The following is a 238,924-nucleotide window of genomic DNA, read 5'->3' on the forward strand; positions in this document are numbered from 1 at the left end:
GTGGGTGCAACCAAAACATAATATAATATAATAATACAGGGTGCAATTAAACCTCCCTGCCAAATTTTTTCCAGTGCTTAGGTGTCACTAGGAGAGTCCATTTAACCAAAAAAAAATTGGGTACTATTTTTTTTTTCTATGAGTGATTATAAAAGAAAAAATACGTGTATTTTTATTTTTAACAAGGATAAATATATCAAAATTTGAAAGGAAGGTTAAATTGCACCCTGTATATATATTATGTATAAAAAATGAGAGCCAAAATTAATGTCCTTTTATTTTATTTTTAGACAACAAATTCTCCTACTTCAGTATATCCCTGCACGGTATATTTACGGAGAAAATGAAATTCTTAAGGACCGGAGAGCTAATGAAGGGGAAGAAATTGGCGTACATTAATAAGGAGCTGTCTCTATTTGAAGCTATGGAAAACCTAGCGAGGTCCGACTTGTGTGAAGCTATACTGAAGCCCGAACCGTATCACTTCCCATCCATACCTAACAATCCGTCACCTGAAATTTTAAATGAGTCTAAAGTAAGTCGAGTTCTCTACTAGCGGTTGACTGGGTTGGGTTACTGAGCGGACTTAGGGCGGAGCAGACGCGCAGCAAATACGTCACGGATATGCAACGTTTTCATCACGTGTTTGCAACGAGTTTACAAAGCACAGGACGTTGCTATATCGTTGCGCGTTCGCAACGTATTCGCTGCGTGCCCGACCTGCCACAAAGCCGCTCACCAACCGACAATATAATCAGGCTTTTACTGTCTATTGTTTGTGCGTTTTATGATGATATGCGTGACACATTATAACTGACAATAGTAGGGAAGTTACCTAACAAAAATTAATCGATAGTTGAAAAATATCGAATCACATCGTAAAGGAATTGCAATCGAAATTATCGATTTCGTACTCACATTTCAGTGGTGCCGGCGATTTAAAATGGCCGCCCTTTTTTATCGATTTGATTTCGATTCAACAGAGTCAATCTCTATTGACATAAGTTCCGTTTCATGCATATGAAATTTTTGAAATGTTTTCGTAACAATAATTTTATACTCCTATTTCACAGTTAATATTTATAATTTTTATTAATAAGTTAGCATTTCTCATCTTTTCATTTTTATTCATTTACAATTATAGGAAACACTTGTTTTTGTAGATGGAATATAATTTATTACATTTAGATTTTTTTTGTTTTCTTGTAAAAAAACCCGTAGCAAGGAACATGAAAACTGTCACCCATATCATCTTAGAACGCATAAACTATAATAACATAACATACAACCCTGTCTTGTTACATACAACATATCTACAAAACAGTGCTTTCTTAGTTTACAAAATCATCGTGTACTTATTAACAAACCAATGAACTTTGTTGAAACCTTAAATCTTATATATTATATAAAACTAGCTGTTGCCCGCGACTTCGTCCGCGTGGACTTTAGTTTATAGCGCGCGGTGTCAACAAAATTTGTGTCAAATTTAAAAACTTTTTAAAACCCTGGTAACTGGTACCCCTCTTAGGGCCGCGCTACACCGGAATGGCAGCGCTGCAGAAAATGCTCGCCTCGCCGCTGCCATTCCGGTGTAGCGCGGCCCTTAATTAATCAAAATACCCAAAAACAGCTGTGCAGTGTGCACATAATCTATACTAATATTATAAATGCGAAAGTATCTCTGTCTGTTTGTCAGTCTCGCTTTCACGCCAAACGCCAAAACTACCGAACCGATTGTAATGAAATTTTGTATACAGATATTCTAAAGCCTGAGAAAGGACATAGGCTACTTTTTTACTGGAAAAAAGGGTTGTCAGGGGGTGAAAATGCGTAAATTTGTTCAAATTAAGTTAGTTCCAAAAATTCATAATAGATGGCGCCGTGTGTCTTCTATATCGCGCTGACGCTTGCTCTAAAGTCTTTCTATAAGAGGTGGTATCATCTTATATTTAAGTTTTGATTTTTTCGATTGTTATATCTATTCTACGGTATTAAATAACTCAGTACTTTATCTGTGCAGTGACGTAACCTTAAACCTATCAATGATAAATAGTTTATGGGTAAAGTTGTGTAATTGGGGGGCTAAATAAGCTTTAAAATTTGGCATAAATATAAAGTTTAATATAAAAAGATGAAATGCTTATTGTGTGCACACTGCACAGCTGTATTGATTTAAGGGGTACCAGGTTTTTTTTTATAAAAGCTTTTGACACCAATTTTGTTGACATCGTGCTTTATAAACTGAAGTCCACGCGGACGAAGTCGCGGGTAACAGCTAGTAACTAATAAGTATGATTAGTTCTATGTTACAATGAAGTAAAAAAATAAAACGCCATCTGTTTTCATATATTAGAATTAAAATGTTGATTGCATTGATATATTTTCTGGATGGAATATAGGCCAACACGGTACACAACTCCTTTATTTTAGAGCGCCTTCTGTTGTCAACTTGTCACATATAATTAGAAATGCAGTAGGAGTTCTATAAGATAAGATAGATTGATTATTATTATACCAAGTGATAATATTATTAAACATAATATTCTAACGTATTAAAAACTATAAACAAAAACATAATAACTAATAAGTATGATTAGTTCTGTTACAATGAAGTAAAAAATAAAACGCCATCTGTTGAATCGTATTAGAACTAAAATGTTCATTGCATCGATACATTTCTAGATTTTTTATAATATTATACATAAAATATATTTAAGATTTTTGAAATTTTATTTTAATACACATCCAAGACCCAGGAACATTGAAAACTTTTTGTTCCGCCTGCGGGACTCGAACCCAGGACACCCGGGATGAGCGCTGGCCACGCGCAATGCGAATTCATTTTCATCGATATTTTCATGGAAATAAGATATTTTCCCACATCAAAATGTAGCCTATGTCCTTTCTCAGACTCTAGAATAACTGTGTACAAAATTTCATTGCAATCGGTTCAGTAGTTTTGGCGTGAAAGCGAGACAGACAGACAGAGATACTTTCGCATTTATAATATTAGTATGGATAATACTCAAAGGTGACTGACTGATTGACATAGTGATCTATCAACGCACAGCCCAAACCACTGGACGGATCGGGCTGATATTTGGCATGCAGGTAGATGTTATTACGTAGGCATCCGCTAAGAAAGGATTTTGATAAATTCCAACCCCAAGGGGTTCAAATAGGGGATGAAAGTTTGTATATAATAATTAATATATAATAATTATAAAAACTTAACGCGAGTGAAGCAGCGGGCAAAAGCTCGTTATCTATATAGCTTTAAATCTAATAAACATTAGCATTTATAATAAAAATATAACCTAGATATTGGAACTTCTCGTGGCCTCGTGCGAGTTTCTTACGCCGGTTCTTCTCGCCGGGTTACCGAAACGTTGGAAGGCACTAAGTAGGACATTCTTAAATAATTAGTTGATGCTTAGAACAAAATAATTCATTTCATATCGTCTTTTTTTCCTAGTGGACTATGAACCTGAATCCCAGTCAGAAGTTGGCGGTGTGGTCGTCGGTGAGTGCCGCGCTCGGCCACAAACCGAGCATACAGATGGTGCAAGGCCCGCCGGGAACAGGTGAATTACATATTATAGTTTGTGCGTTTTAAGATGATATGGGTGTTTTGTTTTTGTAGATGGAATTTATTACATTTTGATTTTTTTTTGTTTTCTTGTAAAAAAAACCCGTAGCAAGGAATATGAAAACTGTCACGCATATCATCTTAAAACGCACAAACTATAATGTGTACAACTTATACTCCAGTAAACTATCGACCTAGGAAAAAAAAATCGTATAGAGCGGAAAATATGTGGAGAAGTTAAAAACGCCATTATTAAGAAACCTCAAAAGTCCCAGTCGATTCCCATTGTAAAAAAATATTAATATTCAAAAGTGCGAAACTAAGGTTTTCGTTTATGAGTAAACTAGCGACCCGCCCCGGCTTCGCACGGGTACAAAATATTATAACCTATGTGCCACTGAAGAAATGATTAAGATCGATCCAGTAGTATTAATTTATTTTCATTACTGCCCACGGCCCACATTGGGCGGTACCACCGCAAACGGAACGTCCCGCAATTTTTAAATTTGTAATATCTTCGAAAATATTACTACATTATTATAGTTTACAATACTGTCGTCAAAATAGAAACTAAGCTCGTATGTATATTTTTAGCGTTGGCTAAATAATGTTTGTCAGGTCAGCTAGTAATATTTAACTAAGTGGCTGTTTCACCACTCCCCGATAAATACCGAATAGGTTATCCCCAACTTAACTTGACAGATTGAATGTCAGATAAGTTGAGGATAGCCTATCCGGCACTTATCAGGAAGTGGTGAAACAGGCCCCAAGTATGCAATCCAAATAGATAGGTCATGGTAATGCGTGTATGTTACAGGCAAGTCGAGCGTGATATGCGCGATGGTGATGTCGTATATGTACGGGGCGTCTGGCGCACGGCTCGCCAACCGGGGCAAGATCCTAATCTGTGCCACTAGCAACGCCGCCGTCGACGAGCTCGTTATACGCCTTCTTAATATTAGGAAAGATCTCAGTAAGTGTTGTAACACACCAAGCACCGCACAAAGGGCCAGGGGCCGTACCACAGAACCGTTTGGAGATTGAAACAGTTGTACGAGAATGTCTCGGCCTACTGTAACAGACGTGAAGTGACGTTATTAGAGTAGGACGCGCCATTCTCGTTCGATTGTTTGAGTCTCAAAACGGTTTCGTAGTGGGCCTCCTGAATCGTGCTATCGAAGTTTCTTAGATTGGCAATACATATGCAATATGACGTCATTTCAGTCCCCCAACTGAGGGGAGCTCTGGCCTGACCGAGCATACAGCCAGCTCGGAAGATAATGAACATTGGTACGAAATGAAGTGTATATATATATATATATATATATATATATATATACAATGTGTCCCGACACCGGTGACCGATCCTTTAATGTCATGATCTATGGCATATTTTATCGACAAATTGGCTCTCAAATTTTTTCTCTCACTCACGGTTGTAAAATGGCAGCCATTTTAGTTTTTCCCAGGCTTTCACACTAATCTGACCAATACTTCTCATGTAAATATCCTATGAAGATGTATTTTTTAATTAATGGCTTTTTGTGGAAAATCTAGCGCATTAAACTGATTCCTTTTTGTTTTAAAAAGATAGAGGAGGTTTTCATCTTACATAAATTCTTTATTTCGAGGTCGGTGCTGTTAGAGTAGCGTCGAATCTTAGGCTGCGTCCCCATCAGACACGGCACGACGCCGCCACCGTGTTACGGCAACGACGCCGCCACCGTGATACGGTACGGTGCCGCACCGTGACACGGTGCAGCGTACGGTGCACTGCGCTTTCTGGTGAAACTTCCGAACAAAATTTGTGTCCAAACTTAAACGAGACATAATATGAAAATACATATCAAAGTCGCGTAATGCAAATATTGTCATGAATACCGAGGAAATTTTATCTATAATAAATAATATATAAAATTTCCTCGGTTTCTTTTTAACCGACTTCAAAAAATATTTAATGATTCTTTTTCAATCTTCGTCTTAGTAACAACAAGAGAATATTTTTTTCTCGTTCGAGCGCAAATATCGACTGAATAGGGACGCACAGTACGCGGCGCCGTACCGTATCACGGTGGCGGCGTCGTGCCGTAACACGGTGCCGGCGCCGCGCCGTGTCTGATGGGGACAGAGCCTTAGTCGCCGGGCTGCGTACCCTAACATCTTTTCGAGGGCAACTCCTAAAAATCAGCGGTGGGACCCCTAATCTCCCACTGATTTGGACGTCGAGAAAAGAAAAACTGGCTGTGACAATACGAACGGACAGACAGACATGACGGATCTATAAGGGTTCTGGGTTTTTGCCATTTGGCTACGGAAAGTTTAAAAAATGTTTGTGTTTCCAGCGGACAGGTTCCGCCTGGTGCGCGTGGGGCGGTGGGAGGCGATGAACGCGCGCGCGCGCACCGTCAGCTCGCAGGAGCTGGCGCAGCGCGACGCAAGAGCGCACGCCCCCACACACAGCGCCGCGCTTGACACTGAGGTTTTTTTAAATATATTTTTTTTTTCTTTTTTCGGATTGGTTATAGAATAACGCTTTCTGAAAAGTCAACGATGCCTAAAAACCTATGAAGCTGGCATCAACACTAACGAGCGCGCTCAGATACAATAAATATTTTAGCTGAAATTCACACAATAAACTCCATAAATTTTATGATATATATAATATAACTCTTCACTGCATTACTTTAAAGCAGGGGTCGGCAAGTAATTTTGGGTGAGGTCCGGATACTGTGGGAAAACTTTAACGAGGTCCAGACAAAACACACTTGTCCTATGTCGCTTAAAAATATTATTTTAATTAATTAAAGTTTATAAGTATTTCTTATCTATGTACTAATTGATACTTGCTATAAAATACATAACAATATTTCGAACGAACAGAGTACGAAGGTAAGTAATAAAACCCTCAAAAAATTTGATTAATAAAAAAAAAAAGTTACTTAGCATGAACTAATATGGTGTTTCCCAGATCGCGTACCAGATCGCCAAGATCAACATGTGGAACACCAACCTGCGGGAGGCGAAGGACCCCGAGCGCGTCGCCTACTGCCAGGGGAAAGTGACTCATTACACCACCAGACTGACTATGGTGAGTCTGATTGGAGGTGTGAAATAACAAAGCTAACTCAAATACTGATTTTGAAAAAAAAAGTTTTATTTCTATTAGATGTCAAAGATGCGTTTTGAAAGTGACAATTTGGCAGATCGAAAGCGTTGAAACCATAGACTTAATATATACGTAATTCGTAAAGACCACCTGACAACCCGAAAATGCGTGACCATTTTCGATCTGTCAATGTGTGCGTGTGCTAGTGATGTATATTTTACTATCGATAGTATAGTATTTTACTATCGATAGTATAGTATTTTGCTATCGATAGTATAGTCCGTTTGAGTTATTTTACCAGAGTTTCTATAAGAAATAAATAATATGCAACTTTGACAGATTTGTATTTCAAATTAGGTATCATAAATTTTAATTGGCAAAGAAAGGTGACGATTGAAAAGTAGATACACATTTTCTTTTGGAATGATTTTTCAATCGTCGGATATGTTATGACATGAGGTTCTTATAAATCGTAAATAATATACACATAACACATTATAAAGTTACTTATTTATTACTCAGGTAAAATCTATCTGGTAAATCAGTCCTTACATTGAAAGTAAACGTTGAAAGTAAACAACACACATAGTATATTATATTTTATTCGTAAATTAAATACATATCATAAAATATCATAATATTTTTATTATAATTATTTTTAACCGACTTCCAAACAGGAGGAGTCTAGACGTTCGGCTGTGGATATATTTTTTATGTATGTTCAACGATTACTCCGCCGTTTATGAACCGATTTTCAAATTTTTTCTTTTGTTGTACATTGTATTGTTCCGAGTAGGTATCATGTTCACAAAAGTGGTGGTCTGGTGATGGAAACCATGAGAAATCGAGGTGACTCCTTGATATTCAAATGGGAACATATTATGGTCCCAGAAAACGTTCAAAATCTTTCGATTAATAAATTTAAATAAGTAGTCAAAGAACGTTTTGTGCCAAAGCCTATTATAAGGTCAATGATTTCATAAACGATGGCACATCTTGGGAATGCTGAATGACTGCTTGCAAGGCTACTTCTACATGACTTACAATTATTATGTATCTATCTATGTTTACATTGTTTAATTTTTATTTACAGCATTGTAAATTTTATTTTAAAAGATTTTTTTTTCTCACTTTTTTTGGTAAAAAGTGGGCCCCGTGCGAGTTTCTTACGCCGGTTCTTCTCGTCGGCTTAGTTCCCGAACCGGTGGTAGGCTGGTGCCTACCACCGGTTCGGGAACTAAGCATTCTGAAAATATATTTTATTTTAGATTTGTTCAGAAATAAAGCAATTTTGATTTTGATTTTTTAAAACACCAACTGTAGGTATAGAAAACCTTAAGGACAGCTAAAAAGAGTAAAATTATCATTTTTTAAACAAAAAATTAAAACCGACTTCCAAGGTAATGACAATTCTTATTCTGTACTCAGTATTAATTCTGTTCTCAATCTTCATTATTTGCAATCGGTACCAGCTAACCTAATCGCCAGTTCTCTGACAGAATAGGTATAACTGCAACTTATATACTTAGGACTGGTACCGACTTCAAAATTATGAAGATTGAGTACAGAATAAGGATTATTTAATACTTTTTAGTTCATTTAAGTATAATCTTAAATGAACTAAAAAGCAATAATTGCTTATAATTGCTTATTTTTAATAATTGCTTCAGTAACAAGTGCATCAGTATGTCAAACTTACTGGCATAAATAAAGTTGGGATAGCTCCTTTAACCAAAATAGTATTTATTCTACTTTTTCTTTAAAAAATTTCAATGAAATGTTTGCTACATATTGTTGAATTTTTCTTGGGATTCCAACCAGCACGCCCAATTAATTTCAGCCATTTTCCTCTTATTAGAGGATCTTAAGGGAATCTGTAAAACAAATGATTATGATATATAAATATAAACCTTCCTCTAGTTTTAGAGTCAGAGTGACTATATTATATTATAGTAGTTATATTATATTAGCTATATTATAATATACTATTAGTTAAAATAAGATAATATGTCCTTTTTAGTCCGGCCGCACATTATCCGAATTTGTGATCACTAAAATTCGGACGCCCCGCCCCGCTCGTACATTTTGACACGTCAGAAATTCTTTTAGTATGATGGGTCTACAACAAAATGTATGAACAGAGTGCGTTCCGCCGGGCGTCCGAATTTTTCTGATCAGAAATTTCGGATAATGTGCGACCGGGCTTAGGTGATAAATATAAAGGTAAATTTTAGTTTTTAATTTTAGTTTTATGTTATTGTAAAATATCGATAAGCATATCGATAAATTTGATTCAAGCACTAGCGTATATGTAAAAATTACAATAATGAAACAATAAGATTATAATGGCCATACAAATACAAACCAGCGCTAGATTGTTACCATAATAGTGTAAACATGCACTGGAATGCACTAGAATGTAATTCAGTCAATTCCCGTAGCCGTTGAGTAATAAAAAACACGCATCTTCCTCATTGTCGTGTACAGCTGCAGTCGGGGGGCGGTGGTGGCGTGTCGGGGGCGGAGCCGCGCCGCGACCAGCTGCAGCAGTCCGAGCGCCGCATCATTGAGTGCGCGGACGTCGTCGTCACCACACTATCTAGCGCCATCTCGCCCAAGATGAAAGGGTATGTTGAGACAATACATACGAGACAACTAGCGGGCCCAACAGACGTTGTCCTGTCGTGTAGCTACAATCGGGGGGCAGCGGTGTATATGCGGGAATCGAACCCACGACCTCAAAGTCAAGAGCCACGCTCTGAACCACTGAACCATGGAGGCGTTACATTACGTAGTAATTAAAATGCAAAGTATTTCAGTATCAAGGAGCGTGTGGCGTTATGTATCGTGGACGAGGCGGGTCAGGCGATCGAGCCCGAGGCGCTCGTGCCACTGACACTGGGAGTAGCGAGACTCACGCTCGTCGGCGACCCGCAGCAGCTGCCCGGATACATATGCTCGCAGGTATACCTCGCACACCACCGGTGGACAATGAGCGCATTATGATATACAGTCTGTCAAGAAAGAGTCGACGCAGATCAAAATTTTCTAAACGTAATCACGTTCAAACGGCTATTTTTTCTCTTTAAATGTTATCACCTTGACACATTTTTATCTCGATTTAATAAGGTTTACTTTTTATGTGATTTCAAAATTGTGTTCACAGTCTACTCTGTTTTGACTATATCTACTTATATAATTTCTCCGATCACAGATTTTAGAAATAAAAGTATATATTATATAGCACGCGTCACCTAATCTTGACGCTCGCCACTCTGCGCCGAAATTTGTTTATCGCACGAGAATCGCCTCTGTCCTTTACCGTCTCTCGATGCAAATTTTATCTAAATCGGTCCATCTGTTTTAGCATGAAGGCATACTGGCAGTCAGACAAATTTTCACATTACAGTATTAATAAGGCTTGAAACTTACAGCGAGCGAAGAAACACGGCCTCGGCGAGAGTCTCTTCTCGCGGCTGTCGTCAGTGGCGGAGCTGTGGGAGCGGAGCCCCGTGGTGTTACTGGACCGACAGTACCGCATGCACCCCGCCATAGCCGACTACCCCAACCGCGCGTTCTACGGCGGCCGCATACAGACCCCGCCCCGCGGTCCGCCCGCCGACCTCCCGGTGCCGCCCTACTGTGTCGTTGATGTCGCCAGCGGGGATAGGGGACAAGGTACAAATGTTGCACTGTTACAGGCAGACGGGGGACCTACGTAGTTTGGTCGCGTTATGTCAAACCCAGCCAACAGATCACAATATATAACATTAAATTGACATGAAAATGAATATATCCGGGGAGGAGGACACGGAGGTGTCAACCGAACACATAAAAGATTATAACATAAAAATGGCTATAAAAGACAGGAACGATAAAGTCCTAAGCCACATGGCGGGTAGATTCGATACAGAACGATATCTCTTTAACACCCTAGAAACTCCACCCAGCTTGAGTGACCCGTCTCCACCAAGCCAATGTCACAACATCTAAAGGCAAAGGGTGGAGCAGCATAAAATCTAAGGAAATCGGAAAATGTCGGATCTAGTAGTCGCCACGCCGACTGGGACCTCACCGTTCAAAACATTAATATTATTATTATAAAATGTATATAATGTATGTTAATTTATTATATGTATAATATATTATAGTCTATTCTATTAAGTATATAGTTTTTTTTTTTAATTATATTAAGTATATATAATAATATATATATATATATATATATATATATATATATATATATATATATATATATATATATATATATATATATATATATATATATATATATATATATATATATATATATATATATATATATATATCTCCGGGGAAGCTTCAAGATAACTCCAGTGTCCGACAAACTGAGGCGAGAGGCGCTTAAGATGGTATGGCCACATTATGCGCAGATACGACAACTACATTGTCAAAAAGGCGTTAAGTCTCCCAGAAGCTAAGAGAGCCAGAGGCAGACCACCAGCCACATGGTGGACCAGTATGACCAAAGCACTAGCTGTAAATAAATTGCCTAAATCGACAACCCAAGATAGAATTTCTTGGCGCAAATGTACTAGGAGAGCCGACCCTACGTAAAGTGGGAATGAGCTAAGAAGAAGAACAAGAAAAATTGACATGATCCGACCAAATTACGTGGCCGTCTGTCAACTATGCCTATGAATCATTTTCTCGATGGTACATAATCTTATACATAAAATTCTCGTGTCACAATGTTAGTTACCGTACTCCTCCGAAACGGCTTTACTGATTATTACCAAATTTTATATGCATATTCAGTAGGTCTGAGAATCGGCTACTGGCTACTTTTTATATTGACAAGTGCAATTATTGTTAAATAAATTAAAGTAAATTATTATTACAACTCGAGACCGACGGGATAGCCGCAATGGTCGTTATCATGGTGACATACATATGCAGTAGTCACTTGAAAAAAATAATATGGGCGAAATACTTTATATGGCAAAACGACGTTTGCCGGGACAACTTGTATATTGGTAAAAATATATAAATTACATAATGTGTATACAGGTCGCACAGTGTGATAAAAACCTCGATTTTGTTTCACCGCGTTTTTCTGTCAAAATACTGTAGTTGATAGCTATATAAACATTAGAGTAAATCTCCAAGATCGATATTCTTTGTAGTTATTTTATTAAAGAGTGTCAAAGTTGGCGTTTTTCCGGGTCATACATTTGCATAAAAATATAATTAAAAAAACTAATCAAGTAACATTAATTTTGTTTATACTAATTGAATAAGCATTTAATACTTTACTTTTTCTCCAAATATTTTGGTTAACCTACTGTGATCAAGTAGGGAGATATTAACTTATTTATTAATTTTAGTTTTTCATTTTTAATTTCGCGATTAGACGGAATTAGAAAAAGTTTTAAGCATGAAACGTTAGTGTGAGTAATCCTTTATCAATGTTATTAAAAATCACGCTCTAATAACCTCTGTGTCAGAAGTTATATTCAATTCAAATTTTTTTAAATAAAAATTCGGAATTTTTTGTACCTAGGGTTGTTTTACTGTTTTACTTTTTTAAGTTTTTATGTTGCATTTTTTTTATGTTTAGCGAATTTGTAATTTGTCGCCAACAAACTGCTGCGCAGTTTGGCAAATTTCAATGTACTTATATTGTAAAATGTTAATTTACTCTGAATAAATAAAAAAAAAAGACAGACAGTTGGACAGACAGACATCGAAGTCTTTGTAATAGGGTCCTGTTTTTACCCTTTGGGTACGGAACCCTAAAAAGTACACAATAAAGAAAATTAATGATCTATCAGTCAATCAACTGGTTAGACGTTCAGTTTCGCGTCAATCTTACCAGACTGATGGACTAAACTGATGATAAACTGGGCGTGTAACTTACGTCTGCCAGCTGTAAAACAAAAGAAATTAATTTATTTTTACTTGACACTGGCGATGGTTAAAAAGCCGAGCGCCATATTATGAAAAAAAAAAACATGAATTTATAAATGATGACACTGGCACTAATCAAGTCTCTATTATAGCGGCATCTGGCGCTAACGAGACGGAGGCGTGGGGCGTGGCGCGCGTGGCGAGCGCGCTGGCGGTGGCGGTGCGTGCGCGCAGGCTCAGCGTCGCCGTCATCACGCCGTACGCCGCGCAGCGGGATATGCTGCTGCGGTGTCTCAGAGATCTGAACGACGGGTATATAGATATAACTTTTTATCGCTCACATCATGGAATTATAAGTAGACTTTTAAATAAAATGTTACATTTATATATTCATAATTGATATTGATCTAAACAATGTCAATAAACTGTTAAATATAAACAGGCTAGGCCCAGCTGTCTGCTCTGCTAGCTTTTTAAGGTTTACTTTCATAGGTCTAATCCTAATGAATGCCTTTGCCACTGCTGAATTATTTACCCATGTTGTTGTATTGGTAAATGTCACTCAGCATAACGCGACGGACTTAGCGATTAGGTAGCAAGGCTATTAGTTGGGGAGGGCAAGAGGGGATTTCGGGACTAGCTCGAGCGTGTCAGATTAAGCTTGTATAGGCTTCCGACATGTGTCTAGTCATCATGGTATAGAAATCACATATTTTCTCACGTAGTGGGTTAATTATTATTATTTTTAATATTGAAATGTCATCGGATTTGTCAGATTAAGATAGAGGATGTTAAGTATACGCCGAAGAAGCTTTTATATAAAGCACTGACGATTCAAAGGTTAGGTAAGCCTGTAGGGACATTTTAAAATCTAAAAATATAAAGCTTCATATTTTCCTAACTAAGCTTCGCAGATATTTTATTTTGCACTAAACTAAAGGATTTAATAATAACTGACCGAAATAAGCAATTTTCTGAATATATTTTCTCAAAACTTTAAAATGGCCACAGTTTCTGAACCTACCGCTAAAATAAAAAACGCTCTTATTATTTTTTTATCAGTTTTACCTAATGTGAAAAACCTACTAGGTCTCTATGACGCTCGAGTGACTACAAAATTAGCACCTTCCCCTCCCCTACTATATAGGGAATGGTTCGCAACCACGGTGCTGCGCACTGGTGTTGCTAATCCGAATTGATTATTATTTACTAGACGTATAGTTCCCTCACATTATTTTTTATTACAAAAAAAATTCTGCTCTCTGCACTGGTGTCACAAATCCGAAATAATTTTTCTCTCACAAAATAATATAATATGTTCACAGGAGACCAGTCGACATCGAGGTGAACACGGTGGACAGTTTCCAAGGTCAGGAGCGCGACGTGGTGCTGGTATCGCTGGCTCGCTCGCAAGGCGCGGGTTTCATCGCCGACGCCGGCCGCATGTGCGTGATGCTGACGCGCGCTAAACACGCGCTGATCGTGTGTCTCAACCCTATGGCGCTAGTGGTCAGTTTTTTTTATTAAGTGACAACGTCTAATAAGTTAACTCGATACTACGGGCTGCTTAGAAGGAAAAGATGACGTCATTGTCCCGTTACGCTCATTGTCGCGTTCCGCAAGCGAGAACGCGGCACGTACGAGAGAGAGACATGATCGGCTCGAGCGACTGTAATGTTTGACGTTGTCACGTCAAACTACCGTCCGTAAACCGACTTTACAGACAACCAATTTTTTCATTTTTATTAATGTTATTAAATGTGAAGAAATAATCCCAAAGTAATAAACCGGTCTAAGGGCGTTCGCTGCGTTGAGCGTGTGCGGCCGCGACGGTCACCCGTCTCGTAGCGGCCAGTATAATTTCGATCGGGCGGGTGTACAGTCGATACCTATGGATTTTTTATTGATATATAGCCAACAAACGACGACGACGTACAAAGGCGTCAGCCAATCAGTCCATTTGTCACGTCTAGATTGTTGCGTGCACCGGTGCCCGCCCCGCGGGCGACAGGTCCGCGGGGCGGGCACCGCTGCATGCGCGGCGTGCGATGGCTGAACCGCCTCACGCAGCTCTGCTCTATGGGATGACATGAAACAAGCACGCTTCGCGGGTGGCCGCGCCGGGCGCACGCTTAACGCGTTCGCAGTTAATTATAGTTTGTGCGTTTTAACACTAGAAAGACCGGAATTCTGAACTTCCTAGAAAGACCAAGAGCGGTCAAATGACCCATCATATGTTTTTAAAATTTTTGTGTGTCTTACTATTTTGTTTTTGCATTTTATTGATCATGTAATTATTTATAAATGTAAGTAAATTAAATTATAGAACAAATATTCAAGAAAATTATTTTAAAAAGCATTTTATAGACCTGCTACTGATATAATGACATTATAATGACTCCACAAAATGTATTGGTTCTGTTCCTGTATTTGAGCATAAAACACAGGTTTTTTTTAGATTTTATATTTTCTCATTTTAGCAATATAATGGTAAAGTTACTCTTATCACTTATGTACAGTAATTCACGTCTAGAAGCCATGAACATCTTGATAAAAATACCCTATTGGAGGACAAAACTATTATTTTTTCGTGTCGTATTTTTGGTCCCAATATAAAAATCTTTTATCACTAAAGCTAAAAAAGCACAAAAAATATGCTTTAGAAATGAAATATACTTAAAATTAGCATAAATATAACAATTTTTATCATATTTTCATATAACTACAATTCGCAACCTTTAGTTTATTATTTGCTTCGTTTGTGTAGGTACAACAAAAAATAAAATTAACTCAGCATAAATATTTTATTGAAATTCGAACTGCTAATAAACCCTGGCTGTGTTAGGTCAACTCAGGCAACAATACTATGAAAATTGACACAGATTTTTGTAGTAACGTTGATAATTTTCAAAACACAGGGTTTCATTAGGCAAAAAACTTGAAATACGTTACAATATCAAAACAGGCACGGCAAAAAGTTTTATTTGGGCACATACTATATTTTAAATATATTACCATTATTTTTACATATAAAAATTTAAAATTTTTGACCATTTATGTAAATAAAAGTATTTATTCAACTTTTGTCCTATGAGTCATTGACAAGTCTATTTCAGTTGAGTTTTTTTATAAATTTTAAATCAAATTTCAAATACAATACACAAACAAAACATAATGATATTAAAACATTTGAAACAAAAATAAAACTTGCAAGAAAAACCCACTTTCTTTAGAAATTGTATTCAAGCGGTCAATTGACCGCTGTGGTCTTTCTAGGTAGGTTGTTATTTAAAACTTATAATTATTACGCAATCATTAAAAATACGTTATTACAATTTAAACAATCGAAAATTATTAAATGTCACGAGAGGAAAACGAATTTCACGCAACGGTAACAAAAATATCGCAAATTAAAAACGAAAATGCGGTCATTTGACCGCTCCGGTCTTTCTAGTGTTAAGATGATATGGGTGACAGTTTTCATATTCCTTGCTACGGGTTTTTTTTACAAGAAAACAAAAAAAAAACAAAATGTAATAAACTATATTCCATCTACAAAAACAAATATTTCCTATTATTGTAAATGAATAAAAATGAAAGGTGCTAAAAAAAAGGGCGGCCATCCTAAATAGGCTACTTGACCTATATTCAATTTCATTGAACAAATGCATATTTCTAGTAGAACTTGGCCTAGGAAACCGTATTTCACCCTTATCATCAAATAAAAGTTTATGATTGATAAATAAAGTCGATTTGAAAATATGATTTTATGAAAATAGGATTTGTACTGACGAAAACGCTTTTGCGGAACTTCCGATTTGGATGTGACGTCATCAGACTCCTAATTTAATATCTTTTATTTATCGCGCTCGTTATATGTAAGTTTATTTGTACATAAATAATAAGAATAAGCCTAGAAAGATTTTTAAAATATATTTTCTTGAATAATTCAAATAAAACATTAGTTTTATATATTATCTCCATTTATTGTAGACGGGAAAAGAAATGGCCAAAACTTTTCTCCAAAAGTTTTCAACATTACAAATGATATCTAATTTCTTATTGAATTATTTTATAATTTTTGGGCACTTTTAGACTCGTACATTTAGCACATAAAAAAATTTCAATAAAAAGAATTTAAAATACAAAACGTATGACGTCACACTATGGCGGACAGTGTTTTCGGCGCCATATAATATGAGGCATATTTTTCAATCAACATTTTTATGGGTTTCTACTGTGTAAAATGTTTGTGAAAATGAATGATAAAGAAGCGATTAGCATGAAGAAAAAAATTAGGTCAAGTAGCCTATTGCCGGCATCACTGAAATGTCAGTATGAAATCGATAATTTCGATTGCAATTCCTTTACGAAGTGATTCGATATTTTTAAATTATCGATTAATTTTTGTTAGGTAACTTCCCTACTATTGTCAATTATGTGTCACGCATATCATCATAAAACGCACAAACTATAATATCTTGAGTATGGTTGGTCTTAAGATAAGAAATATTTTAGATCTTATATAGAAATTAACGAGGCCTTAAATTTTTTCAAACGGTATTTTAAATAAATTTTATCGGCTTTTTCCTTTCAGAGAAATCAGCAATGGCGAACACTGATTGAAGATGCACAAAGACGAAAAGTATTCACTTGTCTTCCAAAAAGAATTACCGCGTCGGCGGAAAGTATCCCTAACGAACAAATACTAGAATGTATAACAAAGTTAAAACCAAAATCATTACATACTTTAGACCAGTAGTCAGTCAGTATTCAGTATTTTTATTAATATTGAAGAATGTTAAAATTTTGTTATGTTAAATTCGTTTTGTAATTTATAAGTTTAACAGATCTTGACTGTGTTGTCTGTTGTATTGCTTTACATTATCTAAATGAAGCGTCGAATCACTCGGAAACTTAATTTTTCCATTTGTAAATAATCATATTATATGAAAGTAATAAGGGATCACTAGGAAATTTTAAACATTATTATTATGCACCCCCAGCGCGTACGATCGATTGATCTTCGTCGTCCGCTTTTTGGATCATCATAATTATAGACTGCTAGTAGATATTATGCAAATAGAGGTATTCCACAAAAATTATTCTTCTTATTATAAAAAGTTTCTGTCTTAATGTCCCCGTATAGTCGAGAAAACTTTATTTTGCATGTGCTAGCAGTAGGCAGCTCGAGTTTACAAACAGAATAGCGGGGAATAGAGACACATTTTCTGTCAGCAATGTGCGCAGATCCTTAGGGTGAAGCCAAACGAGCGTAATTTGTGAGTTGTGAGTCGCAGAATTTCGGCTGGCAGAAATTCTGCTGCATTCAGTTTCATACAAAAGTCCTGTTTGATTCACATGAGCGTAATTTTGTGAGTCATGATTTGTATGAAAAGATATTTACGCGGCAGAAATTCTGCGATTCACGACTCACAAAATTACGCTCGTTTGGCTTCACCCTTACTCTGTATATTTTTAAAGACAATATTATTTTTTCTTGTTTGAATGCTCTCTACTAATATATTTATTTGTAAGGGCACCAATATATAATACGTTGGGTAAGACAAAAATAATTTACGATTAATTTTTTCAGAAACGGATAAATAAGGAATTGTTTGAAAAACATTTTAAAATTAGAGAACACGTTAGCTTTCTTGACATATTTTATTTAACCTACAAGTCACTATAATATTATTACAATACATACATGATTATATTATTGTACGAAAGCTTACCCGCACGGAGCTAATACAAAGAGGAGGTGTGGTAATCAAATTTCCTTATGAAACGACGCGTGACAATTTGCGGGGTGAGGGGGTGTCATGCTTCGCCCACTTTTCAATATTTCATCTATCGGCTAAAAGCAAAACTACTAGTAAGCTAGTAACATCAACTTCGACCTAAGGGTCGATCTTGATGTTACTACGTAGTTCAGCAATCTTCATTTCATTTAAATCAAAAATAATATGATATTTTGTGGAATATAATGTTTTACATTTAAAAGATCAACTTTCAACTCAATGTATTTGTAACCAAATTTTTGCAGGACGCAACAAACTGGTGTATGTACGTATTTAACGTAATTATATGTATTATGATTTATCATGATTTACTAATTATTTTCATAAATACTACACAATTAATGTTAAAGTAAATAGCACTATGTTCAATCGCAGGCAGATTGTATAATTCGCCGTTTTACATTACGGCTCGGGCTAGCTGTTTTAAAAAACGGCAGTTTTGTAATGCGGCGGTTTAACGATTAGCCGGATTCAATGCGGCTGAATCAAAAACCGCCTGAATGTATTGGGCGCTATAAGTTATTCAAAATGGCTAGCCATAATGTAATAAAGCGAAACATTAGTCGCCTCTTTGACAGTTTTTAGTACCGAATCTTAACACTAGTGACATAACAACAAAAATGTCGTTGGATACTGAAAGTGTGTTGATAAATTGAAGTTTCGAGTGAATTAAACAAAAAAAGAGTAAATAGATGCAAATAAAGAATTTCTATTATTCTCAATCTAAAACAGTACATCAACCATTTCAACAATGGACCAAATTTTAGAAGTTATAATAACGCACATCAAAACTACTAAAGTGTCTGTGAATTAGTGTCCGACCGAATCAATCAGTCTTAATAAAAATTAAATGATTTATTAAGAAGTTAGTGTTTGTTTATTGTATTTGACAGTGACTCCCAGTGGCCTCTGCATACACGACCGGTCCGTCGCGTCGCTCTCTCACGACTCACTCAGTCTTTCGTTTAATTTCGACGGTTGCTCGGACCTTAGGCAAAGCTTCGGCTTCGGCCGGGTTTTAGGTCGAAGACGAAGGTTTCACCGAAGGTGGTTTTTTTGGCCGAAGGCTTCGGCCGCCGAAGCCGAAGCTTCGGTCGGACACTACTGTGAATTCTAATGTTCGGCGGAATCCTACACAATTATATTATTAGTGTGTAAAATATAATGTTATGAATGTGCCCAAATTTCTTTATGAATTTAATGGGAATTCATAAAAGAGTGGGCAAGGTGACTCTGTTAGCTTTTTGTATTTAAAAGAATGGATTTTTAATTTATTCTGCAGGCACCCTACAATTAAAGAAGTATTACGATTTACGATGCAGCTAAACGTGGGCCGTTATTGAAGAACGTATCATAATGACAATCCAGCTAATCGTTAAGCCGCCGTATTACAAAACGGCCCTGTTTTTTAAAACAGCTAGCCGTAATGTAAAACGGCGTATTATACAATCCGCCGGTAACATATATGTATGTATCTGTCGCAGACTAATTGTATAATCCGCCGTATTACATTACTGCTAGCTGTTTTATAAAACAGTTTAACGATTAGTCGGATTGTTATTGCGATACGTCCACGTTTAGCCGCATTGTACTTTCCTCGTACTGGTACTTTTTTTACTGTTTTACATTGAGAATAATAGAAATTCTTTAATTGCACCTGAAAATTGTTCTGAAAGTTGCTGTTTTCTTTGTTTAATTCACTCGAAACTTCGCAATTTAGCAACACACTTTCGGTATCCAACGCCGTTGTTCTTGTTATATCACAGGCAGCTCCAAGAGTATTAAGAATCAAATCTGAAAACTGTCAAAGAGGCGACTTATCTTTCGCTTTATTACATTATGGCTAGCCGTTTTGAATAACGTATGGCGCCGAATACATTCCGGCGATTTTTCATTCAGCCGCATTCAATCTGGCTAATCGATAAATCGCTGCATTACAAAACGGCCCTGTTTTTTAAAACAACTAGCCGTAATGTAAAACGGCGGATTATACAATCCGCCTGCGACATATATACTCTAAAGCTCAATTCAAAAATTCATACTTAAATTATTATACTTAAAACAATAGAGTTGAATATGCTGTGGCGAAAAACGTGATGCGTCGCTTCAACTCTGCCCTAGTGTGAGTTGAGCCTTAGAAGAATGGTTGTGCTTGTGAGAGAACACCAGTGATATTATGTGAAATATATTCATAGCTGTATGTTTACAGCCTGAAAGAAAAAAAAGATAATACTAGGAAGTGTACTCTGTAGGTATATAGTATATTATAGAGCTCACTATGAAAGTTCAAAGTAGCAGGGCTGTAAGGCCGGTATAAATAGTCAGTACTTAAGATGCGACCCAGTCTCAAGACGCGGTTCGGCTCTGTGATTGGTCCAAATTTTGACAGCCAATTAATCACAAAGCCTGAACCGAGTCTTGAGACCGAGATGTATCTTGAGTACTGACTATTTATACAGGCCTAAGAGTTCATTTTTCCTGCAGTACCTACTCGTATTACACCCCGTATTTGTACCACATACAAGTTAGTTCCTTTGGGTTGTAATAATTAAGTTTAATATGGATATTTGAAGTCTGAACTTATGAATATACCTAAGATTTACATTCTTTATTACAAAATGCCATAATCTACATTGTTTTTATTTTAGTACGACTGGTAAGACTCAACAGTCAACTCACACTGGCGCAGAGTGGAAGCGTCGCGGCGCGTCATATTTTTCCGCCTACAGCATATAATTCATCTCTAGAACCGCGAATGCGCGCGTCGACAGTCGTTCCATATTTTCATAGTAAAATTTTGTACTTAATTATTATTTTTAACAAAAAAATAAAACCGACTTCCAAGGTAAAAACAATAATAACATCCTTATAATATGAACTAAAAAGTATTAAATAATTTTTCCTATCTAATAGTGCCTTTTTCCGAATTCGGCTAAAACTCTACTATTTCTGTACTCAATCTTCATCATTTTGAAGTCGGTACCAGATAGCTGAATCTTCAGTCTGCCAGAATATTTGAAACTTTTGGAACTGGCACCGACTTCAAAATTATGAAGATTGAGTACAGAAATAGTAGAGTTTAGCCGAATTCGGAAAAAGGCACTATTAGATAGGAAAAATTATTTAATACTTTTTAGTTCATATTATAAGGATGTTATTATTGTTTTTACCTTGGAAGTCGGTTTTAATTTTTTGTTAAAAATAATAATTTCACTCTTTTTAGTTACCTAGTAAACTATCGCGTACTATACGTAGAATAATTAATACACTATATTATTCTACGTATCTTATTACAAGCTCACTGGTGAGCGAGACACAATAGAATAACAATAGATTTCCAGGAATCCACGGTCGAAGGATTAATAGGAGTATAATCAGTAAAACCGTTTCGGAGGAGTAAGGACACGAGAATTTTAAATAATTTATGAAGATAAGAAGATGTACTTATTTATTGTATTAAATATTAATATCATAATGCACTTATTTAAAGGGGCAGTTGTAAATTGCAGTTTTGGTAAGTTAAAAATTATAAATGGCACGTGTAATAACCAGTTTAACAAAAATGAGTTGTAAAAAATAATGAAATGGATCATTGAAAACATTATTGAACAGTAAAAGAATTAAAAATGAGCGGTAAAAATGAATGAATGAGCGGTTACGGAATTTGTCAGTAAGAAATCTCATTCTAAGCAGTTTTTTAAACAATGAGGTGGTAAAATATAATAAAATTGGCCAAGTGCGAGTCGAACTAGTCCATGGAGGGTTCCGTACCATTATAAAACGAAACTAAGGGTTGATTAAGACCGCAACGCGACGCGTAGATGCATTTCTAAATTTGTATGGATTATACAGATTTCAATTGCGTTAGACGTATTGCGAATCTGTCACTAAATAAAATGTAAATAATCGAGGTATTAATTGCATACAAGCTACAAATAATAAAAACTAAGGAAACATAACTCCCATACTATTACCGTTTTAAATTTGGTTCCATTCGAACTGTCATGTAACTTCAGCCTGATACCGCTCAACAATGAGTTTCTAAAATACTAGTAACATACAATATCATTGCCGCTCAAGGCCACCTAAATATTGCAATTTATGTATTGAAAATTTTAGATTCATAGTTGGATCCACTGGAAAATGCCCTTTTAATTATTTTTTGTGTAATGTATGTACCTAGTTATGGATAGATAGGACAAAGACTTTTGGGTTGGGTCCGCTAGTATTTATAATTTCCTATCATCCTCTTCCTCATCCGCATCCTCTTCCTCAAAAAATATCCTCTTCCTCATCCTCTAAATTTGCGCGTAAAAATTCCTCTTCCTCATAATCACTTTCTCAACAACCCTATTAGTGTGCATATAATATTTCGATTTTTTAAATTAATCTTCATATTTTATGCCAAATTTTTAAGCTTATTTAGCCCCCCAATTACACAACTTTACCCATAAACTATTTATCATTGATAGGTTTAAGGTTACGTCACTGCATAGATAAAGTACTGATTTAATAAGGAACGTAAAAAAGAAATAACAATCGAAAAAAATTGACTATACGATAATACGAACTAATAATACGAACGACTTCTGGGCAAGCGTTAGCGCGATGTAGGAGTCGCACGGCGCCATCTATTTTGAATTTTTGGAACTAACTTAATTTGAACAAATTTACGCATTTTCACCCCCTTACAACGCTTTTTTCCAGTAAAAAAAGTAGCCTATGTCCTTTCTCGGGCTTTTTTCTCAGACTATCTGTATACAAAATTTCATTATAATCGGTTCGGTAGTTTTGGCGTGAAAGCGAGACAGACAGACAGAGATACTTTCGCATTTATAATATTAGTATAGAATCTCGGCTGCCGGCAGTTACTACCGCCGGTTCCCATTACTGATATTCCGGCAGCGGAGGCACCAGGGGCGTCTTTCCCTTCTTAGGTGCAATGTGTGCGGTGCACACGGGCGCCGCGGTCCTAGGGGCGCCGAGCGCCGCTCGCACTCGGCGCCCGCGCCACGGCCCACGCTTTATTGACCAACGTAAAAAGAACTCCAGTTTGCAAACATTTTTGTGTAGTATCCGAAGCATATATCTGTAGAATTACAGCAAAGCAAGGCGCGCCATGAGCGACTCGGCTTTTTTTGCAATATAAATATTATAATCTTTATTTTTCAACGTGAAATGAACCTTACAACACATAAATGAAGATTATATTATTTGGTGTAATAGTGAATGTCCTATCGCTGGTTTTTTCAAAATAGGTAGTGGGAGGATTAATTGGATTTAGATACAAAAAAGCACAGTGTTCTAATTTAGAAAACAAACTGTGCCATGCTGGCTCTTCGGATGTAGAGAAGTTAGAGCTCTTCAATGAAATCGAATTAATACCGATGTGATGATGTATATACGTATATAAGTATAGAAAATTGAAGTACTTAAGCGATAAATATATATATATATATATATATATATATATATATATATATATATATATATATATATATATATATATATATATATATATATATATATATATATATATAACAATAGACTTTGTTATATATTTTATATTGGAGAAATTTGACAGTACCTATGTGGTAACTTGATGTGCTGTTATAGTTCGTCTGGTGGAACGAAAGAAGCCACCGCTTAGAGTCCTCACCCTTAAGCGGCCGGACAAACTGTACTTTTACTTTGTACCCATTTCATTTTCACCGCGCGCGCTTGTTAGGGGGCGCCAGGGTAATGTTTGCACACGGGCGCCACATGGGCTAGAGACGGCCCTGGGAGGCACTCCCTTGTTTTTACCTTGGAAGTCGGTTTTAATTTTTTGTCAATTTCGCAAATTTCGCCGCGTCTGCATAGCTGATTTTATAATAGGATCAAAATGGGAGTTAAAATAAAACAAAGTGAAACTGTTTGTAGGCTCGCAGAATACTTGTATTTCCACAAATACCTAAAACTTTCCGAAATACAATAAACCTTTTAAACTGGCGCTTACAACTAATTATGACTCATATTCTGCTCGTTGCAAAACTAAAATATGAAGTTTTAACAACGCTCCGATAACACAATCCGCTTACAGTACGATACTAAGCTACCGTAGACAATTTAAATGCTTTCCCCTAGTCGAGTTTAAAATAAAAATAAATTGTCTCCTGACCGTAATTCAAACACATCTTAAATTCCTAGTAGTCGCCAATAGTATGTATGCGGCAATTTATTGCCGCATTATATATTAATATCTTTACACATCAAGGAGGCTCGAATACTACTTCTCGTGAATAAATTAATGGCCGTCGTATTACGGCATACAACCTACCGTTCACATATCAATTCTATTATTTCTGTGAAACGTAAATTGCTATGTCATAAGTCATAACAATGTATAAACAATAAACGTTGCTATTAAATATATTTGATTTTAGATTCATCATCATCAGTAGCTCTAAAACGAAATATTTTATTTTAGAAAAGAACAGAATCGACCCGTGAACGGTGCTAACTCGAGGTAGTATGTTTGAATACAAAGCAAAAAGTCGCCTAAGAAATATAGGATATAGTCGAACGAGGCAGTGCTTCTATAAATTGATAAATACGCAAAGAAACAACATGTAATACTTACAGAAAATTCGCAAATCATTATTTACAAGACAATATGGTGTTAATATTTACAAAAACCGCCTGCATTTTGGGAGTCGTTTAAAAAATTGAAAGTAACTTCAAAGTCAACAGTCTGTTGTTGTTAAAACTACCTATCGTCTACGAAACTTAAATAAAGTAATTACGGTACGTTAATAATTTCCTAATAATGAAGGTATACACAATAAAGAACATCTATCTTAATTAGTCGCTGTTAAGCATTTCGCTGGCTTGCATTCGAGAATATAGAAGCAACTAAACATTATTGATTTTAGAGAACAGCACTTTTTAATTCCTTTTTAAATACTTTTGTACATTACCCAAAATATAAATTATTTATTGAGGGATTGACTGTACAAACTAAAAGAAAATTTATCGTAGACTTAAAAAACAAAAAAAAGAACTTTTATTAAAATTTATTTAAAAAATCGTCATACAAGACGTCAGTATTTATTCACGAGACTCCAAATTATAAAAATCAACTATATGTCGTCGTTTATTAAGCTTTAATGTCTCTTAAAAATAAAAATTTATTATCAGAAACAACGACGAATCACTAAATAATCTAAATATGTCACTATTCATTAAAAAAATTTCAACAGTTATTGTAACTCAACTGTAAATACGTCGATATTTTCGAGAATCGGTCGTGCGTTCATCTGTTTTCATATGTGCACAGTGCAACTGAGTTGAGCCGTTATTTGTGATTACGCTTCGAGCACTGTTTTGTCTCAAATGAATAATGACGCTAATTCTAACGGTCGCTATCGCGAAATTGGCGTTGCGTCTCTGTTGACGATAAAATATTAAAGAATTCTGATTGTTTGGCATACATAACTCAATTTGACCGAATTTTGAATTATTACGTCTATATTATCGCAAGCCAGCGCTGTATTAACTATTAACCCACAAAAAATTTTGTTTGTTAAGTTTTGATTGCAGTCTTATTCTAAATGATCTAAAGAACATGACTATACGTAATTTTTGTGGGATGATGCACAAATGCTTAATAGTGTCCAATTACTCATCTTGGCGGGGCACTCGCGTGCCCCCAGATATTATATGCACTATTCGAGAAGTTGATTTATAGGCAGATGACGGACCTATGTAACTTGGTAACGTTAAGTCAAACCCAGCACCAATAGAATTGACATAATCCTGACCAAAATATGACGTTGGCCCGTCAACTGCTTATGAAACAATTTCTCTGATGGTACATTGTTAATATAAATTCCCTTAAGAATGAGCTCCGTTCAGTTTTTTAGTTACCCGAAAGTTATGTTTAAATTGAAAAAGCAAGTGTGTTATTTGCATTACATTTCCTTTTTTTTAATATTATAAGTAGGTAGGTAGGCTTTAATTGAATGTGTCAATGTCAGTCTATGTGCGCTGCTGGCACAATAGACATAACTACCAGTAGTTCGACTGCAAAGAGAGGGACAGGTTTCAATCTGTCAAATTCGTCGGGTTTCACTAGGATTATGAACGGAATGTGCCTCGCGCTGGCTGATATAATTTATTTTTAAATATTTAAAATAAAGATTTCAAAATTGGATTCTGAGAATTTTAATCGAATGTGCCAAAACACAAACAACAATACGACCAAAGAGGAACACGTCCAGCGAATGTGTCATAGTTTTAAATTCGTAGGTAACAATTTAACAACCCTAGCGACGATTTTCGTCATAATACGTCAAAATTAAAAATTTCAACATCAGAGGGGTTAGTGCGAGTTTTATTCGATCATACGCATCGAGCGCGTAAACGCGAATTTATATGGGATCAAAGCAGTATCCACGTTAGCCAGTAGATGGCGCTGCTTTGATCCCATATAAATTTGCGTTTACGTGCTCGATGCGTATGATCGAATAAAACTCGCACTAACCCCTCAGTTCTAAGTCGGCATACTCTATAATTCTGTCTACTTTGCTGCTGGTAAAGGAGAACTGTCAAAAATGACGTTTTTGTATGATAGAAGCATTAGTTCCTTTTCTCGCCACGTTCTTAAACAGCCTTGTCGAACTCTATGAAACATTTGATATACTATTCATAATGGTTAATACAGGATATTATTCAGAGTTTAGACATTAATATAGATAACATAAAGTTAGCATGATAGCTTTATTGCTAAATTTCCAGGCCAAGCTACAAGGAGCATTTTTTTCTATATCGGTACTTGACTAGGCTATGCACAGCATTACCTATATTTTATTCACTGATATCAATCACAACTATTATTTAACATCCTTTCTTAATAATATAATAAGACACATTCAATAGTCAAAATATTTTAAAAGATGTATAAGAACAAATATTTAATTAGTGTTAATAGAGTAGCAAGACAAAACTTTAATTATATCTTATGTGGAAAGGAAAAACTAACCCTAACTTTTAATCATGTTTTTAAGCTTTCGAACTGTCAAGTTACTTACATAATTTTACAAGGAGTTAGCATTGAGAAACTGTTACTTTATATTAAGGTTAATAAATAATTACATGATCATTAGAGATTAAGAGTAAAGTTATACATCTATTGAGGCTTTTAAACATAATATGAATCCCATATCGTTAAATCTACTAAAAACAAAATTACATTATATTATGATAACTTGAATCTAAACATTTGTACATACACAATCGTATCAGGGTGAGTAAAACTTGAAATTTCATGAACTTGGAAAAAAACTTTGTATTATTACTAGCAAGTAACTTCATGAAAAACCGCTAAAATGTTTTTTTTATAAACAAATTAAGCAATAATTGCATATATTGCACCATCGAACTGTTTTAACTTACACAGGCAGTGCACATTCATAAGTAACATTCTCACTGTACTATATGGACAGATTTACAAGGTTAGAATTTTCTTCTATTCACTCCACTAAGAGTAGGTTCTAGAATCTAGACTATGACTAACAGGGTAAGTCACTGTAATATTTACACATCGTGTCCAACAGGAGGCCGGCCAGTGTCAATGGTGTCGGGGATAGTGGTGACCGTTGCTGTATCTGTCATAAAAACATCATATATTATTATAATACAGAAATTGAAACACACTACTACACAATTTTTCAAAATATATTGTAGATCCATTTTATTACTTCTTCACACTTAAACTTAACAGATTCTGATTAAATTTGGAGGTAGTCATTAGAGATTATTTGCGAAAATCTTGTATCTTTAAACGAGCAATTTTTGTATATATCTATACATCTATACATATAAATAAAATTGGAGTGTCTGTTTGTAATATTGAAAGAACCGTTTTTTACTACATGTATAATATGAATCTATATACTCTACATACACCAAAACAACATGTTTTGCAATTTTTGTCTGTATGTCTGTCTGTTTGTTCCGGCTAATCTCTGAAACGGCTGGAGCTATTTTGCCGGGACTTTTTTTGGTAGATAGCTGATGTAGTAAAGTGTAAGTTAGGCTACTTTTTTACCGACTTCCAAAAAGGAGGAGGTTATATTTTACTTTTTCATATTTGTTAGCGGACTATCCATCTTTGTTATTATACTATGTTGACCCGGACGAAGTCGCGGGCAACAGCTAATTATATAATATATTTTTAACCAATTCAGTGCGGACATTGTCGAATAATAATAATAGTACCTGGATGACCGAGCTTTGCTCGGTATAGCAAACACTCATTTACTTTGTGTTACTTAATAACGCCATCTGCTGGTCGTTAAAACAATTAGTTGCTAACAAAATAGTATTATTATTCGCCAATAGATGTCAGGAAGAGTAATATTTTCAGTTTATCGATTATCGATAAAACACGAATAAAAAGACATTTTCTGAAAATGATTCCTAGCTAGATCGATTTATCGCCCCCGAAACCCTCTATATACTAAATTATCAGATTTTGTGAGCAACTAATTGCTTTAACGACACAACCACAGCTAAAGCTATTTCAGCAGATGGCGTTGTTAAGTAACACGAAGTCAATGTAATATTTACATGCCATTAAAACGGCAAAACATGTACCGTTTTCGCAAACTTGTAACATCTTTTGTTACCATGTTTTGTGCAAATAAAGTTATTGAATTGAATCAATGAGTGTTTGCTATACCGAGCAAAGCTTGGTCATCCAAGTACTAGTTTTTATTGCGGCTTTCGGCATTAGACAAACTTTTGTGTAACGAAGTTATATAGTACCTAGATGACGCCCGCAACTCCGTTACCAATATTCAATTTATCGCGCGGGAACCGTACATTTTTCCGGGATAAAAAGTATCATATTATGTCCTTTGATGGGACTCAAAAGTATCTTCATATCAAATTTCAGCAAAATCGGTTCAGTGGTTTGGGTGTGAAGAGGTAACAGACAGACTCTTTCGCATTTATAATATTAGTATGGATTTTCAAGCAAAGTTTTAGACGTAAATCTAGTTATATTTCAATTAATCTCACCTGTTGAAGCGTTTGTATTTATTGGCGTTGTGTTTGTTGAAGTGATGGTTCGGCCGACGGTCGCCGCGATACTTGAAGTTGTGCCCCCAGTGCGGTTTATTTTGTTTTTCCTGTGAAAACAGAACTTTTCATTAGCTTAAGAATTATTTTAAGAACAATTTATTTCACTATATTAGATAATTTTTATATTGAGATTCCCGCGTCCCGTGGAATGGGCATAAAATATTTTATTGTGGAAAAAGTACGGCATCAGGGTGACTAACTTAATTCGACTGTCAAAATCTGATGTAGTTTCATAAGTTTTATTGTTTCAAAAGACATATTCGTAAGTTTTAGAGGTTCACAAAGAAAAAAATTTACCTGGAATGGATTATATCCGTTCCTGTTATTGTTAAAACGGTTGTAGTGGAACTTCTTGATCTTCTTTGTCCGGCCTCGGTCCATGTCGTCGGTCGCCTCCAGAGCGCGCTTGCGTTCCTCGCGCCGCTCTTCAAACACCTACAAATCACAACATTAATAAATATGTAGTTATTACATGTATAATTAAAATCGCTGACAGTCATTTACAACATATTTGAATCCGCAAAACCACTCAACACCAAATACTACTCTACAAGTTTGGGCACTCGGTATTGACACAATTTACTGTTAAGTGACACAACTTGCATTTTTGGACGAGACCGCACTAGGCGACACTACGCTGCAGTCAAGCTACATAAGGGTCAATTTATAATAGAGCAGAGTCGAAGCACAGCAAAGCGAATTCCCAAAAACTGTACACAGAAAATTCAACCTTAACTCCAGAACGCATTCGCGCGAATTCGCGCAGATACGATCGACGCGCGCGCGCCTTTTAAAATTCTCAGATGTAATGTGTGCGTTAACGCTATGGAGTTAAGGTTGGATTTGCTATGTTCAGTTTTGATTTGCTTGGACTCTGCGCTAATATAAATTGACCCTAAAACGTCAGTGGCGTGAAAAGTGTGGCGACACTCTATTGCAGTTTAGTGTCGCTTAGGGCTCCCACACCAAACTGCAAATTCGCATCGCATCGCAAATATCTGCGACAAAACTGGTACTATAAATTACATTGCGATGCAAATTCGCACGAATTCGCAGTTTGGTGTGGGAGCACTTAGTGGGTTCACGTATTTAATTTGAATATTGAACTGAGTAACAGTTGAAGTGTGTCAAAAGCTCACCTGTCGCGACATGCTGCTGTGCGCGCCGCTCCATGCCTGCACGGGCGCGCCGTAGCCGCGGTGCGACACGGTGTTGAGGTGGCGTGTAGTGTCCAGAGATGCCATCGGTCGCGGCGGCGCGCTATTTACAGCAGCAGAGGTACTGCGGTCGCTGAGAGGAGACATACTGCTCACGCTCGTGTTCGGGCTCTCCCCGTTTTCCTCTTTACGCCGATCTTCCCGGAGTCTGTAAATAAAGTTGTCATCAGACTTAACATTCAAATATGACTAATTGCAGAAGTGTTCAACGATAAAGTTATGTAAGAATTCCAATGAGTAGCAAAGTAAGATAAGTAGGTAGCAAAATATGAAAAGAGAAGACTTACTTTTTATTAGTGTCGCCATTCAAGCTTGGACTCATCAAGGTGCCATTTTTCTCCTGTGACACAGTCCATGAGCTGTGCATAGCCTTTGTTGTGATTATAAGCCCTTGTGGGGCCTCGCAGCGACTAGGTTTAGGTTTTTGTATCTCTGGTAACATTTTCCTTTTATCCTCGGAATTTTTATCACTGCGCTCATCGCTACTAGACTCTGAATCATATGGCACCAGCTTAGAAACGCCAACGGAAGTGCCATTTCTGGCTCCATTATGCGACATATTATCACTCTTATTCATCTGGTCCTCTAGTTTCTGTAATGGCGACTTAGACGGTTTCACTAGTCTGTTAATTGTTTTATCCGATATCTTAACATTGATACCATTTTCTGAATCTGGTTTCAGTTTGGGTTTCAATGAAGAATCATTGCTACCATTTCTATTTATTATATTAAACTTTCTTACTTCATCTAACTTAAATTTATCTACATCATTTCCATTGAGTATTTTGGGTCTCTGGGTTACTTTTTCAACTTCCCCGTTTTGCTTCACGACCCACGGCTCAGACACAGAGTTATGGTCCAACGACTTATCCAGTATTGAATTCAATATGATTGGTTTGTGTTCAGATTTAGATGTTTCTGCACTGCTCAAGTTAGATTTTCTTTCATCATTTTTATAGAAAGAAAGTTTAAGTGGGCTCTTCTCCCTGTTCAGCATGTTGTCTGGTAACTGAGGTCCGTAAACTGTACCCATTGAATTGGTAGCAGTTGTATTAACATCGTCCAGTGAGTTGTCCCTCTCGTAGAACATGAAGTATGAGTTGGTTCCCAGCACGGCTGACAGAGGTAAACTCCGCACTGAGCTGTCATCAAACTGGTAGTAGTTACCGTTGGGGCCTTGCCCAATAGCAGTGTAATGTCCACAGTTTTGTGAGGGCCCAAAGTGTGTTACTAAACTGACTAGCCTGTAAGACTGAAGAAATAAACATCATTAGTACAATTAAGATGTCAATAATATTCCATTCTTAATTCAAGTTATTGTTTCCAAATTATACTCACAACTTTCTGCATGTTATTCTTGTTATACATATATTTGTTGAGGTTAATTTTTTTCCTAAACTGCAAGTGTTTTGATAGCTTGCCCCCAGCTAGTGAGAATCTTTTCAGAGCGATGCAAAGAACCATTGGAGCCTTTTCCACAAAGAATTGTTTAGTAGCAGATACCTGAAACAACAAATTACAGAAATATTTATTTTATTTTTTAATTAAAAACTACATGATAATAATAAGGACAAATGGTATAAATACCTTTTTATCACATGCTTCACATTTGTATCCCAAGTCTTCTAGTTTTTCTTTAGAAAAGAAGGAATCTAAAGCTTCATCAAGAGTTGAATGTTTTCTAATATCTAAGAATAAATCCTAAAAACAAAAACATATCATTAGATCACAACTAATTAACTAAAAATAAGAAAAAATATTTTATCTTTTTTTAAATGTTTAGCAGCTTTGTAGTATAATTAAAAGAAAAGGATTAATTATCACCTGTATGTGTTGAAAGGTAGTCGATAAGTGATGGCATGTGAGACATCTGACTGTAGACCTCAAGTATCCACCGAGAATTTGGTTGAGTGGAGTTGTTTCTTTACTGTACTGGTCTAATTTATCAGAGTTTATAAATCTAGAGAGGTAAGACTTTTCCATTGCTTCTACCAGGTACCTGTAAAATTATTTGGTTTGATTTTAGAACATTCAAGGATTTTATATGTTTGATATGTAATAAAATTTAAATTATAAGATAATGTTCACCTTAAAAATTCGTGGGCATCTTCTTGTCGGCCAGGTGTAAGTTGTCTACAGATAAGGCGTAGTTTGGAGTACACTTGCCAAGGCTTCACTGGAGCTCCATTGCTTTTCTGTGTTGCCATCAATGTTGCATACATACCACAAATCACACAGGCTTCTATAATGAGTGAATAAAAATTAAAATTTTAGATACCTTTTAATATTACCAAAATATACTGTAACAATATTAGAACAGCACAAGCCACAAAAAAAATTAACTGTTACTTCAGACAACAGGAAACAATATTGAAATATCTTTGAAATCTTATACATATACTATTGTTATAATAATTGTTCTTGTTAATGAATGAATGGTACAAAGCTGAAATAATGCACTTAATATTTTTAGAATAACATACCCTGTTGGTTACACTTCTCAGTGTGTGAGGATTCTGATACAAGCCAATTCACAAAGGCAGGCACATGGAACAGAGCCTGCAGAGTGGAGTTCAAGTAACATGTGTTGCCAACATTCTGCATGCCCACCCCGGCTGACCACGAACCTTGATATCCCAGCTGAACATTATCAATTGAGAAGAGAGTCCTTTTTGGTTTTGGTAATACTTCCTCATTGCTTTTCCCATTTTCTATAGGATAAAATTGATACATATATTAACACTTCCATTGATGGTATCACAGACACAATACATTTTCAATTGTTATGCGGCAGCTGGCTGCCGCTTGGGGATGATAGGTTAAACCACTGTATAACCCACTGGTTATAACCATTTTACAATTATCTGTTGTGACAACAATCAAATAAATATTGCAGTAGAGAAATATTTACATCAATAATTTTGTTATATTCACTGAAATAGATGTACATTTAGATAGCGGTAGGTGAATTTGTATGGCTTTAACTTGACAATGTATAAATTCTTATGGCCGTAAATATTGACGTCACAAAAAGATAACCTCATTACGAAACACAAACCCATGTTAGAACATTTGTTTACAATTACAACATATTCAACATTCGTACGTAAGGACACTCACCAGAAGATTGATTTCCATTGCAAATATCCTTCTTGTGGATTTTACTTTCTATAACAGGATGTTTATTGGGTCGTATCACCACATACTTAGTCTTCAAGCCGTCGAGAACGTTGCTTTGGTAATCGCCAGATTCCTCAAACTCTATGTTAGTTAGCAAAACACTTTTCACAGATGAGTATAGCCTGTTGTCGAGGAGTGATGAATTTTGCGACTCCTCGGCCAATGATAAATGCAATGCATTGGAAACGGAGTCACAAACTGAGGCAGGCATTTTACCTCCAAAACTGCACTATCACGTTGTTATGTGCTCACATTAGATACTGCACATTTTTTGGTCTAATCGAGCACGGAATAGTCTCATTAAACTTTATTGTTATCGAAAATTACTTTTGATAATATAATTAAAATTTCTTGGTCGGCTTCGGAACTCACAAACGCATTTTACCTCCAAAAACGTGTTGACACACAAAAAAAATTGCAGGGCCTAAAATCATACACTCCTAAGCTTCTGTCGGAACTTATTATTAAATATTAATATATATTTTTAACACATGTGTATTAGATTTTAACCATGTGATAAATTAAAGATTATTTGATGAGCTTACGACAAGGTAAAAAAGAGAAAACGGAAAACGCATCTTGACGTAAGTAAACATAGACATTTTTTTTTTTTTAATTCGTCCCGATCGGGACAGGCAAAGGGAGCGTTGCCCATACAGGCCATACAGCACTGACCTCTATAATACACTGGACAGGCGATCGCTATCAATAAAATATGTCTATTTGAAAGTCGCCATATTGGCGCTGATTGCTATGTGAAAGCAGTAGTGAGTGTACTTGGAACTACTATTTTGCAAATGGCGGTTGTCATTTTCTATATAAATTAGTTCACAGTACGCTCACCGCGGCGCTTCAAATCGGCATAAGAAATAGCTGTCATTTTGTACGGCATAGCCTGTCCAGTGTATTATAGAGGTCAGTGCCATTCTTTTATATTATCCATAGACTTTTTTATATACTGTCGTATAGACCACCCATTGACTTTTATAAGTGGACGCGGCATAATGGTCTTTATAAAATCAAAATACTACAAATTATTTTTAGGTTAAAGAAATGCTCCTAGAGAAGGGGTCAATGTGATGATGAATTGATGACAATTGGGAATCTATATGGAAGTTAATGTCATATTTACTTCAAAAGCTTGAATTGTTTGAATATTTTTCATTTTCATTTAATTTCTAATTTTTAATATGTGTGTACAGTGTTATATTATACAATGTGTCCTAACACCGACGGTGTCCGATCCTTACATGTTATGATGTAAAGCATATTTTATTGACTGAAAGATCGGACACTGGTGTTGGGACAGTGGACACATTATATTCGTGATTATATTATTATGTGTATCCGTACGAGTATCCAATGCTTTAACGCCTTTATTTCTTCGATAATACATAATAATTGTTATTTAACAAAATTGTTGTAAGTATAATAAAGTATTTTTGTTCTTCTGTTGTTTTCTTATAAAATTTTATTGATATTACACTCCGGACAAGCCTTCGTGGCTTATGGAGTATACATATTATGTATATTTTTAACTATTTGTGTAATTATATACTTAAATATTTTATTTATATAAAAGTATTTTCATTTTTCATATACTTTTGAACATGCGGGTCGAATTGCCTCCTTTTTTTGATGTCCTAAAAATCTAGAATGTGATAAAAATCTATAACATAAAATTATGGTCGACTATTGGTCGATGGCTGTAGTCTAATTTTATATTTTTATCGATATACGCCCATCCCTACACGCACACTATGGCAATTGCACACAAGATTGAACAATTGAATTTGGCCAGACGTCCTCTTAATGGCTCCAGTTCTGTCAAAGCAAAAAAAAAATGGTCTTCTCATAGGATTAGCTGTTGGCTCAATGAAAATCAAAATAAATAAAAGGCGAAAAAGATGGTTGAAAGAATTTTAGCTCCACGAAAAATTATGAATTATGAACTTTCTGAACTACTTGAAACCAGCAATCTTTAGAAATTACCTACGAATGTTATTTAATTAATAATTAATTAATTAATAAAAGTTACAAGTGTTATTAAAGAGACAAAAATTGTGGAGGCACATACGATTGAATTAAAAGTTCAACAAATATCCGAGGAAAAATTACGGGATTATGAAATGGATGGACGCAGCCTCCCCCGAAAGGGGGGTTCGGGGGCACAGCCCCCCGTCGAAACAAAAACAAACACAATCCAGAAAGTCCAATAGTTGGTTAGGTTAGGTTAGAACTTAGACCACAAGACAAAGGGAGCTGAGCGAGCGCAGCGAGCGTGCTGTGGTAGCAGCTGGCAACCGCCGTCAAATAAAAGGGTGCCCCCCCTTTTATTCGACGGCGGTCGCCGGCTGCTGCTGCCGGGCGCGGGGGGCTGCGCCCGGCAGCAGCAGCCGGCGACCGGCAAAAACAAAAACAACCCAGTTGGCTAAGCGTCGTCTAGTTGTAGTGTTGAACGTTGTAGTCAACAAGTCGGCTTAACGACCTATAGCCGTGTGATTGAATGGCGCTGTTCAATCCAATGTTTTAAAGAGGGAATAGGGTAATAGGGGAGGGTAGGGATGGGAAGGAATTAGGGGAGGGTAGGGAAGGGAATAAAGTAGGGGATTGGGCCCCCGGTAAACTCACTCACTCGGCGAAACACAGCGCTAGCGCTGTTTTACGCCGGTTTTCTGTGAGAACGTGGTATTTCTCCGGTCAAGCCGGCCCATTCGTGCCGAAGCATGGCTCTCCCACGTATAAAGGGCTAGCTGTTTGATTGAATGGCTATTTAACCAGTCGGCTGCGAATGAGACATCTAGACCATTATGCCGAGTCCACTCTATAAAAGTCAATGCCACTGCCTTGTCGAACTGTACCGTTTAATTCACAAAATATTTAGATTTGACATAATTTGAAAAAAAAAATCTATTATTTTTTATCTGTAGTTCATAATGTCTTATGTCACTTTGATTTTGAATCTGTGAACTTTCTAATTTCTAAACAGAATTTTGAAAAATGGCGAAATTGCAGATTGTGATACATGTATTTTGACTTCCTTTTGCGATACTGAAGGTTTTGTAAATAAAATAATGTAATTTATATCGTTCATAATTTTACAGTTCGTGTGAACAATACCATAATAGGAAAACTATATTGCTTTTTGATATCAATGATAGTTGTGAACATAATTTTTTCATGTTACTGGATAAACAATCTTAAATTATACAATTTACCACGTAACTGATTGAGTTTTCATCTAACAAGGTAAGCATTTTAATATTTATTGCTAGTAGCAAGCACTCAAGACAATACTCGGGGTTTCTTTAATAAATTAGAAACGTAACTCCGCCTTTTCTTGGTAGCATTCTATCATATTTCATCACATTTCTAAAAGGTATATTTATAACTTTTTAAACAGTTCGTTTGCTCTCATTAATCCCGATAATTCTCGTTGTATTGAGTAATAATATTTTTAATAGTTATAGTGATATTGTATGTACATTTTGTAGGAATTTAAAATATGAATAACTGTGGAGGAGCAAACACAGTAAGCTGTGGGTCTGGCGCGTACGATGCGAAGATCGCTGGGCTGTACGATCTACTGGACACCCTTGGATCGGGACACTTTGCTGTTGTTAAGCTCGCAAGACATGTGTTTACCGGTGAAAAAGTTGCCGTTAAAGTTATAGACAAAAGTAAACTAGATGAGGTCTCAAAGTCTCATTTGTTTCAAGAAGTAAGTCACACTATTTCATTACATACGGTCAGGACCAAAATAGGTTAAAAAGTACTGAAATTAAAGAGTCTTGTGGTATACTAAGTAAAAAAAATTGTTAGTTGTTACTGCAGGGACCCTCATTTTATCTTCCTTACATGCAGTTGCGCACACTATAATATAATTCTAGGCTGGTATTTTCAAGACAGTGTATTTGTTTTTCTGCTGCATATTATATACTGCATATCATTGCTCCTCATATTTTTAAAAATTTCATATTTTACTTAAATTTTTAGGTCCGATGCATGAAATTGGTGCAGCATCCAAATGTAGTAAGACTGTATGAAGTAATAGACACCCAGACAAAGTTATACTTAATACTTGAACTTGGTGATGGGGGTGACTTGTATGATTATATCATGAGACATGAGACGGGGCTGTCAGAATCTCTGGCCCGTGACTACTTCCGACAAATTGTTCGTGCTATTTCATACTGTCATAGGTAATGTTATTCATATCATTTTCATTTTGAAATGTATAACCACTATTAGTATTAACACCTCCATTGTGGGTATCGCAGACACAATAGATTTTCAAATGTTATGCGGTAACACTTGGGGATTGATGGGTTAAATAACATTTTGGAAGCCTTTAACCCTAGATCACTAACCTTATATTCTGACGCTTATTACTAACCTTCGTAGTTTCAACTACAGCATTTTAGATAGGCGATTTAAACGTGTTATTCAAATGAAATGTTTACAGTTTTGTTTTTTATTTTATGGAAATGTTGTATTTAAATTATTTATACTACTTCAATATAGTGATATGGCATACTTATTTAATCGAAGTATAACTTCTTTGCAAACATTTTCATGACCATCCGTTACATAAGCTGGATCAATTTCAATATGTTCTTCTTCCACACTCCCTGATGAATTTTGATTAGAGCTTTCGTCTTGTAATAACGACCAAAATATTGTATTTATAACAAAAATAAACAATTTCAATAAAATAAATATCCACAAAAGAAAAAAAATACACAAAAAACGTACAAACACAATTACATAAAATGTCGCGTTAATACTAACCCTTGTCGTTTCGACGAGCCAAGGTTGCTGTTACGGCGCTTACAGCCTCCCCATGTACAAAATTCGACTGTCCGTCGCGAGGGCAACAAGTCGAAAGAGATTAGCTAGAGTATGAATTACTTTTTTTACATCTTTTCAGCGTAATCTTGTCTATACCTTGTTACTTTCAATATAGTTAGACGTAGTTCGGATATCTTTTTAAAAACTGTTATATCTGGACCCTAATTTTCGTATAAATTAGTTTAGACTTTATAATATAACATTTAGAATTGAATAATGATAGAAGTGCGGTCGCGCGCACAAAAGATTTTTTTTTTAAACCGCGTCGTCGAATTGACAAAGGGTAGTAATCTAGGGTTAATGAAGTAATTAACAGTTATTGTTTGTTTTTCAGGTTACATGTAGTGCACCGCGACCTCAAACCTGAGAATGTTGTGTTTTTTGAAAAATTAGGTGTAGTTAAACTGACTGACTTTGGTTTTAGTAACAAATTTTGCCCAGGCCAAAAATTAGAGACGTCATGTGGTTCCTTAGCATACTCTGCTCCTGAAATCTTATTAGGAGACTCCTATGATGCCCCAGCTGTTGATGTCTGGTCTCTTGGTGTGATTTTATATATGTTAGTATGTGGACAAGCACCATTTCAGGAGGCTAATGATAGTGAAACATTAACTATGATTATGGACTGTAAATATGCTATTCCAGTACATGTATCAAGCGCTTGCAAGAGGTAAATAAAATAAACGTTTGCATTTTGCAAACAATTTAGTAACATTAATGGAATTTTCAAATACTTAATATAATATTTATTGTAGGCTCATAGGAAGAATGTTGGTGAGAGAACCTGAGAAGAGAGCTACATTAGCCGAAATTGCTGTGGATCCCTGGGTGACGGCAGGCGAGGGTGTCACAGTTGAGGACTTTGACACACCCCTTGTGACTAAGGAAGAGCTCACAGAGGAAGATCGAGCGGCCATCTTGCAACGAATGGTCAATGGATCAATAGCCACCAAAGAGCAAATATTAGAGCAAGTAGAAAAGAATGAATACAACCACATAACTGCTACTTATTACTTACTAGCTGAAAGAAAATTAAGAGCTAAGAGGTAATATTAAACTTCCTTACACATACAAATATTACATTTACTTCCTAATAAAAAATAATTTTCTGTTCACGAAACACTTGTTAATTTGTTACACTATCACTACTCTTCTTTTTTACTAGAAAAAGATTTTTTTATTTTGACGATTTTTTTCTTTTATACAGACAAGAGGCACGGCAGAGCGCTCGGCGGCCGGAGGCGCTGTCGGTGACGCGGACGTCTCGCAACCTGCTCGCGCCGCCGCAGATGCCCGCCGCGCCGCGCACGCCGCAAGATGTGCCTCCGGTATGTTTTTTTTGTGTTTTTTTTTATTTAAGCAATGAATTAAAATTTTTAAATTCCTTTACCAATGCTATCATCCACCTTATCGGTAGGTGTCACAGGCTATAAACAAGTAATGAAAATGGATCTCTAAAATTTCACTTCAAAACCTGAAAATTCGGGACCTGAATTCATGAATGGGGGACATTTGGCGCTATGTAGCCGTAGGGTCTAATTATATCAATAGGGGTGTAGACAGTAAACGAAATAATATTATAATATAAACTATTGTTTTTTTGAGAGTTTGTATTATAGAATTACGATGAACTTTACAGTTTTAGTGGAAAATTTTAAAACGAAATTTAATAAGTGGTTTTTTAAATTTAAATAAGAATGTATTTAATTTTTATATACATATATTTTTAGGTGTAACAAATATACATCTGTAAAATAAATATTTATTTTATATTTCCTTAAAAAAAACTTGAAAGGTGTCAAGGGACACCCGAATGAAACGAAGTTATTTCTTATGTCAAAAAAAATATTTAAAAAAAACGCCATCTATTGACGCCCAGGAATACTAACAACGCATCGCTGTTTATTTTAAAAAACCGCCATCTAGTTGACGCACAGGAATACTTACTATCAACGCCCTCTGCCCCTAACATGCAGGTACTAATAAAAGTGTCTAGGTCAAATCAAGGTCAAATATGGTTCTGTCTAGTCTTCAAATTTATCCCGAACGCGCGATAAGGAACTTCGTTCCAATAGTCTACAGTGCTTCCAAAGTGATAATACGCATAGAAATTTTCGTAATTTTTCGGTAACGGTCGTATTTCCCGAGCGTCGGAAGACGTCGTTGCAAGCGCTATTTTAACACAACATTCACATTTTTCGCCTCAACTCTGACGCTGGCAACTCCTAAGTGAGGAGACTTACGCCAAAAGAAGAAGAAGAAGACACGAAAGACCCTACCGACCCGCTGGTCGCAAATCATATATCTCTGACACTACATTTGACACGAAAGATCCTGCCGACTGCCATCCCTCTGGTCGAAAATGGTATATTATATAATTTATAAACGACCGTCATTCGCAGCGGTCCCGCAAGTGCAGCATCGTGCGGGAGGAGGAGGACGACGAGGAGCCGGCGCCGGCCCGCGCCGCGCGCCGCCCCTCGCGCTCCGAAGGCCGCCTCCACCTCGCCCGACCAGCACAGCTCGCTGATAACCTCGTTAAGGTAACATACTAATCTATACTAATGTTATAAAGAGGTAAACTTTGTTTGTTTGTTTGTTTGTTTGTTTAATTGTAATGAATAGGCTCTAAAAGTACTGGACCGATTTTAAAAATTCTTTCACCATTCGAAAGCTACATTATTTACGAGTAACATAGGCTACTTTTTATTTTGGAAAATATAGGGTTCCGTAAGATATTTCAGTCACCGAAACAACCAGAAAATTTACTTATTTTGCGTACGCTGCCTAAACTATAAAAGGTAGAACCATACAATGTTCTAAGTAAATGTAGATCTTATAAATATCTACAAAAATGTCCGTGACACACTAAACCTATCTATGTCAACTGAGGCACAACAACCATTTTTTTATTAAAAAATCTTGATTTCTTTTGGACTACATTTAAACGCATTTAGTTTACTCATGCTAATAACCCTTATCAAAATAAATTATTTCATCTCTAAGTACAGTTTATGTGGACAATATTTGGTCTTTGAATGATTAAAATTGGACGTTTGGTTTAGAAGTTATGGCGAAATTAAAACATTGCGATTTACGCCCGTTTCGAAGTGGGCGCTACCAAGGCGGGGGTGCGCTCGCGGGAGCGGAGTTTAAATCTATGAGTATTGAACTATTGACTATTGAGTAGTAATAATATATGTATCAGTAGTATCGACGGAGAGCTGACGACCAAATCAGTCATGTAGCTTCAGCTGTATTAAAACTCCGTTAACTACCTACTTCCCTAAACAACCCTGTCTGATAATCTGCGTGCTGGCAGGTCGTGGGCGGTGGGTGTGGGAGTAGTAGGGTTGGGTAAAAATGTAGTTTCAGCGACTTAATAGTGTTTGCGATGATAAATTAATGTAAATTTATAATTTTTTCACATGGATAATAAATAATAATGAATAATCGGCCAAGTTCGAGACGGACTCACGCACGTAGGGTTCCGTACTGGTATAGACCGAAAGTAGACAAAAATTGTGCTTTTTGTATGGGAGCTACTATATAAATACTAACTTTATTTTAATTTTGTTATTAATTATTAAGATACAAATATAATTAAGGATTGTGTAAAAAAATTAAGTAAGTACAGTCTCAAGAAAGTGAAGAAATTAAATAGTGGCAACATCGTAGTGTCATCCCTTTTTTCTTAGATTAATTTGAAAGGGATGACACGACGATGTTGCCACTTTTTACTATAGCTATTACCTAGCTGTTACCAATATTGATTACGAGCAAAAAAGGCCAAAAAAGCCAAAAAAAAATCACGTTTATTATAGCGGTCCTAGAGAAACAGCGGACAGACGGGCAGACGGACAGACGAAAAAAATCAAAATTGCTGAATATATTTTTTTCATTAATTTTTCATTAACCCACCCCACCACTCCCACACCCACCGCCCACGGGCCACGGCCAGCCAGCACGCAGATTATCAGAAAGGGTTGTTCAGGGAAGTAGCTAACGGAGTTTTAACACAGCTGAAGCCACATGACCGATTTGGTCGCCAGCTCTTAGTCGAGTAGTCGTAGTAGATCTATGAGTAAACAAACAAAGTTTACCTCTTTATAATATTAGTATAGATTAAAAACTACTAAACCGATTTTAATCATTTATTCAGTGAGTGACATAGGCTATATATTTTTACCCGTGTGAAGCCGTGGCGGGTCGCTAGTCTATATATATAAAAATCAATTGCTGTTCGTTAGTCTCGCTAAAACTCGAGAACGGCTGAACGGATTTATCTTATCTTGGTCTTGAATTATTCGTGGAGGTCTAGGGAAGGTTTAAAAGGTGAGAAAAATTCGAATAATTGCCGGGAAAATCCTCAAAACAGCATTTTTCTATTTCCCATACAAACGTTTTCTAAATAAAATGGAGAGTCAATTTGTAATTTATTACCGCTGCATAAAGTTCAAATTCGCGTGCGCGTTGGAGGACCTAATATCGCGTTCTGAAACTCAACAAAAGTGAAAGTGAATCGCGAACGCGACAAAATTGCATAGTCTCAAAATACATAGTACATAAATAAACACAATTTTAGCTAACTTCAGTTGTTACTCTGTCCGATTATTTTTTTATTTTAGCTAACTTAAGTTGTTACTCTATCCGATTATTTTTTTAATAAGACTATATAGAAATCGAAAGATAAATCTATATATATAAAAATCAATTGCTGTTCGTTAGTCTCGCTAAAACTCGAGAACGGCTGAACGGATTTATCTTATCTTGGCCAATTTTGATGAAATTTTTTGTGTGTGTTCGTGGAGATTCGAGAATGGTTTAGATTTACAGTTTGGTCTACTGGAAAATGTTTTTTCAATTAATTTCTTATTTATAAGGAGTAGTTGATTTTGGAATGTTTTACATTAGATCCGGCGGACGGCGCTATCATCGCATTCAATATTATTCTATTTCAATTTTAGTTTGTCCTGACAGATGGTGCTACGATTAATTTGAAAAAATTTTTGTTATTCAATTCATGTGCTGATTAAAATATTAAATAAATAACACATAGGCTACAATTTTAACCGACTTTCAAAATGGGGGAGGTGTTATGTTCGTTTTCTTATATTCAACGATTACTCCGCCGTTGGTTAACCGATTTTCAAAATTTTTCTTTTGGTATATAGGGTATCATCCCAATTTGGTATTATATTCAGAAAAGTGATGATCTGATGAAGGATCCATAAGTAATCGAGGGAACTCCTCAAAACTTATAGGGAAACATATGGTGACTTCGGTTTCGTGAGAAGTATTCTAAGCATATGCTACCAACAAGTAAGATTTTGCACCGAGATATACCTGGTATACTGTGGTTCGGAAGGTGCTGAGAGAATTCCTGATTCTTTATAGATACAAGTTTGGGAGTTTCGGCGTTGTTTTAAGAACAGAAAGCATATGCTACTATGCAAATTACATTCTTCATTATCATCATCATCATCATCATCACTACCATATCATAGTCTTTTAGATCGAGACTCGAGTTTGTCAAGCGATAATTAAAAAAAATCTATATCAACCTAATATTATAAACCTGAAGAGTATGTTTGCTTGAACGCGTCAATCTCAGAAACTACAGGTCCGATTTAAAAACTTATCTCAATGTTAGATAGATCATTTATCGAGTAAGACTCATCATTTATCGAGAAGGTTATATTATATTATTACTCTAAGACTAATACGACAGAAGAAACTCAGGAAAATGTGGGAAAAACGGGGGAAATATTTTTTATGGGAAAATGTACCTACGGATTCTGTAAAATTTCTAATTTACGCGGGCGAAGCCGCGCGGGACATCTAGTATTATATAAATATGAAAGTGTGTATGTCTGTCTGACTGTCTGTTACCTCTTCGCGTTCAAAATGATGAACCGCTTTTGCTGAAATTTGGTTTAATTATCCCGGAGAAATGTACGGCCCCGCGCGATAAACAAATTTAAGCGCAACAGAGTTGCGGCCGTCATATTTAAACGTTTAGAATATGATTTTGTACAGCAGGGCTAAAATGGTCACATTAGCAATTCCTTTCAATCAATTCAGCAAATGAATTGTCAAAACTGTCAAACTGACAAATGTCGAATCAGTACAAAAATACAGAAATGAATTGCAAGCAGAGTTGCATTTTGCGATTTTAGAAAAATGAATCATATCATGATTCTTCAAAGCGACCATTTTAGCGCCGCAGGCTCTCTCTCATATTTTTTACACCAAAAAATATATTATAATTTTTGGTGTAATTGATGTCATAATGTTAAAAAAACTTGATAAGTACCTACTTACAGGAAAAATTGAAAAAAAAGAAAAAAAGATTTTAGCTTTTTTTTTTAAGATGACGTTCACAATATGTAACATCATGATCTACATTCTACGTAAATACAAGCACAAAACGTTTCATGCATTAAACCGCGTTATAGTAGGGACCATGCAAATATAATATTTATAAAAAAATTGCTATTAAACGTCAAAAATATATAAAAGAAGGGCCACTGCGAGGTTAATATTTTTTAAAATATTGTTCAAAAATTACGAATTAAAAGTAACTTGAAACGGAACGGATTTCAAAACACCAATCAGCTTTCAGTGACGTCACACAAGCTATCCCCGCGTTCCATTTAACGTTAAAAATGGTCAAAATGCCTCCATCTTGAGCGTTTTGATGTTTTTAACGCTAAATGGAACGCGGGGCATGACAACTTTTTGAGAGGTACGATCAGCGGGGCTAAAATGGTCGCATTTAGCAATTCCTCTCAATCAATTCAGCAAATGAATTGTTAAAACTGTCAAACTGACAAATGTCAAATTAGTACGAATTACTACAGATCGACAAGGCTTTTTATGAACGTGAGCGGGGGCGCTGCACGTCAAAATCAAAATCAAAAATAATATAAGCCTTCTGCGTTATGGAGATTTTGTAGGTTTTTAACCGTCAAAAAAGAGGGGTGTTATAAGTTTGACGTGTCTGTCTGTCTGTCTGTCTGTATGTTTGTCTGTGTGTGTATCTGTCCGTGGCATCGTAGCATCCAAACGGGTGGACCGATTTTGATCTAGTTTTTTTTGTTTAAAAGCTGACATGATCGAGAGTGTTCTTAGCTATAATTCATCATCATCAGCCTGCTCAGTGCTGGACAATCAGGGTTTATCTGGTTCATGAAGGGCCGAACAACTTGTTGTCGTTTGATAGGTCTTATATTTCATTCTAGTTCGTGACAGTTGTGAGTATACAATATACATATACACATATTACTGGAAAATTGACCTGGTGCTGCAGCATCACCTGGTAATCAATAGGATATCCAATTCCTCGCCAACTTAGAGCAGAGGTTTCGTGTTTGGGCTTATTTTAATTGCGACAACCAGTAAGATGTAGATAGACAGTAAATATTTACATGCTGCTGCTGCAGCATCACCTGGATTCTATACCTAGGAACCGAGCTTCGTATGAACCCAAAGTGGAGGTTTCATGTTTGGGCTCATATTAACGGCCTCATTGAAAAGAACATTGATAGATGGTAATCATGAGAATATGATTATTCTGCACTATAACCAACACAAGTTTAAAAAGTATGAAATAAAATTTAATTAAGAAATTAAAAAAACCCCTGACAAACAACTTTAAAAAGAAATGAAATATTCGTATGAACCCAAAGTGGAGGTTTCATGTTTGGGCTCATATTAACGGCCTCATTGAAAAGAACATTGATAGATGGTAATCATGAGAATATGATTATTCTGCACTATAACCAACACAAGTTTAAAAAGTATGAAATAAAATTAAATTAAGAAATTAAAAAAAACCCCTGACAAACAACTTTAAAAAGAAATGAAATAATATTTACTGCCTTTAAGTTCAAATAATTTCTAACTTGTCTAAAGTAATATTTTAGTCCATAATTGTTGTCAAGGTGTGTCGGGGGACCGCTAATGTAGATGTTTGATTTCACATAACATTATAGTTTAAGGATCAGTTCACAGCGAACCGAATCGAGATAATCAGAGTCTTGGCTGTTGTAGTTTGTAATTTACTTGGCGGTCTCCCGACACACCGTGACAACAATTATGGACTAAAATATTAGTTTAGACAAGTTAGAAATTATTTGAACTTAAAGGCAGTAAATATTATTTCATTTCTTTTTAAAGTTGTTTGGCGGGGGTTTTTTAAATTTCTTAATTTAATTTTAGTACCTGGATGACCGAGCTTTGCTCGGTATAGCAAACACTCATTGACTTCGTGTTACTTAATAACGCCATCTGCTGGTCGTTAAAACAATTAGTTGCTCAAAAAATAATATTATTATTCGCCAATAGATGTCAGGAAGAGTCATATTTTTCGGTTATCGATAAAACACGAATAAAAAGACATTTTCTGAAAATGATTCCTAGCTAGATCGATTTATCGCCCCCGAAACCCCCTATATACTAAATTTCATGAAAATCGTTGGAGCCGATTCCGAGATTCCAATTCTATATATATATATATATATATATATATATATATATATATATATATATATATATATATATATATATATATATTTTTTAAAGTTTTGAAAAAGAAATATATTCAGAAAATTGCATATTTAGGAAAATTATAAATATATTTTAAACAACGAGTACTTAATCATTTAGTTTAGAGCAAATAAAATATCTGCGAAGCTTAGTTAAGAAAATATGAAGCTTTATTTTTTTTTATTTTAAAATGTCCCTAGAGGCTTACCTAACCTTTGAATCGTCAGTGCTTTATATGGAAGCTTCTTTGGGGTATACTAAACATCCCCTATCTTAATCTGACAGATCCGACGACATTTCAATATTAAAAAAAAAACATTTTTTTACCCATCACCTGAGAAATCCGATTTCTATAGCATGATAACTAGACACATGTCGGAAGCCTACGCAAGCTTAATCTGACACTCTCGAGCTACTCCCGAAACCCCCTCTTCCGCTCCCCAACTAATATAAAGCCTTTTCGATCTGTAGACATGAATAATTGCAACCAGAGTGACCATTTTGCAATTTTAAGAAAATGAATCATATTACGATTCATATTATGATTCTTCAAAGCGACCATTTTAGCCCCACTGGTGGGGCCATTGTCAATAATTATTGTCAAACAGTAGTGACGTCATACAGATTATAGATCCGTTTTGGCGCCAAAATTTAAATTGTCAATTTTAAACCGCATATTTTGCAGTAAATTCCAGGGTCTAAATTTTTTTTAATATACTATTCTACATGGAGGTCTTTAAAATAAACACAAAAATAAAAATATTGCATCTTCCCTATTTAATTAATATCCAATATCGCAGGTGAACCTAGATGAGGAAGTGCTTAAGGCGCCTCACGTTGACGACGGTGGGCTAAAGACTCCTCACATCGACGGTAGTGGGCTTAAGACTCCTCACATTGACGGCAGTGGGCTTAAGACTCCACACATTGACGGTGGACTAAAGGCCTCTCACATTGACAGTGGACTAAGAGCTCCTCATATAGAGGGCGGGGCGGTGCGAGCGCCCGGCGCCCCCGCCCCCGCACGTCGCGCGCGAGTCGAGTGCCGGCGGCGACGCACGCGTGCCGGCTCCTGCTCATCATCAGACCTCTCCGATGACGACTCTGAGAAGAAGAAACGTGCTGGAGAACAGGTAAGTCTTATTATAATAACGGTGTTTTTATATATGTGTTTATCTTATATCCTGTCCATATATGTTTATATTTTTGTCCCCAATAGTTTTTAGGGTTCCGTACCCAAAGGCTAAAAACGGGACCCTATTACCACAGTGTGAATATATACAGTGGTCCAACAAGAAGACAGAGCAATAGGGCGGGGTGAAAGAGGCGCGGTAGCGATACCAAGCTGGGAGCTTAATTTATTATTTATATCTCATCAAAAGCATAATTTATTATTTACATCTTATATATAAAATTCTCGTGTCACAATGTTAGGCCGCGTACTCCTCCGAAACGGCTTTACTGATTTTAACCAAATTTTATATGCATATTCAGTAGATCTGAGAATCGGCTACTGGGTACTTTTTATATTGATTGCATTTGTTGAATAAATAATAGTAAATTATTACAACTCGAGACTGACGGCGACCATTGTTTGTGTGACGGGATAGCGACGGACGTTGCCATGGTGACATACTTATTTAGTCACTTCAATAAAATAATATGGGCGCAATACTTTATATCGCGTAGTGATTGTATTCTCTTTGCTTTATATGGCAAAGAAATGTGTGCCTGGACAGCTAGTTATAATGTAAATTTTGCTTTTATATTGAAAAATTGTAAAAGTTTGCTTGTTTAATTGGTTTGAAATGAACTTATTGAGTTTCGTCACTTTTGTGTCTTCAATCTTCATGTTACGGAACGTAGACAGTATAATCTACTTGCTAGCAGTTGTAAACCACGCTGCATGATGATGAGGGAAGAGAAGGGAAGAATATATGTATATATATGAAATAAGGGGGCAAACGAGCAAACGGGGCACCTAATGGAAAGCAACTTCCGTCGCCCATGGCTGGGGTGAATAGGGTAATACGGGAGGGTAGGGATGGAAAGGGAAGGGAATAGGGGAGGGTAGGGAAGGGAATAGGTTAGGGGATTGGGCCTCCGGTAAACTCACTCACTCGGCGAAACACAGCGCTAGCGCTGTTTCACGCCGGTTTTCTGTGAGAACGTGGTATTTCTCCGGTCGAGCCAGCCCATTCGTGTCGAAGCATGGCTCTCCCACGTATAAGTTATAATAACTAAGCTGTTAAATTCTGTCACTATTTTTAATTGGGCGTAACGAAACTTAGTGTTAATACTTTTGATGTGTGTATCAAATCTGGATAATTAGTGTTCACTGTGAAAGTAACAGCCTGAAAGAGTAACGTTTTTTTACTTTGGTATGGAAAAAATCATTTGCTCTCATACAAATCACAAAAAATAATTTTCTCTTTCAGCGCTGCTACTTTCACAGCTAACTCTATATGAATACATTTTAAAACAACATTGCAGGTGGGAGCGCTAGGCGAGCGTCCGCGTCGCGACTCGCACGACGACTCCAGCGACAGTCAGGAGCGCGGCGCCCGCCCCCCGGCTGCGCGCGCCCCCGCACCGCCCCCCGCCGTCGCCAGAGACGCCCCTTCGGGTAAATATCGCATATCTTGGAAAAATGTACCATCGAAGAAATTGACTCATAGGCAGATGACGGACCTACGTCAATTTTGTTCAGATTTGGCAGTATTTTTAATAAAAATTCTAGTAGATTTCTTGATAACACAAACACTTTATTTTCATGAGGTTACAAAACATTTACGAAATTACAAGAGAGCGATGACAGATGACGGCTAATCATAGATATCACTTGTCATAAACTAAGGAGTTATTTTTTTAAACTAAAGCACCATAGTGACAGAGAACTTATATTATACTTTTACTACTAAGATACATATCTACATTATACATTTATTTATCCAATAAATTTAATGTTAGTCGAGATATGTTGGCTGAATTTGACGTAACTACCAAAGTACGTTGGCCCGCCATCTGCCTATGAATCTAGACACACGGTAGCGTGTCAAGCCAAGTTCCAGCATAACAGAACTGGCGAGCAGCACCGTGTGTAATATTACACGAACCATTTGCAGCTACTTTTGACCCCCTCATAATTCAGAAAGTACTTCACATAAACGTTTTAAATTTGGCTCATATAATGAGACTTGTGAGATAAATAATATATGATCTAAATTTCATAAACACAGCTCAAACGGTTATTAAGATATTAACGTAACAATAGAAAGCTGAAATTTTGAATCCAGCTCGATAATTGTGTGTAAGCGTAGGGAAAATCAGAAAACAAAAAAAAAAACGGTGAAGTGCGAGTCGGACAGAGTGAAACTAGGCAAAAATTGTGTTTTTTGTATGGAGACCCCTCCTTAAATATTTATTTTATTTAACTTTTATTATAAATTATGAAAGTAAAAATATAATTTAAAGATTTTGTGAATATTTCAAGTGCCTACCGGCTGCCATTACTGATATATATATATATATATATATATATGTGTGTGTGGCTCACAACGCGTTGTGGTCACAGTGAAACAGAAATTCAATCACGCAGTTGAAATTTAATCAAACACGCGAAATTCGCGTCGTGTCTCTAATGATTATCATTATTATTTATAAAATATCCATAACCAGCGCCAGACAGACAGACAGTAATAATATTAGCACGAACATTATGGAACTATGGATATTTTCAAACTTCTTCAAACCTTCACACTTCCGGTACAATGGCAACCACCCCTGCCGTTTGGCGCTAAGCCTTATCAATCAGTCAATTTACAAAATAAAGAAATATTGTGATAAGTAAGATTTTTATTTATTTAAAGCCAAACTATAAACAAAAATACAACAACTATTTTTATTACAAATTTATTTAATGCTGAATAAGTAAAGTTTTTATCAATTATTATAATATAAATTTATCAATATCACTAAGGGTTGTGGGTAATGGGTTGCACCATCTGAGGTTGCACCAGAGGCGTGGTTAAAGTTAAAGTTATAGTTAAGGCTAAATTTAGCTTTGACCGGAGAAATTGACAGATGCCAGCTGGTCCAACAAGGACCGTATAAATTAACGTGGGCGGGGGCGCTGCTGGTAAAGGAGAACTGTCAAAAATGGCGTTTTTGTATGATGACAGCGTTAGTTCCTTTTTTCGCCACGTGCATTTAAAACCTTGTCGAGCTCTATGGTTATGGTTAAATATGGCGTCTTGATGGTCACTTTTGTATGGGCAAGGGCCCGAGCGTCACGAGTTTCCCCATACAAAAATTTAAAAAAAATGTTGGTCTTTCAGCGCTGCTACTTTCACAGTGAACTCTCTACAAGGAACACGTACACACCTCAAGTATTATCACTTATTTTTGTTACACCCTGTATATAATTAAAATCTCGGAATCGGCTCCAACGATTTTCATGAAATTTAGTATATAGGGATAGGGGGTTTCGGAGGCGATAAATCGATCTAGCTAGGAATCATTTTTAGAAAATGTCATTTTATTCGTGTTTTATCGAATACCGAGCAAAGCTCGGTCAAATAGCTAGTAAGTATTTATTACACGATGTCGATGGCGTAGCCAAACTTTTTTCTCTATTTATTATAAACCCTAATGACTCCAGTACATTTTGAGTTATTACAATATTTTGATAACAATCTTGATAACTATAGGTCTACCATCTTTATACGTGGGAGAGCCATGCTTCGGCACGAATTGGCCGGCTCGACCGGAGAAATACCACGTTCTCACAGAAAACCTGCCTGAAACAGCGCTTGCGCTGTGTTTCGCCGAGTGAGTGAGTTTACCGGAGGCCCAATCCCTTACCCTATTCCCTTCCCTACCCTCCCCTATTCCCTTCCCATCCATCCCTACCCTCCCCTATTAAACCATTCCCTCTTAAAAGGCCGGCAACGCACCTGCAGCTTTTCTGATGCTGCCAGTGTCCATGGGCGACGGAAGTTGCTTTCCATCAGGTGACCCGTTTGCACGTTTGCCCCCTTATTTCATAAAAAAAAAAACAGAATCTGATGGCAAAAAGTGAGAAAATAAAGTGACTAGCAATACCGTGGCAATATGAATTAAAAGCGCGCCCATCAAATAGCATGATATGTAGACTGTAGTACAACTTCTAAATTACGTTTAGTAAATTCTGTTTAGCTTCTACGCATCATTCTTGACAGACTGTAGAATATGTGATTAATTTCAGGCGGGAGTGCCAGTGGCGGGGGTGGGGGCGGAGGCGGCGGGGACGCTCGCGGGGGCGGGGCCGGCGGCGGGGGCGGACGCCGACGCCGCGCCGCTCGCAAGGAGAGCCGCCTGCGGGAGTCGCGCTCTCTCAATAGAATCGCTGAGGTATACTCCCATCCATATTGGACATTATTTTTATTTATTTATTTAAATCAGGCTACGTAGGCCCATACAATATATACCTTAATGACTAACATACATAAAAATTATATAAACTTAACAACTACACATTATCACGAATTAACGGCGACGTGACGCGCGCTTCATTCCGGAGTCTCCCCCGGAACCTTCGGTAAACCACATCAGTCGGCCAGAATTCCCCCGCTTCAAAGGTCGGGAGAAGATTCGTCGGTACTCTCACCACAAAGGAGACCTTGTGGCGAGACTGCAGACGCTCGACCCTCAAGTGGAGGGATGTCTTCTTACTGATGTAGTCCACGACATTTTCGACCTCCATGGACCAGTGCAGGCGGGATATGTACAGGGGCGTCGCGGGGACCTCGCTCCGCAGACGCAGCTCAGGTACATATGGCGCGGTGCCGCGATGGCTCCACCAGTATGAAGCCCTCCTCATCGCACCTCCTGCTCTCGTCCTTGCCAGGTCGAGAAGACTTAGCCTTGCGGCTCTTCGTAGCCTTGCGGCTCTCCGTAGTCTTGCGACTCTCCGAAGCCTTACGGCTCTCATTTTCCCCTTTTTATGCGCCCGCGGGGGAGGCGCGGGACGACCAGCAACAGTCGCGTAGTTTTGCTGAGTGGCCTGTGGACTCGGCGTCGGCGCAACCGGGAGGGGAGCGCGGGCGGGGACGGCAGCGGCGGCGTTCGTTGACCCGTCCGATAATGCTGACGGGCTAAACGTGATCGCTTGTGCACCTCGGCGATGAGTGACGAATGCGGCGTCAGCTGGTGACCTACATAATGAATTATTACTTTTTAGTTGTGATAATTCATTACGTAGATCACTAATGATAGCTTCTGACGCCTACAATTTACCCCGAACTCCGGTCAGCTCCTCCTTCAGGAACCTGATGTCCTTCAGTAGGTTGACGACGTCGACGTGGTCCAACGTGACGGGCGGCAGCTTGTGCAGCTCTTTAGCCACAAAAGCCGGTACCTCATCTGGATCAGTCTGCTTCAGCAGGGAGATGATATCCTGCACGCTCCTTTCGGTTCCGTCTCTTCGTCGCGATGGCATGTTCGCGCTCTGGCCGAGCGTCTCATACAGCAGCTGCTTCCCCTTGCAAATCTCCTCACTGGTGAAGGAGGACTTGCAGATCTGCATGATGCTGACCTCGTCCATGGTGTCGATGGCGTGCTGGATAAACGCCAGCAACTCGTTGGCTACGAGCGCCATAGTCACGTGCAGCGGCAATGTGCCGCGCGATTCGCGAAAATATTAATTAAATAATATTTGCGGCGTGTGTAACGTGGAGCACGACCGTTCGCTAGCTCGACACATTACCACTTACATTGATTTTAGCCTTTTGAGTCACGATTACCCACGATTTAGTAGTACATAGTTGGACTCATGTCTAGTTTCTGAGATATTTTGACAAGAGTTTATTTTATGAACACCATTGTTGATTGGTTCATATTTTTACTTACCCAATGAAAAGTGCTTATGAATAGTAAAACTTAAGTTAAGAAATCTCAGAAACCGTGTATTAATCAAACATATTTTTATTTATTTATTTAACGCATAATTGTATACACGAAACAAATGATACTACAATAAGCATAGACAACCTAAACAAAAGAACTGCTTGATAATGTATGGAACGCGGGGATAATAACGTGAAATTGACTAGGTGGAGGAGGCTGCGAGCGTGCGCTGGGGCGGCAGTGGGCTGGTGGCGCTGTGCGGCCGCCCCCTGCTGCGCCTGCTGGCAGCCGCGCGCCCCCACCCGCGCCCCCACCCTGCGCCCCACCCCGCGCCACACCCCGCGCCACACCCCGCGCCTGCGCGCCGCCTGCACGGCATCTGTTAATACCAGAGAGACGAGATATAAAGATGCCACCCGTCACGCACACATCGAGGCATTTCATCAGCGCGCATGCGTGCTAGTGTGCGTGCACGTTCGCAGAATGCCACCCGTCACACACAGTCACATCTGTGCACGAGTGCAAGTACGCCGGTGTGCACGTTCGCACGTTCACGACGACCTCTCTGTAGTGTGTGTATGTGTGTGTCAAGAAACCGGCCACGACAATCAACACTTGACTCCATGTATTCGAGGGAATTTACACAATGTTGTCTTAGTCGTAAAAGCGTTTACATATTATGCATTGCGATGACCCGAAAAAATCTTTATGTCCTTGTAGAGGTGTTTTTTAAGTATCTAGTATTATGTCCGATATCGCACACTTAATGACAAAGAACTTCTATTAAAATTAATATTAAAGTCTAGAAGATATGTCTGTCAATCTCACACTTATGCGGTTTGTCGCTGCGAGATGCTATATCGCACCCCGTAATGTGTAAACGCTCAAGGCTATCGAGTCCACACGTGACTGTAAACCCGTGAGAATCCCCACTTACTGTTTCTTGAGGTCGACAAAGTGTATCGAGTCCCTGAACAGCCTTATTTTGATATATTTGAATTTATATCGACCGTCGCCATACAAGGCCGGTCGGACATTACTCCACTCGCCGATCCTAAAGTTTTTTTAACCCTCTTACTAATAAAAACGTTTATGCAGCGTGTTTCAAGGTCTGATGTCTTTGTCTATTGTACAACTTTCAGTGAAAGACAAGTGAATATTTTTAATAGTAAGCGGGTATATTTATTATAGTACACTTTTAGGTTGTAACATAGATCGCCTTACTGATTTCGTGAATCTGATCGGATCAAAATATTAGACATACCGACGACTCGAGTGGGTAGTTTAAATTGTAGCTAAATGATTTACTAAATTAATAATAGAGGACTAGATTTAACATGTAGTGACATTTTCACCCCTCCCCCCCTTTTTTGTACATTCTGATCGTATTTTTTTACTGTAAACATATCTGTCAAGAAAGTGAAGAAATTAAAAAATGGCAACATCGTAGTGGCATATCCCTTTCAAATCAATCTAAGAAGAAAGGGATGACAGTACGATGTTGCCACTTTTTAATTTCTTCACTTTCTTGACGGACTATACTAAAGATTTTCTTACATGGTATATGGCAAACTTTGATTGAGATTGTATCACTAATTATATATTTTGTGATCGCCTTAAGCGCATGCACACGTTTTTTTGTATTCGATTTCCGAATGTGTATTTTCGAATTGGAATTCCATGAGACCAGCGCAAACATTTTTCTTCACGCGCGTACGCACCGGCTCGGCGTACGTGCGTAATTTGTTTCGTTCGGAAAAAATCGAGTGTGTGCGTCAGGTAATGTATCTTCTACTGATTCCACGCATACGGAAAAAGTTTATGCGGCCAGCCTTAATTGAGAACTTTGTAGTACTGTACTGTAGATGTAGGCCGCGCACAACTTTAAGTTCTCTGGGTGAAGCTGGAGCAAGCGATCTACACATGTGTACAGTACCAATAACGAGCCGTCTAATCATTGAATAACCAGAGGCGTATGTAAAAAAATTAAATCCCTCTTACATTTTTGCGATCTTAGAGCTGTGCGCGGTCCATACACCTTTGCATAAGATCAACTTTTGTCACAAAAGTTGATCTTTTGTGACAAAAGCACGGTTGTTATTACAGGTGATGTATTTAATTTGATTGGATGTGTGGATGTCTCCTCTCTTCATGTGGCCATATAATAAGTAGTGCAATAATTAATATTAATGTGTACCTAAAACCTTTGCATGGTTGCTTTAATACGTCTAGCTATAACGGAAGTGAAAGATCGGCATTGGTTATTTGAAATTACATCGGATTCAGGAGTTAATATTATAAAATGAATATTATATAAGCCATAAAGTTTAAGCAAAAGGTTTATCGCACTACCGTTGCTAGATAATAGATCAATTAATACATATTAGAAGTTTGTGGTTCGGAATGAAGCTATTTATTGTTTAGATTATTGCATCGAAAGCCTCTCTTCCAGTGAAGATAGATCGCCCCCAGTCCCGCCAAAATTATATACTCTAAATTTTTTTGATATATTCTACATGTAGCCACCGCGCAGTCAAATTCATACGTATGCGGGGCCATTACTTTCGAATTCGTTTACATAAAACGTATTTAATGTGTAAATAATTTAGGTCAACAGGGTTGCCTGGGTTTGACGGGTAGTGGCAGATAAAAAACTATCTTTTTTAATTATAAGTACGACATATTACTATTATAGTCGATAAGATTTTAAAAAATCTTATTGACTATAAGTAGTATTTGTTCATTTTCACCAACTGCAATAATATAAAATAAAATAAAAATTATTTATTTCAGCAGAAACATACAAAATTCATAAAAAACATTACAGTGTCATTTTTTGCTGTTTAAATTACCAAATGATTAACTGTAGCTCTCACACTAGGATATAACGTTACGTGTTTAAGGGCCTTGTGGTGTGGCCTTAAGGTGTTTCACCACTTCCTGATAAAACTATCCACCACTTAACTTGACAGATGAAGTATGGAGAATCTGTCAAATAAGTTGTAAATAGCCTATTCGGCACTTTATCAAAAAGTGGTGAAACAGGCCGTAAGTGTTTCGGTCACAGAAATAAATCAAGATAGAACGGCGACGCGCGTCCCTTGCTAAGGAATCGCTCGTGTCAATTTTTGCTTTGCTAATAGTTAAAACAAATAACTAAGGCTTCCTACAGACGAACGGCACGTGTCGGCGGCAGTCGACGGCAGCCGTTGACAATTTATGACGCTTGCGGGGGGCCTACAGTATATAGGGGGTTTCGGGGGCGATAAAACGATCTAGCTAGGAATCATTTCTAGAAAATGTCATTTTCATCGGATACCGAGCAAAGCTCGGTCAAACAGCTAGTTTTACTAAAAAGCAGTAAAAAATGCAAGACATTGTTAAATCCGCTGTGAAATATCAACTTTTTTAAGATCGCTAGCTTGACGTTAAAGTAATAACTGCTTATCTGTCAAACGGTGTCACTAAGTAGAGGTGGTGGTAGGCCCCAAGTTGTGACGTACCACCTAAAGGTAAGCGACTACCGGTTGGTATCGTACGCAACGGACGTCTCGCATCAAACGGATAATTTTTTCACAGTACGTACGCTGAATCGGCAGCGTACGGCTTACTGACTAGCCTAGTAAATGAATGCTCAAAAACGGCTGCCGTCGACAGTTTATCACGCTTGCAGTTGAGACGTACCGCATAAAGGTAAGCGTCCACATTGAGTACCCCTTAAGGCGAGACCGTACTAAAGCGACACGGCTCGACGCGACACTAATAATATGATATTATATAATTCATGTTGCATAGAACTGACGTTTGCAAAACGTTAGATTCACGTTTGTAAAAACTAAAACGTCAGTTCCATGGAACGTGAAGTTTCGCGTCGTGTCGCTAGTCGCGTAGTGCGGTCTCACTTTGAGAGCCGCTTAACGATAAGGTTCGGATTATGAAAACGAGCATTGAGTTATTATGAAAAAAGTTTTATCACTAAAACATGCATTTTGCTCATCCTAGTTCTAAAGTTTCTGATTTCAAAATTGCCACTGTCCGTCAAAACAGATTCTAGTTTCTACAATTATTCACAACTTGGTACATCTACTACCGTTTTCTTTCATGACACAATAATTTACAATGAGGACGAAAGAACTGACTTTTATACTAAAGTAACTTTATTTAAGAACAAAATATTTAAAATATGGTGGTTTTTGGTGGCGTCAGGTGCTGAAGTTGGCTATGAGTTTTATATTAAAAAGTATCATACAGTCAACACTTGACTCATAATGTTATTATAAAACTATATTATATTATTTATTTATTCAATAGTATCGAGGATCTTTAAAGTACTTGTTACTCTTTTGTAATTCTTGTAATACATTCGAATATTTTTGTGAAACGCTGGCAGAGAAACAATTCTGTGTTAGAGCTTTTCTTATTTGTCATACTATACAATAGTACTTGATAAAAATTGAAAGCTATAAATAGGTTCAATTGAAACTTCATATTTTAAGATTATGCTGTTAGTTTCAAATACGTGCAAAATAATCGCAGAAATACTAAAAATGTATTTATCTTCAATAAATTCTTGGTCATTTGACTAACCTAATGTGCTACTTTTGTCAAAAGTTCAAAAATTTTATAATTTCTATATACATTTTTATTTTGCACTGTAATATGCCTTAGGTTCACTTAAGTTTTATGATTTATATTATATCGAATTAAATTGTTGTTGAACAAATATAATGTTGCGTAATAAAATGTTTGTGTTGTTTATGTACATAAACAATATTGTTGTAAATAGATTTGTTTATTTGGCAAACATAATGCATAAAGACTAGAAAATGTAGGGCAATATCATTAAACTGTGTGAGTACTCATTACAATTTACACGTTATGAATTTTACGACAATTTGTACGTCATAGATTCAGCGCCGCTGGTGGCAAAGAATTGTTACTATTACTTATTTAAATACAGAATATAAAGCCAATAAGGTTTGTCTGATGCGACGTCCTAATATTTTTTACTAGTTGTCACTTTCTAGTCTTTATGAATACATAATATATTATGCTATAGGACGCGCACACTTTCAAGCTCGGGGAAAGTGAACTCTTCGCCCTATCCATAATACCAAGTTGAACACATATTAAAAAAAAAATGTCTTCAGGGTCCGATCTAAGGGGGGTATTACATTATCATTTATATATGATCAGTACCTGGATGACCGAGCTTTGCTCGGTATAGCAAACACTCATTGACTTCGTATTACTTAATAACGCCATCTGCTGGTCGTTAAAACAATTAGTTGCTCACATAATAGTATTATTATTCGCCAATAGATGTCAGGAAGAGTTATATTTTTCAGTTTATCGATTATCGATAAAACACGAATAAAAATACATTTTCTGACAATGATTCCTAGCTAGATCGATTTATCGCCCCCGAAACCCCTATATATATATATATATATATATATATATATATATATATATATATATATATATATATATATACAAGAATTGCTCGTTTAAAGATATATATAGGATCCAATATATATGATCATTTGGTCATATGTGGTTTCAATAGCCAATGGAGAGCGCTAACGCTGACAAGTATTGACGTCAGGGTTACTAGATCTCAGAGAATTCGATTTGTCAAAAGACATCGTCATTTTTAATATGGCTTGTTTTTTTGTTATTTCAGCATTATTATCCAAGTATGTAATTACATTACATTATTTGAAACATATTAACGAACAAGAAATTAAAAACTCTTTTTTATATTAAATAACTGGCAACACCTATTTCTATGACCGTATTGGATCCAATCTCTCAGCAAATGTCAAAAATCTATGATCAAGGAAGAAATGAATCATATGTCTATATTACATTATCCAATATCATTGACTCAATGATCTCGGATCCAATATATATGATAATCTAATATCCCCCTATTTCATATCCCCCAACCTAGCATTCTCGTATTATGTACTATCCATCGCCCAAGTTTGGGAATTTTACCTTCCTTTCAGGTTGGATAGTGGAAATATTTACCAAAGTATTTTTCTTAAAATTTTCCCACATTCCCAACAAAACTAGCATATGACTTAAATATGGGTTCGTGTATGTAACGGGCGGCGAAAATTATCTTTGCCCGGGCCCCGGAGCAGCAAAATAGCTAGATCGGCCCATGATTGTCGTCCAGCGACCTTAAAGTTGTGCGCATCGTATAACATAAAAGCCCCATCAGCGTCACGTGTAATGTCCCAGAGTATTTGGTACGCTTCTGCGATTTGTGTTTTAACACTCCGCACTCGAACCAAAGACTAGCCACTCGTTTCTTTATGTAGGCTCTGTGTAAATCACTGTCATATGAATATTATCGCCATTCACAATTTTAGTGAGTAATTTATTAGTAATCTGTTTTTAAAATATGTCTACCGATATTATTGTAAGTGTAGGTGCTTCGTTGTTAATATTTTGTACACATCCATCCATACTTTTTATACCTTTAATTATAAAAATATGAAACCGAAAGAGCTGAGAGCACCTTCGACAAGGTTTAACCAAAAACATACGTAGAGTAGTAGATATTTGTTACTAGGTACATTGAAATTATTTGTATTTTAATAGATTTACTATAGAACTGTGTATAAAAGCAATATTTATTTTACACAATATATTCAAAATTATTAGAAGCATCATTAGAAATGTATTATTTTTAATCAATATAATATTTTAATTTATTATGCAGTATGCACTTAGTATATTCGAATTTAATTTTATTATATTATAATATTTGGTATTTCCGTGCAAATTATTCACACAATAATATTATACTTAGGTTTTGTAGCCTAATAGGCCCCTATTAAGCTTCTTACTTCTGTGACATGGAGAACATAACATTGATAAACCGCTCTGACATATACAGCATGACTGGTGACTGGTGAGACATGTTCAATGCTCGAGGACGTGATATTTGGCTATTATATTAGTTGAAAAAAAATATCATTTGATCACTGAGTAAATGTAACTTAAAGTTAAATAATTTTTTACCTTTTTTTTTAACATGGGGAAATGTTTTACGCATCCCCGGCAAATTGGGGATATCGGCCGGGGTATGTGGGACTCCTGCTACCCACTAAAACCCCATGGTGTTCCACTCATCGCTTAAGGCAGAGTTGCGGGTACGATAGAAGTATGTATCTAATTTTATTACATAATTATAGTGAGAATCGAGTACCGAGTACTCTCCTTAAGTATTGATTATGTCTCACCAGTCATGCTGTATAAAGAACAAAATAAAAAATTATAGAGCGTTTAACAAGGTTTAACTCGTCTTGGAACACGTTTCAGAGAGTATGTTCTCTATATTATATTGTAGTCACCATGGTTTCAGAGTTATTTTTATAACTATCTTATATTTATTTATATAGAGGAAAGTGAGCCAATGTGGGCTAGTGCTTTATTATGCGAAAATTCTCGAAAACCTACAATACAAGTCCAACGATCATGATGATTTTAGTAGAAAATTTCGAATAAGGGCTATGTCTGTGATCCTATAGAAAGAAGGGCGTCGCCAGCCGATGGCGCAGGGGGGGGGGGCAAGTTGACTTTACCTACTACAATTCATACTTTTCTCATTCTCTACGAATGAGAAAAGTAGGTATGAATTGTAGGTAAAGTCGACAGCACATGAAGGTTTTCACTTGTACTACGAGCCTTACATCTACAGCGATTGTGAAAACAGTATCTTAGAACTATATGTATAAATATAATATATTCTGTGACAGTACAGAGTCCAATGTGTAAAGCTACGAGCGCGAGCTCTTGACTATGCAATAAAAAACTTGTAAATAAGTTATAATAACATTGTATTTTTTTTAATTATCAGATTTTAATTTATAGTGGTCGTTGTTTGCATTATATTTGGCAACTTTTTTAGAATCTCTAGGGGGGGGGGGCAGCTGCCCCTCTTGCCCCCCCTTAGCGACGCCCTTGTAGAAAGACATCTAAAAAATCCATAAAAGCTGATGTAGCCTAGGTAATAACTTTGCCTGTGACATAATAAGAAGAAAATAAAAAAGATTAATATAAAATATAGAAAAACCAATAAAACAAGAAGTACCGTATAGGAAATATGAAAGCCAAGCTCAGGGATGAAAGTAAAGGGAAGAAGATATCCAATAAGTACCTATATTTTACTAGACGCTCCTGGCACCTTTAACTGCTATTTTTGTACAAGATATTTTAAGTTTCTATTTGTAGCCCATATTTGGGTAAGTACCATGTCCATATTTAGCGTCCATTTTTATTTTTTGCTTAATGCTAAATAAAATGAAATATGATAAAAATAAGACCAAAGGATGGTTATTGAGGGCTTTACAAATAAATGCGTGATTATTTCGACACCAAAAAATAGCAAAATTTTTAATCGTTTTTTTTATTTATCAGGCAAAAACAAAATAGTAGCCCATATTGGGTAACTTTCCTCTACCTATGTTTAAAACTGGTAGATAAAAACTAACAAATACCTACCTTACATCCCTTACTTCGCGTGTGCACGATTGTTCGTGTTTGTTTTGGCACACTGTGATTTTAATATTTGGGAATGTTAAACAATAAACATGTATTTAATTTTGAAATAAAGGGTCAATTCACACCGAGACGCGGGATGGAAAATTGAGCATAATATTCAAAATTAGGTAAACTTTATTTACGATGCGGGAAGATACACTTTTTATCGTAGGAATCGTAGGTAGGAATCGAATATTAAGCTGCGCCGTGCGACGCAACTTTTGTTGCACCACAAAAGTTGAAATTGTCGCGTCTTGTCATGGTGTAACCCCGTGCTCCCCAACCTTTTTTTCATACGGCGCGGCGCGGCGGGCCAGTCTACGCGCCCGTGGGCCGCGGGTTGGGTATAGCTGGTGTGACCGATTCATATATTATGAAATGTATATTTTACTTCTTCATAACTAATTAAACATATTATCAGTAGTCACAAGAAGGACCATCTCGTTAATGTTTCGAAGTGAATTTGACATTAGTTATCTACACGGAATATAGGTAGGTATTATTATATATCTAGCACTTTAAATTTTTTCATTTTAATCTACGAATAATAAAAACTAATTTTTATATTATGATTCGCCAATCTACGCGCTGGACTGAATAGACAACTATGGTCCAAACCACGAAGGGAGTCACAAAACTTTAATTACTGTCAAAACGTGTATTTCATGAATATCTCTTGTTGTTTGGACCATTTGCGTTTGTAGGTACTATTCAGGTTACTTTATTACGGTCCTTTACCTCTCTTCTCTGTAAAATTATTTAATAGGTATAAAATTATTTAATTGTAATTTGTAACTATTAAAATACATAGTTGCAAGTATGCAAGTCCATTACTTCGTCCGTTTATAGTTTACTACTTTATAATTACTCACTCCTTTCACTTTTCAGACTGACATAATACCTATTATGTAACATCAAACACAAAACGTGACAAAACCTTACTGAGCCCTGCTGTATAAAAATTATAAGTATTAAAAAGAAAAATATTTTGATTTCTTATGTTTACGAAATTTAATTATTATTGATTGCAAATAAAATGCTTAAGCGGATTTTATCATGGTTTTTTCTCCCGAGGACGGGATAAAAATCTTCGGGTTGAAAAGTGAATTATGTAGATATATAATTTTGATATACAGAGTGTAACAAAACTAAGTTATAATACCTTAGGCCTTATGGGTCCCCTATATAAAATTCGCTGTGCAAGTAGCAGCGCTGAAGGAGTAACTTTTTTTTCACTTTTTTTATGGAAAACTTCATGTCGCTCGAGCCCATTAAAATCACAAAAAAATTTGCTCTATACAAGGGACACGTACACACCCTAAAGTATTATCAGTTAATAATCCATTTCTAAATTTTTAATCCTTGTTCTTATAGAAAAGTAGGTAAGTACATTGAAACTCGATTTGGTTTAATATTCTCTAGATTCTCTAGATCAGGGTTCCCCAAACTAATTTTCATGACGCCGCTGCTGAAAGTTTTATTAATGAAAATAAACCAAGATAAAATCCGTTAAGTAGTTTTTTTAAATAAATATCTATTTTATATTATCAATTTTGTAAATAATAAATATTAAATGTTTACTTTTATATGATATTTTATTTTGTGTAAGTATAGATTGTAACTGTGTAATAGAATTAATTAAAGATTACTTTGTCCTTTGTTTTCCAACCTTGTTAGAATTTCAAGAATAAATGTACCTAATATAATATGAGCTTTTAGATTTTATAATCTTCATCAGTAGAAGTTGACTTCAATACTAATGAAAAATCGGCCAAGCGCGAGTCGGACTCGCGCACTAATGGTTCCGTACCGTTATTGAGCGAAAGTTGGCAAAAAATTGTATTTTTGTATGAGAGAGAGAGAGATAAATATTTATTTTAATTTTAAAGTACAAATATAATTAAAAATATTGTGAATATTTATTGTGTATATTGTGAATATTTAGTGTGTCTAGCTGCTACCATTATTGATGACTAGCAAAATAGACAAAAAAAATCACGTTTGTTGGTTTGTTGTATGGGAGCCCCCCTTAAATATTTATTTTGTTTTTAGTATTTGTTGTTATAGCGGCAACAGAAATACACAATCTGTAAAAATTTCAGAAGTCTAGTTATAGTGATTCTTGCGTTACAGCCTGGAGACAGACGGACAGACATCGAAGTCTCAGTAATAGGGTCCTGTTTTTACCCTTTGGGTACGGAACCGTAAAAAGCCCAAAAACCTACAATAAGCCTTGAATGGTTAATTAATGCTGCAACTATATTATGACTCCCGAGTCTCAGTTCGAAACGGACACAAAAAAGATTACAAATATTGATCAAGTTGCCTATTATGTATAATAACGTAACGGCTCGGCAAATAAAATCGTTTTTTATTGAGAAATATAATACAATATTGATGAACCCATCAATTTTTTTCTATAATTTATGCATTACTACCAAATCTCGTCATTCAAATTCAAGCAATCTTTCTTGTTCAAAAATACACAAACATTCTTTAATTGCGGAGTAAGAAAACTACAGATTGAATCATTTGATTTTATTTACCTTTGCTAATTATACATTGGTAAAAACATTTAAGCTATAAAACATTTGCCTTCATGTTAGCATTTGGTTTATAAACATTGAAATAACATGAGAGGATATAAAATGGGAGCTACTGCAATACACTCCTTAGATCTTGAAAAGCTTAAGCCAATATAATTATTATTTTAGCCAACAAACATTTAATTAATGTTAATAATTCGTAATAAAGTCGAAACTGCAAAGCCATACCTTAACTTGAAAAGAAAAAGACTTTACACTTGATAAACAATGTTTATTAAGGGCAATACTATTTCTTTATGCTTATTAACTAAGTTCGAAATTATCCAGTAAAGTAGATATTTGAAGAAAATTTGCATTTAAATATTTTACCATTCGAGTGTACAAACCATCATGAAAATGATACTAAGCTTAAAAGCAAGTATGGTTAGGAGGTCTAGAATAATTTAGGAAGTATTATAAATATAGTATGTTTATTTGCAAATTGGTTATAAACACCCACAAGTGATTTCAATATAATAATAACCCAATCCACTAAAACAGCTAAAATATAATCAAAGTGAGTATGTAATATTAAGAAGTAAATAAATGCATTTCATAAAAAAAGTTTCACTGGCTACACAATGCAAATATGATGTAAACAGAAAGAAATGATAAGCCAGTGAGTAAGCCAACATCCTTATTTAGACAAACAACTGTAGGTATACAGCATGATAATATAGTAGATTGGGATATATATACTCTGAGAGAAACTAAAAGGTGCTCCCCTCTGGTGGTTGAGATAACTTCATGTTTTCTTTAAGAGTCATAAGACGTCTTAATTCTTGAAGCACTGTCTTGATAGTATAATCACGTTGCCATCTTGCAAGAATTGGAACTTGTCTATTGTCAACCTGTAATATAAAAATATATAGAATAAAATTCTGTCTATTTTAACTACGCAGATGTCAATTATACATTGTGAGGTAATCAAGTATAATTATAAGGTAAGTGTGATTTCAATTGTGAAGCTTTCTAAATAATTTTGGAATCCAATAATCAGGCCCAAAGGGGGAGATCTACTTTTTGCAGACTACTTCTACACTTCTTCTATACTTGTTACATGCCTTTTATCATTGCACAGCTATATCACCAAAAAAAAGCAATAATCATCATGGGCGTACCGAGGTAGGGGCAGCCCCCCCTTGAAGATAAGATAAACATCATTTTCCTGGCCAGTGGGAATTAAAAACGTGTTACCTACTCTGCTCAAAATGGAATGGATGGTTGGAAACAAAATATATTTTCAGTCAGATTAATATAAGTCAATTTTCATGATTTTTTGTTTACATATACCAGACCGAAACAGGTATGCTGCCCCCCTAGCTAAAATCCTGGGTACCCTATTATTACAAAAAATAGTACAGTGTGTAGACTTTTGTACTGTATACTTACAAGACCAGTCTGACTGTTGACGCAGTTCATGTTAATTCTAGAAATAAATCTAGCCGTAGGAGGTTCATCAGGATACCTAGTACCGCATTCAATTTTAAGAGAATACATCCTATTTTCATATGGCGTCTGAAAAAGTAAACATATTTATCTTATATATAATTTTAACATAATCTAATTTAAGTTGATATGTCAATTACATCTGAAAACAATGGCTCTCTACCCATATTTTGGCAAAGAATATAATCTAACAAGACTTTTTCTCTAACATGTAGTTCAAAAAAAAAATTTTGTTTAGAACAAAGAGAAGTACACAAAATAACAAAAACTAATCTTACTCTTGGTGGTCCTATGATCATGCCTGTCCAATGAGTTAGGGTCATATCATCGTCACTTTCGAGGCCCCATGATATTGTGCCATCGCCCACACCTTTTTGACCTTGCTCAAGTTCTTCTAGAAGACGAAAATTTCTCGGTACCACTGAAAATAATAACCTCCAATTAGCATAATATATTGTAGGCATTATATAAAAATGTTAATTTCATTATGCCACAAACGTGAATATTCCGATAATTATAGCTAAAATTAAGATTGTTAAGATAAAAGTAAAATTAAATTCTCACCAACGCCTGATGACGGATTCGCCATGATCACAATTCACCGGTGGTTATTACTTTTAAAAATATCTTTAAAAGTAGTAACTTTAGTCTAAAACGAATAGAAATTAAATTTGCCGAGATCAAAGCGGAAATTTAAAGGAAATCATGAAGCTTAATTTCCTAAATCTGAAGCCAAACTTTTTATACAATTTGCTCACAGAGCAAATCAGAAATTTTATTTTGCTGACATTGACAATTTTTTTTCTTAATATGGCACTTCGGCTATATAACCATGGCCAGTGTCGAGTATAATATTATGGCGGGAAAACAATATTCAGATAGTAGGTATACAAATTTCAGCATCGTTTTTCTGTATCGTCAGCTTGACGACGTCAGGTCCAAAAGTCTAGTCCACAGAGTACTTTATTATATTATGTCTAGTCAAAGTACGGCAATGGTACGGCGGTAAGGCACTTTGCAGACGACGGAGCGCCGCGTACGCCCGTCGATGTCTGCGGCTGCCGCGCCGCGTACAGAAAGCACACGCCCAGCGCCCTGCTACCATATGTGCAATGCACACGGGCGCCATCCTCTAGGGGCGCCAAATCGTCATCTTTAGGGGCGCCAAAACCAAGGACCCAAAAAAATTTGCCTAAAGGGGCGCCAAAATCCATTTTTGCATACGGGCGCCAGGAGCTCTTACGGGGGCCCTGCACACGCCGTCTAGTCTGTGTTACTGCATGTGAACTGGTATGTGTGATCCAAGGCGGGCAGCCGCGGACATGCGCCGTCAGTGCCCGCCGGGCACCAGCGGCGGCGTGGTCTTTTTGCCCGCCGTGTGCGTTGGTAATATAGGATTCCCTTTGTTCTATCGTTCGCGGCGAAATTGACCGGCCCGTCAATGTCACCCACGCCACGTTCAATTATAGCCTTGTCGAACTTATGGAGGGTAGAATCAACCCTCCATCTGATGGAGGAGAACTATCTTAAATGGGGGATATTTGAAAAAGTGTCCAGTACGCAGTAAACAACAGTTGGAAACTCCTCCAAGAGTGGCGCTAGCTGCAGAAAAGGGTATAGACGGTAACGGCTGCCTTCATTCATGAAGGCAGCCGTTGGTGACAAAATATAAATTGAAGTATATTAAAATATGACCTAAAATGGCTGAAATAAAAGCTGCTAAATGATTTAAAATTTACCCTGTTGCTACTGTAGAGCCACCCTAATTTAACGCATTTCAGCGGACACTTTTTACATACAGAGATAGTTCTCCTCCATATTCTACACTCCATAGTCCAAACTCCAGGGCAAAAATAGAATAATCGGCCAAGTGCGAGTCGGACTCGCGCACGAAGGGTTCCGTACTAATAGCAAAAATAGGCCAAAAATTGTGTTTTTTGTATGGGACCCCCCATAAATTTTTATTTCATTTAAATATTATTATTAATTATTAAAGTAATATAATTAAGGCTTTTGTGAAAATTTCAAGTGTGGCCTACCTGTTGTCATTGATACCGAGCAAAAATGTTTGAAAAATCAAGTTTGTTGTATGGGACCTCCCCTTAAATATTTAATTTATTTTGTTTTAAATAGTATTTGTTGTTATAGCGGCAACAGAAATACATATCTAGTCTGTCAAAAAAGTGAAGAAATTAAAAAGTGGCAACATCGTAGTGTCATCCCTTTCAAATCAATCTAAGAAATCACTAATATATTTCTGGATTTTTTATAATATTTAGGAGTTCTATAAGATAAGATAGATTGATTATTATTATACCAAGTGATAATATTATTAAACATAATATTCTAACGTATTAAAAACTATAAACAAAAACATAATAACTAATAAGTATGATTAGTTCTATGTTACAATGAAGAAAAAAAAAACGCCATCTGTTTAATCGTATTAGAACTAAAATGTTCATTGCATCGATATATTTCTGGATTTTTTATAATATTATACATAAAATATGTTTAAGATTTTTGAAATCTTATTTTAATACACATCCAAGACCCAGGAACATTGAAAACTTTTTGTTCCGCCTGCGGGACTCGAACCCAGGACCCCCGGGATGAGCGCTGGCCACGCGCAATGCGAATTAATTTTCATCGATATTTTCATGGAAATAAGATATTTTCCCACATCAAAATGTAGCCTATGTCCTTTCTCAGACTCTAGAATAACTGTGTACAAAATTTCATTGCAATCGGTTCAGTAGTTTTGGCGTGAAAGTGAGACAGACAGACAGACATACTCTCGCATTTATAATATTAGTATAGATTATATTTATAAAATTTATAAAATTTTTTATATAATTATATTATATAAAAAATCATTTTTGCCTATTTTGTCTCTATGTATATAGGCAAATATGGATTTTTTTTATATAGGAGCCTCCTTAATTTTAATAAAACTATTTAATTTATTTCAAGTTTATTAATTACGAGCTTTTGCCCGCGGCTTCGCTCGCGTTAAGAAGTATTATTATATACAAACTTTCATCCCCTATTTGAACCCCTTGGGGTTGGAATTTATCAAAATCCTTTCTTAGCGGATGCCTACGTTATAACATCTATCTGCATGCCAAATTTCAGCCCGATCCGTCGAGTGGTTTGGGCTGTGCGTTGATAGATCACTATGTCAATCAGTCAGTCACCTTTGAGTTTTATATATATATAGATTATTTAAGTTGCCATTATTGATATCGGGCAAAAATTACCAAAAAAATCGGACAAATACGAGTTGTACTCGCGCACGAAGGGTTTACAGTTTATTTTAATTTTACCATCAATTATTATTATTATTTAAGTATGTATACAACTGAGTATTTTGTAAACATTTCAAGTACCTACCTTTTGCCATTATTGATATCAAGCAAAAAATAGCAAAAAAATCACGTTTATTTTAAACCCTTAAATATTTAATTTATTTTGTTTTAAGTATTTAAATCAAGCCATGTTATATTCTATTCTATCACAAATCTTATTTATTGTCTAATTATTAACTAAATTAGCACATACGAAGTCAAGCTATCGGTAAAATAACAAAAATTTAAGTAAAAATATAAACATACCGATCCAAGGACATTTTTTTTTTATTTCTTCACTTTTTTGACGGACTACGACACTTTGACAGTTTATGTACCTCCGAGAACCGGAACATAAAATGGCGGACCGGCCACAGTATTTTGATTTGGTAGAGACCATGTAGAGACCATAGACATAATATACGGTATATAGGTTTATGGTAGAGACCATTATGCCGAGTCCACTCTATAAAAGTCAATGGCCAATTGTCTGTCAAAGTGTCCTGTGTCAAATGTCAACAGTCAATGGCTGAGCCGTAGTACCGTATATGACATTCACCTAATATATACTAGAGTAATCTATGACATTCTCTTTGGGCTGAGCTGGAGCCGGCACAGCAGGGTGACCATATTATGTGGCAGGTTCCTGCCATTTTGGTAGGATTGGCGTCTTATTTTAGCCTATGGCATGATCGGTTGACGTTTTAAAAACTTGGCAGGTTTTGGCAGGATTCGGGTATGAAAAATTAATTTTATTATTGCATCTCAAATTTCCGACAATGGCAACCCTGGATACTTTACGAGGTATTTCCCTGTACAGTTCGACAAGGCTTTTAAATCTGGTAGTTAGTTGGACCCGTCTAATTTCCGACCTATATCTATTTTACCGACATTGAGTAAAATTTATGAAAAGATAATACTGAATCAATTACTAACGCACTTTAATATAAATAATATTTTACATAATAAACAATTTGGATTTACAAAGGGACGGTCTACTACAGACGCAGGCGTTGAATTGATCAGTAGTATTTTTAATGCCTGGGAGACGTCGCAGGATGCTCTAGGAGTTTTTTGCGATCTCTCAAAGGCCTTTGATTGCGTGCAACACAAAAAATTGGTCAGGAAACTCTGTCACTATGGCATAAAAGGCACAGCACTCGCCCTCCTAAAATCGTACTTGTCAAATAGAACTCAGAGGGTTGAGATAAATGGTAAAAAATCAGCTGGTGCAAAAATTGAAATGGGGGTCCCACAGGGGTCTATATTAGGACCCTTCCTGTTTCTTATTTATATAAATGACCTGCCATTCTAAATTAAAGATAAACATGGGATAGTATTATTTGCTGAAGATACATATCTCTTACATTCAATATCAAACGGCTTAATGCGTGTTATGACGAAGTAAATAATGCTCTCTCAAAGATTGTACATTGATTTAGTGTTAATAATCTTTTACTTAATAATAAAAAAACAAAATGTATTAAATTCAAATTGCCCAATGTAAGGCAAACGGAAACCAATGTGCTTTTAAATGGTGATGTTATTGAGCTAGTGGATACAGCTGTATTTTTAGGTATTACACTAGATTCCAAGCTTCAGTGGGGCCCTCATATTGCTGGGTTGGCCAACAGGCTCAGTTCAGCAGCATATGCAGTAAGTAAGATTAGACAATTTTCAGATGAAACAACAGCACGTCTAGTGTATTTTAGTTACTTTCATAGTATTATGTCCTACGGCATTTTGCTGTGGGGCAATGCTGCAGATATAAATACAATTTTTGTGCTGCAGAAGCGAGCTGTGCGGGTAATCTACAAGTTGGCCCGTAATACTTCACTTAGAGAAAAATTTAAGGAAACTGGAATCTTAACTGTTGCTTCTCAATATGTCCTATCAAATGTATTATATGTTAAAAAGAATATATATCAATTCACGAAAAAATGTGATACCCATGGGAGAAATACTCGTAATAAACATAAGCTTGAAATTCCGGTGACTAGACTTACTAAAGTCAAAAATTCTTTTAAAGGTCAATGTATACGCCTTTATAATAAGATCCCAGAAATCGTTCAAAATCTCTCAATTAATAGATTTAAAAAGTTGTTAAAGAACGTTTGTGTACCAAAGCGTACTATAAAGTTACTGATTTCATGAATGATAGTACACCATGGGAATAAGGTCGCCCCCTGCAGAGCTGTTTCATTATAATATATATAATAATTGTACACTCGTTGTATTTTATTTAGTCATAATGACACTGTTATTTTATAATATATTTTTTGTAATTTTCCATCTTTTTAGAAAAAGATGGCCCCGTGCGAGTTTCTTACGCCGGTTCTTCTCGCCGGGTTAGTTCCCGAACCGGTGGTAGGCATCTGTGTAGCCCCGACGTTCAGAGAATATTTGAAAAAAAAATATTCTGAATAAAAATTTTTGAGTTTGAGTTTAAAGGATGACACTCGTAGTGCTGCCAATTTTTAATTTCTTCACTTTTTTGACAGACTACCTATAACTTGATACGCTTTTTACTCATATACACCGATACAAGGCTCTCTCCTATAGTCTATAATACGATAAGGCAGGTTTATTCATACTTTAAAACAACAGTAAAAAAGTTGGCAGTATTTGGGCATTTTTTACTACAGGCTTTGGCAGGTTTTGGCAGTTTTTTGACCAAAGTATGGCTGGATCTGTAATTTGAATATGGTCACCCTGCGGCACAGAGAACCTACCACAGACTAAGAAGAGATACTACGTATGTACCTACTGAGCAAAGGACTCGTTTCCAGCTCCCAATAAATTAAAAAAAAAAAAGAGTACCTACTTTAATTAGCCGGTTTCTCTAACTGTAGGAATATTAGGATTCCAATAAAAATAAATAACAAATAGAATGTAATTTATTGAAAATAGTAATAGACCATACAAAATTTCAATAAAAATAATGATATCTACATAAAAAAAAACTCTTGTTGCAGGTGGAATTTGAAATACATAATATAACCAAGTTTTTGTATCACAAGTTCATTGCAGTTATAAATTTGCATCATGGTACTAGCTCACACAGTCAGTGATAAGATAAGGACTAAAGATATTCAGATTCTGCAAGATGTTTCATTTGATACCATGCTCCTGTCAACAAAAACACTAGAAGGGTTAAAAAATTCAGGTTTCTATAAACCATCTCCTGTGCAATTACATGGAATTCCCATGGGAAAATGTGGTTTTGGTATGTATTATAATATTTGAATACTTACTCAGTGCCAAATTTATATTTTTTTATGAGAGTTGGCCACTTTATAAATCTGGGGCTGTACTTAGTATAGTAAAATTGTTTTAAAAAATAGTCTTACTGTGAATATAGATTTATTATGAAAATATGTAAAATGATTCACTATATGCACACACATGTTCCTTTAAGTATAATTTATAAGCATTCTTTCAGATTTGTTATTAGAAGCTAAATCTGGAACTGGTAAAACTGCTGTATTTACTGTGATTGCATTGGAAAAAATTGACCTAAATTTAGGCTTACAAGTTCTAATATTAAGCCCAACAAGAGAAATAGCAGCACAAATATGTGATGTAATAAAACAAATTGGGTCAACTTACACAGGTAATTTAAACATAACAAACTTTACATTGTTGCTACCTATTTATATAATCTTTATGATAATAGTACAGTATTAAATTTCTTTTTTACTAAAAATAAATTACTAAATATAATAATTTAATTACAATTTATTTTACTAAATATAATTTTCAGGTCTTTGTGTGGAAGTAGTGATGGGAGGTTTGCCAGTCCAAGATGACATTGAAAAATTTAGTAAAAACAAAGTCCACATACTGGTTGGAAGTCCGGGAAGACTAAAACATTTAATACAGGATAAACATATAGATATGTCAGCTGTGAGATTGTTTGTGCTGGATGAAGCTGATAAATTAATGGAAAAAAGTTTTCTAACTGATATTAAATATATTAGCTCCAATTTGCCCCAACAGAAGCAAGTGATTATGTCCAGTGCTACATATCCAGATAGTTGCAAAGAATTTTTAAACCAGTTTGTCCACGGAGCTCAACACATATGCCCAGAAAACAATTCTGTTCTCTTGGGTGTCAGCCAGAAAGTTACTTATGTCAAATACAACAGTAACATTGTGAGACAAACTAAATTCAGATTTGAGGAACTCATCAACATTTTATCAAATTTGCCATTCAAACAATGTCTAATATTTTGTAATTACCAAGCCAGAGTCACTGAGTTGAATAGAATGCTGAAGAAAGCTGGTTGGCCAGTTGAAATGTTACATGGGCAACAAGATCAGAACGATAGGCTGGGAGCACTCAAAACTCTTCAAGAATACAAATGTAGAATTTTGATATCTACTGACTTGGCATCCAGAGGAATTGACGCCTCAAATATAGATCTTGTGATTAATTTTGAGCCACCCTTTGAATGGCAAACATATTTACATAGAATAGGCAGGGCTGGAAGATTTGGGTCATACGGTACTGCAATTACTATTGCTAGTGAAGGCAATGAACAAAAAAAGTTTATTGCTTTGTTTGAATCTCTAAATTCTTCTGTTATTTTAAGTGAATTTTGGGCTGGTAATAATATTGTTCAAGGTGATAATAATCATAAAACTGAAGAAAAAACCCAATGTCAGAATCCGTGTAGTGAAACTAATAATGTAAATAAATCAGCTGAAAGCAATGAACATAATCCACCCAATGCAGGTAAAATGGAAGAGTATCATAGCCTGCTTTTTAATGACTCTCAGACACAAAAAGAAATAGAGTCTTTTGCAGATTTATTGCTTTCCTATGAAGAATATAATCCCACAGATGCAAAGGTTGAATCTGCATATACTTGCATTGAGTTACCAACACTTTCCTTTAATGAGGCATTATTGCAACCAGATTCAACAACATTCAACCTAGAAGATCAAGCAGGTATATCTAACAAAGGTACTTTAGAATTAGTTCCAGAACTAAATAAAACATTGCAAAACAAAAGCAACGATAATTTTTACAGCGAAGTTGTTTATAATAATGAAGATTTTATAAAACTTGGCCTGCCAACAGAATTTTCAAGTTCAAAGAACAAAAGAATTTGTAATGATATAAAAGAAATAGAAATTAATAATAATGATAAAGCTAAACATACCTTTATGAAAAAAAGGTTTGATACAAGTAACAGCTGTTGTCGGAAATACAACAAAGCGCGGGAAGAAAATGAATCGGAACATGGAAATTTACAAATGAAAGCACATAACAAAATAGGAAAAGCAAAAAAATCATTTTCTGTAAATGAAACTTCAGATGAAAGTTCAGAATCTGTTTGTAATAAGATTAAGTTGGAAAATAATTACCAAAACAAAAACAAATATAAACACAGAACTGAAAATAGACAAGACAAAATCAATTATAAAGTTAAGCATTATGAAAATGGAAAAGAAAAAATAATTGAAAATGACTCTGAAAGTGATAGTTATTCTAGTAGCACCTGCGATAGTTCCTATTTAAAATGGTACAAGCAGCTAAAACTAAGAACAAAACAAATAGAAATATCAATTTATATTAACGAGTTAAGCAGTATTCGATAAAAGTAAGTTATTATTAATTTTAGCACAAATTAAAACTCATATTTAATTATTTAGTTTTATTGAACAATTAAAAATTATGGACTAGAATACAATATCATGTAACACCCAGTTTCATTTCATACATAAGACAATTTGTACTTAACAAGGTTTTGGGTAAAGGGTCAGAAAGAATGGTACTTTGGAAAACACCACACATAGTCGTGTATTCTAGTTATGGCTTTAGTTGTTTGGCTGTACACAAATGAGACTACTGATAAAGTTTACATGAGTACATTTTTTAATCACATAAAATTTGAATTATTAAAAATAGAAAAGGTAGTAAATGAGACTAAGACAAGAATATAGTCATGGCCCATGGGCGTACCCAGGATTTTTAGCTAGGGAGGGGGGGGGCACTTGCCATGAAAATTATTGACGTTTATTTTATATTATGGGGGGGGGGGGGGGCCTGGATACGCCAATGAATATACTTCTAGAAAATTATAGTTTGTGGCCAGTATTTAAAATCGTATTACGGCCGTTCCCAATATTTGATCTATCTCTGATTTTGCCCTACTAGAGATAGAAATAGCTCACAATTGACATAAAATATATGTCTCTAATGTCTAATCTGAGCTATTCCTATCTCTAGTAGGGCAAAACCAGAGATAGATCAAATATTGGGAACGGCCGTTAAGATGTTATAGTAAGACCTCAAATAGCATAAAGCCAACTAAGCCTACACGTCATATGACATAACACCACAAATTCCAATATAAAACTTCAAATAAAAAACTCAAATAATCAACCAAAATAATCAATAATCAAATAAAAAACCAAAATAGTGCACAAACTTTGCTATAAAAAGCAACTTCGACCGACGCGACACTGCAAACTGCGAAACAGCGGCGAACCGATTTACATAATATTGCATCTCGCTCTATTACAGTTTCGCAGTTGTTTCGCATTTCGCAGCGTCGGTGGAGTCGTTAGCGTTGTCTATTTAGATCCAGCAGGCCTACTACGAAACCGTTTTGAAACTCAAAAAATCAGACGAGAATCCTGCCTGCCTGCTGTCCTGCTCTAACAACGTCATTTCACGTTTGTTAGAGTAGGACGCCACATTCTCGTACGACTGTTTGAGTCTCAAAACCATTTCGTGGTACGGGCCCTGATCCCACAATGGTCAGACATAACTCACTCTCACATTACACACTTAATTGTACAAGTTAAAATCCAAGCATATTGTCTGCATAGACATGACTTTTAAGCCATCGTTTAGGCGTGGCTCTGTTATCAAATAAAATTTGTTTTGCTAAATAAAAATATTCTCTTTGCGTTACGGTATGTATTTTTAACCCCCGACAAAAAAGAGGGGTGTTATAATTCTCTAAGCGGTAGCTAGCGGAAAGCGATCCGAGTGAGAGCTCAGAGCGTTACCGGTGGGAGACACCTAAAAATTGTACAAAAAGTTACTTATTTTACTTTTTCTTACGCAGGAGCCAGGTACTTTAATACAAATGTTTGATTATATTAATCTTAATTTATCAGTGTAATTTTTTTGTTCTCAACCCTGTCTAAATTATTCACTACTAAACTAATTATTCTGGATTGCCAAATTAAAATTCCCGATATATTGTTATATTAATTTTAATGTTTAATATTGATTTATGTCTATTTTAAAACAATTAAAAATAAAATTAATTATTTGGTAGGCCTTAGCTGCTTTATCTTGAGGTTACTTTCCGATCTTATCCGCAAGCGACCATGACCGGCAAAAATTGAAATAAAATGCTACATTATGGCATAGGATATAATTATATTTAATTTTCTACCGACATTGGTAGAGCAAAATAACCTATAGGTAGCTAGAGTTTCATCACTACATAATTAAACAAAGTCGATAATACATACTTAATACAAAGCTATTATACCTAGCGGAATAGAGAAACAAAGGCCTGAGCAAGCGAGATGTCACTATCGGTAACACTGTGTGGTTTACCACACAGTGTTACTGAGAGAGAGACGTGTGATACACGACAGCAGAACTCTTTTTTTCATCTGTTTGACATGTCCAGTCGACACTTATCGGCACGTTGACAATTTAAACTCTTAGAAAGATTCTTGTAAATACATTACTAAAACGCACACGTAAATATATTTGTGCACACAGATGTAAATTAATTTCGGTTTCGTTTGACAGCTCGAGATTGTTGCACTACTCCGCTAGGTAAGTATATTAATTTTATGCTTGTTTATCAATTACATAAATGCCACATGATTGATACTATTATAATGATTATTAATTATTATTATTGTTATAATAAGGTTTTAACAATAATTATCTAGGTCTATTTCACTTTTTATTATAAAAAATTAAAGATACTTATTAAAGAATGTAGCCTAACATAAATTTCACTTACAACCATTTATAATAAAAGGAACAAAATGTTCATATACATTATGTAATACTAATATTAACATTAATATTATTACTTACATAATACATATTATCTTAGTAAGCAGTAGTCATAAATACTTAAGAAAAAAAATTGTTATTGAAATTATACTTATTAGGTAAGTACTATTTTCATCCATTTTCTTATACTTAAATTTCACTATGCAACAAAATATCAATTTACTATAAGTAATATTAAAACATGAGATCCTAATAATATTATATGAATTACCTCACTAGAATATGTTGACTTGTTCGTGCAGAAATTTGTTTATAGCGCTGGAACCGTGCATTTTTCGCGATAAAAGCCACATGATACGGTCCGTCAACTGCCTAGGAATCAATTTCCTCGATGGTACATAATATGTATAACTAAATTTTATTTATATCCACTTAGCGTGAAGAGGTCGAGTCGCGAGTCAGACAGACACTGCAATTTACAATATTAGTAATGGATGTAGTGTAATATACACCACACGTCCACTAAAATAAGCACTTACTTCAACAAACTGAACTTAATGTAAATTAAATATTTATTTTAATCTTTCTTCTCGTGTGTTTCATCTGTAAAAAATAAAAATAAAAACATCATATGACAAGTTAATGAGCTTAAAGAATTACTCTAGAAGTCTTTAAGTTGAAACGGTACTTATACTGCAGCACTGCAGCGAAGCAACGCGACACTTCACGTCCCGTTCTAGAGTTCCATGGACCATGTCACATGGTTCAGCTTTTGTTTAAATGTACAATTTTACACAAAGAAAACCCCTGGGCCGTGAAGTGTCGTGTCCCTCCGCTAGAGTCTACTTACACTTGTCGCCCATTACGTCGCTGTTTTACGTACACAGGGACGCAAGTTTCACGACGTACAGCATACATTATGTAGATAATTTGAAAAAAAAATCGGCCAAGTGCGACTTAAACTCGCGCACGAAGGGTTCCGTACCATAATAGAGCAAAAATAGGCAAAAATTGTGTATATTGTATGGGAGCCCCCCTTAATTATTTACTTTAGTTTATTTTAATTTTATTTAGATGTACTTAAATTAAATTAATAAATATACAACTGAGCAATTTGTGAACATTTCAGGTGCCTACCTGCTGAAATTATTGAGAACGGGCAAAAAGAAGCAAAAAAATAATGTTTGTTGTATGGGAGCCCCCTTAAATATTTATTTTGTTTTTAGCTATAACAAAATTTATTTATTTTGTTATAACAACAACAGATATACACATATTACACAATCTGTGAAAATTTCAAAAGTCTAGCTATAGTGGTTCTTAAGATACAGCCTGGAGACAGACAGACAGACGGACAGACATCAAAGTGTTAGTAATAGGGTACCGTTTTTACCCTTTGGGTACGGAACCCTAAAAACAAACAACATACCTGAGCCCTCGTCCTCATCGGCGTCCAATATATCGGCACAGCAGATGGAGTAGCAAATAAGTGACAGGAAGCCGAGCGGGAGGCCGAACACGAGCGCCGTGAGCACGGGGTTCCCGCGCCACATGTGCGCCAGCGACGTCCGCGCCTCCCACACCGCGCGGTACACACGCACCGCCCAGCTGTTCCCGCCGTACGCCTGACATTATATTTTTTTTATTTGAAATGTTTTAGTAAGCAAGAGATGTGTCATAGTAAGAAATTAGTTTTATTATAGGCAAATATCATGTTTCCTTAGGGTTTTGCAATGACAATATTAATGGTTACAAAATCTGTGAAAAAGCAGTGTTAAAAGAGCTTTTTTGAGGTGATTTGTTTACAGCTACAACAAACAGCCATTGTCCATTTTCATGCTAAACACGGCTATTTTCAATTGGGTATCTAATTATCATCAGAAAAATATTCACCGGTGCCATCTGCTTGTGTATTTGATCTAAAAATATCAATATGGCCTCCGGAGTCATCAGCACTGGATCGTCTTCAGGAATATGATGGTGGTTTGTTGTGGAGTTGAGGACTATCAGATGTGGTACAGTCAGCTCTGACATTGCTATTGAGTTAGCTAACTCTTGATTTCCCGTCCATCCAAATTGGAATCGCTGGTGAAGATTATGTTTATTCTCTCTGCAATAGATTCAAAACTTGATTTTTATCTGTATTATGACAAAAGTAGTACAACAATATTTTTAATCATCCTTACATCAACAATATGTTTATTCTCTCTGCAATAGATTCAAAACTTGATTTTTATCTGTATTATGACAAAAGTAGTACAACAATATTTTTAATCATCCTTAGCATAGTACCCTTAGGGAGCATACCCATACTACGTGACCCATTTAGGGGGGGGAGGGGGGTCTTCAAAATACTACGCGTCACGAGAGGGGGGGATGGGGTGTAGAGTTTTGTCACGTAGTCAATTTCGCTGAGAGAAACGTCATACAATTTTTTTTCCTCGCCATTTAATACTTGACACTGGCATTTATTATGGTTATTTATAGCCAACAGCCATAAAAAAACACATATATGCTGTTATGCTATACTATATTTGGTGTTCGATTACAATTTGAATGATTGATTCCTAGGTAGATGACAGACCAACGTCATGTAGTCGGATCATGTCAATTTAATGTTAATTGTGATCTGTCGGTTGGGTTTAACTTTAAACGCGACCAAATTACTTGGGTCCGCCATCTGCCTAGAAGTTAATTTCTCTCATTGTTCTATTGTAATTTTAGACTATTATTATATATACATACTAATATTATAAATGCGAAAGTATCTCTGTCTGTCTGTCTGTCTCGCTTTCACGCCAAAACTACTGAACCGATTGCAGTTACATTTTGTACACAGTTATTCTAGAGTCTGAGAAAGGACATAGGCTATATATATATATATATATATATATATATATATATATATATATATATATATATATATATATATATATAAATATATTATAAAAAATCCAGAAATATATCGATGCAATGAACATTTTAGTTCTAATACGATTCAACAGATGGCGTTTAATTTTTTACTTCATTGTAACATAGAAGTAATCATACTTATAAGTTATTATGTTTTTGTTTATAGTTTTTAATACGTTAGAATATTATGTTTAATAATATTATCACTAGGTATAATAATAATCAATCTATCTTATCTTATAGAACTACTGCATTTCTAATTCATACTATCCATACTAATATTATAAATGCGAAAGTATGTCTGTCTGTCTGTCTGTCTCGCTTTCACGCCAAAACTACTGAACCGATTGCAATGAAATTTTGTACACAGTTATTTTAGAGTCTGAGAAAGGACATAGGCTACATTTTGATGTGGAAAAATATCTTATTTCCATGAAAATATCGATGATAATTAATTCGCATTGCGCGTGGGCAGCGCTCATCCCGGGGGTCCTGGGTTCGAGTCCCGCAGGCGGAACAAAAAGTTTTCAATGTTCCTGGGTCTTGGATGTGTATTAAAATAATATTTCAAAAATCTTAAATGTATCAATTTATGTATAATACTATAAAAAATCCAGAAATATATCGATGCAATGAACATTTTAGTTCTAATACGATTCAACAGATGGCGTTTTATTTTTTACTTTATTGTAACATAGAACTAATCATACTTATTAGTTAGTAGTTTTTGTTTATAGTTTTTAATACGTTAGAATATTATGTTTAATAATATAATCACTTGGTATAATAATAATCAATCTATCTTATCTTATAGAACTCCTACTGCATTTCTAATATATGTGACAAGTTGACAACAGATGGCGCTCTAAAATAAAGGAGTTCGAGTGTACCGTGTTGGCCTATATTCCATCCAGAAAATATATCAATGCGTTGATTGCATTGATATTGCATTTTTAATTCTAATATATGAAAACAGATGGCGTTTTATTTTTTACTTAATTATTGTAACAGAACTAATCATACCTACTTTACTATATAATATTGTTTTTATTCTACTATATAATATTAGTTTATAGCGCGCGGTGTCAACAAAATTTGTGTCAAATTTAAAAACTTTTTAAAACCCTGGTAAGTGGTACCCCTCTTAGGGCCGCGCTACACCGGAATGGCAGCGCTGAAAGTGCTCGCCTCGCCGCTGCCATTCCGGTGTAGCGCGGCCCTTAATTAATCAAAATACCCAAAAACAGCTGTGCAGTGTGCACATAATCTATACTAATATTATAAATGCGAAAGTATCTCTGTCTGTCTGTCTCTCGCTTTCACGCCAAACGCCAAAACTACCGAACCGATAGTAATGAAATTTTGTATACAGATAGTCTAAAGGCTGAGAAAGGACATAGGCTACTTTTTTACTGGAAAAAAGGGTTGTAAGGGGGTGAAAATGCGTAAATTTGTTCAAATTAAGTTAGTTCCAACAATTCATAATAGATGGCGCCGTGCGTCTTCTACATCGCGCTGACGCTTGCTCAAAAGTCTTCCTATAAGACGTGGTATCATCTTACATTTAAGAGGATACACCAGGGGCGAGAGAAATTGAAAATAGGTATTTGAAAATGTATTGCTGTCTCACCAATCTCAAATCTCCCACCGCAGAGCGCGATAGAGACAACACGACAAAAGTTCTAATAAAAGAACAGAAAATCTTCGATTCGTTTTCCGCTGATTCCTTCTCCAAAACTTAACCGATTTAAGTAATTTTTTCATTAAGAATTAAAGCAAGGCTTGAGCTGTGTTCCTATGTTTTATTTTTTGTATATTCTAGCCAGTTTTGTTTTCTGGGTGTTTTAACACAGAGGAAAATCTGGCCATTTTTTGGGTTTTTGGACGTTCTTATCTTTTTTAATAATTAAATTATGAAAAAAAAGAAAACATAGGGACATGCTTATAGTGGCCATAGATATTCAGAAAAAAAATCATAACTCTACCGGCATTATCCAGGGAGAAAACAGGGGACAGCGTTTGTATGGAAAAACGGCGGTGTGGAATCCTCTTAAGTTTTGATTTTTTTCGATTGTTATATCTATTCTACGGTATTAAATAACTCAGTACTTTATCTGTGCAGTGACGTAAACTTAAATCTATCAATGATAAATAGTTTATGGGTAAAGTTGTGTAATTGGAGGGCTAAGTAAGCTTTAAAATTTGGCATAAAATATAAAGTTTAATATAAAATAATGAAATACTTATTGTGTGCACACTGCACAGCTGTATTGATTTAAGGGGTACCAGGTTTTTTTTATAAAAGCTTTTGACACCAATTTTGTTGACATCGCGCGCTATAAACTGAAGTCCACGCGGACGAAGTCGCGGGCAACAGCTAGTATTATACATAAGTCTAAGTGATAATACTTTAGGGTGTGTATGTGTTCCTTTCATAGAGTTTACTGTGATAGTAGCAGCGCTGAAAGACCAAATTTTTTATTCACTTTTGTATGGAGAAACTCGTTACACTGGGGCGCTTGCCCATACATTTAGCGTTGTTATTTGCACTTTATAAGGAAAAACTAAATGATAATTCTTTAGGATGTGTACGTAACACATCCTAAAGAATTATATTATCATTTAGTTTCCCTCCAATTTTGTTGACATCGCGCGCTATAAACTGAAGTCCACGCGGACGAAGTCGCGGGCAACAGCTAGTAATCTATATTATAACAAGATCAAAAGAGAGAGGCAGTCTAATGAAAATTGTAACAACTTTTATTTGACAGGTCGTCAAAAGTCGTCAATCGTTTTTATGCCCTTTCGGTATTTCCAAAATATTGTTCAACTAGCTGTTGCCCGCAACTTCGTCCGCGTGAATGTATGTTATTAAAATCGAGATTTAGAAAATTGAACACCCATCTACGACTATTTAAGTTGGATCTATATTACACACGAAATTGTTAATTTACATCAAAGACCCAGGAAACTTGAACCTCAGATACTTATCGTTTTGAAAAATCCTTTCTTTGAAGACTGCTTGGCGTGGACAGGGGATGGAGGCCACAGTAGGTATAGCTAAGTTAATATTGGAATTTGTTGTGGACTGTTGCCAATAATAATTATTGTGACAAAAACTCTTGAAGGCACGGATTAAGTTCTTATAGCGCTGTCCACGATATCACCGTAGTTAGCGACATCAGATTTACACTGTAGGTTGTCTAGCATTGTAGAATATTTCGTCTTGGCAGAAAAAACTCTCCCAGAGTACATGATGTGAGGTTTATTCACAGAAAGGTTTATTCAAACATACTGCCTTCGGTCGTACATACATATTCTACCATTTCTACCTATGTGCTCGACTGATGCTAGTGACTTAGATCCGTAAAGTTTGACATTACCATGGCCGGTAACGAATTGAGATACGCAGTGGTTAATATCCGTTATTATCCATCCAGACCTTTGCTAGAATTGGTAATCACTTTGGTTGTCGTTGTTAATTTCGAGGAGTTTCTTCAACTCCATTACTTATCAAGTCACCGTTTTTAGGGTTCCGTACCCAAAGGGTAAAAACGGGACCCTATTACTAAGACTCCGTTGTCTATCTCCAGGCTGTATCTCAAGAACCGTTATAGCTAGAGTTCTGAATTTTTTATAGATTGTGTATATCTATTGCCGCTATAACAAATTATACTGAAAATAAAATAAATATTCAAGGGTTCATACCCATACAATAAACATGATTTTTTGGCCTTTTTTGCTCGATATCAATAATGACAACAGGCAGGCAGTTGAAATTCGGGCAATCTATACAACAAAAAAAGAATTTTGAAAATTTGACCACAAACAGCAAAGTAAACATTAACTCCTCTTTTTTCGAAAATCGGTTAAAAAGTATCTAAGATGTTGACCAGGGATGTAAGGTGTCATCATGCCAAATCTCATTGAAATCGGTCCAGCGGATTCAGAGATTAGCCTGTACAAACAGACAAACAGACAGAGAAGCAAAACTTTCAAAAACGGTTTAAATGTGTTCTACTAATCTTCTTACATGCCCCTGACTCGTTTTTTCAAGTTTATTTTCAATGTATAAAAATTTTACCTCTACGACTTTATTATAAGTATAGAGATATAGATTTGTTGGTAATTTTAATAAATATTATTATACTAGCTGTTGCCCGCGACTTCGTCCGCGTGGACTTCAGTTTATAGCGCGCGGTGTTAATAAAATTGGTGTCAAAAGCTTTTTAAAACCCTGGTACCCCTTAAATCAAAATACCCAAAACAGCCGTGTTAATGTGCACATAATATGATTTTTTTTAAATTAAACTTTTTTATACCTTTTAAAGCTTATTTAGCGTTACACAACTTAGCTGCATAATGCATTACACAACTTTAGCTTTGCCCAATAGCCAATACCCATAGGCCATAAACTATTTAGTATTTATTATTGGTAGACTGATGTTTCTGGTCTCTATGTTGGTACGTGAGTTATTTAATAACATGTATAACAATCGAAAGAATCTAAATATTATCTGAACATGGTACCACCTCTTATAGAAATACATATGAGCAAGCGATAGCGCGATCTAGGTGACTATTGGCGCCATCTGTTCCAGTTTTTGGAACTAACTTAATTTGAACAAATTTACGCATAAACACCCCCTTACAACCCCTTTTTCCAGTAAGAAGTAGCCTAAGTCCTTTCTCAGGCTTTAGACTAGACTATCTGTGTACAAAATTTCATTACAATCGGTTCAGTTTTGACTTTTGGCGTGAAAGCGAGACACACAGACAGACAGACAGACAGACAGAGATACTTTCGCATTTATAATATTAGTATAGAACGTGTATAACAATCGAAAGAATCGAAAATCGTAACTTAACATGGTACCACCTCTTATAGAAATACGCATGAGCAAGCAATAGCGCGATCTAGGGGACTCTTGGCGCCATCTATTTTGAGTTTTTGGAACTAACTTAATTTGACCAAATTTACGCATTTTCACCCCCTTACAACCCCCTTTTCCAGTTAAAAAGTAGCCTGTGTCCTTTCTCAGGCTTTAGACTATCTGTGTACAAAATTTCATTACAATCGGTTCAGTAGTTTTGGCGTGAAAGCGAGACAGACAGACAGAGATACATTCGCATTTATAATATTAGTATAGATTTAAAAATGCTTACTTGTTCTATACTTGATGGCTTGTAAATCATAAGAATAATCCTGAAAAATATACATTTCACAGGTATGTGCATAAACCTATAATGCTATATATATTATGTCTATGGGTATGTGTTTATTTTTGCTCTATTCTGTCTTTAGCTCTCTATTTCAAATAAAATATTGTGAATCCTCCCTTTTACTTTCATATTTTGCGTAACTAAAGTTACTAATGTTCTTATATTACACAAATTTTGAAGAAAACATTTTCATTAAAAATTTTTACATATACGCTAGTGCTTGAATCAAAGGTGAATGCCCAAAAATGTATGGACCAAAAACCCGGAATCGATTGAAACCATTTATATGTAGCATAGTAGACTACTTATACTGTATCCCAAATACAATGTCCTTTTTGGATTAAACAATCACCGAGTACCTACTTTAAAAACGATCGTAACTAATTGACTTTTCTTATAGGAATCTATGATAGTTAGGAGTTAGGACGACGCGATGCTACAAACGATAGTGTGGCGATTAGTACGTAGTAAAAACATTTTTAATACAGATGTACAGTGTTATAATTATGTATTCATGAATTTAATGTTTAAATATTTATCACTTTTTTATCTGACAGTATAGAATGTTAGTTTGGTATAGAAAATAATCTGTATACAATATGTACTGTTTTTTTAAGGATTATTAAGTACACGATATCGGTTATATGATTGTTTTTATAAAATAAGGGGGCAAACGAGCAAACGGGTCACTTGATGGAAAGCAACTATACTGTCGCCCATGGATACTCGCAACATTAGAAGAGCTGCAAGTACGTTGCCACTTGCCGGCCTTTGAAGGTTTGCAGGTCGTATTGAAAATATAGTGACAGTTTATTTCACAGTTTTACAGTGCGCAGCAGAAAGTTACGCAAAAAACGCACGGCGGAAGACTGCCACTCATCAAAGTGATGAGGGTGGTATATTTTTTGCGTGGAGCGATGGCGAAAAGTTGGAGCCTGGAGGTGGTATGATTCCGAACAAATTCTTAGAGCACTCCCCGTGATACAATCCATACTAATATTATAAATGCGAAAGTATATCTGTCTGTCTGTCTCGCTTTCACGCCAAAACTACTGAACCGATTGCAATGAAATTTTGTACACAGTTATTCTACAGTCTGAGAAAGGACATAGGCTACATTTTGATGCGGGAAAATATCTTATTTCCATGAAAACATCGATAAAAATTAATTCGCATTGCGCGTGGCCAGCGCTCATCTCGCGGGTCCTGGGTTCGAGTCCCGCAAAACCCGGAACAAAAAGTTTTCAATGTTCCGGGTCTTGGATGTGTATTAAAATAATATTTAAAAAATCTTAAATATATTTTATGTATAATATTATAAAAAATCCAGAAATATATCGATGCAATGAACATTTTAGTTCTAATACGATTCAACAGATGGCGTTTTATTTTTTACTTCATTGTAACATAGAACTAATCATACTTATTAGTTACTAGCTGTTGCCCGCGACTTCGTCCGTAGAATCTGTAGAATTTCGTGAAAGTGTAAAGAAAATCTTCCCAAATTGTAGTAAATTCATCTTAAATAAATCAGATTACGAAGTTCCCGTAAATAAATCAATACTTTTTAAGAAAGCAACATCTAAAGACGTTCTCAAAATTATACAAGGACTTAATGACAATAAATCTCCCGGAATTGATAGGATTCGATGTATAGATATAAAAAGTGTCGCTCATAAAATAATAAATGTGATAGTAAAATTAATTAATACAAGCGGAAGAAGTGGAATATATCCGCAGCATCTCAAAACAGGAATCGTAAGACCAATTTATAAGAGTGGTAGTCACATTGAATATAGCAACTATAGGCCTATAACTATATTGCCAGTTATTGACAAAATAGTAGAAAAGTTTGTGTGCTCTCAAATACAAAATTTCTATACTAAAAATGACATACTATCAGCTAACCAATATGGATTTCAACCTAAGAAATCGACCGGACAGTTATTATCCAAGTTTATAAACGAGGTAAATAAATGTTTAGATAACAAAAAACACGTACTACTACTTTTTATAGATTTTAGCAAAACCTTTGATACTTTAAAACACAGTACACTACTGCAAAAACTAGACAATTCTGGAATTAGGGGTCACATATTAAAATGGTGCAAAAATTACTTATCAGGCCGAAAATATAAAGTAAAAATAGGAAATGAATTTAGTGATGATGTTGATATTGAAGATGGAACAGCTCAGTGGTCCGTGATCGGTCCAAAGCACTATCTCTCGTATGTTAATGACATGGAAAATGTAGTAAAGAATTGTCCTCTACTCCAGTTCGCAGATGACACCTGTCTGATGGCTGTTAGTGAAAATATTAGTAGGGCAGCTAAACTGTTGCAAGAAGACTTTACACGGATTGCTAAATGGGCCCATGATGCTAACCTTGTAATAAATGCAAAGAAAACAAAAATAATACATATTCACTCATCGCATGTATATCATTGCGCACGATCACAAGTGCTTACATGATGAAAAAGAATTTAAAGACACAATATGTGTGAAAATTGAACAAGTGACACATCATAAGTATCTAGGACTAATTGTGGACAATAGATTTAACTGGTCATATCATGTAGATGATGTTTGTGATAAGTTGAGGGCAATTCTAGTCAAATTCAAACTGATAAAAAGTAAAGTTCCATACCACATCTTATTAAATATGTATGTGGCCCTAGCAGAGTCAGTCATCTCCTACGGGTTTACAAGTTATGGGAGAACATTTAACACCTACTTAAACAAAGTATATAAATTACAATTAAGACTCTTAAAAACAATAATACCATCAAAATTAAGACACAAGTACGATGATATCTCATACTTATTTAAGTTATGTAAGGTATTACCTATTTTTGAAAAATTTAAACTATTATTACTATGTGAACAGTATTTAAATAAAAATCTACTGATGCCTACACATCACAGATCTACGACTAGAAAAGTATCTGATGGCATATTTGAAATACCGAAATTTAAAAATTACTATGGCAAAAGAACTGTGGAATATTTGCTACCATCTCTAATAAATAGCATCCCACAAAGTGTAAAAAGTAAATTTAAAGAAAATAATTACAGAAAATTATTAAAAAACTATTACTATGATATTATGATGAGGCTGTGAAGGACCAAAATTAAGATAATAATATTATGTTAATTGTGGTCTTTTTTGGCTTCACTATCTATATTATATACTGATAGTACATACTATATACAATACGCATGCACCCTAGTGGTATGAGTCATCGACCGATCCCAAGATATTATTTTATGTCGCAGGGCTAGGGTGCAATAGGGTATAAATACCTTTTTATTTAAAAGTGGCAACAATACATAAAAATAACTTATAACACATGATCATAAAAATTAAAAAGGGCGGATTGATCAGTTCATTAATACTCGGTGAATTTATATAATATTATTATGGTATACATCCATGCATGCACCCTAGTGGTATGAGCAATCTACCGACCCCAAGATATAATATTATATCGTAGGGCTAGGGTACATAACATAATAACTGCTCGTGTACTTAACAACAGTTAACCATATCCTAAAATGATATATGTATTAATATTCTGTTAATACGATTATTACATTTAAAATAAAACCAATAAATCAGTGTGTACATAAAGTAATGATAACATCCTGTATGTGAAGGGTCGATGCTTACAAAAACCGGTCCAGTCGCAGTCCGCAGTTCACAGCTGACACTATATTGTTATACTTACTGATAAGTGATGTAGTTTAGCAAATTAAATTATAATAATGTTTTTATTTGCAACTGCAAAATACATCATATTTAGTTTATACTACACTATCTTTTTTATTAGCTGTACTTCCCCGTGAAGGATGAATGATGAAACATTTTTCAAACGTGATTATAATATGTATACGATAAAATCCAGAAAGATTGTTTTTTTTTGTTTTTGTTTTCTCATACATTTCCATAAAATATGAAACAATGTACTAAAAAATACAACACTTTCCTCAAGTTTGCCATATACGATTACTTTCCAGAAATGATTCCTTACCATAAACACTATAAATTGATTCAATCGTACCAGGGCCGTCTCGAGTCCATGTGGCGCCCGTGTGCAAACATTACCCTAGCGCCAACTAACAAGCGCGTGGGCGGTCAAAATGAAATAGGTACAAAGTAAAAGTACTGTTTGTCCGGCCGCTTAAGGATGAGGACTCTACGCCGTGGCTTCTTTCGTTCCACCAGACGAACCGTAACAGCACATCAAGTTACCACATAGGTACTGTCAAATTTCTCCAATATAAAATAGATAACAAAACCCTATTGTTATTTGTTTGTAGATTGAAGTTTTTTTTTCGGTTTTGACCATGATGTGCTCTTGAGTCTTGACTGACCCTAACAAGCCTAACCCTAAAACGTAAATTTTATATCGCTTAAGTACTTCAATTTTACTTTAAATTTCATGTTCTATACTTATTAAACAACACATCATCACAACATCGGTATTAATTCGATTTCATTATTCGATTTCATTGAAGAACTCTAACTTCTCTAAATCCGAAGAGCCAGCATGGCACAGTTTGTTTTCTAAGTTCACTGTGCTTTTTTGTATCTAAATCCAAATCCTCCCACTACCGATTTTTAAAAAACGAGCGATAGGACTCACTATTACACCAAATATATAGCTTCATTTATGTGTTTTAAGGTTCATTTCACGTTAAAAAATAAAGATTATAATATTTATATTGCAAAAGCCGAGCCGCTCATGGCGCGCCTTGCTTTGCTGTAATTCTACAAATATAAGAAGAGCTTCTTCTTACGTTGTTCTTTCTTTTTACGTTGGTCAATATAGCGTGGGCCGTGGCAGCCGGCCAGCGCGGGCGCGCGCCGAGTGCGAGCGGCGCTCGGCGCCCCTAGAACCGCGGCGCCCGTATGCACCGCACACATCGCACTTAAGTGAAAGACGCCCCTGAATAGTACAGGGTGTTTTTTGTGATTTTTTCTTACCTTCTACCCTCGTTAACTTTTTTCTCACATGGTTTAGAGATTTCATGTCATACTATAAAATGTACAGCTTCAAGCCCTTTCATTTGATATAACGTCTGGATGTGCTACAGCTCGGATACGGGTTCCACACAAAAATGCCCCTTGTTCTTTACACAAAATACTTAGAGTAACAATATATTAGAAGAAGTCAATAACTTACTTGATAATGCTTTCCATCATGTCCTTAAAGTCTCGTTCAGTTTGGCTTATTTCATTTAATTTATTTTCAGATACCACAACAATTACAATATATTTTTCAGTATCCATAATGTCATTAATATTGGATCTTGTTATCTTTGGGAAGAAACCAAATCTTTCCGAATTAACCCATTTATCAAGTGTTGTATTTAAAGACTCCTTATCTTCCAATAATTCGGGATGAGCTGCAAAAAAATATAATTTTGTAGTCTCAAATATTTTTTCGATAATTTAGGTTACTTATTTATTTAATTTCGTTGTAAAGGAAGCCCCTCAAAAGCATTTCCACAGTAACAGCTAGTTAAGCCATGTAATCAGTGGCTGATCAACTGTATAGCCTTTAATCCTATTTATCACAAAGGTATGATTTGCTATATAAAACAATACATAAAATTTCGTAGTATTTTGTGCCTTGCCAAAAATAAAATTATGGTAACATTGTCACGAACTATTTTACTTGTTACATGAAGTAATTAGCCTTTGAATAAGTGTCTTATAATTTTTATTGTTAAAATTTCTTGTAAATGAACTTACTATTAAAGTAAAATACATCATTTTCTTTGTACACAAAGATGGCAGTTTCATTTGGAGGTTGTTTCTCAGTAGGTGCCAAATCATGTGGCAGAGAATAAAACCAACTGTGTGCTTGATATTTTTCAGCGTGATTTGAATACATTTCCTGTAAAAAAAGTTATTGTCAATGATTAATCAGAAGTTTAACCCATCGATCGTGGAAAAACGAGAAACAATAGAATTTCTATTGTGTCTTGGTCATCGGTGACCGTATGGGTAGGGTATGTTATTCGAATATTCACCAAATAATTTTTCGAATAATTCGAATAATAAGAATAATTTTTATTTTTGCTTAAACTGCTACATAACATAACATTAATATGGATTAAGAACATAATTAAGTTTATTTTAGAAAAATAATATTATTTATGAATATTCTAGATCTTTAATGATTCATCGGCGCCGTTGACCATGTTTTACTCGTTAGAAGAACCCTAACAGAACGCTAATATGGAACCCCGAACCAGCAGCAGCAGCATTTTTGTATGGTGTTAGGTTATAATTTTTTTTAATTGAACAGTAACATTGTCCTACAGATAGAACAATCCATACAATGTATCCCGACACCGGTGTCCGATCCTTTGATGTCATGATTTATGGCATATTTTAGTGACAAATTGGCTTAATTTTTTTTTTCTCCAACTTTAAGACTGGGTTGCACCAGAGGCGTGGGTAAAGTTAAAGTTATGGTTATAGTTAAGGTAAATTTAACTTTAACTTTACCCTTCTTCTTCTTCTTTTAAAAATGGCCGACTCGGTGAGTTGCCAATGTCAGAGTGGCTAACTTTGCCCGGAGAAATTGACAGATGACAGCTGATCCAACAAGGTTATACATGCGCGTGGGCGGGGGCGCTGCTGGTAAAGGAGAACTGTCAAAAATTGCGGTTTTTGTATGATGACAGCGTTAGTTCCTTTTTTCGCCACATGCATTTAAAACCTTATCGAGCTCTATGGTTATAGTTAAATATGGCGTTTTGATGGCGTCCACTTTTAACTTTACCCAAAGATTTGACATTTTGCAAAGTAGTCAAAGTTAAAGTTACAGTTAAAGTTAAAGTTAGTTGGTGCAATCTAGTCTAAGACTGGGTTGCACCAGAGGCGTGGGTAAAGTTAAAGTTAAATATGGCGTCCAAACACCCCATATTCTCATACGACATCTGTCAATTTTTCCGGTTATAGTTAAGGTTAAAGTCAAAGTTAGTTGCTGCAACTTCGTCTAAAAAAATCTCTGGCTTCATACTAATCTGACCTGCTGAATATTAAGTAAATCGTTATAACTTCTAAACTATCTGACTTAGAGCATAGCAGTAAAGAAATTAATTTAAGATGAAAACCTCCTCTATCTTTTTAAAATAAAAAAGAACCAGTTTAATGCGCTAGATTTATTAGATATTTTGTTTTTAGCAGTGTTTATGGTTTTGAAGGTTTAATTATTATGGCAGTAAATTAGATTCTCTCTGATAAAAAAATCAAATCTATGATTAGATTTACCGCGTGTACCTACTTGCTTTAGCTTTAAATGTGAATTAAGCTGTTGACCGTTCCAATACCAGCTACCATGCCACTTGCTAGTGCCAAAGAGCCGTGCCAGTGTGTTTGTGCGTGCATGTGTGTGTTCGTGGGTGTTTGTGGATGATCGTTAATGTTCGTGGCTGTGTGTAAGTGTTCGTGGGTGTACGTGGGTGTTCGTGGGTGTTTGTTGGTGTTCTTAGGTGTTCGTGGATGTTTGTAAATGTTCGTGGGAGTTCGTGGCTGTTTGAGAGTGTTTGTGTGTTTCGTCTATGAGTGTTTGTGATAATTAGTGGGTATTTCGGGTGTTCGTGGGTGATTATGGGTGTTCGTGGGAGTTTGTGGATGTTCGTGGGATTTGTGGGTGTTCGTGGGAGTTAGTGTGTGTTCGTGGGTAGGGTAGGTGTTTGTGTGTGTGATGTGGATGTTCGTAGGTGTCCGTAGTGGTAGCTGGTGACTTTAGTTAGTGGTGACTGGTGACGACGTAAGACTAAGCACGGTTTACAATTTACAGCATTTCCTTTATTGCCCAGCTGTAACCTTATATACATTTTTAAAGTGTTAAAGGACGCTATCACATTTTTTCACAAATATCAGCGATTTTCAGGTACCATTTTAAAGAATTAGGAGCCACACAGCAAGGATATTTTGGTTTCAAATGGAAGATAATATATTCATCTCCACGTCTATACTATAAAAATTTTATAGCCGCATACAAGATTTTCACATAAATACGTTTTAACTTTTAACCATCACAATAATGGCAAAATATTAAAAAAAGTGAGGTTTGATTAGGTACCAACCATTATAGCTAAATACACTGAACTAAGGAAAATAAATATACAAAAAAATTGTTGCTTATTTAGTCCCCTATATGAATAGCTAAATATTTTATATAAAAATAAATACCATTTCCATTTATAAGAAAAATAAGAAAGCTCTCAAATTTCTTCATACATTTTCGCCCTATCAAGAAAGAGGCGAGCGTCGTAACCGCCACTGTACAAGGCGCGCTAATATTTAATGTTATTTTAATGTCTTTAACGTCGATATTCGTACTGACCTGCCAAAATTTGTCATAATTTTTGTGATAGCGTCCATAACAATGAACATTGACTGACATTAATAAAAGTAAAAACAAGAATAGAATGTCGCAAAAAGCGATGGTTTGCCGTAAATAAAAGAAGAAGAAGAAGAATTATTTACTTTATAAATTATACTATTAACAAATAGGTTGTACGAAGATTCGTTTTACTTGTAATCAGTTTTTAAGAAAAAATTTCGAACTATTCGATAATTTAGTAAATTTGTCAAATAATAACATTCCCTACGTATGGGGCTTGATGAATTAATAACAAAACTAATAATATCATATCCTTCATATTCTCATACAATTCCAATAAGCTTTGAATATCAACCCATCAATCATGGAAAAACGAGACACAATAGAATTTCTTTTGTGTCTCGGTCACTGGTGACCGTGTGGGGTTTGATGAACTAATCTATATAAATAAGCTGGTAAAAGTAAACTTTTTATTATCTATATCTTATAAATGCGAAAGTGTGTGTCTTCACACCAAAACTGCTGAACTGATTTTACTAAAATTTGGCATGGAGATACTTTGAGTCCCAGGAAAGGACATAGGATACTTTTTATCCCGGAAAAATGTACAGTTCCCGCGCGATAAACGAGTTTTGGTGCAACTGAGTTGCGGGTGTCATCTAGTAACAAATAAATAATTTTAGGTCAAGAAGCCATACCCATAACACTCCATGTTGCTTTCCAATGTAGCCAAAGAACAGATCATGTGATTCTTTAAGGTAGCCAAGACTGTCTGCATGTGACACCACCTGTATGGCAGGTAGTGCCATTCTCATGGCATAGTTCACCATGTCATCCTTAACTCTCTCCCCATTATACTCATGCAAGTAAGAACCTTTGATACTGAAATGGTAATATTTTGTTAATAACACTTTTTGGTTATAATCCCAGAATTTAAGAGAAATTATCATTATTAAAAAGCAATTAAAATCGGCCAAGTGCGAGTCGGACTTGCGCATGAAGTGTTCTATACCACTATAGAGCAAAATTAGGCCAAAAAGTGTTTTTTGTATGGGAGCCCCCCTTAATTTTTTCATTTTATTTTAATATTATTATTAAATATTAATGTACACAATATATAACTAAGGATTTTGTGTAAAATTCAAGTATCTACCTGTTGCCATTATTGATATGGAGCAAAAAAGGCCATAAAAATTATGATTGTTATATGGGAGCCCCCTTAAATATTAATTTTATATTGTATTTAATATTTTTTGTTATAGCGGCAACAGATATACACATTCTGTAAAAATTTCAACTCTCTAGCTAGGTAGTTCTGGAGTTACAGCCTGCAGGCAGACAACAAAGTCTTAGTAATATGGTCCCGTTTTTACCATTTGGGTATGAAACCCTAAAAAATGGACAATTAATGCACATAACATTAAAAACAATAAGTTCATGATAAATGGTTAAAATGTATGACCAAAATGTCAAAATCAATTAAGTTATATCTTAGAAATAAGAGAAATATACTTACAACATAATTGTTGGGTAAGCTCTAACTTTGAAATGTGTAGCAACAGCCGTAAATCTTGTACAGTCAACCTTAGCAACTTTGATTGGAGTGTTGTACAATGCTTGTGCAACATGTGCCCATATTGGCTCTATTCTTTTGCAGTGGGCACACCATGGGGCATAAAATTTCACAAACCACATGCCCTCCGTACTTATATCAATAAACTTGTCGCTTAACTCAAGAACTCTGGAGGTAGAAACATTCTGGCAACCTGCAGATATTATAAAATTTTAATTGATTTCCCCGCATTACAAGTTTCGGTTAACTATAATAGGTCTTTTTAAGTTTACATTTAACTACAATGATTGAAAAAGGTGCTTCTATAAAGTGGTACAATTTTATTAAAAATGTAGTTTTGATTTCACAAACCAAAAGCTTAAAAAATAGAAGTGTGGAGTTATCAAAGGACCATAAGCGTTAGTAAGACGTAAGATCTTATTAAACTTACCGATGAAACAGAAAAATATTGCTAGCAATGCTGTTTTCATGTTTACGATTTTATATTGTTCTCAGTCTATTTCATATAGTCTGCGTTAAAACTTAAAACTGTAAAGAAACGAAAACGTTACGAATATCTACAGCTTTTTTCTTTATATTTTCTTCCTATTTATTACAATTTCATGATTTCAAGAAGTAACCAACATAAAACCTGTGCACACAGATTACTAGTATATATTTCACAGATTAGTTATATGTACCTATATATTTGTAGAGCTGTGCATCAAACACGGAACACCAATTTAATTTTTTCAGATTTCAGAAATGTTGGGCATGTAAACAGGTCAGGGCCATTGACATCTCAATAGCCAATCAAATTCGTCAAAAAGTGATGGCCAAAGAACTGTTTCGTGTTTTAGAATATACCATTTAATGTCACTGTAATAGTGAATAGGATCTGACAGTTTTGATGTCTCAAAAGCCAATCAAATCAAGTGCACTCGTACCTGCTTTAAACTGGTACACTATAGGAACATGATTATGTCATTTCTGCTTCTTCTTTTCGAGTGTTAATAGTTTTACACTTAGCCTATAGGTTACAAGTTACAACTTTGGAGTGAACATGACTAGTGATTGGACAGTACTAGTCATTGGACCGAGCACAAAAACACTAGAGTCTGGCTAGCGAAAGATGAGACTGGCTTTTTATTCCAAAACTGATTATGGTAACACTGTCATTAACGTCATTGTCACCTATAGCAGCTGTTGTTTATGAGTCAAAGTGAAAAATATTTCTGTAGTTTATGTGATTTTCTAATTTAAACGTGACCAAAACTTTGAAAAGAGCTTTGCGACAACATACGAACAAAAAAGAAATGAAAAGGATGCAATTTTTAAACAAAAACAAGGTGTTTACATGAAATATCCCAGTGTATTGGTAAGTACAGGTAAAAGATTTTGATACTTTCAATTACAATTAATTAAAATCATTATTATTTATCATGTAATTGAATTTATTGTTTTCCAGGTAACATGAATGATGCAAAGGATTCAGTTATGCAAGTTAAAATATCAAGCATAAATAAATCATGAGATATTATGTTCCAAGAAAAGTGTTTAAAGACAAAATCAGTTCCCAGAGATTTCTTCTTAGACCGTTAGGGTCTTACCGGTCTAAGAAGAAATCTCTGGGAACTGATTTTGTCTATGGTTACAAAAAAAAAAAAATGCCTGAAAGCAACCTTGTTATTGAATGCTAACTTTATTTATGAACATATTATTTGCAGATGTCAGTTTTTGTACCCTAAAGAGTAAAGAGGATTAAAAAAGAAGGCCACATAAATAAAGGCGTGTGGTTACGGCAGTCTGGCTGGGAGGTGTTAATGCATCCGCCGTATAGTCCTGACCTTGCACCCAGGGCTGTAGCTAGAGTCAAATTTGAGGTAGGGCAGCGTCGGTTACAGGTAGGGCGGAAGCAAAAAAAATCGGTCAAGTGCGAGTCGGATTCGTGCACGAAGGGTTTCGTACCGTTATAGATAAAAAATAGGCCAAAATTGTGTTTTTTGGCCTATTTTTTATCTATAACCCCCTTTAAATATAAATGTTATTTTAATTGTATTATTAATTAATTAAGTGATTTCGCAAAAACGTCCAGTGCCTACTGTTGCCATTAATATCAATATGCAGCAAAAAAGGCCAAAAAACACGAATCCTTAAATATTGATTTTATTTTGTTTTTAGTATTTGTTGTTTTGATTTATCTCTAGGTCAATGATGTATTCAATTCATTCAATAGTTATTCTTAGATACTTAAAAAAATTCTGTGACAAAGCATGAGCACTATATCTAAGAACTACATATTATTAAATCCTCAATTACGAAGAACAAGCGAACAATATGGTTAAACTTCTGGATGTAGCGATCCACGTGTGAGTGAGAGTGAGGAAATAATAATTAATTGTTGGGTTGGGTGATACGAGTCAATAGATACGACTAAAAATATATTTAGATTATTATTGTTTCTGCAAACTTATTAAAATTATAATTAATAATAGAATGACATAAAATATTTAAAACAGCTGAATTCCACGATTCGCCATATTATTAAAAATGCGAAGAACTTCGTTCAGATCAACTTTTTTTGTTCTTTTTTTTTTCAAAGGCCAGAAATACCATACTTACCAGCCATTCTTTCGTGACCCATTGACAGTCTTTGAGGCCTATTAATTGCAGTTAAAGTTGAAAACGTGGACTCGCACACTGCAGTACTACATCTTTTTTTTTCATTAAGATTATAATTAAATGGACGCATCGCTTCATGTAATCGTGATTCAAATGCCATCTATACACAGAACAAAGAATTATTATCGACGACCTCTGTGGCCCAATGGTTGACAGCTTAATCCGGGGGACGCGGGTTCGAATCCTGCCAACGGAACAAAAAGTTTTTAAAGGTATAATAAAAATCTTAACTATATAATGTATAGTTTATATAAAAATAAAGTATATTTCTGTTGTCTAATACCTGTAATGCAAGTCCTTTAGGTCTTCCTTTTTAGGGCTCCGTACCCAAAGGGTAAAAACGGGACCCTATTACTGAGACTTCGATGTCTGTCCGTCTGTCCGTCTGTTTCCAGGCTGTAACTCAAGAACGGTAATAGCTAGGGAAATGAAATTTTCACAGATTATGTATTTCTGTTGCCGCTATACCAACAAATACTAAAAACAAAATAAATTAAATATTTAAGGAGGGCTCCCAAACGTGATTTTTCTAACATTTTTTGCTTAACTATCAATGATGACAACAGGTAGGCACTTGAAATTTTCACAAAGGCCTTAATAATATATGTAATTTAATAAATAATAATAAAAGTTAAAAAAAAATTAAGGGTTAGGTAGGTAGGTAGGTCCCATACTATTTTTGCTCTATAACGGTTCGTGCGCGGGTCGACTCGCACTTGGCTGATTATTGGTATTTTTAAGGTAGGGCATTGCCCCACTATATTTTATAGCCCCCCTAGCTACAGCCCTGCTTGCACCTTCAGATTTCCACCTGTTTTGCTGCCAAAACCACTTGTCGCAGTTTTTTCATCAGAAGCCCCAAAATTTTTATAACAATGGGATCGTGTCCCTACCAACAAGATGGCAAAAAGTTGTCAAACAACCTATATATTTTAGTCAGTTGTAAATAAACTTTATAAAAAAAAGCTTTCGAATGTTTATATAAAATGCGAAAAAAAAATCTGCAACCTTTGATTTTCTGTGTTGTTTTTTCATCTCCCCTTAATTCTTGGTTTGTAATCAACTTGCAAGGGGGGATTATTAGTTTCAGGCATGTACAAGTATGTACCTATTAAAAATATTTGAGTATAATTAAATACAATCTATGATGCTTGCGAATAACAATATAATATTATACGAAATTATTTAACATTTAAATTAAATTATATTTAAACTAAGAAATAGTAGTGACAATTTAGTTTAAGAAAATGAAGATAATTGTTTGGTTAAATTATATATTGTAATATATTTCATGATGTACGGTAAGTATTAAAGAAGAAGTTTTAATACTCCGACAAAAACATGCAAGAGTTTTCGTCAAAAACAAAACACAATGAAATGTATTGCAAAATAAAATTTAAGTAAACAACAACAATAAACTTATTCTTGAAATGAGTTATCCAAACTAGAATATAATATTATTGTCATAAATAATCAAGTATCAAAACTAAAATTCCGACTATAGACAAGGTTGCCATACGTAGATTTTTTGAATTTGCCGCCTTTTTCCATTCTCATCTTTCGCTAGCCAGACTCTATATATTTAGATTGCTTTAAAATCTACCTGTTTTTCTTTAAAATCAGGCTTTCTATTACTTTTAAAACAGGCACTTTGTCCAATGACTGTTACTGGTCCAATCACTAGATCTTAAACTTAAAGTATCTGATACACGGTTGTAAAAGGTGTACCTATAGCTGTTGTTTTATGCCAAATTTAGTTTGACCTTTAAACGCCCTTGGTAGCGAGGCCTGCGTTTTCAACCACTGGTATGACAGTCTATTATGTATGTTAATCTACAAGTAGTAAAATAATTAAAATAAAATGTGACTCGTATTATAAAAAGACTCCGATCCAGTGACGTAGTTTGGTATTACGATTTACGGCCGTTCCCAATATTTGATCTATCTCTGGTTTTGTCCTACTAGAGATAGGAATAGCTCACAATTGACATAAAATATAAGTCTCTAATGTCAATTGTGAGCTATTCCTATCTCTAGTAGGGCGAAACCAGAGATAGATCAAATATTGGGAACGGCCGTTAGTTGTTATTCCATTTGACTACCGTTCCCAATATTTGATCTATCTCTGGTTTTGCCCTACTAGAGATAGGAATAGCTCACATTAGACATTAGAGACATATATTTTGTGTCAATTGTGAGCTATTCCTATCTCTAGTAGGGCAAAACCAGAGATAGATCAAATATTGGGAACGGCCGTTAGACGTCTAAATGTTTTAGTAACTAAAGGACTATCCCCAAAAAAAACCCATGGTCGATTAAAATAATTTATGTACAGCAAACTATAGCATAAATAGTAGATTGAAAATATGCAATTCATTTTTTTCTAAACCATAACCGAAACCGAAAATTTGAAAAAATAAATCTGAGATACACAGTAATGGTGTATCTGAAATACTTTGAATCAACTAGTTATTTCCTTTGTTTTTGTGATCTTTTTCGTGAAAGCGATGTTGATAGACATTAGACAATAATGTACAATGATCGAATTTCATTTATATTTTTTAATTTTAACAATCTTAACTAGATGGCGTAAGGATAGACACTTCTAGATTTTCTATTGGTTCCTGACCGATCTGAAATTATCTGCAGGTTGGCATCACTGACTACATATGGGTTGTGTTTCCAAAAAATATCAGTGTACTGTCAAGTGTGACATAAATCAAAATATCTTAAACCTAAGCGATCATTGGCCTAAGCGATTAGACTAGTACCACTGGTAATAGTTTAGGAACACGCTGACATAATAAAAACTTGTCAAACTGAAACTTGACAACTGAAAGAGTTGGAGTTTTTGGAAGAATGTGAAAGAGTGATGTTGTGTTTTTATATTATTTTCCTAAAATGGTGTTATCTGGTTTTTTAATGTGTAATATTGGTAGGATATTAACCATTAAATATTCGTTATCGTGCACAAGTGTGGGAAAGTGATGTAGTAACCAGAAACGTGCTCTTTTGTGTTCCCTCCAAAACTCCATCAAAAGTTTCAGTAAAGCGTCCTACCACTTTACTGAATCGACCGACTTGACTTCTTGACTGTATTGACTTTATACTTAGACTTTGACTAGACTTTGGACCTGACTGACCTGACGATAATATATAAAAAATTGTATTATAGAATATTGTTTTCCCGCCATAATATTATACTCGACACTGGCCATGGTTATAGCCGAAGTGCCATTATATGGAAAAAAAACCTGAAAGAGTTTTAGAAGGAGTTTTGGCGGGTATGTCACTTTCAAACTTCTTCTACTTTTTATTGTTGGTGTGGTTTTTTTTTATTTTTTCCCAAATTGTGTTATTTGGGTTTTTGATATTCATTATTGGTAAAATATTAGCCATTAAATATCCGTCACCTTGCACAAGTGCAGGTAAGATGTTGTCAAAACCAAAATGTATAATTCCTGTGACATTTGGTGTGCATATCGGTAAATAGGGCTATTTCTTCCGTGAATTTTAGCTAAAACATCGTTATAATAACTTTATTATCCTATTCATTGGAATATTATTGCGTCTTTTTCAAATTGAAATGTATCAAGTTTTACATTCTTTTACCCAGTTTTGTAGCAATTATTGATGGTATTCCCTGGTATTACCGATAGTTGTCTACCCATACGCCATCTAGTCACTAAAATGGAAACTGTTTGACAATCAAATTGCAATATTTAGGTGACCTTGAGCGGTACTAGGCTGACGTTACATGACAGATAAAAAGGAACCAAATTTAAAACGGTAAAAGTATGGGAGTTACGACTCCTTAGTTTTTATTATTCGTAGCCCCTTACTAATAAACGTTGTATAAGCTTTGAATAGTTATACAGTGTTTTGTTCCTGTCACACAAGGGACATTTTAATTGGATTGAAGAAGACAAAACACTGTATAACTATTCAAAGCTTAAACAATGTTTATTAGTAAGGGGGATTATGTTTAAATACGATCTGGAATCCATTCGTAGGTAATTTCTAGTCTGCTGGTTCCAAGTAGTTCAGAAAGTTCATAATTCATAATTTTTCGTGGAGCAAAAATTCTTTCAACCATCTTTTTCGCCTTTTATTTATTTTGATTTTCATTGAGCCAACAGCTAAGCCTATGAGAAGACCAATTTTTTATTGCTTTGACAGAACTGGAGCCATTAAGAAGATGTCTGGCCAAAATCGCCGCGTCGTCACAACTGATTTAGTTACTAAATTAGGACAAGTGGAATAAGAAGCTTCTAATTAGTCTTCTTTTTAGGATTTTATATAGGGACCGTGCAGAAACTATAGAGGGCGTCGTAATTCGACAGCAAGGACACGTTGTGAGTAAAAGAAGTAACTTGTGAGTGTCTTTGGCTTCGCATTCTCTTTGACCCCTCCTAGTTTATAAGTGGTTTTTTTTAATGTTTTAGACTATAAAATAATTTAATAGGTACTTACACTTCCAAGTTGCCACATGCGGCCGCGAGAACAACAACAGATTTCCAAGAATCCGCGATTGAAGGATTAAAGTAAAAGGCTAGATGACGCCGGCAACTCCGTTGCGCCAAAAATCATATATCGCGCGAGAACCGTACATTTTCCCGGAATAAAAAGTATCCTATGTCCTTTCCCGGGGCGCAAAGTAAATCTATACCAAATTTCAGCAAAATTGGTTCAGTGGTTTGGGCGTGAAGTGCTAACAGACGTCTACACTTTCGCATTTATAATATTGAGTATGGATGAGTTTCTAACCGTAAACAAAGAACGAAAGCGTGAATAAAAATGTTTAAAGCTTATCTAGTTATCTAAGAAAATATCTGAAAAAGTAATTAGTAGCATCCATCAGCATAGAAAGTAAAAACTTGATAAATATTGCAATAAAATAATGAAGATGCAAAAATACTTATAATAATTACTGAAAATGCTTGTGGATTAATAAAATAAAACAAGTTCACTAAAATAAATGCTTTTATTTCATCAACCTTCTGCGATTCGCTCAATACCATCTTTACAACTTTTGTCTGTCACTATTTTTAACTAGTGTACCTCATGAGTGCAAACACTATATAAGTATTCTTTAACTAACACACAAAGACTGCACTATTAATAGTTTTCCTACTTGAAGAATCATCCTTTTGAGAACCAGCACTTTGACGAGATGGTTCAAGATAAACACTATTACGGAGTAATATTGTATTATATTCTGTGCCTCAGTGTTGAAATCCTGGCAGGACTTCTCCAAATTATCCTTACTTTTGATGCAACTTGTTGCATTCTAGTTGATGTCTTTGAAATTCTTATTTAAAAGAGTTATTTTCTTCACCAGGAAAAATTGTATGTAGGTATATTATATGCCGGGTGTACAGGATTTTCCGATCTTGGCCAATTAAATGAGCGGTGCATAGGTATGTACAATTTAGATGGAACTTGGAACTCCTGGAAGGAAGTATGGATGTTTACTGAAAGAAGCAACGGTTATAGGTTAGGTTCATATTGTGTTCATATAAATGAATTTATAGTTATAATCTACAAAATTCAGTGTTTTTACGAGTCTACACATAACATTCATGGAACTTTTTAAATACTTACGTATGTTTTACCGGCTTTTATCCATTTCTTTCGTTTTTCAACAAGCCATGGCATGTGAATACTTTTGGCAGGAAAATAGTAAAATTTTAGATCGTTCGATTTGCCTTTATTTTTCTTGTATACAGTGTGTAACAAAAATAAGTGATAATACTTTAGGGTGTGTACGTGTTCCTTGTAAAGAGTTCACTGTGAAAGTAGAAGCGCTGAAAGACGAATTTTTTTTTCACTTTTGTATGGACAAGGGCCCGAGTGTCACGAGTTTCCCCATACAAAAGTGAAAAAAAATGTTGGTCTTTCAGCGCTGCTACTTTCACAGTGAACTCTCTACAAGGAACACGTACACACCCTAAAGTATTATCACTTATTTTTGTTACACCCTGTATATTAGAACATCCGGGAATACAACAATGCTTGAAAATACTCAAATTTCTCAAGAAATCCTTTAATTTTCCGTAGCTTGACTTGAACTTGTCAATAAAACTTTCGTAAAAGTTTCGGCTACTCGTCACTAGTGGCAGTGTCACCGCTCTGCGCGGTCCCTATAGAATTTCTAAATTTAGTCAAATGGAATAACAACTTTAGGTGTACGAGGAAATGGAGGAACCTCGGACGGTTGGCAGCCCTGATTATTTATTTAGTGGAGAGAGCCTTATATCGGTATTCGGTGTATAAGCGTCAAAAGCGTGTAATGTTATGTCCTACTTAGTAGGACATAACAAAGGATTCGGTCTGCATATTTCATGTAATAAAAGTGTTAATAAAGGTTTTTAGTGAACATTTAATGCTAGATATTGTTGAGTTCTGTCATTCTGTGGTTCCGCTAAATAATAAACAATAAGAATGGTCCAAGAATGCCTCAAACACGTGGATTTAACAATAAATACGTAAGTTTTGAACAACGTTTTTTGGGCTTTTCAATCGGTAAATTTGTAAACTAAAAAGATAATTTATAAGTTTATTAATCCTTTATTCGTACTATATAAGGCATTAGTGCTAAAAATGTCAAATCAATTAATAATTTGGCTATAAAAATTGCATAGCTTTTTACGTGTGTTTACGGATTCTCATCACTTGAACTATAGTTAATTGATGTCATGAACTTATTTGACTTTCTTTCCTGTATTCTTCTTTATTTTTTTATTTCCTGTATGCTTCGAAATAATCGACAAATAGAAATATTCAAGACAATAAACGCACACTACTTGTATGAAAAAAGCACAAAATGGCCACGCGATGACGGGCTAAGACTACATCTATAGGTACTATAATACTTTATCTATGATTTAGACAATGAAATTGAGTTTATTTGACACTTTCTCTTTAAACGTCATTTGATTTTAATCACATTCCATGACGCTGCAGCTGCTACGTGGTGTGAATAAATTATTTGCATTTCGATTTCAAAATTACTGTAGCAACCGCAATTTAAATCGCCATTACAAGTTGTTACGTAGCGAGTACCGTTATCCGGAGTGGGAGAGGTGCGCGCGGGGGGCTCGTGCTAGCGGTGCGGGTGCGGCTGGAGTTCACTCTGTCAGTCGGTCATTACGGTACATCTCGGTCGTGTGTTCCACATTCTCTGGAGTGAAAGAAAAAGTGACAATGCCAGAAAACAAACCGTTTCGTCGACTCCCCAAGAATGTTGTACCAAAACATTACGAGTTGCGTTTAGTGCCGAATCTCGAGAAATTTTCATTTACAGGAAAAACGAGAGTGAAAGTATCGGTAAGTTATAATTTCGTCATGCGTATTGCAGAAATGTTTTCATTTTATACGACTAACTTCTACACTTTCAGATTAATACACCTACCAAAGAAATCGTGCTCAACAGCTTAGATCTCGAGCTCACGAACGTTAAATTGCAATTAGGTGAGAATGGTTCGCCCGAAGTGCTGGATCCCACGGAAGTGCGGCTCACACCCGAGGAGGAGACTGCGGTCATCACGTTCGATAAACCCTTACCCATCGGTGACGCGTTTTTGGTCTGCGAATTCACTGGCGAAATAAACGACAAAATGAAGGGTTTATACCGCAGCAAATATCTCACGCAAGGCGGCGAGGAGCGTTACGCGGCGGTCACCCAGTTCGAGGCTACAGATGCTAGGAGATGTTTCCCGTGTTGGGATGAGCCTGCCATAAAAGCTACCTTCGATATTACCCTCGAAGTGCCGGCCGATAGAGTAGCTCTTTCCAATATGCCTTTGAAAGAGGAGAAGATAGATGGAGATAAAAAAGTTATGCACTTTGACACCACTCCGATCATGTCGACGTACCTCGTAGCGGTTGTGGTTGGAGAGTATGATTATGTGGAGAAGACTTCGAAGGATGGTGTTCTAGTGAGGGTTTACACTCCAGTTGGCAAGAGCAAACAGGGACTCTTTGCACTCGAGGTAGCAGCGAAAGTATTGCCATACTACAAAGAATATTTTGACATAGCTTACCCTTTGCCTAAAATAGATTTAATTGCTATAGCCGATTTTGCTCCTGGTGCTATGGAAAACTGGGGTCTGGTTACATACAGAGAAACCTGCCTGCTCGTGGATGAGGAGCATACATCTGCTGTTCGCAGGCAGTGGATAGCACTAGTTGTGGGACATGAGCTGGCCCACCAATGGTTTGGTAATCTGGTGACCATGGAATGGTGGACACACTTATGGTTGAACGAAGGTTATGCCTCATTTGTTGAGTTCCTCTGTGTCAACCATTTGTTCCCTGAATACGATATTTGGACACAGTTTGTAACGGAAACCTATATCAGGTAATTTGAATATTATGTTGTTTAATTTCTAACTGTTAAGTGGCAAGGTACCATCGAAATTCTTATACATATTATGTAATACCAAAATCATTTTCTCATACGAAAATATTAAACATGTTTGAGTTATTTTTCAGCTTAAAATAGTAATTACCTAGGTTCTTGTGTAAAAATTTACTACAAAATATTTAAACACTAAAAAATATTTTTAGTGTTTAAATATTTTGTAGTAAATTTACTATTTATTTATATATTTTTTAGTGTTTTACTATATTTTTTAGTGCTTAAATATTTAGTAGTATTTACTACAAAATATTTTTTAGTGTTTAAATATTTTGTAGTAAATTTTTACACAGGAACCTAGGTAATTACTATTTTAAGCTGAAAAATAACTCAAACATGTTAAATATTTTCGTATGAGAAAATGATTTTGGTAATACATATGTATGAGAATTTCGATGGTACGGGCCGGGTACCATCGAAATTCTCATACATACTTAATACCAAAATCATTAAAAATATTTTACAGTACAAATTATCACAAAATTTATATTTGTTCTATTAATTTATCTTATCTCAGAAAAGAGTGGCTGCAATAATCATAAATAAATAGTTTAATCTATAAGTAAATGATAAAGAACAATACTTTCACCACATCACAACTTATAAGATACAAGTGAAACTTAATTACACAAGTTAAACAAATAAAAAATATAATTATTTATGAGTATGTTATATAATTTTTATTTTGAAATGATAGTATTATATTTTGTTAATCTACAAACCTACACTCATCTTATCAAAAATTATAATATATAATAACTAGTGACCCGCCCCGGCTTTGCACGGGTATAAAATATATTATATCCTATGTCCCTCACTGAAGAAATGATTAAAATCTATGCAGTAGTTTTTAATTATATTCATTACTACCCGTGGCCCACATTGGTTGGTACCGCCGCAAAAGCTACGTCCTGTCCCTATGTTTTCTTTTTTTTCATAATTTTATTATTAAAAAAGATAAGAACGTCCAAAAACCCAAAAAAAACGGCAAGATTTTCCTCTGTGTTCAAACACCTAGAAAACAAAACTGGCTAAAATATACAAAAAAAAGTAAAACATAGGAACACAGCTCAAGCCTTTCATTAATTTTTAATGAAAAAAGTACTTAAATCGGTCAAGTTTTGGAGAAGGAATCAGCGGACAATGAATCGAAGATTTTCTGTTCTTTTATTAGAACTTTTGTCGTGTTGTCTCTATCGCGCTCTGCGGTGGAAGACTAGAGATTGGTGAGACAGCAATACATTTTCAAATACCTATTTCCAATTTCTCTCGCCCCTGGTGTATCCTCTTAACAAAAATCAGTTTTTCGGCTCTCCTGAACATTTTCATTTTTACGATTGTCCGATTATTCGGTGCGGGCGTCGATATAGATTTATATTAAATAAATAATATTAAAAAATGTAGATAAAGTATTTAATTGAATAATGATTATTGCCGTATTGGTTAAAATTGCTTTGAAAATTAGCCATTATTTGAAGTTAAAAGTAAATGACAAAAAAGATATGTTATTGTGGGATATCCATAACAGATAGATATATACCATCGCGGAGTTTTCTGTAGACCTTTTCATAGTGTACAATACTTAGTACATTATCTTGATAAATCTCGTAGGGTTCAGTCTGCGTTTGCAATGTAAGCGGGGAAAAAAAATATTTACGACATCACATTAGAAACACCAAAATTAACAGTATTTTTCCACTATTTAATAAATGCTATACTTATAAACCTTCCTCTTTAATCACTCTATCTATGAAAGAAAACCGCATCAAAATCCATTGCGTAGTTTTAAAGATTAAAGGGAACAAAGGGACATGAGGGTAAAAAGCTATATATAAATAATATACATCACAACCTTTTTTTGTTTCTTTGTTGAGCATGTTTGATTAATTTTTCGTAAGACGTATTACATTCTAAGCCAAAATGTATTTACAGAGCCTTAGAATTAGACTGTTTAAAAAACTCACATCCCATTGAAGTACCTGTTGGTCATCCATCTGAGATTGATGAAATATTTGATGACATCTCATACAATAAGGGTGCGTCAGTAATCCGCATGTTGCATAGATATATTGGAGATGATGATTTCCGTAAAGGCATGAACATATATCTAACAAGTCATCAGGTAATTAATTTCAGTATTTGTGAAACAGCATGTTTGATCCCTTGTATTTGAATTTTTGTGGAAGTTAAAATACTTAAATATGCATATCTTTATTTTTTTATTTCAGTACAAAAACACATTTACTGAAGATTTATGGGCAGCCTTAGAAGAAGCCTCCAAAAAACCAGTAGGAGAAGTAATGTCCACATGGACCAAGCAAATGGGCTTCCCAATGGTTGAGGTAATTATAATACTTAATTGAAAATAGAACAAAAAGTTTTATCCTACTTCCTACTAATATTATAAAGGCGAAAATTTGTTTGGATGTATGGATGTTTGTTACTCTTTCACGCAAAAACTACTGAACAGATTTTAATGAAACTTTACAATTATACATCAGAATAACACATAGGCTACAATTTTAACCGACTTTCAAAATGGGGAAGGTGTTATGTCCGTTTTTAGGGTTCCGTACCTCAAAAGGAAAAAACGGAACCCTTATAGGATCACTTTGTTGTCCGTCTGTCCGTCCGTCCGTCTGTCAAGACCCTTTTTCTCAGGAACGCGTGGAGGTATGAAGCTGAAATTTATATCAATTACTCAGATCTACTGTCCCTTGAAGCTGTGAAAAAATCAAACTTCTAAGCCAACGCAATCAAAAGATACAGCCGTTTATGCCGCAAATTTTCGACACTTGCAAGGGAATCAAAACCTACAGGGTGCTTCCCGTGAACTCAGAATCTTGAAATTTGGTACGAAGCAACGTCTTATAGCATAGATAAAGGAAAAATTACGAAAACCATAAATTTTTAGTTACATCACATAATATATTTTTTTTTAATAATTTTAAACTTACTACCCATTTCCTCATAAACGCGTAGAGGTATTAAATTGAAATTCATACCAAATACTCAGGTCTATAATACCTTTAAGCTGTCGGAACCCTCGGTGCGCGAGTCCGACTCGCACTTGGCCGGTTTTTTATGTTCAACGATAACTCCGACGTTTGTTAACCAATTTTCCTAATTTCCTAATTTACGCGGGCGAAGCCGCGCGGGACATCTAGTTCCAAATAAATTATAAACAAAAAACTTATTGAAAAAACGCTTTTATTTAAATAGTCTAAAAAGAAGAAACTAAATTTCTCCTTAAAATTTTAACGACTTAACAATCTATCAGTAAGTACTTGATAAAATTAAACTACAAATATATTACTCAGTTAAATTGGTACTAATTTATTTACAAATCGCGCGACAAGCTTTTATTATCATGCAAATTGTATAAAATATCGAGGACTAAAACTTAATAGTTAAAATTTTAAAGGAGATTTTCTTCTTTTTAGACTATTTAAGTAAAACCTTTTTTTCAAAAAGTTTTTTTGTTTAAATATAAGTAATGTATTTTTTGTTTTTTAGTTTCAATTCTTAATCTGTTTGATAGTAAGTATATTGTTTTATTTAAAGAATTTGTTAAGTTCTGATTAACTTAAGTCCTTAAGAAAAATCTATATTTAGCGAGTTGTTATATTCCGTTTATTTCTGCATGACTAAAAAGTAAAATTTTATTTAACAAAAGTGACCTGATTCAACCCGCTGAAACCCGGCTGGATTCGACTTGAAGTCACGTCACGTCGTTTCACGTAACGTCACGACATGACACGACACGACACGACACGACTCGACACGACACGACATGACTTGACTATTACTTTTCAATTTATGTAATATGGGTATCAAATAAAAGGGTCAATGAGCCCTTTTATTTGATACCCATATAACAGAAGTGCTTTAAAATAACTAAGTATTAGCATATCTTGGATGAGCCACCATATTGGATGTAGAATGACATTATGACATTCGTTTTCTAGTTACTTTCAATGAGCCATTTCATTTGATATCCATATTTAGAAGTGCATTAAAAATGACTATTTCCCTATCTTGGATGAGCCGCCATGTTGGATGTAGAATGAAATTACATTCGTTTTCGAGTTACTCTCAAAAAACCTCTTCATTTAATATCCATATTGTAGGACTGCATAGAAAATAATTATTTCCCCATCTTGGATGGTCGGCCATATTGGATTTAGAGTGATGTCACATACCATATCGTGCATGGTCATTCAAATTAAACGAGTATGCAAAATTGCAGCTCAATCGGTTAAATATATCTACTTCAAAATTGAGGTCCAAAATTCCACCGTAACATACATACTTACTTACATACAGAGCAAGTTAGAGAAAAGCTTTTATGATACTCCAACATAGTGATTAGTGCTACTGAACCTTTTTTTCATACAGGCCACAAAAATGTTTTCGTCTTGGTGTCAGGGGTGCTACCAAAGTTATTTAGGGGTAAAAATAATGTGTTTCAAAATTGACGATTTACGCGGGCCGCATTTTAGGTATAGCTGCTCTAATATGCATGATTTTAAGTTTATTGTGTAAATTATTATAGCTTTTTATCACATGCACATCTTTAATCAGCTGTGACCGAACTGTCCAGTTTTATCATTACATGTGTTGTGCAGTACATAGTGTTACAATCAAATCATCTATCAATGTAAGGCACGTAACATTGGAGTGCCATTTTAGACTTACTAGGTCACATGAATCACACAATCTAGCACAATTTATATTTGCTCTTTGCTCCACATCAATTCCAAGATCATTTTTTCATTACGTCTATTACCATGTGTATCATGAGACTCTAATTTTAGTAACAGCTTTTGTATGCTATATAGCAGGTAGTTATAGAATTTGCAGTGCCCCACAGAGGATTATACTTTTTCAGAATAAAATAAGCCTGTGTCTCCTATCCAGACTAAACTGGTACCATACCTAATTTGCTCAAATTTTGTTCAAGAGTTTTTGCATGAAGAAGTAACAAACATATACCTACATGCACACAAAATTTCAGCTTACTTATATTATTCTTTAAAAAACATTTGATATTTCAGGTGTCCTCTAAGCAAGAAGGCGCTAATCGTGTGCTGACTTTGACACAACAAAAGTTCTGTGCCGATGGCAGTAAAGGAGGAGACATCCTATGGATGGTGCCCATCACTATTTCCACACAAGAAAATCCGTCAAAAGTGAGTCGCATTTTTAAAAGTATTATCTAACTCGAGGTTCACAAAGTGTGCGCCGCGACGCCCTGGTGCGCAGTGGGAAAGGAAAGGGAAAGGCAAGACAGGCGCCGTGAGTCGATCCTTCATTATTCGAAACCACAAATTATAAAATTAAACTAGCTAAAAGCCGAGATTTACAAGGACTCGCGTCGTCACACCTTGATTGACTGGTGATAACACATCTACATATAAAAAGCCTTGACTGACTGATGATAACACATCTAAATATAAATAAAAATTTAAAGCACAAATTAACAGCCTTCATAGTTTTCCATTAAGACGTGTACAACAAAAGTGTTTAGATTGTGGTGGCTCGCTTCGCTTGCCCTGATTATAATCTTAATTATGTAAAGAAGGATGATGATTAAATATTTGTTAATTATAATTTACCTGCTTAACCTAACTATAATCATTAAAGGTGTTTATTTATGTATATTTTTCTAATAGCTAGGTAGAATAGGGTGCCGTCATTGCGACGTGTAACTGCGCCGCAGGCTGAAAAAGATTGGGTACCCCTTATCTAACTGATAAAAAATAAGGAAGTCAAAAGGCCTTGTATGAATGAACTTGATTTTGCAATCTGTGGTTATTGCAATCATTTTCAAGGTTTTGCTTATTGATATAAATATCTCATGAAAATATCAATAATAATTGTATTGACCCACATTTGAAGTACACCTTATCTAACCGATAATGTTATCAAAAATCAATACAGCTGATACTAATGTTACAATGTCGTAAGGATTAATGTTCTAAAAAACAGGAAAGTAGATAGGAAGTTAAAAAATATAGTCATGGTTATTTAAACAGTGTTATTTTTTTATACAGCTCGTCGAACTTGATCTATTAAAATATTATCTTTGTATCCAATAACGAAATGTATCTTATTACTATTTACTCTAAAAGAAATTTGCTTATATCCCTTAAAAAGTCGGCCAAGTGCGAGTGGGACTCGCGCACATTATAGAATTTGTTCTATAATGGACTTATTGCACGGGCGTAGCCAGGGGGAGGGTATGGGAGTTACAGCCTGGAGACAGATGGACAGACATCGAAGTCTCACTGATAGGGTCCCGTTTTTACCCTTTGGGTACGGAACCCTAAAAATGAGACTAAAATATGTTAAACTAATCAAGTTAGTAGGAAAATCTATCCCATGGAAATAATTAAACAAGTTTACACCCTAAATTAAAGGCCAATCTTTAAATAAAAATAATAAATGCTAAAGTTCAATTGCATTTAAACTAATCGTCCGCTTAATGATTTTCGTTCAAAAGGTTATTCAATATTCAGGTTAAATATGACTCAGTAGATTAGTATGTAATTGTATGTACATTTATGATTAAGGTTTACCAATTTCTGTATTTTGTTCCAGGTAGCTTTATCGATTGTTTTGGAAAAGAAAACTCAGGAAGTGGTTTTAGAGAATGTGTCTGAAGAGTCTTGGGTGAAACTCAATCCTGGAACTGTGAGTATTAGTAGTAGGAGTTCTTCATCCTCAGTCCTCACTGATAAAAATATAAATAGAGTTCTACGTGAGCGATCACAACGGACGCGCGTGTATCACTCCGCTTACCGTGTAGTAGGCATTCACGACCGGACTTGTTTACGTTCACAGTGATAAGGAATATACAAGTACTTTAGTGAATAGGGTATCTCCTGGAAACAGGAGACCCTTTAAAAATGTCGATAAACCCCAAGTTATATGAAAATTCAACGTTTTAAAATTAACCCTCAGTTACCTACCAACCCAATGTCTCAAATAAACAGAATGTCTCAGTTACCTACTAGTCAATCTACTAGTTACGCAAACGTGACGTCGTCTACCTGTTACCCCAAGAAGGATCAAGCGATAATATTGGATTCAATAGAAGGAATTCAGTTAAGAGAATACATTGTTGCCTTAGCTACGTTAGTACCATCGACGGCTATCAGATTTGTATCTCGTATTTCAAATGCGCGAGTCTGTGTATACTTGGACAGTAAGAAAACAGCGGATAATTTAATTGACAATAATAAAAGAATTAATGTTCAAAACAACAGCCTCGAAATTAAGCCTTTGATAACCAGAAACAAAATAATAGTCTTATCCAACGTATGCCCGGTTTACCGTTAATAGAACAAAAATTCGGAGAATTGAATATTAAAATCATGTCTCAAATATCATTTATGAAAATCGGACCAACCGAGCCTGGATTTTCCCATATTTTAAGCTTCAGGAGACAGCTTTATATCAGCCCAGAGGATGAGATATTGCTTCCTGAATCCATCCAAATAACATTTGAAGGAACTAATTACTGGATTTATATATCTACTAATTCATTAAAATGTTTTACCTGCAATTCTATGGGCCATATAGCTAAGAACTGTAAACAAGGTCTTACTATTTCTCCAACTATTGAAACCGAGTCGCCCCTAGTCGTTGAAAATAATATCAATGATGACATTACGAACACCGCCACAGTTTTACCTACTGTCTTAGATATTCCAAGCCCACATTTCCAAGACCGCCAAAAAGGAATAAAAAGAATTAATTCGGCTACCGCTAGTGAGACATCGAATATATGGACATATTACAATGGAATGTAAATGGATACTTCAGACGATTAGAATATATCAAGTTATTGATAAGTCGTGTTAATCCTACTTGCATTTGTTTACAAGAAACTAACTTCAGTAATCATTGTGGGTCTCTTCAAGGATATCAGGGTTTTTTCAGGAACAGAACATCGGGTAACAGAGCGAGTGGTGGTGTTGCTATATTTGTTAAGCCACACACAATCGCGGAAGAAATACAATTAACAACAAATATCGAAGCTATAGCTATAAAAGTTAAGGTACCGTTATCCCTCACAATATGCAATGTTTATCTCCCTAATAGTCAACAACTTAATTTACACGATCTAAATGTATTGATAAGACAACTTCCCATTCCTTTTATTTTATTAGGCGATTTTAACTCACATCACTTTTATTGGGGTTCTCAAAAATGCGATACTAGGGGTAGGATAATAGCACAATTTTATTGAACAATGGACAGCCTACACATTTTGATAGTAACACAGGTCGCACTTGTATTATAGATTTAGCGGTAGCTTCACAAAGTATAGTATCATATTTTGATTAGAACGCTATTGACGAACTATATGACAGCGACCACTTTCCAATTTTGATTAGATCCCGTACGTCAGACTTAGATTACGTGAAATGCTAAAAAAAATGGAAGTTTGATAGCGCTAACTGGGAAACAAGAAGAGATTAATAAAAACATAAATAAATTACCGTCTTTAAGTGAATTAAATAATTATTCGATTAACAATATCATAGAAAATTTTACAAACTTAATATTAGAATCGGATGTTAAATCAATACCCAAAACATCCGGAATTATAAGGAAAACTAATCTCCCCTGGTGGAACAAAGAATGTAAAAAAGCAGTAAAAGATTATAAAAAAGCATTTAGGAAATTTAAAAAACAAGCTCATAATTTAGATAACAGCATTACATACAAAATAGAATATAAGAAAAAAAGATCACAGTGTCGAAGATTTCTTAAAGAAACTAAGAAAAAATATTGGGAAAATTGGGTTTCATCGATTACTCCAAAAACCTCAATAAATGATATGTGGAAGAAAATTCACTGCTTAGATAAAAATAAAAAAAGAATAAATACAATAACGTTAGAAAAAGAAAATGATTGTTTCGCGTCAAGTCCCGCTGAAGTGTCAGATTTATTAGGTAGAACCTTTTCTAGTAATGCAAGCTGCATTAATTACGACAAAAATTTTATTACTTACAAAAATAGTCAAGAATTGTTATTAAACTTTAACTCTCCAAAGTTGGTAATACTAGTCCAGGTCCAAACAATTTACCCAACACTATAATAAAACACTTACCTAATAGTGGAATTCAATATTTATTACAAACTAGCTGTTGCCCGCGACTTCGTCCGCGTGGACTTCAGTTTATAGCGTGCGATGTCAACAAAATTGGTGTCAAAAGCTTTTATGAAAAAAACCCTGGTACCTCTTAAATCAAAACAGCTGTGCTGTGTACATGTACATAATATTTCATTTTCTTAAATTAAATTTTATATTTTATGCCAAATTTTAAATGTAAGATGATACCACCTCTTACAGAAAGAAGTCTGGGCAAGCGTCACCGCGATGTAGGAGACTCACGGCGCCATCTATTATGAATTTTTGGAACTAACTTAATTTGAAGAAATTTACCCATTTTCACCCCCTTACTTTTTCCAGTAAAAAAGTAGCCTATGTCCTTTCTCAGGCTTTAGACTATCTGTATACAAAATTTCATTACAATCGGTTCGGTTGTTTTGGCGTGAAAGCGAGACAGACAGACAGACAGAGATACTTTCGCATTTATAATATTAGTATAGATATATAATCATATATGGACAAAACAAGTGTTTCCAGATAATTGGAGGGAAGCTGTTGTCATTCCAATACTGAAGCCTGGTAAAATACCTACTTCAACACTAAGCTACCTATTTCATTGACATGCAATTTATGTAAAATTTTAGAGAAAATTATTAGTAAAAGGTTAAGGTGGTATCTAGAAATTAACAACTACTTATCTCAATATCAGTACGGTTTTAGACAGTATCGATCAACATATGACCATTTAATTAATTTAGAATCTGAAATATTAGATAATTTTGTAAATGATAACTATACTATTATCATAGCTTTAGATATAGAAAAGGCCTATGAAATGGTCTGGAAACAGAGAATATTAAAATTATTTATAATAACTTAATGATATGGGAATAAAAGGAAATATGTTAGCTTTTATCAAAAACTTTCTTCGCGACAGGAAAATTAGAGTCAGACTAAATGAAATTTTATCTGATCCCCAAATTTTAGAAAACGTCAGGGATCTGTATTGAGTGTTGTTCTATTTTTGATCGCAATTAACGATGTTCTTTCTTGTTTAGTTAGACCGGTAAAGGGTTTTCTATTTGCGGATGACCTAACAATTACTTGTAGTGGTCGATCTCTCGAACCAATCATAAAACTTCTTCAAAATGTATTAAATAGACTACAAGAATGGGCTATGGAAACAGGATTCAAATTTTCAAAAACTAAAACGGAATTTATAATAGTAAGCAAAAAGAGGAATAAACCAAGAAACATAAATTTAACATTAAATGTAATTAAAATTAAAGAAGTTATAAACTTGAAAATTTTGGGACTAACATTTGATAAGATAACACCCCTTTTTTTGTCGGGGGTTAAAAATGACGGATTGATCATTTTAATAACTTAAAATCGGAATGTTACAAAAGTCAAAAGATTAAATATTTTAAAAGTGCTGTCATCTAAAAAATGGGGAGCTGATAGAAATTGTTTATTACAAGCTCATCAATCTATAATCAAACAAAAAATTGATTACGGGTCTATAATATATGATTCTGCTCAAAAACGTGCCTTACAGTCGTTGGAAGCTATTCACAATCAAGGTCTTAGACTAAGTATCGGTGCATTTAAAACAAGTCCAGTTAAAAGTATTTTAGCCGAATCAGAAGACAAGCTGCTAGAATTCAGAAGAAAAGAATTAGTTATTATGTTCTCAATGAAAATTTTATCAAGACCTCAGAATCCGACATACTATTACTACGTAAAGTCATCAAATATTAGACTCCCAGTATCAACTTAAGCCCAAATTAATACAGCCTTTTCGTATTAGAGCTGCTAAATATTTGAGTGAGCTAAATATTGATGTCTCACCAATATATTAGGAAACTATATCTCCTCTTAAACCCTGGGATAAGCATGACTTGCCAGTAAATTTTTTTTTTCGAGGAAATGTCAAAATATCAAAAAGAACAAACACCACAGTATATATACAAAAATCTACTTCACAAACTTAATAATAAATATACTGATCATATTAAAATATACACTGACGGTTCGGTTATGAATGAAAAATCTGGATGTGCGGTAGTATTTGATAGTGAAATTTATAGATATAGATTAAGGGATTATTTCTCTGTATTTAGTTGTGAAGCAACGGCGATTCTTAAAGCTTTAAACATTATTAAAAATAGTTCTATTAACCAAAAATACATAACCTATACTGATTCAAAGTCATGTTTGACGGCAATAGTTAACGATACTAACAATACGCCTGTTATAAAAGAAATAAAATTATTAATTATTAGTCTCATAGAAGATAAATATAAATTACAATTAATATGGTTACCAAGTCACCAAGGTATATCCGACAATGATAAAGCAGATTTAGAAGCTAAAAATGCTACAAACGAAAGTATTAATTGCGATTCTATCAGCTCATCCATATGAAATGAAATGATATGTATTTGGATAAAATATGGTTGCTTAAGATGTTACATTTCGGTAGATCGCATATTTTGTCGTAGTTGAAGACGTCCAAATAATATTATAATCACAATTATAATAATTAAATAGTGAAGTTATTAACACATTTTTATGGCTGGCAATTTATAAGTAATTATATCATTCATTAGTCATAAATCATAATAATTAGGTACCTAGTAAAAAGTTGTAATTTCTAATTTCTCGTTACAAGTCAAAATTAAGTTATAAAGATAATGTCAAAATATTCTAAACTAGCTGTTGCCCGCGACTTCGTCCGCGTGGACTTTAGTTTATAGCGGGCGGTGTCAACAAAATTTGTGTCAAATTTGAAAACTGTTTAAAACCCTGGTAAGTGGTACCCCTCTTAGGGCCGCGCTACACCGGAATGGCAGCGCTGAAAGTGCTCGCCTCGCCGCTGCCATTCCGGTGTAGCGCGGCCCTTTATTAATCAAAATACCCAAAAACAGCTGTGCAGTGTGCACATAATCTATACTAATATTATAAATGCGAAAGTATCTCTGTCTGTCTGTCTGTCTGTCAGTCTCGCTTTCACGCCAAACGCCAAAACTACCGAACCGATTGTAATGAAATTTTGTATACAGATAGTCTAAAGCCTGAGAAAGGACACAGGTTACTTTTTTACTGGAAAAAAGGGTTGTCAAGGGCTGAAAATGCGTAAATTTGTTCAAATTAAGTTAGTTCTAAAAATTCATAATAGATGGCGCCGTGCGTATTCTACATCGCGCCGACGCTTGCTCAAAAGTCCTTCTATAAGAGGTGGTATCATCTTACATTTAAGTTTCTGTGCAGTGACGTAACCTTAAACCTATCAAATGATAAATAGTTTATGGGTAAAGTTGTGTAATTGGGGGGCTAAATAAGCTTTAGAATTTGGCATAAACTATAAAGTTTAATATAAAAAAATGAAATACTTATTGTGTGCACATTGCACAGCTGTATTGATTTAAGGGGTACCAGGGTTTTTTTATAAAAGCTTTTGACACCAATTTTGTTGACATCGCGCTTTATAAACTGAAGTCCACGCGGACAAAGTCGCGGGCAACAGCTAGTAACTAATAAGTATGATTAGTTCTATGTTACAATGAAGTAAAAAATAAAACGCCATCTGTTGAATCGTATTAGAACTAAAATGTTCATTGCATCGATATATTTCTGGGTCATCTAGGGAATGTTATTATTCGTCAAATTTACTATTCGAATAATTCGAATATGATACAAAAGTTTTCGAATAATTCGAATATTATTCGAATAATTCAAAAATTTTGAAAAATGCTGAAAATTCTGAATAAAAGTAACAAAAAGCTTCGTACAACGATGTACAACCTATTTTGTTAATACAATGAAGTAAGCAATCCATATTTTTACTTTTATCAACATCAATCTTTGTAAATGACATAGTTAATTTTTATTGTTAAACATTTTAAAAATGTATATTTTAAGGTTACAGCTAGGCAATAAAAGGAAAGGCTGTAAAGTGTAAACCGTTTTCGATCGTAGCACCTTTTACTTTTCTCATGCTTAGTTTTGCTAGGCAGCAGTTGAAATTTAATAATAATATGAATTATGATATTCGATGTAATAATATCTGTTCATCAATACTAAGTATTACTAAGCCAGCTCACCCGTCTTTTTGATATTTTTGATCCATGTTTACCTGGTTCACCTAGTCGGCTTTACCTGTGTCAACGTGGCTCGAAATTATAAAAAAGGACCACTAGAAAATAAACACCACAACAAAGAAAAAAATTGCAATAAAGCCCAGGGGGAGGGTGAAACAATCCTAGAGCTGGTAACTTTAGTAACTTGAAGTTTGATAACGCCAATAACATGATATTAAGGAGCCATCGACATTTTTTTATACTGTACTAAATGTTTCAATTATTAGTCGAGGACTGCCGCGGTAAAGCTATTGAATAGCAAATTTTCATCAACTTGTCGAATCATAGATCACATATCGCGAGCTTCAAGCGAGAAGGGCGTATAAAAAATGATCTTTTGTATTTTAACTACATATTTTAAAACTCTCAATATTGCACTTACATCTATTCCCTTCTTAAAAATGGAGCTTGTTCCATATACACCCTTCTGGCATAATACCTCGATCGTGGGAATCGCAGTTCAATCGTTATGCGACAGCCGGGTGCCGCTAAGGGATTGATGGGTTAAAGCCCGCGATATACAGGGTGTAACAAAAATAAGTGATAATACTTTAGGGTGTTCCTTGTAGAGAGTTCACCGTGAAAGTAGCAGCGCTGGAAGACCAAAATTTGTTTTTCACTTTTGTATGGGGAAACTCGTGACGCTCGGGCCCTTGCCCATACAAAAGTGACAAAAAAAATCGTCTTTCTGCTGCTACTTTCACAGTCAACTCTCTACAAGGAACACGTACACACCTTAAAGTATTATTACTTATTTTGGTTACACACTGTATAGTTATCACGGTAGACAAAAAATTTGAGAAAGTTTGAAAGAAGTCAATGGATAATCTGTATCCATTGACTTCTTTCAAACTTTCTCAAATTTTTGGGCGTGGGCGATCATTACTGACGATACCTACTGAAATCCATGACTGAAAGGAGTTTATATCTTCATTTGCATGTCTTTAGGCAAAATAACGTCTGGAACATAGTCAACGGCGACGATGAATGGTCGTATACTCATTAGTTAGACTACACAGACAGATTTATATATTATTATATCATTAAAGATGTAGAATATTCATAAATAATATTATTTTTCTGAAATAAACAAATATGTTCTTATTCCATGTTAATTTTATGTTTGATAGCATTTTAAACTAAAATAAAAAATATTTTTACTATTCGAATTATTCGAAAAATAATTTGCCGAATATTCGAATAATAAAATCGTCGAATATTCGAATAAAAAGAGTATTCGAATATTCGAATAACATACCCTAGGGTCATCACAAGGTAATTTTAATTCCAATGGTCAATTCAATATTATGTCAAAATACAAAGCAAACCACAATGTCAAAAAAATTCAATCAAGTAAACATGGCTTTAAATGTCATAAAATAAAATTTAATTAGTCATTGTATAGGTACTTTATTATTTAATTATTATTAAGAAATTCTTTGATGTCATAATATGCCTTCTGTATTAGTATTTTTTAATTCCCTTATTGAACGAGTTGTTGTCATCGATTTTATATGTGCGGGAATCTTATTATAAATCTTTACACACATTGCATAAGCATTATTTAAGAAAATATTTATCTTTGGTTTTTTATCTATAATTAACCTATTCGAGTTTCTAAAAAATTTTGTGGGTACTTGATCTATTAATTGTGTAAAGACATGTTTATTGTTACTTACAAATTTAAATATTTCTAATATATACATACTTGGTAAGGTCAATATATTATATTTTTTGAACAAAGGCCTACACGATTCATATGGTGGAACCCTTGCTATGGCTCGGGGACATTTTTTTTGGACTATAAATGCCTTATTTATTTGGGTTGAATTTCCCCAAATTACTAGTCCATAGCGCAGGATAGATGAAACGTATCCGTGATAGGCCATAATTGCAGTCTGATCACTTACTGTCCACGCAAGTCTTCTCAAGACATATACGAATCTGTTTAGTTTAGAACAGAATTTTGTTTATGTGTGCATGCCAGTTGCAATATTTGTCCATTTGTATACCTAAAAATACGTTCTCATCTACTCGTTGTATAATTTCATTTTTATATTGCAATTTTAGTTGTAATGGTTTTTTATTATAGTTTGTAAATTGTATATATTTTGTTTTGTTAATATTAATTTTTAAATTATTTGAGGTCAGCCATTGAATTATAAGATTAAGTACTAAATTAATGTCATTTTCGATTTTGTTCACGTCTGTTTTATTATTGAATGTAAATAGCATAGTTATGTCGTCAGCAAATAATGTTAATTTATAATTAGTCATAATGGGAATGTCATTAATATAAAACAGGAATAATAAAGGACCTAAAACTGAGCCTTGAGGGACTCCAAATACATTTAATAGACTTTTAGATTTACTATTTACTGATTCCTTGTTTAAGTTGATATATTATATGACTGTGTATTGCATCCTATCCTCTAGAAATTATTTAATCCATTCAAGAGCTGGTCCTCTAATACCCATTTTGCTAAGTTTATCTAGTAATATTTTGTGAGAAACAAAGTCAAATGCTTTAGTTATATCTATAAACATAACTATACAATGATCTTTATTATCCACACAGTTAATAATTTGATTTGTAATATTAAAGCAAGCTTGTTGTGTCGATTTATTCTTCTGGAATCCGTATTGTTCGTTTTTAGTAACTTGAATTTGTTTATAAAGGAAGTTAATCTCTTGTGCATAGCCTTTTCAAATATTTTAGAGAAAATGGGGACTAAGGTAATTGGTCTATAATTATTCATTTGTCTACGATCACCTTTTTTATGCAGGGGCTTAATAATCGACGTTTTTAATTTACTAGGAAAAACGCCGTCAGTAAACGATTTGTTTATAAGAGCTGCCAAAACTGGAGCTATTATATTTTTGCATTCTTTGATTATTTTTGTAGAGACTTCATCATAGCCAACTGTGCTAGTATTCAGAGAAGTGATAATTTTTTTTTATTAAATTATGCAATAACGTGTCAAGGTTTTCAAAAAATGTATTGACTACTGACGTTGGGGATGCATATAATAATCATATTCAACTGACGTTGGGGATGCATATAATAATCATATTCAGATCTACTATTTCTATACCGCAACATTCAAAATCATTATCAGTAGAGTATGAAAAGTTAATAGTAGTGCAGTGTGAAAACTTATTTTTTGATAAGTATACAGGCACCACCTCTTTTTTGTTTTTTTGTTCTAGTATAGAACGCTCCCAAAGTGTAATTATGTAAGTTAATATTTGACTTTGAATATTTGTCCCTTTTTCTACAAACGTTTCAGTTAAGCATATGATATCTGGATCTTTATTAGTAGATTTAAGTTCCGTAAATGCAATTTCCAGCTGACATCTTTTGGCATAAAAACTAGCAATATTTTGATGTATTATTCTAATTTGTTGATTTTGTTCGTTCAAGAAATAATGGCTGAGGTTTAAAATAGTCTGTTATTTGTTTTTGAACTTTTTTGTCATAGTTATTAATTTTAGAGGTATTAGTTATGTCCAAATTATTTTTATATTTATTGTTATTTTGTTTATGATAATTTCTTTTTTTTATTATATTGTTGTGTATGTTGTTTTTTATCATAAGTAGTGTTGTATGTGTTTACTTTAGATTTATTTACTAATGTATTGCGTCTTACTATATTTTGTGACTTCCTAGTTTTACTATTTAGAAAATTATTTTCATAATATATCTGATCAATAATAAAGTTAATTTTTTTACAAATGTTCGAATTGTTCAATACATGAATGTTATTGAGATTTACAAAATGACAGTTTGCATAGTTTGTACAAGTCATCCTAATTAAGTTATTTAATTTCCATTCATTAAGATGTGCATTATTTAAAACACTTAAAACTAAAACAGGACAGGTAATTTTTGAAGCTTTAAGAAATCCACATAATTCTGATAAAATTTTCATTGGATTTTTGTCATGGTGTCCTATGCTTAAAATTAATTTGTCTTCTTTCTTAATATTAAATAAATACGGTGTCTTTAAAATTTCTTCAGTGTTCGCGCCAGTCTTGATGAAAGATACTATTTCAAATTTCTCGTATGGGTTGTTTAGTCTTTGCTTTCTTAACATGTTTGCTACTCCAACACATTGATTTGCTCCAAATATGTATAAAGTTTTTTTTCTTTTTTTTCATTTTTCGAATTGCTAGAATAATAATTAGAATGTAAGTTTTCTTTCTGTATAGTCAACATTGTACTCTCCGTGTGAACTTTTTTTTTCATTATTGTTGATATTTGTTGAAAGATTTGTAGATTTCTGTAGTTTTATGTTTTGTGGCTTAGTTTTTCTTGTAGATCTGTTTGATGGCGTCTTTGGTAACAGACTAGTACATACTAATTTTAATGTATCCAACTGTTGTTTTAAATTTATTATTTCCTTTTTAAGTGAGTTGTTTTCAATGATAATATTTTCTAACACATTTTGAGTACTTTGTAATAATAATGATGTGTTCTCAAGTTTTTTTTAATTTTTTTAATATTTTCTGATTCCATTCCATATTTTCTTTAATATTTTCTGATTCCAATGATTATTATTTGATTTAAGAAAACATGTAAGATATAAAATAAAAAATTTATGGAATCATAATTGGAAAATAAATAATACAAGTAAGTTACTACATGTTAGAGATGCAATCTTTGATAAATAACCAATTTCATTTGCCTGTAGAAATGACCAAACAGTTATAACTAGACTACGCATTGGTCACACGAACATAACACATATACATTTAATTACCAAACAAAATGTAAACAAGTGCAAGTGTGGAGCTGAATTATCAGTTTCTCATTTACTCATTGAATGTGTAGAATTTAATTTACAAAAGAAATTAAGTAATCTTCCTGATAATTTAAAAGAGTGTTTGAATGGAAAAGGTTGTAATTGTACTTTAAAATATTTGAAATTGATTAATATGTATAAATGTATTTGAACTAAAATTATTTGTATTTAAGGTGGTCGTTTAATGACCTTGATGTTGAAAACGACTTTAAATAAATAAATTAAAAAAAATATAAATACCTTGCAAAATATTTTGTTATATACCATACTCTATTTTCTAACAGTCATGTGAAATATTATTATTAGTGTGTGTGTGGTATAATATGCAAAAACTAAGCCACTATAGTTTGTGCGTTTTAAGATGATATGGGTGACACATTATAATTGACAATAGTAGGGAAGTTACCTAAGAAAATTAATCGATAATTTAAAAATATCGAATCACTTCGTAAAGGAATTGCAATCGAAATTATAGATTTCGTACTGACGTTTCAGAGTGGCGCCGGCGATTTAAAATGGCCGCCCTTTTTATCGATTTGATTTCGATTCAACAGTGTCAATCTCTATTGGCATAAGTTCCATTTCATGCATCTGACATTTTTTAAATATTTTCGTAACAATAATTTTCACAGTTAAAATTTATAATTTTATATTAATAAGTTAGCATTTAGCAACTTTTCATTTTTATTCATTTACAATTATAGGAAACATTTGTTTTTGTAGATGGAATATAATTTATTATATTTTGATTTTTTTTTGTTTTCTTGTAAAAAAAAAAACCGTAGCAAGGAATATGAGAAGTGTCACCCATATCATCTTAAAACGCACAAACTATAACAGCAACCTTTCAAGTGTTCTTTCATACAAGAACAACTGATATAATTTGTATGTCCAATGCGTGGGTAACTTTGTAAAACTGCTGTCAATCTGTTGCATTGCTGTTTGCAACAGCAATGCAACAGATTGACAGACATTGATTAAAAAAATACTGGTTTGTCGTATCATGATTCTTGTAATATGTAAACAATTTTCAGGTGGGATACTATCGCACGCGGTACCCGGGCGGCATGCTGGAGCAGCTAGTGCGCGCGGTCCGGGATGGCTCCCTGCCGCCGCTCGATAGACTCGGCCTGCTAGACGACTGCTTCGCGCTCGTGCAGGCCGGACACACCAATACCGCAGAGGTAACTCACATTCCTCACATTACTGCCTGACTAACCGCGTCTCGTCATAGGTGGTCTCTTAAAATATTTTTAAAGAAGATTTTTATATCATTGGATGGCTTAGAAAGATATTATGGATGTAATGAACATAACTTATTAGCGGTGTCTTGTTTGACACATAAAAAATATATATATAATTGGAATCTCGGAATCGGCTCCAACGATTTTCATGAAATTTAGTATATAGACGTTTTCGGCCTTCGGGGGCGAAAAATCGATGTAGCTAGGAATCATTTTTAGAAAATGTCATTTTATTCGTGTTTTATCGAATACCGAGCCAAGCTCGGTCAAACAGCTAGTTTATTATTAATTAACCCTTTTAGGTACTGTGGATAATATAATAAGTTTTTTATTTGTAACATTTTAAAACCATTAATTAACTTAAGGTCATTGATCTCATAGTGGAAAAAAACATAAATTGAATACAATGAGCTATTAAAATTCGTACAAAAAAATTATCATTTGGCAATCTTACGTAGGACTTGTTTAAATTAGGAATATATATTATAGACTGAATATGAATAAATCATTTTTTATATATTAGTATATAGTCCATAAAGAAATTAAAAAGTGGCAACATCGTAGTGTAATCCCTTTTTTCTTAGATTGATTTGAAAGGGATGCCACTACGATGTTGCCACTTTTTAATTTCTTCACTTTCTTGATAGACTATAGTGTAGCATGGCAGAACCTTTTAAAATTAGCTGTGTCATTTCTGTCTTGAGGGCCTCTTGAGTCAAGCTTCCAAGCTTCACATTGAGCTTTGTCAAACTAATTATTATCTGCCTTTATTCTAGACTCTAGATGCAATAAATTATGTCAGCAGTTTTTTAGTGAATAATTTGCCCGGAGGTTTTTTAATTGATTTGCAGAACATTGTTTATTATACTGCTAATATAGTTCATAACATTATCTCTTTTTTCAGTCCCTCAAGCTAATGGAGGCCTTTACAAATGAAACTAATTTCACCGTTTGGTCTTCAATATCGAACTGTCTGTCGAAGTTAAGCATTCTGTTTTCGCACACCGCTCTTGACAAACCCTTGAAAAACTACGGCCGAAAATTGTTTGGAAATGTGACCAAACGCCTGGGCTGGGACGCTTCGGAAAAAGAGAGCCATTTGGATACCCTACTAAGGAGTTTGGTACTCAACAAAATGATCAGTTTTGAAGATCCCGATACAATCAAGGAAGCGAAGAGTCGGTAAGCTAAAAATAAGTATTAATTTTATTATTATAGGATAAACAATGTTAAGACTATGTATTTCGAGAATAACCAAAGTAGTTTAGTGTTATGATTTCTTATTGGGAACAAATATAATGACCACCAAAAAATGCACTGATACCCTAAACTTGTATACCAAATAAAGATAGTTAACACCAAAAAAATAAAGTCTAAAATTGCAATACTACCAGCTATTTTAGTCATGACAACACTTCAAATTGTAATCGAACACCAAATATAGTAAACGATCACCAAATAAAGTAAATGATCACCAAATATAGTAAATGACCTCCAAAATATAGTAAATGATTCTGATGAGAATCATTTACTATATTTGGTGAAAATATAGTAAATGATTACTAAATATAGTAAATGATCACCAAATATAGTAAATGATCACCAAATCCTTGTAAGCAAATCAATGCGATATTTTTGTCCAAATAAATCACTACGATTGACAAAACATGTAAGCATATTATTAACAAAATAGTCGTAATATATATAAAATTTTCTAGATTTGAGAAGTTCTCGTAATATTTATTTTCTCGAATCATAACGTAGGTAATATTTATTTTCTAGATTCGAGAAGCACATCAACGGTGTATGTGCTCTGCCCGCGGATCTGCGGTCGGCGTGCTACCGAGCGGTGCTAGCCGAGGCTGACGACGCGACGTTCCACCGCTTCCTGGAGCTGTACCGCGCGGCTGACCTCCACGAGGAGAAGGACCGCATCAGCAGAGCGTTGGGCGCTGTCAAGGACCCCGTGTTACTGAAGCGAGTATTGGACTTCGCTATATCGGTAAGTTTTTTAAGTTTGAAGATGTTCTTATTTTTCTTGTTGTTGTGTTGCAATCTATGTGTGTGTGTATGTTCACACATAGATTGCAGCTACAGTAGAAAATATGTTTTTTTCTCTACTTTTATCGGATTCAGTTGTAAAGTGATGAATAATTATGATTCAACTTTTTGCTCCATAATAATTAATTGTAACAAATAGATGTTTTGTCCTGTATTATTATTACAAATAGGTATTATATTAATTACCAACCGACGTTGAAGATACGTTACGGCCCGATAACAAATCTTAAGAGGCCAGGTGCCATCGAAATTCTCACACATATACGTAATACCAAAATCATTTTCTCATACGAAAATATTTAACATGTTTGAGTTATTTTTCAGCTTAAAATAGTAATTACCTAGGTTCCTGCACAAAAATTTACTACAAAATATTTAAACACTAAAAAATAATTTTTAGTGTTTAAATATTTTGTAGTTTTATTACAAGGTGGATCAACTTTTCCGTGCCAAAACCTATCCCTCACAGTAAGAATGAATAACAATAATTAACTGATTTTATATGTATACCAGAACCACTGTCGTCATATTAACTTACGGTCTACGGATTACTAGACATTTTCTGTTGAAAAATATAATAACTTACATGCCCCCGCCGACGAAAATTCAGTTTCATACAAATTTCTGTTGTCCTTTTGACGAATCGATGTAATGAATTTGATATTATGACAAAAAGTTCCAAAGCGAAGGCTGTTTTCATATTCCGATTACGTGTTTGAATGTGTAACGCTTTATAAATCTTTAATTATAGGCTACTAAGTTACGTTTTATTTGGTAAATTGACATTAACAAATTTGTCCCTACCAAAACTAAAATACGCTGTTCCGCTGTCTTACGACACCTAAGGTGGGGTAAGTGAGACAGACACAGCCTTTAAATAGCTTGACCGGTAGGAAACCTTTTTGGGTTTCATCTGATACTCGTCACGCCACTTTATTTTCGCTGATTGATCGGCAATTTCATCCGAGACCCTGAGTGAGACAGCGTGTTTTATTGTGGAGCTGCGGGGTAGCATCGAAATTAAGGTAAGTATATGAATTACTAGCTGTTGCCCGCGACTTCGTCCGCGTGGACTTCAGTTTATAGCGCGCGATGTCAACAAAATTGGTGTCAAAAGCTTTTATAAAAAAACCCTGGTACCCCTTATATCAATACAGCTGTGCAGTGTGCAAACAATAAGTACTTCATTTTTGTATGTTAAACTTTATATATTATGCCAAATTTTAAAGCTTATTTAGCCCCCCAATTACACAACTTTACCCATAAACTATTTATCATTGATAGGTTTAGCCCCAATTTCACCAACGTCGGTTAGTGTTGCTTGTTAAAATATCCTGTCTTCTCTTTCATTCATATGAAAAACAAAACAGCTAACGTGATACTAATTCGAGCATTAACTTTAACAGTTGTTGGTGAAATTTGGTCTTAAGGTTACGTCACTGCCTGCACAGATAAAGTACTGAGTTATTTAATGCCGTAGAATAGATATAACAATCGAAAAAAATCGAGACTTAAATGTAGGATGATACCACCTCTTATAGAAAGACTTTTGGCAAGCGTCAGCGCGATGTAGAAGACGCACGGCGCCATCTATTATGAATTTTTTGAACAAATTTACGACCCTTACAACCTTTTTTTCCAGTAAAAAAGTAGCCTATGTCCTTTCTCAGGCTTTAGACTATCAGTATACAAAATTTCATTACAATCGGTTCGGTAGTTTTGGCGTTTGGCGTGAAAGCGAGACTGACAGACAGACAGACAGACAGAGATACTTTCGCATTCATAATATTAGTACAGATTATGTGCACACTGCACAGCTGTTTTTGGGTATTTTGATTAATTAAGGGCCGCGCTACACCGGAATGGCAGCGGCGAGGCGAGCACTTTCAGCGCTGCCATTCCGGTGTAGCGCGGCCCTAAGAGGGGTACCACTTACCCGGGTTTTAAAAAGTTTTTAAATTTGACACAAATTTTGTTGACACCGCGCGCTATAAACTAAAGTCCACGCGGACGAAGTCGCGGGCAACAGCTAGTTATGAATAAAAACAATAATATATAATAAAGTAGGTACCGTATGATTAGTTCTGTTATAATAATGAAGTAAAAAATAAAGCGCCATCTGTTTTCATATATTAGAATTAAAATGTTGATTGCATTGATATATTTTCTGGATAGAATATAAGCCAACACAACACACTCGAACTCCTTAGAAATGCAGTAGGAGTTCTATAAGATAAGATAGATTGATTATTATTATAGCAAGTGATAATATTATTAAACATAATATTCTAACGTATTAAAAACTATAAACAAAAACATAATAACTAATAAGTATGATTAGTTTTATGTTCCAACGAAGTAAAAAAAAAGCGCCATCTGTTGAATCGTATTAGAACTAAAATGTTCATTGCATCGCGTCGATATATTTCTGGATTTTTTATAATATTATACATAAAATATATTTAAGATTTTTGAAATATTATTTTAATACACATCCAAGACCCAGGAACATTGAAAACTTTTTGTTCCGCCTGCGGGACTCGAACCCAGGACCCCCGGGATGAGCGCTGGCCACGCGCAATGCGAATTCATTTTCATCGATATTTTCATGGAAATAAGATATTTTCCCACATCAAAATGTAGCCTATGTCCTTTCTCAGACTCTAGAATAACTGTGTACAAAATTTCATTGCAATCGGTTCAGTAGTTTTGGCGTGAAAGCGAGACAGACAGACAGACAGAGATACTTTCGCATTTATAATATTAGTTTTTGGCGTGAAAGTGAGACAGACAGACAGACAGACAGACAGAGATACTTTCGCATTTATAATATTAGTATGGATTAGTATAGAAGTATAGATACATAAAATATATTTAAGTAAAAAATAAAACGCCATCTGTTGAATCGTATTAGAACTAAAATAAAATAAAACGCCATCTGTTGAATCGTATTAGAACTAAATTGCATCGATATATTTCTGGATTTTTTATAATATTATACATAAAATAATTATATTTAAGATTTTTGAAATATTATTTTAATACACATCCAAGACCCAGGAACATTGAAAACTTGTTCCGCCTGCGGGACTCGAACCCAGGACCCCCGGGATGAGCGCTGGCCTGCGCAATGCGAATAAATTTTCATCGATATTTTCATGGAAATAAGATATTTTCCCACATCAAAATGTAGCCTATGTCCTTTCTCAGACTCTAGAATAAATGTGTACAAAATTTCATTGCAATCGGTTCAGTAGTTTTGGCGTGAAAGCGAGACAGACAGACAGACAGACAGACAGACAGAGATACTTTCGCATTTATAATATTAGTATAGATTTCAATAATTTTGTGTGGTAATATATGGATATTATGTCTTAGTTTTCCTGGGTATAGTTGGAATTTTTGATTTATTATATTCATCTACAAAAAATAAAATATGTCTAAATGTCTCCTGGGTAACGGTTCCACTGTCGTTACCCAGGAGACAATTGTTACTAAGATGCTTCTAACCAAATTTGCCAACACTGGGGTTTACTAAACTGCTACAGAGAAGCAAAAACGGTGCAAGGAAAATTTTAAACTAAATAAAGAAAAACATGAAAACTATATTGATCTCACTTTTTATACCTTTTTGGAAGACAATTTATGATTAATTACGACTATATCTATGAATAAAGTATTTAGATCTATCAATATATTTTATTTTATTTAAGTTAAATCCAACTTATTAAACGTGACGTATTTTGCACAAAAAACGCTCAAAAAGTCAACGAAAATCGGTGCTGAAACTACTGATATAAAATTAAATGTATAATTTAAAAAAAAATTAAAAAATTAAGATGATTCCCTATAGTCATTAGTAAAAAGAGCATGTTCAAATTTTTTGAAAAAAACTTGATGGCGTGCAAAGCATAGTTGATTCACCATTAATATTTACTAAATATTGAAACACTAAAAATATAGTAAAACACTAAAAAAATATATAAATAAATAGTAAATTTACTATAAGGCTCTAGGTTGTAACCAACCGGAGATATAGTGGGTTCTAAATAACCTTTTTTATAGGAGGGATACCATGTTCCCCAGAGTAATTATGGTAACTACTACCGACAATGTACCTATTGATTACAAGTTGGTGGATTTCCAAATTTTACTCTTGCCAAGGTCGGTTCGTACCGTATCTGAGTGACCGTAATGACTGGTATACTTCTTCAACTAATTGCACAAAGGAGGTTTCGATATTTATGGGTTTTATTGGCAGGAGGTATTATTTATTTGGGATTATAGCAACAAAAAGGCAATTTCATATAAAACATCTTTATTGGTAAATAAAACAACATTATTATTCACTAGCTGTTGCCCGCGACTTCGTCCGCGTGGACTTTAGTTTATAGCGCGCGGTGTCAACAAAATTTGTGTCAAATTTAAAAACTTTTTAAAACCGTGGTAAGTGGTCCCCTCTTACGGCCAAAACCGTATATAGATCAAATATTGGGAACGGCCGTTAGGGCCGCGCTACACCGGATTGGCAGCGCTGAAAGTGCTCGCCTCGCCGCTGCCATTCCGGTGTAGCGCGGCCCTTAATTAATCAAAATACCCAAAAACAGCTGTGCAGTGTGCACATAATCTATACTAATTTTATAAATGCGAAAGTATCTCTGTCTGTCTGTCTGTCTGTCAGTCTCGCTTTAGCGCCAAACGCCAAAACTACCGAACCGATTGTAATGAAATTTTGTATACAGATAGTCTAAAGCCTGAGAAAGGACATAGGCTACTTTTTTACTGGAAAAAGGGTTGTCAGGGGGTGAAAATGCGTAAATTTGTTCAAAATTCATAATAGATGGCGCCGTGCGTCTTCTACATCGCGCTGACGCTTGCTCAAAAGTCTTTCTATAAGAGGTGGTATCATCTTACATTTAAGTTTCTATTTTTTTCGATTGTTTCGATTCTACGGTATTAAATAACTCAGTACTTTATCTGTGCAGTGACGTAACCATAGACGTAACCTTAAACCTATCAATGATAAATAGTTTATGGGTAAAGTTGTGTAATTGGGGGGCTAAATAAGCTTTAAAATTTGGCATAAAATATAAAGTTTAATATAAAAAAATGAAATACTTATTGTGTGCACATTGCACAGCTGTATTGATTTAAGGGGTACCAGGGTTTTTTTTATAAAAGCTTTTGACACCAATTTTGTTGACATCGCGCTTTATAAACTGATGTACACGCGGACGAAGTCGCGGGCAACAGCTAGTAACTAATAAGTATGATTAGTTCTATGTTACAATGAAGTAAAAAATAAAACGCCATCTGTTGAATCGTATTACAACTAAAATGTTCGTTGCATCGATATATTTCTGGATTTTTTATAATATTATATATAAAATATATTTAAGTAAAAAATAAAACGCCATCTGTTTTCATATATTAGAATTGAAATGTTGATTGCATTGACATATTTTCTGGATGGAATATAGGCCAACACGCCGGTACACTTGAACTCCTTAATTTTAGAGCGCCTTCTGTTGTCAACTTGTCACATATATTAGAAATGCAGAAGGAGTTCTATAAGATAAGATAGATTAATTATTATTATACCAAGTGATAATATTATTAAACATTATATTCTAACGTATTAAAAACTATAAACAAAAACATAATAACTAATAAGTATGATTAGTTCTATGTTACAATGAAGAAAAAAAAACGCCATCTGTTTAATCGTATTAGAACTAAAATGTTCATTGCATCGATATATTTCTGGATTTTTTATAATATGTTAATACATAAAATATGTTTAAGATTTTTGAAATTTTATTTTAATACACATCCATGACCCAGGAACATTGAAAACTTTTTGTTCCGCCTGCGGGACTCGAACCCAGGACCCTCGGGATGAGCGCTGGCCACGCGCAATGCGAATTCATTTTCATCGATATTTTCATAGAAATATGATATTTTCCCACATTAAAATGTAGCCTATGTCCTTTCTCAGACTCTAGAATAACTGTGTACAAAATTTCATTGCAATCGGTTCAGTAGTTTTGGCGTGAAAGCGAGACAGACAGACAGACAGAGATACTTTCGCATTTATAATATTAATATGGATTGTCGCTACTATCGGTTTCATTTTCAATTTCGTTTCTTATAATAATATCCAAAAATGGAGCTGGAGATGGAGGAGTCAAGTTTTGTTGATGTCTACCCCAGCCCATATATGTACCATAAAATGGACATCACATGGCAACAACATCCGAATGTCCTTTTTCCGACTATGCATGTACTGTAATGCCCTTTGATAGCATTTATACGTTCATTTCTACCTTCTAATAATATTTAAACAAAGTACACTTGTCGCCTTCTATGCCGAGACTAGATACGACCGCGATGCGAAGGAGCCACGGATTTTCCATTATTAAATTGAATTCCTCAACCTGCTCTCTCTATGTAACTCAATAATGTATGAACCATCATTTCTTAACTTGGTCAGGGGTTAGGACAATACCTAAAGCATTTAAGAGGATACACCAGGGGCGAGAGAAATTGAAAATAGGTATTTGAAAATGTATTGCTGTCTCACCAATCTCAAGTCTCCCACCGCAGAGCGCGATAGAGACAACACGACAAAAGTTCTAATAAAAGAACAGAAAATCTTCGATTCGTTGTCCGCTGATTCCTTCTCCTAAACTTAACCGATTTAAGTAATTTTTTCATTAAGAATTAAAGCAAGGCTTGAGCTGTGTTCCTATGTTTTATTTTATTTGTATATTCTAGCCACCTTTGTTTTCTGGGTGTTTGAACGCAGAGGAAAATCTGGCAATTTTTTTGGGTTTTTGGAAGTTCTTATTTTTTTAATAATTAAATTATGAAAAAAAAAAGAAAACATAGGGACATGCTAATAGTGGCCATAGATATTCAGGGAAAAAATCATAACTCTACCGGCATTATCCAGGGAGGAAACAGGGGACAGCGTTTGTATGGAAAAACACAAGTGTCACAGGGCAGTGTTGTAGATGATAATGAAAGTGATACTGTGACTTTCTGACCAATGTACGGTTCTAAAACCGATTCAGAATCCCACAATCTATTAGGTTGGAAATTCTTTTCGAACAGTGAAAATCCAAATCTTGATCCCGTACTAAAATTAGTTGTTCTAGGTAGCGATAGACTGAAAGAAGCCGGCATCAAAAATTTATTTGTATCAGATCGGGGAGTACCAAAAACTGCTTCTAGAACAGCAATTTCTGGATGGGTTAAGTTGATTTTAAAAGAAGCCGGTATCGAGGCAACTCCGGGAAGCGTACGGTCTCCGTTGCCTTTTAAAAATACTATACAAAAGAAGAAGCTTATAAGCAGATTTCTTTTACCAGTAATTCTTAACTAATCTTTTTGAACCCGTTACTAGTTTTGTTAAAATTTAAAATATGTACCTACTTTAATGTAATTTTGAACAAATTGTAATTATTAAAACCATGCACAACTTAAAATACTAAGTAAATCATTTAAAAATATAATATAACAAACTCCTGTCTCATAATCATTTTGATTCTTCTCATTGGCGTCTTGTTCACCAGGCGACAACAAACAATATCTCAATTTTGTTTAAAGGCCTTGAATAACGGTGATAGGACATAATAGCAGAGTTTTACCTACCAATAAAACTCTTATGTCCGGAACCTTATTCAAGGCCTTACAGTAAGGTCTGCCTGGTGCTAAAAAATTGAGACTGCAATGAGGAAGAAAGCGCGCGCGCCTGCCCTGGTGAACACCGGAAACCGCCATCTTACCGCCATCGTAGCGCCATCTTGGCGCCAAAAAGACCGGAAAGGAATTACAACGATCAATATTACGACAGGAAACGGAAGACTACCGTCTCAATTTTGTTTAAAGGCCTTGAATAAGGTTCCGGACATAATAAGGGTTTATTGGTAGGTAAAACTCTGCTATTATCGCGTATTTTACATTCAATTGGTATTAGTCCGATAAAAATCATTCCATTATTGACTAATCAATGATAAGCATAACGACCGACGAAAAAACATCAAACTAATAAAATGAAGAACCATTTTTTTGAATAATTACTACCATCCGGTTTGTTTAATTCCGAATCGACTTAACATCAATAGTCAGATCCTATTTTTTGACAGTGAATAGTGAATGACCCAATGTTCGTCTTTGGCGAAAGAAAAAAAAATGGTGCCAAAAGGTTGCATTTTCTACTATTTATTTATACGAGTATACTTTTTTGTGTTTTACTATTTTTGTAGTGTTTAAATATTTAGTAGAAAATATACTACAAAATATTTAAACACTAAAAATATTTTTAGTGGTTTTAAATATTTTGTAGTAAATTTCTGTGCAGGAACCTAGGTAATTACCTCATTAATTACCATTTTAAACTGAAAAATAACTCAAACATGTTAAATATTTTCGTATGAGATTTTGGTATTACTATTTTAAACTGAAAAATAACTCAAACATGTTAAATATGTTCGTATGAGATTTTGGTATTACGTATGTATGAGAATTTCGATGGCACTCGGCCTCTTAAGTAGGCTTCACACCCGCAGCGCGAATTGTGGCCGCGATTCACGGATGCAACGTGCCGTGAGCACGACGCGAACATATTATACGGCCCTCTACAGTCGCAATCTTCCCATTTACGTTCACGCAATTGAGTAAAATGGACGTTGAAGCCACTTCGAGAGCTTTCGCGCCGCGAGTGTGGAGCCTTATGTATTGTATTTTTATTTCGAATTGATGTAATTAAATCTTTAAAATATTTTTAAATTTACAATATGAAGTACTTATATACTAGTTGCCTAAAGATTATTGTTATCATTGGCATTAAATTTCTCAAAAGAAAATATACATTTTTTTTAGCAGTTTTGTCTTTTTCATAAGAACAATTTCCCTATTCTTCAGGATGAAGTTCGAGCTCAAGACACGGTGTTTGTAATCGTGTCGGTAGCGGTCAGCCGGAATGGGCGCGACTTGGCCTGGGAATTCTTCAAGAGCCATTGGCAAGAGTTCATGAATAGATACGAGGTATGCAATTATTTCAGTGTCCACCCTTATATTTGATTTGTCTGTGGAAAAATCAATAACTGTCTATGTAAAAAGGTCTCCCTTCGTTAAAGTGTCAAATAACTAAAACAACTCATATTGCAGTATTCTTTCCAGCAGAAGTTTCGTTTCCACCAAAATAAGCTGTGTTGCTTGCTAAAAGGTGCTTAAAATTCAAATGAAGCGATTCTTTTGAAACTTTAAAAACATATTCGTTGGCACGCAGCATAGTTAAGGCGCCTACCACACATGCATGCTTGACCACAGTTTTGCTTGCGCATGCCAACATTGTGCGTGTAGTTGGTAAAACGGTAATATGCGCAAGCCCAAAGTTTGGCTTGACGGTTTTTAAACTTGATTGAAATTCTGGCATACGCAACGAATTGTACAAACTTGTCTGCGCTTGTGGTTGGACGTTCAGTGTTCAAGGGGGATATTAGATTATCATATTATATATTGGATCCTAGATCATTGAGTCATTTATATTGGATAATGTAATATAGATAAATGATTCATTTCCTCCTTGATCATAGATTGGATCCAATACGGTCATAGAAATAGGTGTTGCCAGTTATTTAATATAAAAAAGAGTTTTTAATTTCTTGTTCCTTAATATGTTTCAAATAATTGTAATTATTTTTCTAATTAAATACTTGGATAATCTTGCAGAAATAACAAAAACAAGCCATATTAAAAATGACGACGTCTTTTGACAAATCGAATTCTCTGAGATCTAGTAACACTGACGTCAGTACCTGTCAGCGTTAGCGCTCTCCATTGGCTATTGAAACCACATATGACGTAAAATAGGATCAATGAAATATGATTGTGATATGCAGATATGATCAAATGATCATATATATTGGATCCTATATATGATCATATAAATGATCCAATATAAATGATAATGTAATCCCCCCCCAAGGCGCTCTTTATAGTCAGTTGGTGTTAAAATGCGCGCACGCTGCTATAATATGATGGATTTACGTACATATAATCGTCAGTTCGCAACTGAATTCATTGAAGATCAAATCGAAAGATTATTCTGACAGGAATAAAAAAAAATACGCATATAAAAAATATTTTATTTCTGCGTTATTCATTTTTTCACTAGTAAACATTGGACTAAATATAAAAGCAGAAGAAATAGCTCTTCATTGAGAAACATTGTTTATACGCCGACGATCTCGGCAGGAATGTGGCTTGCGGATACATAACTGTGCCATGTGGTATAGTAGTCAAGGCGCCTTAGCTCTGATGGAAACATTCCCGTAGACTAGGGTTACACGCCGGTCAGTATGACATCAGTTCAGTCCATCAGTTTCAGACTGACGCCAGAATGATGGCCGGAAAGTACATAATAAAAAAATAATCAGTCCGTCAATCACACGGTTGCACCTGGTTACACGATCATTCTCCGTGTTGCCAGACTGTGTGTAACCTTAGACTAAAACTCTTTCCCTGTTCCAAAGTTTTGACTTTAACTCGTGTTGCAGGGTGGTTTCCTCCTGGCGCGTCTCGTGAAGTCCACCACGGAGAACTTCGCGTCCGAGGCGATGGCGCGCGAGGTGGAGGCGTTCTTCGCGGACCACGTGTCCCCGGGCACGGAGCGCTCGGTCCAACAGGCGCTGGAGACGGTGCGCCTCAACGCCGCGTGGCTGCGCCGCGATCTCGCCGGCGCCACCGCCTACCTGCAGCCGTACCACTGACGTAAATGCCGTCGACGTAATTGATCCATTGGCAGATGCCGGCCTGCGACATTTGATCGGGTTTAATTATATAACTACTAGCTGTTCCGGTGAACTTCGTGTCTTAAAATCTTCCCTGGACTTCTACGAATATTTTAAGACTAAAGTTAGCCCAATCCGTTCAGCCGTTTTTGAGTTTTATCGTTACTAACGCAATTGAAAATCCATTTATATAGATGTCTGCAATTGTAACAGTTTTTTTCTTGGTTTAAATATGTTAAAACAACTTAATTTCCTCAATAATTAGGAGTGCTGTTGTTATTGAACATACTGGCCCTAGGATGTTGAAGTTTATTTGTGAAATGGATTTTTTTCTAAAATATCTATAAATATAAATGTTAGATGGAATTTGCAAATATTATTATAAAAAACTGTTTTTATCATAATGATTATGTAGTACTTATCATGAGAATAACTTTGATCAAGTCAGGTTAGTTTACCTATTTAAGGGTGGGTTGCACCAGAGGCGTCGTTAAAGTTAAAGTTATGGTCAAAGTTATGGTTATAGTTAAGGCTAACGTTAACTTTAACCTTAACTTTGACCACAGAATTTGACAGATGACAGCTGGTCCGACAAGGTTATAAATGAACGTGGGCGGGGGCGCTGCTGGTAATGGAGAACTGTCAAAAATTTCGTTTTTGTATGATGACAGCGTTAGTTCCTTTTTTCGCCACGTGCATTTAAAGCCTTGTCGAGCTCAAGGTTATGGTTAAATATGGCGTTCATTTTTGACTTTAACCAAATATTTGACATTTTGCATTGTAGGTATAGTTAAAGTTACAGTTATAGTTAAAGTATGATGGTGCAACCCACCCTAAATAAATAAATTATTAATCGACCTATTTAACCATATTATTTTTCTTTTCAGGACCAAATAAACTATGTGAAGACTGAAGTAACAACGAAGTTTCATAATATTGTTTTAATCTGTTAGCTGTTAAAAGCTTCTATTTATTTTCAATAATATACTACAGGAATACTGAAGTATTGTTTCTTAATGTGAATATGATTTGGTTTATTGTAAGTATAGACGAAGACTATTGACTGTTCAGAGAAAGAATTTATATGGCATTTAAATAGTTTGACTTAATTGAATAGTATCTCGTATCTTTTTGTAACTAAAACATTCAGTTGTGACATTTTACAGAACTTTTTTTTCAACATGATCGAATCTCACTGTCAGTGGTTAAAGTGTTGAATACATTGAACCTTTATGAAATGTTTGATTTGTATATTAAATTGTGCAAACTGCATAGAATTAATTTACTGGAATGTGTAAGATTGATATTGCTCAAAACACGATTTTTTATCGTTTTAAAAATCTGTGTTTATAGCTATTCTACTTGTTCTAGCCCCCTTTCTAATAAAATATTTACACAGTAAATGACAAAGATAGCGACCCTTGAATAGTTATGCCTTGTTAATATAAAATCAGCCCTGTTGGGCAGGTAAGTGGGCAGCGCGATAATGTATATGGTTACTAGCGCTGCCACTCGTCATGCCGCTGCCGGCTGCTGCTGCCCGACGCGGCAAATATTAGACTGCTGAGTGTAAGCGCTCACTCGCGTCGTTACTGCCGCAGGAGTGTTCAGCGCAATATTGCCGGCAGCGCCAGGAGAAGCGACAGTGGCTGAATATAAACTTTCCATTTCCCTTTTATATGCAATTTATACACGGCGTTAATATTTCTATTAGCAATGGGGGTATAAGACATAAGTGTAACATTTCTGTAAGTAGGTACGACAGTTAAAGTTTTTTAGATCTGTTGATATTTATAACCTACAGTTCGACAAGGCTTTATTTGAGCGTGGCGAGAAAAGGAACTAAACGCTTCTATCATAGAAAAACGTCATTTTTGACATGTGTTTGACAGTTCTCCTTTACCAGCAGTGCTCCCGTCAATGTCACCCACGTTCAAATAAAGCCTTGTCGAACTGTATGTTCAGATCGTACAAATGTGTATGGTGTAAGTAACAGATTTTCTGGTGCTAAACAAAAATAAGAAGTCATAGGCTATGATAGTCATTTTTTTCTTTTATTTTCATTATTACTTTATGTTATCTGCTAATGTATTATGTAAGAACCAAAGATTTTAACTATAGCCATAAAGGTTATAATTAAAATATTTTTGTTGGTTTATATTACATTTGGTTCTGTTTTTGTATGAAGGTATTACACCTTTACAATTATAAACTTAGTTTATTATTCTTTTTGTTGTTTTTTTTTTGTTTTATAAAATTATTTACGTAAAGTAGTTGGAACCACCAGTATTGAAATATGCTGCATGATTTATCATTTAACCCACATGGTCATGGTTGATAACTTAAGGTGTCTGAATAACTTTTGTTTAGTAGCTGCCATACAGTAGATAACATTCTTGGCTTCTTTGCACTTGCAACCGCAAGTATAATGTATATTATAACTATTGTTTAAGATTTCTCAGGAATGGTCATATTTTGTATCAAATATTGTTGAATTGAATGCCTGTATGAAACCATTATCTAAAGTTACCAACATTTTCACTCTTTTGTTAAAACTAGTAATTGTTTTGTAAGATTGTGTTATGGCAATAAATCGTACAAATAAACTGGATTTTATTTTAATTTACACCAGCAACCTTAGGCCGCATTTCCACTGACGCGGAGCGGAGCGGTGCCATGCTCGAAATCTTCGCTCCCATTTCGCTCCGCTTCGCTGTCATTCCGCTGGAATAGCACGATTGGTCAATTCGGGAACCGCTAAGCTCCGCTCCGCGTCAGTGGAAACGCACTCTAACGGTTGCTAGAAATTAGAACTTAGGTTAAGGTTGGGCAATGAGCTACGTATAAAGTTGACAGGTCGCTAAACCAAAACGCCGGACAAAGCAGTCGGCTTAGCCGGACATAATTATTATAGTGACCGACCGAAATTTCGGTTTCGGCCAAAAATTCTAGTTTAGGTTTCGGCCAAAATGTAGCCGGAACTTTCAGCCCCGCCGAAACTCGAGAATTCGTAAATTTTCGTGCGTCGTTCGGTAAACTTTGCAGTTTGCAGTATTATTACTCGTGCTTACCCGCCGACGAGAGGCCCTGGCTCAGTTCGCCACCGTCAGAGACCAGCCATACATAGACTGTTGAGTCCCATACAAAATTGCGGGTAGGAGAAAAGCAAGCTAAATCTAGATGGCGCAATCATCGATTCTGGCTATATCTGAAAATGTAATAATACAACAAAACGAGCCAATGAAATCAAAAGGCGTGACCTTAAAACGAGATAGAACATTTTTCTGCATTTTTACAACATCTTAAAAGAAGTAATGACATTGAGGAATGACAGGACAATACCACAGTATAGCAATATGACATATCCCTATAATATTGCTATACTATGACTATACCAACAATACACATAAAAATTAAATAAAAATAAAAATAGCAATAAAGTTAAATAAAAATAGCAATCTTGCGAGTTCCAGAAACCAGAGGTAGATCAAATATTGGGAACGGCCGAAAGGGATTAATAAAGTTATAAATTATCTTTTTAGCTTACAAAAATACCGATTGAAAAGCCCAAAAAATGTTGTTCAAAACTTACGTATTTAATGTTAAATCCACGTGTTTGAGGCATTCTTTGACCATTCTTATAGTTTATTATTTAGCCGAACCACAAAACTCATCAATATCTAGCATTAAATGTTCACTAAAAACCTTTATTAACACTTTTATTACATGAAATATGCAGACCGACTCCTTTGTTATGTCCTAGTAAGTAGGACATAACATTACACGCTTTTGACGCTTATACACTGATATAAGGCTCTCTCCAGTCTATAGTACCACAATGATAATTCGTATATTGTATAAGCTTGTGTGTTGTAAATCTGTCATTTTCCTAGGTGTGTGTGTGTGTAATGCTCACGTATTATTATGTATTGCGCCATCTAGTCTTCAAATAACAAGCTACTTAGTAAGTAGATCATTGATTCGGAAGTATTTTTAGAAAATCATAATTAGTATGCTACGAGTGTTTAAATGATGTTGTAAAAATGCAGAAAAGTGTTCTATCGCGTTTTAAGGTCACGCCTTTTGATTTCATTGGCTCGTTTTGTTGTATTATTACATTTTCAGATATAGCCAGAATCGATGATTGCGCCATCTAGATTTAGCTTGCTTTTCTCCTACCCGCAATTTTGTATGGGACTCAACAGTCTATGTTTCTATACCTACAGTTGGTGTTTTAAAAAATCAAAATCAAAATTGCTTTATTTCTGAACAAATCTAAAATAAAATATATTTTCAGAATACATGGTGCCTACCACCGATTCGGGAACTAAGCCGACGAGAAGAACCGGCGTAAGAAACTCGCATGGAGCCCACTTTGTACCAAAAAAAGTGAGAAAAAAAATAATCTTTTAAAATAAAATTTACAATGCTGTAACTAAAAATTATACAATGTAAACATAGATAGATACATAATAATTGTAAGTCATGTAGAAGTAGCCTTGCAAGCAGTAATTCAGCATTCCCAAGATGTGCCATCGTTTATGAAATCATTGACCTTATAATAGGCTTTGGCACAAAACGTTCTTTGACTACTTTTTTAAATTTATTAATCGAAAGATTTTGAACGTTTTCTGGGACCATATGTTCCCATTTGAATATCAAAGAGTCACCTCGATTTCTCATGGTTTCCATCACCAGACCACCACTTTTGTGAACATGATACCTACTCGGAACAATACAATGTACAACAAAACAAAAAAATTTGAAAATCGGTTCATAAACGGCGGAGTAATCGTTGAACATACATAAAAAATATATTCACGGCCGAACGTCTAGACTCCTCCTGTTTAGAAGTCGGTTAAAAATAATTTTAATAAAAAATATTATGCTATTTTATGATATGTATTTAATTTAAGAATAAAATATAATATACTATGTGTGTTGTTTACTTTCAACGTTTACTTTCAATGTAAGGACTGATTTACCAGATAGATTTTACCTGAGTAATAAATAAGTAACTTTATAATGTGTTATGTGTATATTATTTACCCCTATAAGAACCTCATGTCATAACATATCCGACGATTGAAAAATCATTCCAAAAGAAAATGTGTATCTACTTTTCAATCGTCACCTTTTTTTGCCAATTAAAATTTATGATACCTAATTTGAAATATAAATCTGTCAAAGTTGCATATTATTTATTTCTTAAAGAAACTCAGGTAAAATAACTCGAACGGACTATACTATCGATAGGAAAAATACTATACTATCGATAGTAAAATATACATCACTAGCACACGCACACATTGACAGATCGAAAATGGTCACGCATTTTTGGGTTGTCAGGTGGTCTTTACGACAGTATATATTAGGTCTATGGTAGATTCCATGCTGTGTGATGTGTCCTTATTCATTGATATTTGTACTGTCGAGTGTCGTCTGTCGTCTGTCAAGTGTCAGAGCTGTCAAGTGTCAAGTATACTTGACACTTGACATACGACAGACGACACTCGACAGCGTCATTCATTTTAATCAATTTCAGATTTCAGTCAATTTCAGTTTTCCTAATTTTCTTTTGCTGGACATAAATTATTTTGTGAAATAACAATAGAAAATTAAATTAAAAAGGTGTTGATAGCAAGTTATATTACGAAAGAAAACAATAAATATAAAATAATGGCTACTCTGCGAGCGGTCGTTTATTTATAGGTTCGTATAATATTTCATCGATTTTTTTAACTATATTAGTTATTTTGCTTTATATGACCACATAATTGCCCTTAATAAATTAAAATTCAACAAATAATACGAACAGATTGCAATTATGAAAAAAACATTCAAGGAACATGTATTGATTCGACATAAATTATTATCTAAACATTTACATATTTGTAACAGATTATTTTATAATCACTATTTTATGTTTTGTTTATAATTATTATTTCATTTAGTATAAATAGGCATATATCATAATATGATAAATAATAAATTCCTTAATAATCATATAAACACAAAAGTCTGTTTTTCCTGAACTGCCAGACTGATAAATCCAACAAAAATAGGATAAACTTTATCACAGAAAAGTGTATGGTTCCTGCTGTATAAACTATTATTCGGGTTCCGTACCCAAATAGTAAAAACGGGACCCTATTACTACGGGACTTTGATGTCTGTCTGTTTGTCCGTCTGTATGTCATCAGGCTGTATCTCAAGAACTGCTATAGCTAGACTTCTGAAAATTTTACAGATTGTATATATCTGTTGCCGCTATAACAACAAATACTAAAAAGAAAATGAAGTTAATAATTAACGGGGGCTCCCATACAAGAAACATTTTTTTTGGGCCTTTTTTGCTTGTAATCAATAATGGTAACAGTTAGGCACTTAACATTTTTATGAAATCCTTAATTATATTTGTACTTTAATAATCAACCCATCGATCGTGGAATAACGAGACACAATAGCTAATCTATTGTTATCGCGGACTGATGCGGCCGCTTAGGGCTTCATGAATTAATAATAAAATTAAAATAAAGTAAATATTTAAGGGGGGCTCCCAAAAAAAAAAACCACAATTATTTGTCTACTTTCACTCTATACCTGTATGTAACCCTTTTTGCGCAAGTCCAACTCACACTTGTTTTAAACTAATAAAGCTGTAAGCCACATCAAGTATCTTATGAGTTATGAGTAATTATTTTTTCAAACATGTAGAAATGTTCTAAAAGTTAAAAGTAAGATCTGTGCAAATAATGTTATTTATTTACATACACACTTAGTTAAATAATTTATTTGAGTTTAGAGATTAATTAATGTTTTAAATTCAAATTATTTCATAGTCAAATTAGTAGTATAAATTAACTCTAAACAAACAAATTAAAAGGCTCATCTTCATTACTCCTTCTCATACACACCACCCTGAAAAAGAAAATGAAATGTTTTTTTTTCTATTGATTAGAAACTAACACCTTGGGAATATATTATATCGGGAATAAAATGCCTACTAATGCTAAAACTGACTTGGGAACTATCTCAGTGTAAAAACCAGTCAGCCCTGTACGAGTGCGCAGGACCTACTTTATTGAAGAGATATTATTAGAATAGAAAAATAAATACATAATATGTTGCCAACATTGTCATTACCTGTAACTGTACATCAATTTGAATATTATATTGGGTGGCGCAATATGCATTATGCAGCACCCAATAAAGTTGTTTGATGTACTTAATTGTAGTCTGTAGAGCAGTTTCAGTTATTTTAACCATTTAAAAAAATTGCTTTAAATAGCACAAGACTCAAGAGTAATATGCATATTTGGTCTATTTATCAACTATTACTGGCTAATATCACACACAATATAATATTATAGTACAGGAGCCCTAGAACAAATTTTTTTTATTACTATCAAGCTAATTTTTTGTGAGTAGCTTCATTTTGATAAGACGAACAACATTTTTATTTGCGAAAAATCTCGAAAGTGGTAGCTAACAGAGATAGAAAGGATTTCATACTTTAAATTGACGGTCCTAAAATATGGATTGTTCTATTTGTAGGACAATGTTACTCTTAAATTATATAACTACTAGCCAGTATAAGTTGCCCGCGACTTCGTCCGCGTGGACTTCAGTTTATAGCGCGCGATGTCAACAAAATATAAAATATATATTTTATATTTTGTTGAGCATATTTTAGAATATCGCTCCCCATAGAAATCCTATGAACCATCACACACGACGAAGTTAATTTATATTTTGTATCTTCTTAATACCGAGCGAAATGGAAATATATATTTCGTATCTTAATATTTTATCTTAAGATACGAAATAAAATAAGGTTTAAGGTTACGCCCCTGCATAGATAAAGTACTGAGTTATTTAATAATGTAATGTAAATGTAAAAACCGGCCAAGTGCGAGTTGTACTCGCCCATGAAGGGTTCCGCAGCAGCATAAGGTTTATTTTTATGAAATAAACCTTATGCTGCTGCTTATATATAAGGTTTACCATTTATGACGTATAAAAAAAACTACTTGCTACAATTTTCGTTGGTAGTATTTATAGTAATGTACATCATATTTTTTTTAGACTTATCATGCCCCTACTTTAGAAGTTAGAGAGGAGGGGGCACACATTTTACCACTTTGGAAGTCTCTCTCGCAAACTATACAGGTTAGAAAAAAATGATATTAGGAACCTCAATATGATTTTTGAATTTTTGAATACCTATTAATAGCACGCGCGCATAGGTTAGATGAAAAAAAATGTTTTATAACTTTTCCATTTTTGTATCAAAATCTTAATGCGGTTCACAGACTACATCTATTTACCAAGTTTCAATAGTATAGCTCTTATAGTTTCGGAGAAAAGTGGCTGTGACATACGAACGGACGGACAAGCACACTAAGGACAAGCAGACAGACATGACGAATCTGATATCCATATTATGGACATGGTATGGTTATGGATTCCATAATATACCAATTTTCATTGTGTACAATACGTCTTATAGTACATTATTTTGATAAATCTCGTTGGGTTGGCCAGCGTTTGCAATGTAAGCGGAAAAAATCTAATTATTTACGACATCACATTAGAGATCTAAAAAATAACAGTATTTTGTACTATTTAACGGATATTATAATACGTATAAACCTTACTCTTCAATCACTCACTCTACAAAATCCGTTGCGTAGTGTTAAAGATTTGAGCATACAAAGGGATAAGGGACAGACAGACAGACCAAAACAAAACAATAAATTTAGTTATATTGTAGTAGCGGTGGCGGGGTGTGATCCCGGGGGCTCGAGCGGGCGCGGGGACACGCTGCGGCGCGTGCGCGTCAAGATGTCATCGGTGTCGGCGCAAGGCGTGGTGGAGCGCGCGTCCGCGGAGCTATCGCGCCGCATCACCGGCCTGGGGCTGCGCGGCCGCAAGCGCTCGCCCGGCGTCGTAGAGCGCGTGGCCAGCGCGCTGTGCGGGCCCGCAGCCGCCGCGCCGCGCGTCCCCCGCCGCCGCCGCCCGCAGCCCCGCCCGCTCCTGTGGCCACAATTCGTCCTCGACGAGAGGTTCCTCGAGAAGTTCTTTCTGTACTTTAACTCGTCGGAGAGAAGGAACCTGGCTCAGGTTTGTTTTTCTATATTTATACTTGCATTGTTTCCTGACTGAGTTATTGGTTGTGTTTAAATGACTCGTTCTTGACCAGCATCAAGTACACTCGATTGTGAGAGATTGTGAGTACAACTATGAACTAGGTACTACGGTAGTTTTCTTTTGATCTAGATTTTGATGTTTCATCTCTCATCTCATCTCAGGATACGTACGCATTCGATTCCGTGCATCGCAATCGATCGCGGCCGCGCGCGGCCGGGCCTTCGACTGTCGTCGGCCGCGACAATAAGAGTATGAAAATGTATGGCACCGCTTCCGAGGCCCGCGACAGGCGCGCGCGGCCTGAGGTCAGCGCGCCATCTACGTCATCAGTCATGTGTTTATTGAAGCCACAACCATGGTCGTGCGTGATCCTCCTCTTCTTCTTCAAGAAAGAGCTAGGATCACGCACGGAATTGTACCCTTAGATCTTTGCCATATTAATGCCTTTGAATGATTTAAAATTTTGAAATTGGAGGTTTTTATTTTACGTTTTATTTCCTGGCTCAGGTGTGCACCAAGTGGCGGGACGTGCTGTACTCGTCGCCGCGGTGGTGGTCGGGGCTGGTGGTGGCGCTGGACTGCCGCGAGCTCCGCACGGAGTCCGGCTGCTGCATGCAGAGGTTCTACAACTCGGTCGTGCGGAGGGGTATCAGAGGCGTAGTGCTGCTCTCCGCCACCGACGACGATATAAATGAATTCATCAGACTGTTCCCCGTCTCGGCTCACCACGTCCACGCCATCGGCTTGAAGGGTTGCACTCTGACCGACAGGGGCCTCGAGACGATATTGGACCATCTGCAGGTGAGAGCGCCCGTCGTTTGTCGTCGTTTGATAACTTAAGCTTTACAATTAACACAGCTGTAAATACCTAATCTAATATATTGTTTTAGGTCCTATTCGAACTCGAACTAACGGGGTGCAATGAGATAACAGAAGCAGGTTTATGGGCATGTCTAACTCCACGAATTGTTTCACTCACGCTTGCAGATTGTATTAATATTGCTGATGAGGCTGTAAGTGGACTTGGTTTTTTAAATGTTCTGTGCTATTCATTATAATTTTAAATACTTACCCACATCGTAATTTTCTAGGTTGGTGCTGTGGCTCAGCTACTGCCGTCTCTATATGAGTTCTCTCTTCAAGCTTATCACGTGACGGACGCAGCACTCGGATATTTCTCGCCCAAACAGAGCGCATCGCTGAGCATATTACGTCTACATAGTTGCTGGGAGTTGACCAATCACGGAGTTGTTAATATTGGTAAGAATACACATTCGAAGGGCAATACTTATAGCAAGACCAAAAAAAACTCGCCATTTTTAGGAAGTATTTATAAAGCTGTGTTGATTGTACTTTTCAGGATATATCGTGTCAAGTTTGTTACACTGCAAGGGGTGTTATTTTTTTCCAAAACAGAAAAATATGTTCTTGCTAAACGTACAGACTCAAGAGAGCGCTAAAGCGCTGCCTGTCATGTCTAATGTGAAGTCCAATTTTACGACGTTGGAATTACGCCTTTATTTAAGAAAAGTTACCAATACTTCTTTAGACCTCCAAAATAGTGAAAAACTTTTGCTCATATGGGTTTCTTACTTTTCGTTTTAACTTTTAAGAAACAAAATTAATAGCTATTTTTCTATCATCACCATGTTTTTTTACCGTTCCAGTTCACTCTCTACCGAACCTGACAGTGCTGTCGCTGTCTGGATGCAGCAAAGTAACAGACGAGGGGGTGGAACTGCTGGCGGAGAATCTGCCGCGCCTGCGCAGCCTCGACCTGAGCTGGTGCCCGCGCGTCACCGACAACGCGCTCGAGTACATCGCCTGCGATCTCAATCATCTGGAGGAGCTCACGCTTGACCGGTGAGTAGATTTTTTAAAATTGGAATCTATATTATATCTTACTAGATGAGGCCCGCAACTTGGTTAGCCCAAAATTTGCTTAGTGGGAACCTTACACTTTTCCGGGATATAAAGCATCCTATATCCTTTCCCCGGAGTATCTATCCCTATATCAAATTTCAGCAAAATCGGTTCAGTGATTTGGACGTGAAGAGGCAATAGACAGACAAACTTTCGCATTTATAATATTAGTATGGATTTATCAGCGCGGTCCAAAGGAAGGAGGGGTCATAGGGACCAAAATCTAATTATTAATAAGTAACAACCATTCAGTAAAGTTGGTTCTTATAATATATTATCATAGATATTGTATCTAATAATTTGTGTATAAGGTAAGGCTAATTATTTAGGCTGCCTAAAGCATTTCCCTTTCCAAAGAAGGCTTATTCAGGCTCATCTAGACTTTATAAATAAGTTATACAGAAACATAATAATATTATCTTATTGCTGTTCTCAGGTCTTAATTTGCTAAAGACCTATTTAACCATTTCCTGATAGGTGCCGGATAGTCTATAGATAGATAGATTATCTAATAGATACTCCATACTCTATCTGTCAAGTTAAGTTGTGGATAACCCATCCGGCACTCACAGAGAGTGGTGAAACAGCCCTTTATGCCTGGGTTACACGGTGCGAGCTGACATGCGAGCTGGCCTAGTCAGTTACTGAGGTGCAGCTACTTGCACCGTTTGCCCGCATCATACGAGTTACTGTCATGTGCGAGTGAGTCAGTTGTTCGCGTGCGAGTTACTACGTATTTTGATTTCACTCGCCACTCGCCTTCCCAGTCGAGCTGCTCACGTGCGAGTACGCAGGCGCAGTAGCTGCCTACTGTCACTTCAGCTGCTCGTACTGAGTAATCCATCCTATAGTCTCCTTTGATTTTCCTCAGATGTGTCCACATAACGGACATCGGCGTTGGCTACATCAGCACGATGCAGTCGCTGGTGGCGCTGTTCCTGCGCTGGTGCTCGCAGGTGCGCGACTTCGGCGTGCAGCACCTGTGCGGCATGCGCGCGCTGCAGCTGCTGTCGCTTGCCGGTATGTAGAAGAAAATTGTTGTAGGTAGTTTCGCATAATGGAGAATGTTACTAGGTATGCCAAATCGTTTCTGTCACAGTAAAGCCTGTATGTATACAAATACACTAGTTTTTATTGTAGTCAGACTCGCTAATGAAGGGTACCGTACCGTTATAGAGCAAAATAGGCCAAACATTGTGTTTTTTTGTATGGGAGCCCCCCTTATTTTTTATTTTATTTTAATATTTTTATTCATTAATAAAGTACGGTACACATATAATAAATGATTTTGGGAAAATTTCTAGTGTTACCACAGAATATATATTAGTAGTACCAACAGATTTCCCAATCGTGCAACCCGTTTAAAAAAATAACAACTCATGTTACGATACTATAAAGTTCAAATTCCGACCGCGCAGTGCTAAGCGCCTACAATTATATTTGCCTACATGTGCGCTCTCTTTCTCTCGCGTAAGAGGTACCCTTTCTGACGAAATCAAGAGTGTCACCTTTTAGAAAATAAAATAATCTTCTTTTAATTACTATAGCTACTAATAGCAAACTTTTTTATAGTAATAATCAAATTTTAGTAACCCAACGTATATTTTATAATAGTTTTATATTCGATTATAGTGTAGGAGCTGGTCAGGAATTTTTTACAACTTAAACATAGTAACTTGTGTTTATTTATGTGTAGTATGCGGTTTGTTTGTAACAAATTAATTTATTTGCTATGTTTGTGTATTTTTTTTATCTTTTTTTGTATTTTTAACCGACTTCCAAAAACGAGGAGGTTATAAAGTCTTAAATTACTTTATTGAAATATTTCTTTGACTTTTTTCAATTGTCCATATTTATTAGATTAATAACGATTCTGTCACAGCGGTTAAATCAGTACTGTCTTCATTACTTTGAAGTCGTTACCAGTCCTAAAAGCTTCAGATATTCTGACATTGACTGAACTCACGATAAAATTAGCTGGTACCGACTTCAAATAATGAAGACTGTAGTATGTACAGAAATAGTTGAGATTTAGACGAATTCTGAAAAAGGCACTATTATAGAGTAAGAGTTATTTAATACTTTTTAGTTCATATTATTATTGTTTTTACCTTGGAAGTCGGTTTTAATTTTTTGTTAAAAATAATATTTTTTAGTATTTGTTGTTATAGCGGCAACAGAAATACATAATCTGTGAAAATTTCATAAGTCTACCTATAGCGGTTCTTGAGATACAGCCTGGAGACAGACGGACAGACATCGAAGTCTTAGTAATAGGGTCCCGTTTTTACCCTTTGGGTACGAAACCCTAAAAAGTATGTAATGTTACAGTTAAGCTAAGCCGCCCGCCGCCAATATTCGAATTTCTGATCAGAAAAACTCGGACGCACCGACCCGCTCATACATTTTGACACGTCCGAATTCTGATAGTTTGTGGGGTCCACAACAAAATGTATGAACAGAGTGCGTTCCTAGCGGGGCGTCCGAATTTTTCATCTAAATTTCGGATAGTGTGCGGCCGGGCTAAATTTATCATTACCTTATCATAGCACTTTAGAATGCAATGAAAAGGATCAAGAAGTTTCAAATGTAACTTGCGAAGATTGTGCCGCCAGCAGAGGTGGCCGTAAACATAATAATATTATTATACAACTTTTTTAATGTGGCTACATCGACGAAGCGGGCAGCCTTCAACTACTGCTACCAAGAGTTATTGGAAAAAATGGTCTTTACAACAATAAACTGTACTCTATTTCCAAATGGATCTAACCTCTTCATAGCTTTTATCATTTTTTTTTGCATTTTAATTTCCTTTCGATCTATAAAAAACAACTTTTTTGGCGAATTGGTACTTGTATTTTTACATTAAGGCACAAGACATGATTTCCTTGTATTCGAATTGGACATTTTTAATAATATTTACGTATAATTTCGACGGCAAAGGCGCGCGACCGCGAGCGGACTGAGTGAGCCAGACTAGCGGGGTGTATGATGACGTCACACCGTAACCGTACAGTTACAACTTGTAAACTAATTAACGTATCCAAGTAATTCTTTCACTAGTATTTTTTTATTTTTGACAGAGAATATGGACTGCTAATAATCAAAATTAGGTAACATTCATCATTCCTTTAAGGATGAACTTTGCGGAAATTTATCACGAGGGACATTTTTCCCGAATAAAATGTATCCTAAATCCACCAGTTCGCTGTGCATCGTTGCGTGGGTGTACTATAAAAATATTTCTGAAATAATAATTAAAGCACATTTTTAATTAATTACCTATAATGTTATGCAAAATTTTTAGATACAAAACTAAAGGAACTAGGAAATACTTTTTACTTTACAATTTACATTTACGATATAACGCGTTTTAATTTATGTTTTTTTTTACTGTTAGCAAGGTTCGGTTTTAGTAATTCACCTGCTCAACTGAGTATATTTGCAGTTTCTCCGTATTTATAAAGTGTGTGTACAGGGTGTCCGCTGCTCACGTCCAGCGGCTTATCCAGCTTGATCCAGCTGCGGCAGCTGCGCGAGCTGGAGCTGACGAACTGTCCCGGCGTGTCGCCCGAGCTGCTGGACTATCTCCACGAGCATTTACCACGTTGCCTCATCATAGAGTAAGTTGCCGAGGTTGTTGTAGTTGCTGCGCGTGAAACCATTACATAAATACTTCCAACTTCATACGCAAGATAAAAGTTTACGTTCTCAAAGGAATAATGTGAAACATAACTTAACTTTTACTACATTTTCATCTATATGAGAACATTTTAAAAAATGCAGGAATAATGCAGCAGAAATCGCTAATCGAATAGCCAGTGGAAAGCCCACGCGTTTGCAACTATTAACATAATATTAACTTGTATAATTCATACAAAGATTATAAACGGTGAGTACAGTATGTATATAAGAATAGTATTACACATTTATAGTCAATTTAAACAGTGCATTGTGACAGAATATATTCACTTTCAGAGGCTATGTATTGTATAAGATTATTTGGAAATGTGATAGCAAATGTAAGAGTTATTATTGTGAGCCCTCAAACCGACATAGTTTGTGTTGTTTCAGTGATGAATGTGTATTTGTACTCAGAGACGGTGCAGTATTGCATAATTTATGTTTTTTATTATAGATGTGTGCAACTTATTACGATAGTCATTAGTCATATTTCAATCATGTGTCATAGAGTAAAAGTTATAATTAGCCATTGTTCTTTTAATGGTATTCGTATGTACAACAATTTGTAGGCTATTTTTGTAGTAATTTAATATTTTGTGAGATTAAACGTGAAAAAGACAGTTTAATGTAGATAATATTATGTTTAGTGTTAGCTAATATTCCTCGTTGCTTTTTTATTGCTGTAAAAAGTATTTAGTTTGAATGCTTTACTATAGGCATTTGGTTGCCAGTATCTGCCCTATTTTACCTATGTGCTCCAATTTCTATAATTGCTCAAACTCTAAAATGGTAGGTACTTTATAGTTTTACATCTAATATATAAAATTCTCGTGTCACAGTTTTCGTTGCCATACTCCTCCGAAACGGCTTGACCGATTGTTATGAAATTTTGTGAGCATATTGAGTAGGTCTGAGAATCGGCCAACATCTATTTTTCATACCAAAAAATATTTATATGGCAAAACAACGTTTGCCGGGTCAGCTAGTAATATATAAAACTTTGCTGAAAATGCTAATTTTTTTTTTGTTTGTGCTTTCTTGCAAAGATACTTTTGTACAAATACGTACCTGCATATTTCCAGTGTTTTATCTTATTCTGGTTGGAATTTAAGGTATACGTACACGACAAACTTATGGGAAGGAAATACTTCTATAGCACATTGACGTATTTTGGATTACACTGAAACAGATTAAATGTACCTAATTAAGAATATTATCACATCAATTTTGTATTAATGTTAAAATACCTTTTGTATACAATTCCCCAATTATTTTGTGTTTAAGTACTTACCTAAATAATTCATAATATTTATATTTATTTAACAAGAGTGTAAGTAGTATAGCCTATGTTCTATGATATTAAAACATTTTCAGACTCAAGTACGTAATGGAAATATTCTTTAAATGAAAAATAGTAGACATAGTTTTTAAAAGTCAGAATAGTGAATTTGTAAACATTTATCTAAGACTTGCGTACAAGCTTTGAAAAATGCATTTTAGACTTAGATAGAAAAATTGCTGCATTAGTATTATTTAAATTTATGTATTTCAAATGAAGAATCATTATTGAAAATTATTATCCCTAGGTATAGACTAGAAAACGATCACATTAATCTTTTTACGAGACAAATAAATTTTATTTGTCTCGTAAAAACTACAGTAGCAGTCAGAACCTTAATTTTGTAATAGTCACAAATTTATAAAAAATACAATTTGTAGCCAAATAACTCTCAACAAAACTTATGATGTAAGAACAATACTGCATTTGTCTGATTGAATTCAATTATTAAAATTATTCAATTATTTAATACAGAAGAGTTTTTAAGGCAAATACAGTAACACCCGTTTTTATGACATTTAACAATGTCCCGATACCCATAATATTCTGTATATATATTTATTCGATTATTTTTTAACTTTTTTTAATAAAAAAAAAATGTTATACGGTTACATTTCGAATTCCGATGCTAAACATGGCTTTTAGGATAAACGTTTATTTAAATATATGCTATTTTTAACATTGTGACGTAATATCTCACGAACACTTAAGGTGACAATACACAATGCACTCATTACAGCCCCTCTACATGTTGGCTCATGGATCACCTAGGTTGCCACTATAATAAGATATATTATTGCAATGTTTTGACGCTAGAGTGCAGCACTAGTAAACGAAAAGTTTTGTTCCACGCAGCCCTGGATTTATAAATAGGCCGTGTAGGCTGCGACCTAGGGGCGGCAGATTTCGTACCGGATTTCGTACTAGGCCTATAACACTCATAAAAAATCTAAATCCGAAACTAGTTCGGCGATTGACAACGTTTTTGTCAATATTCTATATGAGATGTGCAATATGGCAGATTTTGGTCGGATTATTTACTGTATGTGCTAGTAGCGTCCTAAGTTGTGTAATATTCCCTATACTACGACTTTTCTATACTCTGCGGTAGATATGCACGATAATGGACAGTCAAAGAAGGTCATCATCACCTAGGTATTTAATCATCATGGGCCAACATGGACAGGCCTCATTCCATCATTTCAGTCTATATCCGTCCAAGCCCGAATCAAATATTCATTTCGCGCGTTGAATTTTTACATTACCGAGGTTAAAGTTATCGAAATTGCAACACATTGTACATACTTACTCGTTGTATTAGGTAATACATACTTATACAACAGCTATTCGGTTATAATTATAATACCGTCCGACTTCGCTGAGTGAATGTGAGTGTGCTTTAAATCTTTCTTAATGAACCCTAAAGCTTTCCAAACTGGGCTCTATTTATATTGGCGTAAGGTCTATGTAGATTATTATGGGTAGGTAGAGAATAGAGATACAGCACTATCTAGTGTGAATAGAGCCTCGAATTGGTTAAATTAAATAATATTGTAAAACTCTGATCAAATAAAACAGTGAAGTCATTATTTAATATTTGGCACACGTAAAGGCTGCGGCGTGTTAGTACACAAGCATAAACCACACACATCGGCGACTTTTTACAATTTAAGTGTCTAAACACACTAGGCTGAATTACGCCGGCGTAAATTCCGCCGCGTTTACGCCGCGTTTCAAAGTCATACAAAATACGGGTGGAACGCGTGAGACGACACACTATTCCGTCGCGTATTTGTATGACATTTGCGGCGGAATTTACGCCGGCGTAATTCAGCCTAGTGTATTTAGACACGAAGGCGTAGTTTCATTACATATATTGTGTGCAGTGCCGGTTTTAGCACTACCAGTGACCTGGGTGCCCGGGGTGCTGGCAGTGCTAAAAAAGGGGAGCCTGCGGTGGCGCCGAGACCGCCGAAGGCAAACAAAAAGGGTTATTTGCCTTCGGCGCTCTTTTTTATCCGGCGCCCTGGTCGTTCTCCCAGCGTCGCTATAACGCCGCCCTATAACGCCGCTACTGTTGTATGTATGTGTGACACAATGTAGGTACTGGGCTCACTGTGTGGTATTATTTGATCTGAGGCTATGAGTGTCAGTGTACAAAATTAATGTAGAAGAACCTCTGTATATTTTCAATCAGGATAATATTATGTCGCTACTATACAATCAAACCTGCTAATAGATGCAAATACAAAATCTTCATGGATGATTTGTTTTCTAATACTCTTACTGAATCATAATTTGTAAAATGGCTATAGCTCTCCAATTTCACAGTTTCAGTCACTCATTCTGTGTATATTAAAATTTAAAAAACTTTGAGTATTTCTTATTTGTACTCACTAGATACTTTGAGTTCAAAATAAAAGAAAAATAATTTTAACAGAGATATATAAATTTTTGTAGGTAATCTTGGTAATAATTGAATGAATGGTATACCATGGCAGCTTTTAGTATACTGTCTCATCATAAGATGTTATGATTATGTTTAATTATAGACATTAGATAAGCAAAATCACTTGAAGGCAATAAAGAAAAATTTCGGATGTAGTAGTATTATCACAAAAGACTCAAAAAGGTTTGTCTCCCTTATTAATAAAAATATTTAATTGTAGTGTAGATGTACCCCACCAAGATTGTTTTCACTATTGTTCTTGTTGACATAAGTTTAAATGAATGACAACAACGGCCTTATTAATAAACTAAGAATAAGACTGGACTAACTTAATATTTATGTTGCTGTCTTTGCATACCAAATGGCTTTTGCAATATGTAAGAGTCCTGTCTTGCTCTTTTATTAACGAGGCAGTTGAGGTATTATTACCGCTACAAATAGATGTATGTATGTAGTTGTAGGTGTTGTCATTACCCTAGCACTCTTTTTCATTCAAATGAAATAAAAGAGACCACAAAAGCCTCTTATGTATTATGAACCAAAATGCAGACCATAGAATTAGAACGTATTTTGATATCGTTGATGCAGACTCTATTGCCTCTATAGACCATTGACATTAATATGTAGTATGTACTATCAGAGAAGTTGATTCCTATGCAAATCGGGGACCTAAGTAGTTTGGTTGCGTTACGTCAAACCCAGCTGACAGATCACAATTAACATTGAATTGACATAGATATTCGACCAAATAACGTAGGTCTGTCAATTGCATAGGAATCAACTTCCTCGATGGTGCCATGTTCGAAAAGCTGTTCCTATAAAATATATATTATCCATATAGTAATGTGCCCTTTTCTTTTCTCTACACGCTTAGTCGATAAGTAAAAATTATTTCTGAATATATTTGTACTGACAAAAATAACTAGTCAAAGATATAATAATAGGCTATAAGTTGTTAAGGATAGGACTTAAGTATTTGAACATTTTGTGAAATGGTTGTAAAATTTATACAAGCAATATATTTTATTATTGTTTATTCTGAAATTATTTTTGATTATTAATTTTGTATCAAATTCATTGATGCATTTAATAATCATAATATGTTTAGGTCTACCAGAATCTGATGGCAAAAAGTGAGAAACTAAATTGACTCTAGCAATACCGGGGTAATTGGCATAAAATATTTTGATCCTATTTTTCCTTATAGCGGCTGATTCTGTGTGTGAACTGTGAAACATACAAATATATAAATTTATCCAATGATCAAGGATATTTTTAGAAAATCTGCCGTCAAAATTTGCCATCAGATTCTGGTAGGCCTATAGTAACGTTTTTTTTTACAACTGCATTAATGTGTTTTTTATTCTGATAATATTATGTTGTAAATTCAGTCATTAATAAATGCACTTAGGTACTAAATGCAACCTAATCTATGTGTTGCCTTTTGTATTTTCTACTACCTTCGTTAAAACCTTTTTAATCACTTTATTTGTACAAAACTAAGTGAGATGTTATAGTGCAATATAGATGTATTGTTTTATTAACGCATTTTTATTCCATCTGGGCATACCTAACCTTTTATCATAGTTATTAATTTAAAATAGTCTGTCAACAGTCCGTTATTCAGGGGAAAGTAGCTATTTTAGGTTTTATGTTCTCTATATGAGATTAATGATAGGACACCGCGCGCGGCGCTACGACGCGACGTCCGCGTAGCGCCGCCACAGGCGCCGAGCGCGGAGACCGATCATTAATCTAAGTTCTCTATATTTTAAAGTTTGATGCAAAGAGAATATAATCACTACGTTTTATTTTGATGTTAGGTACTGACGGTCAATTCGGCACTGCTAAGCTCCTCTCCGCTTCGCTCCGATTCAGTGGAAACGCGACGTAACGCGCGCGCGCGGTCAAAATGAAATGGGTACAAAGTAAAAGTATAGTTTGTCCGGCCGCTTAAGGGTGAGGACTCTAAGCGGTGGCTTCTTTCGTTCCACCAGACGAACTATAACAGCACATCAAGTTACCACGTAGGTACTCTCAAATTTCTCCAACATAAAATAGGTAACAAACTCTATTGTTATTTGTTTGTAGATTGAAGGTTTTTTCGGTTTTGACCATGATGTGCTCTTGAGTCTTGACCGACCCTATAACAAGCCTAACCCCAAAACGTAAATTTTATATCGCTTAACCTCTGACGTCCTTTATAAAGTGCTAAATAAACCATACTGTAAAGGCCGAGTATTTCTTGACATCTTAGTTCGACAACGGACGACCGACCTTTATGTAGCATCAATTCCCGGGTAGTTGTATTTTTCCGCTAAAAAAGTATTAGACCCGCCAATGCTACCAACCAATGAAATTTAACCAATGGCAATAGTTTGTCCTTGGATTTCGATAGAGATCGCATGATGAGTGCCCTTCATTTACGCGAAATTTGCTCAGGAGTTTACAACAATGGCGGCGCGTGGCCGACGCAGTAAGTAAAATTTACTTTTTTTTTTGTTTTATTCACTTGTCATATTGTAGATATTTTATAGAATTGTAAATTATTAAATATTCTTACAAAAATACATCATTTTGTCAAGAAATAAAGCATAATTAAGTAAATAAACTGTCGTAAAGAAATGAATCCTTTAGAAAGGCACTTCGTACGCAATTTCAAATTAAAGAATGTGGAATTGATCCTTTCTATATCCATGTCGGCCGTAGTACTTAACGTAGTATATTTATGTTAAGTATATTGTTATATAATTCTATTTATATATAATTATTATTTTCAGCGTTACAAGACCGCAATATAACGGAATTATTAAATAACTCAAGTTTGAAGACTCAAGTGAGGATGAAGATTTAATTGAGAGACACGCTTCATAAACGAATTACTATCTTCAGCAGACGACGGCTCGAAGGAAAGTTCCAACAGCGCTGATAGCAATTCACCAAGAGGCCGGGGTAGTGCTCGTAGTCCAAGCAGGGATATTGGTCGTCGAGGCCGAGGCAGACGACGTGCTGGGTGTCGGGTTCGTACACGTGGTGGCACTCGCAGTCGAGGGCTGGCTCGGCCACAAGACGCTCCTTTGTGGTAGTCTTGTGACTATTTATTAATATCTTGATAGAAATAAATAAATATGTGTATGTTTGGTACCTAACTTGTGACATTACATAAGATTATATTAAAAAATAAAAATATTTGTATTATTTAAACACCTAACCTACTTATGCCAAAATGACCTAAAGTCCTTTTCAAAGGACAAAAAATACCTAAACTTCAATATGCTTGATGTGTTGATCAAATAATACCAAAAAACATTTGTTTTAGTGAAATTCCCGGAAACCCCTGGTTTATGTTTTATTTAACTTGCAAAGTCTCGGCCTTTGCACCATAAACAGTTTAATGCTTTATAAAGGACATTCGGCCATATTGGCAAGTGATTTCAGTTATAGCTCGGGTATCAGGAGGTTAAGTATCTACTTCAATTTTACTTTAAACTTACTTATTAAACATCACATCATCACAACATCGGTATTAATTCGATTTCATTGAAGAGCTCTAACTTCTCTACATCCGAAGAGCCAGCATGGCACAGTTTGTTTTCTAAATTAGAACACTGTGCTTTTTTGTATCTAAATCCAAATCCTCCCACTACCTATTTTGAAAATACGAGCGATAGGACACTCACTATTACACCAAATAATATAATCTTCATTTATGTGTTTTAGGGTTCATTTCACATTGAAAAATAAATATAATATTTATATTGCAAAAGCCGAGCCGCTCATGGCTCGTCTTGTTTTGCTGTAATTCTACAAATATAAGAAGAGCTTCGGATATTACACAAAAATGTTTGCAAACTGGAGTTCTTTTTACGTTGGTCAATAAAGCCTGGGCCGTGGCGGCCGGCCGGTGCGGGCGCGCGCCGAGTGAGAGCGGCGCTCGGCGCCCCTAGGACCGCGGCGCCCGTGGGCACCGCACACATTGCACCTAAGGGAAAGACGCCCCTTTATATAAAGTTGAAATTCCGACTTGTTACGTAGTATATGACATTCTCTTTGTTCCGACCGCGCAGTGCTAGATGACACTACGATGTTACCACTTTTTAATTTCTTTAATTTTTTTGACAGACTATAGACCTGACAATATAGATAAACGATGCTGAAAATAATTTTATTGTAAAGAATATTGTTTTCCCGCTAATATACTCAACACTGGCCATGGTTAAATAGCCGAAGTGCCATACAAAGAAAAACTCTAATACTTTTGACAGATGTCAGATGATACTTGTCAAAGTCACAACAATCCAGTGCTGCCAACTATGGGGATTTCCCACTAAATTTAGTGGGAAAAAATAAATTTAGCGGGTTTTTAGGGGGTAAAATATTTTGGGGATAATTTGGGGATAAAAATTTTGAAGAATGGAATATTTTTTTAATAACAACCTTAAAGTGGCTCGGAACTCTGCCGCGAGCGACCGCGACGGACGAAAATTGACGAAAATTGATTGACACACACGAATGACGAAAATTGAAACGAAATACCACTTTATGACATAGGCTGTAGGTTTCATTTTACTCAACCACTAGCTTTTACGCCGCCGCCGCGCCGGTAGTAAATGATACCTATATTCTATGTCCTAAAGTAGAACTGCCGCACAAAGCACATGTCGCTATAGTCTTTTGAGTCGTACCAGCTGACAGTAGGCTAGATATTTGTTGTTATTGTATGTAATGAAAAAAAAAGATTGAAGTATTTAAAAACTGCCGGCCTGTTTGTTTGTTTGGTCTGTTGCCTACTAAGCGCTCAAAACGCTGAAATACACCTTGTATTTCAGCGTTTTGAGCGCTCAGTAGAACATACCGCAAGAAATTTTAAATATTTTGATTTTTTGGGGAGTTTTTTTTGAAAGGACTATGAGAAGAAACGTCCCCACCAACCAACAGAGCAGAAACATGTGTCATTCGAAAGATCTACTAGAATAGAGATTTTTTTACTTTGGTGACATCTGTCAAATACATGGGGTTACAGTGCAATTCCATCAAACTTAGCGCGGCGTCGTCATCGTGCCATGACACGACGCCGTCACCCTGACATAGTGCGACGCCGGACAGTGTCGCGGTGACGCGAACGGTGCACCGCGCGCCCCTATTAAGGGTGAAACTTCCGAAAAATGACGTTCCAAACTTAAACGAGGCATGTGAAATACCTATCAAACAAAGTCGCGTAGTGGAAATATTGTCAGATTTCAATCAGTGGGCCACGGGGCCGCAGCGCACTGTTCGTGGCACCGGAAGTCTGAACACGCGTCACGTGTCACGGTGGCGGCGTCGTATCGTGGCACGGTGACGATGCCGCGCCGTGTTTGATGGTGACGCGGTCTTATATTTTATAATAATATATTGTTTTTATTTTATTTTTTCTCTTTTACTTTTAGATCATATTAATATTATTGTCTTCAATTAAATCGTCATATTTTGTTTGTACATAAAATTAAAAATCAGCACAATACGTATCGGGTCACGCGCAATATAGGGCTCTGTAGTACCGCTAGTTTTTGATAATTTTTGTATCGTCAATGAATGTACATTTGTAACGTGTTTTTCAATACCATCTCAGTTACGTTCAAAAGAGTTTGAACGAAAAGTTTCTTCATTTTTTTAGTTGATCGACTATTACTCAATTACTTATTTAAGAAGTTATCTTAGCCGTGATAGTTTTCCTTTAAAGTCAGCATAATATCTCCTACTCCCGCGATTTTTTCCACATTTCCAGAAGCAACCTGAGCTAAACAGCTAAACCTGAGCCTGAAACATGAGCTAAAACAATTTGAGCTAGTGGAAGGGGGGGACACTGGATTCTAACGATTTTTTCCACTTTAAAACTTCATATTTCACAAGTGGATCCCTAAATAGAAAATGATCTTTGAATACTCTGAATAATATTTTTAAAAAACGTACCCAACGACACCCTACACGATAGGATGAACGCGTAAAAAAATCACCCCCGCTTGATGTGTATGGGAAGGTACCATAAAAAAAAAAGATTTTACATACCATTTTGTCGCCATCATTAAGATAATATGCATACATGCCGAATTACAGCTTTGTAGGACCTGAGAAAAACCGCGGACAGACAGACAGACACACAGACGGACGGACAGACCGAAACTATAAGGGTTCCTTGTTGACTATGGAACCCTGATATGCTTTTTGTTTGTAGAAAAAAGTATTTTTTTGTTCAAAAATAAACACCTTTTTTTTGGAGAAATGTTTATTTTTTTAATAAACCCCATTGATTTTGAAACTGACACCACTGGTACTTAAGACTTTTTTGGGTCCCAGTGAACAAATCGAGACGCATCCCATGACTGTTGAAGGGTGGGGACGGGGTCCATACAAAATCCCCCATAGGCCAAATTTTGCTCTATAATCAAATTTTTCAAATTTTATATTTGCAACCAAGTACATATATAAATCAACACACATTGACGAAATATACAACTTATGCCTTGTTCGGGCGTTTGCAAAACAATTACAAAATTATAATTTTAATAATTATTATTCAAGTAAGTATATTCTTATTTTTATGGTATTCTAAATTATTAAACTAAATTATCTTGTACATTAGTATTATTACAGCGGTATTATATTATCATAAAATATTAATAATACCTACTTAATATATTTTATGAACTTAATTATAAATACTCAAATCGATACTAAAATATTCTTCTAATGAGTAGAAGCAGTGTTTTATTAGATACGAGTTTTTGCCCGCGGCTTCGCTCGCGTTAAGGAGTATTATTATATACAAACTTTCATCCCCTATTTTAACCCCTTGGGGTTGGAATTTATCAAAATACTTTCTTAGCGGATGCCTTCGTCACAACATCTACCTGCATGCAAAATTTCAGCCCGATCCGTCCAGTGGTTTGGGCTGTGCGTTGATAGATCACCATGTCATTAATTGTCAATAAAAATAATTAAAAAAATTCAATCCTCTAACTACACAAATAAACTTGAAGGTTATGTTGGTTGTTAATAAACGCACGTGTAAATTAAAAAAGATAATTTATAAAAAATATACTCACTTCGATTCCGCACTAAATTTACAAAATGTATAAGTTATTTATATACACTTCAGAACTCTTCGAAAACTAATTACATGAAATATTTTAATTAGCAACTTCACTTGAATAACACAATTATAACACAAAATAACGAAATACTTTTTCAAATTGATCGTAGCACTATCTGTCGGGACAAACTAAAATTAAAATAGAATAATATTGAATGCGATGATAGCGCCATCCGTCGAATCTGATGTAAAACATTCCAAAATCAAAAACTCCTTACAAATAAAAATTAATTAAAAAAACATCTGAATTCACAAAATTATTTATACACACTTCAAAACTCTTTAAAAAATAATTACATTTAATATTTTAATCAGCACATGAATTGAATAACAAAATTTTTTTCAAATTAATCATAGCACCATCTGTCAGGACAAACTAAAATTGAAATAGAATAATATTGAATGCGATGATAGCGCCGTCCGCCGGATCTAATGTAAAACACTCCAAAATCAACAACTCCTTATAAATAAGAAATTAATTGAAAAAACATTTTCCAGTAGACCAAACTGTAAATCTAAACCATTCTCGAATCTCCACGAACAAACACAAAAAATTTCATCAAAATTGGTCCAGTCGTTTAGGAGTTCAGTCACATACACACGCACACAAGAAATATATATATTAAGATGTGTTTAGTTTTCTTTTAAACGAGCGTAATTTATTTTCTTTTTTTAGGAAATCTGGTATTTTTTGTACATTTTGACGGACATATAATAGGGACTTTCGTTAAGCATTTTTATTCTAGAGTAGGGTAGGTGTAATTTGTTTTTGTGTCTAGTATTAATGTTGTGAGTCTCTTCTATTTTTGTGAAATGATCTTTATTTTTAAAAACAAATAAAGAAATATCCTGGATGTATATTGAAGGGATTGTTAGAAGGTTATATTTTATAAAATATGGTCTGCAACTGTCTCGATTTTTTATTTGGGCTATTATTCGGATGCATTTTTTTTGTAATATAAATAGTTCGTTGCTATTGACACTATTGCCCCACAAAATAACTCCGTATCTCAACCAAGAATATGCGTATGCATAATATGCTGAAAGAGCTGTTTTTGTATCCGTACTGTGTTTTAAATGATAGAGTGCGTAGGTAAATTTTGATAGTTTTATTTTAGTTTTTTCTATGTGAGATTTAATTAAATTAAATGTTTCTACTGTTTCTAGGTTTGTATTTTGGAAGGTGGTATTTATATTGAGAGGGGGTTTTTTGTATGATCTAAATTGAATAGTTTTGGTTTTGCTATAGTTTATTTCTAAGTTGTGATCCTGAAGCCAATCATTAATTTTTTTTAGCGTATCTTGAAGTATAGTTCTCAATTTACTATTATTTTCGTATGTCATAAGTATGGATATGTCGTCTGCAAATAAAATTGGTAAAGCTATCTTTCTGTTCAAAATTTTAGGTAGGTCATTTATATATAGTAGAAATAATATGCATCCTAGCACACTGCCCTGTGGGATGGAACATTTTATTTTCTGTTTTCGCGATCTTATTATTGTGATTTCGTTAGTATTATCGTTGTAATGATCTATTTGTACTATTTGAACTCTATTTTCGTGGTATGATTTAAACCAGGAGCATGCCGGTCCCCTTATTCCAGAGCCTTGTAATTTTTTAAGGAGAATATCATATTGGACTTTATCGTAAGCTTTTGTCATGTCCAATAGGACACCTATGACATGTTTTTGGTCATTAACATGTTGGAGTGCCATTTGTACATATTTATATACAGCTAAAGTCGCGGACCTAGCTTTCCTGAAACCATTTTGACTGTCATCCAATATGTTATTTTTCTCTAAAAAATAATATTATAATCTATTGCACATAGCTTTTTCAAAGATTTTTGAGAAGGTCGGTAAAATTGCTATAGGTCTGTAGTTACTTGGAGTGTGGGTGTCGCCTTTTTTATGGATGGGTTTTATTAAAGATATTTTTAATGGATCGGGGAATTTAGCTTCTAGGAAGCTTTGGTTAATAAGGTAAGTTAATGGTATCGAGAGATTTTCAGCACAGTGTTTCAGCAGGATGGGAGGTATGTCATCCACACCGCAACTATTTTTGTTCTTAATAGAGCGAATTATGTTTGTAACTTCTTTGTGGTTTACAGGATTCAAGTACATTGAACACATCGGAGAGTCAACTACTGGTCGGCCTTCCGCAATATTTTTGTTGTTCTTGTTTAACCCGACTGTTGCGAAATAATCATTAAAAGTGTTTGCGATATTTAATGGGCAGCTATAGTTACATCTTTGATTTGAGTTTGAGTGCTATATTTTTATGTATGTTTGTTTTTGTTTTAGTTTTACCAGTTTTTTGGTTTATAATACGCCACATTGTTTTCGTTTTATTGTCGGATTTTTCCATTTGTTTTATATAGTTTAGTTTTTTTGATGTTTTTATACTTCGTTGGAGTAGGTGCTTTAGTGTATTTCTTGTAATATTTCTGAATCACATCATTTTTTGACTCATTGACCATTTTTTTTAATATTCTTTTTTGTGTACAGGACTTTTTGAGACCTGTTGTTAGCCAAGTTTTAGCTGTTACATTATTTACTTTTATTTTTTGTATTGGTATACATTTATCGAGGGTTACGTTTATGATAGAGCTGAAAGAATTGTAATTTTGATTTAAATCTAATGTTTCTTTAATCAGTTCTTTCCATTCTATTTTACTTAGTGCATTTTTAAATTCGTTCATTTTCTTTATCGTAAATATTCTTTTTTTTTATATGTATTGGCTTTTTATTTTTAGATTGTAACTCAAGGTTATTTATTTTGATATCTAATGCTTTGTGGTCGAGAGAGGCCATAATCTTTGACACATGACTTTTTTATAAGTGGTTCGTAGTTAGTGAACAATAAATCTATGCACGTAGAACTGTTATGTGTTACTCTTGTTGGTTCCTTTATTATCTGTTTGAAATTAAAGGAGGCCATCAAGCAAGGCCAGTGGGTTTTGAAGTTGCTTTAGGGGGAAAACGTTTTGAATAGTTGGCAACACTGCAACAATCAACAGACAACAACAGTGTTGCCAACTTAGTGGAATTTCTGGTGGTTTAGACGTACCTTTCTGCGGGAAAATTTTGGTTTTAGTGGCTAGTGGATTTCTTAGTGGATGATATTTAAGTTAGTGGTAGCTTCGACGTTAAACCACTAATTTTTTTTTTTTATTATTTTCTATCCCTTGAAGACGCACACTGGAAACTTAATTATATTATTATTATCTTTATTCGTTTTGCCGCATTCTAACGCTGATATAGAGCGATTATTTAGCATGATGAATGTTGTCAAGACTTAACAGAGAAACCGGATGAAGTTTGATCGCCTTTCTTTCGTGCAAGGTTAGCACGCGAAGGCAAATACTGTAATAACAAAATAATACCAAATTATAAAAATTAGAACTAAAGAAATTTATTTTTCACAAACTGAACAAGTAAATCACAATGATTCCTCTAACAACGTTCATTTTTACTCTTTAGTTAAGTAGGTACCTACTTATACATAGGTACATTAGGTAACTAAAGTTTTCAAAAATAATTATTTCATAATAATAATGACGTTATTTTTGTATTATTTTCAAATTATATTCAGATAGGGTGTTGTTGTCTTTACGTTATTTAGTGGAATTTTGGTGGTTTGAGAGGCCATTTAGGTTTTAGCGGTTTCTGGTGGTTTACGCTGCTGAATTTGGTGGGTTAGTAAAAAAATAGTTGGCAACACTGGGCAACAATGTGCCGAATGCAGAGTTTTTATTTTTGAAAATTTAAACGTCTTTGTATTTATTACATGGTTAAACGTGCATAAAAGTTTTAGAATTTACAATCTTAAGAAGTTTCTAGCTTTCAATACAAGGTCTGTTTTAAATATCTATTTGTGGATAAAATCGACAGTGCAATGGAGTTTGTCGAAGGAGTACCGGTAACTTTTAGAGAGATCGCTCCAAATCTCAATATCCCAGAGAAATGGAAGGAAGTGGTGCTTAATACTGGTAAAATCTTTGCAGTAATTGCGGTTTATCTACTTTTGTAACTTAATACCATGGTATGGAGTATATACACTGAAGTAATGGTACCTATAGGTTAACAAGTTTTTGTCTATTCAGGAGGCACCCATAGTACACTACAAGATATAAAACTCCCTCAGAAAGCCGGAGGTTATTGGTATGAGGACTCTAAAAAGACCAACACTAGAAATAGGTTTATCTTTTGGTAAGCAAGCATTGTTTTTTTAATAACTTTTATAGTGTTTACAAATGACATGAAAAAACATGATTATTTTGTTGAATTATTAATTGGGAGTTTTATTAAGCCCCTCAATCATAATTTAAATGATCAAATATGTTTGTGCTGGTATAAAATTGAAATTTTATAAATCAATGATGGTTTGGTAAAGGTCCGGAAACCTATCCCAAGATTGATGGGGACCGGAGGTGAGGGGGGAGTGGGGAGGAGGGGTAAACACCCCCCTGTACCAAATCCCCACTGAGAACCCCCCCCCCAGTTTTGGAGCTACTCACCTTTGAAATTTTTGGAATTCTGAGGCTTGTTTTGTGAGAGTTGCCAGCTGCTGCTGCAGCACAGTCACAATTCTAAGCCGAGCCCCCCTTTTATTTGAATATGGTTGCCGGCTGCTGCCGCAGCACGCTCGCTGCATTCGTTGGCTCCCTCTGTGTTGTGGTGGTCTAAGTTCTAACCTAACCAACTTCTGGATTGTGTTTGTTTTGGTTTTGGCCCTTTCGGAGGGGCTGCCCCTCCCCCTTCGGTGGGTACGGAGGCACTCCCTAGTAAGTAAATAACACATAAACACCAGAAAGCACATGACCTTATCCAACAAGATTACAAAAATTTCACCAAATCACCAACAAAATTGGTTTCTGAACCTTAGCCGATGATTTTTCCAGGCAAACAACACCAGATGCTATTGAATTGTCAGAAGCTTCCTTAGATGTGAACTTGTCTGGGGCAAACTTAAGATGCAAAGTTGCTTCAGGGACACCCCCACTTAATAATCTTTCTTTTTATGAAAGAAATTCTCAGGAGCTAGTTGTTTTGGCTGCCACAGTTTCATCCGTGCATAGACTGATATTTCCACATCCTGACACATTGGACAAAAAGGTATTGGTGTATGAATTAATAAAATTTTATATTTAATGTATTTGTAAGTTGGTAAAATCTTTTATAATATGGTTTAAATGTAATTTGTAGTACATTGAAACCGGTAAAAATATTATAAGCTCTATAAATAGTGTAATGACAACCAAATTTGTTCAATATGAATTGACAACCTTTAGTTTTGTACTTTGTTAAAATTTTACTACATAATAATTATTATTTTTGATTACAGTTTGGCTCAATTACCAGCACATCACCATCAGTATTTTATGACACTTCATTGATCAACAATCCCAACAACTTCTACATATTGACCCAACATACAATACCAAGTAAGTGAATGTTTAATTTACTTATAATTTGGTTACTATGGAACCAAATGAACCAAATTGGAAAATAAAGGAAAACCAATAGATTTGCCAGGTATAAGCATAAATCCAGACATTATCAGACAATTTGATTGGATGTCTGGCAAAAATTAAAGGGAGTCTGGCTTTTGTACAGCTATGTATCATCCAGTTATAGTGAACTGGTTGCGTAGTTTATATTATTCTCTTTAATCTAGTTAAACAAGTAAGGTTAGCTAGATAACTACACAGAATTTCTTATTGTTATTGTAAATTGTAAACCTTTTCTAATATTGAGATTATTTCCAGATACTGGTGTAGCGCACACATGCTCCTCGTTGTTGCGTGATAATGGAGAGGCAGTGTTTGCTCTTGCATTTGGCTATGGTGGGGAAGGAGGACTGCTGTTGGTCAAGTTACCTACAACAGGCTCAGCAATAACTATGCCACTTAAAAGAGAATCGGCTGTACCAAGATTTCTATCTGGCTTAACTGGAGCTTTAAGGTTTTGATTCATTTAATTTTTATTTGTTTTGCAGTTTGAACTGAATTCAATTATTTACATTTGTTTATTCGAGCTTACTACAAATTGTGATTAAAATGTATAAGGGTAATTCTTTACTTTTCTTAGATATAAAATATTATGAGTCAGGCTTAGGAAATAATTTTTAATTAAATTATTACCTAAAATGACACCAAAGACCTTTAATAAATAATATGCCAATAAGTTAAACCTAGGTTAAACCAATAGAAATAACAGATAATGCAATTTTCGATAGACTAACAAATAGAAGGCTAGTATTATTATATTGTGACATAGTTGTGCTATAAATAATTTGTATTTTAGGGGCAAAAGTGGTAGCGATGGTATAGAGACATATGGCGTGGTTCTTACGAACAACCTGTCTGTGGCTATATGTGGGGACTCTTGTCTGAGAGTGTGGCAGATAGACGAAGGTGGTTCTCCAACAGTTGTGTCTCCACCCCTGTCACAAACAGTTGACAAACCAAAGCCGCCTCGTAAGTTTTTTATTCCTTACTTAAAAGTTAAATAGTTTGAACATACAAATGTAATACTTTATTATATTACTACATTACTACATATTACATCTATACTAATATTATAATTGGGAAGAGTTTGTTTGTTTGTTTGTTTGAACGCGCTAATCTCAGGAACTACTGCTCCGATTTGAAAAATTATTTCAGTGTTAGATAGTCCATTTATTGAGGAAGGCTATAGGCTATATTTTATTGCGCTAATACTAATAGGAGCGAAGAAATAGAGGGAAGTGTTGAAAAAAACGGGGGGAAATTATTTGAAAGGGCTTATTTGTACGCGCTAATCTCAGGAACTACTGGTCCGATTTGAAAAATTCTTTCAGTTTTAGATAGCCCATTTATCGAGAAAGGCTATAGGTTACATTTTACCACGCTAAGACTAATGGGAGCGAAGAAATAGAGAAAAATGTGGAAAAAATGGGGGAAATTATTTGAAAGGGCTTATCTCACGAACTACTGGAGCAATTTTTCTGTTATTTGGCACAGATAAGAAGTAGACCACGTGGAGGATCATAGGCATATTTTTTGTGGACAAATTTTTCTGTGAAATATCTAATTTACGCGGGCAAAGCTGCGCGGAACGTTATATTTCGCGGGTCACGACATCACGCGTAAACGGCTGGACCCATTTTGCTGAAATTTGGTATAAAGATACTTTGAGTCCCAAAAAAGAACAAAGGATACATTTTGTCCCGGAAAAATGTACGGTTACTGCACAATTGACTTTTATGATTTGCGCGTAAACTATTCAATCTATTTTGATGGAATTTGGTATAGAGATACTTTGAGTCTCAGGAAAGAACAAGGAATACTAATTTTCTCCCGGAAAATGTACGGTTCCCGCACAATAAACTTTTATGATTATCGCCTAAACTATTCAATCTATTTTGATGAAATTTTGTATGGCAATACTTTCAGTCTCGGGAAAGGACAAGGTATAATATACTTTGTATCCCGGAAAATATACGGTTCCCACACTTAAACTTTTATGATTCTCGCCTAAACTATATTTGTTTAGGCGAGAAACTGTTTAATCTATTTTGATGAAATTTGGCATGGAGATTGGAGATACTAATTTGAATCTGGGACAAGGAATGTTTTTTGTCCCGGAAAAATGTGCGGTTCCCACACAATATACTTTTCTGATTTGCGCGTAAATCACTCAATCGATGTACGGGAACAACTATAAACTAAAGTCTACGCGGACGAAGCCGCGGGCAACAGCTAGTTACTACATATATATAAAATGCATTACTCTTTAATATTTATACTAATGGCTGAAAGTATGAAAGCTAATCTTTGGGTCTATTCTAGCAATTTTGAAAACTATTATCATAAAATTTTTGGGCAACTGAAACAACATTTAAAAAATAGGTAAAAGCTAGTAAAAGAATAACATAAAATGTTTCAGCTCATGGTCACATGCTGCAATACACTGTTGGCTCAGATGGAGGGGTCATATTAGTTGCATACCTGTCATTCCCAAATGAATGTGAATTTGTCGTAATGAGGATGCACAATGCAGGCGCGGGCGTTGTCAAGTTTGCAACCATTTGTCACATTTATGGACCTCAGGTAGTGAACATTTTTTGGGCAATGAACATAATTGAAGACGTCAGTAGATAAAGTGAATATCACACATGTGAATAATATTTTAGAACATTAGGGCAATTACTTTTTTTCCCTGTATAATATGAACAAACCTTGTAACTTACTTCATCATCTGGCTATACATAAAATCCACTAATTTTTGATTTTAAATCATTTTACTGGTCCTACAGCCGAAAATTTTCAAATTGTTAGTTACCCATTTCTTTCACTCACGTCTTCTATTATGGGTATAAAAATCTTTCGTAGGAATTATTTCAATTTAAATATTAGGTCCTTACATATGAAATTGTCGTTTTGTATGGGAGGCATATATTATAAAGTCGATTTGTTTTGTTTTTGTACCAACTTAACTCCGCTTCCTCTTCTTGTTCTGATGGAGGCCAAAAAGGTGGCTCTCAGGGCCAGGACGGCGGGTGGGACGAATTGGGTCTCCACCCCATTTCGACAGCTGGAACAGTCTCTCAGTGAATCACCTATCATGGCCATGCCATCAGATGCCATGCCATCAGATGCCATGCCATCAGATGCCATGAGCAAGGTGTATAGCTTTTCGAAGCAGTACCAGGTTTTTATACCTTCCAGGGAGGACTGGGAAAGAAAAATCCCAATCGATGTCCGCCCTAGCAACATAGTTTGGTTCACGGGAGCCGGATTCTACGGGGGCAGGCCACCAAAAGGCAAATACGCCAGTTTGGGGGAGTTTGCGACCGTGTTTCAGGCTGAAGTCCTCGCTATCCTCGGTTGTTCACTAGAAAGCCTGGAGATGGCCCTAGTTAATAAAAACGTTTTTATCTTCTCCGATAGTCAAGCCGCACTTAAAGCACTGACTGCCCCAGATTTCTCGTCCAAATTAGTTCTGGAATGCGTTGAGACGTTAAACATGCTAGGAAGGAACAACAACATCCGCCTAGTATGGGTCCCGGGCCAAAGCAACGTCCCCGGCAATGAAACCGCTGACGAACTGGCTAGGCTTGAGACCGAGAGTCTCATATATGGTCCAGAACCAGTCATTGGTATAACTCCCAGTACCACAAAGCAAGTGCTCAAGGAATGGGGTCACAGACTTGCAGGAAGCAATGGGCTGAGACCCCTGGCCGTGAACACTCCAAGGCACTAATTCCTGACTTCAACAAGAAACAATCAGAATTAGTGCTCACCTTGGGTAGGAACCAATTAAGAATCCTTACCAGAAGCCTAACTGGGCACTGCAAGCTCAACAAACACCTAAACAGAATGGGTATTTGTAACATAACGACTTGCAGATTCTGTGAGGAGGAGGATGAAACACCTATTCACCTTCTCCTCGACTGCCCTGCTCTACTACAGAGCAGGAACAAGCACCTTGGTCGCCACGAATACTCGTCCACAGAGAAAATTCGTGGCACCAACCCCAACCATATCGTTCAATTTATGAGCAGTATTGAGTTGGGGATGATACTCTATTACGAAGGGGTCACAATAGATCCATCCTCATGGGTCGCAGTGACGTCAGGGCTACAGCGACCTGCCTTCTTTAAAAAAAAAAGGGGGACAACCATTGCGACAAACGCTTCCTAATATCATAAAGGCTCCATTTCTCATCACAAGTAATGATCTGATTTAAAATCCCTACATTATTCACAGCAGTCGACGCGTGTTTTCTGGTTTTTTTCACTCAATTCATGAGGTAACCTTGCAAGTTATTTTATCTTCCCAATTTGCTTCAAGTGGACTATAGCAGTTTTATCAGTTATCACTTACACCGAAGCCTGCTGCTAACTCTGAAGTGGTTTGCGATGGATCCGCTTCCACAATAGCCTTTAATTCTTCATTATTCATTTTGGTCTCGGGTCGTCCACGGACCACGGGGCTTGTTCTGAAGGTCGGAATTTCCAGAACGAAAACGTTGGAACTAAAACCGTCCCGTGTTTTCTAACACCAACGACATACACATTGTTAATTCTTCGAGCTGTTTCTGCAGCACTTGGTCACGGTAGAACTCATATTCGTAAATAAAGCGATATTTCAATTTTTCCATTGTGCGATATGAACGACTCCAAAGAAAAAATAATCAAGAAAAAACAAATGATTGACTGTTTTGGAAACTCAAATGTACCAAATAAATGTATAGGTATATTATAAGTTTGAATTTGGAATTCTTAACCAAAGAGGAGATATTTGAGATCAAAGTGGCCTGTACAACAAAACGCCAATTTCAATTTCAGTAAGGACCTAATAGTAAACGAGTAGCTTCCTATTCTAAAAAAAAAAACTTTTTTTCAGCTTGATCTTTTAGATTACACCATAGGATATGGTGATGGTAACCATGTGATTTGGGCTCTATGGACTCAGCCTGATGGAGATGCAGTCGTAACAAGTATGTAAAAGTTAATTCTTAGTGATAACTTTCTGTAAAGCACTGATTCCCTTACTATTAAATTTTACTGTGTTTTCTAATAAGTATTACGATCCCGGAAGACGATTGACTTAAATGAAATTGAAATTTATTTAATCATTGTATATATCTGATATTTGCCTAGCGGAAAACACGATTCACTTATTTTGACTCGATAGTTATATTTTTAAAAATTATGAATCTTTCTGGGCTTTTCAACAAATATCTGTTACACTTATTGAGTTATAGTTCTTGCAATCTACGAGCGCGCGTAGCCTTTATTCGTAGTTGTAATAATTACAACTACGAATAAAGGCTACGCGCGCTCGTAGATTTTTATAATTATTTAATATTAGTTTATATTATAAATAGACATTCTCGTTAGTGTGCGTACCTGACGGAGCAGTCAGTAGCCGGTAGCGAGCGAGCCATGTACGCATGTATAGATATGGTCACTCACACAACTAAGGGCGCCGCGCGCTCGTAGATCGCAAGATCTGTACTATCATTAAATAATTGCACTACTACAATCACACACTTTATAAGATAATGGCTAAAGGAAATATTAGTACTTATTGTATTTAATTTTTAAATAATCATCAAAAACATTTTTGGGACTTACGACCTTTACTTTCGTGCTATAATGTGGGAACCGTTGTTACGCGATATTGTTCACTATTAGTTGCAGCGCAAAGCACAATGCTCGGTGGCACGATTCATGGATACATTATATCAAGATTGGAGGATAGCGGGGTGTGTAGGCTGGGCTAGCGTGCTTTGATGTTTCTGACAGCTGGCTCTGAGGGACACTTTGTGTTAATATTATTTTTATTAGTAAATGGATATGCCGTGCCGTGTAATAATCAGAAATATTATTACCTTACCAAAGGTTACAAAAAGAACAACAAAGGAAGTTCAGGCACTTTCAAATGTAAATGAATGGAAAGAAATTAGTAATAGCTGTTGTATAAGATTATGTTTATGTGTGTGTGCACAGGTGCGGCCGTGTGCGGCGGCGCGCGATGGCGGGCGGTGGCGGCGCGCGCGGCGGCCCCCGCACTGCCGGTGCTCGGCTCGCACGCTCAGTACCGCGATAGAGTGCTCGCGCCCGGACTATTCCCGCCCGCCGTACTCAATAAGGCGCTAGTGGTGAGGAAATTTTCTTTTAAATGGTTATTGTAATATACTATATTAACATGCACCAAAAAAAGCCATGCCAATTAATTGGCTAGCTAGTACTTGTATTATGGAAAGAAAAGCAGCAAATAAGATTATTTTTACCAGACTCCAGTGCAAGTAAACTTAAGAAGGTAATGAACTTATAGTATTTTTGTCTCACTGTCGTGTCTGAAGTTCTGATTGTATTTTTATAAGGCTTTCATAGATTCGTAATAATTGCATTAACATGTAGTCAAGTTATTGTTTAAGAAAAATATTATAGTTTCTTAGTGTTGATTGGTATTAATTTTTTCATAAAATGTATGGTTTTTCTATGTTTGTATCCTTACAGATATACCGTCGTACATGGGGCGGCGGCGACTCGGGCCCGGAGACGGATCTGAGCGAGGCGTGCCTCAACGCGGTGCAGACGCGCCTGAGGAACCTCACCGCGCGGTCCAATAACGCGGACCAGACGCATCTCATGCATAAGTAAGTTTGCACGTACGATATCGGATTCCATATCGCACCGATAAAATAAGTCGATCTATTTATTTAAAACGTAAAAGATTTTTAATATTATATAACTTACGTACTAACTTGAGACAAAAGGTCGCCTAGGTAGGGACTGAATAAATTAACCGACTTGGTATTGGATGGATCTCATAAATTTTTACAGTATAAAAACTGAGTTGCGAGACTTGGTTTTTTCACAGGATGTTTTTGATGGGATATAATTTTCTTTAAGACATGCGATAAATTTCTGGATATTAAACATACACTCGAAAGCCAAAAATGTTAACGTCTTTGCAGTCTTTATCGGATATCCACGTCGTGTAATGTGAAAACAGTAAGTTTGAAACAAGACTAAGCTTTGATCTGGGCGTTCTTTGTATTTATTCTAATACCAACACAAGATAGCTGAGTCGAAAACTAGATGCAGTCGTACCATTGTATAAGGAGCGGAAGTAAGTTATCTTCATACAAACGCACCCCGCGCGGCTCGTATGTGTGCGCCATAGTATCCGTGCGTCGCCGCACGCACATTTAACAAAATCTCAGCCCGTTTCCGACTGCGACAGACGGAGTTAACACATGACTGGAGAGTCGGGACCGCAACGTTGCCGCTATTTATGTGGTTGCGAGCAAAGCGCGAACAACCGCGCCCACACCACCCCGCCGCCGCCGGCCGGTTTATTTTATCCTTTTTTTAGAGTTTCGTACCCAAAGGGTAAAAACGGGACCCTATTCATGATACTTCGATGTCTGTCTGTCCGTCTGTCTGTCTCCAGGCTGTATCTCAGAAACCGCTATAGCTGGTGTTCTGAAATTTTCACAGATTGTGTATTTCCGTTGCCGCTATAACAACAAATACTAAAATCAAAATTAAATTAATATTTAAGCGGACTCCCATACAACAAACGTGATTTTTTTAACAGCTAGACACTTTTAATTTTCACAATACCTTAAAAAATATTAATAACTAGACGTTCCGCGCGGCTTCGCCCGCGTAAATTAGATATTTCACAGAAAAATTAGTCCACAAAAAAGCCTGATCCTTCTTCGGTAACTGGGCTATCTAACATTGAAATATTTTTTTTAAATCAGACCAGTACTTCCTGAGATTAGCACGTTCAAATAAGCCCTTTCAAATAATTTTCCCTGTTTTTTCTATATTTTCCTCTATTTCTTCGTTTCTATTAGTCTTAGCGTGATAAAATATAACCTATAGCCTTCCACAATAACTGGGCTATCTAACACTGAAAGAATTTTTCAAATCGGACCAGTAGTTCCTGAGATTAGCGCGTTCAAATAAGCCCTTTCAAATAATTTCTTCCCGTTTTTTCCACACTTTCCTCTATTTCTTCGCTCCTATTAGTATTACCGTGATAAAATATAGCCTATCGCCTTCCTCGATAAATGGGCTATCTAACACTGAAATAATTTTTCAAATCGGACTAGTAGTTCCTGAGATTAGCGCGTTCAAACAAACTAACAAACTCTTCCGCTTTATAATATTAGTATAGATAAAATTGAAATAAAATAAATACTTATTTAAATATTTTAGGGTACTCCTAAAATATTTAAATAATACAAAAAACACAATTTTTTGCATACTTTCTCTCTATAACGGTACTGAACACTTCGTGAGCGAGCCCGACTTGCAATTGGCCGATTTTTTTTATACTAGAGATAGCCCAATAGTCGAAATTTAAAGTTCCTCAGTTTCAAAGACATTAGGAGTACCTACTACCTATATTTTGTAAAAAAATATTGACTATCATATTTTTTTCAACTCTTGTCTCTGGGACTCAGCTGATCTCAGACTGGCCGTGTAAGCATTGTCTAATAGTAAGTACGTATCTATCGTATAGTAAGTACGTATACGGTATCTAAGATTCAATAAAAAAACTATAATCCATTTTCAATTTGTCAACATGTTGTCAACAGACTTCAACCATAAATAAAAGAGTATAATTCGTATGTATAGGCTTGTCACTCAAAAATCTGTCATCTTCTTGAGTGTGCGTATTGTAGTGAGTGTAATGTTTTATTTGTTAGAAAAATGTATGATAAAAGTATAATTTCAAAATAATATTAGCTCGATGCACTCCTTCACCATATAAACTTTAACTGTGCAAAATTTCATTCACCTACGTTGCCCCATTTTTTGTCAAAAGGAATACAAAGTTTTTGGCACACGTATTAATATATCTAAGATAAATAATGCTGTGCTGTATCCTACTCATAAACCTATAATGCTAATATTATTTCTATGATCCTACTATCCTACTTCCTACTTCCTACTAATATTATAAAGGTGAAAGTTTGTTTCGATGTATGGATGTATAGATGTATGGATGTGTGGATGTGTGGATGTTTGTTACTCTTTCACGCAAAAACTACTGAACGGATTTTAATGAAACTTTACAATAATATAGCTTATACATCAGAATAACACATAGGCTACAATTTTAACCGACTTTCAAAATGGGGGAGGTGTTATGTTCGTTTTCTTATGTTCAACGATTACTCCGCCGTTTGTTAACCGATTTTCAAAATTTTTCTTTTGGTATGTAGGGTATCATCCCAATTTGGTATTATATTCACAAAAGTGGTGATCTGATGAAGGATCCATAAGTAATCGAGGGAACTCCTCAAAATTTATGGGGAAACATGTGGTGATTTTGGTTTCGTGAGTATTCTAAGCATATGCTACAAACAAGTAAGATTTTGCACCGAGGTATACCTGGTATACCGTGGTTCGGAGGTGCTGAGAGAACTCCTGATTCTTTATAGATATAAGTTTGGGAGTTTCGGCGTTGTTTTAAGAACGGAAAGCATATGCTACTATGCAAATGACATTCATCATCATCACTACCATAATATTATACCACGTCCCATGATTATGAGCCTTTTCATAGGCTCGAGATCTAGATCGAGGCTCGAGTTTGTCAAGCGATAATTTAAAATATCTATACTTAATATTATAAACCTGAAGAGTATATTTGCTTGAATGCGCTAATCTCAGGAACTACAGGTCCGATTTAAAAACTTATTTCAGTGTTAGATATCTTATTTATCGAGTAAGGCTATATAGGCTATATTATATTATCACGTTAAGACTAATACGGCCGAAGAAACTCAGGAAAAGGTGGTAAAAATGGGGAAAATATTAGAAAGGGTTTATCTCACAAACTACTGGAGCAATTTTTATACCAATATTTGACACTTATATAGAGTAGACCACGTGAAAAGAGTATTTATAGCTTATTTTTATTAGAAAATGTACGGTATCTGTGAAATTCCTAATTTACGCGGGCGAAGCCGCGCGGGAAAACCATTGTTTAACTTTATGACGACTTGTTAAATTGTTAAAATTGACAACCCTAACGACCGTTCCCAATATTTGATCTATCTCTGGTTTTGCCCTATTAGAGATAGGAATAACTCACATTAGACATTAGAGACATATATTTTATGTCAATTATGAGCTATTCCTATCTCTAGTAGGGCAAAACCAGAGATAGATCAAATATTGGGAACGGCCGTAAGACTGTAGGCAATTATATCGTGGATTGGGCCGGAGTTATCCTACTTCCCCTCCTTTTACTATGGTCGTACTTTTGCCAGTCGGACTACATAATGGGCATTGTCCAAAAAAAATCACATGTACTTTTTGTATTTTTTTTCGTTAAAATAGGGTATTTTAAGAATATAAATTAAATAATTTTGAAATTCGTTGGCTAGTTTTTTCTCAATAAATTTTTAAAGTTTCGCTCTGACGTCATCACCGGCCGCAATTGACCTCTGCAGTATGTTTTAAATTTCCTTTCAATCTTATTTATAATGGCTGGTTCGTCAAATGCAAGTTCTCATTATGTGAAAGTTGATACGAGAAACTTACCAAAAGTTCGAAACGTAATGTTGGTCGAATTTATTGCTAATTTAACGCCATTGAAGGTCAAACAAAGGTAAAACATATTTGTTCAAAAATATAAGTAACTAATGGGTATTTTTTTCGTTTATATACAGAAAAACGATCGCTGACCTTATTCCTCGAAATGTTTTTGTAATGAGCAAAATTAAAAAGAAATGGACAATCCCATTGAGTATTACAGAGAGAGAGACAAGAATTCAGAGTTACAATAGGGATGATGATAAGGTCAAAATATATTAGCGAATTTTGTTAATAAAATAAAGAAATCACAGTAAGAAATAGGTGTTCCCAAAATTTTATTATAATGTGTAATAGCATTTGTATTATTTTTTTGTTGTACGCCTTCAAAGTTGGATATCAAGTCGATTTTTTTTTCAAATAAATTTCTTAATATTTGTGTACCAATCGATAACTTATGCAATTAAAAGCAATTTTTGTTATGAAACCACTTTCATAAAGGCAATATTTAATATAGCTATCGAACAAAGTTCTCTCCCGATGCGTACAAACTACGAAAGAGTGACGTCATAATTTCGTAGCACTTTGTTTGGAGCGTTTCGGGCAGGTCTATTTTATGAGATGTTGGAATTGTCATATCTTGGTGAATTTTTAAGCTATCAGAGTCATTCTTTCTATTTTTTAAGGTTCTTTCAATTACCAATTATTCAGGGTCTGGCGTTTGTTTATTAAAGCGTTCATTATGACGGTAAATTAATATTTAAATTACGTGTAATACTAAAAGCAAATAATTTTTCAGGTGCTGGTCAGATCTGTACAGCTGGTGCATGCAGTACATGGAAGGGCTTCAGAAACCACTTGGCCTTATGGTGTCCAAGCATGTGAGTTTGACGCAGAAAAAAATAATGTTTAAATTATTTTTTCAAAATATTGAACTGCAGCCTACGAATAATAAAAACTAGCAAACCATAGAATTAGAACGTTAGAAAAATTTCAAAAACCTAACAGTACTCTATATCTATTCTCCACTCTCGTGAGGACTATCTTAGAGTATGGGAGCCCCGTATGGTCTCCAAATTATAAAGTCCACGTAGAGGACATTGAGCGCGTACAAAGGAAATTTGTCAAGGTTATTTTTTACCGTTATAACCCAGGACGTTCTAATTTAAACTATCACGATAGGCTTATTAATCTCAAAATACAGACTCTTGAGAATAGGCGCATCTTCTTTGATCTTCTTTACTTCTATAAAATCATAACTAATTTATTAGACTCACCTAACTTGCTCTCGCATATTAGCTTCAATATTAAATTTAGTGCTCGTAGAGCAAATAACATTAACCTGTTTGCCTTGCAAGTATACAAAAATAATATATCCTATTTTAACCCCTTAACACGCATGGCTCGTCAATACAATAATTATTCAAAACAAAATAAAAATTTAGACATTTTTGATAAGCTTCAATCGTTTACAAAGATTGTTAAAGACATCCTCCATATCACAAATTATAAGTATTAGTATGAGCTAATGTTATAGTTTAAAAGTATTTTTTTTTTAATAGTGTGCGCATATGTTACTTTACAATCCAGGTCATAAACTGTATTTATCATGCTATTTCATTTCGATTGTAATGTGTTTTATGCATTAAAATAAATAAATAAAAAAAATAAAATAAAAAAAAGGCATTCCATATAATCGTCAGCGCGAAAATGTGTCACTCTCGAAATGAGTGAGCTCACTCATCTGAGAGCAGCCTTAGGAAGCGGTAACCGCCGGACGTGTTTAATTCATTAATTACCGCGTTGTTTTTCGCTACATTTCGCTCCAGAATGCTGTCATGTGCCTTCCGACAGTAACAAAACGAGGAATACAAATAAAGTCAAAGGTGTAATATTTCACACGTAATTACTAAAATTTTATGAATATTTAAATTATTGTCTTCCATTTTAAGAGAAAAATCAAAGCGAAGCGTAAAATGAGCGAAAGAGAAAGTTGTATATGATATTACTGTAAGACAAAAAAGGACGACAATATTTTCTCGATTCAATTATAGCGTAAAATGAGCGAAAGAGAAAGTAGTATATGCTATTACTGTAAGACAAAAAAGGACGACAATATTTTCTCGATACCCATTTTGCATGCAAAAACATTGCTACAGTTTTGAGGGCATACGTCGTATCTAAGTATTTTGATATCGTTGATCCGAACAATGTTTTTTCAAATTCCTTTCTTTACTTATCAAAAATCAATATAGGTTGAGGTTAGAAGTTAGAACATCACAATGTCCGTAATTCTTATATGTTTTTTACATTGTAGTCGCAAAATATTTCTTTATATTAAGAAACTAGGGTTATACATGTTGAAATGATTGAAAATAAAAAAAAACGTACTAAAACGACACTACTTTCGTGTCACGTTTTCACCACGAAAGTATTTACAAGACATTAGTTTCGTAATTAAGAAATTAAAGAAAAAACCCGTCAAACAACTTTAAAAAGGAATGATATAATATTTACTGACTTTAAGTTTAAATAATTCCTAAGTGTAAAGTAATATCCTACTAATATTATAAAGGCGAAAGTTTGTTTGGGTGTATGGATGTGTGGATGTGTGGATGTATGGATGTTTGTTACTCTTTCACGCAAAAACTACTGAACGGATTTTAATGAAACTTTACAATAATATAGCTTATACATCAGAATAACACATAGGCTACAATTTTAACCGACTTTCCAAATGGGGGAGGTGTTATGTTTGTTTTCTTATGTTCAACGATTACTCCGCCGTTTGTTAACCGATTTTCAAAAATTTTCTTTTGGTATGTAGGGTATCATCCCAATTTGGTATTATATTCACAAAAGTGGTGATCTGATGAAGGATCCATAAGTAATCGAGGGAACTCCTCAAAATTTATAGGGAAACATGACGTGGTGACTTCGGTTTCGTGAAAAGTATTCTAAGCATATGCTACCAACAAGTAAGATTTTGCACCGAGGTATACCTGGTATACCGTGGTTCGGAAGGTGTTGAGAGAACTCCTGATTTTTTATAGATACAAGTTTGGGAGTTTCGGCGTTGTTTTAAGAACGGAAAGCATAATATGCTACTATGCAAATTACATTCATCATCATCATCATCACTACCATATTATACCATGCATCGTCCCATGGTTATGACTTATGAGCCTATAATGACCCTGTTATTGGTACTTTACATGGATACAATGGATGCAACTCAGGAAAATGTGGTAAAAACGGGGAAAATATTAGAAAAGGTTTATCTCACAAACTATTGGAGCAATTTTATAGCAATATTTGGCACTTATATAGAGTCGACCACGAAAAAGCAGTATTTATAGCTATTTTTATTCGAAAATGTACGGTTTCTGTGAAATACCTAATTTACGCGGGCAAAGCCGCGCGGGACATCTAGTTTTAGTCCATAATTATTGTTGTCACGGTGTGTTGGGGGACCGCCAAGTAAACTACGACAACAGCGACTTTTGCATTTTGTATCGCCATAATAGTAGCTGATTCTCTCGATTCGGGTCGCTGTGAACTGATCCTTAAACTATAATGTTATGTGAAATCAAACTTCTACATTAGCGGTCCCCTGACACACCTTGACAACAATTATAATTATGGATTAAAATATTACTTTACACTTAAACACGAAAAAAATTAGGTCAAGTAGCCTATTGGTAGGTTAATAGTAGAACCTACCTAATTTTTTTCTTCATGCTAATCGCTTCATAATCATTCATTTTTACAAAAAAAAAAAATATATAATAATATTTTATTATCTTACACAGTAGAAACTCATAAAAATGTTGATTGAAAAATATGCCTTATAAAAATGGCGCCAAAAACACTGTCCGCCATAGCGTGACGTCATACGTTTTGTATTGTAAGCTCTTTTTACTGAACATTTTTTAAATGCTAAATGTACGCGTCTAAAAGTGCCCAAAAATTATAAAAGAATTAAATTAGAAATTAGAAATCATTTGTAATGTTAAAAACTTTTGAAGAAAAGTTTTGGTCATTTCATTTCCCGTCTACAGTAAATGGAGATAATAAATTATATAAAACTGATGTTTTATTTGAATTATTCAAGAAAATATATTTTACAAATCTTTCTAGGCTTATTCTTATTATTTATGTACAAATAAACTTACATATAACGAGCGCGATAAATAAAAGATATTAAATTACGAGTGTGATGACGTCACATCCAATTCGGAAATACCGCAAAAGCGTTTTCATCAGTGCAAACCTATTTTCATAAAATCATGTTTTCAAATCGACTTTATTTATCAATCATAAGCTTTTATTTGATGATAAGTGTGAAATACGGTTTTCTAGGCCAAGTTCTACTAGAAATATGTATTTGTTCAATGAAATTGAATATAGGTCAAGTAGCCTATTATACAAAAAGTCAGCTGGTTAGGGTTCTGTTTTAGGGTAGTCAACCAAGTTTTGTTGAACAGACCCCTTAAACGGAACCCTAACTAGCTGATTTTTTTAATATTGCAGGTTAAGACCAAAGAAAAGACAGGACATTTTAACAAGCTGTTAACACTAACAGACGTTGGTGAAATTAGGGCTAAAAGTTATATAATTTAAGAGTAACATTGTCCTACAAATAGAATAATCCATATTTTAGGACCATCAAACCAAAATATGAAATCCTATCTATCTCTGTTAGCTACCACTTTCAAGATTTTTCGCAGATAAAAATGTTGTTTGTCTTATCAAAATAAAGCTACTCACAAAAAATGACCTTAATAGTAATAAAAAAAAATTGTTCTAGGGCTCACTGACTACTATATTTTGCTCGATACATTAATAATAAAAACAATATAATCGATTTTGTTTAATATATTTTAAAGAACATATTATTTGGATTAAAATATAGTAATAAGTAAATTAGTCTGCAATGGTTCCATATTTAAATTTTTAATTTATTCATATTACCTGCTGTTGCTTTTATTATTTCGGTGCACAATCTTGGCATTCTTAGTAACGTTTCGACAAATAATTGATTTCTATTTGGTCCCAGGATATTTCAAAGATGTGTTGTTAAAAAGTATCACATTTTCTTCTTTCTGATATCCCTGTCCTATTTATCCCACAACCACTTAAGGCGCAGACAGCTGCTAATTTGACATCTTTGTGCAGTTTTCTAGACGTATGTATTTCATTGATTGGCACAAAAAAAATATATGTGATTTTTGATTATATTTGGAAAAGCTTGTCCGATTTAAATAATAAAATAATGTACTCCTACTGGATGAAAAAAAATACCAAAGTCACATCTTTCGGGAACTTTAAACAGTTCTAACTAAAGTAATAATACAATCTATGCTTTAAAAATTTGTTTATTTGATACCTTTTACAAAAATCCAAAGATTGCCCGATTTAATTTTCGGCTCTGACATCTAGATTTCCCACAATATTTATTTTTCCTCTAACAAACGAAAAATATATCCACGCTTCTGAGTGAACATTTCACATCTCTCTCTCTCGCATGAAAACCGACAGTGTTCGCTGAGGCGCGGTGCTATGTGGACGTGTGACGGATTTCGCTCTGCCGATATTGTGATTTTAGTGTAATTGAAGCGTTTAGTTCTTAAAATTTGTATATAGGTATTTCTCATTGTTTTATAGTATATTAAGTTTATTCTGTAAATATTTGAAATTATATTGCGCGTCTGTAAAAATGGGTGACAAGAAAAAGAAAAGACGTCCAGCAAAAAAGCGACAGCTTCGTGAAAGCCACAAATACATGATGGAAGTAAAAGTAAGTTCAATTTTATCTACTTTCTAGTTGCGTACGTCTTTATTAAAAAAAAAACGAACAATTACGACCCCGAATCAAAATATTTCGTCACTCTCAATGTGTTTTAGGATAGCCAGGATCGTTGTGTCAAATAAAACATAAAAAAACTGTATTACGATTGATTACGATTTACGAAAATCCTCTAAGATTCGAACCATAGACCTTGGAAATTGACATAATAATGTTATCACAATCGTTGTGATAACATTATATCAATTTCCAATCGGCCTATGGTTCGAATCTTAGAGGATTTTCGTAAATCGTAATACAGTTTTTTATGTTTTATTTTATCACTGATAATAATTTTGCTTTGTATCTGAACATTTATGTTGGAGTTTTGCACTCCAAAATAAATGTTCAAAAAGTTAAAAAATCACCACTCATAAAGTTGATTATTCCGTTAGCCTAAATAAGTTTTAGCGTCGCGCGTCGGGGATCGTTCTGATAAATCAATATTCAATCGGTCTATGGATCGAGTTTCAGAGAATTTTCGTAATACTTTTTATGGTTTTTTTTTATCACTATTAGCACAGAATAAATAATAGTACAAGTACTATAATTAGGTACTATAAGTTCATTTTGCTTTGAATCTGAAGTTTTATTTAGGCCTTTATTATTTAAATTTTTATTTCAGGCGCCGGAAAACCATGGATAGTGCAATTATTGATAACCCAAACGAATCACTTTTCTACTTATTATTTATCTACTTATTATAAGTTGTAACCAAACGTCCTTCACGACTACGAAACACAGCGCAAGGGCTGTTTCACGCCGGTTTTCCTGTGAGTCCGTGGTATTTCTCTGGTCGAGTCGGCCCATTCGTGCCAAAGCATGGCTCATTCATTGTATTTTTTATGATCCAGTTTATCTATTACAAGCTATTTTAGCCTTTTTATGATATTATTATGATTTATTTTTTTTCCAGTCGACCGAAAACGATGGAATTAGATAATAACACAGTGGAAAATGTAGCAAATGCCGATCGCAATATAGCGACGGGTAGTATTTTAAAAAGGCAAGTATATTTTTACAATTACGATAGGCTAGGTAAATATAGATATAATAAGTTTATTACTATTTGAGCGCGATGCGATTGCGCGATTCTTTCAGCTCTATTCAAGGACATGCTCCGTAAGGGCCGGGACACAAAATCACGGCACGACGACGCGACGTCGTACGGCGCCGGACCGTGTTTTTGTGTCCCGGCCCTAATAGGGTGCGGCTTCACTGCGGAGTAGGGGTGAGCGTTATTTCACGTCACTATAGTTACAATAACTAGCTACATACAGTAACCGAATAACTAGTTTCGAGTCGTATTTATATAGTAGAGTAGTGATTTTTGTAACGTTTTTATTGCATTGGGTGGTATGAAGTACCGTCGAGCGATCGTCGCGTTGTTTCGTTTGGAGTCGCAGCTAGCGCCCGCCGCCCACTGCACCGGTCGACCTAGCGAGCGACAGCGAGTTTGCTATAGTCCGCGCGGAACTAGTTGGCCGCGCCGCCGGTATGTGAGCATACCGGCGGCGCGGCCAACTAGTTCCGCGCAGATTACCTAGCAAAAATATTAATTAGTTTATATCAATACTAATATTATAATTGGGAAGAGTTTATTTGTTTGTTTGAACGCGCTAATCTCAGGAACTACTGGTCCGATTTGAAAAAAGGCTATAGGCTATAGGCCCGCGCGCGCGCCTCATTCCGGCGTCACCCCCTTTCATTCCCCCGCGCCGTGAGTGACCTTTCTGCAACGATTTTAAATGGGATAAAATATTGTCCCATTGTATACAAATACACTAGTTTTTGTTGCAGTCAAAAATACCTTGTAGTTTTGATTTTATAGGCATTCAAAGTTTCGAAAAATACGAGGGCTGCTATTTATGTATCCGGAATTAAAAAAAGAAACAAACATATATCATTTAATATGGTTTTATTGCTTTTCAAAATATTCGCCGCGATGATCGACACACTTTTGCATACGCTGGAACCAATTTTCATAGCACTTTTTCCATTCTGATTGAGGTATCTCCAAAACGTGCATTTTGAACGCATCAACAGCCTCTTCGCGGCTCGAAAAACGTTGACCACGTAATTTGTTCTTCGCGTATGGAAATAAAAAGAAATCGTTAGGTGCCAAATCAGGGCTGTACGGCGGATGACCAGTCAATTCGATCTTTTGACCCTCCAAAAACTGAGTTGTTTCAGCTGAGGTGTGACAGCTAGCATTGTCGTGATGTAATATGATTCTGCGTTGTCGGTTGTCCTTTCTTATTTCTTCAAAGACTTCTGGTAAACAAATGGTCGTATACCATTCAGAATTAACCGTTTTACGATTCTCTAATGGCACTGTAGCCACATGTCCATTAATTCCAAAAAAACAGGCGACCATTTGCTTCAAAGTACTTTTAGCACGAGTAACTTTTGTTGGTTTCGGCTCATCTTGGAACACCCACACCGTTGACTGTTGTTTAGTTTCGGGGTCATATGCATAGATCCAAGATTCATCACCTGTGTAGATATTATAAACGGCTTTTGACGTACCACGGTTGTATTTTTTTATCATTTTTTTGCACCAATCGACACGAGCCCGTTTTTGATCGATTGTCAAGTTTTGCGGAATCCAACGCGAACATATTTTTTTTATAGCCAAATGTTCGTGTAATATCTTATGTATGCTCGTCATACTTATGCCTAAGGACGCCTCTATCTCGCGATATGTAACATGACGATCACGCATTATTAGTTCCCGCACAGCATCTATATTTTGTGGGACAACAGCTGTTTTTGGGCGACCTTCTTTATTTTCATCCGTGAGCATAGACCGCCCACGATTAAACTCACTGTACCAGTGATAAACAGTGGTTTTTGATGGTGCTTCATCTCCAAAAGTTGCGGTGAGTTGAATAAAGCACTGTTGTTGATTTAACCCATGCCGAAAATCGTAGTAAATCATTGCACGAAAATGTTCACGCGTTAAATCCATGGCAAATGAAGACACGCAATTTTCAAAATGACGCCACAATGGAAAAATAATTGACAGTCACATGAAACAAAATGTATTCTTCAACCAAAGAGTTATATTTTCAAATGTTGTAATTACTTTTTAAATATTGTTCTTGTAAGTGGCCAGTTCCGGATACATAAATAGCAGCCCTCGTATCGATTCCCGCTAACAGTCCCACGACCGCTTGTGACGTCATATCACAATTTTTCCGCGCGGGTCCTATACAATAAACGTGATTTTTTGCTCTATCTCAATAACGGCAACAGGTAGGCACTTGAAATTTTCACCGAGGCCTTAATTATATGTGTACTTTAATAATTAATAATAATATTATATTATGTTACTAATCGGACTCACTTATGAATACACATATATTTTGGCCTATTTTGCACCGTTATAGTGCAAAATAGGCCAAAATTTGTGATTTTTGTATAGGAGCCCCCTTAATTTTTTATTTTATTATAATATTATTATTGATTATTAAAGTACATATATAATTAAGGCCTTGATGAAAATTTCAAGTGCCTACCTGTTGCAGTTATTAAGATAGAGCAAAAAATCACGTTTATTGTATGGGGCCCGCGCGGCGAAATTGTGATATGACGTCACACCGTTACCGGGCGCCCGCGTCGTACAGTTACAACTTGTTTCGTCGGTTAAAAATCACATAACGACCCACCCCTACTGCGGAGTGCAGCGTATTAGCCTAATAAAATTTTTAGTATACCTTTTTAATGAAATTAGAAGGCAAACGAGCAAAAGGCTTTTTTAAATATTGAGTTCTGTATAATTTTATCCTAATTCCTATTTCCCAATAATCGAAAAGTTAATCATTTTAATTTATGAAATTTTGTGGTGATCCAGTTTTTAAACTGTTGTTAAATGTCGATGTCTCATAGTATAAACTTACTTACAGGCTGGAAGAAAAAAGTACCCATGACACTGGACTATGTAGTTTGGAGGCTGAATGTGATGCTGAAAAGCTTATTGTTGAAACTGCACTTCCTCAGAAGAAACCTGATGTCGGAAGAAGAATTATAAGTGTTTCATATTTTTATAAGAGGTTGCAAGAAATTTCTCATCATGGTCCTCTTGGATGTGCTTTAACTGATATAGAACTAGTAGGTGAAAAGCAAGATGGCCTCAATTCAAAATTCACATTTCTATGCATACTTTGCAATCTAATATTGATAATTAATAGTGACTCAAATGAAGACCATTACATGCCTTCAATAATAATAAGGCAATATTCGTAACCTGAAATATGGAGCTGCCCTTGCACCTTATAAAACCAGGAGTGATTTTTGTCTATATTTAATTTGCCCTGTTTATCTATTTTCCAAAATGTAACTTTTTATTGTGTTATAGCAGCGTCTACTCCAATGTTATATGCTGTGATGGGACATTTAATTTCTAAAATAGTTTTTTCATCGCAAATTCCATCGGGCGTTGCTCCTAAAAATGGCAAGTCTGTATCTATAAATAGCCCGCAAGGCTTTACTTTAATTCCTTCTTGTAATTCTAAATCTCTTATTGCTTGTTTTTAATTTTCTTGGCCATGTTTGATAGAAGAAACGAAGCTTATTTTTTTTTTATATAAAATGTCTTTTACTAGGTTAGCACTTGCAGTGTTGGGTCTTCTTTTTATCACCCGGCCAAAGTTTTCTAATAATTTTCTAATAACTTCATCATGATCACGCTTTGGGTCAAATTTGTGTCTTTGATGGGATATTTCGTATCAGTTTGTAAATTTTTAGCCTATTACAGAAGTTCCGAAGTAGGTGATTTCGGCATTCAATTTTCTCGACACAGGGTTTGTACGTGTTCCTTGTTGAGAGTTCACTGTAAAAGTAGCAGCGCTGAAAGACCTATTTTTTTTTCTTTTGTATGGGGAAACTCGTGACACTTGCCCTTGCTCATTTACTCGTTAATCCGTTAATTAACGATTAACGGATTAACGAGCTAATGCCCAGTTAATGCCATTATATATATACAGTGTGTAACAAAAACAAGTGATAATACTTTAGGGTGTGTACGTGTTCCTTGTAGAGAGTTCACTGTGAAAGTAGCAGCTCTGAAAGACGAACTTTTTTTTTCACTTTTGTATGGGCAAGGGCCCGAGCGTCATGAGTTTCCCCATACAAAAGTGAAAATTTTTTTTTTCTTTCAACGCTGCTACTTTTACAGTGAACTCTCTACAAGGAACACGTACACACCCTAAAGTATTATCACTTGTTTTTGTTACACCCTGTATATATATAATGGCATTAAATGGGCATTAACTCGTTAATCCGTTAATCGTTAATTAACGAAGCTAACATTTTGATTAACGGATTAACTTTTAAGTTAACTTTTAAAAATATTAACGGACTGGTTAACTTCCGTTAATATGCAGAAGTCCGTTAATCGTTAATCCAATGCCTACTATTTACCGCACGGCACCGCGGCGCCGCGCGAAAACAGGTTCAGACGAAACAAAAATAATACTAGATATACATTTTCAGGCGCATGCGAGTGAGAAGATATTTGTTTTGTTTTATCATTTCATTATGTTGATAAAGAAGAGTGCAGTATAATTTAGTTACCTAACTAAATTATACTGCACTCTTCTTTATCAACATGCAAATGATTTATAATAACAATAAACTATATCTATAATAATTATTGTATTGTAATTTCTACCTAGAATACAATAATTATAGAAGTATTTTGTTTTGTCCCTAACCTGTTAACTTCCAAAACCTTAAACCAACAGGTTTTGTATGTACACTAACGCAATGATATAAGTTACAACAAGGCCATATTACACATATTAACGGATTAACGATTAACGTTAACTTGCGCTAATTCGTCCGCAGTGTAACGCTTTAACGTTTAACGAAGCTAACATTTTTTTAACGGATTAACGAAGTTAACTATTTGATTAACGGTGCCCAGCTATATATATATACATAGCTGGGCACCGTTAATCAATTATATTATGCATATTCAGTAGGTTTGAGAATCGGCTAGTGGGTACTTTATATATTGATAAGTGCATTTGTTGAATAAATAATAGTAAATTATTATAACCTGAGACTGACGGCGACCATTAAGTTTGTGCGACGGGATAGCGATCAACGTTGCCATGGTGACATACTTACCTATTTACGGCCGTTCCCAATATTTGATCTATCGCTGGTTTTGCCCTACTAGAGATAAGAATAGCTCACAATTGACAAAATATATGTCTCTAATGTCTAATGTGAGCTATTCATATCTCTAGTAGGGCAAAACCAGAGATAGATCATATATTGGGAACGGCCGTTAGTCACTTAATTAAAATAATAATATTATCGTAAATATAATATTATGGCAAAGCAACGTTTGCCGGGACAGTAAAAAACGATTCCTGAATTTTGTTTTATTTCTTGCTGTACTTATGTAATTGTAATTTTAATGTAAATTGTAATGTAACAGAAAAAATGTTTATGAAAAAAATTGAATGTTTTTACGCAGTTGGGTTTTGTCATTATTTTATAATAAAATAGGTATATTATAAAAGAATAACTGTGTTTTATTTACCATAAGTAGGCCTTACACGCTACGGTCTACCGGGGACGGGAGAGATCCACCTGTACAGCACGCAGGTATGCCTGCACAGGTATACCGGTATGTGTGTGGGACCTGGTCGCCTGCGCAGGTCCAAAAAACTGCACAGGTATATTCCCTCACACATTCCGGTCTACCTGCGTAACGTGTATGGCTTACATTACTACCACAATAGACATAACGAATCAGTATAATATCGACTTCAAACTTTTAAAGATTCCCGCGTATCCTCGGGGACAAACGTGCATTTTTTGTAAGGTTCAAGCATTTATGCACTTTAGTTTAATGATTATAAAGTTTATTTTCAAGTGCGTTAATATTACCTCTCCGCTGTGCTCCGTTCTATCTGCATTCTGCACTAATCTTCCGCACTCTTATAGTTCGCTCACGGAAGTATAGTACATAGTATTTATTTATTACGCGCCATCTATTGAAATCTCTATGCGACAGCTCAATATTAATCAAACCTATCTTTTAGAAGTTCCCGGTTTAGCCGTTAGCAAAGCTGGCGCTGTCTTATCGGACAATTAGGGGGCGTGGCTTAGAAATGCGAATCCTCAAGGTCATTGGCAGTTGTCAGCGTCTTAATCGGGTTGAGTAATAGTCACTGCCACAACTGTTACCAAGATCAATTGATAACTTAATATGTTTATTATTGTAAATATCGATTGATGAAAAATATTGTTTTGCATGTGTAAAACTGTAGAAGTGGACGTCCTGTGACTGATATGATGATGTAAAACTGAAATAATAATTATGCAATAGTTGCTTTTTATTGTCAAATTAATTTTTCGTAAATAAATAATTCACTACAAACAAAAAAAAATCTCTTGACTCCTGGGGTAGATTTCGAGCACTTTGGTTTACAAGTTAGGGGTTGCCTGAAGAACAAAATGCACCATGTCTTCATTTTGGGCAGCACTTGGGCCAACTTCCATATAAGGATTCACAATGTCCCTTACACGTGAAATTATCGATGCAATTAAATTCTGTCTACTCTGCAATTAATGTCATGAAACTAATCTGTCACTAGTTTCGCAATGTAAATTCGGCTTTCATTATTGAATCTGATATTAATAACAAAATCAGCTCAGTTTACTCATAATTCTTACTCATTATACTCTAATTACTCATTTAAATAACTCTATTTATAAATATATATTATTCATAATTATTTTACTCGTTACACATTCTCAATTTTTAATACACTAATTTTATTTATAAAAGTCAAATCTCAGAATATGTCACAGTTCAAATCCAAAGAAAAATAAACTTACGAAATTAAAATGGTTTTAAACCTGGTGCAGACGGGTCGCGCGGCGTGCGCGGCGGGCGGGTGGTGGTGCGCGCTGGTGCGGCGCGCGGGCGTGTCGCTGGTGCGTGAGCTGGAGCCGCTCGAGCGCATGATGCTGTCGCCCGAGTCTACACTTGCCGACGCACTCTCAGGTAATACATTATAACCATAGTATAATAGAAAAAATAGTAATGTGAAAGCAGTCCGGAGTGTATCATGGTGCCTACGTACGGTCAGGTGATCTGCGCCCACGCACGTCGCACACGTTCTTTCAGACTGTGACGCTCTGCAGTATATGTTCTACAATCTACAGTAATATATCGCTGCTGATTATTAATTGTTCATATTTTTGCTGAATAGGTTTTCTTTTTTATTCAAGAACTAGACGTTCCGTGCGGCTTCGCCCGCGTAAATTGATATTTCACAGACAAATAAATCTACAAAAATAGCCTATGATCCTTCACGTGGTCTACTTCTTATCTGTGCCAAATAACATAAAAATTGCTCCAGCAGTTCGTGAGATAAGCTCTTTCAAATAATTTCCCCCGTTTTTTCCACATTTTCCTCTATTTATTAGCTTCTATTAGTCTTAGCGTGATAAAATATAGCCTAGCCTTCCTCGATGAATGGGCTATCTAACACTGAAAGATTTTTTTTTAAATCGGAGCTGTACTTCCTGAGATTAGCCCGCTCAAACAAACAAACACACTCTTCCGCTTTATAATATTAGTGTAGATAGGAAAGTGTTATAGAAGTACCTGTATTTATTACGTTATTTCATAGACTAATTTATACTTTATAATTAATTCTCTATAGTTACGTGAACATCACTAGATTTAGATTTTTTGGCTACTTCTGCTGGCTCGGTAACCATATATTTTGTGCTTAAAATCAACCTTTGGCCCTCCTCGAAACTCAAAATAACATATTCGGAGTTTTTAAAATCTAAACAAATATGATATACATTTTATTATTTTTAAAATCCAGGTGTAGAGGGGTGTGGCGGGGCGGGGTCGGCGGGCGTGTCGGAGAGCGCGGCGCGCGTGGTGGTGGCGGGCGCGCGGTGGGAGCGCGCGCTCGGTGCGGGCGCGGCCGAGCTAGAACGCCGACTGTTCGCGGCCGCGGCGCCGCAGCATCGCCTGTTACCGCGGTTACTGCATCTGCTGCTAGCACCCGCGCCTAACAACGACAATACGCAGGTAAATAAAATAAATAGTTACTAGAGGTACATTTGAGATCGTTTGCAGAAATGAAAATAGATTAGGTAGCTTTGGTGGGTGAAGACTGAAGAGTGTAATGGGCGGTGTGAGTGATACGTCACTGGATGATCAGCGATCAAACGCTAACATGTAATTCGTAATTTATATTTATATTGATATATTACTATTATTATTCATTATAGATTTTTGGCGATGGTCATGTTTATTACATTATGTCGCCGTTACGCGAATGGACTGAAAGTTGTTATTTTGTTAATTACATATTTAAAACGGTACAATAACCCGTTATCAAATACAGTAACTTTTAGTCATGCAATCTATACTAATATTATAAATGCGAAAGTATCTCTGTCTGTCTGTCTGTCTGTCTGTCTCGCTTTCCTGCCAAAACTAATGAACCGATTGTAATGAAATTTTGTACACAGATAGTCTAAAGCCTGAGAAAGGACATAGGCTACTTTTTAACTGGAAAAGGGGGTTGTAAGGGGGTAAAAATGCGTAAATTTGGTCAAATTAAGTTAGTTCCAAAAACTCAAAATAGATGGCGCCAAGAGTCCCCTAGATCGCGCTTTTGCTCGCTCATGCGTATTTCTATAAGAGGTGGTACCATGTTAAGCTACATTTTTCGATTCTTTCGATTGTTATACACGTTCTATACTAATATTATAAATGCGAAAGTATCTCTGTCTGTCTGTCTGTCTCGCTTTCACGCCAAAACTACTGAACCGATTGTAATGAAATTTTATACACAGATAGTTTAAATCCTGAGAAAGGACATAGGCTACTTTTTAACTGGAAAAGGGTAAGGGGGTGAAAATGCGTAAATTTGGTCAAATTAAGTTAGTTCCAAAAACTCAAAATAGATGGCACCAAGAGTCCCCTAGATCGCGCTATTGCTTGCTCATGCGTATTTCTATAAGAGGTGGTACCATGTTAAGTTAGGTTTTTTGATTCTTTCGATTGTTATACACGTTATTAACTAAGAACTCACCTACCAACTTAGATTAGATATCAAATTCAAAAACAACAGCGCCAAAACTACTGAACCGATTGTAATGAAATTTTGTACAGAGATAGTCTAAAGCCTGAGAAAGGACATAGGCTACTTCTTACTGGAAAAAGAGGTTGTAAGGGGGTGTTTATGCGTAAATTTGTTCAAATTAGGTTAGTTCCAAAAACTGGAACAGATGGCGCCAAGAGTCGCCTAGATCGCGCTATCGCTTGCTCATATGTATTTCTATAAGAGGTGGTACCATGTTGAGTTAATATTTCGAATCTTTCGATTGTTATACATGTTATTAAATAACTCACGTACCAACATAGAAATCAGAAACAACAGTCTACCAATAATAAATACTAAATAGTTTATGGCCTATGGGTATTGGCTATTGGGCAAAGCTAAAGTTATGTAATGCATTATGCAGCTAAGTTGTGTACCGCTAAATAAGCTTTAAAAGGTATAAAAAAATTTAATTAAAAAAAATCATATTATGTGCACACTACACGGCTGTTTTGGGTATTTTGATTTAAGGGGTACCAGGGTTTTAAAAAGCTTTTGACACCAATTTTATTGACACCGCGCGCTATGAACTGAAGTCCACGCGGACGAAGTCGCGGGCAACAGCTAGTGTTATCATAATTATGACTTATTTACAGGCCTTAACACCACAACAAATAGAAGAAATAACATCTGTTCTGGAGCCAATTAAGGACATTCAAAACGCGGTACTTGAACTAAACGATGCGATTCGATTGGATGTCCCAGAAATCGACACGACCAAAGGTAATTATTACATTGAAATTATTAACATTATTTCTATGGCGCGGTCGCCAAATATGTAGAATTTTGTACATAGACTTATCTCTACTTCCCTGTTACTTTCACTCGTGCGCTACAACTTTCAACGCTATCTCATCGCAAATCAGCAAGAAAGTCCAGAAGCATTAAGTTTATGTGTCTAAACCATAAAGTTAATATACCTAGCGGAATAGAGAAACAAAGGCCCTGAGCAAGAGAGATGTCACTATCAGTAACACTGCGTGGTAAAAAGAGACGTGTGATACATGACAGCAGCCTTCCAGTCGGCACGTGCCGCACGTTGACGATTTAATCTCATAGAATTCATGATCAATTATGCTTGTGTGAGTGTATACGTACACATATTTTTCACACAGATGAAAACCAATTTTGGTGACGTTTGACAGCTCGAGATTATTGCTCTATTCCGCTAGGTATATTAACTTTATGGTCTAAACACACTATGCCGAATTTCCGCGGCGGAAGTTCGGCTTGATTTCGCCTTCAATGTATTTTAAATTACCGATGACACAACATGCCGAAATTCCGTCGCGTTATATTATATGACGTAATCATCCGCCGCGGAACTTCGGCATAGTGTGTTTAGACTTTAGACACTATAAATAAAATGGGGAATAACATTGGTAACGTAGTTCCTAACGACCCATTTTCGGTCCCTAAACTAAATAATGCAATAAAAATTATTCCTGAATACCACAAACTTTTACTGATATGTTAACTTTTCTTGTGTTTCCAAAAATGTTGCTGTTTTATATTAAAGGGCTATAACAAAATGACTAGTTAGTTGCTAAGGGTATCGAGCCCTTACGAATTAAGACGATAACGATAAAGCTGCGTTTCCACCAGAGAGATGTGTTGCGAGGAATGTGTTTTTAAGATCCAATAGCATCGCCGCGCTGAGCGATGTCATGGCGAGCTCACGTCAATGAAGCGATTCTATTGGTTCTGAAAGACACATTCCTCTCAACACATGACACATCTCTGGTGGAAACGCAGCCTTAAACTGATACAGTATTATAAGCTTACTATTACTGTGTGTTCTAATTATTATAGACGATGAAGAGGACACGAGCGAGTACGACAACCTGTTCGCCAGCGATCTCGGCGTGTCCATTGTCACGGAGACGATACGACAAATGGCTGAGATGCGGTAAGTTGTACGGCTGGGAAGAAAGAGACTGCCTCTATTATAGGTGTGCACCGCAGCGGACGTGTTATAGCCAAATATTAAGTATATTCAATAATGTAAAGGATTTTGGCTAAGACACGTCGTTCTGCAAATATAATTATTTGTGCCGAATGCCCCTTTTTATTTCGCCGAGTGATCGGTGATAGTGATAGGTGTGCAGCAAAATTTTTTTTAATTCTTTTGTTGTTGTATAGGGTTTAATCCGAATTTGGTACCATGTTCACAAAAGTGGTGATCTGATGATGGGATCTATGAGGAATCGAAGGGACTCCTTGAAATTTGTATGGAAAATGCTACCAAAATGTAAGATTTTGCACCATGTTATACCCTGGTTCCGAAGGTACCGAACAGAACTTTTGAATCCTGATAGATAGAGGTTCGGGGATTTTGGCGTTGTTTAAACAACTGAAAGCATAAGCCAATATATCAATTTGATGAATCATCATCATCACAACCATAATTATAGCATGCGTCATCACATTAGGACCCAATTATTAGTACCTTTCATGATATTTTGCATCATAACAGATGTTTTAGTGATTATTTCGCTATTTGTGGACCGATTTTCAAAATTCTTGTGTTGTATAAGATATATTCTTAATCTTATCTTATATCTTTAAACGAGCAATTATATATAATTGGAATCTCGGAATCGGCTCCAACGATTTTCATGAAATTTAGTATATAGGGGGTTTCGGGGGCGATAAATCGATCTAGCTAGGAATCATTTTCAGAAAATATCTTTTTATTCGTGTTTTATCGATAATCGATAAACTGAAAAATATGACTCTTCCCGACATCTATTGGCGAATAATAATACTATTTTGTTAGCAACTAATTGTTTTAACGACCAGCAGATGGCGTTATTAAGTAACACGAGGTCAATGAGTGTTTGCTATACCGAGCAAAGCTCGGTCATCCAGGTACTTTCGTATAAAGCTTACGAAAGTGGTGATCTGATGATGAGATCTATGAGCAATTGAGGGAAATCCTTGAAATTTATTAAAACACACTTGGTTATGATGTTGTTTCTAGTAACTCAAATATATATGTTACAAATAAGTTAAATTTCATACGAAGGTGTCGCTGGATCCAAAGGCAAGGAACAGAACTCCTGAACCTTTAAAGATAAAAGTTTGGAAATTGCAGCATCACTTAGAGATAACTGCAAGCTTTTGCCACAATTCCGCTTACAGTAGTTAAGTTAACTTTCGTAGTGCCTAGTGGTTATCTACGCATAAAGTTTTGTAGTCTTGTAGATAACTAAATTATAGTGAAACTATTATTTTTTAACAAAAAATTGAACCCAAGGTAATAACAATATTCTTAAAATGATCTAAAAAGTATGAAATAACTCTTATTCTTTATTAGTGCCTTTTTCGAAATTCGACTAAAAGAATGAAAATTATTGCACGCAGAAAAGCAACATGGTAGTTCACGAGGGTTGAATTGTACGAGAAAACAGGGTCATGTAGCCTTTAATAAAACTGTATGCTGTGACAAGGAAACATCGGTCAGAAGCAGGTCAGCAAATTTAGTGGACGATTATAATAGTATTCGTTATAATATTAGAGGTGATCCGTTCGCAAACAATTAAGGTTGCGGGAAATAAAAGATAGGGTTATTTAATGTTGTGAACAGAGTAGTTTTCGGAACGTAGAATATGTGAGTGTAAGCGTTCTTTAATTGAAAGTCTACTCTAGTCTAGTTTTGGAAAAATATGTTATTGATGTTTTTTTTCTACACTACCTATTGATTGTGGTGTTAGCTAATAAAGGTATTTATTGAGTTTGTTTTTATGTGTCGTAGTTTTAAATGAGGATGATATTTTGCTTTAAAGTTATGTACGGTAGGGCTAGTATTAGGGAATATGCAAAAAAAATAATTCCACCTCAAATATATTTTTCTGTAATCTTTATCATCCTCACATTATAATCAAAAGGTATTTTTTAAAATTAGTTATCATTTAAACCCATAAAATGTTGTTTAAAAAATGAAATTTAATGGAGGGAAATTCAAACTTACTAAACGCGCCACCATTGGTCGAAACGAAATGTGACGTCAGATGTTACATATCGGCGTCGATATTCATACTGTGGTTATAGTATTTGTTAGAAAAATAGTTTAAAACTGGTGATTTCTAGTGAATCTATATTTATAGTGAATCTATATGAGTATATTAGGTTTTATAAATAAGTATATTAGGTTTTATCATAGCACAATCGGACTATCTACCGAAAATAAATGCATTTATGATGTTAGAATATTTTGCATCAAATCTTCATTTTACGATTTTATTTAATTAGACTAGCTGACCCGGCAAACGTTGTTTTGCCATATAAATTTCTAGTATAAATTTAAAAAGTGAATAAAAACCTATTCTTAGACCTAACAAATGTATATATACAGTACCTATACAAAATTTCAACAAAATCGGCTAAGCCGTTTTGGAGGAGTTCGCGCACAAACAGTGACACGAGAATTTTCATATATTAGATTGGAATTAAGGCGGGGATTAATCTCAATCAAAAACGATAACCTTGCACACAACCAAAGACCAAGCGTATACGCATCGCAATAAGATTCATTTTAGCTTAGCATAAAACTATAGGTTCTCGGGCGGATCTTCTCTATTTTTCATGTTTTTTTTAATTATCTTTGAAAATAAATATTAAGAAACAAAATTGTTCGGTTAAAGAATTTATAATATAGATTTACTAACAATTTATTCAAATAAAATGTACAATTATCCAAGTTAATACTTATATTTCGATGAAATAGAGTTTTTTCGGAGGTAAGTTTGTAAATTAATTACAGCCCAAATATTACGTTTTATTAAAATGTTTATGGTTTAAGGTATTTTGAATATTGTGCTTTATCTTTCATATTTTTTAAAACTTCGTTATTATATTGGAACTAGGTAAACCGGGAGTCACGGAATTACAAATTGTTGTTTATCCTCGCCTTAACAATGAACAATAATTTAGGTTTTTTTTTTTTATTATAAAATTGGGGCCGTCTATGGACTGTTCCTCCATATCCTTTTTTTGTTATTTTATTATTTACATTTTTCGCACCAAGGATAATTGAATTAATATTATAAATTTTAATTAATTGTAGTCCATCACGCCATGGACATTTTTTTTTATATAATATACATATGTATGTGTATATATATATATATACTTAATAGGATAGACTATAATTTATACATATAATAAATAAATATTTATTGTTTTATAGATTACTAATAATATTTAATGTTTTGAACGGTGTGGTCCCAGTCAGTGTGGCGGCCAGTAGATCCGACATTTTTCGATTTCCTTAGATTTTATGCTGCTCCACCCTTTGCCTTTAGATGTTGTGACATTGGCTTGGTGGAGAGGGGTCACTCAAGCTGGGTGGAGTTTCTAGGGTGTTAAAAAGATATCGTTTTGTGTCGAATCTACCCGCTATGTGGCTTAGGACTTTATCGTTCCTGTCTTTTATAGCCATTTTTATGTTGTAGTCTTTTATGCGTTCGGTTGACACCTCCGTGCCTCTTTTTATGAAGCTTGCTACAGCGTCTCCATCAGTGTTAGTGTAATAGACACAGGTGTTAGTGTGCCGGGATATAGCTACAACTGCATGAGGAATGCTGTCATGGATTGCCAGCTTTCGGGACTTGGTCTGTATGATGATCACCGAAGGACTCGTTAATCCCTGAGCTTCATGGATTGTGAGGACGCGAGAGTCCGTTCCCGATCCATAGCCTGTATTAGTGAGGGCTGCTTTCTCCTCTTGTGTGTGGACAAGATACAGGGTATTTAGATCGGTTTTAGGTATTCTCGCTCCTGTATACTTCATTAGCTTTAGGGACCGCACAATTTCCTTCGATGAATAGGTGTTATTATAGACCATGCTTAAGGCGTATGCCACATCCATAGGGCTCCTGTGTGTGCAAGACAACTCCTGGGTAATGCTGGTTACCAGGTTTGGACGAGTGTTATTAAGTTTAAAGAGGTTTTCACGCTCTATAAACGGAAGTTGGTTAATATCTCCAATGAGGATGACATCGTTGGCGCCTGTTAACTGATTCGCCATGACGATTGAGCCGAAATGGTTCATGAGGGCCTCATCAACTATCAACCTTTTGTAGGTTCCTTTTGTCCCATTTACCAGCAAAGAGGCCATGGTACGAACTTTATCTTTAACTTTGTTGCCAGTTCGTAGCGATAGCCTTTGCTTTAGATCCTCGGCTGCTTCGATTGTCGTTGTTATTATAACGTCTGTTTCCTCATTGAAGTTATTAATGATCCAAGTTGTCTTTCCACTCCCGGGAACCCCATTGACCCACGAGTAGTTGATAGGTTTCGTGAATATGTCCCAGCCCATGCTGGATTCGGGGTCCCCAGATAGGACTTCTGCCATTTCTAGTATCCTGTCTTCCAGCATTATTCTGGTACATTCCGCTATTACCACTATTGGATTCTCAGATTTTGTGATAAATTTGATTGTTCCCCTGCGTTTTGTCTCATCCTCGTCCAGAACCACGAATCCGCAGGCGGCACTTAATGCCGCCATATACTGCCCTGTCATCGCCCCGGCAATTATTGTGGAGGTGACATTGTCGTATATGGCAGCTTTTGCATCCTCGAGTCTCACTTCTAACAGCTTTTGATTTTTCCGCTGATAGGCCTGCATGATCTTATTGCAGGTCAAGAGCTTTATGGTCTTATTTGCTCTTATTATCGCCTGGAACTCGAGGAAGGTATTTATCATATGATCTTCGGGGTTCTGGGCAAGGCTGAGTTTTGGCGGGAGCACTTGCCCGAGATCGGCCCTATATCTTTTGTTTTTATTTGCCGGTGTTTGTGTAGATGGTTCCCTCAAAAAAGCCTCTATTGCTAAAGCCTGCCGATTTGTCTGTGATGCAGCCTTGGTCCGAGAAAGGGTGTTTTTATGCTCGATCATGTCTATTTTTTCACGATGAAGTACTTTTTTGATGGAGCCCACAATCGCTTTTAATTTGGCCATTGAGTTTTGAGACTTCTTAATTTCATTTTTATCCCTCTCTTTCTCATCCTCTTTTTTGTTCTCCCGTGATGCTTGGAGTCGTTCACTTGAGTTCGCCTTATTGCTGGGTTGGGACGCTGCTGGCTGATCGTCACGATTCTTTTTGAGGAAACTTAGGTCATCCCCTCTGTTCTCGTAGACGATTATCTCATGATGTTCTGAGGCTTTTACTATTCCATAGTAATTTGCAGCCCTGCCTTTGTCCTGCCCCAGTGACATTGCGTCTACGCTGATTATGCGTGGGGTGGTACTGTGTCTTATCCCCATTGCTCCCAACTCCTTTAAAGACGAACATGCCCGTTCAAAGGCTGTTTGCGCGTCCCATTCGAATACTATTATCGTTTTGGTGTCTGATTTCAGTATTCTGCATGGTTGGCCAGCGAAGTTAGTTGTTGGGAGAGCTAAATATTTGCTCATTTTCATGTTCGTCTTTGATGTACTCCCGTTTAGGATTGCTTCTAGTCCCGGTGAGATGTTGACGTGGTTGGGAGTGATAAGACGGCTGTATGTTATACCCAATGTTTCCGTTGGATTTGACATAAAGAGAGGGATCGGCCTTAGTTTAATTTTTGGGTCCCCGTTTTGTCCGCGGGCTAGTAATTGTTGGGTTTGCTCTAGGGTCGGCTGTGTTACAATTTCGATTGAAACTGCCCGTTGTATTTCTATGTGTGCCTGTGATTGTGTTGGCGCGTGTATTTCTCCTGGCCTGTGGGTTGATGTGAAGTGTCTCTGTATGGACGTTGGGGTTTGTGATCGTGTGCGTTGTGTTTGATTTCGTGTGTGTTGTGTTGATGTGTTTGTTATTACTTGCCTTGGTGTATAGTTTAATTTGTTGTGGCCTGTGTATAACTTTGAGCCATTTGCTGCGGCTGCACTGGAGACAACTTTGCTAATGAATACCATCAACGGTTCTCTGATGGCTTTTTCCTCCATGATGCTAGGGAGGGTTGCCTGACTTAGCTCCATTTCCAGTTGTATTTCTAAGTCAGACCTGTTACTACCAAACCTTGGGCATTCAATGAGCAGGTGGAATATTGTCTCGTCCTTTGCGGGGTCACAAATGCAGGAGGGGCTGTCTTTAAGGTGGAAACCATACAAGTCTGCTGCGAATCCTCCATGACCGGTCATAGCTTGCACGTGTGTAGGCGTTATTCTAACGTGCCTTAGTATTTCCCACGCCTTTTTAACAGTGGGGAAAAAACTTTTTGACCGATCCGGTTGAGGAGGATTGGTATCTTTCCTGCCACTTAAGTGTTGTTCCCTCCCTTATTTTTCTCCGTATATAGGACATTGGCACTCTGTTGTGAGGCCGTGTTTATGGTAAGTGCAGCCTTTTTTGCCAGTTCATCCGCTCTTTCGTTTCCTGGAGTACCCACGTGCGCTTTTAGCCAGAATAGCCGCACTTTTCTGCCTTCCTCTGTTATAGCTCTCAGGTCTTTCTTCATTTCGATCGCAAGTGGGTGAGTCACCAAAGGATTTCTCAGCATGTTTAGTGACGATTTGGAGTCGCTCATGATGTTAATTAAGCTTTCCTTTGATGTCCTTGCCAATTGGATCGCTCTATAGAGTGTATAAATCTCAGATTGGAAGACTGTATTGTGCGGTTCTAGGTGGAAAGTGGAGTGTCTGGTTTCCCGGCCGTTATTCCACCACGTTAGAGCAGCTCCGGTTTTCCCCTATATTTTACTTCCATCCGTGTATATTTGGGGGCCGGTTATTTGGTGTTCCTCGGTGGGGCTTTGGCTTACGTCTTCCAGGCATTCGTACTCAGTTATGATGAGTTGCGATGGATGTGGGTTTTGAAGTGGTCCCACTTTAGCTTCCACTTCCCTGTTTGGTGGTAGGTATTCTTTTGAGTACCCTTTTTTTATTTTAAATAGGGTTGCCGCTTCCTGGATTCTCAGGTCTAGGGGCAGCAGGCCGGATAAGATTAGTGCCGAGGTCAGAGATACCGTGCGGTACGACTTACAGATTTTTTGGGCGAAACCTCTTTGCAGTGCATTCAGTTGTTTTTTTATATACAACTCTTCTACCGCAGGGGCCCACGCACATGCTGCGTAAAGCACGATTGGTTCGACCACTGACACATATATGGTTCTGATTATCTCCTTGTTTAGACCCCAGTTTATTTTCGCTGCACACGCCAGCTGTTTGTATATATCAGCTGCTTTCCTGCAGGTTTTGGATACGTGCGCAGCGAAGGTCATTTTGTTGTGTATAGTTAGGCAATAGCTTGATCTCATTTACTAATTGGATTCTAACGTCAGCCATGTGAATGATGGGGATGTTATATGTTCGTTTATTTGTTATTAACATCGCGTTGGTCTTTTGCGGTGCAAAACGAAGTTTGTTTTCCAGCCCCCATTCCGAAACAATTGCCAAGATGTTATTAGCTATTTGTTCAATGGTTTGACTGTTATAACCTGAGATAACCAGCACCACATCATCCGCAAAGGCCTGTACATGTATGCCCATTCTTGCAAGAGTTTGCAGCAGCGAGTCGAGTATGAGGTTCCAGAACGTCGGGCCTGCTATTGAACCTTGTACACAGCCTTTCGTTGTCCCTCTCTCGCTCGTTGCTCCAGCATAATTCACCCTGATCTTTCTGTTTTGAAGATACGACCTAATAAGGCCGTAAATGTTTTTAAGGCAACCCTTTTTTATTAGTTGAGCATTTAGAGCTGGCCACCACGCAATATCGAAGGCACCCTCTAGTGAAATCATCAGCACTATCTTTTTAGCTTTTACTTCTGCTTTGATGTGTTCCACTAGGTCGTAAAGGGCGTCCTCGGTTCCGCGTTGGGGTGTGAAACCATACTGGTTTTTATGTAGTGTAGGTAGGAGACGCCATTGTAATCTGGTGACTAAGAGTTTCTCTATGATTTTACCCAGTACCGAGAGCAGGCCGATTGGTCTGTAGAACTTGGGATGGGTGTAGTCCTCTTTGCCTGGTTTCCGGAGTATGCATACATGGGCCGCTTTCCATTGTTCTGGGAAGTATTTTAAGTCTAGGCATTTGTTAGCTATTGCTAGGAACAGCTTCCCATCACTTTTTATAGCAGCTGTGCATAGATCTGCCGTTAATCCATCCTGACCTGGAGCTTTCTTTGGATTTTGTCCTTGCAGGATCAATTCCAGCTCTGGCATCGTAAAAGGTGGATCGTCGTCAGACAGGCCTTCAATTTTCTCCGGATCTTACTTGACCATGATGTTTCTGAGCCTTTTATGGTATTCTTGGTCGGTTTCCACAGAGTCCTCAGGGTAAAATGTACTTGCGAGAAGGTCCGCTGATTGCTGCTTGTTGAGCGTATTTCCTACGCTGTCCCTAAGCAGCGTCGGTTCTTGCCTTTTCGCTGTTCCCCTCAGTACTCTGTAGATCCCGTCCCACATGCTCTCGCGGTCTTGGGTTGAGCAGAATTCGTTCCAGCTTTCTGTGGCTGCATTTGCTGCTGCCCTGTTGTACTCGTCCTTTATTTTGAGATAATCCTCGATTACAAAGGACCTTCAGCTCGGTGCAGCGTTCCGAATTCTTCTCTTTTTTCTTAGAGTTTCCTTTTTTAGCTCTTCTAGGGTAGGTGGTGTTGTTTTGTGCTTTTTTCTGTTTAGTCTTGGGATGGTGCTTTCGCATACATCGTGGATGGTACTGATGTAGACAGCTATGATCTCTTCCAAATCTTGTGGGTTACTTATTTCCGACACTGTTTGGGGTGTGATGGATTTTTGGAACAATGTGTCCTTAAGCTGGGTTCTAAATTCTGACCAACGTGCTTTCTTGGTATTATAGATTCGGGTCGACGTTAGCTTAATTGGTTCTAAGCTCTTTATCGAGCCGTATCTTGAAAGCTATAGCATTGTGGTCAGAGGAAGTTAAACTTCTGTCAACTTTCCAGTCACTTATCCTTTCAAGAAGTGGCGGACTGCAGACGGTCACGTCTACTACGCTTTCGTACAGCCTGTCACCTCTATAGGTTTAAGTGTCGGCGTTTTCCCGGTATTAAGGATTTGAAAGTCCATCTCGTTCAGAAATGCACTGTATTCTTGTCCCCGGCGGTTTTCTATTCTGCTTCCCCACCATTGACTCCAAGCGTTGACGTCTCCTCCTATTATTATGTTTTGAGTGAGCAGTTTTGGGCAGATGTCTTTTATTTGTTGTATATATGGGTCGATGTTTTGATCAGGCTCTAAGTAGATGGACAGCACTCCTATTCTGGTGTTTCCAGCTTTAATTGTGATGGCTGCAATATTTTCGGTTACCAATTGAGAGTCGTGGGTGATTTCCACAAAGTCACCGAAGATAATTATTGCGGCCTTCACCGGCTTTTGGCGATTCAAGGTACACTGGATTATTTGCATGCCTGGGTGATCCTTCATTACACTTGTGTTCCCAACGTATGGTTCTTGGACAAGTGCAATAGAGGTTTCTTTTTCCTGTGCCGCCTTAAACAGTTCGGCTGTTGCCTAAACAGTTCGGCTGTTGCCAGTTTGGAGCGTTGGAGGTTCGCTTGGATGATGTTGAGCGAACTTTTCTGCCCATCTTTTCTATTATAATTTTTTGACCCTTTTTTCTCTTCGTTGCCCTTAGCAGTAAGATACTCGCGACCTCGCTATCCTGTCCCACTTTTGTCGCTCCTGGCATTCTTCGCTGAATGCAGTGTGTGCCAGGTCTTCTCCTCCCTTTTTCACTTTTTTGCAATTTATGCATGTGGGTGGTTTGCCCTTGTTTTTCTCCGGGCATTCGCGCCCGGAATGGTTACCGCTGCAGTACCCGCAAGCGGATTCCTCTGCTTTGCAGAGGGTCTTTGTATGGCCATATCCCATTCATCGTGTGCACTGAACCAACGGTGATTGATCCACGATGGTGCTGCGCCCGAAGCCCAGATAGACTTTTTCCACCTGCATAAACCGACCATAAAGTTTAGGGGAAAGTTCTATGACCGGGTGTGATTCATGAGGGTTGCGTGCTCGCTTTCTGTATCTTACTGTGACTGTTTCCCTTGAAAGGCCGATGTTCTTTAGAAGGTGTTTATTTTGCGCAATTAAGAGGTCTTCGATCTCCTTATTCGAGTGTGAGTGCAAGACATCAATAATTTACGTTGAGTACCGACGTAAGTAGCTACTTGTTTGTTTCAGATCTTCTATTACAAAATTAATTTACCTACTTTTGACTAAATCGCATGAAGATGTATTAGATAGTAACATAAGTATGCTATATACGTAGCATACTTACGTTGAAATGATCATCATAATAGTAATAAGCACGATAATGGAGATAGAGAATTTATACGTGGGAGAGCCATGCTTCGGCATGAATGGGCCGGCTCGACCGGAGAAATACCACGTTCTCACAGAAAACCGGCGTGAAACAGCGCTTGCGGTGTGTTTCGCCGAGTGAGTGAGTTTACCGGAGGCCCAATCCCCTACCCTATTCCCTTCCCTACCCTCCCCTATTCCCTTCCCTACCCTCCTCTATTACCCTATTTCCTCTTAGGAGGCCGGCAACGCACCTGCAGTTCTTCTGATGCTGCGAGTGCCCATGGGCGACGGAAGTTGCTTTCTATCAGGTGACCCGTTTGCTCGTTTGCCCCCTTATTTCATGAAAAAACATCGCTTTTCATCATCTTACACCATGGTTCTCGTATTTTTACATCGTTTGGAATACAAAAAATACTTTGTCAGGTGTGTTTCTAGTAATGCTTTTGCACTTCAGTATCATACGATACTTGTAAGAAGGTTTTTTAGCCTCTTCCATGTATGTACGAAGTAACTGAATCACTAAAGGAAACAAACACGGGACATAACATCTGACGTCATCAACATGGCGCGCTAAATGCCGGCGTTTGAACGCTACAAAATTAATCAATGTTTTAAATTTTAATTTAAAGAATAATTTGAATATTTTGAAGCCAATTTATGTTTTGTTCTCATTTATAAAGATATAAAGGACTAATTGTCATAAAAAAATCATGCATATTACCTATTGTAGTAATTTTATGATGTAAGACTTTCTAATAGGCAGGTATAATTATGTTTGTTTTGCTATAAAGAGATTATATTTGTGACGATTTAATGTACAGTTATGAATATATTAACTAATATATTCATGGGGGGGGAGTGTATAACGTATTTATGGTCTATGTATTATGACAAGCACTGACATTATTGTATTAGAAATATGGTATGAAAGTATGTAGAGTTTTGAGGTGAATATAAGATATTATACATTCCAGGGTGTTTTCTTCAATCATACTATTTTAAAACACCTTAAGTGCCTTATCATACTGGCGATTAGCGAGCGATTTGAAAACGACGCGACTGCGCAGCGCACACGCCGCGATGACGCCGCGATTGCGCGGCGTGCACGCAGCTTGCCTTCGGCGTTTTGGACACTCAGCAGCAAAATGGATTCTGACGTCACTCCCTAGACGAGTCTACTATATATAATAATAATCTGTGTAGCGGCGTGTGCGCTGCGCAGTCGCGTCGTTTTCAAATCGCTCGTTAATCGCCAGTGTGATAAGGCACTTACTTCGTCTATAAAACGTGAAGCTCTGCAGTCTCGTAACTATAACATGGGGCCCGTGTCAAATTGATGGGGCCCTGTCAGTAAAAATCGTAACGTTCGCGTTAATAATAAAATAGATGCAATAAATATTATAATACTTTCGGGTCTGAGGCCCATAGCATTTTGCCAGCCCTGCCGTATATTGTACGTATTGGTTTCATTTACACACAGGTCGCGTGTAGTGCGCGGCGCGTTGTGTGCATTGGGTCTGGCGCGCGGCGCCGGCGATGTGCCAGGCGCGGGACACTGCGCCGTGCACTGGCAGGCCTACCGCGCGTTGCTGTGGTTACGCGCCGCCAATCTCGCTCCCACCAGGTATAGTGACAGGCCACAGCTATTTTAACGTCTGACATCATTTTTGTTTTTATTCTATGATTTAAACTTACACCATTTTTAAGACAATAGAAACAGAAAGATTTCATGATATAACATGCTCATATAAATACATATTATTATCTATCATCTCATTCTTGTAGATTCTTTGAAGTGAAATAGTGCCGTACACTAGCAGAACTAAGTAAACACTAAACATTCTTATTAAAATTTTAATATTTGACATTTTTATACCCAGTCCGGCAGGCTCGGAACTATTTCGTCTGAAGCTGACGGCGCTGGGCGACGTCGGCGGGGCGACAGGGGCGTCGCCGGTTAGCGTTGGGGGCGGGGCTGCGGGAGCGTACTGTGCCGGCGCGGGCGGGCGACGCGCGCGGGCACACCTCGCGGCCGCGCGGGCCCCTACAAGTTGGCATCAAGCTCTGCCACTAATCACCTACCATCTCGCTCATCAACTGTATCCTTTTAAAATTTTCTGCGACTTGTGGAATGCTTATGATGAATGATTAAATTATTATTTCTCTAGTGATCGTATAGTCATTATCAAATTTTTATTATGATGATTTTAGACATGGATTTAATCATCACGTATCTAAAAAACAACAATGTTAGTAACGTAATAATATAATAAATAATGGCAATAGTATAGGTTCATCTTTGTGCCATAAGATGCTAATGGCAGCCCACGTTATTTAGTGGGGTTATCTCAATGTTACTCGCGAACTATCCTGTAGGGACTTACCATAAATCGAATAATTTACTAAGTTCCGCCACCTGTCTATAAATTGCGCTGTACAATGCTCTTCATTATAACAATGATATCCTGAGCGCGACACAGCTGGGCGGTGAGCGGCGGGTTCGAGTTCGGGTGGTGGCTGGCGAGCATCAACCAGCCGCGCCTCGTGCAGTCATACGTCAACATGCTCGAGCCCTGGTGCGAGTGGAACGCCTGCTCGCGTCAGTACAACTCCCTACTAATCAACATATTTACACTCTATATTATGTTAGGTCCTGTTTTCCATTTGCAGTTGAATGTTTAAACATCGCTTCGTACACTCCGGCACTCTCAAACAAACCAATAAAAAAATATAGTATGTATTTTATTGTTCATGCAGTAAAACTCTCTTTTACTATCGTTCATATACGTAAAACTAATTATTTTATCATTAATCCTGTGTCATTCCAAAGGAATGCGCCTATTACCCATTCTCAGTATCGCCCTAAGGTCGGTTGGTAGAAAATGTCACAAGGCATTAAGCATAATTAAAATTTCATACTTTTAAGTAAATAAACAATTAAAAATAATTAACGTTCCAATGCATTAGCACATTTCGGCATTGTGGGCCACTTTGTCACATTACGCTTTGCAATTAAAAACAGGGATGGGACTAGAAATTATTTTGTAGTATGCTTCTAAAACTTGTCCTCACAATTGTTTACAGGTCAATTCATCCTGGGTCTATCACTCCTAGAGCTGAGTGAATGCGAGGGCGCGTACACGTCGTTCTGTCGCGCGGCTAAGGGCGTGAGCACGGAGCCCTTCCTGCGAGCGCTAGTCGCCACGCCCTCCGCCAGGCTCACGCAGCACCAGGCCCTTGTGCTGTATTATATGAAGGTCTTTTTTTTTACCCAGTAAAGATTAGCTGGTTATCTGCCGCTATCTTTTTTTTTAATAAAATTCCTCAATTTTTTATACCATTCGATAAGTTATGCAATTTATAATTTTTTCTTATGAAACCACTTTCATAAATGCAATATTTAACATAGCTATCGAACAAACTAGCTAGGCTTGACGTCACAGAGCGTTTTGGGAAGGTCTATTTTATGTGACTTTTGAATTGTGATATCTTGGAAAGTATTTAAGCTATCAGAGTCATTTCTTCACCGATATTTCTATTTTTGAAAGGCCCTTCACTTACCAACAAGAAAAAAAATTCTTCATGCTTATTGTCAGTTATACTTATATCTGGTTAATGTGTTAAACGAATCAACAAAAAGACAAGTCGAATGATCAAGCTCTTTTAGTGGTGTCTCTACTGATATTCATCCTAAAGCAAAGCACATTATATCTAACAACATTAGTGGAATGGACGCGCAAAAATTTAACTCACGAGTTACGTGAAATTCTATTTACAGGTTATCAAGTTGTTTGAGATCCACGACGCGGGCGCCTGCGTAGTCCGGCTGGCGGAGACGGCCATCAGTATTGCTGATAAGGATGATCCCAACTTGGTAAACTTATAATTTATTTGTATTATCATTGCTATCTACAACATTAGTCTACATTAATTTTTATTCACATTTGACGTAGGTTTTGACTTATATTTTAAAACGTAAATATTACCTTTATTGACGTGTCTTGTCTTACGCCAAATAACCGATATCACTAACCGAGTAAATGCGGTAGGGATGCAACATAACCCATTACATTTTGACATGCGTGACTCATACGTTATGTACCTAGTCTGTCGGGTTATTTGTGGTTCGCGGTGTCGGTTACGGCGCTATGTATCATATATTTCGTCACAAAAAAAAAAGAAATTAGATCATCTTAATTTGTACGCCTCAGGTACGTCTTAATCGTGAGGGTGAAACCATGCCTCTTGGATCTTCAACTAAAAATTTTACTCCTCTTGTAGGCCATGTTTCAATGGGTGGTGTTCAAGTGGCACTTAGCGGGCGGGCGCGTGGAGCGCGCGCTCGGCGCCGCCGCCGCCACTGCGCCGCACGCGCGCGCCGCTGCCGCCGCCGCGCTACTTACTACGCTCGGTAACTGTGTTCTGTATTCTATAAGGTTACGGGCCCTTTTCCTGTCATGGGTTTTATCGCCCGTGGGCGGGTCTCGTGCCCATGCGGGTGACAACACGCTCTTACAAATGATAGGATTCGGCAACTTGCTCGCGGACCAGATCCGCGCGCGAGTGATAATACGCATGACAAGACAAACGCCCTAATAGTCATTGGCACGCAAACAAAAGTAAGTGTAGGTTTTCGTAACTACCAGTTTTCTTAGCCACCTGTGCAGTTTTCAAGGACATATTATGTACAGTTTTCTTAGGTACTTGTACAATTTCGAAATTAAAGAATCAACAGGCATAAACTAACAAAATGGCACAACAAAAATATGACAAAATATAGCAAGTTTTTATGTTGTAGGTGAACGTCGTCAGCTTGGCGCTTTAGTGCGCTGCGGCGCGTTAGCGGGCGAGGCGGAGCGTGCCGCGGAGACGCGCGCGCGATTGCACGACGTGCCCGACAACTGCTATTATGACTTCTTATACGCTCTGCATATTTCGCGACACCATTATCGAAAAGGTCATTTAAAAAAATATCTTTGTTGTATACACTACTCAGGTACAAATTGGCCCTTGTTTGGTCAAACGGAAACAAAAATATAATGTCAGTAGTCTGGAAACGAGACAACAGTACCTACGTTCGAGTGCGGGGACAAAAAGCACGTAGCGACTGTTTAATGAAAGAATCTCCTCGTTCTTCGTGACCCTACCCTGCCCTTACTGAGTAATTTATTCTAGTTTAGACACATTATTTTCTATAACTAGAGATCGCCCAATGGTCGAAATTCGACCTTAGTTTCAACGACATTAGGACTACATCCTATATTTTGTAAAAAATACTGAGTTTGTCATTTTTTTTTAACTCTTGTCTCTGGGACTTAGCTGATCTCAGACTGGTCGTGTAAGCATTGTCTAATAGTATCTTAGATTCAATAAAAAAAAAACCATTTTCAATTTGTCACCTTGTTGTCAACAGACTTCAACCATAAATAAAAGAGTATAATTCGTATGTATAGGCTTGTCACTCAAAAATCTGTCATTTCTCATGTGTGTGTGTGTTGTAGTGTGTGTAATGTTTTATTTGTTAAAAAAATGTATGATAAAAGCATAATTTCAAAATAATATTAGTTCGATGCACTCCTTCACCATATAAACTATAACTGTGAAAATTTTCATGCACCTACGTTTCCCCATTTTTCGTAAAAAGGGTCACAAAGTTTTTCGTTCGCGTATTAATATTATGATTGTGCACAGCGGCGGCAGTGATGTACGAGCGAGCGGCGCGGTGCCTGGCGGAGCGCGGGCCGCCGGCGCTGCGACGGCGGTGGTTGGCCGCGGCGCTGACGTGCCTGCGCCTGCAGCCACCTGACCACGCCTTCCTCGCGCGCCCCGCCCCCGCCGCCACGCCCAATTCCGCGCCACAGGTACTATTTTATACATATACTCCGTTAGCAATCCTATATTGGTTACGGGATATCTAATATTCAATTTAACCGGAGTATTGTTACGTCATTGAAAGGGCATGTATTTAAATCAATATCTGTATATTCCCTTTTTTCGATCAAAATATTTGAAAGTTTCACCAAAAATACTGACTTGCACACTAATTATGCACCCTAAATAATGCGAATTAAGCATAGTGTTTAAAGTTATTTGCAAAACTGTTTTACTGAACGAATAACTATTATTAAAATAGTATATCTAACAATTCCTTAGTTCAACAAACATATTACAACTTTTTAAAGGAAAACCATCACCTAAATTACTTTTAGGAACATCATTTATTCTAAATAAAACCCAGTTTAATCTGTTATGTTCATATAATTAAGAACACATAAAAATCATCAAGTGCTAACTTAACATGAACTAAACTTTGGCACACTGAATGGTAACTCAGTTTATAAACAATAATAATAAACAATCGGCAAAGAGCGAGTCGGATTCGCGCACAAAGGGTTCCTTACCGATATATTGCAAAATAATTAGGCCTCCAGCTTAGGAATTGCACTCTAGGGGTTGACAAGCTACTCAAGAAAAAAAAAACAACTGGCTACGCTGCGCTACGCTCCCGCCTTAGCCATCTAACCTAACCCAATCAAGTCGTATTGGGCCAACATTGCTATTAAATACCTATCTAAGAATCATTCATAAATTATGAACCCATACAATTACAATACAGTAGTGAATTTTGAAAAATTTTCTTAATTTTTATCAAGAAACCTTGAATTATATTGTTTTGAAATGATAAAATCTTTCACCATATCTCATATTAACCAAAAAATCTTTGTCCCTAAAAAGAGTAAAGAGCGAACGCAAAGAAGTGAGTGCGGCGTTAGACGAGTAGGCTCTAACATGTTTTTCAGTAAAACAGAGAAACAAAAAGAAGGAAGACAAAAGAAACAAGTTAGGTTAAAAATATTTTTGTTACACGATTTGTCAATTTGTAGACTTGTTTTGATAATAGAAATTTATTTTTTTGTGGTGCACCTTTCGATATCGTTTTTAGAAATTCCGTTGTTCTTACAACTTTATTTTGCCAAATTTAGAGTGCAAGTTAGTATTTTTGATAAACAATTTAAATTTTCGTTTTACAAATAATATATCTGGTGTATGAACCATATTTTTGGTGTGAATTCGGTTATAAAGGTCGTCTCGTTTTGTATGATGTTTAAGTTTTTTTTAAGGACATGTTCATTAATTAATCAATTGTTTTTTTTGATCAGCATTAGTTTTTCTGGTATGCATTCAGTTAATTAGCGGAGTTATCTAGTGTGCCGAAAAATTATTCTGATGTGCATTTAATAATATCCCATTGAAAAGACGAGATCTCGGGCAGACTCATTTATGGACAAATCGCAATTACCACATACATTATGTATATAACAGGTATAACAATTTGAGGTCAGCTTTCTTTTCCTGTTATGTAACTTTTATAAAGTGGCAGCGAAGATTTTTTTTATAAGGGCGAGCGTATATATCCCACAACGGAAAAACTATCACGCAGGTATTGATTTGTGACATAGTAATTTTTATTTATAATATTATGTAGATGTGTAATCATCAGTCAGTCAAGGTGTGACGACACGAGCCCTCACAAAGCTCGGCTTTTAGCTAGTTACTAAGGTGGTATGACTTTATTATTGTAATCTATTTTTTATTAAGTGTGTTAGGAATTAAGATGAATATTCATACTGTTTTTAATGACAGGTCATCGGACCAGAGGAGCTTGCTGCAGAATTACGCGCTGAAGATCCAGACATGCTGGATCCAGTTCAGCAAGCTTTACTCAGTAAGCGTTCATTTTTAGTACACAAGATTATAATATAATACCATACATTTATTTAACTAATTTTAATGTTTTAGGAACAGAAAAAATAGATTTCGACAGCCTTTACAATAGTCTCAAGGAAGCGGACTGCCAGACGTTACTAGCAATCACCCAAAAAGCGATCAACAATGGCCAGTTTTTACCACACTGGTTCCTGCAGAAATTCATGGTAATTATTAATAAAATGTAAGGATATGTAAATAGTTCTGAGGGAACTTGCACTTGTACGCAAAAGTGCTTGTATGGATGACGTTTCGTATATTAACCGATTCAGTGCGGATGACACGGGAGCCGTGTCATTCGCGTTTTTAACGTGTGGCGTATGACACGGGAGCCGTGTCATTCGCGTTTTTAACGTGTGGCGTATGACACGGGAGCCGTGTCATTTGAAAAACGATTGTATCTCCCTCAAATTACACTTTAGAAGGTTCTACTCTGAACAAAATCATCTTAATTTTCCACGTAGAGGCTTCGCCTCTGAATATTCTGTGATTTGAAAAAAAGTAGGGGCCGTCAACCTTTTTTAAAGGTGCATTCATTGCGGATTACACGGCAGCCGTTTCATATGTGTTTTTAACGTGTGGCGTATGACACGTGAGCCTAGAAAACGAGTGAGCTTAGAAAACGATTGTATCTCCCTCAAATTACACTTTAGAAGGTTCTACTCCGAACAAAACAGTCTTAATTTTCCTCGTAAAACAAGCCTGGCTTCGTTTCTAAATATTCTGTGAATTGAAAAAAACTAGGGGCTGTCCCCTTTTTTAGCCCGGCCGTACATTATCCGAAATTTCTGATCAGAAAAATTCGGACGCCTACCGGAACGCACTCTGTTCATACATTTTGTTGTGGACCCCGCATACCATCAGAATTCTGACGAATCAAAATGTATATGCGGCCGAATTTTTCTGATCAGAAATTCGGATAATGTGCGGCCGGGCTTTTTAGTAAGAAAGCTTTTAAGAAAATGAAGAAGTAATATTGGGCGTCCATATTATTCTATATTATTTTAGACTTTCAAGTTCTTGCAAATTTTTTTAAACGATAATGTAGAAAAATACTTAGGTTGACATCAAAGTATTACTAATCCACTAACGATTTTTGTTTGAATCTAAGGTTTTAATTTTTGTTTTCATCAAACTTCTTTAAATTGATCTACGAACGTATAATTTACATCGGAAACCCAGATATATGTGTTATACTCATTTCTCTAACTTTGAAACCTACCAAAGTTTTACAACATCTGAATAAAAAAAATGCTTATCTGCCATTTTCAGGTTAACACTTCGTAAAACTACTCGAAATCAACTCAAAACAACGTAGCCTTCCCTTAACATCAATGGCTTGGGTTCAACTAAATAAATCAAGTTAACACACGTGTAAAAACCAAGAAAAACAATAAACCTTTTGGAACATGGCGTATGACACGGCTCACGTGTCACGAGAAAATTTTATGCCGCTACTACCGAAAGTTTTAAAAAATGTGCGCCGCATTGAATCGGTTAAATATTAAAGCTATACAGGGTGTAACAAAACTAATTGATAATACTTTAATGTGTGTATGGGTATTGGGTAAGCCGGTAAGAGTTCACTGTGAAAGTAGCAGCGCTGAAAGAGTATTATTATAGAACATACTCATGCATTTACAGGAGGTGGAGTCCGCGTGGTGCGTGCGCGCGCTGACGTCTGGCGGGCGTGTCGTGGAGGCGGCGCAGGCGTGTTGCGGCGCGCTGCGGGCGAGCGCCACGCGACTCCCCCCGCCCCACCCCGCGCCCGCCGCCGCGCCGCTCGCGCTCGCAGACCGCCTGCTGCTCGAGATGAGAGAACAGCCGCAGCGCCCACCGCTCGGCGAGGTAGGATGATGATGGCTTTATCACACGTAGTACATACATTTAGGTAACTCTTGACAGACAAGGACAGCAAAAAAGGAGGAGTGAAGGAGGAGCGTTTCAAAAAGATCGTTATGAAACACGATGTTTAAACGTCGTCACGATTTATATAAACCCCTGTCCCTAATCCGCATCCTCAGGTATAATATGCTGTGTACACACTACACAGTACAGTATTTAATAAGTAAATGAATATTGAAACATTACAAGTACAAGGTGTGATATTAGCCTTGTGTACAAAGTAATCCATATTAAACAGCTAAAAGCGTGTTTGTTGACGCATTATACGGATGTCACTTTACGAAACCTTGTGGCTTGTTTTGTGTACCTTACAAATTATTGTGTGATAGCTAAAACGTTAGTCTACCGATAACCTCATATCAGGAATTCAGGATTGCAAACAAAACAAGCACTTTATGTTATGAGATTTGGTATGCCAAATGCAACTTTAAGCGGTTTTACAGTTTGTTACCTCTTCGCGCATAAACCGCTAAATTGATTTAGATGAAAGTTATGAAGATTACTTTGAGTTCTGGGAAAGGACGGGCACAGTTCCCAATTAATGTTAGAATTTTGAAGTTGAAATATACAATACAAGGGCAGGCCTGTCCCACTCGCGAGAATAGGCATCGAACTGTAAGTACCACCCGCGGGTGGCCAATCAGTAGGGACTCACAAGCGAGCGGTGACGCACGCGCAAGATTTTTCGTCGCGTATCTACTGTTTACTGATCATAGAGGAATTTTATTCATGATACTGATTTAACCGCTGTGACAAAATCGTTATAAATCTTATAAAAATGAACAATTAAAAAAGGCCTACGAAAAATGTATTTGAATAAGGTATTTAAATACAAAAATTAGATAAAAACTATACAAACATAGCAAATAAACCAATTTCATACAAAGAAACACACAAACTACACAGAAATAAACACAAGTTACTATGTTTAAATTGTAAAAGTTTCCTGCACTATAATCGAATATATAAAACTACTATAAAATATAGGTAGGATTCCTAAAATTTTATATTACTATAAAAAGGTTTGCTATTCGTACCAACAGTAGGTAATTAAAAAATATTATTTTGTTTTCTAAAAGGCGAAAACCTTGATTTCGTCAGAAAAGGTACGAGTTATGCGATAGACAGAGAGCGGACATGTAGGTGAATATAATTGTAGGCACCTAGCACTGCGCGGTCGGAATTTGAACTTTATAGTATCGTAGCATGAGTCGTTGTTTCTTAAAACGGGTTTCGCCATAATATAATATATTAGTAGTTAGTACCAACAGAATTCCCACTGGCGAAACCCGTTATAATATTCTGTGACAAGGGTCACCAAATGGCAGACCGCGGCCCGCATCTGGACCGCCCGCGCCATCCATTGTGTGCGGACCAAGCATTTTCAAAGAACTTCGTTAAAATAAATTTCGGTCTCGACTTACTGATGAACATTTTGATGTCAATAGCTTGCACCAATATTTCAAAAATCTAAAAATATGTGGACTGCAATGGTAATTTCGTTTCTGCAATGGTAATTTCATTTCTTAAAATGGACCCCTGATCTAGTATGTTAATTTTAACTACATAACTACTAATTGCATAAGTAATTTTCTACATATTTTGTCTTTTAATATTTTTTCAGGCATATGAAGAATTAAAATCAACTGTCGAAGAGTACACAAAAATAGTTATAAGAACCTCCGAAGATATGAAGCTTGCGCAAATGGATTGTGGCGTGGTTAATTAAATTTCAAATAAAACAATTTCTTTTTAACATGTCACTTTTAATTTCCCATAAAACTTTGCTATAATAATTATTATTATTGGTTTAAATTATTTGGCAACAAACCTTGGCTAAAATATATCACATGTTTCGAAACAATATAACTTGATTTTAAGTAAATAAAAATTATAATATTATAGTAATTGTAACTTAATTGGTAACTTTTTGAGCAATAAAACAATGTTCTTGGCAAACTTTAAACATTTGGTAAAGTAGCATATACTTTTAGGTTTTAACAGTTTATGTAGCCAAATGGCAAAAAACGGAACCCTTATTATCTGCTTTTAGACCTGAAATCCGGCAAGTGCGCCATATAGATTTATAGCTATATGGCGCAAGTATGGAATTATTTCCATACGTGGGAGAGCCATGCTTCGGCACGAATGGGCCGGCTCGACCGGATAAATACCACGTTCTCACAGAAAACCGGCGTGAAACAGCGCTTGCGCTGTGTTTCGCCGAGTGAGTAAGTTTACCGGAGGCCCAATCCCCTAACCCCTACCCTATTCCCTTCCCTACCCTCAACTATTCCCTTCCCTTCCCTTCCCTACCCTCCCCTATTACCCTATTCCCTCTTAAAAGGCCGGCAACGCACTTGCAGCTCTTCTGATGCTGCGAGTGTCCATGGGCGACGGAAGTTGCTTTCCATCAGGTGACCCGTTTGCTCGTTTGCCCCCTTATTTCATAAAAAAAAAATACTGCTGCTTAAAAAAATACGCTCTGCCACACTTATTAATGTCTGTGGTCCGGCTTATACTCACATCCGAGCTTAGAGTAGATAGACTCGGTATTCGATAAAACACGAATAAAATGACTTTTTCTAAAAATGATTCCTAGCTAGATCGATTTATCGCCCCCGAAACCCCCGTTATAACGTTTGGCGCCTAATACATTCCGGCGATTTTTCGTTCAGCCGCATTTATTCCGGCTAATCGTTAAACCGCTGCATTACAAAATGGCTCTGTTTTTCAAAACAGCTAGCCGTAATGGTCTAAGATTAGTGATCGAAGGTCGCAGACGAATTGTATAATCCGCCGTATTACATTATAGTAGAGGATACCGTGGGAGGTCGACCTTCACCGATCTGATAACCAGATGAGACATATTTTTTATCAAATATAATTTATAAACAAATATGTCTATAATTACTTGCCTATCTAAAAGTGCTCATGGCTATTTTTAATTAAATTAACTTATTTTTTTTTTCATCTCTTTTATTCGTTTGATAACCAAATTAATTTTATTTCACTGTTAGTTTTTAACACACAGAATATGCCTCAGTAGGCTTGCCTACTCATTTCTGTGTGCCGAGCCTGGCAAGCCGATGTGAACAGGTAAGTCAATATGACTCCATCGTTCTGCTAACTTATCGAAAGTTATATCAGATTTTAGATTATTTTATTACAAAATTAGTCGTATAGACTTGCCTGCAAAAAATCATACTTAAAGTACTATTGCCTAGCTAAAAACTTAAAAAAAATAGCCATGAACACTTTTAGATAGGCAAGTAATTATAGGCATATATTTGTTTATAAATTATATATGATAAAAAATATGTCTCATGTGGTTATCAGATCGGTGAAGGTCGACCTCCCACGGTATCCTCTACTATAATGTAATACGGCGGATTATACAATTCGTCTGCGACCTTCGATCACTAATATACAAGATACACAGTCCCATACAAAACCTCTCGAAAATCTTTCGCCAAGTAAAAGTGTTTAAAAAAGTATACATTTATCTAAAATCAACCTTAATAATAGTTATTAAAGATCTTTTTTTAAAACAATGTACAATGTGTGTTTACAAAGCAATAAATTTTTACGAACGACGCACGCTTCAAACTAAATTCAACCATCTTTAAGACATATGGACATATGTCTTAAAGTTTAAATTATTACAATTCCAAAAAAGCACTACAATAATTTTACGGCCGCACTTCGCCGCTGGAACAGGGTGAAGTAAAGTATGAGTGGAGTCGAACTGTTCAACATTTTTTGTTGATTGTAATAATTTTAATAGTCCATTTTTTCATTTTTCCAAAGTTTAATGTATAAAGTGTGGAGTAATTATTTTTACTTGTAATATTATGTTGTTCTAATATGTTTAATTTTATCGTTAACTAAAATATACGTGTATACATTGAATATAAATGCTTAGAACATACAACGCTCGCTAAAATCGGCTTAAAAATTGTTCGCATCTTTGCCGTGCTATAACTGATATCCAATCTCCAAATCTAACTGGATCTCGAGGAAACCTAAAAAAAATATATTCCTCAATAAAATAAATAATAATTAATAGCGACTCCACCAAATGGAACAGAAACACAGTGTAACCCAAACATTTCAAATGGGCATGATAAACTACGATAAGTACCTTTAGTATGAGTATTCGCAATGGAGATGGTTTATACCTCGTGTTGATTTATTTACAACTTAATTTTAAAACTGTTTTTTGTTGATTTCTTAACGAAATACCAATATTTATAATACAATGGTATGAAATATATTAGGATAAAATTAATACTTACCGGAAATATGAAATTCCATCCTTTTTTTGCGTTTTAAACGTATGATTTTTACAATTGTTGAACGAGCACTGGGACATGCTTCCCAGCGGAGCGATCGAGCACTACTAAATCGAAAGTCCACCAGAATGTTGCATTTGGTGCTCTTTTAGTGAGGTCGTTTTTTGCCGCGGACTGTGAATCCTGTATATTAGTGATCGAAGTCTGCGACATATATACAAGAATTGCTCGTTTAAAGATATAAGATAGGTATAAAATAAACTAAATAAATTAATATCTGAATAGTGAAATTGTTTCTAGCATTAACTTTATATGACACCTTAATGAAGTCTTTTTTCGAGCGAGCATGTTAATTTAATTAATAATATTACATTTATACACTTTTATGTTATTATGTGACACAGGTAGTGTTTAAGTAAATTTAAACTACATTAATTAAATTAATTATAAATTAAATACATAACACAATGAATAATTAAGGTGAGATTAAAGCTGATATGTCACCATCTTGTTTAACAAATGAAAATACACATTACATTTATAAGTCTGTAAATATTAATTACTTCCTTTTGAGAGAGCCATTTTAGCAAGTCCGGATTTATATTTTTATTAGTAAATGTCACCCCCCTAGGACGCCGCCGCCTCTAAGGCCTATCCTATTTATAAATCCAGGGCTGCATCTTAGACATAAATAGGTCAGCTGGATCAGTTAATTAACACCCTTATAAAACAAATAACATGTTAGTTTTCCTGCTTTGTAAGTGTAAACCACCACAACCAGATAATTAAGTATCCTAAGACGAAAAATCAATTAACTATCAGAGAAGATGATTCCTATTTCCTAGGCAGATGGGGACCTACGTAGTTTGTTTGCGTTACGTCAAACCCAGCCGACAGATCACAATTTGACATGATCCGATCAAATGACGTTAGTCTGTCAACTGCCTAGGAATCAATTTCCTCGATGGTACCTTCTACAAGCTATAAGAGCGTTTCTCAAAAAATTTGTACCATTTTTTAGAAAATATGATAAAATAAAAATGTTTAAATATTACCGATTTTTTTATTTTAAGGTATGGGTAAATGTCTACAAAATTAGGAATAGGGGTTGTTTTCAAACATAAAATGTTAATAAATAGCAAAATCTATTAAAACAAACCCGAGGTGCAGAAAATTTCCTATTTTGTTACCTTTACTAGATTACGTAAATTCAATGTTGAATTGTGTTATTAGAAATTGTATTTGATTAAATGGGATACTAAAACAAAATTTAGTTTGTTTTTAAAATAACTGTCTATTTTTAACAGTAAAATTTTAAAATATAGGCGGTAATGTTTCCTTTACATTACTATTCGACCACAACTCTTTGTCATCTTTACAATATTGAGTCTATTTTATCTTGTATTTTTTTTATACATATATAATGCAAAAAAAACGAAGTATTTATTTTTGTCTTCATCACAAAAACAATAATAATATAAATATTTAAAAAAAAAAAACAAAGAAATGTGCGCCCGCTTTTATGGGACAGTAACCAAAATATAATTCTGGTAACAAAATAGGATTTCTTAAACCTAGTCTACACAGTAGTACAAATAAAAAAAACCTGTTATATTTAAGAGTATCATTTCTCTGTTTCTTTACGATCCTTTGGTATAAAATCAGTATCTGAAACAAAATATTGTTTGTCTAATCTTATTACATAATAATCAAAAATATCAATGTTGCTTAAAATTATATGCCAAAACAAGATGAGCAAATAATAGTATCTTTAAAAGCTTGGCTACGACTCATGTAATTTTCATAATTATTATAATAAAAATCACATAGTCAACACTCTGCCTTACAATTTCCTATTTTGTTACCTTCTTTTCCTTATATACGTTACCACTCAAAAGTAACAAAAAAGGAAGTAACGAATAAAGTTAAATAAACTTTTTTTCTTGTATACGCGTACAACTAAAACTAATACTCGTTTATGATTTGACTTACGAAATCAAAATTGGGAGCTTTAATGGATCTTAAGGCGAAATAATAATAATATTAGAGCTTACCTGCGTTTCTTGGGTAACAAAGACTGGAAATTTTCTGGAGCACTACGCTAATAGACAACCTTCTGTTTGCGCACGTGGAACGTAAAGGAAATATCAAAACGAAAATTAGATGGATATCGAGCTTAACAATTTTGCCACTATACTAAAAGATATTTATACCAAAATAGACTCCAAAATTTAAAAAAATATGGTCACAAAAAAGGAATTTCAAAGAGGAACTTTTCCCGCGTTACAATAAAATCATTATTTATTAAATAAATTTGTTCTAATACGACCAAATATTATTTTTAAATGATTAATGGTCTTGCAGCCCTAAATAAATACTTAAGTTGTTTCAAAAATTTCCGCAAGGCCTTACAAATACAATCAATTGTTTGGGAAGTTATGAAATTGGGACACTTCATTTTTCATACGACTAGATTAGACTGATTTTTAAAATATTTTTATAGTTAATAATTTATTTATATAACTCTAATTTGTAAATGTTTTTTAATGAATTTATTTAGCTTACTACGTATACAATTTAATAGAAACGGGTAATGGTCTATTTTATGTATAGAAAAACATATTTTAAAATGTGGGACAAAGATTTAGATAGAAAGTACACTTTTTTTGAGAAATGCTCTTAAGCTATTTATAAAACTAAGAAATGAAAACAATACAGCTAATTTAAAGATATATCATTATTTAGCTATTTTAACCCTCATAATTGTTAATGTAAAACGCACAATCTTCTCATAAATTAGAAACATTAATGCTGCAGTCATAATAGTCTGTAGCAGCTTAGCCTCTAAGCCCCGAAAGATATTTGCAGGATCTCTTTTGACATCTTTAATTAATGGTTTCATACTCGCTCCAGCTCTCAGTCTAGATTGTACTAACTGCAGAGGGTATGTCATAGTAGTCGCAATGCCTTTCGCAATGGCTCCAATAAGGAAGGCCGTTAAGGTATTGAATATTCTCTTTGATACAAGACGTCTCTTTAAGAACTCGTATACCATAAATTGTATTGCTGGATTGGAAACCAGGAGCAAGGAAGGCAAAGTGCCCGACCAGAGGCCCTTGGCTCCTTCTCTCTTAGAGATTTCATAGAGGCCTCGGTATAGACTCGGATACACATTTTTTTCCAACTTCATTCTCGTGTTCACAACCCACAATGGAGATGTGATGAGCACATTCACACTGCCAGCCAACACACCAAACATCAAATCTGCTAAAGCTGAGTTATTGCTTTTCATAAAAGATCTTCTCAGAGAGTGGAAAGTGTAAAAGTATACAAAGTTCGACACAGACAAAGACTGTAATACAGGCAGCAAACCACGATATAGAGATTCCACACCTTCCTCGTTGAATAATTTCACTAATGTCTCCCATGTACTGCCTTGCAATTTTGCATCATCTTGAACTGCAATAATATTTAAATTTTTATTAAATTGTGAAATCATGATTACAATTTTTTTACAGATTTCATTTAAAGTAGGATTTATATTTAGTACCTTGCTGCCTTGAACGCAGCGTGTCTAAAGGATAGAATGCAGCCATACCAATCACGCTTCCCTAAAAATTAGTAAATCAATTATTTTACAATGAATAATTAGACCTCAGTTCTTACATAATATAATATAGTACTTAATTATAATATCATCATGTTAAATAAAAATTAAAGTAAACTTACCGTTGCCCCAGCTAAGGCATGAACGAGAGTCTCGTAACTAAATAGTGAAGACATGACTATTTTATTGTTGAATGCTTATATCAAATCTTTAAAATACAGAAACAGTATGGCAATATAAAATTAAGGTGCTTTGAATTATCTCACCACATAAGAACTTGGACCTTGATACCTAACAAAAAATATTAGGTATTTGATAAAATATTACGTGGTAAAGTTCAAGCTAAAAACTTCACTAATTTTTTATTATGATTTTTAACGAAACCATTAAATCTTATGAAAAACTTATACGAGTTAATGAAACTTAGGAAATTTAATTGTAATTTTATATTTTCTGGCAAAGGGCCCGGCCGCTTAAAACTATACGCATTTTTTTTCGAAAAGGATTTTAAAATTTAAACAAAAGTCAAAACAACACAATCATGACAAAATATGAGTAATGACAAACAGTCAGTGTCAACTGTCAACTGTCAGAACTCAAATTATTTTTTTAGTATTACTTATTAGTCTATCTAGAGTCTAGACTCTAGAGATAATATCGTATATTTTATATTAATGTGTATAGATATAACTACGACAGTATATATTAAGTCTATGGATACAACGATTCCTGAATCTATACTTGCTAATATTATAAATGCGAAACTGTGTCTGTCTGTCCGTCTATCTATCTGTTACCTCTTCATGCCCAAACCGCTTAACTGATTTTGCTGAAAACTGATATTAAGATACTTTATGTCCCGGGAAAGGACATAGGATACTTTTTATCCCGAAAAAATGTACGATTTTGACGCAACGGAGTTGCGGGCGTCATCTAGTGATTCATAAATAATAATTATATAAGAAATTATTTCATAAATACATTTCTTAATTTTGTACAACAAAATAAATCTTTATTTTGTTTATCATTAAAAATGCAAAAAATATATTTTGATATATTTTAGGCTAGTTTTATCGTTAAAGCGCTTATTCCACTTATCCTAGCTAGGAAGTCTTAGCTAGAATTCCTAAAAAATTTAATCAAGTGGGATAACATTTACGGCCTTTCCCAATATTCAATCTATCTCTGGTTTGATATACAACCAATCGCAATTCGCAGCTAACATTGAATTGACATAAATTATATGTCTCTAACGTCTAATGTGAGCTATTCCTATCTCTAGTAGGGCAAAACCAGAGATAGATCAAATATTGGGAACGGCCGTTAGAAAGCTAGGATCCTAGCTAGGTTAGGATCCTAGCTTTATAAATCTGTGGTTCGCACTTCAAACTTCAAAAGACGTTGACGTACAGCGTGCTATATATGTTACGCTCAAAGACCGAAATTGCTTAATGAGCGAAAAAATGGCTCACAACGCGTTGTGGTCACAGTGAAACAACCACGACGCGAATTTCGCGTCGCGGTTCTAATGAAAACGGCCACGACGCGTTCTGGCAATCGCAAAAAGACCATAACGCGAAATTTGTGTCGTGGCTGATATGCTATTCGTTTTTCTTGATTTGTTCTTGATTGATTAATCCTCCATAGGTATGGAAGATTATATTTGAATTACCACGCGTACTAGAAAATATTTTTTCTTTTACTAAACTACTAAATTACTAAACTTTTTTGTTATTTCAGCAAGATTATCCAAGTATATAATTAGAAAAATAATTACATTACATTATTTGAAACGTCATATTAACGAACAAGAAATTAAAAACTCTTTTTATATTAAATAACTGGCAACACTTATTTTATGACCGTATTGGATCCAATCTCTCAGCAAATGTCAAAAATCTATGATCAAGGAAGAAATGAATCATATGTCTATATTACAATTTACATCCAATATCATTGACTCAATGATCTCGGAGTCGGATCCAATATATATTATGATTGTAGTTAATCTAATACCTATCCACTTATCTGAAAATTGAACTTTGAGTTTTAAATTTCTTCTTCGTCTTTTTCTTTTTTTTTCTCTTCTTATAATGGCTTCTATATCACTTCGGCTATAACCATGGCCAGTGTCGAGTATAATATTATGGCGGGAAAACAATATTCTTTAATACATTAATTTTTTCTATATTATCGTCAGGTCAGTCAGGTCTAAAGTCTAGTCAAAGTCTAAGTATAAAGTCAATTCAGTCAAGAAGTCAAGTCGGTTGATTTAGTAAAGTGGTAGACGCTTTACTGAAACTTTCGATAGAGTTTTAGAGGGAACACAAAAGAGCACGTTTCTAGTTATTACATCACTTTCCCACACTTGTGCACGATAACGAATATCTAATGGTTAATATCCTACCAATATTACACATTAAAAACCCAGATAACACAATTTTAGGAAAATAATATAATAAATTAAAAACACGACATCACTCTTTCACATTCTCCGCAAAACTCCTTCGTCTTTTTTATCAACCAATCACAGTCGATCTTGCTTAAAAATTGTACAGATTATCCAACTTAGTTTAGGTGCTACGGGACCCAATTTTTGTTTGTTTGAAAGTTTCACCCACCTCACACCTGCTAGTAATCTTCAGGTTGGTGAAACTTTCGAACAAAAAAAAAATTGGGTTCCAAATTTAAACGTAGCAACTAAATTAAGTTGGATAATATGTGCAATTTTTAAGCAAGATCGACTGTGATTGGTTGATAAAAAGACGAAGAAGAAGTTTAAAACTCAAAGTTCAAAGGTAGTAAAATATCTTTGTCAAAGTTCGATTTTCAGTTAGTGAAAATTATTTTGTAGCAACTCTTTCAAAAATTGTAAATTAGTGGATTAATTATTGAAAAACAAAAGGTAAGCCATTGTAAAATGTAAATATAACCGTAAATTGATAAATTGAAGCAAAACATAACTATGTCATACTGTGTTCTAATACAAAGTATGTCATAGTGATTATTTGCATATTTGTATAATAATTTACAACTTAAACTATAATAATATGAAAAAGATAGATTATTATTTCATGGAAAATATTATAATGTATGCAGTTAATTTCGAAAATGTTGAAATGTGTCTATTGATTTATTGTAGTAATTAATTGCACGTTAAGGTTATGAACTTTAATAATTTATGTATGGAAATGTAGTAAATGAAAAACTTTTCATTAATTTCAGATTTTTAGGTCCCTGTACTAGTTTGCAACATTTTAGTCTGCAGGCAATGGTTGTTAAGCGAAGATTTAAGGAGGAGGAGAAGGAAGGTATGGGATTATGAGAGGTGCGGCCACTAAGGGAAAATCCTCTGATCAAGTGAGGTGGTATACAGCTGGCCTGAGCCCACGCGATATATTTCAGCTGTCGTATGTACAGGGTGTAACAAAACAAAGTAATAATACTTATGTGTGTATGTATAAAGATGCGCGTCCACTGGATCGGAATCGGAGCGTAAGCAGCGGACGGATTTGTTGCCTAAACCTTGTGGATTAAATCTGTTTAATTGTTTTGTGTTTATTTAGCTATGTACAATAATTTTTTGCGAAATAAAACATTTATTTGAGCTTATTTCTTTTTTTTTTTAATTTTTGGCATGTTTAGAGTGGAAGGTTTTGCACTTAAAAATTTTAACTTTAGTTTCAATTTAAAAAAATAATAAATGTCAATTTTTTTTCTTCTAAGTCCGACCTCTTGTAGTCTTGTTACGTAGCATTAGCATATGACATTCTCTTTGGTAATCTTTGGACGTGCTGCATCCAATTTACTTGGAATTTTAACTGTGTTGTATTTTAATTAAAAGTGTTTCATTTTATGACTTTAATTATTCTGTTTAGTTAGTTCAAAATATGTTACTTGTGTTCATAAGTACTTTAGGGTGTGATTATTAAAAGGTAATTTAAGTGTAATTTAATAGTGCACAACTCGCATCAGTCGCCATTTTGTTGTGCTATTTTTAGGCGACATTTTTTTATTGTTATAAAATTCTATAAGGCTCTACCATTAACAAAAGTTTTAAAAGAATGTCTGAAAATACTTCGAAAGAACCTCCATTGCAAACTATGAGTGGCATGCCAACAAATCACAACTCTTGGATGTATGGAGTTTATCAACAATACAATGGGTATCACGGTGGCATGTTTCCCCCATTTTATAATCACCAATATTTTAACCAAATGGGAATGGCTGGAGGGTACCATAGTGATGTTAATCAATTTCAACAAAACAAAGATCCTAAAAGCCCGGAGTTTGGCCACTTGCAGTTTTCGAAACCACCACCTCCTTTACTAGGAATGTCCCCACTGGACACGAGTCGCCCATTCTTTAATCAGTCGCCCATTAGATTTAATCTCAACGGTAACAGGAAATCGGCACCTATTCCCCCAACAGAAAATCCTCTTTTAAATAATGGTGGTCAGAAAAAACGTAAGAAGGCAAACTTATCAGGTGATGAAATGGAGATAGCGAACCCGCCATTACCCGATCATCCTCCGCCGTTGCCGCCGTGCCCACCTCCCGACCTTCCCAAGCCGCCTCCACCTCCTCCTCTCGACGTTCCTCTGCCGCCGCCGTTGGCCACAGAGGATATTCCTGAACCTTCAGACGAACCAAAGAGCGCCAGTCCGAACGGCAGAGGAGTAGATGACAAGCGAGATGACAATGATTCATCAAATTTTTTGAAATCCCCTTCTATGCCAACGTCAGCGGGCAGTTGGCCCGACAGCTTAGAAAGGTACATAAAGAGGTGTTACGAAAAATGCAAAACTGCGTTTGATCGTGACCAAATTGATATATGCTTAAAGGGTCGTATCACTGCAGCAGCTAATAAAGATGAGATTTGGACTAGAAATTGGGATGAGGAGCCTATTCCCAGTGTTCACAGCGAAAGAAACAACTTGTCTGTGAAACCTGTCCGGGGAACATTATCGTTGTATCAAAAGCCTGAGAACATTCAAGAATCAAATAAGGTCAAGCCAACATTGGGAGCAAGAATATTTAACAGCCACAAGAACTCCCCACAGAGACGGCGACGGGTACCATCAAGAAGTCGATCAAGATCTAGGAGCCCATCTAGGAAAAGACATAGGTAAATACATATTTATAATAAAGACTGACATTTTTTTCTGGGCTTGTAATATTTAAAATGTTCCACTAGTGACACTTATTCTTGTTTATTTATTTTTTTCAGCACATCATCATGTTCAAGTGATGACATTGAGGATAAAAAGTCATTTAAAAATAAAAGTAGGCAGAAAATTAAAGACAGACTGTCCTTGGATCAAAAAAGGCCAGATAAATTCCAGAAAAATGTTAAAAAGAAACCTTTCCATCAATTTAACTCTGAAGAAGTGCCTGCAAATGCTGAGAAGCTTCTCAAAAGGGCAGAAAGATTTGGGAATACAGCTGTACCCACCATAGCAAGCTCCTTGCAAGCCAACAGCAAGAAGCCTGAACCAACTCTCAAGAGACCTATTATTCAAGATGCAGAAGGCGATTATGAGATTAACAATATGCATATAGTGGGTACATGCAATGAAATTGAGAAATCATTTTTACGTTTGACCAGAGCCCCAGAGGCCTGCGAGGTTCGGCCCACACATGTATTGAGGAGTTCGTTAAGAAATGTAAAAGATAGATGGATTGAAAAACAAGATTACAGATATGCGTGTGACCAACTTAAGTCCATTAGACAAGATTTAACGGTATTAAGATTGTTTATTTAACATTTGTTTTCATCAATTGCTTTACATTTTATTGCATATAATTGTCATTGAAGTACCAATATCTCATAACTCTATTTTAAAGGAGAAGAAAAAACGTTTAACTTTTTAGGTTATGTTTACAAAAATTTTCTATAATTCCTAATAAAATGTTTTTGTAATAATTTCTAATGATTCCAATTTAAATAATATATCAATTATTCTTGTACAACTGTCAATGCAGAGATGATCTTGAAGTTGGTTTATTAAAAAATGTTACAAGTTATTGGTGCTTCAACAACAATCATGTACATACTAATGGTTTCTTTTTATGTGACAGGTACAAGGAGTTAGAGATTGTTTCACAATAGAGGTATATGAAACTCATGCCAGGATAGCTCTCGAAAAGGGAGATCATGAAGAATTTAACCAGTGTCAGACACAACTTAAAATGTTGTATACTGAGTTACCACAGGGTCGAAATAATGCACCTGAGTTTACTGCTTACAGGATATTGTACTACATATTCACAAAAAATACTTTAGGTAAGTATATCATTATTGTTATCTAAATTTTAAGTCATGACTTGAAGAAAAGAGTTTGCATCTAATTTTTATATTTTCTTACAGATCTTACAACAATATTTCAATTTTTATCAAAAGAGGATAGAGAAAATGAATGCATCAAGCATGCCCTAAATACAAGGTGTGCCTGGGCTACTGGGAATTTGCACAAGTTTTTCCTGCTATATAAAACGGCTCCACTAATGGCAGGATATCTCATGGATTGGTTTGTGGAGAGAGAGCGGAAGCAGTACCTGAAATACATCATTAAGTCGTATGTCACATTTACTTTTTTAGTAATGCAAATGCTCCTAAAATTTATTCTACTCCAACTGCATGAGAGAATGAGTCTCCCCTTAAATTTATGGAAAACATAATATTGTTATTAACTTATCACATTTTTTATTATCACTCATCAAGTCATTCCACAAACATCTTGCATGACTCCTAAATAAATAATTACTAGCTATTTGACCGAGCTTTGCTTGGTATTTCGATAAAACACAAATAAAATGTCATTTTCTAAATATGACTCCTAGCTAGATCGATTTATCGCCCCCAAAACCCCCTATATACTAAATTTCATGAAAATAGTTGGAGCCAATTCCGAGATTCCAATCTATACTAATATTATAAATGCAAAAGTATCTCTGTCTGTCTGTCTGTCTCGCTTTCACGCCAAAACTACCAAACCGATTGTAATGAAATTTTGTATACAGATAGTCTAAAGCCTGAGAAACTACTTTTTTACTGGAAAAAAGGGTTGTAAGGGGGTGAAAATGCGTAAATTTGTTCAACCTACATCGCGCTGACGCTTATATATATATATACGCCATTCAATCACACTTCTAGCTTTTATATTGAACAAAAGTTAACAAAAGTTACAAGTGTTATTAAAGAGACAAAAGAGAGTAGAGGCACATACGAGTGAATCTCAACAAACATTCGAGGAGAAATTACGGGATTATGAAATGGATGGACGCAGCCAACCGGAAAGGGGGGTTCGGGGGGCACAGCCCCCCGTCAAAACAAACACAATCCAGAAAGTCCAAAAGTTGATTAGTTTAGAACTTAGACCACAACACAGAGGGAGCCGAGCGAGCGCAGCAAGCGTGCTGCGGCAGCAGCCGGCGACCGTCACCCAAATAAAAGGGGGGCTCGGGGGGCGAAAAACATAATCTTTCAATAAAATACAAAAAGTTTTCCTATTCTCCCAAATTACATATTAAGCTAATGGTCGCCCTAGTTAATTTGCCATCAAACCAGTTGGCTAAGCGTCGTCTAGATGTAGTGTTGAACGTTGTAGTCAACAAGTCGGCTAAACGACGTATAGCCGTGTGATTGAATGGCGTTGTTCAATCAAAGGGCTAGCTGTTTGATTGAACGGCTATTTAAACCAGTCGGCTGCGACATATATATACAAGAATTGCTCGTTTAAATATATATAAGATACCTAATACCTATATATGTACCACTTTATAATGAGCTATTACATATTGTAGAAAACTTCAGGTTGTGTCCTATATTTACAATAACTACTATTAAAATTTTGAAAAAATGTATTCATGCCAGTCTTATTTATTATGCATGCCTGCCAGCCATTAATAAAATGCATTTAATACATAAGTAATTACTTTAACATTATGTAATAAAATGCATTTAATACATAAGTCATTACTTTAACATTATGGGTTTGGGGGTTTGGTGTTGGTGTAGTTTTTTTTTTAAATATTTTTATATTATTTTATTCATTCATTATAGAATTACTATACATTTTAAAAGTTTATAAAAATTTGGACAACATACTTGGTTAGGACAACATCTTTCAAATCTTACCTTATATGTATTGACATTTGCTATATTTTTTTATGATATAAATATTAAGTAATACTTTACATTAGATTCTTCCAAAAATATAATAGGTATCTATATCTGACTCATAAATTCTCCGCCTTCATTACATTATAGGAAATGAAATTCAAGCCCTTTTTATTTTCAGGAATATTTTGTGTGTGCTTGTATCTTAATATTGTTATACCATTGAATGTTGTGGATACATTTTATGTGTATTTATTGCACATTAATTCATAGTGTATAGCTAAAGATACATTTTTAGCCAACCCTAGTAGGTTGGTCTGTGAATTAATATTTTCTTATGTGTGCAGCTACAGACAAACTGTGCCGGTGGACTTCATCGTTCGGGAGTTGGCGTTTGAATCACATTCTAAGGCTTTTGAATTTTTAAATCAGTTTCCTCTTTCGTACACTGGCTGCGATCAAAGTGTAATAGATTGCAAGGCCAGCCTCCCAGCCATTGCCAGTATATAACATTTTCTGTTTGATAGCCATCCTGTTATAGTAGCGTGTTGTTGTGTGGTCATGTAATCACCACAGTCACAGGGTCCAACAGTACAGAAGTTTCGTTGTCAACATTCATTTTGCTAGGCTGAAGTGGCGGCATAATTTTACATACATCACCTTGAGTTATTCGACAGAGGATGTTTGGTGCAGCTTGAAGAAAACCTGTTTAATGAAGAGACTCAACAGTCAAGCTAAAAAGAGGAATTCAAATTGGGAGGTTAATTGCAATGACAATTTATTCAGTGCTAAAGACTTTCAGAAGACACCATGTTATTTTGGACAGTAAACTTTTTAGATTAATTTTGTAAATATTCGGTTTTAACATATTTTTGTTTCCAATCAATGAATTTTTTCTTGCATGTAGATGCATTGTTCATGTTAAATAAATGTTTTTAGATATTTAAAAAGAATTGCATTTTTAAATTAAAATCCCGTATACTTGATGCTTCAATTTAGTACTAAGCCACAATTTCACCAACGTCTGTTAGTGTTAACAGCTTGTTAAAATGTAATGTCTTCTCTTTCATTCATAAGAAAAACGAAAGAGGTAACGTGATACTAATTCGAGCGTTAACTTTAACAGTCGTTGGTGAAATTGGGGCTAAACATGTTTTAAGTGTATCATGTACTATCGACAAAGGGCGTCAAGGGCTAAGAAAATCTCTTAACGGCGCCCAAGGGCGTCACCAGCCGATGGCAAGTTGACTTTACCTACTACAATTCATACTTTTTTCATCTATACTTAATATTATAAAGCGGAAGAGTTTGTTAGTTAGTTTGTTTATTTGAACGCGCTAATCTCAGGAATTACTGGTCCGATTTGAAAAAATCTTTCAGTGTTAGATAGCCCATTTATCGAGGAAGGCTTTAGGCTATATTTTATCACGCTAAGACTAATAGGAGCGAAGTAACAGAAAAATGTGGAAAAATTATATTTGGCAACTTTTTTAGAATCTGTAGGGGGGGGGGGGGGGGGCAGCTGCCCCTCCCTGGGTTCGGTTCGGTTAAAAGCAAAACTACTAGCTTAGGTCGATGTTGATGTTACTACGTAGTTCAGCTATCTAACACTTGATGTCAAAATTCTTGAATATTGTGGGACGTAGAACTTAAAAAAATGTATATTATTAATAATTATAATAAGTTTAATTAATTTTCATTTCAAATAAGTGTTAGTATTTCTGTAGATCAGAATGGGATCGCAATGATAGTTTTGTTTGCTAAAATGTAGCGTTACGAGGGCTGCTATTTATGTATCCGGAATTAAAAAAAGAAACAAACATATTATATCATTTAATATGGTTTTATTGCTTTTCAAAATATTCGCCGCGATGATCGACACACTTTTGCATACGCTGGAACCAATTTTCATAGCACTTTTTCCATTCTGATTGAGGTATCTCCAAAACGTGCATTTTGAACGCATCAACAGCCTCTTCGCGGCTCGAAAAACGTTGACCACGTAATTTGTTCTTCGCGTATGGAAATAAAAAGAAATCGTTAGGTGCCAAATCAGGGCTGTACGGCGGATGACCAGTCAATTCGAGCTTTTGACCCTCCAAAAACTGAGTTGTTTCAGCTGAGGTGTGACAGCTAGCATTGTCGTGATGTAATATGATTCTGCGTTGTCGGTTGTCCTTTCTTATTTCTTCAAAGACTTCTGGTAAACAAATGGTCGTATACCATTCAGAATTAACCGTTTTACGATTCTCTAATGGCACTGTAGCCACATGTCCATTAATTCCAAAAAAACAGGCGACCATTTGCTTCAAAGTACTTTTTGCACGAGTAACTTTTGTTGGTTTCGGCTCATCTTGGAACACCCACACCGTTGACTGTTGTTTAGTTTCGGGGTCATATGCATAGATCCAAGATTCATCACCTGTGTAGATATTATAAACGGCTTTTGACGTACCACGCACGTATTTTTTTTATCATTTTTTTGCATCAATCGACACGAGCCCGTTTTTGATCGATTGTCAAGTTGTGCGGAATCCAACGCGAACATATTTTTTTTACAGCCAAATGTTCGTGTAATATCTTATGTATGCTCGTCATACTTATGCCTAAGGACGCCTCTATCTCGCGATATGTAACATGACGATCACGCATTATTAGTTCCCGCACAGCATCTATATTTTGTGGGACAACAGCTGTTTTTGGGCGACCTTCTTTATTTTCATCCGTGAGCATAGACCGCCCATGATTAAACTCACTGTACCAGTGATAAACAGTGGTTTTTGATGGTGCTTCATCTCCAAAAGTTGCGGTGAGTTGAATAAAGCACTGTTGTTGATTTAGCCCACGCCGAAAATCGTAGTAAATCATTGCACGAAAATGTTCACGCGTTAAATCCATGGCAAATGAAGACACGCAATTTTCAAAATGACGCCACAATGGAAAAATAATTGACAGTCACATGAAACAAAATGTATTCTTCAACCAAAGAGTTCTATTTTCAAATGTTGTAATTACTTTTTAAATATTGTTCTTGTAAGTGGCCAGTTCCGGATACATAAATAGCAGCCCTCGTAGCAACATTTTCTGATGGCATTAATTTATTGGTAAGTAATCGACCAATTCTGTGTGTAGTTAAAGTTAGTTGGTGCAACCCAGTCTTAATGACTGGGTTGCACCAACTAACTTTAACTACAATGGAAAATGTCAAATCTTTGGTTTAAGTTAAAAATTGACGCCATCAAGACGCCATATTTAACCATAACCATAGAGCTCGACAAGGTTTTAAATGCGCGTGGCGAAAAAAGGAACTAACGCTGTCATTATACAAAAAACGCCATTTTTACAGTTCTCCTTCAGCAGCGCCCCCGCCCACGTGCTTTTCTTCTTCTTCTTTTTTATTAATGGCTTCTTTGTGAGTTGCCAGTATCAGAGTGTTTTGGCAAAGACTTTACTTTATGAGATGGCTTTATGAAGAAACAAGGTTACGGTATGATGAGACGCGTACGGTGACTGTTGAAAAATCTAGGGTTAGTCCTGTACACCTTACAATTTAATACTGTTAGTATAAATATAACCTTGTTGACCAGCTGTCAATTTCTCCGGTCAAAGTTAAGGTTAAAGTTAAAGCCATTGGGCTTATGCTCATGCTGTCAAGGAATACTATAACTTGTGTGCCACGAATAACGTCGGATATGCAAATCCAACCAGCATCTATCCATAGAACAATGACGGTTCATACGGT

General features: G+C 35.6%; 11 protein-coding genes and 1 long non-coding RNA gene across 16 annotated transcripts in view; 7 read left to right on the forward strand and 5 right to left on the reverse strand.

Moving 5' to 3' along the window:
* Positions 1–17,689, forward strand: part of LOC121739033 (probable helicase senataxin) — a 24,867-nt gene extending 7,178 nt beyond the window's left edge. For all 3 annotated transcript variants that reach the window (XM_042131346.1, XM_042131348.1, XM_042131347.1), the window contains 11 exons: positions 291–535; positions 3,476–3,584; positions 4,407–4,562; positions 5,932–6,068; positions 6,558–6,677; positions 9,183–9,322; positions 9,515–9,659; positions 10,130–10,373; positions 12,737–12,896; positions 13,910–14,093; positions 17,182–17,689. In XM_042131346.1, the coding sequence (XP_041987280.1) occupies positions 291–535; positions 3,476–3,584; positions 4,407–4,562; positions 5,932–6,068; positions 6,558–6,677; positions 9,183–9,322; positions 9,515–9,659; positions 10,130–10,373; positions 12,737–12,896; positions 13,910–14,093; positions 17,182–17,346 (1,805 nt within the window). In that variant the 3' untranslated portion in view covers positions 17,347–17,689. The remainder of the gene's footprint in view (positions 1–290; positions 536–3,475; positions 3,585–4,406; positions 4,563–5,931; positions 6,069–6,557; positions 6,678–9,182; positions 9,323–9,514; positions 9,660–10,129; positions 10,374–12,736; positions 12,897–13,909; positions 14,094–17,181) is intronic.
* Positions 17,690–27,336: 9,647 nt separating this feature from the next.
* LOC121738537 (ubiquitin carboxyl-terminal hydrolase 36) lies at positions 27,337–34,496 on the reverse strand. The gene is made up of 11 exons (XM_042130671.1): positions 33,853–34,496; positions 33,216–33,443; positions 32,821–32,974; positions 32,557–32,731; positions 32,320–32,433; positions 32,071–32,235; positions 31,020–31,984; positions 30,655–30,880; positions 29,813–29,950; positions 29,453–29,562; positions 27,337–28,035 (listed from the first exon to the last, which is right to left on the reverse strand). Exons 1-11 carry the CDS (start codon positions 34,121–34,123, stop codon positions 27,999–28,001), a joined length of 2,583 nt encoding a protein of 860 aa, XP_041986605.1. The 5' UTR covers positions 34,124–34,496; the 3' UTR covers positions 27,337–27,998.
* Positions 34,497–36,921: 2,425 nt separating this feature from the next.
* On the forward strand, positions 36,922–55,604 carry LOC121739496 (SNF-related serine/threonine-protein kinase-like). The gene is made up of 11 exons (XM_042131983.1): positions 36,922–37,161; positions 37,407–37,633; positions 37,909–38,114; positions 39,098–39,433; positions 39,519–39,809; positions 39,971–40,091; positions 41,166–41,306; positions 48,114–48,446; positions 49,807–49,939; positions 52,559–52,704; positions 54,405–55,604. The coding sequence occupies exons 2-11, from the start codon at positions 37,418–37,420 to the stop codon at positions 54,582–54,584; spliced, it is 2,103 nt and encodes a 700-aa protein (XP_041987917.1). The 5' UTR covers positions 36,922–37,161; positions 37,407–37,417; the 3' UTR covers positions 54,585–55,604.
* Positions 55,605–65,280: 9,676 nt separating this feature from the next.
* Positions 65,281–67,559, reverse strand: LOC121739141 (ubiquitin-conjugating enzyme E2 variant 2). Its single transcript, XM_042131479.1, has 4 exons — positions 67,356–67,559; positions 67,070–67,212; positions 66,735–66,860; positions 65,281–66,193 (listed from the first exon to the last, which is right to left on the reverse strand). Exons 1-4 carry the CDS (start codon positions 67,378–67,380, stop codon positions 66,053–66,055), a joined length of 435 nt encoding a protein of 144 aa, XP_041987413.1. The 5' UTR covers positions 67,381–67,559; the 3' UTR covers positions 65,281–66,052.
* A 5,532-nt stretch (positions 67,560–73,091) lies between these two features.
* Positions 73,092–75,745, forward strand: LOC121739124 (probable ATP-dependent RNA helicase DDX20). Its single transcript, XM_042131456.1, has 3 exons — positions 73,092–73,364; positions 73,581–73,751; positions 73,902–75,745. Exons 1-3 carry the CDS (start codon positions 73,184–73,186, stop codon positions 75,743–75,745), a joined length of 2,196 nt encoding a protein of 731 aa, XP_041987390.1. The 5' UTR covers positions 73,092–73,183.
* Positions 75,746–78,240: 2,495 nt separating this feature from the next.
* LOC121739196 (protein disulfide-isomerase TMX3) lies at positions 78,241–96,847 on the reverse strand. The gene is made up of 8 exons (XM_042131546.1): positions 96,652–96,847; positions 96,165–96,414; positions 95,347–95,530; positions 92,038–92,182; positions 91,466–91,688; positions 80,037–80,253; positions 79,573–79,768; positions 78,241–78,746 (listed from the first exon to the last, which is right to left on the reverse strand). The coding sequence occupies exons 1-8, from the start codon at positions 96,689–96,691 to the stop codon at positions 78,721–78,723; spliced, it is 1,281 nt and encodes a 426-aa protein (XP_041987480.1). The 5' UTR covers positions 96,692–96,847; the 3' UTR covers positions 78,241–78,720.
* An 8,952-nt stretch (positions 96,848–105,799) lies between these two features.
* Positions 105,800–140,472, forward strand: LOC121739413 (puromycin-sensitive aminopeptidase). Its single transcript, XM_042131877.1, has 12 exons — positions 105,800–106,211; positions 106,283–107,244; positions 109,237–109,426; positions 109,533–109,646; positions 112,362–112,496; positions 113,908–114,000; positions 126,413–126,562; positions 127,527–127,804; positions 128,405–128,624; positions 137,612–137,734; positions 139,249–139,462; positions 140,370–140,472. Exons 1-11 carry the CDS (start codon positions 105,837–105,839, stop codon positions 139,459–139,461), a joined length of 2,853 nt encoding a protein of 950 aa, XP_041987811.1. The 5' UTR covers positions 105,800–105,836; the 3' UTR covers position 139,462; positions 140,370–140,472.
* A 4,577-nt stretch (positions 140,473–145,049) lies between these two features.
* LOC121739415 (F-box/LRR-repeat protein 16) lies at positions 145,050–155,084 on the forward strand. 3 transcript variants are annotated; one of them, XM_042131878.1, is made up of 8 exons: positions 145,050–145,194; positions 148,259–148,608; positions 149,143–149,436; positions 149,526–149,648; positions 149,727–149,895; positions 150,303–150,498; positions 151,430–151,578; positions 154,037–155,084. In XM_042131878.1, the coding sequence occupies exons 2-8, from the start codon at positions 148,330–148,332 to the stop codon at positions 154,183–154,185; spliced, it is 1,359 nt and encodes a 452-aa protein (XP_041987812.1). In that variant the 5' UTR covers positions 145,050–145,194; positions 148,259–148,329; the 3' UTR covers positions 154,186–155,084. The 3 variants fall into 3 exon arrangements, with proteins under 3 accessions (XP_041987812.1, XP_041987813.1, XP_041987814.1); XM_042131879.1 differs by having other exon boundaries at positions 148,262–148,608; XM_042131880.1 differs by lacking the exon at positions 149,526–149,648.
* On the reverse strand, positions 151,346–169,819 carry LOC121739416. The gene is made up of 3 exons (XR_006037443.1): positions 169,809–169,819; positions 164,339–164,343; positions 151,346–151,410 (listed from the first exon to the last, which is right to left on the reverse strand). It is a non-coding gene; the product is annotated as an uncharacterized LOC121739416 (long non-coding RNA).
* Positions 168,893–220,914, forward strand: LOC121739412 (nuclear pore complex protein Nup160 homolog). The gene is made up of 27 exons (XM_042131876.1): positions 168,893–169,154; positions 169,269–169,374; positions 170,067–170,280; positions 170,510–170,609; positions 170,934–171,129; positions 171,472–171,644; positions 173,095–173,258; positions 175,557–175,650; positions 176,666–176,817; positions 177,179–177,318; positions 182,025–182,106; positions 194,964–195,102; positions 195,938–196,149; positions 197,827–197,953; positions 199,043–199,139; positions 210,967–211,110; positions 211,367–211,585; positions 211,967–212,085; positions 212,571–212,743; positions 213,265–213,360; positions 213,768–213,897; positions 214,285–214,443; positions 215,178–215,347; positions 217,131–217,212; positions 217,287–217,420; positions 218,898–219,101; positions 220,783–220,914. The coding sequence occupies exons 1-27, from the start codon at positions 169,061–169,063 to the stop codon at positions 220,885–220,887; spliced, it is 3,825 nt and encodes a 1,274-aa protein (XP_041987810.1). The 5' UTR covers positions 168,893–169,060; the 3' UTR covers positions 220,888–220,914.
* A 5,258-nt stretch (positions 220,915–226,172) lies between these two features.
* Positions 226,173–227,567, reverse strand: LOC121738609 (peroxisomal membrane protein PMP34). The gene is made up of 3 exons (XM_042130780.1): positions 227,183–227,567; positions 227,004–227,064; positions 226,173–226,912 (listed from the first exon to the last, which is right to left on the reverse strand). Exons 1-3 carry the CDS (start codon positions 227,234–227,236, stop codon positions 226,191–226,193), a joined length of 837 nt encoding a protein of 278 aa, XP_041986714.1. The 5' UTR covers positions 227,237–227,567; the 3' UTR covers positions 226,173–226,190.
* A 3,282-nt stretch (positions 227,568–230,849) lies between these two features.
* Positions 230,850–236,076, forward strand: LOC121738608 (leukocyte receptor cluster member 8). The gene is made up of 5 exons (XM_042130779.1): positions 230,850–232,188; positions 232,291–232,804; positions 233,142–233,346; positions 233,431–233,638; positions 235,530–236,076. The coding sequence occupies exons 1-5, from the start codon at positions 231,125–231,127 to the stop codon at positions 235,690–235,692; spliced, it is 2,154 nt and encodes a 717-aa protein (XP_041986713.1). The 5' UTR covers positions 230,850–231,124; the 3' UTR covers positions 235,693–236,076.
* The last annotated feature ends 2,848 nt before the right edge of the window (positions 236,077–238,924 follow it).

Source organism: Aricia agestis, chromosome Z, assembly GCF_905147365.1.
Source record: "Aricia agestis chromosome Z, ilAriAges1.1, whole genome shotgun sequence".
In the NCBI taxonomy this organism is placed as follows: Eukaryota; Metazoa; Arthropoda; class Insecta; order Lepidoptera; family Lycaenidae; genus Aricia; species Aricia agestis.

Coding starts and splice junctions, on each gene's coding strand:
- LOC121738537 (XM_042130671.1), bottom strand. CDS start 34,123: ATGCCTGCCTCAGTTTGTGACTCCGTTTCCAATGCATTGCATTTATCA. Junction 32,434..32,556: donor CTACCTTTCAACACATACAG/GTGATAATTAAT, acceptor TTTTGTTTTTAG/GATTTATTCTTAGATATTAG. Junction 28,036..29,452: donor AAATACAAACGCTTCAACAG/GTGAGATTAATT, acceptor TTTTTATGACAG/ATACAGCAACGGTCACCACT.
- LOC121739496 (XM_042131983.1), top strand. CDS start 37,418: ATGAATAACTGTGGAGGAGCAAACACAGTAAGCTGTGGGTCTGGCGCG. Junction 38,115..39,097: donor GCTATTTCATACTGTCATAG/GTAATGTTATTC, acceptor TTTGTTTTTCAG/GTTACATGTAGTGCACCGCG. Junction 41,307..48,113: donor TCGCTGATAACCTCGTTAAG/GTAACATACTAA, acceptor CCAATATCGCAG/GTGAACCTAGATGAGGAAGT.
- LOC121739141 (XM_042131479.1), bottom strand. CDS start 67,380: ATGGCGAATCCGTCATCAGGCGTTG. Junction 66,861..67,069: donor TGATCATAGGACCACCAAGA/GTAAGATTAGTT, acceptor TTACTTTTTCAG/ACGCCATATGAAAATAGGAT. Junction 66,194..66,734: donor TCAACAGTCAGACTGGTCTT/GTAAGTATACAG, acceptor TTTATATTACAG/GTTGACAATAGACAAGTTCC.
- LOC121739124 (XM_042131456.1), top strand. CDS start 73,184: ATGGTACTAGCTCACACAGTCAGTGATAAGATAAGGACTAAAGATATT. Junction 73,365..73,580: donor CATGGGAAAATGTGGTTTTG/GTATGTATTATA, acceptor GCATTCTTTCAG/ATTTGTTATTAGAAGCTAAA. Junction 73,752..73,901: donor AATTGGGTCAACTTACACAG/GTAATTTAAACA, acceptor TATAATTTTCAG/GTCTTTGTGTGGAAGTAGTG.
- LOC121739196 (XM_042131546.1), bottom strand. CDS start 96,691: ATGAAAACAGCATTGCTAGCAATATTTTTCTGTTTCATCG. Junction 92,183..95,346: donor AGCAACATGGAGTGTTATGG/GTATGGCTTCTT, acceptor CTTTTTTTACAG/GAAATGTATTCAAATCACGC. Junction 78,747..79,572: donor CGATGAGGACGAGGGCTCAG/GTATGTTGTTTG, acceptor TATTTTTTACAG/ATGAAACACACGAGAAGAAA.
- LOC121739413 (XM_042131877.1), top strand. CDS start 105,837: ATGACGCTGCAGCTGCTACGTGGTGTGAATAAATTATTTGCATTTCGA. Junction 126,563..127,526: donor GACACACCAATACCGCAGAG/GTAACTCACATT, acceptor CTCTTTTTTCAG/TCCCTCAAGCTAATGGAGGC. Junction 128,625..137,611: donor TATTGGACTTCGCTATATCG/GTAAGTTTTTTA, acceptor CCTATTCTTCAG/GATGAAGTTCGAGCTCAAGA.
- LOC121739415 (XM_042131878.1), top strand. CDS start 148,330: ATGTCATCGGTGTCGGCGCAAGGCGTGGTGGAGCGCGCGTCCGCGGAG. Junction 149,649..149,726: donor TTAATATTGCTGATGAGGCT/GTAAGTGGACTT, acceptor GTAATTTTCTAG/GTTGGTGCTGTGGCTCAGCT. Junction 151,579..154,036: donor GCAGCTGCTGTCGCTTGCCG/GTATGTAGAAGA, acceptor GTGTGTGTACAG/GGTGTCCGCTGCTCACGTCC.
- LOC121739412 (XM_042131876.1), top strand. CDS start 169,061: ATGGAGTTTGTCGAAGGAGTACCGGTAACTTTTAGAGAGATCGCTCCA. Junction 169,375..170,066: donor AGAAATAGGTTTATCTTTTG/GTAAGCAAGCAT, acceptor TGATTTTTCCAG/GCAAACAACACCAGATGCTA. Junction 171,645..173,094: donor TGACAAACCAAAGCCGCCTC/GTAAGTTTTTTA, acceptor AAAATGTTTCAG/CTCATGGTCACATGCTGCAA.
- LOC121738609 (XM_042130780.1), bottom strand. CDS start 227,236: ATGTCTTCACTATTTAGTTACGAGACTCTCGTTCATGCCTTAGCTGGG. Junction 227,065..227,182: donor ATGCCTTAGCTGGGGCAACG/GTAAGTTTACTT, acceptor ACTAATTTTTAG/GGAAGCGTGATTGGTATGGC. Junction 226,913..227,003: donor GCTGCGTTCAAGGCAGCAAG/GTACTAAATATA, acceptor ATATTATTGCAG/TTCAAGATGATGCAAAATTG.
- LOC121738608 (XM_042130779.1), top strand. CDS start 231,125: ATGTCTGAAAATACTTCGAAAGAACCTCCATTGCAAACTATGAGTGGC. Junction 232,189..232,290: donor CCATCTAGGAAAAGACATAG/GTAAATACATAT, acceptor TATTTTTTTCAG/CACATCATCATGTTCAAGTG. Junction 233,347..233,430: donor ATTCACAAAAAATACTTTAG/GTAAGTATATCA, acceptor ATTTTCTTACAG/ATCTTACAACAATATTTCAA.